Here is a 288,358-nt window from a genome sequence, read left to right on the forward strand (position 1 = left end):
TTCTGTTCTTAGTTTTGTTTATTAGGTTTTAAGTTTGTTAGTTAAGTAAATTCTAAGTTAGCTTCGATACTCTAGCTTCTTCTAAACTTTGCACCTCTCAAGAAGTGAAGAACCTGAACCGCCAGAGGCGAAGCTGGTCCTGTGTCTCTTACCATCAGGTTATCCAGGAAGGGTGTAAGTATATTAACCAAAGCTTTATAGCATATAATACCATAATACCGTATGTGTCTTTTGAATATCAGTAATACAATTGTAACTTCATATCTTTGATTATTTTACCATTTAATTACTACTTCATTTATTTTAATAAGTCTTTAAGGCTATATCTGTCTCAGTGTAAGCTTCCTGTCATACTCCTGAGGATCCTCTGTAAATTCTCTGGAGTCTGATTCGGGACAAGAACTTTTCTGATCAACAAATTGGCGAGCCTAAAACCCAGACTATCCAAATTAATATTATTAACACCCTAAATCAGGCAACAAAGGTAGAACTGGTCAAAAATTAACCTCTTTTAGTGTCTGACTCTACTTTAAGTTGATTGTGTCCCTTTCAATTAGTACAAAGAAAGTGAGGAGAGCAAAGGAAAATGTAGGTCACAATGAGGTCAACTGGACCAGAACCAAGAAACACAGTTCTCACTGAGGGAGTTATTCATGCTTGGATCAGATACAACCCTTAGGAATGTACTGTATAGGGCAGCTTTGCATTGACAAGGGATGGATGATCTAATTGGACCTTTCTGTCTCCGTTCTAATGGAAGATAACACAAAGGGTGTAAAGTGTGCATGTGTGTTCCACCTTTTAAACTTCTACTAGCAGCTTGTGGGTCAGCCAAGTGACCTAGCACTTGTGCTTTGCATTGTGATGTGGGAGAACCCAGGTCTTCAGCCTTGGGACCTAAGGTTCTGCTGTCCTAAGGCGTAATGTATGCTGCTCTGACAACATCATGGGATCCAAAATAACAGATAATCCCCTGGGATATTCTCTTTGGGGCTGTAGATTAGAGCAGTACACAGGCTGCTCTAATTTACCTTGGGCTCTGACTCCACCCCAGAACATAAGAGGTGCAAAGGTGGCTTAAAGCTTAGAATCTGGTCCTGGAGCTAAAGGTATCACAGGCCTCTGCTATAGAGAACACTGTTTGCCTTTGGGATCCAAGTAGGCTCTTGCTCTCCAAAGCAGCAGAAGCTGGGTATAGCAATCCCTGAAGCCAGATCTAAGTGCAGTGCTGGATCCTGTTCCCTCACTCTGGGGTGCAGGACTTTGGACAGTTCTGCAGATCCACCAGGTCCCAATGGGGCTTTTCCCCTGGCAGACTTGCTGTCCTGGTAAGACTAATGCCCCTTGTGCCTGGAGGCATCTTGTGATAAGATGGAGTCAACAGGCATGGTTTGGGCAGCAGGGCCCAGGAGGACAGCTACCCCTAGATTTTCCCCACAGCCACATTCCACCCTTTCCAGCAGCTGGGGCTGGGATTTAGGATCAACATATCGACCTGGCAACATGGACTAACCCAGACCGCTGAGGGCTGGGAGCTGCCTGGCTGAAGCTTTTTGTACTAGGAAGTGGCTCGCCTCCATGAGAGCCGGGGGCAGTAAAGCCCAGCCCTGCCCCGAGGCTGTCCCTTCAGCGCGCGGCATGCCAGCAGCAGTCCCCTTTCACAGACGGGCAAGCTGAGGCGGCTGCGGCACTTGCCCAAAGTTCCTGAGCGACTCAGTGGCAAAGCGGAGCCATTGCGAGCCCAGTCCGCCAGCCCTGCGCCTGGCCGGCCCCAGCAGCCCTCCTCCCCGGGCGGGGCAGGAAAGGGTTAAACGCCCCTCCTCCCCCCGGTGTACGGCTTTCCCCAGGTAGGCGTGTGGCAGCAGGGAAGGGTGATGTCATGGCTGGGCGGCTGCTCCAGCGGCCGGCAGCTGAGCGGGGGAAGCCCCTGCCTGGGAGCGGCGCGGGGCGCGGGGCGCGGATGCACCCAGGCGCCGGGGGCCAATGGCCGGGCCGGGGCCGGGGCCGGGGCCGGGGGCGAGAAGGTGCAGCGTGGCCGAGCATCCCCCAGTGGTTACCTGCCAGCTCCACCCCCCGCTCCGGGCAGCAGCGCAGGGGGCTGGTGGTAAGTGTCCAGGGCGGGCTCTGCCGGGAGTCCCGGCCAGGGGGCGGGAGAAACCCGGATGCGGCAGCCGATAGCCGCTGCTCTTGCAGAGGGCCAAGGTTGGCACCTCCGGGGACTCTGAGCCGAAGGGGAGCGGCCCCAGGGGCTTGCCCTCGTCTCTGAATCCAGCCAGGGTGACCAGACACCAGCTGTGAAAATGGGGACAGGGAGTGGGGGGTAATAGGTGCCTATGTAAGACAAAGCCCGAAATATCTGGATTGTCCCTATAAAATTGGGACATCTGGTCATCCTAGAATCCGGCTGCCTGTCGCTGGGAAGCTCCACCCGCTGCACGTTGTATTTCGGGAGCGTCCAGGGCGCTTTGGTTGTTAGCTTCTGCTTGGAGAGCTTATTGGTGTTGGGGGAGGGAGGGCAGAGGAAAAAGAAAAGGCTGGAAGTCTCTTGCTCACCCCTTGAGATAATGTCCCCTCTTGGCTCCGAGGAAGGGAGTTGAAGGGTTCACGTTTTCCTGGAGGGTGCGGCGGTGGGGATCTCCTTGCCAAGCACAGTGAGGGCAATTCAGAGCCAGTTCAGACCTGGAGGAATGCTGGCTTCTTGTCTGAGCCCCTTATAGAGGATGGGGCCTGGGCCTGAAACTGTGAACTCTCCTAACCTGGTGGGCAGACCTGTGTTTCTAGTTCAGCAGCGTCTCTCTTACCTACGTTTCTGTGTTCCAGGTGCCCCAGAGCAGTTTCCACTGCAAGAGTTAGAGGGTGGCAGCCCAATTACCGGGCAGGCAAAGATGAGAACCATTTTGCCCTCAGCAGGCTATATGCAGCCATGAATGTCAAGAGGGTATGTTGCAGCCTGGATACTGGGGTTATCGCCTGGGCTTTTTTGGAGGGGAAGTGCCGTGAGAGTGTTGTTTAACAGGAAACTTTTCTTCTTCAAAGGATGAAATTCCTGGATGCAGCTCTGGTATTAATCACTAGCCTCTTTCCAGTTAACGCCTGATTTCAGATTCCCCTTTTTCTCAGAAGCCCTTCTCTTCAGGCTGGGTCTCTCGCCAAGTGACTGGTATGTCCCTGGCAGGGGAGCCAAAAATTAATAATGAAAAAACACCTTCCCAGAAGACTCAAAATCCCCATCTGGGGGAATTCTGGGAGGAAGGAGGTTGTGATAAGTCTGCAAATAAAGCTGAATTAAAACTGCAGAATCTCATCGACCTTTGCCTTTCTCCATAGGTGGCTGAGGAAATGACAGCAACAGCAGGAGGTTAAAGTCAACAGCAGGAGGACTGCTAAATCCTTATGCTGTCTGTATTCTCCTTGGGACAAAGGCTCTGCCCCTTCCTGCTGGGTGTGATGCTGTGTCACCGGTCTCTCTCAGCTGGGGTGCTCACTTTAGGAAGCATTATCCTGCTGGAGGATGGTTATGGGTGGAGTTGTTCCACTGGACCAGTAAGGTGAGTAGGAATCGGTAAGCTGGATTCAGCAGAATACGGGCCACATGCAGTCCTGTCATCAGGGAGCATGTGTCTGAGCAAAGCATGAAGCAGAGAGTTGAAGCACAGGAGGAGGAATGATGTGGTGGGGAATTAGTGCATGATTTCACTCCACTGAGGTGAAACAGACAATGCCTTCTAGCAATTACCTCTGGCTAGTCCAGCAACAGCACTGACAGGTCTAGAGAGAACTGTGTTCAACCTTACTTCGCTGGAGTGTGTGTGAACATGACATGGGGCATTCGAGAGTGAGAAATAAAGGGAAAACTGACAAAATCCTGGAGAGAATAAAAATCTTTTAAAAAATGCATATACCTGTATGGAAAGTATAGTTTCATTATTACAAACTCAGCCAATTTCCCTGAGCTTTGAGACGGCGTGTGTAGTAGTAGATAGAGAGATAAATATAACTTGATAGTTCTTGAGTCATGCAGCAAAATAAATAGTAGGAGGTTGTTAAATCATTGATACTTCTGGCACTGCTACACACCCATGGAATTCCCAAGCCTTCTGTTTTGGCTCAATCTGATGTTTGTGTGGGATTGTATTTTGGAGCGGTGGAAGGGAGCTCTGTGTGGATAAAAGCCCTGGAGATTGAAATCCTCTGTCTGCAAGAGACATGCAAGATGGGCAAAAGCTGTGCAAGTTTCCTCCGCGTGATGCTTCATACTTGACACAGGACCCCGCTGGAGATGGAGTTTGGTCTCTGTGACTCATTCAAATCCTTAGGTATCTCTGCTAACACTGCAAGCTAGGGAGTCAATTAGTACCTATTTTAAGTTAACTTGCCTCTTGCATGTGTGTGTTACAGACCTGAGATACCATATTCTGGGTTGTGTGTGTGTTTGTCTGTTTCTGATGGAATGAAAGAAAGCATTTGACAGCATCCAGGTGGAACATGCCTCAACAGGACCACTTCAACACCCTTTTACTCCCTGAGTTTCCTCACCTTGCTAGTGCACAGAACATGCTTTGAAATGCTGACTTTCTCTAAGGTGGGAGGAATTCTGTACTGTAAGTAAGACATGTACAATGTTAAACACAAGTAGAGGGGAACATGTGCATTATGACCATAAAGAAATGACCTTTATCTCATCTATAGGAGACAATCTCAAATTGATAGGAAATAATGTACAGAGAACGCTATACAATCATATTTATTACTACTCATTTTTTGTTTCAGTACCTGCAAAAGCACCTTTCTTAAAGCACTAGAGCTCCCCACCTTGGAAAGCCAGGCCACCTGTGCTTTACATGATAAATCTAAAACCGAAACAGAACCAAAAACCACTATTCACAGAATTCTTAAATTCAAAAAGAAGCAATAAACTTGAATTTGGTTGGTTGGTTGGTGATATGTTTACTTTGCAATGGAGGGAATGGTGATATAGGTTGTTGATGCTTTGTTTCTCTATTTAAGAATTCTTATAAGCTATATTTTTATTTTCATATTTCAATACTTTGTGAAGCACCTACTGCTTGATTTTCAAGAGGTAAAGTGTATTTGCAGGCACATGTCCTTACTTTGCAACTAATTTTCCATTCTAGAAAGAGAGCAAGGGTTACTCCTGTGAGTAAAGTTACTTGTGTGCAAAAGTATTTCTGGAATTGGGGCTTATGTCGGCAGACTTGCAGCTGGATATGTGCAGGTGAACGCTTATGCCTGTGTGGAGTTCTGCTGAAGTCAGTGGGGCTCTGCACAGACCCCAGGGACAGCCCATCTGCACTTACTTATAGGATTGAGGCCTAACTGCCCAAGCAAGGTTCTCTGCAAGGTTTGAAAGTAATAAGGATGTGAGAACTTCCATAAAAGTGATTCTTACCAACTATTTTAGATTTTGTGGGTTTGGCTGTTTTGATACAGATGATGTATTTTTCATGCTTTTAAAAAAATATATAAGTGAAAAGAGACGTTCTGGATTTAAACCTTCCCCTGCAGTGTTTAGAGTACAAGCACCAGGAGCACTGAGAAAAACAGACGGTAAAGCTAACTGAACAGCCAGGGGCCAGGAAGGAAGGTCCAGTGATTAGGTGCTAGTTTTGGACTTGGGTACAAGTTCCTGTTCCTTTCCAGAGTTCCTGAGTGGCCTTAACCTGTTTGTGCCTTAGTTCCCCAGTTGTAAAATGAGGATAATGGGACTGTCCTGCCTCACAGGGTGTTTAATAAATATAATATATGTTGTGAGGTGCTCTACTAGTACAATAAGGGGAGCATATAATACCTACCTCTGTAGCACTTTCCATCTGTAGCGCTCACGGCCCTTTGCAAAGGACATCAGTACCGTTGGCCTTATTTTACAGACAGGGGAAGCTGAGGCACAGAGCAGTGAAGTGACTTGCTCAAGGTCACCAGCAGACTAGTGGTGGAGCCAGAAATAGAACTCTGAGCCTCAGTTGAATGGACCGCACTCCACAGTACCTAGATAATGTAGTGTCCCTGTCCAAGCTGAGTGAAATGGAAATAAGGAGCAAGCAGCACAGTAAAGCAAACAGATCTAAGGAAGCATTGCCAGGTGTTTTTCAGTAACACAGAGAAGAATGATGGCTAAATATCTGTTTTTCATCTTGCTAGTGCCCCTTTAATGAAGTGGTAATCTCCATTCATGGGCCATGGATCCGAAGAATGCTAAGCTCAGGATGAAGCTGCCTTTTACCCCCGGCCAGAATGATAAGGTCTCAAGTTTTGACCCTGTAGTTCAAGATGAAGAAGATCTCTATGGTATTTTCTGCACGAGGTGCAATGCATCTAGTCCCGAAGTAGAGCTTAACTATGCATTAATAGCAGATGAGTGTCCACCCGCCTCAGAAGAACTTTTCCCTGAACAAACAATAAAAATCAAACTCATCAGAGTCTTGAAGCATCGTCCAAGCGCTATCATCTTCACTGAGGATTGCGTCTGGTGCAGAGGGAGCATTGTTATTGGGAATGGACTTCCCAGCAATGCTAACATATTCATCTTTAATGGCTCTGCTCAACTGAAATGCAGACCTGGAAGTGAATGGGAGAGAAGAGATGACCAATCCTGGCAGGTTGAACACCACAGATCAGAACTGAAGAGAGACCAATGCATTCTGCCATGTGAGAGCAATGGAGCGGGAAAGAGCATACGTTCTCGTAACCACCCAGACCTCGATGAAGTGGAGACAGGGCCCTGCTGTGTGGTGAGTTCATCTTACTTGTTACCATGTTTGGGGCATATTCTCAAAGAGGGCTAAGACATTCAAAAGTGACTGGTGATTTAGGGTGCCTCCGTCATTGGTGCCCACCTTGAGATGCTTGAAAGGGCATCGGGTTTTCAAAGAGCAAGTGTTCAGCACTTTCTGAAACTCAAGCCCTCCAACATGTCTCAGGAAGGGCATCCAAAATCACTAGCCACTTCTGAATATCTTTGTCTATTCTGAGTTTCATGGTTTCAGGCCTATGAAGCTGCACAGCCAGGGGTCACTCTAGGGATTTTGCTGCCCCAAGCATGGCAGACTGGCAGGCTGCCTCCGGCGGTTTGCCTGTGTAGGGTCCGCTGGTCCCGCCGAAGCCGCGGGACTAGTGGACCCTCCACAGGCAAACCGCCAGAGGCAGCCTGCCTGCTGCCCTCGCGTCACCAGCAAAGCGCCCCCCGCGGCTTGCCGCCCCAAGCACATGCTTGGCATGCTGGGGCCTGGAGGCGTACCCTGCGCACAGCTCAACCTCTGCGTATGGAGTTGAGACTTTATACCAGGAATCAGTAAACTTTTTGGCACGCGGCCCGCCAGGGTAAGCACCCTGGCGGGCCAGGCCGGTTTGTTTATCTGCCGTGTCTGCAAGTTTGGCCGATCGCGGCTTACGCTGGCTGCGGTTCACTACTCCACGCCAGTGGGGGCTGTGGGAAGCGATGGCCAGCACATTCCTCATCTCGCGCTGCTTCCCGCAGCCCCCATTGGCTTGGAGCAGCAAACCGCAGCCAGTGGGAACTGCGATTTTCTGAACCTGCAGACGTGGCGGGTAAACAAACGGGCCCGGCATGCCAGAGTGCTTACCCTGGTGGGCTGCATGCCAAAGGTTGCCAATCCCTGCTTTATACCCTTGACTATTCTTGTATTGCTATACAGAGGCCCTACAGCATGCAGGGAGTTAACTCCCTGCTTAGACCTCACAGAGGTGTACAGGATGGAATAATGAGGCAGATCTGGGGACTGAAGGCCCTGTCAGGCTCTTGGAGAGTTTGTAGGAAACCGTATTAAAAAAACAACTCCTAAATAATAGGAAGAGAGCCCCGTGCCCAGCTGTTACAGGGTTGGGCTATACCCTGGTCTGGTGTTTTCTGGGAATGCAAAGCCTTTTTTTTTGTTTTATTATAACTAAAACCCTGTGGAACAGAACTTGATGCTGACTTTAGGCCTGTTCTTTCACTGCAGAGCCAGCTGCTCCACTACAGTTCTCCCCTTTATTCTAATCCCGTGCTTACACTTGTTCCACTTTGGGGGTTGCTGTGGGGAAGAGGCATGTTCTGCTCCAGCATGGGTATGTAATGGCATAATAAAACTGGTGCTGAGTCAGTCAATGGTAAGGGTCATAGAATGACCATTGTTCCCTTTGCCTAATCTTTTCCCTGTTTATTACATTGAGTTGAATGATCAGCTGTATTCCTGTGCTCTAGTCTGGAGAACTATCTGTCTCTACTACTTTCTGCCTTTCCCGTTCCCACCTCTGTGGAATCTGAGCACCTAGTGATCAGAGTGACCCTATTTTTTTTCTGTTTACAAAAGATATGGTAGACTCTTTGTAAGCCAGAGTTGGATTGACTAGGCAACCTGAAGAAAACAGATACCCCAAACCAAATTGAGTTCTGTTTGACACCTGCCACCACTTATGTCATACAATAATTTGGATTGAACTCAGGAAGAACAGATGGTTACCAAGGGGCTGCAAAGTGAGGCCTACTTAGGGTGACCAGATAGAAAGTGTGAAAAATGGGGAGAGGGTGAGGGTTAATAGGACACTACATGAAACAAAGCCCCAACTAGCATGACTGTCCCTATAAAATCGGGACATCTGGTTACCCTATGTTTGCAGGATAGAGCAAAAGGCTGGAAGCTGGCAGATCTAGGTTCTAGTCCCATTGTGTAAAGTTCCCTGGCTCTTGTTGCTTATTACTATGGTGGTTTGTTTAGATGAGCTAACTGGAGGGGGTAATTTACTGTGTCTGATATGACTGGGAAAGGCTGATAAGAAGCCAGGAGCTCCCTGATCTGATTCACCTGCAGGATAGCCCAGCCCCTATTGCTCTGCCCCATGAAGCATGTCCTGTGGCCCTCTGAAGCCCTGTTATGCCTTTGAGCAGAAAGTCTGGAGCGAGAAGGCTGGGGCTCCCAGGACAAGCATTTTCTTGTTGTTGTAATATATGTGTTTCACAGTCTCAGGAACAGGAGCCAACTTCTCCACATGTGGAGATTTCTCAGCACTCTTGAATGCGCTGTGCACTGCACAACCGCTGAGCTTTCGTCTATGTGGTGCAAAAGGTTGGTGTCAACTGATGGCCCAAGATATCTCTAGGCTGAAGAAATGTCGGCTATGGATTAAGCACCATCTCCAAGGAACAGCGTTAGACTCGCATGTGAGCCTCGAACTTGTAGTGGTTGGATTCACTATTTTTTCACATGCAGGTCACCATTGTTTGTGGCCTTAATGGCATGTGAGACCCTTTGCAGACACTCTGATGATAAGGGCTCTGCCTCAAAGGGCTTACAGTTTGACAGTGTGTAAATAGGGGGGAGGAGCAGAACAGGGGGAGGAAACAGCAAAGAGTGTGGTAAGGGAGAGTGGGAAGAGAATGTGAAAGAGGCAGTTAACCATGCAGTATGGGTGGAGTGAAAGCAAAAAAAGTCCCGTTAATAATGTATTACATATCCTTCGTCACTGTGTGCATTGCTTCCAGCTGGTCTCTAGTTAAACTTTTCCCTCTCTGCATTTACCTAGAGCAAATGGCTTCAACTGGTATTTTCAGCTCCCTTAAACAGCCCAAAGTTGCTACCTTCTATGATTTATATTGTAGTTGTGCTCTATTGTGCTAGGTGCTGTACAAACATATAATAAGTGTCAGTCCCTGCCCTAGAGAGCTTATGACCCTACGGCCTGTTGCCACCAGGGATGAGAACAGGAGAGGGCAGCAGCAGGTAGAAAGTGGAGGGCATTCAGATCCTCACTGTCTTACTGCTTTTTGTCTCCCTCCTTCATGTGAACTGGAAATCACTTTATTTGCCCAGTCCTGCGTCTGAAGTTCTATTTTTCCTGTGGTAACTGATGCTACCACTCCCACCTAAGGCTGAGCAGGGGATTGTGTTGGTGCCATCAACTTCTGCAAGAGGCATGCAGAAACCGAAGTTCAGATCTCAGCAGGAACTGCTGAATTTCCTTTATATTGTAGTTACTGGTTCCCTTCAAGCCTGGAACCTTCATATTGTGTTCCTGTCTGGGGATCATAAACAGATGGTGCAGTCACTTATACAGCACGCTCATTTAAAACCTCCCTCTCCCCACAGTTCAGACCCTCTTTAAGGAAACAAAGGCAGCCAAGAAAGCTGGGATGTGGTTGCTGCATATTTTCTTTCTCAGGGCTTCTGAATTCTTTGCAGTAATGGAGACAATGCAGGCTTGCAATCAGCAAAGTAACCAATGTGGCCTGGCATCCTGCCCTCTCTGTGGGAGATTCCTGGGGAAGAGGCACCCTGTGAGGAGTAGGAACCAGGCGAGTGTATTACGGAGAGCAGAAATTCTCTCATTCATGGCAGCTGGGCTTTCATTTACTAGCCTGGGGGTGCTTTTATTATTTAAAAGTGGGAAAGGATTTTTTTTTTGTCAAGAGGTTTATAACTTGACTTTGAAAATTTGGTTTTGGATGAAATTTGCTGGTGATTTGAAACCCAGAAACGAGGTGTTTTTAAATCTAATTTTCATTAGAATCCTTTTGAGTGCTTGGGGGAAGGCAAGGCAAAGCAAATAAAGACCCCATATAACCTAGCATTGTTCTGGGTTTGGAGCAACATTGCTATTTCAGTCTCAGAAAAATCAGGTTCCTCTCTCGAAAAGTGAAATGTAATTTTATGGGGTCCATTTACCCTTCCTCTAACTTTTCTTCTTGATTTACTTTAGATCAGGGAGGTTGCATGGACAAAGGCAGCGTAGCTCTTTTCCAGGGTATCTGCAAGTCATTGCATTTCTAAATACAGCCACCGAATGGCAGCAAGTTCCCATCAGATAGTGCCCAGTGGCCTTCCTGTCAGCATACCCTTTAGTAACGAAATACTCCCGTGTCATGTGGAAAGGACCTGATTTTGGGGAGCGGAGGATGGCTAAAGAATTTTCTGTAAATCTACAGAAATCAGATTCTTTTCAGCTCCTGCCGATTTTTCTTCTATTTCCAGAGGATGTGAGCAGCAATGCAAATGGCTCAAATTCAGCTCTGGTGTAACTATTGACATCAGTGAAGTTGGGTCCACTTACACCAGAGCTGGATTCTGCCTGACTTGTTCTTGCAGGCCTCCCCTCACCTAGAAGCTTGCATCATTCTTATAAACATCTGTGGCAATGACTGGATTTCTCATGAATAGGCCAAACTGCTGAGGGAAGCTATGAATTATGTAGGCTCATTTCAGAAGCCTTTTGGGATGTCCCTGAAAACAAGAGGCTGCTAGCAATGATGGCAAGAAAAGCAGAGCGGTGAGCAGGTGCCATAAAAGCTTGATGTAGCATCCTAGCAGTAGAGACACCTCAGTCCTGACCGGCAGCCCCTGCTATGTCCTGGACTTGGCACTTCGCGCAATTTTGCTGGAGCACCCCACTTGTGACCTGCAGTCCTCTGCTACCCTAGTCCTGTGTTGCTCTTGCTAAATTATTTACTAATTACTATTCCATTCCATGTGACCAAAAGCTCCTCACGTTTTCAAGCATTGAGATAGGATAGTGATTAGATACAATTAACTTAGGTTTAAACAGAGACTGGGAATGGTTGGGTCATTACACTAACTGAATCTATTTCCCTATGTTAAGTTTTCCACACACCTTCTATGGGTTATCTCAATTATTACTTCAAAGGTTTTTTTTCTCCTATAGCTCATCTCAATCGATTGGACTCTTCCAGTTAGTATGCGTACTTCCACCTTTTCATGTTCTCTGTATGTATAAATATCTCCTGTCTGTGTTTTCCATTCTATGCATCCGAAGAAGTGAGCTGTAGCCCATGAAGGTTTATGCTGAAATAAATTTGTTAGTGTCTAAGGTGCCACAAGTACTCCTGTTCTTTTTGTGGATAGTGATTATGTGGTTTATTGTTTGTGTGGGTATTCATGATGCACAGATTAAAGTCCTGGCCTAGCCTATAGTGAGCTCAGAAGAGCTGACATGGATTCTCTGGATCCAGACTGCTCTCTGTTAGTTAATTCAAAATCCTCCTCAGGGACATGGCTGGGATCTTCCCAGGACATTAGAACTAGGTGTTAAAATGTACGAGTAGGTTGATAATGTTTTGCTCACGAAAGCTGGAAAGTCAATTGTGTCTCTGTTCCCTGTGTATTTTGTAGTGGATGAGAATGCTTTGGCCATCAGAGGCATGTGGCCAAGTGCTAGCAGGGACGTGCCATCTTGTAGTCGACTAGCAGGATTCTGTGTACTATGCGGGTGTTTCCTGTGTTTATGGCCCTTTATGATACTTTAACCCTACCTGCATCATTCTCAGCCAGCCCAACCAGATGTCCAGGTTTTGCTGGCATGATTTGAGTATCCCAGCAATCTCCTGTTTTTTTTCTGCTTGGTCAAAGCTCTGGAGAAGCAGCTGGAGCTGCAGAGCTAAGCAAGAGAAGATCCAATAGCAAATTGGAATGGACTCAAAGGGAGTTTGTACCTTTATTAAGTGTACTCTCTGGAGCTGAGCTTTTATTTAAAGCCTTGGCGTTTGGGACGGTCATTCTAGAGGTGCAGATTGCAGGACAGAGTTACGCTGTGCCCTAGGATTGGGTCTGTCATTGGGCTGTAAATAGCGCAGGACTTTCTCTATATGTTTGCCATGTGAGACATGCGACTATTGCTAATAATAAAAGATTCTAATAATTCTTTGCCCTTCTATGGCGCTGCTCTGCTAGGGATTTCCTAGCACCTGATAAACATTAACTAATCCTCTCAACACACTTCTGTGCAAGTTGTATTATCCCTGTTTTTAAGGCAAGCAGGTGAACAAAAATTACCTGTCTATGCCCTATTGCCCTGTTCTGCTGCTTTCTGCTGCATAAACTGTGTGTGTTCTATATTTGTTTTTCAATTTATTTTAAAGTGCTGGCTTATTAATTTTTCGCATGTTCAGTTTTGTCTTCCTGATTTTGCTGAAGGTCTCGTTTGTATGCAGACAGGGAGTTGCCACAGGTCTCTGCTGATAGGTGTGGGCATTGAGTCTTTAACAAAGAGAGCTTTTCTTCCAACTGTTTGTCAGGTGTTCCAGTAAAAGAGCTTTCAAGAAAACAAACTCACACCAAAGTGCGTTAAGCAGTCTCAACAGAAGTAAAATCCACCTGTCTTCTCTATCCATTAGGATTCACACCCTTGTTATCTGGCATTACAAACCTACCTAGTATTCCTTCAGAAAAAGACTGGTCAACAAAAACTGAATTTTATAATGCTTAAAAAAAAAAGTCTAAACCCAAGCTACTTTGAGATGTCATCCGTCATGAAGGAGATTAAATGTCAAGTCACTTTCAAATGTGGACGAACAGGCACATGCAGAGGTCAAGTGGCTTGATCAAGGTCACATAGTGAATCAGTGGTAGAGCTGGGAGTAGAACTCAAGAGTCCTGAACTCAGGTGTCGTCCTTGAATTACTTGGTAATACTGCCTGCCTATTACCTGGCAGGGGAAATACCGTGTTCACAAAGGTGGTTTTCCCAGGATCAGGCTCATCCATTGTACTGCGGGTTTGCTGATCCCTGCAATTTCCCCAAATGCATGAAACTCGACAAATGGAATTGGACTGAGAGGAAGGAGGTACAGTTGCCAAACATAAACTCTTTTATGATTGTTTCAGTTTGTCTGTCCAGACTTGAATCTGTCCAGACTTTCTGTCCAGACTCGAATCTTCAATAAGTCATTTGGAGAAGACTGAAAGAGCTGTGAGGGGCACATAAGAAGCTGTAACTCATTTGGGGTGAGAATACAAAGTTGCTTTGACATGAAAAAAAAAAAAACAGGACAGGTTGCTGAGTAAACAGTTAATAAGCACCCACAAAAGCCTTTATGTATTTATTTTTAGTTAGAAACTTTAAAGAAATGAAGTTCTCTTCTGTCCCATAGGAAAGCCTATTATCACAAGGTGTGTGACTGTCAGGGTTATGGAATGAGCTGATTGGATTCTGAACATTCTTATGGGCTATAAATGCCAAAAAAGCATTCATTTTGAGCAGAGAATTGCCCAGGTATTAGAGATGGGGCTGGGAGTCAGAGACCTCCGCTCGAGTCTCAACTCTGCCATTGACTTAGTATTAAATTACCATATTTCCAAGATCAAAAGCGGGGAAATTCTTGTGGCAAAAATTTTTGGGGTCAGAAAATAGTCATTCAAAATACAAAGTACACTTTTTTCTATAACGTGTGTGGGTGTCATTGCTGCCAGCTTCTGGTTCGACAGTGACACATGCATATTTCTCAGAGTGGAGGATTTTTTCCCTAGTAACTTAGTATTTTCAGTGAGCTTATCATAAAATGCTGAACAAGTTGGCATTAACATTCACTCTGAGCAAAAGAACAGCTGTGGGGCTGTTTTTTTGCTCACTTGACACTGTCGATCACCCTTCATGCTTATTTCACTAGACTGTTTGTCCTTGCTAAACACAGAGCTAATTCTACATGGTATAGCAATGTGTCTGGAACAAACATTTGGTACACCTCTTCCCCGATATAACGCTGTCCTTGGGAGCCAAAAAATCTAACCGCATTATAGGTGAAACCGCGTTATATTGAACTTGCTTTGATCTGCCGGAGTGTGCAGCCCCGCCCCCCTCACAGCACTGCTTTACAGCGTTATAACCGAATTCGTGTTATATCGGGTCGCGTTATATCAGGGTAGAGGTGTAGTTACTTTAAACAAAAAGTTTTGATTGATGGAATGAAAATCTGAGACTTTCAGCTATCCTGAAAGACATTCCTGGGACACCAGAACATCATTTGAAAATCCAGAAGTGGGACATATGATCAGTTTACTTATGTGCAATTTTAGCCACCGCTAAATCTTCAAAATTTCTCTTGATTTTTGCATCTCTCTGTAAATGAGGCCTTGGATGTCTTAAATTGGGCACTCAAAAATAGGGCATTGTAATTAGTGGATGTTTGTGAAGACTGAAATTTTTAATGTCCCTTCCTCAGTTTCCCCATCTTTAAACTCAATAAAACATTCCCCTGCCACATAGGGGTGAGGACTGTGAAGCTTCAGTTCACTGATGTTTGCAGAGCACTATGAGATCCTAGCTGAAAGGGACACGTTGCAATAGAAAAACAAGTTGTTAATACTGGTGGCTATTTTGTATGGATCCTTTGGTATGTATGGCATGTACTGTTGGGGCTGTTTAAGCCATATGAGCTAGGGGCTTACCAAAACAAAGGAAGAATACATAGAGACCTGTAAAAAGGATATGGTTCTTGCCCCTCTGTCAGAGAGCAATATGCCACTGAATACACACTGATGTGCCCACCCCTGCTCGCTGACGGTATCTGTGTTCCATCTCCATCTCTTTCTTCTGCCTTGCAGCCCTGTGCTGATCTGGTTGAAAGCGGAGATTGCTTGCAAGCGAGGGCGATCCCTGAGCCCCGGCTACACCTGCTGCAGTCCTGTAAGAACTGAGTCACTGTAACTTAAAGGCGGCTTGTGTAAAGGTTAGCGCAGGAAGGTTTGGGGACATTATCTCCGTTCTGGGGGAGGCTGGGGTCTGATTACCCATACATTAGATGAATATTTTTGCTGCCGTGCTTCACTGATAGGGAGCTGCTTTTGTGGCATGATGGGCAAGCGAAAGGTCTATCCGAGATTCTTGTTGGCTCCGATGCCATTCTTGAGGGGTGTCTGCTGGTTGGATGTGCACCAAGTGCTGGCTGGACATGCTGTGTTGGACAGAGGATTAATTAAAATCAAAAGTAATCGCCCTTCCTCCCCGCCCTGTGTGTATAAAGTGATTATTGCAGTCAGTTGAAATATTGGGGTTATCTGCGGGGGAGAGGGGGAGTCTGGGGCATCAGCAAATGAGATTCTGGGGGTGGTGACTGTATAAGGGGCTGCAGGGGGACAAAGCAATTGTTCTGTGCCTGATGCTAGCTCAGATGCTGAGAGAAGGGTGCAAAAGTTACTGCTAACTCTTCCAGTAAGTGCCCTCAGATCTACAGCTTCCCTAATGACTGTCCAGATCACTGGTCAGCTGGGAGCTTAGTTTAATGTCTCACCTGGCCAGAGCTGTTACACCTTCCACCCCTTCATATGACTGTCTTGTGGCTGCATGGAAGATGTTAGCATATATGATATAAATAAAGACTGGACCTTCCTTTGACCCTTGGGGGTGGCTGCTGGCCAAAAGCCAGGCCATTGATATGTACTGTATTCAGTCTATTTTCTGCAGCTCCCGGATGGTTCAGTGAAGCTGTTTTCACCCCTCACGTCACTCTCCCTGTATGTTGTACAGTGGAAGCAGAAATTGGTGAGCCACGTCTCTGCAGAAGGCCTGCTGTGAGAGCCATGTGGCGTCTATGCCATCCCTCAGAAAATCCAGGACAGTGGAATTAATACAGCGCAATACATATGAAAATCGTGACCTTAGCGAAAGTGTTCTCTATTTACTTGCCTTGTTTTTTTTCTGCAAGGGTTGGGGAAGAAAAGGCGTTTAAAACTAAGGGGACTGTATTTTCAGAATAAAAAATCTGGATTTTTTTTGGTTACTTTGTTTTTTTTTTTTAGAATTGCAAAATACTCCTAAAAAGAGAGCAAAATAAACTTTTAATTGCTGGACATGTTGATTACTCATTTAAATGCATAACAACTCTTTTGATACCACGTTGTCTTCCTACATGCCGCACAGTGAAAACTGTGGTCATTTAAGCCTGTATCTGTAGTCCTTACTGATGCAAAACTCCTGTTGTTGAACTCTGTGGGTTTCCTGCCTGACTATTGGCTATGGGAGTGTGTCTTACAGAACTCGGTGAAATGGAGCAAGAATGAACCTATAGTTGCATGAGTATTATTTATTTCATAGCCTCATAAATAGTGTCTTTACTCTAAACTTGACAGATTTCTCCAATAACTCCAATAGTCAGTTTCTTGATGGGTTTTAGCCAGCTGACCAGCACCCCAGGCCTCAATGAGGGCTAGTCATTTGGCAAGTTTTGGCTTGAGAAAGTTCAGGCTCTTTTTTCCTGTTAGTTATTTGTGCTAATTAAAGAAAATCTGTGTTTTTCATGAGAAAAGACTCATTTTTTTCTGCTTTAAAAAAGTTTGTTTTGGGGTTGGACATTTTTTTCACAGCTTTGAATGCTTCAGACAGGGGGAATAGACTTTGCTCAGCCTTTCCAAACGAGTTCTCTTTTTGGTTGAGCTCTAGAGTGGAAAATTTCAGTGTAAAGGGAGAACGTTTTCAGCATTTGAAACTGGAGATATCATGGGAATTGCCAATGCTATAAACAACTAGTGAGTGAGAGCATAGTGCTGTGCTTTTCGTTTAGTTCCATCTGTGTGAGCCTTAAAAAAATGAGGTTACTTGGTTGTAATTGGGGGCAAAGTCCCCTGGACTTTTCCTATTCAGCGCTTCTGATTGTGAAAGATTCTCAATATTAAATCCTCTGTCCCAGAGGCTAGCATCTAAAGTGAACTAGCCTGAGACAGAAAAGTAATTCTCTTTACCACAGGAGCTGATGTGGAGGTTAAGTAATTGTCTATATATTTGTAACTTTCCCAGCAAGAGATGCTTTTCTTTGTAGAATTTGGTTTCCACTTGCAGAAATAGTGGTGCCCTGAGGCACAAACGTGTCTCCAACAACCCGCTTGTGCTGAACAGCACATGAGAAAGCATGCTGCAGAGAGCCGCCTGGCTTCGTAAACAGCACCTGACTCAAGCAAGTCAGAATCTGTATGGGAGAAACAGAAAGTTTTGGGTTATTGACAGCAATTACATAATGCTTTTGGCTCCTGATGCTGCAGAGCAACCTGATGGCAGTGATACTTTTTCTTATTTGAAATGTAAAACAAACCCTGGCTGACCAGTGCTCAGCAGGGATTGGATTTAGTACCAGATGTGTGGAGAGCCGATGCTGGGGAGCTGTTCTAATGCATGCTAATCTCTCTGCTATTCCAGAGCGCCTCTGCTAGTGCACCTCAGTCTGATCTTCAGCACCCACCGCTGTTCCAGTCATGGGCTCTGCCCCCTTAGCCTGCAAGCACACCTTGCAGCTTGCCTTAGTCCTGACATCCAGCGCCCTCTGCTCTTCCAGAAGGTCAGCTTACATGGTGGTAGTTTTTGAAAAAAGTCCCTTTTTGAACATTGTATGTCTTTCACCCTGCTGCTATTTCCAGCAGTCCAGCGCAAAGGGATGTTTTGTGGAATGGTGGCAGAATAAAGAACTGGATTATTTGCTGGATGAATTAAATGTGACCTATTGACAGAGCCAGAATATTTTCCCTTGTTTTGGTCATAGTATGAGTTCATTTGGCATGTTAATAGACTGCCCATTATCCTTCAAAGCAGGAATGGAAAGTACCCTATTGGAAATAACTCTCTTTGCCACTTAATAGCCTTTCTCATTGTCCTCCTATGTCAAATTCAGCTGTTTTGGCTTAGGCCCTCGTATAAGCAATTGTTGTATTGAGCATGCCAGGGCTTTTTCTTTATCAATTATCATCGTATGGTGTCTGTCTGTGTCTCCTCGTTTCCTCAAGGAATTACCTGGTAGTGATGACCTAGTGTAGCCAGTCACTTCCTGAGGTATGATCTACCAACACTCCTGAAAGGAAAGTGCTAGAAGTGTCATTTAGGCTGAGGGACTAATGGTGGTGGTAGCAGCTCCTGCTAGCTCTGCAGCAGATGCCTAGAGCCCCTTTCTAGAGTATGAGGTAGAAATCCCAAGAAATTACATGTTTATTGACGAGAAATTATTGTTGTTATAAGCGAAAGCTACCAGTTAAGCTCAGTAGCCATTTGTAAAGTATTGGTGTCAATGATTTATTGCCATTGCTGAATGCAGTGGTTTTCAACCCTTTTTCATTTGCGGGCCCCTAGAACATTTTGAATGGAGGCGTGGACCCCTTTGTAAATTCAGTTTGTGGTCTGTGGACCCCTTCCATAGGTGTCTAAGGCTGAAAACTGACGGAACAGAATTCAGCTATAAATGTGGCAGGTGCTTGGCACAGTATTTGATGCAGTGTGAGAAAGGGCGCTACCCTCTGTGCTTCTGTGATAACGACAACACTTCTGGTTTTGACCTGTAGGTGGGGATATTCACATAGTTTTGATTGATCAGAAAACTGGAATGCCCTTTCTGGGGTCTGAAACTTAATTTTCATAGTCACCTTTTGCGGATCCATAGACAGACATAGTCTGCAGCCACCCATGGATTTGCAGAGCCCAGGCTGAAAACCACTGCTGCAATGCAATACTGGAGGCTGCCAGGAAATGGTGGTAGTGTATCTGTGAGGTTTATTTTAAGGAAGGACTCTATAGGAGTGAAGTGTTAGAAAGCAAAGTGGAGGAACCTCGGAACTATAAAGCGTGTTGAATACAGGTTTGGTAAACATTGCATCTCCTTGCGAAATCTAAAATTCACCTTCTTAAACCTCTATGTTATATGAAAATAGCTCGATACAAAGCTAGGGCATGACGATACCTTTCCAAAGCGAGAGAGGTTTGTGCTGATTTACTGATGAAAAGGAAAATGGATGGAGGAGTTGGGTGAAAGTCAGCCATGGAGTGTGTGGAGGGTCTGCTCTTTCTGTGTGCCTGTGGTGAGAAGAACCTCCACCCCTCTGGCTGTTTGATCCCTCACCCTTAGAAGATGGCTAGGCATCTCCTCCAAAGGTCTGAACAAGCAGAGCTGGGCTGGGAGGAAACCTGGCATGTTTTGGCTCCATCCTGTCCACAGTTTCAGAAATCTCTGCCAGGAACAATTGGGTGTGTTAGACTCACTGGCTAAATCTGCTTGGCATTGGAAAAAAAAATGGGGAAAATGAGAATAAAAAGTTAACCAGAGTGAACATGATACTGGGAGAAAATTGAGGGGAGATTGAAAAATTCTGCGCCCAAATTCAAGACAATTTTCTCCACTGTTTCTTTCCTTCAGCAAGGCAAAGCCCAACCATTTCATATAACCCTGAGTGGATCTGGCTTGAGTGAGTGCTTAATGGAGATACCACACCGAGTTGTGACCCCTTGAAGGCACAGCACACCCAATTGTGTTCCTGCTGGAGGGCTTGTTAGTATGCAGTGCGGCTCCACACTTCTCACTGAGGCGCTAATGATCCGTGGGTATGAAACCTCACCCATGTTGTGGATCTGCAGGGGAGGGAGGAATTCAGATAAATTCTTAAAGATGCCAAGGATGCGTTCTGTGGTTCAGTTCCTCTCTTGCACTGGTTCTCAAAGGAGCTGAGGTTTCTATGTTGCTGTACTTAACTCTTTAGCCAGCCACCATCCTTTCTGCAGAAATGCTCCCAAATTATATTGCACCCCACAGAATGCCCTGGCTATCCAAACCTATGGGAATGGAGAATATACTCTGTTCCACTCTCCATCCAAGGCTCTTGGACGATCTGCTATTGGTTGAGGGAAGTTGATTCTGAGATGCCAATTAGAAAATCTTTTGTTGGTGGCTGTGACTCGGTGCTCTGAATGGCGCAGCACAGCACATGCGTCCATCATGCTCCTATGTAGGCAGTGGCAGTGAGGATGTAGGCTGTTGGCTGGCTCATCAGATTGTGGTGGACCAGATGATCCAAGAACATTTGTGGCAAGCAAAGTCTGAGCATGCTGAGTCACCCGCAATCCACCATGTAGGGTGGTGGTTGTGCCCAAGATGGCTGGAAGCAGATGCTGAAACAGGAAGAATGTAAGTTTTCTCATATCCCAGTGGGTTTTACATGTACCCACGCCACTTGCTCCCGTCAGGGAGGAGAGGATCCTACATAGGTTTGGACAGCATTTTGGATCTCCAGTCTGGAAGGTCATGGAAACTGACAACCACTGATCTGCTCATTATTCTGTGACTTGCTATTGCCAAGAGCAGCATTTCTGGGATGTTGAAATCCCTCCTGGAAATGCTAGTTTCAGGGAATGCTATTCACGCTGTCAGCTCATGCCCCTGACTCACTGGTAGATCCTGGGGGCGTGGATAGGGCAGCAGGGAGAGAAGGTGGAAACTCCGAGTTGGCAGGGTCTCTGGCTCTCTTTGCTATACAGCCCCCTCAGCTCTGAGAGGCTTTCTGTCATTATACAGCTGACCTCTTGCAAAATGAGTGGCTCAGTCTACGTCCCAGTGCACAGGTGCCCCCTTGGGGAGGGGAAGAGGAAGTAGACCATGGCCCCAAAGTTGTTTCCTACAGGGCAAGGGTGTAGGGGAAACTGGTGTTGCTGCTGCCTGTGCCAGACCTGAATAAGCAGAGGTCATTGGCCTTCAGGGCTGGCAATCCAGCAGCTTCCGGTCCGCACTAAAATACACACTGAGATTGTCAAGCGCAGCTAAAAACCAACCACACCCCATTTCATTTGCTGCTGCCTGTCCTAGCAGCACGTGTCAAGGTCATCCCTTTGACCCACTCTTCCCAGTTTATCAGGCATGTTCAAAGAACACCTCCTGCTGTTTCCCAGAGAGGCTCTGGCACAGAGGGAAGACACAGCGATCCAGTGCAGAAGGAGTTAAATGCTGTCACTGGAGAGGCATTCTCTAGAAACGGGTGGCGTTTCTTGTGGGCAGCAGGTTTCATGCTCCTTCTTTCCCCCCACTGCTTTGTGCCCTCTGTTGCTCTGCTTCCAGTGCTGCAGGACCAACATATCGATTCAGCCCTATTAAAATAAAAGAGTTACTGTTCCCTCTATGCTAATGGGCTGAGTGCCTGCTCCGCAAGTAGCCACTCTCTGCCTGACCTCTGGGAAATGTCTGTGTGCAGCAGAAAGTGGAAAATCACTGCATGTTAATCACTTGCTGGAGCTGCTACGGAGGAACACAGCCCAATGTTCACACTCCTTCAGCCTCTCCATGTTCACCGACAGCACTGGGGCCGGTCCTCAGGAGAAGCCTCAGCAGTAGCAGCTGTCAGCCTTGACAGCCGTGGACTGTGGCTGGAAGGGTGCCAGCCTGTGATTTGTTATTAATACCCTGCCTGAACACTATGGAGCAATGGCAGTGATAATAATTGCCCATCAATAGGACAGGAATAGCTCGCTGGCGGCAGGGCTGCTTGGAGGCTACATCAGATCTTACGGCTGAGCAGTTGCAAGAATATGCTGTACCTGTCAACAAAAAATAGTACTCAACAGCCTGAGCAGGGCAGACAGGGGTGATATGTTTACTTGCAGTATATGATACAGCCATTAGGTGTCTCTTTATGCTGTATAGAGTTCTAGACAGGGTGCGGTCCCTGGTAAATGTGGGGACAATGCTGGAAGTAGAGCTGTGTGGGAACATGTGATTTTGAGTCCACAGTTTGTAGTTTTCTTTAAGGCTTCCCATGTAAGATGGACTTGGATTCCATCTGAGCATTAAGGTGCTACTGGAATACAAATAATAGTATTCTTCACCACCACCAGTAGATACCATGGTAACAAGGAGTGCAATAGAAATACCATTGATAATTAGATGGGTAAGGTAAGGAGGTCTTCATGTGCTGGCATCATTTTGGGAAGTACCCACCAGTGGAGGTGGTGCTTACAGACTTCAGCCAATCATCTGCTTCTGTTGCCATGCTTTAGACAGACCTAACGTTTGGGCCCACAGTATCTGAGCGTGTCATTATCATTTGCTGAGAATCCCCCAATTTGAATGATTTGGAGATTCCCCCAACTAGACAGGATGGGACTTGCAGGTGTCTCCTGCTGTCTGAATGCTTTGGGGGCGATATAAACTTTCCAGACACAAAGTTGCCTCCATGTACAAGTGGATAATTGCCTCTGACTTGTGTCTTCCTGCTGCTGTGCACTGAGAATGAGAGGGCTTTGGGATGGGAGCAGGAAAATGACTTAAACCCACCTATGAAACTAGCTAAAAGGTTGGATCTCACCTCTTCTTTTGAAGTATATGCTGGGGGAGGGACCTGTACCCTCCTCTTAAAGCTGCATGTCTATCCCCCTTCCATGAAGGAGTATTTTGCCCTCCATGGGCAGAGAGACAGTGTCACTTGATCACTGTTAATTTGCAGCTGCAGTTTTGCTTTCCAGCTGATATTTTGCATATGTTAACTAGAAAGCCACCATTAATAAACATCTTAGTGGCACTTTGTCATCTAAGGGTAGTGCAGCCATTACCTCCAATTAAAAGAGGGACAAAGCCAAGAAAGAAACAGGGTAGGAGCCAGCACAGAATTGTTCCTGCTCTCAGGGAAGCGTTGTCCCCATGGAAAGCTACTCAGCCCTGGCAATCTGAGAAAAAGAAACGATGGTGAATATGCTGCCTGTGGCAGCGACCATACTGCAGAGTGTGTGTTCCACAAGCGCATGTGCACACACTCCTTTGCCCATCTCTCCCCCAGCTCTTCTAATGCACCTGACCTGCAGCAGACCCTGCTAGTCCAGTCCTGGGCTCCTCACCCCGCTCTGCCCGTGAACTTCACTGCTGCTCTAGAGCAGTGCTCTGCGGTGAATGGGTGACTAGGAGCAATTTTAAGGGGTTATTCTGACAACAAAGCAGTCTGCCTAGAATAACGATGATTGTATGAATGAGCCGGGGGGAGGGGGGGGCCAAGAGATTCACCTCTGAATTTTAAAAGCCTGATGCCAGGGCCTTGAACGGGCTGAGAGTGATCTGGAAATAGGCAGGCTTCCTGCCCCCTCCCCCACCAAACAAAAATACTTGAGAGTCCCAGTATAAAAACTCCAGCCCTTGAGGCAGGGCTAGATGGATCATGAAGGCCTAGAACTCTTCAGGGCACAGTCTGTGGCAATGAGCCCCCAAGCCTGATTGCGGCTTGGGCTCTGACCCTAGGTGGGGGAGTGGGCTTCAGAGCCTGAGCTGCACATTAAAAGTACTGTCTCCACAGCTATTTTTAGTGTGGAATGCCAGCCCCAGCTTGTCAACCTGCCAGGAAGGCTTACTGCCCTGGGGTGCTGCTGGCTCCATAGACGTACCCAGAGATTCCCACTGTTGGCCTGTGAACTTAGCTCCCATTATCGACCTGTGCAGGTGCATGGTGCCTGTGCAGAATAGCCTGGGTCTGCTGTGTTGGGCAAAGAGAGACAAAGCATCTTCTCATCTGTGGAGATGTGGAATAAAAGAAAGGGACAAAATGTGCCAGGCTAGCACTTAGGGTTTATCATCACTCCTAGTCCTGGCTGGACTGGGAACACTGAGCCATGGAGCAAACAGTGGAGATGGAGCCAATACCAAGGCTGGGCCCAGTTCCAGAACGTGAGCTGATTTGCCCCAGGAGTAGCAAGGGGGAGATGGGGGGGAGAACTGGCACTGATGTGCTCTGCGTGTTTGCTATGGGAGGAAGGTTTAGTGCTGCTGGCCTGCAGGCCAGAATCAGCCGTCTTTCCAGGTGAGACCCTCTCCCACTGTGATCCTGATCCTACAACTCTTCCCACAGCTGTGCAGCTAGCCCTGTTAAGGGTGGCCCACTGGGGTACAGCCTAAGATCCTGGGAAGGGCATGGGAGATGGGCCATCATACTCTGGCAGGGAGCTCCTTCTCTCCAACTAGCACTGGGCTACCCCAGCCCCACATCTGGCCCAGATCTCATGAAGGGTCCTGTTCTGGGTCATGTTCCATCACTTCTTCCCTGCCCCGGCCCCTTGGATTGTTTTGCTCAGTACTTGTAAAAATGAGAGCGTGTTGGCAGGGCCTGGACCCTATCTGAGTGCACACAGGGCTATGCAAGCTTCTGGGTGGGAGGGAGATGGCCTGAAATACTATCTTGCCTCACAGGCTGTGGTTTTAAGGGCATATGTCTGATCCTTCCTCTCTTTTTCTTTCTCATCTCCCCCTTCTCAGTTGCGGGGATGGCCTCTCACTGCTCAGCAGCTGAAGGTATTGCCTGGGCTGCGTGCCACTCCTATTCAAAGATCACCGGGGACGTAGCCACAGGTGCTCATGGCAATGGGATTCAGGCCTTGGAAATGGATTTGCCCAGCAGTCTAGTCCACCACAGTGCCTTGTCCTGCAAAGGAGCTGAGCTCCCCTTCTGGGGTTGGTGCCAGCTCCTCTCCCTTCCAGGTTGATGGTGATGGGAGAGTAGTGGGGGCAGCATGCTGAGACACTGATGGACTGGGACCTCACATTGCATTTGAGTGACCATGTGGCTGATACCCAGGGACTGCCGGGCTCCCGCCTCCCTCAGCTGATTGACACCATGTAGGACCATTAAGGGGTTGTAATAAGAGGTCCTGGAAGAGTCTACCCTATCTGCCCCCAATAAAAAATAAATACAAACACCTACTTTATTCATAAGAGTAAGGGATGAGGAAGCCTGGAAAATAGACTGCATGGAGCAAGATGGTGCTACACTCCCCCTACCTGAGAATGGACGCTGGGACTTAACAGGGCTTTTCCGCCTCTCACATGTAGTGTTGCAACTCGTGCGCGGATGCAGAGATGAGCTCCCATGCACCTCAGCATGTCCCTGTGTTTCAGTCTCTGTGGCCCATTCAAACTGTGGTCTCTGCCGCTTCTGCCAACAAGGGCCAATTAGTGCAGAGCGGGAGGGTGGGTTTTGTTAGTTTCTTTGCTACTTTTCTTGGCGCTGCTCTTGCTCTTGTTCCCCAGCGTGAGCGATGATTTCAGGGTTGTCATGGTGCCCAGGGCAGCAGCACTCTCAGTGCCACTCACCCAGACAAAGCAAAGGGAGTCAGCGAGGAAAAAGCAGCTGCCTGAAGCGCTTTACAGCCAATATCCCATCAAATCCCTACCAGCTCCAGAGCTAGGACAGGGGTAGTCTACCTTATATTACTTACGCAATTCAGATGTGCCCACCCCTTTGCTATCTGTTCCCCTAGTGATCAACAGCACTCTTGGGCATTTGGCAGATGTTTCAGTTGCTGTATGCAGCTTCCACTGGGGTTTTGATATGTAGAAGGAATCTTGTTCACACAGAGAGCTGGGTAAACTGCTCACAGCAAACAGCCTGGGTGCCATTCCCACTGTGAGTTCCATGTGGGCACAGGGTTCTGTGCATGTAGTGCTCATTGCGGAACTGGGGCCTCTGTTGGCAATTTCATCCCCATTTCTGCTTGGGAATCATATGTCAATAGACTTTTTATATTTTAACGTTTGGTCTGTTGTTTGTTGAAATATGTCTCAGCCAATGGGTGGTTCCTAACCTGTTCACCAAGACCATTGCTTCACGGATTTGCTGTTTAGAGTTTCTGCTGTGATTGGGCATGTACGTCACAAGATGGTGTTTCTTCTCCCATGTTCACAAGGAGGCTTGTAGTGCAAATGCTTATTTGCAGTTTTGTGAAAGCAGTCTAGAGTTTTCATTGGAATCCAGCCTCGCTGTTTGTAGTGAGGGCCAGGACCTGGTCGCAGCAACTTCTGAGTAGTCAAAACCTAGTTTGCTCCTTGAGTAGGATGGAGTCCACAGGGGAATGATTTGGTTCGGAATCACATGCTCCATCACCTTGTAAGTGGTGCTCAAGAGGGATATTGACTTATAACTAGAAGGGTGCTCTGCAGGTTTTCCAGGCTTTAGGAGTGCAATGACCTTGGCCTTTCTCCACACATGGGGGGATTTCACCAGTCTCCAGAATGTTGGTGAAAAGCTGCATCATCAATTTCCATACTTGTGGACCTAGGTTATATGGGAATTCAGGACAGATGTCATCTTTTCCCAATGCTTTTCCCAGTTCTGCCTCAACCCCCTTATTTGTGAATGGTGCAGACCATTGCGATGCTGGAGCGCATGGCACTGATACTGCTTTTATCGATTTGGCAGCAGCATATGACACAGTCTGGAAGGACGGCCTGCTACTGAAACTGGCCAAAGTGATCCCCTGTGTGCAGCTTCTCAGGCTGCTGAACACTGTGGTTAGTGGCTGAAGGATGTGTGTATATCTCGGGGGTCTAACCAGCAAGCCATACACTTCGAATAATGGGCTACTACCAAAGGCTCTGTACTTGCTCCAACACCCTCCAATGTATACATGAATGATATGCCTGAAATGATAGTGCAGAAGTTTGCATATGCTGATGATTTGGCACTTGCAACTCAGGCCTATAGCTTTAAAACACTTGCAGTAACCCTTACATCTGACCTGAAGATCCTGGAGCGGTACTTTCAAAAGTGGCAGCTGAGAGTCCAAAGCCGAGCAAATTTGTAGTCTGTACTTCTCATCTTGACAACAGAATCGCACAAAACACTCTGTCCAAGTTTTGTTGGCGTTATGTTGGCTTTGGGTCATATCTCAGTGTTATTCTTGAGCACACATAGACCTTTCGTGACCATGTCATAACATTTCTTCCCAGATCTGGACCTTAGCGTCCAAAATATGAGTGTTAGCATGAAAACCTCCAAGCTTAGTTACCAGCTTGGACCTGGTAATTGCTGCCACCAGCTAGGAATTATACAGTGCCTAGCTCACTGTGGTCTCCCCAAAACCTAGGAATTATACAGTGCCTAGCTCACTGTGGTCTTCCCAAAACCTTCCCTGGGGGACCCCCAGACTCAGATGCCTTGAGTCTTACAACAAAGGGAAATAACCCCCTCCCCTTGTTTCCTTGTTACTTCCTCCCAGGCTCCCCTCCCTGGACAACCCTAGGAGATTCCCTGCTTCCAGTCCTGGAAACACAAGTACCGAGAGATCTAATCTCTCTTCCCCCTCACCCAGAGGGTATGCAAAGTCGGGCTTAGTAAATCTAACACAAAGAGATTTTCCCCCTGACTTCTTCCTCCCACCAATTCCCTGGTGAGCTGCAGACTCAATTCCCTGGAGTCCCCACTAAAGAAAAACTCCAACAGGTCTTAAAAAGAAAGCTTTATATAAAAAGAATGAAAAAAGGACATAAAAGGATCTCTGTATTAAGGTGACAATATACAGGGTCAATTGCTTAAAGGAAAAAAATGAATAAACAGCCTTATCCAAAAAGAATACAATTTAAAACATTCCAGCAACTACACCCATGTAAATACAAAAGAAAACAATATAAACCTATTGTCTTACTATCCTTGTACTTACAACTTGGAAACAGAAGAATAGAAAGCCAGGAGATAGAAAGATCACTCTCAGAGACAAGAAAAGAACAGCACAAGAACAAAGGACTCACACCCAAAACTTCCCTCCACCCAGATTTGAAAAAGTCTTGTTTCCTGATTGGTCCTCTGGTCAGGTGTTTCAGGTTACTGTTGTTACCCCTTTACAGGTAAAAGAACATTAACCCTTAGCTATCTGTTTATGACAGACCACCTCAAGAAAGTAGCCTCTAAAGCGAAGACTTGTGTCAGCATTATTCAGAAGTTAGCAGGAAGAAGCTCGAGGTCAACTGGCCTGGTGCTATGACCCTGGTTCATTCAGCTGCAGAGTATTGTGGACAAGAAGCTGTGGCTAGGCAGCTGAATCAGGTCGTGCGAATCATCACAGGGACTTTAAAATAAACACCTCTGCTGTGGCTTTCTGTGTTGGTAAACACCGACCCTCCAGCTGTCTGCTGAGATATAGCCACAGCATGAGAACCTAAAGGTGCTGAAAGCTGCCCAGACCTTCCCATCCATCAGGTTATGGATGACAAACCTCAACAGTGCTTGAAATCTCAAAAACCACTATGGACCACACGAGACCACTTCATGTCTCTGGATCTGACAAAGGAAGTGCAAAGCATCTGGGCCTCATCTATCATTCCAAACAGTCGCATTATCGCTGATCCAACAAGCTACCTCTCCCAGTTTTGACCTGCCATGCAGACTTTGGATCACACTGAACTGCATCTGAACAACCCATGGAAGATGCAGCCACTTTGATGCACATGTAGAAAGTCAAAGACTCCCCTTTGTGTGACTGTGGTGAGGACATCCAAGCCATCAAACACATCATAACGCTCTGCCCCACATATGGATTCAAAGGTGAATTGGACGATATCCACAGTGTCACAGTTGAGGCCTTGAAATGGTTTATGGACCTATTACTGCATCTATAGACTGTTCCTCTGCAGATGCCATACATGTGAGAGAGACAAATACGTGCAAGAGTGTTTATGGCAGTCTTTCAGTGAACTTCCTTGTGAACAAATGCTGCTCACACAGACATCTGCAGAAAGTGGATAAGGAGCTGGGAATACTGTCCAAGCAAGTTCTTGGATTGCATTTGTTTTTTCCTACAATATTCACCCAGCTCTGGTAACAATCACAAGCTTGCTTTGCTGCTGCCAAACGTACTGCTGAGCAACTGAATTCCTCCTTGTGCTATGGAGCCTTCGCGGCTATTGGCAATCCTGAGTTTAGAGACGGTGTGGGGTGAGGGGAAAGGAGATCAATGATGAAAAGGTTAACCTAGGGTGCTGTTTACCCCTTTCTGGGGGAAATATTGAAAGCCTTTGTGGGGGGCTGATGAGCTAAGAAAGGAGGGTGAGAGTTAGATTGAAAATCTAAAGCTTGTGGGGTTTGGATTTCCAATGCCCTGTGTGTGTCTTTGACACTGAAGGTCTCATTTCTTATGCTTTGTAGTTCCTTCTTTCTCTTCCCTTGCTCTCTCTGGCTGCCTGGGGATGGGAATGTGGAATGCTGAATGGTGCATTAAAGAGACAGGAAGGAAAGCCCATGTCTTTTTAAAACTCATAATGTCCAGGGAATTTCAATCGGCATCCAAGCCTATTTCTAGCCAACAGAATAACGGTGCAGGATTTGAATCTTCCGGCCCGCCTCCCTGGGCACTGCTTCCTCCTTCTGTCCCTCCCTCTCTCTCTGTACAGTAGCTTCTCTCCTGGCTGAATCTCTCTGCCCAGCAGCTCTGTGCTGCGAGGAGCCACTTATGGATCTGACGGGAAGGGTTCTCTCCAGGGCTGGGGGCACTCTATGTTATAGCTGAGTGTGCAAGGGGGCTGGCCCACAGATTTCCCCTGCCCTGCCCATCATGCCATTATTGGATTTTTTCTGGGCTTGCTTCAAAAAAGCAAAGGTAAGAAACTGTCCATTTAAATCTTGTCCAGTCTTTCAGATTCCCTGTCAGCTGCCAGGAAAGAGGTCTGAAGGGATGGTTGGGGGGTGTCTTGCAGTGCCTGAGTTTGGGTATTGGTGTGCTCCAGGGCATCTGTACGCATGTGTGCACACATACACTATATGATTAAATGCAGATACAGTACACACAGATTCATATGTGTGCTGTAGGGAGAGACACATGCACTATAGCCAAATTTTCAAAAGTGCTTAGCACTCAACAGCTTCCACAGAGAAGAATGAGAGGTGCTGGGTGCTGACTGTGTGTGGATAGATGCAGATATTCTACACATAGCCATATGCACTTTATGGATTGCATGCATGTGTGGTTACTCTATGCAGGCATGCACACACTGAATGGATAGATCCAGGTATTCAGGCATTTGTACAGACACACTCACATTCAGTAATCAAGTTGCATGACAAGTCATATATAGAGATCTCTGTCACAGACAGGTCCGATCTGCCTACGACTTGGCTTTATCCCCCCGTGTCCATTCCTGATTTGGTATCAGATGCTCTGAAGCATGATCCCATTTCTGCGGTCTTCTTTGTCCCCGGATTAGGCAAACTTTTCCCTCCGTTTTCTTTAATGGAAAAACCTTGGCTAATTTCTGATAGTTGGAGGAGATCTCTTCCTTGCCCATCCCCTAATTTTGGATATTAATATAGAAAATTACTGAGTCTCTCTCTCTCTCTCTCTCTCCTGTATCACATTGGTTGCAGTCACTCACATTCCCCCCACCCCCTGGGAGATCCCAGACAAATACTCTCTTTATGGATAGAGTCAGAGCCACACGTACACTCTCTAACAGTGCAAACATCTGTGAATCATTTATGGATGCAAACCCTAAGTTGCCCCCTTGGAACAGGTGAAGACACACTAAATGTTTGTGCACTCAGCTCCCTCTTCAGAGAAACTGTGACTCTGAATTCCCCTATGTCTTGTTTATACTGTGCAATGTTCTGTAGTTTCATTTTCTTCCTCTAAGTCCTGTCTGAGCAGCACCTCAAGTTTTCAGTGGACAGCTGGGTGGATGGCACAGAAGGAAGTTTAGGGGCATGGCCCCATGCCATGTGTACCACAGCAGTTAGGGGCAGAATCTGATTTGCAACACAGAGGTATAAATCTGGTATAACTCAGTGACTACAATTAGAATTACGCTAGAGTAGCTGATGCCACAATCTGGCCCTTAATTTTTAATTTCCTATGGCAACATTTCTTATGGCGGGTGGCAGTTTTGGTTTGGGTTTAGCTCTTCATCTGTCTCTTTAGCCCAGCTTTGTCTCTCCAAGGGTGGCCATTGTGGTGTTAGATAGGCTGTATTGCTGCAATAGGATGACAGGTCTGTATGAGAAGTGATGGGGATACTGTTGGCGCAGGTTACAGAGGTTTCCAACTGCTTGTGGGATACACTAAAATTTTTTCCAGCCAGCACCTTATAGCAGGTAGTGCCTATGTCAAGATAAAATGCACACACTACACCTACTACCTCCGAGGTAGTTAGCGGAGTTGAAGGTAACAATGATCTTTGTAGAATTTATTAACGATACTTTACAATTTCTTAGTCCTCTAAAGGGCTCTACAGACACGCATTAATCCTGTAGAGCTAAGTAGTCGTATCCCATTTTACAGATGGAGAAACTGAGACTCATTAAAGCAAAGTGATTTATCGTATGACCACACAGTGGGCTTGTGTCAGAGCTGGTTGTTCTTGCAATAGAAACATGTTTCTCCTAGATGTCAAACCAGAAATAGTATAAACAGCCTTACTAGAAGTCTTCCTATGCCAGCAACTTGTGGGAATGTTCTGCTGTCTTCCTTGGAGGAATAAGATGCCATATCACTTCATCCTTTTATTGCAGAATTCAGCTGAAATAGCGCATCAAAGGCCCAATCCTGTACAATGTTGAGCTACTTGTGCTGTTTAATCACCAGAGTCCCAGGTATTGTTTGTGCTTTGACTGGAGGAATCCTGACCTCACATCACACTTTCATGATGGCTGAACCCTTCTGGTGTGCTTGTTTGTGCAAATATTCACACAAGTATTTGCATCACGGTCTCTTTCTGCAGACATTTGTGCAAACCACACTTCACTTGCCTGAGTGTTGGCAGCAGTCAGGTTAGAGGGGCCACGATTACCATCAAGTGAATTCGCTTTATCTGAAGAGTATTCTCAGAATCTCTGTTTCTGCCTTCTCACAGCTCTAGGGAGTGGTTGATATTTTAAATATAAACCAACCCAGGCTCTTGAGGACCACCCGATGTGGTCTAACCACTAATTTATATGGGTCTGTTTCATTACTGTGGTGATCTCTTGCTGGCCTCAGAAACTTCATTACCTGTCAGGAACCTGAGTGTAGGCGCATGCCCTGGCTTCACGGGAGGCAGAGCAGGACTCTGGGGAACTTGTGCCCTAGGAATTGATTTAGATAAAACCATTAGGTCAGAGGTGGCTAACCTGAGCCTGAGAAGGAGCCAGAATTTACCAATGTACATTGCCAAAGAGCCACAGTAATACATCAGCAGCCCCCCGCATCAGCTTCTCCCCATCTCCACTCCCAGCGCCTCCCACCCACCAGCAGCCCTGCTCATCAGTGCCGTCACCTCCCTCCCTGCACCTTCCGATCAGCTGTTTCGTGGCCTGCAGGAGGCTCGGTGGGGGAGGGGGAAGGAGCGAGGGCACGGCAGGCTCAGGAGAGGGGGTGGGAAGGGGTGGAGTGGGGACAGGACCTGTGGCAGAGCCAGGGGTAGAGCAATGAGCACTCCTCGGCACATTGGAAAGTTGGCGCCTGTAGCTCCAGCCCCGGAGTTGGTGCCTATGCAAGGAGCTGCATATTAACTTCTGAAGAGCTGCATGTGGCTTCGGAGCCACAGGTTGGCCACCCCTGCCCTAATAGGTGTAAGTAGAACCCCTTCCACGGTCTCTGCAGGGTGTATATTGGGAGGTGGAACAGAATTTCCCAATTAAGGAATTTGTCCAGGACCCTGTGGCCAGCACACCACTTCTGAGCTCCGGCCTTCAGTTTGCTGTCATGATAAATGAGCGCCTCTGACTGAGGGTGATGCTTTTGGATGCTTCCTTGCTAGTTCAGCTCCTGAGGTTTGCTTTGAACCTGGAGTGGCACAAAGCCTGCCAACAAAGAAGCTAGGATTTGTGAAGGGATCACTGTTAGACACTGCAAGTGCCTACTCCCAAACTCAGGGCCTATACATCCCCTTTGGACATGTTTTTCTGTCCTCGGGTGCAATCTAAACTTCCTTTCACCCCTTGCAGGGGATGACCTTGGGGGGGGAGGGGGAAGTTTTTTTCTTTTCTTTCCCTCACCTCCATCTTTGCCCTTCTTGGGTTCACAGCCGCCCAAGCCCTCTTCTCTCCCCTGTCCCTATCCCACAACAATAAGTCGTACTTGATTTGCAACAAGTTTCAATCTAAAAATACTGAGCAACCTCCTTAAAATTTAGTAGCCTGGCGGTTCTCAGGAGATGGTAGCTGGGTAAGTGCTGCTCCTGGGCCGTGCCATTGCTGCGGGCTCCTTACAGGACAGGAGAAGAGGAGGCCAGTTCTGGGAACAGCTGTGCTTTCAGATAGCAGAAGTGACAGAGGACACCACCTCTTTCTCAATATTTCTAACAAGAAACGCTGAGGGTCTGGAACAGGCAGTAGGGCTAAGGCTCTCTTGGTTTCATCTCATTTTCCCTGGTCCCAGGAGTCATTTATGCTGTATTTTTTCTAACAAGTAACCAAGCAACAGAAGAATCCCTAGAAATTCACTAACATGGAAAAAATGCACTGGGTTCCAAGGATAGAATTGTAACCCCTTTGTGTTGAGAGATGGAGCAGGAGCTGGTTGGAAGATTGCAGGAGAAAGGGGCAGGAGAAGCCAGGGAACATTTGGAAGAGGGATCCTCCCAAGGTTGGAATAGCTTCATGCTTATTAGATCCTAAGGGACTGTTCTTCCCTTTTCATTGCTGTACACTGTTCAGCTAACTACCATGCCATACCCAGAGCTGACTGCATTTCAATGTGGGGGCTAAGTGATTAGTGTGTGTGTTTGGCTGGCTGAAGCTTGTAAAGCTTGTGGGATCATTTGAGATGAAAGAAGCTGTAGATGCCCTGGTGCTTAACTAACCATCCAGACCTTTTCAGCTTTGACTATTATTAATTCCTCTGGACCGCTATAGCAATGGTGCTGCTTCTGCGTGGGCTTTCCCTGGCTGCGCAAGATAGGATAGAAGTAAACAGGCTAGTGACAGCAAATCTTGTCCAATTTCTCACCAGGGAGGGAAAGATTCAGAAATCCCCAATAAATCCAAAGACCCCTGTAACCCAGCTGTGCAAGCCCAAGCACACACGGGCACAGCCCTTTTCTGGAAACCCAGCGATAACCCCATGCTCACATCCTCCATGTCACCGTGCTCCTTCTTGAATTTGCTGAGCCCAGCTCTTGCTGCGAGCAGCACAGCAGACGCGAAGGGGTTAAGCACCTCTTCCTGTGTGCTGTCCCCAAGCCCCAGTGCCCCAGACAGGAAGAAGGGTCCCTGCTGGTTTGTGGGAAAGTCAGACTCACCAGAATGTAACATTCCTAACATTATCCCCAAGGCCCTGCAAGCACATCTGGTGTGATTTGGCCTGGGCCTCCTACTGTGATGAACTGTGTGTGTGTGTTTGGGGAGGGGGGGTCACTTTGTGAGAATATGTGGGGATCCTAAAGGGACTGGGCATGGGTGGGCTTTGGTGCCTCCTGGCTCAAGCCTTCCAACCCAGTGGAAGGAATGGTCATTGGGATTTCTCTCTCTCATGCCTTAGGGCAGTGTCATGGGTTCCCCCACCCCCTACGGGCAGTACCATGGGCAGTGTCAAGGGTTCCCCTCCCATCCCCCTGTACCTGCGGCACCCCCCATTGGTTCCCTCCCACACACCTTGCTCTGTGCCTGGGGTATCTCAGGCAGAGTCATGCCATTTTGGGTCATCTCTTTTGTTCTGATGAGATTTAGTTACATTTATTTATGCCTGCAGAAAGCCTCCAGCAATGAAAGGGAAGCACGGCCTGGGCTCTTTGTGCCAGTGCCAGGGGCATCCGCCCAGCAGCTCTGAGGGATGTGAGAAAGCAGCATGCTGCACTCACTCACTGTGGGCCCCTTCATCATCAAAGAGGCTGCTGCATTTCTAACAAAGCTGAGAGAATGGAATGCAGGCAAAGCTTCTCCAAGAACTGAGCCCAGCAAAGGAGCCTGGGCTGTGTTTTCCTTTCTTTTCTATTATTTTTTTTATCCCTGGCTCTTTGTGCTTGGAGACTCCATTCTGCCCGCCACTTCCAGAGCCTGCTAATGCGATTAAAATGTGGACATCCCCTGCTCACCAACTGCTGCTTGCACAGTTCCCTGGGCATCATGAGATATGCCCTGTGAGAGGCCTAACATTTCCTCTGTGGCAGTAGGGGCCAGTCTACACTGGCGACATTTTATAACCACTCTGAAAGCCAGTTGGAGCCCTAGTGAAGACCTGGTTGAAGGTGGCCTGACCACTTTTTACTGAAATGGTTTCAAAACCACCTACAAGATCTGGTGAAAGTCAGGTGTGTGTATGCTGGGAGACATGGGGGGAAGAGACCCAAAATCCCCAGGGGAGATTTTGTACACTGTGCCAAGTGCACCACAGACACTCATGAAGAAAAGTCCCCTTCCCCAAAGAGCTGGCATCCCAAAGAGTGGTATGCTAAGGACTTTCTCCCCCTCCCAGCTCTGCTTCCTCATCCACTGGCTTCTGCAGCAAATCCTCATCCTGTGCTGGTGACCTTGGCCTGGAAACAATCAGGACATCAGCTTCAGCTTTGGTTTGGGTGTGTGTGAACTTTTGAAGTGCTCATAAAAGCTGCCAAGTGAGGGTCTTGGAGGCTGATGTTCTGTGTACAGCCCAGGACAGGAAGAGTATGAGCAGTGGCTGGACAAGCACCTCTAGCCATGACACTCCTCAGCCTGACTCTGAGGGCTGGAAGTGTCCACAATAATCTGGGCTGAGGCCCAACAAACTCTTTTCAGACAGTCCCTCAAACCGCCATCAGATAGCAATAAATATTACAACATTTAGTTCTTCACTGTGGGATTCATGAGAGAGTAGGTGGGCTGGCTAAGAGTGAGAGTAGGGACTTGGTTAGTTCTGTTTGAGGGCCCCAGGTTTGACTCCAGGGGAGTTAGGTCCAGAGGTGAGTGTTTGGAGTCAGGGATTAATTGAGTCCCAAGGCTCTAGCTGTGTTGAAATTTCCTTACGATGAAAACTGGAAGGGAAAAGGGCTCCTTAAATAGTTCAGTCCAAGCGTGCAAGGCTTGGTGGCTCAGTAGCCAAATATCCAGGATGGTTCTTCATTACATTCCAGGTGTTACTTACTCATTTAGCACAGAGGGGTTTGGCATGGACATTGCACCCTTTTCCCATGTGGGGTGACCCTGGTTCTGCTCCCAGGGAAGAGATGTAATGCAGTGGCTCCCAGGCACTGCTTTCTGCCCAGCACCAGTATTTCAGGCTTTGGGACTGCTACTCTAGCAGGCTACCATTCTTTCCGAGTTTGTCCCATGGGACTAACTTGTGCATCATGCAGTGTGGTGACGTTCTGACCCAAAGCCAGGATAGTGTATTGGAACAGGACATGGTTTTTCATGGGCTGTAAAAGTGGCCTAGGGATTCATGAATGTCCTGCAAGCCCTGCTCTGTGGGACAGGATCTCCTGAGAAATGTTGTGGCGTGTGGCATCTTATACTCTTGTCTTCCACTTTCCATGTCTGCATCACCACTGCTTGCCTTCTGCCCATCTATGTACTCTTGCCTACAGTGCAGCATGAGCTTCTTGCAAGAGAGAGCTGGGATTTGGAGCAGCCCAACTTCTGTTGTGGGTTAGAGCAGGTACAACTGAGTGGGATGCGATGGGCACTGACTGGAGTAGCTGAGGTCTTAGTGTGGTAAACTGAGAGCTTTGAGCAGAAAGTTTAGTAACCACTAGGGTGATGCACTCTGGAGCGGGTGGGTGGGACTGTGGGGGCGTGTGTTTCCTATGGCCCTTTAGTGGCTGGGCTAAGCCAGGGTCTTATAAGTTTATGATGCTCTTACCCTTCACTGGTGGGAAGCCAGAAGAGAGTGTGCGAGCTACTCCAGCTGCCATGTGGCTGCTACCTGGGAAAGACTGGAGGCCTGTGTTGACAGAGGGGAGAGATATGTATTGTATTCGAAGTGTTGCGTCCATGTGGTTCAGCTGGTGACTGGTATCTCAGCCTGTGGCCATGGTGTGTGTCTCTTTACTAACAGATCCCTGCCTACCAGCACATCACAGAGACAATCTGCAAGCGTGCCCAGGAAGTGACTAAAATGCTGTGGAATGAGGGACCAGGGTGGGGGAGTCACCTGAGGATCCGGCTCTGGGTTTGGAGTACAGAGAATGGGGTTTTTGACAGAGCCTGTGTGAGTGCAATGTCTGGGGCACCAAAAGCCCTGGCAGGAGGAGCCAGGCAGTGTCTCTGGTTGGATAGTCATATTTTCAGGGAGCAGGTGGAGATTGCAAAGGCAGCATGCAGGAGAGAAGCTGGCTGCAGCAGCTCTGGGGAGGATGGGAGATTTGCAGAACCCTGCAAGCTGCAGCAAGAGCACAGCTGCATACAATATGGCTCACAAGCGGCACCCAGAGGCCGGAGAGACTCAGAGCAGATGGGGCTTGTGTCTTAGTTCAGAGCAATATACCACATCCTTCCTCTCTCTTTTTCACTCCCTGGCTCCAAATCTAATGGTCTCTGTCTATTTGTGTTTCCATCTTAGGGCTAGCCTATGTCAGAAAGGCTTTGCCAGTAGCTGTAGCCCCCTAGTGGAGACTCTGTACTGGCCAAAGGAGTTCTTTTGCTGGTACAGTTAAGCTGGCATAGCTATGTCGGGGGTAGCCTGACACTTCGAACTGGCACAGCTATGCTTGAAAAACTTGGTAGCGTACACCTGGCCGTAGAATCGTGATGGGGTTGGAAAGAACCTCTAAGACAAGGGTCCACTTCCCAAATCGTCTCCCCCCTGCTGCTCCCCTCTGTTTTGCAAGTCTCTTCACTTGCTTTCTCTGTATGGCTCATTCATCTCTAAGTTCAGCTCCATGCTCTCTGCTGCTACTTTTCCACAGTAGGGGAGTACGGGGGAGGAGGATCCCATGAGGTGATGGAAACACTCTTGGTGGAAATTTTGCAGGCAAATCTCATCGTAATTTTGAGACGTGAAATTGAACGTAAGGTTCTATAGTCCCAAATCAGGTGTGTTCCATTCTCCATAGTTCTGCCAATGTATCGGGCCCTGTTTATTTTTTACTAATGCACTAGAATCAATGGAAATATTTGTGAAATATCTGTCCTGTCCCTCATTTTATTGTCATTGACTTGAGAAGGAAAATGGTGCTTCCATCCCCAGTGTTTCTCCCCGTTAATGGTGAATGTGTTGAGCATCTCCCGTGTGCTTGACTCCACGATGCCTGGGGGAGGTAGTCATTGGCCCGGGGGCCCCATATCTCCTCCTGCCCTTCTGAAATTCTATTCCTTTTGTATTTGCCTGCTGAAATGATTCTGCTCTATATGAAATGTTGCCTTCTGCAATTTGTTTTCCTTCATGTGCTGGCATCTTCTATCTGCGTTCAGATCTTGTGGGCGTTTGTTACCCGCTGTAGCAAAAGCTAGTTAATGAAACCCTGCTTCTATTACAGCACGTCCTTGGGGATCCTTTCCTTAGCTTACTTCCCCCCAACACCACTTCATTCCATCATGTAGACTCAGTTGATAATCTGATCCAGGATCCAAGCTGCCATCATCTGGAAGAGCTTTAGTTGGGTTTGCATGATGAAGACACAGAAATTTTAGGCGTCATGACCAGGAATATAAGAGATTGTAAAATGATTTATTTTTGTTTTGTTTTGTTTTGTTTTTACAGTGTTTCACATTACTGGAGGATAAAAGGGACACAGGTAAGTGGAGATGGCATGTTCCGTTTTTATCAGCAAGAATATATTAATTGTTGCCTCTAGATCTGTGTTTTGGTGACGGGGCTACCAAGTTATACACAGAGTCATATAATCATGGGTGTCCTTCCCTTTCCAATGCAGTGACTTGGGGTATTAGACTAGTGTTGCTGGGTTTTTAGTCTCCCTGCAAGTCTCTGGTTTCCCTGTCAAGCTCTTTCTTCCACTCCCTTGGTCTGTTTCTCCACTCACCTCTGTGCCTTAGCATAGTGGACCAGATTTGAAGGTTTTGTTATAAAGGTGACGGACATCTCAAGCACAAAGCACTATGGAAGTGCTGGAGAACCTGTGTGCATCAGCATCCCTTCTTGTTATCCCAGACTATGCCTGTCCCCTCCCACCCGCCTGGGCCCTGCACCCCATGCCCTCCCTAAGATAAAAGATTGGTTTGCCTATAAATTTGCTTTAATTGTCAGCAAAATGGGTGTAATCCCTTCCATTTTGTGCAAGGGGAAATCCTGATTTTAGAAGCAGGAATGGAGAAGTGGCCCCTCTCTTATTTGTACTGCTGTATCTGCAGAAACACACAGAACTATTTTAAAGTGTTAACTCTGCCTTGGTCAGCAAATGTGTGCTCCTCTTTCTTTCTCTTCTCTGTGTTCTACTCTGGTTCTGTTTTTATTGGAGATATGCTGAGTGAACATACTCCCTCAGCTTACAGTGTACAGCATCAGTGACAACTTCCTCACTTTGGCATTGGAGTGAGTGCATTTGGCAAACTGTGTGGGGTGGTGATCAGGGATCAGGAGCTGCGAACCTGAAGCCAGGACCCCTAAATTCTGTTTGTGGCTCTGCCACTGGTTGTGTGTGACCTAAGACAAGTCACTTTGCTTTGAGCTTAAACTTCCCCATGTGAATAATAGGTTTGGCAAGGATGGACTTGCTATAATGTGTTTTGAGGCCCTTGGATGGACAGCACTAGAGAAGGGCCAAATATTCAGTGTTAGTGTATTGTATTGTCATTCACGGGGTCCTGATGTGAGAGAGACACTGACAGACCAGAGGGGATTCTGAAGTGGGTAACCAATGATGATTAAGGACTTGGAGTTAGCAACCTACTGTATAAGAGAAGGTTAAAAGGACAAAGGAGGCGTGTTCATTTGGGGATTTTCCTGTTTGGGCTGGGTGAAGGAGTGGGTGTCTATGGGAACCTTTAGAGTGGCCAGTTTACAACCTTGGCTTAGTGGAACCCTGAGTTCTCATAATGAGGCCTAGATTGGGCTATCCGAGAGGAAGGGGGCGAGTCACAGATCCTAGGCTGCTTTGGGGGACTTAGAAAGGCATCTTAAGAGGCATCAGCTCCTCACTGCTGCTCCTGGTGCCTTTGCTGAAGCAGTGGCCAGGAAGCAGCTGTTATCAGTGTGAGTTTACAATCAGTGTTTGCTTCTATTTGCACCAGTGGGCATCAGGGCTCTCTCTGATGCAAATAATGTATTGCTTCCCAGGTAATGGGAGACACGTGCCTCTTCTCATAGTTAGGGCTTTAAATGACATTGAGTTTGTTTACAAGAGCTTTGCCTTGCCCAGGTGCTGCGCAGATACTAGTGAATGTTTGTTCAGTGACTGATAGACTAGGCTTAGTGAGGGGCTCCAGTGCATTGCCACTGTTCACACCTCATTCTGCTGTCTGCACCTTAACCCGCCATGGGGCTTGGACTGTGCATGAGCAGAAGCAGCCTGCAGAGCTGCAAGGCGGCTAGAGCATGCCAGCCGAGACCCTTGAGGAGTTAGGGCTTGATCCTGCCAGATACTGAGCACCCTCACCTCCTTTGACTTAAATGGGAGTTGGTAATGCCCAGCACCTCATGGGAAGTCTTCAGCACCTTAAAGGCTGAGGGCCTCACCTTGGTAAACCAATACTGCTGCCCAAAAATATTGAGAGCCATCATTCAAGGCCCAATTCTGCGTTCCTTGCACACCCAAAATTCCTTCTGGAGTAACTGGGCTTTTTGAGTGTGCCAGGCGTTAGCCGCTCAGGCTAAAGGCATGTAACACTCTGTGCTGATGGATAGCAGGTGCGAGGAAATGCACTGTGATCACACTCTGCACTGATTTTAAAGTCCACTGATGCCAAGGAACAGCCCAGCTGTCAGTAGCTCTATGGCTGAGATGTACATTTTGTTATCATACCTGCTTCTTTTACTTTGCCCGGTTTGCAATTTAAAAAAAATCTCTCTTTTCTGACATGAGCCTGTTTGGCAGCATTTGCCCTGGGGATAGTTGGAACTGTAATTCTCCACTAGTGCAGCTGGGAGCAAGGTTGAGTGCAGACAAAGTGTGGGAGTTTTACCATCAAGTTCTCCAAACCGGCTAGGGTGAAAACACCTGCCCCTTATCTGCAGCTTCCACCTTTGCTCCCACCTATGGAGCTGTGCTGAGGGAAAATGACAGTTCAGGGATTTTTCTGGGAGTAGATGTAGCTGTTGGCTCTGTCTGCACGGTGTGTTACAAGCCCTCTGCCGCATGGGAATTCCGAGAACAAGGCTGGCACAAGCCCCCTCCTTTCCTTGTGGTTTCCTCAGACGAGGTCAGTTTTAGCAGCCCTGGAAATAGTTACAGGGGCCCTGAAGCATCCTGAGGCCACATTCTCTCCTCTTTTCTTGACATAGAAAAGGTCAAGAGAAATCCCTTTAAATAATTATCCCTGGGCAGCAACAGAAAAGGGGAGGAGGAGGAAGGACTGGAGTCTGTTCCAGAGTGAAACAGGAAACACATTACTGTTGCTAGCTTATGGCATGTGTGTGGGGATCTCCAAGGTAGTTTTCATAACTGGAGGGCAATGACCTTGGTCGTTTTTCAGCCACTAAAAGATTAGATTTAGCTCTGAGCCCTAGCCGGTTGAAAGCTTCTGGTAACAAGGGGTGCTTTGTGAATGGGACTGGAGCATAATCCTGGGTGGTCTCTCTTCACCCTTTCACTGGGGAGATTAACAACATGAATCTTGAGAGCTTGTTAACGAAGGTTAAAGAGCCATGTGTGCAAGTGAAAGGGCCAGCGAGATATTTTGCCCCAGCAAACAAATCACATCCACAATTAAGACTTTTAGGGGAGGGGAAGGATGATACTGGTATTTCTCGGTTAAAGACGTCTATAGAATTAGGGCTTCCTGGCAAATATGTAGTTAAACTAGAAAAGCACTATCTTTAATTTCACAGTCCTCCAGCTCTGCAGCTTCCCTGCCATCTCTATGCCTGCCAGGCCTGTTCAGTTCCAGGCTGCAGCCTGGAACTGGCCACTAGAGGGACACTAATGAGGAGCTGCACAAAGTCTTTGGATCAAAACACAGGATTAATAAAATCTCTTTCTTAGCTAAGTGGCTCTTTATTTTTGTATTAGAGAATTTGCATGTGTGGTGTTTGCAATTATATGGACTGATCAAAGACATGGTTGGTTATTTCTGTGTCATTCGCTCCACATTTTGTCTGCAGACTGGTATCAGATACCAAGGGGCAAGGTTAATGAAAGAAACCTTGAAATCTGGCCTGTTAAAATGTAGGCTTGTGGTTTTATGCCCTATATATTTACCAGAATGATACAAGTACCACCTCTGATATTTCCAGGGAGAAGAGTTAGAGTACAGAAGCCCAGGCCTGAACCCCATGGGTTTAAGAAGACCCTGTCAATAGTAGTTCAATCAATGTGGCAGCCACAGTTACAAGAGAAGTTCCCTCCTCTGAAATTTTTATAATCTAATTAGAGATCCTGCCTGAGCATTGGGAGAAATGGGATCTATATCCAAACTGTGCAGCACAGGCCCATCTGTAAATCTTAGTAGGTGCTATGATAGGTAGGGCAGCAGTTCAGAGCAAGAGGTTATGAAGGCTTTGTGGGTGAGCACAGTGTCAGAGACCTCATGAAAGAGGTAGGATTTCAAGAGGTGAGAAGTTGCTTGCTGGAGGGGAGAGGTTGTTCAATGTTTATGCCTTGTAGCAGAGTAGGAAAGTGCCTGTCCTAGTCCTTCCATCCTCTGCAAAGCATGGTCACAATGCGCTCTTCTCCATAATCCTGTCCATTGTCCCCTGGGAAACTACCTGGATTGACTTTCTGGGCCATTTCCTGTTCCACAACAAAAACAGTCCTCAAATTCCTTTTAAAATCCTACCTATTAACGTGCAGGATCTGAGATCAGCTGGTCATGCTGCAGGGACCTCTCTAACTGACCTCCTGTTCTGTGGAATTCCCATTGTTGTTGTTTCACAGAATAGCTGGATATGACGCGATCAAAGCCCTCTGTCAGTAATGAAAATCTGTATTTTTTCCCATCTCTTTGAAGAGGGGAGGGGTTCAAGTGTCTGTGGCTCATTCAATCTGGGGCCACTCTGCTAAAACTGTCCCTGCCACTGATGGCAATCAATGCTTTTTGTGATGGTGGTTTTTGTCCATTCAGAACTGGACTGAAACGCCCACTAAATTTCACATAGGTCACCTAACAGCCATTGCTAATAACCTGCCTGTATAGGATCCAGAGAGATGAAACATTCCAGATATCAGTGCTAATCCCCTGAGCTCCCCATCCCCCAGACAACTGGCATAATTTTATCCTGAGACTGAAATAGCTAGAACCATTCTCTAAATTCCAGGATATTAGCTAAACAGAGGGGAAACTTTAGTTGTTCTGCTATGGATCCTCCCATCCCCAGACGCTATTAACTAAAACTACTGCCTCTTTGCCACATCCCATCGGCTCCTGATTTTCCCAGTGGAGAGTTCTCCTTCTCTCCCTTCCCTTTTGCTATGTTCCCATCTTACACAGCAGCTTTGCCCTGTTTCTCACACACAAAACATGAGTACTCCCTGGCACCAAACCTATCCTTCAGGCAGATTCTGTTCAAGGACTGAGGCTGCATTTTCATAGGTCTTCTACCCCTTCACTTCCTTAATGACAACAACCAAACTTTCCATCTATTGTTCTGGGCAAAACAAGACGGAAAGAATTACACACAGGCCACACTCTAAATACAAATACATCTATATAATGTTTGCCCAAGAAATGAGGCTTGAGAGCATTCGCTACAGGGAGGGTAATTCCTATCTGCCCTTTGCAAATAGCAGTAAATAGCAGCCCCACTGTAGCTTGCCAAGCAGCTGATGACAAGGTGAGGTCTAACAATCCTGTCTTTTAAACAAAAAAAATATTAAGCAACAGTGATTCTCCAAAGTGGTCTGCCTCAGCAGAGCTCTCTGAGATAACACACCTGGGGAATAGATCAGTATGCAGTGTTTGGAGTTCCAAAATAACCAAATGAAAATGTTAGCTATGTATCATCACAGCTGGGTTACGCTCACTTTATATTTATACATGAGCTTTCTGGAGTCTTCTATTTTTGTTCCTGAGCAAGTCTGCATTCACTCTCCAGGCTGTGGCATTGTGCATTTGTTTAATTGTGTTACTGGGTTGAGTTGTCCAAAGAGAATGGTTGGGATTTGGTCTGAGTCACTTGTTGAACAGGAAGCTCCGAATAGACTGTGATTGGGTGCTGCTTTCAAGTAACTTGGAAAAGAGAGCAGTTTTTCTCTCTCTCTCTCCAAATTTGTATTTTTAGTGCTCCCACTGCTATTGATCTACACACAGACTGGATACAACTGGGTGATGGTTGGGTATTAGTCCAGCTGGTGAAAAGAATGGAATTTGTGTATCGAGACATGCTGAAAAGGGCCGCAGCAAAAGATCATGGTGGCAGCAAGGTTTGCGTGTGGCTGTAATGGGATGTTAAGCAATTCCACACAAAAAAGCGTTAAATCTCATTCTGGCTTTCTGAGTGCATTTGAGCACAAAGCCAAGGCAACAACTGATCGGAAAGGTTGCAAAAGGCAAAGTCAACTGGAAAGAGCCGACAAACTCATTACACATGGGGATGGGAAACATTTGAAATGATGACCAGTTTCTATTTGGACTTCAACAATTTTTTTTTAAAAAGTGCTTGTTACATAGTGGAAAATACAGTCACCAGTCCGGGTTCCAGTTGCAGAGGTAGGGAAAAAATGAGCTGAATGTGATTATTAGTGGTTTTGATGCTGCTGTTTGACTTGACATGTGATGGAAGGTAATCTCAATTCTCCTTCCTCTTCTCTCTCTCTGTCTCACTCTGTGTGGTCAGCCTTGTGCTCAGCTGATGAGTCATTCTGAAGCTCTGGTACCTTTTGTTAAAAAAGAAACTCCCAGGCAGATCTGTCTCAGGCAGATTTGAAACAAGACCCTCCTGGTAAGACTGTTTGCTCCCCCAGTGTCTTGGGCACTTTCTAGCTGAAGATCTTTGAGTCTTTTTGGCTGTGTGAGTAGGGGTGAAGGCACTGCTTTTTAAGTGGCCCCTTTCCCCTCCCACTACAATGCCTTGCATGGAACTCCATCAGCAGAGGCTGTGATCAAACAGCTGGAAATGGGAGTGGTTAGTTAGAATGCCTTAAGGAGGTAAATCCTTACTTTTTAAATAAAAATATATGCATTAAAATTTGCCGTGCCAAGGTAGGGTGATCAGATGTTCTGTGTTTATAGGGACAGTCCTGATGTTCGGGGCTTTGTCTTATATAAGCTTCTATTACTTCCCCCTCAATCCTGATGTTTCACACTTGCTATCTGGTCACCCTATGCCAAGGCAATCTGAGAGCAAACACGTGGCCTTTGCTCTCTTTCCTTAGATTCATTCTGGATCTTGAGACAGTCACCCCTCAATGTTAGGATCTTTGGAAATCCCTCTTTCTGCCCCAAAAGAAGCCTCTGCAATTGTTTCTGAACTTCTAAGCACTTTCTGTTTGGTTCAGTTTATCCATGACCATTTAATTCCCCCCTCGCATCCCCTCTTTGTGCATGGTGGTTTGGTGCTGGAGACTCTGCAGTTGAGCCATTCGGTCCAGTTCATGATTTATAAACTCTGATTGTTTATTCCTGTCATCCAGGGATGTTTTTATCCATGCGGGCTTTATGTTGCTCAACTAAAATACAATTTCAAAGCTGCTCCTGGAAACACGCGTTTCCACGCTGCAGTTTCCATAACTCTGAATGGTCACCCAGAGGCAGATATCATTGTACTGCCACTTCTCAGCAGGAGGTGCCACCTCATGGTCATGAGTGGGACTCAGGGAACATAGCTCCCATATAAAGTCATGGGGCACTTTCCAAGGCAGTTATAAGGGAGGGGTTAAAGAGAAACATCTCCTGTTTGTCCCCTGGCGCCTTTTAGGCCCTTAGGAGAAAGCCACAGCACCTGCAAACGTCTCTGAATAAAACAATCCTCATATCCATCCTTCCTTTCCAGACTAGTCCAAAGGGCAGCTTTCTGCATTCACATGGCCCTGATGCCACAGTACCAACTCCCATGAAACAAACCAAAACTAAATCATAAAAAATGTTTCTTAAAGCAATTTGACCACAAACTGCAACTTTCCCCATAGATGGTCACTTGAAAACTAACTCTCAGAAGCAAGAAGCATTTCTAGCTTGTTGTGAAATGCCAAACTGTTTCTTGTGCAGTCTTTTATTTCCTACTCCCTTCCTACCATACACCTTCTCTGCAGTGGAGTTACTGGATTGTGGAGTTGAACTGCAGTTCCGATTCCCTGATTTGGTTCCAATGTCCTTCTGGGGTTTTAACTTCAGACATGGAAGTTCTTCTGTCTCCTGCAGCTGACAATGTGCTGATCCCACTTTCAGCACCTGATCCTATCAAACAGCCTGGGATATTCTTTGAGGGACAGAATTGGAAGAGTCCTCACCAGGGAATGGGATTATTCCTTGCATTGACCAGAATGCAAATTGTTTACAAGAAGTGAGTGTGGGGAATAATTAGCAGCAACAAGGCCTCAATTGTCTGATACCAAAGGAATTGCTTCTTTATGTTCAACACATGGGGGGAAATTTTTTCCAAGGCAGCAAGGGAGTCATTTAAAGAAACAGAAAAGAAATTGCAGGCTAGAAAGTACAGTAGTATGAACATCCTCTGGACAGCTTGTGGAAGACCAAAAGGACCATAAGGCAAATGTGAGTGCATTTCTTTACTTGCATGAAATGAGAAGTAATGGAATCCACTGAAAGGCAAAGATATTGAGCTGTGCCTATGTTTTTCTATGGTAAGAGCCTCTGCAAATAATCTGCCTAAAAATGCAAAAGAAATATAATGCCTCCTCTTTGGACATTGTTACTGGATCCATTCCTCCTTCTGCCTGGGGAGACCTCTACTATATTCGCCTGCAGGTATGCAAGAGGCCGGTGGGTACTTTGTAATACTGTAGTGCATGTGTCTAGAGCAGTGCTTTTCAACCTGTGATCTGCGGGCCCCTGGGGGTCCACAGACTGTCAAAGATTTCCAAAGGGCTGCACACCTCCATTTGAAATTTTTTAGGGATCTGCAAATGAAAAAAGGTTGAAAACCACTGATCTAGAGTTATTCAGAACATTCCAATAAGATGAAAAAAAAGCAGACATTGTTAAAATCTGGTCAGCCAGGTCTACTCCACCTGCTTGTCAACAAAGGTATTATTCAGTCCAGGCTTAAATGTCCTAAGTGCTGGGGCTCCCACTCCTTCCATTGGGAGATTGTTCAGTGGCCTAAGAGGGCTGAGTTTCCTGATCTTCACAGCGATATATTAGTGTATGTCTTCACTGGAAAAATAGGTGGGGATTTAATTTGGGTTAGCTAACTCAGATTAAAATAGCAGTGAAAATATGTCAGCTCGTCTTTTAATTTGGTTTAGCAGCTCGAGTTCAAACTGATAGTGGAGACAAGTTGAGCTTAAGTTGCTAACCTGAGTTAAAAGCCAAGTTGCTGTGTCTTAATGGTTGTGTTAATCTCAGTTACCTAACTGAGGCAAGGTAACCCAAGTTAAAAACACACTTTTCTCCCTTTCAGTGGAGATGTATGACCCAGAGAAGCTAAGATGCTGTTGAATACACTTTGAGACAGATGGGATAATAAGAGGAATAACATGTTAAGTCACACAGTTCTGGTGGCCCTATGATGTATACTCTAGGCTGCTGTTTGGGAAATTTGTATTTGACTCCTGAGCTTGCTTAGCACACTGGCCTGGCAGGAGCTGAGATGATGCAGAAGCAGTGTACTTGGCCCATGGGCTCTGACCCCATTTCATTGTTCCGTGAGCCCCTCACCCATGTAAGTACCTATGTTGAAAGGATGTGAAAGTTCTTCTTGGCTGCAGCAGGCACATGACTACAATGTGGGAACATGAGGCATTGGGGAAGCGCAGCAGAGAACAATGAGGGCTGTGACTAGGCAGTGGAAGGCTCCTCCCTGTCAAAACCCCCTGTCATTGGTAAGATCCTGTAATGAAGAAGCAGCACCATCAACAATGAGCCTATCCTACAGGAAAAAAGCGACTGGTTGCATCATAGAAGCGATGAAGAAGTTGGAGAGGGACCAAGTGATGGGAAGGAAAATTAAAAGGATATGGGCCTTGGAGTGCAGGGGTGTGTGTGTGTGTGTGTGTGTGTGTGTGTGTGTGTGTGTGTGTGTGTGTGTGTGTGTGTGTGTGTGTGTGTGTGTGTGTGTGTGTGTGTGTGTGAGAGAGAGAGGGGCTGGGCAGAAATTTTTTTTTTAATTTTGACTCATAACATCAGCATTTGTAAGCATTTTTTTTTCCAATTTAAAGGTTCTCCAGTGTGGGAAATGATGGGAGGCCAAGACCATAGTTATTTAATGACAGTCCAGGTTGAGATTCCAAAAGTGAAAGCTTTAGAACTGTTAAAACACCAGTTGTTGAGATCACATGTCAAAATCTGCAGTGTCCTTGAAATCCCACTCGAATAAGTTTTCAAGCAGCCTGTTTCTTTTGCGTGTGATTGATGGAAATACGTTTGTGTGGCTGTGGCTGGTGAAATGACATTTACCCCTATTTACTGATAAAAGGTACGGTCGAGGGGCGGGCTGGGAGCCCAGGCTCAGTCCCCAGAGCCCTGGGCGCTGCAGAGCCCGGTGGGTACCGGCTGTTGCTCTCCAGCGCTATGCCCTGGGGTTGGTTTCCGTGAAGCCGGCACAGCCACGTGAGCCCCCGCCCGGCCCAGCGGGGCGCAGGGGGCAGTGCAGGGGCCGGAGGAGACCCCCGAAGGAGCTTTTGCGGTAGAGCCGAGGGATGCTGGAGCCTCTGGGCTGCGGGAAGGGCGAGGCGCCGCGGGGATGGGCTGGGGCTGGGGGAGATCCTGCGCCCGCTGCACCCGGCCGTGCCCAGGCGCCGGACTGGTCCTGGGGGTGAGACCCGGCCGCGGGGCGGGCGCTGGAGGCGGCGGAGCCGGGGCAGAGCGTGGGCAGGAGCAGGGGACGAGCCGGCTCGCCCTGCCCGCGCCGCACTCGGCCCGCGGCGCCGATGGAGAGTCCGAGCCGGCGGCGGGCTGAGCCCTGGAGCAAACGGTCCTTCAAGCTCCGCTTCCAGAGAGCCGCGGCCGCGGCGCCCTGCACGTGGAGGCGCTGGGGCCGGAAAGGGGGAGGTCGAGAGCCGGGGCCAGGTGAGCAGAGGATCTTCCTCCCCCCTGCTCCAGGATCTGCCTTCCCCGGGCTGTCTGTCTGTCTGTCTGTCCTTCCCCCTGCCCCAGGATCTGCCTTCCCCGGGCTGTCTGTCTGTCTGTCTGTCCTTCCCCCTGCCCCAGGATCTGCCTTCCCCGGGCTGTCTGTCTGTCTCTGTCCTTCCCCCTGCCCCAGGATCTGCCTTCCCCGGGCTGTCTGTCTGTCTGTCTCTGTCCTTCCCCCTGCCCCAGGATCTGCCTTCCCCGGGCTGTCTGTCCTTCCTCCTGCCCCAGGATCTGCCTTCCCCGGGCTGTCTGTCTGTCTCTGTCCTTCTCCCTGCCCCAGGATCTGCCTTCCCCGGGCTGTCTGTCTGTCTCTGTCCTCCCCCCTGCCCCAGGATCTGCCTCCCCCCCAGCTGTCTGTCCTTCCCCCTGCCCCAGGATCTGCCTTCCCCCCCAGCTGTCTGTCCTTCCTCCTGCCCCAGGATCTGCCTTCCCCGGGCTGTCTGTCTGTCTCTGTCCTTCCCCCTGCCCCAGGATCTGCCTTCCCCGGGCTGTCTGTCTGTCTCTGTCCTCCCCCCTGCCCCAGGATCTGCCTTCCCCCCAGCTGTCTGTCCTTCCTCCTGCCCCAGGATCTGCCTTCCCCGGGCTGTCTGTCTGTCTCTGTCCTCCCCCCTGCCCCAGGATCTGCCTCCCCCCCAGCTGTCTGTCCTTCCTCCTGCCCCAGGATCTGCCTTCCCCGGGCTGTCTGTCTGTCTCTGTCCTTCCCCCTGTCCCAGGATCTGTCTCCCCCCCGGCTATCTGTCCTTCCCCCGGCTGTCTGTCTGTCTGTCCTTCCCACTGCCCCAGGATCTGCCTCCCCCCCAGCTGTCTGTCCTTCCTCCTGCCCCAGGATCTGCCTTCCCCGGGCTGACAGTCTGTCTGTCCTCCCCCTTACCCCAGCATCTGCCTTCCCCGGGCTGTCTGTCTGTCCTCCCCCCTGCCCCAGGATCTGCCTCCCCCCGGCTGTCTGTCCTCCCCCCTGCCCCAGTATCTGCCTTCCCCTGTCCGTCTGTCTGTCCCGCCCCCCTTCCCATTATCTGCCTTCCCCTGTCTGTCTGTCCTTCCCCCTGCCCCAGTATGTGCCTTCCCCTGTCTGTCCTCCCCCCTGCCCCAGAATCTGCCCTCACTGCCTTCCCCTGTCTGTCTGTCCTTTTCCCTGCCCCATGACCTGCCTGATTCTGTCTGTCCTTCTCCTTGCCCCAGGATCTGTCTTCCCCAGTCTGTCTGTCCTTGCCCCTACCCCCATGCCTGTCCCCATATGGCTCAATCAATGTCTGTCCTTCCGTCTTTCTCAAGAGGATCCTTGTCTGTCTGTTGCTTTCCCTGTATCTGTCTGTCCTATCAGCATCTGTTCATCCCTCTGTCTCTCCCTCAGCATCTGCCCGTCTTTCTTCTATCCCAGGATCTCTATCTGTCCCCCTTTCACTGTTTTTGCCTTATCCGTGTCTGCCCTTTTCTCTGTTCCTGGGTTATTTAAGCTGTTCCCCTTCTCTCACTGCCACGTGTCTGATCTGGGCACTCTCCGCATTTCCATATGTTTTAGATCTGAAGAGAGTGGGAGGCAGCAGGGGGAGGAAAATCAAAAGAAAAGTCCCAGACTTTCCAGGGATTGTGGGGTGGGGTGGCTGCATGTGCACACTGACCGGTGGTTTGGTTTTAAATTCCTCTTGGGGGCTGATGTTGCTAAAGCAATCCCTGTCCTACAAACAGCCTGCGACCTGGGAGCTGTTCTGTGTTGGGAAGTGACAGATTTTACCTTGTGCTGAGGTGGCGGGATTTCAAACCATTGTTCATTTTTAAATACATTTAGATACAGAAGGAGCCTCCAGCAATGTAGTATGAGTCTAAGCTATAAAGTATTATGAAGTGATGGCAGCTGCTCCGAAAATGAAGGCTGAATGGTGTGTTTATAATAAGTTGGGCTTTTGGCACGCTGGGCCGCCATTCTAAAATCCCCTCTTTCGCCCTGCAAAAGAAATCATACGACGTTCATATGTTACATCTGGGCTGAATGTGGGGGCTTTCTCGCAAACTTGAAGTGACTCAGGTGAATGGTTTCTGAATTATGGCTCCATAAAAATCAAGATGTCGGTTCTAAAGTCTTCTGACATCTCTGTTACTACTGTGTATCAAAACAGAGGAAAAGAGAGAGACAGACTTCAGCAGAAATCACAAGTCCAGGACCAACATTTAATTGATTAATGGCAAATTATTAAACTTACTAACATTCCCATTAGGAATGTCACTAGGGAACTTTGGCTCCAGTGGGCTCACAAACAGGTGGTTGGAATCAGCACTCATTAGAATAGCCTGGATATTGTGGGCAAATTTAGGGATGGAGTTAGAGTGGGAGGCATTGTGCATATGTTACACAGCATCCTCCCAATGGGGACCTGATGATCTGGGGAGAAGGCTTGGGGGCGACTCAGATGTGCAGGTCTCTGGAGGGTGGTATATGGGGGAAGAGGGCATGCAAACGTGGCAGGTGGATGTGTAGCTCAGAGGAGGCTGCAAGAGGTCTAGGGCTTAGGAGCTGTTTTCATGGCACTGGGTTGAAAAAACAGGCTGATCTATAAAAGAGAGAGGGCAGCTTATGGCAGGGTGTCTCTGGGACTTTGATCTGAAAGAGCTTAAATTTGGTGACTTTCTGGGCACACTGCAAAAGACAAGGTCTCTGGGGAAGGCTGAGGTGGTGTTTCCAGGATGGTAAAGGAGGTGGGTGGTTGGCAGTCTGAGTTCCTGTGGAAATGATTTTAATGCTGCTGAGGTTTAATTTAATTGTATTTATTATGTGATTAATTACATCAGGGCACCTAGGTGTCTTTATTATTTGAAACCCAAATAAAATAAAAATACTAGCCCTTCTTAGCTTGTGAGGTTTTGGGGGCGGGGCCAGAGTTTTTGTTATGTGTTATTCTCCCCTCTCTACACAACATACCACACATGGATCATCAGGGGGAAGTTCCTGCAAAACATTTTAATTTTGTCAAATCAATGTTTTCTAACAGAAAACTGTTCAGCTGGAAAATTTTTGACCTGCTCTAGTTATAACTATGCACTGTACCCCTACTGAGTTTTCTGTCTTGGTTCCCTTCATATAAGCAGTGTACTTTGGGTCTAGCTTTTCACCCAGTGAAAAACATTTTTGTAGAATACTTGATTCCTGTCCCACCACCATGTATCCTGTTAGTGTATTTGTAGTTGACTACATCTCCCCTTAGTCTCTCTTGTCTAGACTGGATGCATTGTGAGATATATCATTTAGTACCAGGATTTTCACTTCTGACAGGGAGTATAATCAATTAATTTAGTTCACAAATTTTTACATGTAAAGTTTTTTTAATTTAAATTTTTTTTTAACAAAACTTTTCACGAACAATTGTCAACATTATCAATATTTTCTGTATTTTGTGAAATGTTCTTTGACTTCTTTTATCTAGCTTTTGTCAACCTTTTAAAATAATTTTTAACTTTGTGTTAGAACCCCATTTTTTAGTCAAACAAACCAACCCACAGTTTAGGAAAACAAATTTCGATAATGATTTTGAAAATTATTTGAATAAAAGTGTTGATAAAAATATATAGATGAAAAACAAGGGAAATTTTGCAAAAACCAGACAGGAATATTGATCCACATTGACTCCTGTGCAATGGGAAAACTTTGAATTTTTTCTCATCATTTTTTCCCTGTTTCTCAACCACTCTAGTGCTTAGTGAAGAGTCTGTCTAGAACCTGCCCCACAGCCCTGGGGGAGAGTGAGTGACTTTTGCTTCTATCAAATGATCCCTCAGGAATGGGATAGATCTGTTCTGGAGGAGATTGACTACAACTCTCCTTACCTGGAAGGAAATGTTAGGTTTCTGGGGGAAAGGAGAAACAAGGGAAGGACAAGGGGATCCTAAAGGAACTGGCCATTGAAATAACCAACTCTGTAAAACCTGTGTGTATGATGTTCCTGGACCCTGAAAGGATGTTTCCATTAATCCCTTGTGTGTCACTGTCCTAACCCTCCCCTTGTCTAGGCCCAGAGTTGTGTCAAACACCCAGAATGAAGGACACAACTATGGTCAGCAGAAGATTCAGCATGACATGTTTTGGGCTAGGTTTCTTTAACAGACCTTGAAGTTTCCTGCAACTTCCAGATTTGGCATTTCGAATCTCAATAATTTTTTAGTGCTAAGACTTCATCTCAGTGTGCTGGATGATAACACTGTGGAGCTAGGGCCAGCCTTGCTGGTGAAGAGAGAGAGCTCAGAGGGGCAGGAGTGTACTCTGGACTGACCTGGCACTGGTACTGCAGGGCTCAGTATGTCCATCTTATTGAGGATATGGTATTCAGAAGCCATCGCCGCTCCCAAGCCAGACAGACCCTATTCAAGGATTTTTGTGGGATTAGCCAACATCTTGTTTGCTTTGTGGCTGGGCCTTTTCATTTATCTTGGTAAACATGGACTCTGCTTCCTGACCATAGCCCAGGTTTGAAAAGCACTGTCTTAGACTTGCAAACCACCCTCCACGATCTTGGGAACAATACACCAGTCTCCGCTTCCCTTCCTCCCAACGTTCCCCCTTTTTACCATGCCCCAGGTGGGTTTCTTTTGTGGTCACCTGACTGCAAAGCACAATAACCACTTCCCACACCAGGCTATTTTGACTGGTCAGCTGCAGTCCGGTTGATACTGCAGAGCCCGAGAGGTCCGAGATGCTTGCTGCTTCATCATCCCCTTACCTCTGGTGGTCCCTTTGGGCTACTATTGGCATGCAGTTTCAGGGCCAGCTCACAATGAATTCAGCAGTAACCTCCCTCCCCCTTGATTTGAATGGGAGCAGGATCAAGCACTCAGGTTTTTGAAGCAGATGAGTTTGGGGTCACTGAGCTGGTTGCTTCCTCTCTCTTTGCTCAGTAACTTGTCCCCCTTGCAGTGGCTGGAGATGTTTTACTCTATTTTAGCAGTGGCTGCATAATCCAGATTCCTTGGCTGAATTCCTGCTGTTTCGCTGAGATCTGTGGCTGGTGTTTCAATCACCCTGTGCACTGGGAAAGACACAGGATCCTTGTTACATGAAATCAAACCCTATGAATGTTGCTGTTGTATTTCTGTGTCTGTCCATCCCCCCCCCCCCCCCCGCCCACTCCTTTTGGAAACTGAGGAATTGATTCTTGACTAATTCCTGATAGAAGCAAATGGATGGGATTAAGATGCAAGTGCTGGGATTTCCAACATATTAAGACATGGCAGAGAGAGCCATGAAATGAAATACCCATCACCAGATGCCATCAAAATACCCTTGGCTTGGTAAGACGGTAACTTGGCCTGCCTGGTGTATTTCCAGAGTTGTCAATACTGCTGAAGAATGAAACTGGTGCCTATTGAATTGAGGTAGAATGGACCAAATTTATGCCTGGCCCCTGGAATCCACTGGGATAGATTTGGCCCAACACTTTTGAAGGAACAGCAGTAAATATTCCTTTCTTCTCCTGTTATTTGCTTTAGGGTCTGTGTTTTCTGGCTTTGCTGCCTGGACAGCTTGTGAGGATCCTAGTAGCAATAAATCCTTGCCCAGCATATGAGATCCTTGCAGTCACAAAGTCTAATTCTTGCCCTTCTTTCCTTTGCTTTTGGGGGAAGGAAGTGTTGCATCATTATTCTACAAAGCCAATGTATATTGCAAAACCAAATCACTCTTGTGTGCTCTGAAAGCCACCTGTATCTGAAGGGTGTCAACCTCAAGGAGAAAGAGCAATCATAAGGGGTGCCCAAGGGGTATGGTTACATTAGAAATGCTACAGCTGCAACTGCGCCACTGTAGCTCTGTAGTGCAGACACATACGACAGCAGTGGAAGGGGTTCTTCCGTTGCTGTAATAAATTCACCCTTCCAAGAGGCAGTATCTAGGAGTGTCTACACTGGTGCTTAGGTTGGCTTCATTACATCGCACAGGGTATAAACGTTTTCCCTGCCCTGAGCAATGGAGTTAAGCTGACCTAAGTTCGTAGTGTAGGGCAAGGAAATGTAGGCCTTCCCTAGCATTGAGATTTCTTAGGCCTGGTCTCTGCTACAGAGATATGTCGACGTAACTGTAAGCGTCTACGCTAAAACATAGCTTCCACCCATGTAACTCGCCCACTAACCCAACCTAATACCTCCATCTCCACAAGAGGCGTAGGGTTTAAGTCACTGAAGTTAGGGCGACGTGTGTCAGTGTACACAGTGCGTTGCTTACGTTGACTGTTGCTGCTTTTCAGAAACTGTCCCACAATGCCCCACACTGGCAGTTAAATCAATGCAAGTGCTCCTGGTAAGGACACGCACCGCTGACACAAGGAGCGTAGTGTGGATGTGTAAAAGCGATTCAATTACTGTGGTAGCTGTAGGTTTACATAACTTAGGTCGGCTTAATTTTGAAGTGTAGACTTGCCCTAAATTGTGGAGTAGTTTCTCAAGGGAAACAAGGAAGCTCCAACATGTGAGCCATATAAAAGCTAGAGAGGAAGCATGGTCTGGTGTAATAGGTCAGGTTTCTCAACCTGTAGGTCACAACCAAAACTGGGTTGCTAGGATGTGTCGAAGTATCATGTGGGAGGCCTGGCAGGAGAGGCTGGGAAGGAGGTCAGGTCCTGCCCCCAGAGTGTGTGAGGACTTGGGGGGTGGGTTCAGAGCCTGCCCTGGACTCTGCTCACAGCAGTGGCTTCCGTGGCTCCGGTCCCACAGGGCTGGTTGGGCTTAGCATCCTGCGACAGGTATTGGGACCAGGTGCATGGGGTCACATCACCGCTCAGGTTTTCCCAGCTGCCCCTTTGTCATGATGCTGTGGGCTGGCCGGGCCAAATTTGAGTGAGTGGCATGGAGTGGGGACAGAAGCTGCCATTATGATACACACAGTGTACCTCCCCCCCCTCCAATGTCTACCAGCACAGCACAGACCTGAGAATCTGATGACAGAGATGCAGGGGGCTTACTTATGTAGGGGAAGAACTTCCATGTGTATTCATGTGCCTGCTAGATAGGGACAAGATTAGGACTGTGGCCATCAGTTCATTTCACATTAAAAGATCAGGATCTCATTACCAAGCCCCTTGATCCAAATATCCCCTCTGTAGTGGACTGTACTTTTAAGAGCCCCAGTAACTTTGTGTATGATACCAAACCAGGCGCATTACGCTCTTCGCTTATGAACAGTACCCCCGTTACCTGACTATCTGGCTGCTTACATTTATCTGTGTGTCCCTTGCAATGCAGACACATCCCTCTTGCTGTAACAAATTTCCCAGTCATACTGCCATTGGCAGGTGTGGAGTGACGCTTGTACATGATGGTCACCTATATTCCAGGTCCAGAAGTACTTGCAGCTGTGTTTGGGTGTCTTTGGCTTTATTGGAGACATGCAAAAGTCCAAAGAATCACCACAATAAAAATCAGCATAGGGGGATTTTTGTAAATAAAAGCCAGCTTCAGAAATGCTTATGACTGGGACCATGGTGTGCAGTGGGGAGGGAGAAGGATGAGATGTATGTTTGTGGCTGCAAATTAAGCAAGTTCCTAACAACTGCTCAGCAGTCAGATGCCTGAGGGGAAGGAAACAAATAGGGCACTTATTTGCGGGGTGAGGCGGGGGTGTAGCCTTAACAAGCATTTGAGCCCAGATGCAGCTGTGCTTCCCTAGTGCTTGTGTTAACAATAGGGATTATCTTGAAAACCTCTTTGTTCTGTGCTGGTATCAAAAAGTGAATGATAAACAATAACAGTTGCATTACTTACCTAGTAAGCTAAGGCCAAACATACATAGGTACATGCAGCAGCTTAGCCCAGAACACCCACTTCTGGTTTTCTCATCCCCTCTGGCCAAGTTGTATATATACATCTAACTGAACATTTTGTAGTGTGTTTTGGTTTTGTCCCCATAATTGCAGGAGGAAAGGAGCCAGATAATGACAGTCCCAGGACTGGTGGGTGGTTTGTTTGTCGCGGACACATTGGTTTTGGTTTTGTTTATAGAGGTGGGTGGCCAGATGGAGTGAAGATATGTTTCCCAGGAATCTTCTGTTGTTTGTTTGTTTTGTTGATTTGTTTGTTTTGACTTTTGTGTTTGGCAACCGTTTTATTCAGTGTGGACTAATGTGCGTCTTGGCCAGAAGAGGGCACCTTTTCGTGATCCATTTCTAAGTGTGTTGTCAACTGGAAGGGAGACTGCACAGTGAGGTTAAAGGTGCAGGAGATTACAGTGTCCTCCCTTGAACATAGCTTGTCCTTAATTATATGGAAGCTAAAGGCCAATCATCAGTAGAAACTGTATGGAAACCCAGCAGCAGACTTTCTGCAATGTTCAGATGATTTTGACCATGGTTAGAACACAGGAGTGGGAGTCAGAACACCCTAGTTCTACTCCTGTCTCTGCTGCTACTGACTTACTGTGTGGCTTTGGGTAAATCACTTGCCCCCTCTCTGTCCCTCAGTTTCCCCATCTGTAAAGTGGAGATAACAATACTGATCTACCTCCCAGAGAAGCTGGGGGCCTCAAGTAATAATGTTTGTAAAGTGCTGTGAGATCCTTAGTTGGAAAGCATTTGTTTCGAAAACGTTTTCTTTATTTCTCCAAGCATCTGATTCTCTCCCTAGTCCTGCATGTAAGAGTTCTAAACACCTAGCCAGGACCGAGGACATACCCTGCTAATGTTAATCATCCAGGATTGTGACTTGCACATAAGAGAGATCACCCCACACTGCAAGAGGGATCAGGAGGATGGGGTCTTCCTGCTCATTATGGTTTATGTAGCTGACAGGCTGCTGCTGAGTGGTTGCATAAATGCCTTTGGCCTGCCTTAGCGGAACAGGTCTTTGGCAGTGGCTGCAGATCCATTTCTGACCTGAGCAGGCTGTTGTTGCACAATGATAAGGTCCCTGAGGGGAATCTTGGCTTTCCTATGAGAACATCAGCTGTTCTATAACCTTTCATTAGGAATCTGGAGATTTCTCAGAGCCTAGTGCCCACCCCAACCTGACCATCCCATTTTATTAGTAACAGAGATGGGCTCAAGCCACAGAATTAATTCCTAGATTCAGATTTGGAAGCCCCCCTCTCACCTCAGGGCTCAGGGGCGTTTGAGTCTGGGGATTTAGTCTGGCCAGCTATATAATTCCAATCCCAATCTGGGTTTGGATTGTGAGCCAGCCCAAAGTTTAGGAGAGCTTGGACCCGGGGTTCTGATCCACACCTATCTTTTATAATAACTGGTGCTTTGCATTTCACTAGTGCCAGGCTCCAAAAGATCTCAAAATGCTTTTAAAATATTACCTAAGGATCCCAGCCCCCTGGGAAATAGGTCAGTGTGTCTGTCCCCATTTTACAGATGGGAAGCCGAGGCACAGAAAACTGAGGTGACTTACCCAAGGCCACACAGATAGTCAGTGGCAGATTTGGGGATCGATCGTTAGTATCTGATTCCCAGCCCCCTGCTCTTACCACTGCATCAGAACTATGACAGTTGAGGTGAAGGCAACCCTCTTTAAACCCCACTGTTTACACCTTGTCTCTGCATAACCTGCCAATGGTAATGAGACATTGCTAACCACTGGTGCTGCCTCCTCAGGGTGAGGTCTGTAAAACCCAGCGGTGCTCTCATCCTCCCAGATGGACCGGGTGCAGGGTGTGGGAGGTTAGCTGCTGTTGGTTGGTGATGAGGCAAAAGGCAAAATAGAATCCAGTCTACTGTGCTGCAGTATGGACAGCAGGAGCTAGTTCCCCTAAAACAATTTTACCCTCAGGCCTTTGCCATGCTGTGTGCTGTGTACACACTGATCTTTGCAAATGGACTGTCTGGCTGTACCTGTACAGCTGCCTGCATTTAAACTGTGGTGTGTCTCTCAGCCCCACAAGCCTTTAGGAGAATCAGAGATGTCAGTGACTGGCAGGCTGTGTTAGGTTCCATCTAGTCCATCTTCTCTGAGGCCAGAGCAGGACTACTCCTTAGACCTTGTCTAAAGGACAGGTGACTTTGGTATAACTTGCATCGCTCAGGGGTGTGAATAATCCTCTCCCCTGAGTGACGTAGGTTAAACCGACCTATGCGCTGGTGTGGACAGTGCCATATTGGCGGGAGAGCTTCTCCTGCCAACATAGCTACCACCTCTTGTGGAGGCAGGAGATCTTCAGCCGATAGGAGAGCTCTCTCCCGTCGGCTTAGCATCTCTCCATCACAAGAGCTGCAGCGGTGCAGCTGTACCACTGTGGGTGCTGTAGTGGAGATGTAGCCTTAGAGTCCATTTGCTAGAGCTTTGTCGTGTCTGGCTTTGACTATCCCAAGCAATGAGGTTCCCACCCCTCCCCCCCCGGGAGACGATTCCACAGTCCCTCCGTGGCATTTTGCCTGGTATTCAGCCTGAAATGTGCTTTGCTGAGTGTCACCTATCGCTTCTAGTGAGGGCCCGTGGGCCACAATTGCTCTCCCTCCTTGCTATTTACACCCTTCAAATTCACATCCATCTTTATTCTATTGAGCCCCACCCCTTTGCTGCTGCTGACCCAAGTCTGCCCTTTCTTTTCATTTTCTCTCATCCTCACCACTCCCCCACTTCTTCCTCCCTGCCAGTCTGTCCACCTTGTTTGTGCCCAACACAGCACTTCCCTCTTCTGGGGGGGCTGAAGGAATTCCAGCCATGTATATTGTTGAGCTTCCGTGTGTGCACACGCACACTGGCCTCCTTGTCTGAGCAGCAGTGCTGGCCAAGGCAGGGCCCTGGGGCTTGCCGCCGCTCCTCAGTAATATGTTATGAACTATTAATATCTCCCTATGCGTGAGGCTTCTCAATGCTGCCCATTCATCAGCCAGGCTGGGGGGAGAGTGTGGTGCACGCCTTTTTCCCCCTTTGCCCTCCCAGCATCTTGCCTCAGTAGCATCCCAGAGGCCGGCCTTTCAGTGCAAACAGGAGTGGGTGTGTGTTGAACTGCCTGGTTTGGCGCCTCCCTCCTTACTTCCTTTTTATAGTTCGGTGTCTCAGAGATATTTCCTGTCTCTTTGGTCCCTTTTTGAATGAGAACATGAGTGGAAAATGTTTGAAATCCTCCTCCGTGCTGAGCATTTTTCCATTGGCGTCAGGAGCCGTTGGGCTCCTTGTGCTATTTGGATAGGAGAGTCCCAGCTTCCCCCGCTGTCCCAGAGGGAGGAGTGTATGATGATTGTTTCCAGAGCAACATTTGTTGGGCAGCTAAAGTCACTTGGCCTTTGGGGTTGGCAGGCCCCGGAGCTGATGGGAGCAGGTGCCCATTTCAGCACTCTTGTAGCTGGAGCTCATCAGGGCTTGGTAAATGAACTCAAAAGGGCAGCCTATCATGGGGGATGGTGTGTGTAAACTCTGCCCCTGGTGAGTGTTGTTCTTTATCTGGGAAGATGCACATGGGGCACAAGAGGAGGGAATTTTAACATTGCTAGCGAAGACGTGTTCGAGTCCACCTATGCTAAGAGTAGGTGCTACATGTTCCTGTCTCCACCACCTTCCCAATGGGGCTTGCTCCTGCTTGCCTGGACCTCTGAAACAAGGGTTTCTGTCCCTATTGTGGTGACAACCCAGCCAGACTTGGAGCAGATCTTCCCTCTCCTCCATCTTGCCTATGGAGCCCACTTACCCATCGCTGAGCGTGAATAGCCTTTCCAGGGCACTCCTACTCCTTGGAGGCTATAGTACAGGGAGACTGAGTACAGGAGTCAAATGCTGGTCAGCCATCCCCTAGTCCATCTCTGACATTGCACTGTCCTGTAACTTGGGATGCTGCCTATGATGGGGCTCTTACCACTGAGTGGCAGTGAGGAACTCTCGAGTTCTAGACTTGGCTCTGGTCTTTTACTCATATTGCATGGGAAAAGCAAATCCCTTAATATTCAGAGAGGGAAGATGATCTTGTGGTTAAAGCACAGGGCTGGGAGCCAGGAGATCTGTGCTCTAATCCCAGCTGTGCTGCTAATTAGTTGTGTGACTTTTGACAAGTCACTTTGCCTCAGTTTCCTATCTGTAAAATGAGAATAGGACTTACCCTCCAAAGGGTCTGTGAGGATGAACCCATTAGGGTTTGTAAGCCAATGTGAGGTGTTCTCATATTTTAATAATGACCTTTAACCCTTTCTTGTGTGGTCTCTCTTCTGTGTCAGAGGTTTTGGAAAAGTGAGGCAAGATCTAAAATCTTTGATTTATTCCAAGACTTTCTAAAGGTATCACACCTGGAAGTCTGTTTTTACTTAAAAGCAACAAAGAATCCTGTGGCACTTTATAGACTAACAAACGTTTTGGAGCATGAGCTTTCGTGGGTGAATACCCACGTCGTCAGATGTATTCACCCACGAAAGCTCATGCTCCAATACGTTTGTTAGTCTATAAGGTGTCACAGAACTCTTTGCCGCTTTTACAGATCCAGACTAACACGGCTACCCCTCTGATGTTTTTACCTAGTCATATGAGCTGGGGGATGGATTCCCTGTGGTTTTGCCACTGTCTAGGCACCTGTTTCTGCAGCATGTCACTGTGTGTAATTGCTGTGGCTGTCAGTGACTCTAGAAATGTAACAGCTGGTCTCAGCTGTTTGTGCAGGCTCTGCTCACAAACCTTGCACCAACTTGCTGTGCTGAGCTGGGTGGCTGGGCATCTTGTTAGGGCCTCTTGGAGATTTGTTAGCAGGAGCATGCTGTAGAGTTTGGGTAAATAAGAATCTTGTTTTCTGAGCAGGAAAAGGCCTTTGTGGAAGAACTTTATAAAGGGCTCACTGCTGACCTTGGATATGGGGACAGAGCCAGTGCCCTGTATTGCCTGCTGAAATGTCTGATTTAGCTCAAGTTTTTAGTGACTGAAGGCATTGTAAGCACTGGGTGTGTCACTTCAATCCTCCAGATAAAGGGACATGTCAGCAAGGCCTGAGATGAGTTGAATGACTGTAACAGGGTGTGGCCCTCAGCAGGATTGCCACCCTGGAATTCAGTGCCTTGTATTCATTCAGTCTTTCTGTTTTCAGTTCAGAGGCAGATCTGTTGACGTCCGGCTAGCTAGGAGGCTCACAAAATAGAGGACTGGGGAGCCCTTTGCAGATGTGTATTATTGTCACTCCCAGGTCACTCTGCTTGAGGGAATAGTAACTCCAGTAATACATAGCATGTCTGAGGCCATGTCTACATCTAAAATTTTGCAGCGCTGGTTGTTACAGCTGTATTAGTACAGCTGTATAGGGCCAGCGCTGCAGAGTGGCCACACTTACAGCAACCAGCGCTGCAAGTTGTGTTAGATGTGGCCACACTGCAGCGCTGTTGGGCGGCTTCAAGGGAGGTTCGGGGAACGCGAGAGCAAACCGCGGCGAAGCTGGTCTCCTTTCCCGGTTTGCTCTCTCGTTCCCCGAACCCCCGAACAAGCAGGTCTCCTTCCCTGCGGTTTGCTGGGTGGTTCGGGGAACGCGAGAGCAAACCCGGGAAAGGAGACCAGCTTCGCCGCGGTTTGCTCTCGCGTTCCCCGAACAAGCAGGTCTCCTTCCCTGCGGTTTGCAGGGTGGTTCCGGGAAACGCGAGAGCAAACCGCGGCGAAGCTGGTCTCCTTTCCCGGTTTGCTCTCGCGTTCCCGGAACCACCCAGCAAACCTCAGGGAAGGAGACCTGCTTGCTCGGGGTTCGGGGAACGCGAGAGCAAGCCGCGGCGAAGCTGGTCTCCTTTCCCGGTTTGCTCTCGCGTTCCCGGAACCACCCAGCAAACCTCAGGGAAGGAGACCTGCTTGCTCGGGATTCGGGGAACGCGAGAGCAAACCGGGGAAGGAGACCAGCTTGATTACCAGAGGCTTCCTCAGGTATGCTGGGATACCTGCTTATTCCACGGAGGTCAAGAAAAGCGCTGGTAAGTGTCTATATTTGATTACCAGCGCTGGATCACCAGCGCTGGATCCTCTACACCCGAGACCAAACGGGAGTACGGCCAGCGCTGCAAACAGGGAGTTGCAGCGCTGGTGATGCCCTGCAGATGTGTACACCTCCTAAGTTGCAGCGCTGTAACTCCCTCACCAGCGCTGCAACTTTCTGATGTAGACAAGCCCTGAGTCTTCACACGTTCTGCACATACTATCAGCTCTTAGGGCCATGCCTGTTGTTGTGTTGTGCTTAGGGCTTACAGAACATAGAGTTGACGCTCTATGAAAGACTTGGAGCATTCACATGTATGGAGGAGCAGGTGGGTGTGGTGGGGGTACCTCATGATGTTTAGTTGTAATGGGTCCTGCTGCTGGCTCAGGTGCTGGCACCGGGAGGCTTTCCTGAAGAAGCACATTTTGAGGAGGGATTTGAACAGAGGCAGGTTCGTGCCCATCATCCCGAGCTGTGGAACAGTGCAGATCTTTGCAGGCCTGTCCGTGCTCTGTGGCACCCTGAGGAGGTGGGGCAGCCGCACTTTAGAGATGGAGAAAATGAGGCAGAGTGAGAACCATCGCCACGGGGGCCAATGTCAGACCGGGATCAGAACTCAGGGATTCTTGTATTTAGACCACATCTCCTTCTGCTGATCCCCCCGCAGGATGCTTTTATGCTGAGTCTCCTTCAGATAACCCTTATTTTCTTCATATCCCAATAATTTCCTCCCACCCCCACAGATAAATACCCCCTTCCCTGCAGAGACACCCCCTTGGTGCTGAGAGGATGCAGCAGTGACTGATTATCCTCCAGGAGTCCACAGTGTCCACCAACAGGAACCACCAGCTCCTCCTTCCCACCTCCATACCCATGGTCTGTGGCCAGTAAAGGGATTCATTGCCCAAAACTATAAAAACAGTTTAGTGTCAACAAGAGCTGCATGTAGAGGACTTGTTGCTCAGCAAGCCTCCTTACCACTGTGAGACAAGATCTGCATGAATACAGGCTTCCCCTGGACTGGGTGGGTGAGATGAGGCAGGTTATGAAAGCGGTTTTAGAGAGCGTGGGGACTTTCCACTTCCTCCGACCTGGAAAGGTGCAGAGCAGGCTGGGGTCTTGGGAAGAGGCTGGGGTGGTTGACGGGAAGCTTGGGGTTGAGGACAAGGCTGTGCTTGTGGGAGGCTGGAGAGTTTAGCAAAGCCAGCTGAAATGAGTGGTTAAAACTCTGGGCGCTTTGGGACACTTAGGTAACCCTCAGTGTCCCTGTCAATAATTCCAGGGGAGGAGGTGGTTTGTGGTTTCTTGACCTGCTGTCCTGGACCTTTCCTTGTTGTTCTGACCAGGGTACTCCTCTCTGCAGAATCCCTTTACTGTCTGTCTGTCTCTCCCTGCTTTGAATCTGTGCTCCTCATCTTCACCGTCAAGGCTCATCGTAATGCTGCCCCTATTCCATTTCTGCTGTCATCTCTCCCCCTCACACTCTACACTCCTGCACCTTCTACCATCCTGCCCCTGGCATCTGGCACAGCTTCCCACTTGCCATGGGACAAACCCCCTCCCCCACACACATCCCTCCTTAAATGCCATTTCTTCTTCAGAGTCTACTGCATGGCTCCCGAGCACCAACTGCTCACACTTTACATTTTACATTGTATTTGAATTGAAGTTGGGAGCCTCTCTTCTTGCAAGACCCCGGCTGGGATTTAGGGAGACCTTGTGCTCTTACACTTGACTGCACAGGCTGTACAGCTAGTCTGGCATCTAGAGAGCCAGAGAGAATCAGGCTCTGTCTGTGTCCAGCAGCTTAGTTAGAGTTCTCAGCACAGGGTAACCCCAGGCTTCTTTGTGCCCTGGGAGGTGCGAGGGCTCCTCTGCATTGCTGAAAAGCCTCTCCTCATGGAGGGCACACAGCACAAGAACAGATACCTAGCCAAGAATGTTCATCTGTGACCAGAGTGTGGCAGAGAATTAAAAAACCCACACAACGTGAGTGCAGCTTCCTTGGCTCCGTCTTGCCTCTCTGGAATCTCTTTTCAGGGCACCTGTTAGGGTTGGTGGGAAGGGGGAGTTAGGGACCGGTCTGTCTTCAGCCCAAGGAATATCCAGGGGCTCAGTTTTGGGAGGGAAAAGGGAGTGAGCCACATTTATGTATCCATCAGGCAGGAGCCATTGGGCGGTTTCAGCTGTCCCGTTCTTGCTGCTAATTTTCCTAAAGCTGTGGAGTTCTCCTAGCCTCTCTCATGTTTCCGAGTGTTCATTTCCACTAAGCAGGGCAGGGATCCAGAAGCAAACCTTGGCACGGGTCTACCCACAGGAGGGGGTCTACAGTTGTTGCTACCATTTTTCAGATGGATAGGGGGAAGGAGGGTCATTGAATGAGCACTTGTTTGAGAATACAAAGCCAGAACCTGCACAGTGTTAAGTAGCAGTGCGAGAAGCTGACAGTCTCTCTGGGATATAATAATGACACAAATCGGTGGTTTCACATCTGCCTTGGGTGGCTCCCACTCTACATTACACAGCTACTTGTGGCCTTACTGGCTAAGGGGATTAAGACCTTGTTGGGATGCTTGGTGTTGCTTGTTGGCATATCAGATACCTAGAACTCATGGTTACAGCAGCACTAGGATCTGGTTTCTGGGGCACACCGGACAGTTTGGGGAGCTGCTTGTGCATTTGTACTGAGCTTGTTTTACTCGTGCTTGGTGAGAGAGATTGGAGACTCTCCCCTCTTTGAACCTCCTTCCCACTCCGTGTGGCTAATTAAAACTTAGGGTTAGAGACAGGTCAAGCTGCAAAGTTGGGATTGGATTGGAACTGTTCCAAGTTTTGGATCCGGTACATTGGTTTGGCCCATTTGTATTGACATCTAGGTACCTCACTGAGCTTATGCTCTTGCTTTCTACCTCTGGAGACCTACATTTGTATCTGTCTTAGACCTCAGGTGTGAAAAGACTGACAGTCTCACAGCACTGCTCCTAATGGATGTGTTCACATGACAGCCCCGTCATGGAGTCTGGTAGTGTTCGAGACCATTAGCAGCCTCTGCTGGGGACAAAGCCTTGGACTTGAGTACCTGGGTGTGCAGCTGCTCACGACTGAGGTGCATCCGCAGAGTTTCAGCCTATTGTGTGAGCCCCAGTGTTAGAATAATGGGGCGGGGGTGGGGGTTGTGGGGTAGAAGTGAGTGGCATTGTCAGAGCTGTGTGAAGTGCTGGAATAATAGGGGGTTCTTTAGGCCATAAGTGAGAGGCATTGGCAGAGCCGTGGGAGGGAAGCTTCTGCAGTACATGCCTTCATTATGCCTGTTTACAGCCAGTGCCTGCATTCTGTGTGTGAGCTATTTGGATGATCTGTTTTACCACCAATGGAGTGTGAATATCTGGCAGTATGTTTCCTTCCTCATCTGCTGTAATTAATCTTTAGTTTAGAGTAAACAGATATGCTGGGCACTCCTCTGGTGCTAGAAGTACTTGGGAGATGACTTTTTGACATTCATTCTCTCTTCTGTGCCTGTGGGATCATCTGAAAGCAAATGCTGTGAAAGAAAGGGGCTGCTTTATGATTGGCTTAATGGGAGGGAAAAAAAGCCTCTTGAAAAAAACTTTCCAGAGGGCCCAGCTGGTTTTACTTTTCAGTGATTGGCCAAGGCTGTGGAGGGCGGACACAGCTGCTGCTCAAGGACCTACAGTCTGGCCACCTGAGCGTGAAACTTATTTACGCTGACAATAGTTAAGGCGCAACAGCACCTTAGCTAGCAAAAACCCCTTTGTGTGTGTTTAAATCTATAACTCATTCAAACTTCATTTTGTCATTTTCCTGCTGCAGTAAAGAAAGTGATTGAACAGTTAAAGGATTCTCACAATCTGGCTGCTTGCTTGTCAGTTTTCTGTTAGCTGATATTAGGCAGCTGTTCCCCACCAAGTGTTGTTGAGCTGAAGGAGACACGACACAACCTCAAGGTAAATCAAATACACGGATTTCAGTAATTGCTTGGTGCACTGTCTTGGTGCTGCTCTCTCTATGCCTCTATGTGTGTGTGAGATGTGGATTATTTTGTAAGGCAGCATGTGTCAGTCATCTGTTACTGTAATAGAGGATAATGCTCTTTATAGAATTTGCCTCCAGGAATAGCGAGGGGCTGTCAGATTGAGTATTTGTTGTTCCATGACTGATATTTAGGGGACATTCACGTCCAAATAACTTGACTGACGGTGTTCGTATTGGGCTGTTGTTGCACAGGGGAAGGAAAGAGAATCTCTGAGCTGGTGCAGAAGTTTCCTACCATACTCAACCGGTTACTGAATTTTGGATTTCCCAGGCTGAGTCCTGGCAAGGTGCATTGGGCTAGAGTGCACATTTTCATTCTTGCCACTCCGGCATGTGTTTAACTTGGAGTTTGCAGGTTCTGTGTGTGTGAGGCTTTTTGACTTGTTATGCAATTGACTTTTTCAGTCACAGCAAACCAGTCCCTAAAATAAGAAATCCCAGCATGAAGTGGATGTACTCATTGTCTGTTTGAGGCTACATGGATTTTTCTTTGGATACTGCCTCACCTCTCCTTTGACTGGGACCGGCACAGCTGTTTTGGTTGGGATTTGATTGGTGACTGAAAACGCACAGATTTAGGCTCTGATCAAAAGTCCAGTAAAGTTAATGGAAAGATTCTGGTTGCCTTTTTTCCCTGGCTCTGGATCAGGCCCTTATACTGAAGTGAAGGAGAAAAATGCTAAGCTCCGCATCCTGACTTCCAAACCGACATACTTTTAAATCCATTGCCCTGTGTTGGAGACCACTGTGTGCTGGGTAGAGGCTGATCTCTGTGTCACCATTCTGTTGTAGTCTATAACGTAATGATGATAAACATCGTTCTCAAAGCACTTTACAAAGGAGGTTTCTGTGGTGGGGTTTCCGGGGCTGATTAATGCATATGCTTCTTGGAATGTCCCCATTCCATCCCATGCTAATTTCCTCAGCGTGTTTGGTTTTGTAATTTATTTTTCTATGGTGGCTTTTAAAATAGCTTACAGGCTACTCTTATACTCGGGTGTAAATTGTTACATTTTAATTCAAGTATGATTAATTTATATTGAAATATTGCTGAAAAACACAGAAAATGTCTTTATTCCTCTGTGCCCACATATGTCAGCAGTGACTGCCCTGGTTTAAGGTGGGGTGTACAAAGTATATGGGCCCAATTGAATTCTGGTTGAAATCCATGGAAGTCTTTCCATTGACTTCAGCAGGAGTTGGATTAGATAGACCCTCACACCTAAGTGAACTTGTTGTTTGTTTTTTTAATGAGATAGACATCAGAGACAAATACAAAGCAGATACAAAACCCAGATAAAATACATATATATGTAATGTGCCTTCACTTCCTTGAATAAACTCTTTCAATATAAATTTTAAAATGTTTATTTCATATGATTTTATTAACTATTCTCCCTCCACTTTGTCCTGAATAACCAAACCTGAGCACATATATAGGGCAGAACCGGTATGTGGTTTAGTTTTATAAATGAACAAAAGTGACTGTGGTTAAATGAAAACAATGCTGAGAACCTTTCAGTGTTTCCTTTGATTGTTGCACCATTTAAAGACAACACTGAGATTCTGAAAATGGATTTTAAGAAGAGAAAATGCTGAAGGAAGGGTGAAGCCAAGGTACCTTTTGCCTGAGAGGAGACTACTGTGTGGCCAACTGGTAAAAGGACAGGGCTAAGAGGCTAACCTGGACTGATCTACTGCCTGGAGATATTAGGGGGCAGGTCAATTGACCTCTTTGTGCCTAAGGCTATATCTATAGGTCGACTTATAGCCACCACATTAATTACTGTGGTGGCTGATGTCCACACCAGCCTCCTTCTGTCAGTGGTGTGCGTCCTCACCAGGAGCGCTTCCACCAACTGAAGAGGGGCGGTGTGGGAAACTGAGAGCCAGGGCTGTCAGCTTCATGCAGCTCCCCACTGGCAGCCCAGCTGCCCCTTTGGGCTTCTTGCCTCTCAGTCAGTCAGCAGGAGGGGGAGCCTGGAGCTTCCTGCCTCTGGTCGGGAGATCCACATTAAGGGTCCAGTCGGTTGCCAGGCTCCTGGCGAGGTGAAGGGAGGCGGGACCCCGGAGGGCAGCAGGGCTCCCAGTGCAGAGCATGTAGCCAGGGTGGAAGCCCAAGCCAAGCCGGGAGCCTGGGTGGCAGCCTGGCTCAGAGCGGAGAACAGGCAGCAGCCAGGGAGCTGGCTTTCTTGTTAATATCACGGCTCCAGCAGAGCCTTGAAATTGACAAGTATGACAGCTAACAATGATGTAAGGAACGCAATGTCTACACAGACTCTGTATCACCCTAACTGCACAGACATAAGCTCTGCGCCTCTCGTTGAGGTAGTTTTATTATGTCGGCACAGCATGTTAATTACATCAGCAGGAAGAGCATTTCAGTGTGTACACCTCCACTGTTTTGTCAACAAAACTGTGTAGCGTAGACAAGGCCTGGTGATTCCAGATGGGAAAGTAGGTAAAAAGGAGAACTTTGCTGAAAGTAATTTGTTTTCTATCCTGTAGGGAGCAATAAACTACCCCTTGCCCAGACAGGGAGGAAACTGTTCCTCTCTCTACATAAACCATTTATTTCCACAAGAGCCTGGCGGAGCTCGCTAGTAGACAGAGAGAGGAATAATTGCACGTGCAGTTTGTGTGGATGGGTGTATGTTGGGATAACTTATCCATCTGAAGGTAGGCAGTGGCTGTTGACCATGGCATTGGTAAATGCCATCAGTACCAAGTTTGCAGTGTAGTTGTAGCTGTGGTGCTCCCAAGATATTAGACAAGGTGGGTGAGATAATATCTTTTAATGGACCAACAAAATATAGTACCTCTCCCACTTCATCAATACCGAGGTCAGTTACTGTGGCTGGACGGTGCTCCATTGATGTTACCAGGAGTTTATAGGTGCTTTCTGTGTAGGGGAGCATGAGTGTTTTGCTCCAGGGATTGTATCTCAGTGTCTTCATTAATTCATTTGCTAGCAGAGGGGTTCTCTCTTCAGTCCCCGAGTTGATAAATAAAGGCCCAATGGTCTACCTCTCTTGCCTGCAGGATCATGGATGAAACATGCCACCCTCCAGGTGTGAAAGCAGTGCTCTGATTAGTGCAGCGCTAAGAACCATGGGACATGCCCTCAGAAGTCTTGGTGTCACACACGAGTAAGCTCAGTGGCAGTGTGGACACAGCCGCTTGAGAGTTATTTCATAGTGTGGCTGCACTCACTTGAGCTTGGATAACTCACTAGCACAGGGGTCGGCAACCTTCGGCACACAGCCCAGCAGGGTAATCCGAAGGCAGGCTGTGAGACATTTTGGTTACATTGACCGTCCGCAGGCACGGTCCCCCTCAGTTCCAAGTGGCCCGGAACGGCAGACCAATTTGGATTTAGTAGTGATGTAAGAGACATGCTCAAATGTGGAAGGAGCCTTCCCAGAGGTCTAATGGCCGGGGGTTAATGCTAGAGCTGAGAAGGCATTAATTAACCTTTATGTCCAGCTCCAACACATTCTCTCATGACGAATGTTGGCAGCAGAGTGAGGCCACATTCCGATAAAGCCAGGGTCCCCCGACTCAGTTAATGATTGAGTCACAATAACCCTCCTTGTGCTGAGTCTCTCTGAAAGTCACCTCCAGATAATTATATTAACTTTTCTAGGCTGCAGGAGCTGGGTGCAGCGATTTAAAGAGACAGGGTCTTTTTCTTTCTATTCACTTTCAAAATGAAACTCTGTTATATGTATGAGGTAGTAAATACAGAGCCAGGGCCTGATATTTTCTTAATTTTGTATTCATTTACCACAAGTGTGGATGTGGAAATTGGTGGATTGTATTTGCATTTTACAATCTACAACTACCAGACTTGCATGGAAAACTGAGGTTGCTACAGGTGCAAATCAGGCATTTACTTGCATTTATACTTTTTCATACACCTTTTTAAAACTTAGGCCTTACCAGGCTAGTTGCCTGCTTTCCTGTGCAGGTCTCCATTTCCACAGCTCTGTTGCATCCTCTAAGAGTATCTTGTGGATATTTTAAAGCAGAGATCGGCAACCTTTGGCACACAGCCCATCAAGGAAATCCGCTGGCGGGCAGGGATAGTTTGTTTACCTGCAGCATCCGCAGGTTCGGCTGATCACAGCTCCCACTGGCCGCAGTTCACAGTTCCAAGCCAATGGGGGCTGTGGGAAGCGGCGGCTAGCGCATCCCTCGGCCCCACGCCACTTTCCACAGCCCCCATTGGCCTGGAAGGGCGAACCGTAGCCAATGGGAGCTGCGATCGGCTGAACCTGCAGACGCAGCAGGTAAACAAACCATCCTGGCCCGCCAACGGATTTCCCTGACGGGTCGTGTGCCAAAGGTTGCCAATCCCTGCTTTAAAGTGTCCTGGGTTTCCAACAATACTCTTTAGTGGTGTAGAATCATTGAGTTGCAATGTCAATGTCACAGCAACACAGGTGCTGCAATGTACTGGTCTGCAGGTAGAAAGCCAGAGCTCTTAACTTGGGCTTCCACCCTCCTCCTGTTCATTCTCAGATATTCTCCCTGATTCCTCCGCCCCATTCCTGCTCTGTCTACTCTTGGTTTGGTAGCAAAGCGGCAAAGACAGTGACTTCTTTGACATACAGTTTGGATCCACTCACTTGTTTTTCTTAGAGTGATGATTTTTTCAACCATGGCTGCTTTGATGTAAGCCCACCCAATCCATGCAAGTCAGTGGAGTGCCTCTGATTTTGCACCAGAGTAACCAGACTCTGGCCCAGTACTCATGGGGTTCTAAACATTGTGTTCTTTACTGGTCTCTGCACATATCTCAGGCCATGCGTCTCTTCACCTCTGATTCTGCCCCTCTTCCCATTGCAAGGTGAATGCTGCCAAGTTGCCAGTTAATAAGTGACATATTACCCTTGCAGCGTGTGCCATGAACATTTATCGAACGTACAGCAACGGCGCTGTTTAACTAGCCATTTTAAAGATTCCTTATCAGAAAAGGGTGCTTGCCATCCGGTGCCGGTAACAAGCTGAATAAATGGAGGGAAATATTAACGGACAGATCTGGAAAGGGCCTTGTTGAACAAAATGGTTTGTGTGACCTTTCGTAATCTGGCGGATAAGACTCCAAAGAGCCAGGTGGCTTCACACCACGCCGCTCCTAGGCTTGTTGCCAGTTTAAGGTTCTTACCTCTTAATAAATCACTTGTGTTTAGGGACCCTGTTCCCTCCCTTCCCCTCGGTTGTCTCATGGATCTGAGAATTCTTTGTCCACGTCACAAACCCAGCATACGTTTGCTGGTGCCAATTCAAGGGCAGTTCAGGAATGAAAGATCGTGTGGTGCAGGCGCATTGGCTAAGCTGTGTGTAGGATCTGGGAGCTGAACCTCAGGGAATGCTGCAGGTCAGGCTGGAGGTGCGGTGCTAGACCAGTCTGGGGCCAGTGTCTGTAATAGCAGGGCTGAAAGGGATCTTTGGCAGGGCTGTGCAAGGCCGTCCGATTCTGGCACTGGGGAATGGTGTAGGGAAGTACTGAAGTGCTCATGTATGTGGTGGGAGGTGGGGGCAGGGGGCAGCTACAGGTCAGGACTGAGGTGCATTGGCAGAGTTGCATAGGGAGCCTTGCTCAACCTCTGCCCATGCTTTGCTTGGTCTAGAGCCAGTGCTATCTGGTTTCCATGAACTCTGATAAAACAAATGCCATTTCTCCTAGGATGTTGATCCCCTGTAGAACTGAGGATGACTCTTTGAGAACACACACCTAGGAAGCCAGAAGTGTAAGGTTGCTATTCCAGTCTTGTTCCTGGAAAATATTGAAAGGAGGGGTGGTTAGCTGGGCATTTCCCTCCATTCCTTCCCATTTTGTCGTCTCAGCTTCAAAGTAGGGTGATCTAGTTAAATGGGATGTCCTGAGGCAGTGAATAAAGGGAAAGAAGTCACAAAGACCAGGCACTCAATTCCTAAACAGTGCACATAAATGTTACATTTCAGTGGGCGCCTGCAGCTGCCGCTTCTAGGGCCATCTGCAGGATTTTGAACTTCTGGACATCTTTTCCAAGGACCCTATACAAGGATGTGGGCCACACAGTGCTTAATTGGGACCAGAAACTCAGCAACTTCTTCCAGGATGCTGTGCTGATCTATCTACTGGCACCCAGCACACTGCCTGAGTGAAGGGTGGGGCTCGAGATTTCCTGCCATTTGTCTCAACAAGTGAGAAGCATTTGACTGCAAAATGTGTGCAGGATTAACCAACAGCTTTCTCTCTCTGCTTTAGCCATAGTCTTACTGCATCCCTCTGGAGCAGTCACTGATAAATACATTCATGGCTTTCTAGGATGGAAGCTTTAATTAGTGTTTAAAGGAAAATGCATATTCTCTCAATAGTATGTTCAGTCCCAAGTGTCTGTGAATTACTTCCTGACACGGTAATGGGAATAGTGTATGCACATCTGCAGTGTTTGTGTGTGGGAAAATTCTACAGATCTGCAGATCAATGAAATTGCATATATTTTGCATGCAAATATAGACATTTTTCATATAAAATTTACAAGAATTCATTGATTCTGGTTGAGAGTGAAATAGTCATACTACAGTTTTTGAATGTGTTTATTTTCCTCATGTGCAGTTCAAAGTGGCCAGATTCCCTCCTCACTTCTTCTCAGAACAGCAATGAAGTATTGCTCCCTCCCTCCTTTTCGCTTTGGGGTGAATGTAATTGCTCATTTTTATGGAAAGCAGCACCAACTTCAAAGCAATAGTTTTGCAGAGCTGAGGGTTGATGTCCCAGAGCTGCATGTGTCTGATGCAGCCTGGGGATTGTGAAAGGATGGAGCAGAAGAAGTATAAGTAATTCTCTTTCACCAACAGGAGAACAGCTTCTCTGTAAGGATCAGGGTCTCCTGTCAGATAATGACAAGACTGTGTCATTAACGCAAAAGATGCATTGAGCTTCGCTGAGGAAGAGACCATTGCAGGAAATAACTCCTGATAACGTCCTAGTGTCTCACCTGGAGAATCATTCCTGAGACACCGGTTTGATCAGGCAGGAGGGACGGAGTGCGGGAGTGTGTGGGAAGTGCAGAGAGAGAGAATATTGAAGGGAAAAACAATCTGAAGAAAATAAGGCTTTGTTTCAGCATTTTTGTTTAGAAAGAGTTTTGGGAGCGGGAACTCAGTCAGTCTAGGTGGAGCAAGAAGATAAAATGTTCTTTAGGGCTAATGTGTGGAGATACTGCCACCTATGTGGGCCAGTGCCTCTGTGCTGTGTGGTACCTCTATGTAATGGGACTGCATTTGCTGGGAGTTGGCAGTTCTTGGTTTGTTTGGAAGCCAGATGTGAAGAAAGCAGCTGGGGTTCGTTCTTTTCCTGTATTGCACCCTCAGTGACTTCAATGGCGGTGGGTGGTGTGGGGCGGAATGACTCATGTAACCTTCCCTTGGAAGGCAAAACACTGGAGGGAAGTGGGAGGTAGGAGGGTCACAAGGCCAGGCCTCGACACTGATGCATTGTGGTGAGTGCTGACTCAAAGTTCACTTGACCCTCTTGGTGCCTGTCTGTCTTCATCTGTGCAGTTGGGTGAAAGCAGAACCTCTGGGTAACCAGATCCTGCATCTGCGTTTAATTTTCCTAGGTAAATAATAGCCCTCCGCTCAAAGCCTGTCTTTGAGAGTCTCCTTAATGTTCGCTTTGTCTCCATATCCTGCTGTTCATCAGGCTATCCTCGCATCTTGGAGCAGCCTCCCTCAGATCTGCCTGTCAGAGCCACTCCTGCTTGGCTTTCCAACTCTGAGTATGGTGCCAGTGGTGTCTTTTTTTCTCACATGGACAATTGTCTGTTAGCAACTGGATTGAGAACCACCAGTTCTCGTCTCACAGCACATAGAGCAGACATCATATAAGCATCATTCCTACTGACCCAAGATGGATATGAACTCTGTGACCTCGAGATTAAAGGCTCTCTGTAGCCTAATCCCAGCTACGTGTGTGGGTCTAGGGTGCTTCACATGGAATTAAATCCTGACTTTTTTCTTTTACTGCCTCTTTCAACTAGAGGAGAGAGGAGAAGTGGGGAGCTGAAAACAGCCACCTCTGCCAAGTGATATTTAAAACATACAGGAAACCCTGCAAGATGCCTAGTCATGATGTCTAGCAAAACACTACAGTGAGATCCTACAGTGGCTAATGGCTTATCTACACTTCCAATGCTGCACCGGGGCAGCTGCATCATTGGGGCACTTGGTGAAGGTGCTACCTGCTCCAGCGGGAGAGCTTCTCCTGTGAGCGTAGGTAATCCACCTCTCCGAGAGGCGGTAGCTATGTCCATTGCAGAAGCCCTCCTATCCACATAGGGGATTCAGCAATGTAGTTATACCAACATAAGTTTGTAGCATAGACTAGGGCTAAGCAAATGCAAGGTCTGTGGCTTTCTGAGCAGGAGCAATGAAAGGGAGGAATTGAATTTTAGCAGCATCAGGATCTCAGGAATGCTTGGGAATGAGCAGATTTCCCACCCCATTAAAAATATAGGTCTTATAAATAAATAAATAAATAAATAAGCCCTGTGTCGGTCCATGTGGGTTCATGGGTTGATTGTCCTTAACTGTTTGGGTGCTGGAATTCCTTTAATTAACCTGCTCCTCCTCCTGATTTCCTATCCCAAAAAGCATTCCTCTAGCTGTTGATAGGAATGAACTTTGAATTCAGAGATATGGGCTGCAGTAAGTCCAGTGGGTCCTCTCACAGCACTTTTGTTGTGCTCTTCTTTTGTTTCATTCGTCGTTGTTTGTGTCCATCTCTTAGAAACTGTGAGCAACAAAATATCCGCTTACAACTTCCTAAAGAAGTGAGGTTTGCTTATAAGTTTGTACATGATTGTGTCTTTAGTCAGTTGCCTGTCTCTGAACTTTCATGGCCAGTTTGGAGCAGACACTGTCTTTGGATAGTTGAACTCAGTTACCAGATTCTATATATATTGGAGTGGATGCCTGTCTTGTATACAGGTGTACCATGGTAATGACTGCCTAGAGCAGGGGTAGGCAACCTATAGCATGTGTGCCAGAGGTGGCATGAGAGCTGATTTTCAGTGGCGCTTGCACTGCCCAGGTCCCGGCCACCGGTCCGGGGGGCTCTGCATTTTAATTTAATTTTAAATAAAACTTCTTAAATATTTTAAAAACCTTATTTACTTTACATACAACAATAGTTTAATTATATATTATAGATTTATAGAAAGAGACCTTCTAAAAATGTTAAAATGTATTACTGGCACGCGAAACCTTAAATTAGAGTGAATAAATGAAGACTCGGCACAGCACTTCTGAAAGGTTGCTGGCCCCTGGCCTAGAGAAAGAGAACTGTACATCTGTCATGCTTTCTGTCCCAGAATCTCAGTCCTTTACAAACACTAGTGAATTCTGTCACGCCACACCTGTGAGGTAGCTGATATTATTACACTCAATTTGCAGAAGATTAAATTGAGGCCCAAGTGATTTAAGTAACTTTCCTAAGGTCGCATTGAATCAAGAATAGAACCCACCTTTCCCAGGCCTGAAGAAGAGCTCTGTGTAATTTTGAAAGTTTGTCTTGTTCACAAACAGAAGTTGATCCAATAAAAGATATTACCTCACCCACCTTGTCCCTCTAATAACCCGGGACCGACTCGGCTACTGCAAACAACAATCAAAGATATCCCATTTCCCTGACGTTCCCGTGCCCTCTATCACCCTGATGGATAGGATTTTCAGGTATGTCTGAACTTGGTCTCTTGGGGGCTGTGAGAAGTAAGTATTTATCAGATTGCTGTGTTCTGTGTATGCAGAAATTCTGAGGGCTGAGTTGGGGATTATGAGAATTTGGAGAACTTTGGTCTGCGGTTTCTGACCCAACTAAAGCAGCTTCGGATCTCTGGGGTTTTCTCTCCCTTGAGATGTTAACTGAGGCATTTCTACAAGCCCTTGATCAGATTTAAGTGCAATTATATGTTATGGGATCTTACTTGTCAGAATCGATTTGTTGTGGACTGCAAACACCTTGCTACTCTTCTCTTTTTGAGACTTTCCTTGCAATTCAGTTGGTGAATAATTATTTCCAGCTGACCAGACTTCTGTTGTGGTGTTTGCACAGCTACATTGCAAACACAGCGAACTCCAGCTCCAGTGAGTCCTGGCAATCTAACACTGCTGTCATCAGGCAGTAACTTTACTGGAGAATGTGTTTGCATCGTTTTGTTTTCTCTTCCACCACAGAATTGTCATCATTAGTGTCCCAACTCAGGGATCTCAACTGCCAGGGAAGCCCAGCTATTAAACTATGCAAGTTTAGCTAGAAAAAAGATATCCACTGAATTCCTGGATCTGCTGTTAATTACAGCACATTGCTCTTCTCTAACACCTTCCACTGGAATACATCAACGTGCTTGAGAAATATTAATTAATGGGTTAAATTCATAACACCTTTTGTGAGGTAGAGAAGTAATATTGCTATTTTATAGATGGGGGAACTGAGCACACAACTTGTGTAATGTGCTGTGGGTCTAACTGTTTGTGGCAAAGTCAGGAATAGAATCCAGGTCTTCTGAGTTCCAGGTGGATGCTTGATTTACTAGACCATCCTGCTCCTGCGATATTCTCCAAGACATTTGCTGCTGTTATCCAAAATGATATGCAGATACTATGCAGCCTCTCGTACTACAGTGTTGAGGGCCATATAACCTAAGTACCTGGACAGAAAATGTGAATGGTGTATAATGGAACAGAAGTTTTGTCCTTTCTTGTTTGGAGAAGGGGATTATCTCTCTCTAAGCCTCTACATCCTCCTGTTGGCTCAGAAAGGCCAGATATTGTTTCTTTTGGAGCTCATCAGATTGCTCTAAGATCAGATGGTGAGGCAATACAATTCTTCCCCCTGCTCCCCCTCCCCTCCCTTGTGGCTCAGTGCACTTCTGCTGTGCAACCTTCCCAGTCCCTGCTGGTAATCGAAACAAAAAATGTACTGGACACTTCGCAGCACAAGCTGAATCGTATGGGGCCGCCTTGTGCATCTGAAATTTAACCAGAGACGCCAGTGTACATTTTAATGGGACACGTTTAGGGAGGCAGTGCAGTTCAGTGAACAGAACTGTAGATTTGGGAGTACAGAGACCCTGGCTCTGCCACGGGCCTGCTCTGTGGCCTTGGGCAAGTCTTTGACTCAGTTTCCCCATCTGTAAAATGGAGGTAACTAATACTTTCCCACCTTTGTAAAGCACTTTGACATCCGTGAATGGAAAGTGCTATGGAAGTGCTAAGTATTGTTACTCAGTAACTATTACATTAGCTATCTTTTTGTGCCTCATAACTTATTGCTGTTGCTTCGGTGTGGGAGTGCACAGTAGCCATAGTTCTAACCAAACCACTGATATTAGTGAGCTGGCATCAGAGTGAACTTGCCTCCTTTCTACGTGTCCCTGAGGGTTAAAAGCTGACATTCAAAAGGCTTCGTGTAGGGGCCTCCTGGCTTAGAGAGGGTTACCTCCCCTTCCCCTCAGTGGGTGGGAGCCAGGAAGGGAAGTTGACCTTTCCTCATGCTGAGCTGCTTTCTTTAGAACCTCCTGCAAAACCTTGGATGAGCGCTATTTAGAGACAGTTTCCTCTCTGTAGCCTGGATTTCCGGGATTTCTTTTACCTTTTCTTTCTTCTTTCATTTTCTTTAAAGTAAGGACATTGGCGTGAAAAGAGGATGTATGTTTCCAAGGACTTCATCTGCTGCTTATTCTCCAACCCAGCTGGAGTAAATGAAGCAGCTTGGAGCAAACAGGTGCTGGGAGCTGCTGAGTTCTGATCCTGGCGTTACCACCAATTTGCTGTGAGGCTTGGCCAATTCGCTTCACCTCTCTGGTCCTCTGTTTCTATCTTCTTTTATGTTTTATGCTGCAGGCCAACACCATAGTATCCGAATATATCTGAAATAACATGGGGATGGAACTGATTCAGCTCACAAGGGGGTTTTGGGCTGTAAGGATTAATTAAGGTTCATAAAGCACTTTGGAAATGGAAAGTTCATGTTAGGTGCCAAATATCAAGTCTGAATTCTCTGGGACATCACAATGGTTTGCTGTGGACTGCCACTCATAGGAAAATTCTCCCTTCAGCAGGAGAATGGGCAGCAGCAGCTGGACCCAGATTCTGTTTTCATGCAGCTGTCTCTGCAAATGGGAACAGTTCCTGAATGGGGAAGGTATGTGTTTCAGGGCAGGCCATTTAAACACAAATGCTCCCGGGGAGGAAAAAGGAAAACACAGATGCAACCCCGGGTTCCCATCTGCGCCCTCTGGAGATGTTCTGTCCAAGGGCTGTGTTTGTGTCTGTGTGTGGTCGGACAGTGCCCAGGTGCTCTGGCGCTGGAGGCCAGATATATCTAAAATTAGAGCTGGGCCTGGACTGTGATACTGGCATGAGGATCCGAGTGTTCCTGACAATCAGGAGGGTTCAGATCAGGGATTTTGGTTTGGGACGGTCTCCCTTCCCCTCACAACCTGCCTCTAGTAGAAATCATCTGGAATTTTACCTTGAGCTGTTAGGGGCGGGAGGGGTGGTCACCTTGGATTTCTCTCCCTCACTTAACTGGGATGTTTTTAGGCCCCCCTGAGTGCAGGAGCACTGAGTGCTGGCAGCTGAGACAGAAGGGGTTAAGTCCATTTTGCAGTGTGAGTGAAAAAAGCGTTTCCTTCATGTCCTGAGACAGTTTATTTTTTGGGCATTCTTCAGGATCCAGGGAGGTGCCGCTTTCTTTAAAGGCATTTCCTGAAAGCGAGTTTATATTTGGATTGGTGAGGAGGGGGGTCAAGAGACAGGAGTGGAAGAATCTAATCTTTGGCCCCTTTTCCTAAATTGTTAAAATCAGCGGCAACAGCAACAGTAATTTGGAAACTAGCTCCCTTTTCTGAGCGAGACCCTTTGGAAGGAAGGCAGACGGGTGCAGAATCACCTAGTCCTTTATTCCAGCCATTCTGAAGTCTGTTGTGGATTTTCATGAACAATAGTTGACGCCGGACTGTTACAGATCCAAAATACACATTTGCACAGATGGATCAGACCAAACACACAGTGAAAGAAACTGTGAAAATGGCTACAACACTGATTACATGTAAACCCTCAGTGTTTAAAAATAGGAACAAAAATCCATCAGCAATTTATGACATCTTAATGTTTTTCTCTTTGTCTCTTTTGACATTTTAAACTGAATGTATCTTCTCTGTTGTGCACACACACATTTTTCTTATATGCTATTGCTGTTATTGTCTGGCACATGGATTTGTTATTGTAGAGTTGCTCTTGAGTTCTGTGCTGTGTGCATTGGTTTGTTGTAGGGTCACTAGTTCCATGCACTCATGGATTTCTTGTAGATTGCTCACAAGCAGCTGGTGGTGCACACTTGTTTATTGTTGGAGTGCTAGAGAACTACAGACAAATAGATAGTATTGATTACTGCCGCCTCTCCCCAGTAAAAGAGTATAGGTACATTTTATTTTTTGTAGAAAAACAAGTAATGAATCCATCTTAAAAAGCAAAGTACATCTTAGGTTAGGCTAGATGATCACTATGGTCCCTTCTGGGTTTTTTTTTTAATATAATCCTGTCAAGGTAGGGGTGTGAGTGTGTGTGTGTCACACACACACACAGAGACTCACAAACGCACACACACACTTTCTCAAGGTCACAGTTTGATCAATACTATTTGATCTGGTATAATATAAAGTTAAAATAAACTCTTTATCCTTCATGCTGATGCAGTGATGGGAGTTCATGTCATGCTTCCACTAGGCCTAAGATGATAGAAAGCAGCTGTCTCTGTGGCTTGGTTGTGCACTGTGCAAACAGTTGTCAAATAATGTCTCTCTCTTCCCCTCCCCCTCATTAGCATCTATCTATCAAGTAACCTACTTAGGTTTTAATGCAGGTTTTCCTTAGTATCTATAAGGGCTTTTAGGTGAGGATCATCTCATTTTATGTATAAATACAGAGAACAGAAGGACCAAGGACTCCTGAAATAGCAAAGAGTAGCTTTGTAAGCTTCCTTCACCCTAACAGTGATCCATGCCGGCAGAAGCTGATCTGCCCTCATTTCCCCCAAAGCTCCTACCCAGCACATCTGAGGCGATAAAGGTAAAGGGCATTCTGGCCTGAAATGAGAGAGGCAGTTCCATCCTGTATATCTGAGCAATAATCATCCTTACTGAGCTCCAGTTTGATCCCAAGTCAATACTTGTTTCTGCGAAACTGCTCATTTTTAAAGGGCCACGTATGATGTAATGGCGAGGCCACAGAGAGACCAACAAATTTGCTTCGCGGGTGTGGTGGAGACATAACTAATTCCCCCTTGATGCTCAGTGAAGCCCTTATTCTCACACAGCCCCACTGAAGTCCCTGGGTGACTGTGAGAGTAGCTCATGTGGGTGTGGGTCAACAGGGAAGGGCGGTCTCTGAGTCTTTCACTCTCTCTCAGGTGCTTGTTCCGCTGTCCCACATGCTAGTGCTGTTCTCCCCGTGTTGTTTTCTTTGTATTACTGTGATTTCCTAACCTCGGAAGAGGCAAGTTATAAAACTGGACTTATCCAAACACGTCTTGTCTGAAGATAGCGTTTCATCCCGCAGATGCTGTTTCCTGCCCTGTCAATGGCTTTCATTGTTTTGTTTTGGCTTCCAGCCCTGTGTCTTGTAGGGCTGATGGTAGCACAGCTGAACTCTGGGATCCAGTACTATGAAAATACCACCAGGGATGAGTGGTGAAATGGGAACATGTGATATTTTTTAGGTGTCTTTTGAAAACATTTTTGAGGCTCAGTGCAGATGCTCCCATTGTGTGGATTTAAAAGGCCGGTGTGATTTATTATGGGCCACTAACTACTGTTTGACTATTTCTTAGATTAGTGGCTGTCAACCTTTTCCAGTGTTTCTACTGGTTCATCAGATAAGACATTGTCTGTAGTAGCTGGTGTCAGCTGCCTCCCCTCAAATTGTGTGCACCCTAACCCACACTGCTCCAAATCCTAGTCTCGCACATACTACATTGCAATTGAGACCACATGCATTTGAATGGAAGGCAGGCACTAGGGCCCAGCACAGAGACTTGCTATTAAGGTAAGTGTATCATAGGGACAGGGGGAACATGGATACCAGTCACAGAAGCCTGTATTATTTGTATTATGATAGCACCTTGGAGCTTCATTCATAGACCAGCACCCCATTATGCTAGGTGATGAACAAACACAAAATAAAAAGATGTCAGCTGGATACTGACAAATGGAGGACTATAAGGAAACAGTGAGACAATATTGGTCAGCATCATAGGCAGTGGTCTCAGCACATCATGGGAAAAGAGAGTTTTAAGGAGAGTTTTGAAGGTATCAGGGCTGCATAGTGTCTGGGAACTACTTTCCTAGATTCTGTCACTGTGCAATTGTTTTGTTGTTAGACTGTGAGCAGGGGAATTCCAGTTAGTTGCAACCACAGAAGTGCCTCTTAATCGGTTGGGATACTAATGCAAACTATTCAAAATGACATTCAAAACTTCAGAATGTCATTTGGTGGGATTTTGCAGTTTTTCCCATCTCAGTTTTGTGTCAAAGTTAGAGCCATTTTCCCTCAGAAATGCTCCTCTTTTTGAGCAAAGATTTTTAAATGTGGAATTTCATTAAATTAAAAATTTGTTTGCATTGATATCTTGTAGTTTGACCCATTACTATGTGAAAATTGCCATTTCATAAAAGTTTAAAAGAAAGCAAATTTTGGGGCCCATCAAGTGGCCTGAAATAAATTAGAGAGACAAGGTCAGTGAGGTAATGTCTTTTATTGAACAACTTCTGTTGGTGAGAGAGACAAGTTTTCGAGCTACACAGAGCTCTTCTTCAGGCCAACACAGCTACAGCAACACTGCATACCTGAAATAAACTAATCTTTTACTGAAAGTTCACAAATTAAAATGGGGAGTTTTGCACATCCCTAGTTCTGCACCCTTCTCCATGTCAAACACACATGCACACCTCTTGCTCATCATAGCCACTTTTCCCTGTGCTTCAGAGGAGGTGTTAGAACAACGTCCATTTCTTCATGCTGTACAGGGAGAAGACTGGTCCAACGTGGAACTTCTAGAAAAAAGGAGAGGATATCCAATATATTTATCTGTGTATGTGAGAGAGAAAGCTATTGCTCATCAAAGGGTGGTGGTTCCTAGAAGAGAGCTCACTCTAACTCAAGGAGCTTTTCCTGAATTTTTCTGGAGAAGTCCTGCTTGGGGATTAGTATTTTTCTTGACACTCAGTGGAAGGCCTTCTTGGTTCAGATGGAATAGAAGCTTCTCCTGCATATGGAAAACCTGCATGGGGAAGTGAGTATCCAAGTAGCTGTACATCCTTCTGTGTCCTTAAACAGGGAGCAGTTATCTCTGATAATTTATAGTTTTATCACACTTTCCCAGGGCTGGAGACCGGAGGCCAGATTGACTGGAAGGGTGTGGAGCCAGGGAATGAAATTACTTATCGTAAAAATGGAAAGGAAGGAGAAACGAGTTGGCAGGTGCACCGTTGCACAATGCTCATTAGATGCATATTACTCATCAAACAGATTTCTTTTAGAGCACGGCAGATAATGAAACAATAAACTTTTCATGTTTCAATTTCAAAGTGACTTTGCATTGGCCATGTTCGTGTCCCCCCTTTCTCCCTTCGCTTTCTGCATCAATCAGGTTTTTCTGGCCAAAATGTTTGTAGAACTTGTACTATTGTGCTTGCACACTAAATTTTAAGTTTGCATACACAGGGATTTACAGCAAAAGTATTGTGCACTCATCCAGTCAGGAAACAGGAAAATACCATGTGACTTAATCTGAGCAGTCACAGCTAAGTAACGCAGTTCAAGTTTGGAATATTTGCAAGCAATGTGTACAGCAAAAAAATATGAAAAGATTTTCCTGCAATACATTTGAATAAAGAATATATTTGAGAAAACTGTGATCTGCTCCTGGTATAGCTGCTAGCCAAAGGAGAAGCTGAATTCAGTCGTCAAGTTAATTCATTGTGAATTATTATTTGCTCATCTATAGTTCTTTTTCTGTGCAGATGACCTCCTCCCAGTGGATTTCTCAGGGGCAAATGCTTGCATTTAAAAGACCATTTGCTTACTTGTTAATAAAGCTATTGTGATTAAGACCATGCCCTTCATATTCTATCATATTAAGGCATTTTTTCCAGAAACATCAAAGCACAGTCCCATTTTTAAATGCGACCTGCAGCTGCTGAATACAGAATCTTAGTAATGTTACGAGGGTATGGTGGAGGCTCCAAAACATTGGCCTGGGCCCCTCATGTTATTCCCTAATAAGAAATGAGGCAAGTAAAGTCATTGGCTAGTAAGAAGCTGAAAGTTCCGCTTAGCTTGGCTGTTGGAGGCAATCTGCACATATTGGTAAAGCTGCAGGAATTTGGTACTTAACCTTTGAAGGTCACCTCTAAAGTAATGACTTTGAGCCCAGACTCATGGAAAAAAAGAAAAAGGGGATTAAAAACTTTCTCTAAAGCCAACTGCTGGCCTGCATGTCACTAAAGTCAAGACAGTAAAGGTGCAAACGTAAAGGGTGGTGGTCTGGCTTATATCATCTACAAATGCTATCAGCTTCTACCAAAGGGTTGCTAGATGTCTGCTGCCTTCTCTGCGCCGGGCTTGCTCTGTGGGCTTTGGGCTTTATAAAGAAGCAAATAAAGCCGGTGAGTGCTTGCTTTGCTGCTGATTGGGAATGTCCAGTTCTTGGAGTGGAAATGAGCTCATATGCTGATGGAGATGGGAATTTGCTAGGGCAGAAATACCCACAGCCAGCAAAAGGCTGACAAGGGTCTTTTAAAGCAAACAAAATACAAAGCGTGGAAGTTACTATTGTATGTGCAATGTTGCCAGTGCTCCTGATTTTAGCGTGAGTTTCATGATGTTTGGTGTTCTTTGGATAGCCCCAGCATCTGGAGACATGGATAAATGAGAATCTCCACTTCTATTTAAAAAAAGAGGTTTTGGACCTCAGGGTTGCAGAGAAAAGCTGGGAAATTCTAAAGGCCAAAATATTAGGAAATAAAAAGCACTCAAACAAAATGCATCTCTTTGGCTTCGGAATCACGTCTCATGATTTTTGAGAGTTTTTTGGGGTGGGCTATGTTTCCATGGTTCTTCACTTGGAGGACTTCATCTTGTCCTGGATGTGTCCCCTCCACAAGTATGGTGAGATTCTGGGCCTGAGAGTAACACCAGGAGTGATACTGCATGGAGACAGTAAACTGACACTTAGGCTGTTACCATTTGGATGGCTGCTGGGGGGATCTTACTGCAAACACAAGGGAATCATAGTGGAAGAGAGTTTATCCAAACATGATCTAAAGAACAAGCCTGCTGGCCAGCAGCTGTCTGATTAGGTGAATTTCAGCAGGTTGCATTTCTCTTTCGTTAAGCTTGTGGCAGCTGTGTTTAAAAGCAACTGGCCTTGGCTTCGGTGGCTTCTTGACATGATGAACAGCCAGGGCCGGTGCAACCATTTAGGCGGACTAGGTGGTTGCCTAGGGCGCCGAGATTTGGGGGCGCCAAAAAGCGCCACCCAATTTTTTTTAAATGGTTGAGCAGCCGCTGCTGCTGGGACAGAGAGGGAGTCTGACCTGCCGGTGGCAGCCAGCAGCCCAGAGTGCCCCCTGGGTCAGGGCACCTCCGCGGCAGCTGGCAGTCCAGGGTGTTCTCTGGGTCAGGGCGCCTCCGCGGCAGCCCGCAGTCCAGGGTGTCCCCTGGGTCAGGGCAGCGCCCGAGAGGCAGCTCCTGTGGAGCTGCCGCAGTGGTGCCTGCGGACAGTTGGCTGCTCGCGCGGCTCCGGTGGACCTCCCGCAGGCACGATTGCAGCAGCTCCACCGGAGCCGCGGGACTAGCGCGCGGGGCGGCGAAATTGCCGTCCGCCTACGGCACTCAAAACCCTAGCGCCGGTCCTGTGAACAACTCTGTGCTTGAAGAGCTGGTAGGTGATGGTGCTGGACCCTGTGATCTGGGTGCATCTTCTGCGTCCTTCCAGCTGCAGCCAATGGCAGTGAAGCTGCACACTTCGCTTTTTTCACTCTCCAACTTTTTCGTTGGGTTTAAATGACATAATAAATGCTTGGGTTAATGATACTCCCACTCTGCTGGGGGACTCCAAGCTTTTCACAACCAACTAATTAAGCCCCACAAAACTCCTGAGGGATACTGCAGACAGCAGTACCAAGGGCGTGGCTGAGTGCTGTGGTTTGGCGTTTTTCTTCCTGGCCCCCTCTTGTGCAATACAGGCCATGAACTTGTGTCCTGGCACTACCAGCTTTCCTGACTGCTAGGTTCTGGCCACTCAGCTCGAGATGGAATACTGCATCTTGGGACTTGTAGTTTCCGTGGGCATCACCTGCTTACTAAACGTGAAGGCAGCAATGCAGAACTCTTTAGGGCTGCACTTTGGCTACCCCTGTGCCTTTGCTTACACACCCAACCAGTTCATTCAGTGAAAGCACGTACTTGCTAATCTTCTTATCTGTCACTTCTTGAACAGAGGCCGTGTTTGTAAATGACTCTTGGCAGTGTGGCATACATAGATAAGCAGATAGATCTAAGGGGATATTGTGTAATTATATGTTCTGAAGAATATTGAAGAACTTTTGTTTCTTTGCCAGGCTCTTAAGCGGATTGGGACTCTGAATGTTACAATAGTGGCTTTGTCACTTTTTTGTTTTGTTTTCTAATGTAAGTCGTTCCAGTTTTGTCTGTTCTGCATTTTGCTCTGGAGACGGGTAGTTATGAAATACATGGTCAGCTGAAGCAGCAGGTAACCGCACAGAATTTTTTGAGAGTCCAGATATAACTGTTCTGAAGCTCCCTTCCACTAGCCAGAAGAAAAGCATTTAGAGAGGTTGAATCCTGCCTTGAGGGTTGGGCAAGAGCAACTAGGATGTGGTTGGGAGGTCCTGTCCACACAGCTGTGTGTAACAAGCCTCTTTTTACACTGGGAGAGTGGAGGGTAACTCTGGAAGGCTGCCACTGAAGTTTAGATTGGTTCGGTAACTTGGAGGGTCTTTTCAGTGTGTTGCTGGGGAGCAGAGAGGCAAATGTCTCCGGTACTGCTTGGTCTCCATTTTTTTATCTGTCTGACTCATCAGCTGGCATTTGTTTGAATATACTGAATGTCTTGCCATAATGCAGTAACTTCTTCCCATCCATAAGGGGGGAAGATTAGCATTAGAAACAGCTCTATCTGTCTGTCTGTCTGTCTGTCTGATACAGCAAATAAGATATACACAGATAAGGCAAGCACAGGTAAGTTTCAGTAAGATCTGCCTAAGGAATAAATAAACCGGGGGGGGGGGGGAGGTTTAGTTTATTGGCAATAAAAGACAATGCTGCTTCTGTCTTGCTGGTCTTGTAATGGTGCTCTGACTAGATGTGGACGCATGGCTGTGTAGGGACCTTGAAGCAGTTACGGGTTCATCATTCTGGAATGTTTGGATGAATACTTTACATCTGCATGCAATGCACCTTAGCACTTCCTGTGCTAAAGTAGAGCAAAACAACATCCGTGCAAAGAAAAGCAATAACGAGTCTGGAGGAAAAGGCAGAATCAGTGGCAAATTCCCTCCTGATCCCCCAAATAGCCTTCAGCTACTCCCCAGGTACAAACTGACTGAGTTTAATAAGTTACTTGTTAAATTCCAGTTTATTCCAAGTTTTACATAGCCCTCGTCCAGACTAACCCGCGGCATCGGCGGGTTAAAATCGATTGCTCGGGGATCGATATATCGCGTCTAGTCTGGACGCGGTGTATCGATCCCCGAGCGCGCTTACATCGATTCCGGAACTCCATCAATCCGAACGGAGTTCCGGAATCGACGCGGAGAGCCGCGGACATCGATGCCGCCCCGTCCAGACTGGTGAGTACCTCGATTTTAGAAATTCGACTTCAGCTACGTTATTCTCGTAGCTGAAGTTGCGTATCTAAAATCGATTTTAATTCCTAGTCTGGACGTGGCCATACTAACTCTGCTCAACTCCACCAGTTTGGCTGAAAGTAGGACTTGGACAGAAGTCAGTGATTTTTGAATACTTAAAAATGGAATGGTTTTTCATTGTGAGTCGAATTCATTGAATATCTGTGAAATTTCACAAATATTCCTCCACAACAGCCCCTCATTTTGAATGGAAATAGACCCTTACCACTCCCAACTAAGCAGCCTCTTTGTTTCAATTTCAAAATTCAGAATTCAAGCTCTGCAATTTAAGCTGGATAAAGATCAGTGTGTGTGATGAAATTTAGGTGTTGCTTATTTCAATTTTCGTTGATAAGTTTACAGAAAGTGATATTCCTAGGGAATGGCTGGGAATGAAATTGCAAATATTTTTTCTCCAAATTCCGTGCAGATTTTTCCTTTTTCTCCCGTCTCCAGATGAAAGGTCATCTCACTTCGTCATTACCCTCTGCATATTACCTCCGCAAATTCTTCATGCACGTCTCACTCCTTAAATTCAGCTGTAGATATCCGTGAGGGATCTGGCTTTAAGTCCTGTTCCCTGTATCTCCATAAATTATCATCTCTTCAGATACTCTGTGTGCGTGGGTGGGGTGGCTAAACCTACTGTAAATCTCCTAGTTCTCGTCTTTCCACTAGTCTCAAACAGAGCTACACATTTACTTTTATAATAATTGTTATTTAGATTAAATATTTCAGCCAGGTGCCTTGTAATCATCTTCTCTTGAATTTAAATAATCCCAGTTCCCTCAAGGTTCAGAGGTATTGCCCTAATTTGTAATGGGAGCTGGCTAGCAGACAGCCCCCGATCCCTTCCTCGTAGTAACACTGACCATTTTTCACTGCTGCCAGAGAGTGCAGAGTGATGCAAAAGAGACCAAATGTGATAGGCTTACTCAGTCTGCCTCTCAGACACAGCCCTCTGGATTTACTGGGCAAAACAATATTACTTTGCGCTTTCATTTCAACGTTAATGAGTTAGAGAGTATCTCATCAGACTAATGTTCAGTTTTGCAAGAGGATTGCAGGCAAACAGCATCAAAACGTCCAGCAGGTGTCTAGCAGGAATGACAGAGCCCTTCAGGCTATGTCTCCACTGACCTGTGCTAGGAGGCTCACTGCAACAGGCAAGGGATGGGCTAATGGGGTTCATGCTAACACTGTAGAAAGAGCTGTGCCAACAGCACTTTGAAGCTGCAGCTTGGGCTGGACCTCAGGTTCTGAAGCCCACCCCTCTTCCTAGGCTTCAGAGCCCACACATGAGCCATACTATAGTGTGAACAGCACTAGCATGAGCGCCGCTGTCCCCCTTTCAACCTGGGCTCAGTGTAGACGTACCTTCAGGGTTCACTGATGCGTGCAGCTGCTAGTGGCTTATTTAGGACTAAAGCTTAACACGCATCTTTCAAGCTGCAGGGAGATGCAAACTTTGCTGGGCTGCATTAGAGAGCAGGCAGCTGTGCCATCTTCATGCAGACACGTTCATTAATAACATACATAGCCGAGCGTTTGAGGGGTCAGCACTTCTCACCCTAGCAAGACTCAAAGGCAGGGGCATTTTGTGAGACAGTGGGGCCATATTTTCACAAACGCGCAGCATCTCGCAGCTTTCACTTTGACACTTTTATGGCCAGATTTTTAAAAATTGCTCAGCAACCAGTATTCTGAGCACTTATGACAAATTGGCTCCCATTGTGGGTGCTCAGCTCTTTCTAAAAATTCCAGCCAGTGACTCAAAATTAGTGACCTATAAAAGTAAACATAGAGGTCATTTAAAGTGAAGGAGGGCTGATTTCTTGAGCACAAATTACATTTTGAGTCAGCATTCAATTCCACATTCCTGAGAGGAAGAGTTCCTTACAGTAATGTCAGAGAGCAAACCCATTAGCACTGACTGCTCTGAAAAATAAACCTTGCCATAGAAGAGAAGGTGCCTTGAAAATACTGTCCTAACAAGTGTAAAAATGGCCATGGTATACGATCAGATATGATTGTGTGAGGTGCTTCAGTGCAAACTCTAAAAGCAAGGAGAAGCAGCACCGTTAGGCTCCAAACTGGGAGTGCTGCTCTTTGCAATGTTGGAAAACACGCTGGGTATTATTATTTAGCTCCTTTATCATATAGCACAAAGCACAATATATACAGGATATGATCCCTGTTTCCAGGAGTTACAATGTAAATGCCTTTTCCAGTCCTCTCTGAAGTCAATGGGAACTAGATTAGACCCAAAATTACCATTTCTTCCTCTGGTTTCCTCCTCTTCAAGTAAAGTGCTGCTGCTCCTGCCAGCGCTCCAGCAGGTAGGAACTCAAAACCGCATACAGTGCTGGGTACCAACTGTCCTGATCTGCAATTACTGCCAAGTTGCAGCGTGGAAGAGACCCGCTCTCTAATCCTCACAGCCTGTTTAGCAGCCCTCTTTGGCTAGAAAGGCTGGACTTGTATACCAAGCGCTTTTGATGCAATGGTATTTATTGGGCTCTGTGCCTCATTGTTACCTCAGAGCGGGGGGGCTAGAGGTGTTGACGAATGATACAAGGGACTAAATAAAAGGTTTCTCCCTGGAAATAAAAGGGAGCAGCTGTTCAGATGAATCCTTTTCTGTCCTGCTTTCATGTGCCGTTTTCACGGGGAGCTGCCATTCTGATACAGGGCAGAGAGAACCCGTCACTTACAAAAATACTACTAAAAGTCCAGAGGATGGGTCAGAGGGAGGCTTGGTGTCCTCACAAGCAGTCTTCTAGCTCTAGCAGGGCTTACAACGAGCCACGGCATAACTCAATTTGTCTAACTATGGATCTAATCAGCCTTGTCAGTGTCTCTCTTCACAGTGAGATGGCCCAGACCTCCTGTAGCATGTGGGATTTTGCTTCTGTGTTCTTGGTTTATGGCCACTGCCTAAAGATGTTTTGTAGATTCAGAGATTCCAAGGCAGGAAGGGGTCATTGTGATCATCTAATCTGACCTCCTGTATAGCACAGACCAGAGAACTTCCGCCACATAATTCCCAGATTAGATCTTTTAGAAGAACATGCACTCCTGATTTTAAAATTGCCAGTGATCCATGATCCGCCAGTTAATTATCCTCATTGTTTAAAAACATATGCCTTATTTCCAGTCTGAATTTGTCTATTTTCAACTTCCAGCCATTGGATCATGTTATACTTTCCTCTGCCAGATTAGAGAGCCCGTTATTAACTATTTGTTCCCATGTAGGTACTTACAGGTTGTAATCAAGTCACTCCTTAACCTTCTCTTTGTTAAGATAAATAGATTGAGTTCCTTGCATCTATAACTATAAAGCGTGGTTTCTTATCCTTGAACCATTCTCATGGCTCTTCTATGAACACTCTCCAGTTTGTCAATATCCTTGAAGCATGGGCTCCAGAACTGGACACAGCAGTCGAACAGTGGTTGCACCAATGCCAAATATAGAGGTAAAATAACCTTTCTACACCTATTTCAGGTTTATGCATCCCAGGATCGCATTAGTCCTCTTGGCCACAGCATTGCACTGGAACCTCATGTTCAGCTGATTATCCACCGTGACCCCCAAATCTTTTTCAGAGTCACTGCTTCTCAGGATAGAGTCCCCCATCCTGTAAGTATGGCCTACATTCTATGCTTTGAGATGTGTACACTTACATTTAGCCGCATTAAAACACACATTGTTTGCTTGTGCCCAGGTTACCAGGAAATCCAAATAGCTCTGAATCAGGGGCCTGTCCTCTTCATTATTTAGAATCATAGAGTTTAAGGCCAGAAGGGACCATCAGATCATGCAGTCTGATCTCCTGTGTTTCACAGGCCACCAGCACCCTGCACCCGCACACTAATCCCAACAATTTTCCCCAATGGTTGGGTCATCTGAAAACTTGATCGGTGATGTTTGTTTTCTTCTAGGTCATTAATAACAATATTATATACTGAAGATACCAAAAAAAGGAATTCTCAGTGATTGTAATAACTGGCGTGGTATCACGCTTTTATCTGTGCCAAGCAAAGTATTGTGTAAGATCATAGTCCAACATATATCAGAGGCAGTTAGTTGATAGCATTCTCAGAAAAGAGCAAGCTGGTTTTCGGAAAGGACGTGGATGCACAGACCAGATCTTCATTCTACAAAACATAATAGAACAGCCCTTAGAATGGCAACGGCAACTTTACATAAATTTCATAGACTTTGAGAAGGCTTTTGATAGCATTCACAGGACCAGCCTATGGCGCGTTTTGCGGCCATATGGAATTCCTTTACATATACTCATCCTCATCAAAAGCTTCTATTTCAACTTTTCATGTAGTGTTGATCACAGCGAGCTCAGTTTTGAAGTCAAAACAGGAGTATGTCAGGGGTGTGTCTTATCTGCAATCCTCTTCAGCATTGCCATCGACTGGGTAATGCGGCGTACAACAGAAGACATGCCAAGAGGCATTAAATGGACACTCTTTTTATCCCTTGAAGACCTGGACTTCGCAGATGATGTCGCTCTCCTATCACATACCCAACACCATATACAAGAAAAAAAAAACTCGACTCGACTTAACACATTCAGCCAGAAAATTGGACTGAAAATCAGCCGCAATAAAACAGATATCATGACCTTTAATATTGCCTCACCATCACCAGTATGGATAGAGGATTATGTTTTCACCAATGTAGAAACATTCAGATACTTGTGCAGCAGCATCAGCCAGGATGGTGGAACAAACTAGGACATCCGGAACAAAATCAGTAAAGCCAGGAACACCTTCAGGAGCTTAAATACAATCTGGAAATCATCAAAACTAACCCAACACCAAAACCAAACTCATGATTTATCAGAGCTGCATACTTTCAACACTACAGAATGCTGGGGAATGAGAAAGTCTGACATGTCCATACAACCTGCCTCAGAAAAATCCTCCATATCTTTTGGCCCAGAACAATCTCAAGCCAAGATCTATTCACACAGTGCAGCCAAGAGGATCTGAGCTCCATCATTGCCAGGAGGCGTTGGAGATGGATCAGTCATGTGCTTCAGATGGAAGTTGATTCCATCACCAGAGTGGCAATAAGATGGACACCTGAAGGCAAGCAAAAATGAGGCCGCCCAAAACCAATATGGTGAAGAGCTGTGGAAGCCGAGCTGAAAAACCTGAGACACAGATGGAGATCCATTGAAAGACTTTCCAGAAACAGACAGGAGTGGAGGAGCTTCGTCACTGCCCTAAACACCAGAAGTGTAATAGGAACATCATGATGATGATGATAATGTTAGGGCCAAGATCCACTCCCTGCAGAACACTACTAGAAACACACCTACTTAATGATTCCTTGTTTACAGTTACATTTTGAGATTTATTAGTTAGCCAGCTTTCAATCCATTTTATGTGGGTTATGCTAATGTTGTATCTTTCTAGGTTTTTTTCATCAAAATAATATGCAGTACCAAGTCAAATGGCTTACAGATGTCTAAGTGTATTACATCGATACTATTACCTTTATCAACAACACTTGTAATCTCATCAAAAGAAGATACGATATTAGTTTGACAGGCTCTGTTTTCCATAAACCCATGTTGTATGGCATTGATTGTATTACCCTCTTTTAATTCTTTTGAGTCCTATATCAGCCACTCCATTATCTTGCCTGGGACTCAATGTCAGACTGACAGGCCTGTAATTACCCTGGCCGTAGGAGGTAGGTGCCTTTTGTATCACTGATTAAAAATTCCCTCATGATTTTTAAGCCCAAGGCCTTACGAAGGTAACCCCTGATAAACTGTGAATGTGGTTAGGAATCCATATTGCTCTTGGTTTCATGCAGGGCCTTTTAGCCACCAGAGATGCCCCACCACAAAGCACCCATCTTATTTTCATGTGCAGGTGGCCGCCCTTCGTGTGAATAGGCATATCTGTTGTGTACTTTCATGTCGATGCTTGGCTGGGCAAAAAGCCCCCAAATAAGTCCTAATATGACAAATCTGGTCCTGGAGAAGGACCTTCCTTTACTTAAAGAGGGACTTTCACACGGAGGCAAAGTTGGAAAAAACATGCTCATTTCTGCCAAAAGGCACTTACTGCACTAGTAATTGGTGTCAGTTGCCTGAGCTGCTCTTGAGGATGTTGGCGTGTTGAATAAGAACTTCCTGCCCCTTCCTAACCCAGCTTCTCCTTGAGTCTGACCCTGCTGGTTCATCGCCTTGCTGAACTTCTGGCCTTACTGTCTGCAGGCATAGGAGGGATTGTAGTGCCACAGGTTCAGTGTCGGAAAGTCCCTGCAGGTCTGAGCAGGTGGCGGGGGGATGTAAAAGCCATAGAAGGCACAAATATGTTTGGTAATTTAGCAAAAGCGTCAAAGGAAGCTGTCTAAAGAGCTGAGAAGTATTGCCTAATGGTTAGCACAGGTAAACTGGGATCAGCACTCCTGAGGTCTTTGCCTGACTCTGCCACTGACTCGCTTTGTGACCACTATAGACATAAAGAATGTTCTGTGTTGTATGGAAAGGCTATGATAGTGGATAGGCAGATGGGCAGAGCTTCATCCCTCCACAGATTGACTGTAGCAGAGGCTGCTCTTCTAACTTCTCTGGTAGAAGAAAAGGCAGAATCAACCCAGCTAAGCTCAGTCCTTGGTTCCAAGGCAGATTCACTGATAGGTTTCTGTCTGGATTCAGCATCTGATAATAAGGCCAACGTATGAGATCGTGATAGAGCTTGAGGCCAGCTTCTCTTTGCATCCTGTTTTGTAATATTCCCTGACATTCTCCACATTCCTGGCAAGGAGGCTTCTGTGTGTGTTTTTTTTTTGTTTTGTTTTATTTTAAAGTTGCTCTTTTGTCTTTCTGAAATCCTGTGATGTCCTTTAAAACCAGTTCTCAAAAGCCATTTGGCTTGGTCTCTCCCATGGCTGCTGTTTGCTCTATAATGGAAAGGAACTGGTCTTCGATTCCTTCCACTGCACCATCTTCAAACGGAACAAAGAGACAAAGATTTGTAGTCTCAAAGTTGGCTCTAGTCACCTGTATAAAATTCAAGTCCATATTCTCTGGGTTCCAACCGCATTCCAAGGTTTTACTCCTGCCTCCACATTTCCACAAGGGTTACCTGCTTGATCCCCAGCAGATTCTTAGCTCCATGTTTGCTTTTGCTACAGCAGTATGTCTCCATGAGTTTGTTTTTTGGGTGGTAAATTTTTGGAAGAGGATTTTGTCTGGCTTATGGTGATGGTTAAGTGTGCAGAATTGTCACAATGGTCCAGGTGGTCTGGTATCATACCTCTAAGAAAGCAAACGCAGTACATCTGGCCATTTGTGTGATAGTGTATCTTCTGGGGATAGGGGAATCCTTTCTGTTTCCCCACAGGTCATCAGCTAACACCCCAAAAGCAAGGAGGTTATTTGGCCTCCTTCACTGCATTAGTGTCACCGCTACAGCCTAGGGGAATGGAGACCTGCTGGAGAATTGTAGTTGGATGTAATTGCCAATAGGTAGATGACAGTAATGCTTGTGGGGGATTATTATCTCTTGGATCAAAACATGAATACTGTCTGCCAGAGAGGCCCTGTATCTCTAGGGAGTGAGGGGGCTGATGCAGTTGGTGGAGACATGGAGTTAAAATCTGTGGGAAAGTTCTTGGCCAGCAGTACAAAATGCCCAAGTCTTATTCCCCCTAGAGGATCTGGCATCGTTTCATGTACAACAGGCAGCAGTGAGTTCTTCTCACCAGCATATCCAGCAGTTCCAGGTTCCATGATGATAGTGGCAGCAGATGATGGTCTTTGGAGGAGACTGGTCTAGTGGCCAAGAGTCAGGAGGCACGAGTGAGGACTCACTGTGTGACTTTGGGCACAAATAGGACCACTTTGTGACTCGTCCAGGCAACCCAGATTTGACTTTGAAAGTAAGATGAGAAGAGCTCCTTGAGAATGGCTGTTTGCCAACTGCAAAGGCCAGCCTCAGATCCTGCAATATTTGTTTCTGCCTTCTTCCTTCTCCCCACATTAATGAATGTTCGGGGCCCCTAATTCTTGGTAGGATTCCTCGGGGACTGCCACCCCCAGGACACTCAGGGGGCCTTGGGTCTCCTAGCTCTTCTTCCTCTGTCCCTTTGCTCTCTCTCTTCTGTGCCCAAGTCAGCCTGCTCCTCTGTTGCTCCTCTCCGGCCCTGCAGAAGAGCAGCAGCACCTGGGCTACTCTGTACCCTTCCTCCCCTCAGAGCGGTTTCTCAGCCCTCTCCTCTGGGCAACATTTCAGCTCACTCCAGACAATTGGACAAACTGTCTCTTCCGTCTTCTTTGGAGCCAGGAAAGATCCTCCCTTTTCCCCCACCCAGAAATATTGGCTGACTCCACGCCCATGAGGCAGCTGATCGTCATTCGTTGCTGTAGGAAATTTACGGTCTGGTTTCCTTCAGTGGCGCCACTGGAGCACTAACAACAGGAAGATCCAACCCGGGAAAAAAGTGGAAGAGGCTTTTCCTGAGAAGAATTGTGCTGAGATCCTTTTGAGTGAGGGAAAGAATCACAAATATCCTGGACACACACCTCTTCCCCCACCTCCCCACCAATTCCCTTGCACACACACATGTGCGCGCGCGCGCACACACACACTTCTCTGTGTATACTGAAAGAGATTAATCTTGCACACTGGTGTGGATGCTCTTAGTTCGAGTGTTCTAGCCAAATTCCAGTTTGATTAATGTTATTCTGCCTAGTCAAATCATCCTGTGGTGTTGGCCAGATCTGGGATTCTTTTTCAACATCCTGCCCTAAACTGTTGTGCAGCAGTGCTGTGTGCTGTTTAACAGAAGTCACATTCCACTCCAGAGGTGGCTGCATGTCAGTGGTGGGGAAATGTTTTCTTTGGCCCTATAAAATCTAAATATAATTATTATTTTTTATCGGTGGCATATCTGTCTTTGCTCCTGGCTCATCTTCAAGTGGGACAATAGAAATACTTGAGCTTCTGTCCCTGCTAGACTTACTGTACTAGCAGACTTAAAAGGATCAATGGCACTTAGTTCAGAGATTCAGCCTGCCTGTTACAGTGTTCAGAGATTTGTTTACATTTGAAAGTTAATTAGGATTAAAGTAGGCTGTGGATTTAAAGCACAATAGCTATTCCTGACCAACTCCATGTGTGGACAATCTTATTCCAGAATAACTGTGTGCATACTTAGTCTCTGTCTACACTGACAATTGAATGACAAAACTTTTGTCTTTCAGAGATGTTTAATAAAACCAAAACCCTGAAAGACAAAAGTTTTGCTGTGACAAGTGCCAGCGTGAACAGCGTGCTCCTGCTGACAACGCAGATGCCGCTCGTTGAGGGTGAAAGTTTTTCGTTGGCAGGCGAGCCAATGAACAGTGGCTACACAGCGCAACTTTTAGTGGCACTGCTGTAGCGACAGAGCCATGTTGCTACAAGCTGTGTCATGTAGACACAGCCATAGAGTGGAGCAGGAATAGTTATTCTGAAATAGCTCCATGTGTAGACAAGCCATGAAGTAGCTTTACCGATTCTTTAAACAACTCTAACAAAGTATCTGACTAAAGTTGAGGGTTCAATAAGAGACAGAGGGATCATCCCTGTAAAAATACTAACGTTGCTTTCTCTAAGGCCATGTCTACATTGCCACTTATGTCAGCAAAACTTATATCGCTCAGAGGTGTAAAAAAACACCATCCTGAGCAACATACGTTTTCCTGGCATAAGCACTCATGTGCACAGCACTATATCTGTGGAATAGATTCTCCCACCAAAATAGCTACTGCTGCTTGTTTAGGTGGTTTTACTCCCATCGGCATAGAGCGGCTACACAAGTGATCTTACAGCAGCGCAGCTGCATTGCTGTAACTTCGCTAGTGTAGACCTGGCCTGGAGCCCTGCACTTTCTTTACATTGCAAGCAAATGAGATCTCATTTGGAAGTGACCTTTGATGACTCCTGTGTTGGTGGGAATTTTAAACATAGTGCCTGCTTATGTGGATTGCCGCTCAGCTGCCTTTGCATCTGCCTTCGTCGTTGTCACCTAGCCGTACTCTGTTGTCACGTGTACTTGATGGGTTCATTCTAGTCCCTTTGAAGATGCAGTTATCATTGCACCTTTCCCCAATCTGTCCCCTTCTTCATTTCAGCCCCAAATCCTCCCCCGCGGTGCCTCTCACAAACTGATTGATTTCTCACCTCATACTGTACATTATATATGCCACAAACGCTGACTCAGGAATCGCAGAGAATGTGCTTTTTGCTACACAGACGAATCCCATCTCTGTTGAAGGTTCCCATTTCCCGTGCTTTAGTCTTTGTAACACGCTTATCTGGCCCGCGTCCCCATACAATCAGAGTACCTCACCATCTTTAATGTATTAATCCTCACAGCCCCCGTGTGAGGCAGGGAGGTGTTGTCATTCCCATTTTACAGGTGGGGAACTGAGGAGCACAGAGGCTAAGTGACTTGCCCAAGGTCACACCTGCATTCTGCAGCGGAGCAGGGAATTGAACCTGGGTCTCCTGAATGCCAGGTGTTAGTGCCCAAGCTGCTGGACCATTCTTCCTCCATAGCCTGTGGCCCTCTCTGGATTCTTGAGGGATTGACCAGCGTTTACCACTGCTCTGACATGCACACTCAGGCTTGTCTATGCTCCTGCTTACGTCGACATAAGTTACATCACTCAGGGGTGTGAGCGATGTAACATACATCGACTTAACGAAGTGTCTACACCACGCTATGTCAGCGGAAAACACTCTCCCGTCAACTTATCATGTCTTTACCAGACCTACTAAGTTGATGCCGCTGCATCGATCACAGTGGCACCGTTTTAGCGCAGTAGTGAAGACAAACCCTCAGATAGCCAGATTCAGACCTAATTGGGTACAGCCCAAGTCTTGAGGTCTGAATCTGGCTTATACTGCCCCCCTTTTTAAAGCGCATCTTTTACTAATAAAAACCACCCAGCTGAAAGTGGAAGTGAGAGACTTGACTGATCAGTCTCTGGTTGAATAGGACATATTTACGTGCTTCCACTCAATTTTCCTACGCCTGGTTATGGCATTGTGTAATGTTGCACATTCCCAGTCCAAGTCCACTTTAGGTAGTTGCGTGATGGTGACAGTGAGGATTGGAGTGCGGAAGAGGGGAGGTATGTCTGAAAAATAAGAGCCCGGCATGCTCAGCACTTCTGGAAACTTTTATTTTGGTGTCTAATATGGATACAGGCACCATGGTTAAGCACCCAGGTTTGAAATTTTGGTCACAGAGGTTGGAGGTCTCATCTAGTCCAGTGCACACCCCATGTGACAATGGAAGAGAGCCCCTATAATGTATCTTCTAGGCACCTTGTTTATTTGCTGTACTTCACACTCGTTTTCTACTGCAGTGACTCTCTTACACTAGGAGACCGTGTGTTCTTTTAAGTGAGTTTCTCCAGGAGAGAACGCTTCCTCTGTCCAGAGGCAGAGTTTAAGAGCTTGAAATGGTTAAGCTGCACGCACGTACATACGTTTTTGCTCTCACTTTCTCCCTTACTCCCACCCCTGCTGTTTAAACGGTTCAGCCCCTTGACTGCACAAGCTGTAGATATCCCATTCGTTCCTAGGAACGAACTAGGTGGCTCTCAGTGCAAATGAGGTCAGCAAGGGCAGATTTTATTAGTGGAGTACCGTAGGCCTGAGTGGAAGGGAACACAGATCTCCAGCTTACTGCCTGCAGGAAGGAATTTGAGTTGGGAATCCTCCCATCTCCGGAGTGCATGGTGCTCAGGCTGGCTGCAGGAGCGGATGAAGGGGGATGGTGGTCATTCTTTTTTTTATTTTCTTCATTTAATCTGCGATTTCCAATGAACAAAACCTGGATTAACAATTTCAGCCATGGTGAGTCTGTTTGTGTCTGAGCTTTGCATTTCCACCCCTGTAAAAGATTTCTGTGTGCAAGTCGGCTTTACGGGGGAAGGTTAAAGTAGTTTGTAAAATGAACCTTTTTGCTGCAAAAGGGATTTTAGAAAACAGTATTTCCTCTTGCAGCTTGTTAGTTTGTTGTGTGGTGGGGAGTGTTATGTTGTGGCATAGGGGAAGGATTTGGAGATTTAATTCCTTTTTATGTTGAGATTTTCCATTAAAAAAAAAAAAACAATTTTACTTTTCTTGAAATAAGTTGCAGCTGCTTCCTTGAAAGATGATTTCCTCCACCTCATGTTCTGTTTTGAGAGAGGGACCGCGGTCAGTCCGTTTGCTGCTGTACCAGATGTGAGTCCTGAAAAGCATTGATAAGTTGAGGCACTAAAATTCAGGGTGTGGGTGTGGGAGCAACAGAACATAGTCCAACGACAGTTACATTGTGTGTAGTTTTCATCTGCACTCCAGGCGCAGTAAGCCTCTCCAGCCCTTTTCATATTTGGGCTTATTTCTCACCCAGTCAACCCAACTGATAAAAGTTCTCTTGACTCCTTCGCATACGAGCTCTACTAAACTTTTATTGCTTCCTGTGCGCATGCCAATATGCCTTTCTGTGCTTTCCAACCCTCCACCTTCCCTCTTGCAGAGGGAGCGGGTAGGGACAGGAGCTGGGGTTGGCAGGAAGCCTTAGAAATAGCTGACATGCCAACCATGCCATAGATGAATTCTGTAGCCTGGGAAGATTTATTTTTTAAAAACTTCTCTTATGGAGGGAGCAAGAGATGGAGTTATGGGGGTGGGATGGTAGGAGGGAAAAGGATTCATTTGTACTCTGTGCAAATGAGAATTGCTGTGCCAGTGAGAATTATGCAGCTTTATTAATGACAAATGCAGTAATAAGGCTGATGGTATTCAAACGAAGTGGGTGCATTAAGAGGATTGCAAGAGAAGACAGATGATTATTTATTAATTCCATAGTGCTGCAGGTAGACCATGGCCTTTCAGATTGAAGGAAACCAAGGTCCCTGGCACAGGGAGCATACAATCCTTTCACGGGAGCTTCTCCTTCAAATGCTTATACTGTACACACGAGTAACTTTACTCATTTGAGTAGTGCCATTAAGTACATTTGGCTTCTTATATGAGCAAAGTTACTTTCATGTGTAAGTGTTTTCAGGGTTACGTCCTGATTTATACACAAAACACGAGTGAAAACAACACATCAAAAGGGCAGAGTATAATGAGATGCCTAGGGTGAGTAGATGTCCTGATTTTATAGGGACAGTCCTGATTTTTGGGTCTTTTTCCTATATAGGCTCCTGTTACCCCCCACTCCCTGTCCTGATTTTTCACAGTTGCTGTCTGGTCACCTAGAGGTCCAAAATAAAAAGGGAGATGAAATCTCTTTTGTGGGTCTCTCTCCATCTATGTATTAGGGTTTTAATCATCTCAACTGTCCCATTATCTGAATTGTCCTGTTATATTTACTTCTTAGGCCTGGTCTACACTTAAAATTTAGGTCAGCATAGCTACAGTGCTCAGGGGTATATACCGAACCAACCGCTGGGATAGGCGTAGCTAGGTCAATGGAAGAATACGTCAATCATCCTAGCTGCCATTTCTCAGGGAGGTGGAGTATCTACAGCAACAGCAAAAACCCAACCATAGCTGTCATCTGCATCTTCCCTACAGGTTATTGCCAACATAGCTACGATTCTGCTATGCTGCTAGTCTCCATTGTGTAGACATGATCTCTGTTGCACATTGCGTAATTTAGCTTTTACTCATTTTTGACACTTTGCTTTCTAGCCCTCTCTCAATCATCCATGGAAGGGTAGTGGGGATCCCACAAGCTGAGACTAGCAATGGGATGCTAAAAGAAGTAACTGATTGAAAGAGTAACAGATTGTTTGCTGTACATAAAAACATAAGAACGGCCATACCGGGTCAGACCAATGGTCCATTCAGCCCAGTATCCTGTCTACCGACAGTGGCCAATGCTAGGTGCCCCAGAGGGAGTGAACCTAACAGGTAATAATCAAGTGATCTCTCTCCTGCCATCCATCCCCACCCTCTGACAAACAGAGGCTAGGGACACCGTTCCTTACCCATCCTGGCTAATAGCCATTAATGGACTTAACCTCCATGAATTTAGCCAGTTCTCTTTTAAACACTGTTATAGTCTTAGTGTTCACAACCTCCTCAGTCAAGGAGTTCCACAGGTTAACTGTGCACTGTGTGAAGAAGAGCTTCCTTTTATTTGTTTTAAACCTGCTGACCATTAATTTCATTTGGTGACCCCTAGTTCTTGTATTATGGGAATAAGTAAATAACTTTTCCTTATCTACTTTCTCCACATCACTCATGATTTTATACACCTCTATCATATCCCCCCCTTAGTCTCCTCTTTTCCAAGCTGAAAAGTTCTAGCCTCTTTAATCTCTCCTCATATGGGACCCGTTCCAAACCCCTAATCATTTTAGTTTCCCTTCTCTGAACCTTTTCTAGTGTCAGCATATCTTTTTTTGAGATGAGACCACATCTGTACCCAGTATTCAAGATGTGGGTGTACCATTGATTTATATAAGCGTAATAATATCTTCTCCGTCTTATCCTCTATCCCCTTTTTAATGATTCCTAATATCCTGTTCGCTTTTTTGATCGTCTCTGCACACTGGGCGGACGTCTCCAGAGAACTATCCACGATGACTCCAAGATCTTTTTCCTGATTTGTTGTAGCTAAATTAGCCCCCATCATATTGTATGTATCGTTGGGGTTATTTTTTCCAATGTGCATTACTTTACATTTATCCATATTAAATTTCATTTGCCGTTTTGTGAGATCTTTTTGAAGTTCTTCACAGTCTGCTTTGGTCCTAACTATCTTGAGCCATTTAGTATCATCTGCAAACTTTGCCACCTCACTTTTTACCCCTTTCTCCAGACCATTTATGAATAAGTTGAATAGGATTGGTCCTAGAACAGACCCTGGGGGAACACCACTGGTTACCCCTTTCCATTCTGAGAATTTACCATTTATTCCTACTCTTTGTTCCCTGTCTTTTAACCTGTTCTCAATCCATGTAAGTACCTTTCCTTTTATCCCAAGACAACTTAATTTACATAAGAGCCTTTGATGAGGGACCTTGTCAAAGGCTTTCTGGAAATCTAAGTACACAATATCCACTGGATCCCCCTTGTCCATATGTTTGTTGACCCCTTCAAAGAACTCTAATAGATTAGTAAGACACGATTTCCCTTTACAGAAACCATGTTAACTTTTGCCCAACAACGTATGTTCTTCTAGGTGTCTGACAATTTTTTATTCTTTACTATTGTTTCAACTAATTTGTCCGGTACGGATGTTAGACTTACCGGTCTGTAATTGCCGGGATCACCTCTAGAGCCCTTTTTAAATATCGGCATTACATTAGTTATCTTCCAGTCATTGGGTACAGAAGCCGATTTAAAGGACAGGTTACAAACCCTAGTTAATAGTTCCGCAACTTCAGATTTGAGTTTTTTCAGAATTCTTGGATGAATGCCATCTGGTCCTGGTGACTTGTTAATGTTAAGTTTATCAATGAACCCTTGGTTTGCTGCAGTGAAGGCAGTAATGTGCAACATTAGAGCTAAGAATCTGTTCTGGAGCAACTTTAAAATATCAACCGCAAATGCTGTGGAATTGGCTTATTTCCCAGACAATACAACACAACCTTCCCTCAGGCCAAAGCCTCCTAGAGCTCTTTATATTAGAGTGGATGCAAAATTAAGACTCGCTGCTAGTTAAAGGCACAGTCTACTGTGTTGCTTCCCTCTGGGGAATAAAATCACTTCTACTCTCAAAATTTTCAGCTGGCAGACTCAGACAAACACACACACCCCGCAAAGAGCTCACTTGATCTTGATGGGATTACTCACATGTTTAAAGCTTAAACATGTGTCCTAGAACTTGTCTACATGTACAGCGATGCAGCTATGCTGCTGTCGCACTTTAGTGGAGACACTACTATGCCAATGGGAGAGCTTCTGCTGTTGGTGTTAATCCAGCTCCAGGAGAGGTGTTAGCTATGTTGACAGGAGAAGCTCTCCCACTGACATAGCGCTGTCTGCACCAGGAGTTAGGTTGGTATAACTATGTTGCTCATGGGCGATGTTGTCAACCAATGTACATTTGTAGTGTAGACCTGGCCTGAATCTCTGTGGAATTGGAGCCTAAATTTGTTCATACACTTAGCTTCCAATGTACCAGGTGTGATAGTCAGATAGGGTTAATGGATGAGGCAAGGTTTGGGCAAAGTAAGTGCCTGTCTGGGCTACTGTCTGACAGCTCACTGGAGGTAGTGGAGGTGGATTTGGAATTACATTTTAGGGCTTGTCTATGCGAATAATTAACTCACAACAATCTCAAGTGTGATTCTACCTTGCGCTCGCTTGCAGCAAACTAACTGCCTATGTGGACCCTGCTGATGCTCATTAACAGTTAAATAATGTGCAATGTTCTGGTCCTCTTTGAAACAGGACTACATTAGAACCCCAGAACTGGGAACGAAGGCTCTTTGTAACTCTGAAATGTTCCGAACATTATGGTGATTCTTTCAAAAGTTTACAACTGAACATTGACTTAATACATCTTTGACACTTTACTATGCAGAAAATGCTGCTTTTAACCATCTTAATTTAAATGAAACCAGCACAGAAACAGTTTCCATACCTTGTCAAATCTTTTTAAAAGAACTCTTTGCTTTTTTTTAGTAGCTTGTTTAAACACTACTGTACTGTATTTGCTTTTTTTAGTTTTGTCTCTGCTGCTGTCTGGTTGTGTATTTCCAGTTCCAAATGAGGTGTGTGGTTGACGGGTCAGTTTGTAACTCTGGTGTTTGTAAATCTGAGGTTCTGCTGTAGATCAAAGTGCATTAACAGTATCATCATGGTCCACACAGACAGCTAGTCTGCAGCAGGCTAGTGCAAGGTAGATTCCCACTTCTGCTTGCTGTGAATTTAAGATTGCCAATTTTCTACCAGCACAAAACTGAACACCCTTGCCCCGCCCCTCTTCCATGGACACACCCCTGCTCACTCCATCCCCCGCTCTCTCTGTCACTCTTTCTCCCCACCCTCACTTACTTGCTCATTTTCACCAAACTGGCTCGGGGGTTTGGGATGTGGGAGGGGGTGAGGGCTCCGGCTGGGGGTGCAGACTCTGGGGTGGGACCAGAAATGAGGAGTTCAGGGTGCAGGCGGGGGCTCTGGGTTGAGATTGAGCGGTTCGGAGGGTGGGAGGGAGATCAGGGCTTGGGCAGAGGGTTTGGGCGTGGGGAGGTGGTCAGGGGTGCAGGCTTGGGGCGGTGATTATTTCAAGCATCTCTGGAAGCAGTGGCATGTCCCCTCTCTGGCTCCTACGTGGTGGTGCAGCCAGGCAGCTCCGTATGCTACGCCATCTGCAGGCACCACTCATGCAGCTCCCATTGGTCGCGATTCCTGGCCAATGGGAGCTGCAGAGCTGGCGCTTGAGATGGAGCAGCGTCCATAGTCCCCTAGCTGCCCCTGTGCATAGGAGCTGGAGGTGGAACATGCTGCTGCTTCCGGGAACAGCACGGAGCCACGGCAGGCGGGGAGCCTGCCTTAACTCCATTGCACTGCCGACTAGACTTTTAACGGCCTGGTCAGCGGTGCTGACCGGAGCTGCCAGGGTCCCTTTTCAACCAGGCATTCTGGTCGAAAACCAGACACCTGGCAACCCTCGGTGAACTAAATGTTCATAAAGACAAAACCTCAGTGTCTGAAGTGCAGGGATTGGTGAGGTGGAGAGGAGGCAGATTGTTCCAGAGAGCTGGAGAACTATTTGGAATTGTCATTCTTTAGTGACAGCACATTTTTTTTTTTAAAAGACAGGGAAATCTGCTCTTCAGGTCTGAAGCCTAAAGTAACACCTTGTGCCTCTGTTGGGAAATCAGCTTTCACTGCTCCTGGATAGTGTGTCTGGGCAGCAGTTTTCATATATGGGACGTCAGCTTGTGCTGGCAATACTGTAGAAAGCATATTGACTAGATGGAATCCGGTTAACCATGCTGGCATTTAAGGCATTTTAAGTTAGCAGCTTGTTATGGCAAATAGTGATCTAGGTTTTCAGCTCTTCTGAACCAAGGTCCAACTGCCATTGAAGTTAGTTGGAGTCTTTACATTGCTTGCCTAGAAAATGGATTGTCTTACAGTTCTGCAAAAAAGGTTGCAATGCATTCTCTCCTAGTAACAAACACTGACCTTTCTAAATAATTAACAAATACTTAAAAATTGAGGGAAATAGCAAGTAGTTATTTTTTAACGTCTGGATTTAAGAATTTTTGAGAATGTGCCTGATTTTCAGTGGCATTGAGAAAAGCCAGTAGGTTTTTAGTACAGCAAGGAAACTTCAAACACTATGTAGGATTGGTAAGAAGTTCTGGCTCTGCTGTTGCCAGAACATCCGAAAATACCACATTACAGAGAGGAAAGCAGTTCTGTGCAATGACTACTGGCCAAAACTAGAGCTGCCACCCATTTGGACTTTTTAGCAAAATAATTTTCCTGGATCTGGCTGGCTTTGTATGATGTTCACTGTCCTAACTTCACATAGGGTGCAATATGCTCTCTGGCAAAAATGGCGCCCACAATTCACCACTGGTGCAGCCCCACTAGTTGTAGCCATGTTGGGAGCATTAGTGTGACCAAGACTCAGGTGGGATCAGGTGTTCTTTCCACTGTGTGGTCCATTAGTTCTCTGAGCATTAAAATTTCCTGCCCCTTGTCTACACTATGGCTTCCACTGTTGCTGGAAGTGGTGGTGAGTTTTAGGTCCCATTTTTTGGCCAACATAGAGAAAGTGATTGCGTGGCGATGCTGTGTTGAACTACAGTGGCCATGATGCAATGCTGCATCCTCTCACCATCAAAGTACCTACAGTGCAAGCATCTCAGCATTGAGATGAGGAGACTGCCCATGGCTGATTTGAGTTCAGATTAAGGTGGGGTCCCTTAGTCCAAACAAAGTGTTTTTGTCATCAGTAGGACGATTAACAGGAAAGTGATGGAGCAATCCCAGAGGGGGTGGGATATATACATTTGTTTTGTGTAGCATCTGAGCAGCTGATTTTGTTTGTTCTTTTGTGCCTTTAATCTCTGTAATTAAAGCACCCACCTTCCACTGTATTAAGAGCTATAGAAATTACTTAAATATATCTATACATTAATGGCTGGGTGGTTACCTAGGAGCATTGAGTAGGGAGAGAGACACATCCGCTCGTATAGTAGCTGCTGCAATCGAAGGTGTGTGTTCATACCTTCCTTTTTGTGTGATCTTTAAGGGAGGCCCACTGACAGAGGTACTGCTATTCTTTAAACATTGAAAAGAAGGTACCCCGAGTTACTCAGCATCACTTCCACTTTGAAAGAATCTGCTCTTTGGGTCAGCTCTGTAAACATTGCCTATAATTTTGCACCTGCAGTAATGTGTCCACCACTGGGTTGGAGCTTCAAATGCCGGAACATAGATATCTAACTACCTAACAGGGGCTCCAGATTGGGTGCTAAGAAGTCAAAATGCTGCCATTTGTGCCTGTGATTGACTGTGCTGACACTGATTATTGGTGCAACCTAATGTGCAGGTAGGAGTGGGGAGGGGAAGGGTAGAAATTAGAGGCCATTTTGAAAAGCACTTGTCCTTTATGTCTAGCCAACTGTGTGGCAGAAGTTTTGTTCAAGTTCCTGTTTCTGTAGATTGCAGTGGAGTGTCGTGGTGTTTTGGCTTGTTATGGGTTTGTGAACTGGAAATAGTAACTTCCCTTCACATCTGAAAGTTGTTTTTTATTCTTCATTTCCTAACAGTGACCCCCTAGCCCCCTCACAAATTAGCTTCCAGCATTTCTACCAAAACATGTTTCAGTGTGCAGCGGAGTGAGGGTAACGTTCCTGGGGATTCTTGGAATCCGTGTGGTTACCACTCAGAGCAGAACTGGAACTGTTTGTGCACATCTGTGTCCATTTCCCTCTGGTTGGTTTGTGTGCTGTGCTTCATTTCACTTTGAGAGCCTGCAGGCTGGAGGGGGTCAAGGTAGGCGGGCTACTCTTCTCTTCTGAGACACAAGTGCAGCAAGTTGTGTGAGTTCTAGATTAGTCCCAGCCGGATGTTTTGTCTGGCCAGACACATTTTGAAACTCATTTTATTTTTACTAAAAGATTCAATATAACTTCTTAAAAAAGAGCCTGGCTGGCTACGTGGAGCAAAGGTAGCAATAGGATAAGAGTCAGGAAGAGAATAGCTTAAAGTGTGCAGAAGAAAAACAGGTTTCAGTGGTATCCGGGTTAGTCTATCAGCAAAAACAACGAGGAGTCCTCGTGGCACCTTAGAGACTAACACAGTTATTTGGGCATAAGCTTTTGTGGGCTAGAACCCACTTCATCAGATGCATGGAGTGGAAAATACAGTAGCAGGTATAAATACCTGTATTTTCCATTCCATGCATCTGATGAAGTGGGTTCTAGCCAATGAAAGCTTATGCTCAAATAACTGTGTTAGTCTTTAAGGTGCCACAAGGACTCCTCGTTTTTTTTAAGAAGAAAAACAGTAACTTGGCAACCCAAGATCTAGATCCAGGCAAATGTAACCATCCTATGACGCAGGAGGTGGATGATCCTGCCAAACCAAAGCTCAGAGGGCCTCCAATACTATTCGTTTGCCTTGCTAGCTCCTTGTCCCAAGCACCACAGTGGGCAAGTTGTCCTAGTCTTTTGGGCCTCCTGTCCTTAAAAAAGAGCTGAGGTTTGAGTTGACTGTGGCATCCTTGGGTCAAGGGGAGAGGTATCTGTGTTGTCTCCCTGGCACGGCCCTTCATATATCTCGATCAGAAAAGCTAGTGAAATGCAGGTGGGGAAGGAGGAAAGAAGGGTTACTTGGCATCATGCCTGCTGTATGCCCTGTCTTTTTTTTTCCCATTAGCACTCTTCATGCTCCATTGTTTCTGCCAGACATGTGTTATGCAGCTGCAAAGTTTAAATATGTCACATTTAACCCCCGAGCGACCACCACGCTCCTGCTCTCAGGTGCAAGCTGAGGGTCATGAGAGCAAGCATCCTGCTGTGGCCAAGGAGGAGTAAAAGAGCTAAAATGCAGAGAAGGGCGGAAATGTGTGTGTGGGACATGTGTATATAATTACCTGTGATGGAGGGACTGCATCAAATTTCATCCTATGCACAAACACATGTGACCTACCCCTGCTAAATGCATGTCTGGCTAGGTCTCTCCTTGTCCACTATATATTCCTGATGGTAAAGCCAAAGCACAGACACAACCCCCCTGCTTCTGTAAACTTCATTGGCCTGACTGGCCACTTCCTCCTTCATTTAGCTAGTAAACAAGAAGGCTGAAGATAACTGCAGTTACAGGAAAGCCTAGTGGAAGGCAGCCCACATCTGTCCGTCTCTGTCTTTCCCCTCAAAGCAGGCCTTCTGCAGCCCCTCTAATCTGAGCCTGCAGTGCTGCCATATACTCAAAGCCACAACAGTTTGGTTGATTGAAGTAATCCCATGATCTTCAGTGCAGCATAAAGTGAGCAGTGGCTTCTGTCAGGGTGAATATCAAGATCTATTGGCCCAGTGAGGCGAATGTTGAATGAAGAGGAGCTGGCCATCCATTTTCCCCCTCTGTGAAATGGGAAGAATAGCATGTATCCACCTCTCAAAGGTCTAGAGTGTGACCTAATTTAGTTGGGGTCCAGTTCTGCCCTTGGAAAAAGATACTTGCAATTCCCATGGAGGTCAATGGGAGCTGCACACAGGAATGTGGCCCTTGTGTTTTAAATGGCTGTTGAGACCCATCAATGTAAGACATTCCAAATGTTGAAAGGACTATATTTAAAGTCTAATGCATCATGAGGGTTGAGATAACACAAGGTGGGAAATCTTAAGTTATGACAGTGGGGCTGCACACAACAGGGCAGAATTTGGCCTTTTGGCCCATAGTTATATATTTCTGCATATCACATAGTCCTCACTCCTATACCTCTCTATAGCAGCACTGTGACATCAGTGCTTGTAACTTCATAGTAACTTCTGCTTTTAGTATTGAATTTCCTTTGCTTTTAAGAGAGGACGAAAGAGAAGAGCGACTAACAGCAGCTCACTGAATAGCCCAGCGTTGAAATAAAAGCTTCAATGGATGGAGCTGCAGATACGTGCCTAGGCATGTGGAGGAAATAGTATCCTGTGCATAGGCAGAATGACATTTCCAAACCAAATTACTTCAGACCAAAGCACTGAGCACTCTCCAGCCTCAGAGCCTGTTAGGTACATTACTGAATCTTCACAACCCTGCTGGGAAGTAGGGGGATGTTGTTATCCCCATTTTACAGATGAAGAGACTAATGCACAGAGGGTACAGTGAGATTTTGTTACTTCTAATGTCAGTGCATATGAGAATGAACAGGGCAAGGAACCTACAAAGGCTTGTGTGGGACAGAGATAACTAAGGGAGATGCCCTGGGAACTGAGAGGAGACATGAGGGGGACAAAAGAAGAAAATGGCAGGAGCCTACACATAGTCATTCAACAGACACTTCAAGGAAAGAACTGAGTGCCTGCAAAGTCCAGGGGGCACTTGTGGATTGCAGGGAGCTGGGAGTAAGCAAGCACCTTGTCATGTCTGGAAAGTTTGTTTTGATAATAGAACAGCAGCTTGTTAGCTTGTCAGGGCCCTTCATTCCACTCCTCTCTCTGTACTGAGGAGAGCTTGCTAACTATATGGGAGTCCTGCAAGGTCTCTGAGCCTATACTTGCCAGAGCCCAGAAACAGGGCACCGTTTGAGTTGGGGGTGGGGTATCTTAGACCTCTGCTCTTCTTGTCCCTGCCAGGGCCGCCCAGAGGATTCAGGGGGCCTGGGGCAAAGCAATTTCAGGGGCCCCTTCCATAAAAAAAGGTTGCAATACTATAGAATACTATATTCTCATGGGGGCCCCTGTGGGGCCCGGGGAAAATTGGCGCACTTGCTCCTTACCCATGAGCGGCCCTGGGAAAAATAAACATTTAAAAACCTGCTGCATCTTGGCACAAGCCCAGTTTTGAATTTCTTTTCAAGTCACCTTTACAAGGTATCACTGGTTCTCAGCATCAGCTAGTGCTAAAAGGCACTAAAGCTCATTAAAAGGGTTGGACAAATATTTTCCATCAAAACTTTTTTTGTATCGAAAACTAGGGGTTTTTAAAAAGCAGAAAAAGTCACGGACAATGTCTGCTTTCCTTCAAAATTTATTGTGGTTTTTTTAATTGAAAAGCTGAAATTAGTCTGCCAAAACCTGAACATGGTTTGGAGTTTCAGAAGTGTGTGGCCAAATATTTACTGCTTGCTGTGTTTGATTGTTTAAAGAAACAATAAAAAAATTCTGCTTAAAAAAATTCCAAAACTTTTGAACCACCTCAGCTTGTGACCAAACACCTGATCCCATCCAGTCAGAGATTTTTCTAGGTTTCTGATACTCTGCTGGCTTCCTTGACTCATATCTGTTTCCATAACGAGTTCATTTAGGTTAGAACATAAGAATGGCCATACTGGGTCAGACCAAAGGTCCATTCAGCCCAGTATCCTGTCTACCAACAGTGGCCAATGTCAGGTGCCCCAGAGGGAGTGAACCTAACAGGTAATGATCAAGTGATCTCACTCCTGCCATCCTTCTCCCCCTCTGACGAACAGAGGCTAGGGACACCATTCCTTACCCATCCTGGCTAATGGCCACTAATGGACTTAATCTCCATGAATTTATCTGTTTCCTAGAAACTGGCTCCATGGGGTCCCTCACAAACTGGAGATAGTTACTGGAGGTTTGTCTTAGTATAGCTTATGTACATACTCCATGAACTGAGCATTTGAGCTTGTTCCAGAATCTGGGATGAGCCTATGTTGTGAAAACTGAAATGCCCAAAATAGCACATGCATGTGAATGGACATAGAGTGCTAAAATTAAATTAACCCAAGGGTTCTCAAACTGGGGGTTGGGACCCCTTGGGGTCACATGGTTATTACTGGGAGTCGCTAGCTGTCAACCTCCACCTCAAACCCTCCTTTGCTTCCAGCATTTATAATAGTGTTAAATATATAAAAAAGTGTTTTTAATTTATAAGAATGGGGTCATACTCAGAGGTTTGCTATGTGAAAGGGATCACCAATACAAAAGTTTGAGAACTACTGAATTAAGCCCTCTGGAGCCTTGGGGAATGCAGGGGAGAGGGTCTCCCTTGGTAGGGTTGGGAAGGAGGTAGGTGGTGTAGGATATTGCTCTTCTCATGTGATCCCTCCCCCATGGCTCTCTTGGCTCTATCACTGTTAATCTAAAGTGGCAAATGAATCTGACATGAATCTCCCTATGGCACTGAAATTAAATGTAGACTATAATTTGGCATTTGAGAAGTGAAAGGGATGGTAGCCCTAAGGGAAAAGATAACAGCTTGGCTCTTTGTGTTAAATAGCTGTCTGCAAGCCTCAAACTGCTGAATGAGCTTTAGGGTAGGGAAGGCTGTGCCTCCCCAAACAGCCTGGCCCTGCCCCCTGTCTGACCCCCAACTGCCCCCCTCAGAATCCCTGACCTATCCTGATCCTTGTCCCCTGACTGCCCCCTATCCAACGACCCCGGCCCCCTTACCATGCTGCTTACCCCCGCCAGCCCCCTCTCCCGGAGCCTCAGCGTACCACGTCCAGAAGCGGCCCTGGACAGCGCTGCAGTGGCCTGGCTCCGGCAGGACCTGAGCTCGCAGCCCCACCCCCTTACCACGCAGCTCTGAGCGGGAGGAGCTCAGGTCCCACCTGAGCCACGCCGCTTTAGCTCTGTCCAGGGCTGCTCCTGGACACAGGGCACCAGGGCATGGGGGGAAGCCTCTGACATTCTCGTGGGGGCCCCTGTGGGGCCCGGTGCCTGGGGCAAATTCCCCACTTGTCCCCCCCCCGAGCGGCCCTGGTCCCTACACATTCATTTGGTGCTTGTTTTCTGTAACTGGTGAGTCTCTGGCTTACTGAAAAACAAAGAGCTGGTGATCAAACAACCCCTCTTTCTTCCCGCAGTGGATTTGCAGAGGAGAAAGAGACTAGTGCCTTGACCGGGTTTGCAAGATCAGAGGGAGTGGACTGGACTGGACCATTAGTCTGGTCTGACTGCACTTCCGAGAGAGCAGTATCCATCCTTCCACAGCTGGAACAAGCATAGATGCAATCTGGAACGTTATTGAGGGATGTTGGGGAAGAAATAAGGGTCTCCTATAGGGAGGGACCTCCCTCACCTTTCCAAGAGATGACTGTGCCTGTCACATGAACACACACATGCACAGCCAGGCACATGTACACACAACACACTCGCCTGTATTTGTTAAGTAGCTCTTGTCCTCAGCTAACTCAGAGCATTCCTTCCTCCAGATCACTCTTGTTTATCCTGCACAGTACAGTAAATGTCTGGGATGTAAACAGGAAAGTGATCCATTTCTTAAGCTGTGCAACTGTCTAAATTGGTTCTGTCATTGACTCGTGAACTCTCCTCTGCTGCAGCTCCAGTTCCCAGCCAGGCCCCAAACTGTGGCTGCTCTCTGTTGACTTTCTGCCTGCCAGTGTTTTAGATTCCCAAGGGTTCCTCAATTGTGACAGAATCAGTGCTGTTAAAATTAGACAGACTATTTCAGGATTTGAATGTGATGGAGGCATTTGAACAATCCCTTGTTGGCAGTGCAGCAGGGCGCAGTTTCCAAAGCTTGTAAGCCCTTGTAACTGTGTGAAGGTTAATTATGGAAACCCACTGCATCTGGGACAGTGTCCAGTGGAGTTTCTTACACTTGTCTCCATACTCTATCTGTGCTTGTGGCTGTTAATGTTTAGGAGGCTGGCTGATTGTATTGGGAATTACGTGAATAGACAAAATCAATTACTATGTATCAGTGTCGTGTGCCAAACCGTGGAGACTCAGATTCAAGTGTGGCTGGTCAATGCTACTGGGATACAGGATGTAAAAACTTGGCACATCTCTCCCATTCTAAAAAACTGCTGCTCACACCACATGTTTGTATGAGAAATGGGTTCAGAGCAAAACTCAGAGCTGGGTTTCCCAACCCTACGGTGGCTAGGGGTTAGAGCCTAGGGCAGGAGCTGTTTAGAGCATGGCTGGAAGCCTCTAGTGTTGGAATATCACTATTCACTTGCTTAATGTTACGTATCTTTGAGGGTCAGGGATGGAATAATTCCATTTCTTTGCTTCCTCTGCAAGTCTTGATGTGAGCAGGAGCCGTAGGAGCTGATTCCCCTCTCTCTTACACAGGTGTAAATCAAGAGTAACTCCATAGACCTCAGTAGAGTAACACTGGTGTGAGAGAGAGGAGAATCAGGCCTGCAGAATAGTATCACAGAATTATAGAAAATGAAACAGGAAAACACGGGGATGTTGTAAAAAAAAAGAAGTGGGCTGGGTTAACTAACCTGAGCTAAGCTCCACATTCCACCGATGAGAAGCGGGTGAACTCACCTTACCCAAGTTTTACCCACTACAGCACTACTGCTGAAAGACACCTATTTAAACAGTACGTACCCCATACCCAATGGCCAGCATGGGATTGTTCCTAATAGTGTGTTCTGCACTGCCTTTCTCCAGCTTAGTTTTCTAGATATATATTTATCATCAATACCAAGGAGAGAGATGAGTACATTCTACACTTAACAGGCCATATTCTGCTCTTCCTTACACCTGTGCAATTTGATTCTAGTGTCAAATTCAATGAGGTTGAAGCAGCATCAGTGAGAACAGAACAAGGCATCACGGGTAAGATTCATCCCTGCTGTAACTCCAGTACAGTTACAATAGGGATGGATCTGGCCCAATATGTTTAGCATAAGTAGGGATCTGAGTCCTACATGTAAAATTGCTATTTCAGAGCCCAGTCCTCTTAAGAAACAGATTTGTTCTCCATGGCCTAGTGAACACACCAGACTTTTCTGTCGGTTCCATGATAAATAGGAAGGCGTTTACGTTTACAGACTAGGGAGAGAAATTAAGTTCCACGTCTGCATATTTAACTTATTACGCAATAGTTTATTTTAAACCAGGATGGAAACAAAACCCACACCAAAGTGCTACACATGCTAACGCCAGAGCTGAGATGGAGTCTAATAGAAAGAGCCTGCATTCCCCCTAGCATCTGCCCAGCATCTTATTTCATAGCTTTCCATGATGGGCATCTTTGTGATGTGGTTTGTTTTTCACACACTAATTGCCTGAGTGAGACATTTTTTTACGGGGAATTTGGAAACTTGCTCTGAAATTCTGGATCCCTGGTTGTATTGTTTTGGTTTGGTTTTGAAGGGGAGGTGCGGAGTTGGAGCTCTGGGAAATGGTTTCCTAGGTGTAATTAAAATCTGCCTCCACTGTTTTGTGCCTTGCTGGTTTTAGACCTGCCCATGTTTTGTTGTACCCCACAGAGTTTTCTAGCTCTCTCTCTCTTACGAGGCTTAACTAAGCAATCATTAGTGGCTTGGGGTTTTCCACGGTCCCTTAAAACACCGAAGGAGAGATTCTGCCCCCTGCTCTGGCCCCTATTTGCCACTTTAGCTGGTGTTTAGGGGCCCTAAAGGTGCCCGAAGTGACTAGAGAAGAATTGCCTTAGTCCAAGCACAGCTTAGGCAAGGCCTGCACAATTAGTCCTGCACTTCTTTTCCTGTAAGAGCCAACGTAAAGTGCATGCTGGAGGTGGGGGTGGTGTCTCTATCACCCTGGCGCTACAGAGTTACAGTCGAGAGACTGCCCTGGTAGGCTGTTATAATTTTGAGCAACCTCTGTGGCTGTTCTAATTTCTGTGTGGGACACGTCGGCCTACAGCTGCCCAGAATCCAGAGGGGGCAAACGTATTTAAAGCCATCTTTGCCTCATTCTCCCCTTGGGTTTGCACCTTATGTGCTGCAACTCCAAAAGGTGTAGAACTGGTCCTTACATTTCACATTGCCTCTCCAAGAGAAGGCTGAAGGGCGGGGGCTGATCAGATTGCTCTGCACACTCAATATATTTTCTTTTTGCAATTCAAGTGCATGTGATTAGGATGATATCTTCTGTCATGGCCAACATGCCAAGGATTAAACTGAGAACCTCCAGAGCTAAATGGGTGAGCTACTACAGCTCATGCTAAATACCGAAGTTCTGTGACTGCGGATGCAACAGACTTGTATCCTCTACAGATCAGGCTCAGAGACCTATCGCACAGATTCGTCAGTGGGTTACATCAACATAAACAAAAAAAACCAAGCAGTCTGCATTACTGATAATCGCAGTGATTATGATGGAGTTTCTAAGGTCATTTATGTTGCATTTGAGGAGTAATTTCTGCACTTTCAGTAGTGAAACTAAAGTAAATTTCATGTTGTTTCTAATCAGTTTCCCTTTATGAATCTCATTCAGTAGCTTGGTGCTGTTGTGTTGGGGTTCCCAACATGGCTGCGGGGAAAATTAAAAATAAAACTTTTATTTTAATTGAAATGAAAAAGGTACCAAGAAAACACAAGCGGGGCTAAATCCTGGCATCTTCTTACACCATCTTTACATGTTGTTTGTTGTTTGTTGTTCATGTTGGATTCTCAGGAAAGCAGGAGGTGTCGGGGGAATGCTTTTATTTGACAATTCCATCAGCAACATGATGAATGAAACCTGACCCAGTGTCTGACTCAGAACTCTGGTCTCCATGTGTCTCTCTAGCCTGCTTCCTGTTGGGAACCACTGGAAGGCACTGTGCCAGAGTTCAGCCCGAACAGTATGCAAAATAAAAAGAGATCCTACATCGAGAAGTCTAGGATATGGATTCATAGAAAATGGGGCACATTGGGAATAATAGAAATGGGGTACTTTGCATGACTTTTTCTCTTTTAAATCATAACCTCATTTCTTCTGGGTCTTGTGGAAGAAGTGGATATTTTAGAGAGACTGGAAGAGAGGGGTGTTGGGTTGGTGAGCTGGGATGGGAAGGGTATTTACTCAGGCAGTAATGGCTTTCTTGAAGTCCAGTGGGAGTATTCTGGTTTTACACTGGTATAATGTAGAGAAGAATTTGCCCCGTTTTGGACCTCCGCTGGTGACAGTGGGCTGCTCAGCTGATCATAATTTCCAGGCCCTTGCGGAGCTTGTGATGTGTGGGTGAGAGAGAAATCTGGCTGGAAAGTTCACAGGCAGTCTCACAATCTTTGTTGATGCTGCAGCACGCACATCTGTAACATCTCTGTGGGTGCTGCTGTGATGTTGTTTTCCTTTGGTCTGGAGTTTGGAATCCAGTTGGGTTATTGTCATAACTATTGTTCTACCCAGTCTTCTTGTGGCTCGGAAAGATCTTTTTCAGGATTTCTGTGGGAAAGTACTTTTCATGGAAAGGGTGGGAGGGAAAGAGGAAACCAACCTTGGTCTCTTGGCCTGAACAGAAACACTTTGAAACCTTTTTGGTGCTGGGGCTGGTGGTGGTGGTGAGCTTACCATGGTGGTTAGGCTGTGATCCCTACGTTCCCAGTGCAGTGGATCTTGGGAACCCATTTTTAGAGGAACTGTTTAGAGGAAAACAAAGGCGTCACCATTGCAGGGAAAACCGTTTAAAAGGCAGAGAGCTCCGTTCCGACAAGCAAGAGAAAAGTCAGATTTCCCCCTCTTCCCCCTCCTCCATCCAGTGCCATTTGGACTGACTCCAGTACAAGGGAAGGAAATGTCGCTCTCTGACTTCACGTTTCCACTGGTGATGTGAAGTACAGTTCATTTGGATCCCAGATCTGCCAAGTGAACGCATGTCATTCTCTGCCTTTCTGGAGGGGCAGGTCGGAGCCCTCCTCTGTCTGCTGAGAATCCTTTGATTCCACATCCTTTCCTTCTCCCGCCATCTGCCTCTGTTTCAGCTTGAATAGTCTTTGAAGGAAACACCATAGTGTGGCTGTTTTTGCTCCTGCAAGTCCCAGAGGTTGCATGGATGGTTGATCAGACCTGCTCGGCGTCAGTTCTGTAATGCTGTTCAATCTGTCTACTATAAGGGGTAAGCTCAGCACAGAAGTGTGTGCTAAAAAAGGATCACAATACTCCCTTTGTGGCTCCTGTTTGTTTCTTGGCTTTTCTCTTTGGAAGTATTCGCAGCCCGGTCAGTTCTGTTTTTAAAAAAAATAAAGATCCATGGTCTTGTTTGGTGACCAGCATGGACTTTGGAGGGTCTCAGTCTAGTTTTTGGTAGATAGGTATTACCATCACAAAAACTGCCACTTTTATTGGCCTTCTTAATGGGCCGCAGAGACTAGACTAAACTCCCCTTTCATTTCTAGTAGGGGTCCCTTTCAGGTCAGAGTAAGGCATGTTGGGTGACAAGGTGTGTGTGAGGTTCTGCGGATAGAAGAGAGATTCATTCTCCAGGGCTGTCAGCCTGGTGACTTTGATTTGACAGAAGATAATGGAGCATGGGTATTTTCCTGCATCCGAGTTACAACATTCACATTTTAAAAAAGCATTCCCCCTGCAATGGAAGGAGGTGAAATGTCTTTTATTTTGCAATTCTGGATGGGATGTGCAGTCGGGCAGGCGAGGGTTCATGTTGATAGGGTCTTTGGAGCATGATCTGTGTTTAACTGGGAATGACCTGATGGCTTTCCTCCCAATGCTTGTGCTCAGCTAAGCACGGTGCCCTTAGGTTGCCAGTAAATGTTTTCTCCTTTTTAAACAGGACATAAAATACTGATTGACTCTCCTCCCTAAGATCTGGAAATACCTCCAGTGCAAGAAGGGGGAGCAGAAGTCACACCGGATGGTCCTTCTGAGTGATCAGAAAACAGTGATCCCTTCTATCAGGCGTCTCTGAGCTCTTCATAGTTTGCATATGGTGCACTTTGCTCTGTGCTGCTGTTCTAAGCCTCCTGTGTTATACAGTTTTCGACTGCGTGCTGTGGGTTGGAGAAGACAAACACACACATATGTGCACATTTTCCAAAGTAACTTTCCCTGAATTAAAATGACAACTACTTTCTAGAGTAACTTAACTTTAATTCAAATGACAGCTGGACCTGAGTGCCAAAATTTAGATCTGGATTTACATTTTTGGATTTTGACTCTTTTCAGAATTCAAGTGGATTCAGACCCAGGGTTTTGGTTTGGCCCAATGTAGAGTTAAGGGCAGCTGCAAAATTTGGATCCAGATCTAGAATGATATTCCAAACCTTCTTTCCCAAAGCCCTGAGGCATTTCGTCCCAGGTTTTAGCTCAGTCCTATCTCTAAATGAAATATTTATTTTGTGCTTTTTTTCCACTGCTCTCTAATAAATGTATTGAGTGCTCCTGACAGGGGCTGTTGATGTCATTGGAGGTGCTTCCTTCCAAGATGCTCTTGCCTGAGCCGGCCATAGGTCCATCTATAGGACAGCAGAGCTGCTGTTAAGGGGAAAGTGGGCAAGGAAGAATCTGTGTGAATTTACATTAGGATTTTCTCGTAAAATAAGTTGGTCATGATCATAAACGTTAATCTTGCCCAGCCCAGTCTGATGACTGCTGACATCAGACAACAACTTCCCTTAGCTGCATGGGATTGTGGCTGACAACCTCAGGTTCTGAAAGTTCTAGAAATTTCCTAGAAAACGAAGCGTTGGCTGTTATGTTGGCTCCCCCAGGGGATTTTCAAGCCACGTATAAGCAAATACCCGTAGCACTGTCAGTAATTCAGAGCTGGGCCCCTTACTAAGTTTTGCAAGAACCTCATTGCTGTCCTGATTTCTGTTTCACAAACACTCTGGCTGGTTGCAGGCAGTCCTCTGAGTTATTGCCCTGTGGCCTAATTCTCATGTTTGCTGAGTGCTCTGAATTCCCATGAAAGTCAATGGGGGCTGTGAAAATCAGACCACAAGGCAATAGGCTAGAGCAGGGGTCTAGAGATCAGAGTTCATACCCCTCAGACATCATAATAGAGAGAGCTTGATTCTGTGCCCCTTGCTCATATTAAGTAGCACTTAATTTCATGACTAGTCCCATTGATTCCAGTGGGGCTGCTAACTTAGTATGGTCTTAGACTTTCGTAGTAGAAGCCTGCAGGGGGCCTGTTAAGTGATTAACCCCCAAACTTTTATGAACCTAACTTATTTTTTAAAGATTCTTACTTTCTCCTGGCAAAGTGTCACTCAGATCAGTGAGTTTAGAAATGAAATATTTCAGTAGGAGATTAAAAGCATTGCTTGTGGTCAAATTGCAACTCCATAGTCTGTTCCATACCCTCTCTGTGCTGATGCTAAGGGAGAATGAGTCCTATTATAGGATGGGAGAAGGAGACTGCATTTCTGCAGCACAGAAATGGGAACAAAGGGTGAAGAGGGGCCAGTGCCCCTCTCATCAAGTGCATTACTCTAATGCTAAAGGAGAATAGATCCTAGAATGGAATCCATGACAGCTCCATTTGGGTTGTGCTGTCAGGGGTCCTGATGCGGTCTCCTTCTAACCACTCCTATCCCATGCATAGGTCCTAACCCATGCTTGTTGAGTGAATGCTGCCAAAGGGAGATTTGTAGGTTTTACACATCCCATTTCATGTAAATATATTTACTTTGGCTGGAGTGCATTTAAAAATGGGTGCAGGCCACGAAGTTTGGATCCAGATGTGGTTCTAAAGTTCAGAAGCTCGGGAGTGTTTGGACTGGCCCAGACCCTAGTACACGTACATACTTTGGAGATAATGAAGTTGAGATCCTCAAACTAGTTCATTTGCTTTTGTTTCAGAAGTCGAGGCCAAGAAAGCTTGTGACTGGCTGCGTGCAGCAGGATTTCCTCAGTATGCACAGCTTTATGAAGGTAAGTTTACCCTTTCCTGCCTTCTCTGGGTTGGGGGAGCACTGGGGGGAGAGAAAGTACTCTCATTTCTCTAAGAGCAGGCCTTTGAAAACAGCACTGCACCAAGTGTAGAAAGGATGCCAGTCCCACCATCCACCAGTTTGGGGTTCTAGTCCTGAGCTTCCTTAGCCAAGAGGAGCTGAGAGAACCTGTGAGACAGTACTTAACTCCCAGGAAGAGAGATGACCCCCAGCACTCTCTGGCCAGTGCTCGAAGCAGTGTTGATGAGCTCCAGGTATTGTCAGCCTTGTGTGGATGGAAAGAGAGGGAAACTGAGAGAAAAGCCAGAGGGTCATCCTGTTCCTCATCAGGATGGGTTCTGCAGAGTGAGACTGAGTGTAGTTGTTTGTTCAAGACTGGAGACGGGTCTGAACAGCAGCCTTCTTCCTATGTGATCAGAGATGGCTGCTACCTGAGCAGTGGCTGCTGTACTTTTGTTGTCACTGTGGTAGTGAGTGTCTGATTTTGTGCTCTGATCAATGACAGCGGTGTCCCTGGCAACTGCTTAAGGTCTTGGCTAGCTGGAGCCTGGGATGGGGAGTAGACTGGATGGTATGGTATGCTCAGATCATGGAGCTATTCATTCCAGGCCTCCCCTATTCTTTCCAGTTTGGAAGACCCAAAAATACCTGACGTGTGTGTGTCTTAACTAGCTGCAGATGGTGACTACAAGGGAAGCTCTCAGAGCACAGGAGCCAGCCTGAAATGCTGGGGAAGAGGAAGAGATGGAGGGGGCAGTTTGCTAATTGTCTGATTATCTGTTACAACTTTAAGCCTTCCGACTTGATAAAGTCCTGGAGAACTAGTCTTGTTATCGATCTTTCTGCATTCCTAAACCACTGCCCTTCAGGCAGCACCACTAGAAAGTTCCCAGGATGCCTGACCAGGCCAGGAGGGAGACAGGTTTGCATAGATGACAGTGCTGGTAGGTATTTTAATAAGCTCTTGCTGGAGGTTGTGATGCATGTACTGCTGAACTGGTCATGGCACAGGAGTGAGAATGAACATTTCTTTCTCACTCTGCTTAACTGTCTTTGCTGGCAATTGCCATTCCCCCACTCAGTATGCAGGAGCCAGGTTTATGCACTCCCAGAGTATAGCACCTCCGTGCTGGGAGCTGCATTTCTCTCTTGCGAGGTCCCAGAAGGAAGGATGTTTTAGGAGAGGCAGCTGGATGAATCCCACTGACTTTCTCATGCGTTGTGTTTTTCTCAGGGCTTGTCTTCACGTACATTGTGGCAGTGATGCAGCTCCACTGGTGCAGCTGTGCTGCTGTAGCGCTTAGGGAAGACACTACCTATGCCAAAAGGAGAGCTGCTCCCGTCGGCATAGTTAATCCACCTCCCTGGGGGGCAGTAGCTACATGGATGGGAGAAACTCTCCTGTCGACAAAGCGCTGTCTACACCCAGGAGTTTGGTCAGTAGAACTATGTCACTCTGGGGTGAGGGTTTTACACATCCCCGGTAGCTATACTGACATACATTTGTAGTGAAGACCAGGGCTCGCAAACCCCGTCTGCCAATAAACCCTTGCAGAGTGTGTTTCTGGACCCAGCTTTGTTTACTTCAAACACATAGTGAAGGCCAGTAGTCCCCATGGAAGTTGGAAAATCACAGCTTTGGCTCAGCTTAGCCCGAGGAAGGAGGAGGCTAGAACAATAGCTGGAAGCCTGGCCTCCAGGCAATGTGCAAAGCCAGCTATTGTTCAGCTGGGACATTTCCACTTGCCCCCTCCCAGCAACATAAGCACACAAAGCAAGATATCCCTTCCTTGCTGATAGCTTTACAGGCTGCCTCTTTGTTTCTAGTTTCTATTTTAGGGGTGACCTCAATGTGCGTCCAAGTGTAAAGACTGACCAGATTTCTGGAGTCTAGGCCCAGATCTGATTGCCTGGGGGTTGATTACAGCTCATGCTCAGGGAGACAGGAATTGGGTTCTAGACACTGGAGTCTGTTAAGAAACAGTCCAAAGTCAGTGCTGGTCTAACAAAGCCTTCTACATCCTTCTGCAGCTTCTCTCTGCTTTCTTCTCTCTTGACTTCTTCCTGCTCCCTGTGGACTCAGCATTCCCTTCATCCCTCTGTTGCAACCTGCAGTGGACAGCTTCAGTTACAACTAGGCGTCTGCCCTCGCTAATAGAGTAACAAGTATATATGTATGTCCCCAGCAGAGCTCCCTAGACGGGGGAAAGGAGCAGAAAATTCCATGTGGTTTGCTAAGTACCTTGCTATGCAGATCTAATCTACCTGGAAGCCTTGTGGATACTACAGCGGTGATGTGCGTTATGGAAGACCCTATGATAGATGGATGCTAGTAATAGCTATGTTTAAAGACATGACTATTCTAAGCATGTGCTAGCTTCACTCCTTCCCCAGCCCCTGCCCAAATGCCAGCCAACGTCTCTGTCCTCCAAGACTTGACTCATGACTTTTGGGTCAGGTCTGGGGGAGGCTGAGTGAGGTCCCGGAACAGCCATGCTGCTGTGCACATTCCAGACCGCTTGCTTGACACAGGCCTGGTGAGTTAGCAGAGGGAGAGTGTCTGCCTGAGAGAGTTTGCAGCACTGCTAATGAAGTCTCCCTACCCTGGCCCTTGTCACTGCTCTCCTCTTTTCCTTCCTGTGGGTACAGATGTAAATTTTTCTTTTGAGCCAAAGCTGTGGGCGCTTCGAATGCCGATGAAAGAGATTCAAAGCAGCCACTTTCAGCTGGCTGCAGAGGAAGCCCTGATGTGTCACATCACTGCCATGGCCACTGGATGTAAAACAATTGGCTTTTCTCCAGAAAACAGGGGACTTATTGTTTGGGTTAGGTCTAGATTTGGAGCATTGAAAACATTGTGAGCAGTGGATTTTCAGAGAGTGCAACTCTACCGTCTGATCCACTCATGCTTGGCTCCAAAAGTGGGTTGTTTGGTAGTGGGCTGAAAGGCTTAACAGATGATTTTTGGGATTCTGCCACACTCCAAAAAACGGCATGAGTCCAGATCCATGTCTCCCCCACTCCTGACAGTGGTGCTCCAGAGGCAGGTGTTTTTAGTAAGATTGGTCTTTTCTGCGTATTCGAGAGAGTGTGTGATCTAACAGTTAGAGGGAGTCAGGTGTTCGAACTTCTGTCTCCAACTCTGCCACGGATATACTGTTGGACCCTGGGCAAGTCATTTAGCAGGGATCATCATACCCCCACTGGTCAAGCAGTGAGAGATCCTTGCATGAAAGAGGAGAGAGACGTGCATAGTGTTGTGGTTATCATCACTGTCTGAAACTAGTTCAGGAACATCAATGATTCCTGCCCTGAGGTGGAATAACTTGCTGTCTTGCAGCTTCCTCCCTTGGGAAGCCACTGGGGAGGGGGTCAGTTACATGTGCTCTTACACATACTATGTACCTGCTAATTTAAAGCTCCCAATGAAAACCTAAGCATTCAGGAACATGTGGGCCAAATGAATTAAGCACAAAGTGGCTGTTTGAAGAGGGAAATAATAGAGTGAGTAACCCATCCCCCTCACCCTTTCCTGGTGACTACTTCTCCCCTCTGCTTTCCTCCTTCAGGTACTTTCAGAAAGCTGGCCAAGTGCCAAAGGGGACGTCGGCCCTTGTGCAGGGAGAGGTTTACCTTCTGCAGTGCTAGCACTCTCCACTTCCGTGGGTGGGACTGCAGCCTGCGGTCCGGATGTGGCAAGGTGTGGGAGAGAGGTGCTTACCCATGCGGGCTGTATAGGGCACTGAGTGCAGGCTGTGTGTGTGTTTGTGAATAGGCTGATCTGTCAATACAATTGGATGGGACAGTTTAAAAAAATGGAAAGTGTTTCCCCAGGAGGCGCACTCGGCTCCACGCAGCATATGCCAGGGTCATTTAACAATGGGGTATTTATCTGGCAGGGAGGAAACTGTCTGTCTGCGAACAAGCAGGTGAGATAGGCAGCTGCTGAGTAATGGGGTTTACAATTCTTAGCCTGCTTTGGTTTATTTCCCTGGAGCTGCCCTCCCATTTTCTGGGTGCTTTGTTTCTCCCTCTCAGCCCATCTCCACTGTTTAACACAGTGGTCTCCAACCTTTTTCATCTGGTGGGCGCCAAATGACGAGCCACGGAGGACCGTGGCGGCGGACAAGCATCCACCAAAATGCCATCGACAAGCAGCGTCACCCAGAGGCGTTGCCGCCGAATTTTGGAGGCATTTTGACAGCGATGCCTCTGAATGACACTGTTTGTCGGGGGCAAGCAGCATCATCCAGAGGCGTTGCTGCCAAATTTCGGTGGCATTATGGCGGCTGCTTGTCCACCGGCTAGTACACAGGCGCACTTAGATGTCCCAGTGGGCGCCATGGCACCCGCGGGCACTGCGTTGGGGACCCCTGGTCTAACACATCCTTTTCATCTCTGCATTTCTCTGGTGCCCATCACCATGGCAGCTAGGCACCACTGAGTCTCCCCTCTTCCACCTCTGGGTCTCTCCCTCTTTTTTCTTCTCTGGCTGCCTACAAGAGCTGCCAAATGTGAAGCCGCAAGTTGTCCCTTCAGTGGGGAATGTCTGACCAGCCTCCTTCCTGCGCTGTTGGAGTGGGACCCTTGAGCCCTTCCCCTCAGGAGCTTCCCCTTGACAGTTCAGAGCTGTTCATAGAGCAGTGATATAGTGCTCACTGTCTTCTGGGAAGGATGATGTTGCTCCTCCCTCCTGCTCTACTATCCCAGGAAGTGTCCAGAGGTTGTCCCATGGCCAAGCTGCACCACGTGGCATGCAGATGCACTGCCCGAGCGTTAATCATATCTTTCACCTGTTGCTCATAGTCTTCATGGCTGGGGTTCAGAAGCCTCCCACCCTCCTTCCTTCTGTGGCTTTCCCATTTTCCTCCCTGCTTCTCCCTTCTCCAGGTCACACCACTCCTCCTCTCCCTCCCTTCCCCGATATGCCCACTTTGTCTCCTGGTAGAGCTGCTGATTCAACTTGTGACTATAAATCTCCTCTTCCTCTTCTCCTCCTCAGACTCGCTGTTCCCTATTGACATCGTATCTGTGAAGAAAGACCACAGCTTTCTGGACCAGGATTCCCTCAAATCCCTTTGCAGGTAAAACTTCCCACAAACCAAACTAACCTCTGCAAAGAAGGGAGGAACTGTGGGGCCCTCTCTCTCTGCTGCCCTGTTCTATGTTGTGCCAGCCCCAGCGCTAATCCTCTGAGAGCCTTCTGAGATCCCCCGGGAAAGTAACATAGATTGGAGACAGCATAGGCTAGTGGGGCTCAGGAGACCTAGGTTCTAATCCTGTCTCCGACACTGACTTGCTGTAGTCACTCAGTCACTTTCAGCCTCACTTTCTCCATTTGTACAACAGGGTGTTGGGATGCTTTACTCATTCAGACGTAATACGCTTTGAGCTCCTTGGATGGAAGGTGCTAGAGCCATGTATTGTGTTATTTACACACACCTCAAGCTTTGAACAGTAGACACATCTTCCAAAAATCCCCTTTCTAGATGTATCTTGTGTGTTTGTCTGTTTTAACTTTTTGCCTGTGCAATCCCAGTCCCTTGTGGTTGTGTTTCCAAGTGAAGCAGGTGCTACATACAGAAAGTCTGGCCATCGACTATCCATCCCAAAAGGATGTGGTTGGGGTGAGCATTTCCGAGTCGGGCCATGTCTCTCAGTTTTAGCTGGACTTTATGGGACTTGGGAATTGGCACAAGTATTGGTACAAGAATTGTTACAAGGAACACTCACTCATAAGGACTTGTAGTCCCCTCTCTTTCCTATCCTGCCCAGATCTGCAGAGAGGAGCAGAAATTACACCAAGTCCGCTGAGGTGAAAGATAAGGGTGGGCACAGAAGTTAACCAAAGATCTCAGACTTTTCTAGAAGATTCCACTTGGGTTGGGATGTAAAAATGGGCAAAGGTTCTAGGAGGGACTTGTTCTGTGTCTGAACCATCTGCCCTTTCTCTACTCTTTTACCATTAGCTTCTGCATAGTTCTCCCTGTGTATATAGGATCCAGAAAGAAGTGAAGCACTTTCCCATTTTTCCGATCTAGGTTATACTGATGGCGCTTTGTCACTTCTCTGACAGCTGAAGAGTATTTGAAAATCCTCTCTCCAGGCTTCAGAGCGGGGATTTTGTTTCTTGTTGTTCTGCTTAGGCTGGATTCACGACGGGGCTGCTTGTGCCGGAAACGCCATCTGGGAGCAGAATTTCACTTGGGTGACTTGGGCCTGTCACGTGTGAATAAAAGAAAACGCTCAAAGGGTGATTTACTGAGCTTTTGAAAAATAAAAGATGCTACATGACTATTAGACAGTCAGCTCCCTTACAGCGGTTTGTGAAGAATTGGATACTCGGCAGTGGATCCTGGAGTGGTGCATTTGTTCTGTGGTAGTGGATTCTCTGCAGTTGATTCTTTGTTTAGCATGTAATCTGCTCCACCTTGCTTTTTACTATGGGCTGTGAATTCCTTTCCCAGACCTGAAGAGGAGCTCTGTGTGGCTTGAAGCTTGTCTCTCTCACCAACAGAAATTGGTCCAATATGTCTCTCTTGGGTTTTATACTTGTAGATTAATTTTCTTTCGTGGAATAAACAGTTGTCTGGTTGCTCTGAGTAAGGATTTCCTTTTGAAGAAGTGATTGTCTGGAAGTGTCAGTACAGTTCACATGATTAACATAGTCATCCCAAATGCATGGGAGGAGAAATTATAGAGTCCTTTGCACCAAAACACATTCTCTCTTTATACCAGCAGGGTTGAAAAGAGAACCACTAGATTCTGTACACAGATTTTTGGGGAGAGGAGGTGGCCTGGTCCCTAGGGTGGACGCTGTTAATACCACAGTCATGACCAAGGGGGGATACTTAATAGAGAGGAGCTGTCAGATCCCCTGTGGTTTGTGACAATAAATGCCTAGTCCAGTCCGAGACTCTGGATGATCCAGGATTTTTAGCTCCCATGTTTAGGGTTCCCATACTCCTCTCCATAGCTAAGTCCCTGCAGTGACTCTGTAGCTGAGAGGTTGGGTGGCTATTTACTATGATAAGTGCCCTTCTTGCTCACAGGAGCAATGGAAACATCTCTGCTAGGCTTTTACCATAAAGAGGCTGTTGTAATGTTGTGATTCCTGTTGGTGGATCAGAGCTACTTCTCTTTGCTGGGGCGGTGGAGGTTGTATGAAGGTTTTGAAGTTCCTGGGTGATAGTCCATCCCTGTCAGAGCTTTTCTGTTTCTTTGTTTTCACTTGTGGCTTAGCATTCAGGTGACTCGAGGAGTTTCTGGAGTTGTTTCGCTCTGGTAACCTGGAACAGGTCATTTCTGCCTGCTCAGGTGATCGCTTTACATAGTGGAGCTTGCATCATTGCCAACCCCTTTGGGAAGAGAGCGTGTGGTGGGTGGCATGAGTAGAGCCATGGCTTTTGGACAGGCATGCCTGGAGCCAGCTTTCCAAAGCCATCCAGTAATCTCTGGGGTACACAAGGTGGCCACATGCAGCATTTAGCTGATTAGAAGGACAGAAAAGGAAATTAAATGGCTCTTCCAAGAAAATGAAATCCCATACACACATGTTCTCCCCTTCTGCTCTCCCTCTCTTTCATCTTCCTTCTGCCAAAAGTTCATGAATTTAATCCCTTTGCTTCTGAACTTTATTCTCCAGCCAGCAAGGGACAAAGTGAAAGGCTGTTTGACTTATTTCCAGATGGGTGGCAGGCCAGCCGCGCGTCTGGCATTGCAGCTGCCTGTACTGGATCAAACCTCTTCTTGTGCTTCCAAGTGCCCACTTGATCCCTTTGCCCCTGCTCCGGAAGGGCAGTTGTAGAAAATCTTCCTCTTCACCCCTGGAATCATTATGTTCTTATGAACACAGGCTCTTTCTCAGGCCCTCAGCATCCTGCATCTCAGATTTTCTGCCCAGTTTATGAAAACCTCTGCGAATGTTCACTCGTCTTAACCAGCTCTTGGAACTGTCAGCTGAATATGAGTTTGAGCCCTAGGGGAAACCACAAACTTTTGACTGGCTTTATTTTTCCAGCAGAAATGGTGGGGGGTTTTACAGCAGGGTAACTAATGACTGTTTGCTATCCCCCTGTCAAATCCTAGTTGAGACAAGGCTCGGTAGTTTTTATCACGAGATAGCACTGATCTCACCTAGCTATACCACCCACCCGTGATTGACTTCTCTGAGCTATCTGGTGGTAAAAACAAAAGAGCCTTGTTTCCACCAGGATTTTACAGTGAGATTGCTACTAGCTGATGTGGGTGAGTTACCTTGCTGTAAAAACATACCTTTCTTGGCCCTGAAGACATAGCCCTTGTGTCCTGGAACCTTTGTGTAGTGTGTATATTAGCATTGACAAAGGTGCTAATTAATTCGTGTTAATTGGAAATCTGTTAACTCGTGGTCCTGTTTTAACTCAAACTCTAGTCCAGACACCCCTGGAGGTGCAATGTCCAGTGGTCTAAGCTTAGCAATGGGAGCCAGGGACTCCGTGTTCTAATCCCAGCTCTGATTCCCTCTGAATCTGGCAGAGTCACTTCATGTTTCTTCGCTGAATAGCCTCCGTTTCTTTCAGTGTCAGATGTTTGAAAGTGCCCCTCCATTGTGCCTTGCATGTGTAACCCCCTTCAAATCCCTTTGATTATGTTACATATGTCCCCCCATTTCCATGTGCAAACCTGCACTCATGCGTGTCAGTTGGCTGGTTCATAACTTTTGTGGGACCAGTTCAGGAAGCCCCTTTGAAACTATAGCCTTTTAATGCCCGGTAGCACTGGGTGGCTAACCACCTCCCCTAGGGAACTCTGGGAATCTCCCCTGCATTGTGCTTTATAGACACCTGCCTTCTTCTCAGGGTGCTTGAAAATGCAGAGGGAATGGGTGTTCTCAATAGAGGCTGGCAGAGGTTTAATTAAATTAAGGCCGAGGATTTGCCATCCCACTTGGTGGCTTTTCTCTCTACCTCCCTGCTTGTACATTGCCCATTATATTATTAGCTTCCTTGGGGAAACTGTTATTAAATTGCCCAGAATCTAGACAATGGGAAAAGGGAGTGAGGCTTAATCCGCTGTCAGCTAAGTGTCAAAGCCGTTTAGTCTACTGCTCTGAACAAGTTAATAACAGGCAAGCAGGTCATGTGTCCCATGCTCAGAGCAGAGACTGAGCCCAAACCAGCCAGCTTCTTTCCCTCCCCCTCCCCCTCCTCCGAGCATTTCATTAAACTCTCTGTGAAGGGACACAGTTCAGTCCTGTTTCCTTTCACCTCCTGCTACCACTTCCTTCCCCTTGCTTTTCAAAACAAAGATTATTTTTCTGAGAATCCTTTGCTGGTGAAAGGCGTTGGGTTTGCAGCCCTGGAGGCTGGAGTCCTCTGTTTATCATCTGAGCAGGTACCCCGAGGCAGTGACCAACCATCTCCCCCCACTGCTGTGAAGGAACCAGCTCCAGCAAAGAGACCCAGCCTTCATGGCCTCATTGCAAAGGCACCGACAAGAGGCCAGCCATGATGGGCTCTTCTCCTTACTCTCTCCTTCTCGTTCACACTAGCAGCTTGTTTCCGTGCCTGGAGAGAGGCTGTCTGGATTTCTGTATCGCTTTTCAGTGACCTGCCCTTTGTTGCATTTAAGTCTGTTTCCTCCAGTCATATAGCGTGAGCTGACAAACCACAGTGTATATTCCAGTCTCTCACTACGATTAGCTCCCACGCTCACAGACGCAGAGGTAAGTCACTTCTGGACCCAGAGACTAGCAGTTCTTGCAGAGCAACCGCCAAGTTTAGCCTTTCCATTCCAGTGTGAGCAGATAGGCTCCCAGCCATTAAATGATGCTGGCAGATTTGTAGCTCTCCTAAAGTTTATAGGAATGTGCCCAGCAACCTTGGAAATAGTAGAAACTACCTGGATGCCCTAGAGGGAATCCCATCATGAGGTCACCACGGGGGCGGAGCAAACAGATTGAGTAGTAACTGGAATGAATCATGCTGTACCCACTCAGAATGCAGTGCTGAAGGGATGGTGAAGTCACATTGCTGGACAGAGCCCAATGCGATCTGGCCAAGAGCAGTTCAGCTTCCGCTGTGCAATTCTGCCAAAACACCACCGTGCTGACATTCTGCAGGCTCTCCTTTGTAGTCCAAGGCTGGAGTGGGGAAACTGCCAATTCACTTGAGTCCTGGCCTGCAGCATGGCGCATATTATTTAGTCTTGTGTTCTGAAGCCCTCTCAATTCACCTCGTTCCTGACCTGTAGCTTCCAAGCTGGGCCTTGCCCACCTCTGCTGATGCACCTTCGTCCTATTTCTAAATCCTCTCCTTTGTCATCTGAAAATCAGTGTGATGTCAGGGCATGGTGGCGCTGTTGGAGAGGGGCTCTTCTGACTGTTACAGGATGGATTTGTTTTATCTTGTGGGGAAAGGGCTGTTTTTGTATTTAAGATGCGCAACCCCTTCAGTGCCACAGTGAAGTATTGGGTATTTCCATTAAATGCATTTCTCCCCCCCACCTCCCAGCATGCCTGGAGGTGCCTGGACCAGCCTGACATTCTGTGGAGGCCCAATCACATTGCAGCACCAGTGAATGGGGTTAACTTGTAACCATGGGAAGGGTAAGAAACAAACTTCAAAAAGGGTAGAAAGTGGCTTCTGGTACCAAGTCAAATATGGGACCTAAAAAGCAATCAGATCCATGCGAGAGTCAGTCACAGGAAGGGGTGCAATGTACAGTGGGTGGCAGTGGTGGATGTGTGCAGCTGTGGGTGCTGAATCTGATGCCAGCCACGGGGCTAGTCAGCTGAAGTGTAACCAGATGAGCTGCAGGTACTTTCAATTTGGCCAGAGTATCCAGGGACTTGTATTGAAAGGCAGTGGGGCATCAATCTGACTTGAATACTTGTGAAATGGTTCTGGCACGAGCCATTGAAGCACTCGGGCCACGGGCATGTTGGAGCGCTCTGAACCCTTCAGGGGAGATGCCGAGGCACCCGGGGTTCTGCTTTCACTCTTAGGAAAAGGGAAACACAAGGAATCCAGAGAAGCTTCCTCCTATTCAGCAGGATCCTCCTTCCTGCGTCAGCTGGGCAATGCTTGATTTTTAATGAAAGAGATGCTGGGGCTCAAGCAATTTTTTTACATTCATAACTGATGCAGCAAGGCCACAGGGGCCGGGGCTGTAAACTGCCAAGCCTGGAGGTGCCGGGGCTAAGCCCTGGCACAAATTAAGCACTGCAGCTGGGGAATGTGCACTCAGCTGGAAATGATCTTGGGCCTGTCCCAGGCTCCATGCACACACTTGCTCCCCAGCTGTTTGGTGACAGGTGACAATGCCGCAACACGGGCCCTTGAGAAAAAAACAAAGTGCAGCAGCCAAAGCCAAACCAGACAAAAGCGTCTCTTGTTTGTTTGCAGGAGGCTGATGACACTGAACGCATGTGCCTCTATGAAGCTGGAAGTCCACTTTCAGCGTAAACAGGTAAGCGGTGAGGTTTCAAGAGTATAAACAAGGCCACAGTGCATTGTGGGGAAAACACATGTGCACGGATGGGGCAATGAGCCTGTGTTTAAAAACGAATAATTCCAACACTGCTCATTCATGTAGAAAATTATCGTTCCTGGATCAGATGCCTTCCCCTGCTCTGTCCTGGGTCATGGGTCTTTCTGCTTAGCTCTGAATAAAGAAGGAGCACAGCTATCTAGAATCCCTGCTTCCATGCTGCAGGGTTGAGGTGGAAGGCTTGTGTCAGTGTGTGCTCCATGGTTTGTCATAGAGTGCTGAGCCTCCTCATTTCAGCTGCTAAATTACACCGAAAAAATCTGTTACAGATTCTTTCCGAATGATACATTTCTACATAAGCAATTGCTATAGTTTTCATGAGGATGTTCAGTGATTGTGAAGGGGAGGTGGAGTCCAGGGAATGCAGAGGGGGTGTCAACAAGACAATCTCTCCAATAAGTTCAGGTGCACTCTTGGAGAGTGTTTGAGAACCCTGCTCTAGCAGATCTCCAGGGACATGTGGCTCTGGTTGGCTTTTTAAACTGTGCTATCTGGGGTCCTGCCAGCATTGCTTTTGCTTCCCATATATTAATATCTATTTTTTGTCATCCTGCTCCTGATATCAGATGGATTTCACAGGGGAAGAACCCTGATTTTTTTTCTTTTCCCTCCCCCTCCTTTGCTTGTTAGTTTGTTCTGCTAAATGCCTGTACTTGTCCATGGCCAGTTTTGTGTTCCCATTTGTCATGTTTCAGTGTAACCATTATGAGATCCATATTGTAACCATTCAGACCACTGGAGAAGCTGCTTCAGCAAGCCCGTTGCACAAGCTCATCCAGATTCGAACTTAAGCCCCTGATTTGAGGTGAGCTCCCATCACCAGGAGACTTACTGCAGATATCTTGTATAGTAACCAATAGTAGGGTCTGGTTGCAGCTGCTTCTAGGCCAGCCATAATGCAGTGCCATGCAGTTAAGTGTGAACTAGAAGGGATTTCCTTGAGCAAATGTCTGGCAGAATGGATCAGTGAGGAAACATAACCCCAGAGGGGAGTTTTCCCTCGGGAGGGGGGGGAATAAAACTTACCCATGTGTCTCAGACAATAAAATGCTTCTCTTAAAATGCTGTTTATTGTGGTTTCATATTTTCCGTTCCCACTTGCACTCTGTGGCAGCTGCAGGCTCCGCACCTAAGTGCCAAAGGTCCTCACCTGTCCTGCAGAATTGCAGGAAAGGTCATGGTTTTGGAGCATTGTTCCAGTGTCCGGATCTCTGGTTCTGCAGAACACAAACGAGAGAAAGAAAATGAAAGTGGAAAGGGGGCCAGGGCTGAGTGGATAGCGTCAAGCTGTTTGCGCTAGATTCACTGAGTGCAGAAGCAGTGAGGTAGCTGCATTAAAAATAGAAATGCCATAGATAGAGGGAAATTGTCACTAGGACAATGGGGTTTGGGGATAAATCTAATGGGAATTAGTAAAAATGTTGCGTGACTGACCAAATCAAGAAATCAGTATGTGGGCTGTGAGAAATGTCACAGCTGTCTCCAAAACTCTAATCCCAGTACAAGTTTAGGTAGCTAATTGCCCTTGCATTCCCTCTTCAGAAGGCATTGCTACTGTTAACTCCAAACGTACCCCACCTCACCACTAAAGCATCGTGGTTGCTGGGGAGCTGTTGTTACCACTCAGCTAGAACTGTTCACAGTTTTGGTAACTATTTTTGTAAATCTTGACTTTTGATAGGAAACAGTTAAAATATTTTGTCCCATTTTCCCCCTATTTTTTGGACCAGGTCTTACAATAAATTGCTGTAAGTTTCCTACCGTAGCATACGTTAAGTGCTTGGCCGCTACAGTGTGGGCATACATGCACATGACGTTTTGAGTGCTTTTTGGTGGTGGTGCTAATGATAGTGCTCCGTACTACAGGAAATACTTCTTGGACCAGTGGATCTCAAACTTATTTGATCATGCCTCCCTTCTTTGTGTCTGTGGTAGTTTGTGACCCCTCTCCCCGCTGCTCCTGCCACACAAGTACATATATGGCTGCCCAGCTCTGAAGGCAGAGCCGACAGCAGCGGCTGCTGGCTCGATGCCCAGCTCTGAAGGCAGTGCCGCTGACAATAGCAGCGCAGAAGTAAGGGTGGCATGGCATTGCCATCGTTACTTCTCCACTGCTGCTGGCGGCGGCGCTGTCTTCGGAACAGCTGCCCAGTCCATAGCCACCACTCTCCGGCCACCCAGCTCTGAAGGCAGAGTGGCTTCTCATGCCCCACCCCCCAATACATTCTGCCTCCTCCAAGGGATGTGCACCCCAGTTTGAGAACCTCTGTATTGAACAACACTGACTAGAATCCTTAACAGGAAGTTAAATATCCTGGTTTTAGCTAGGGAACAATAAAGTCTTTGGGTCCTGTTAGCAGGAAACTTCGTGGCCTCTGAATTTACCACAATAAATGATAAATTATGGCTCTCAAGTGTGTGATGTGCTACAGTGGGTATTAAAGGAATGGAAGCTGCTATTTATGTGCACATCTTGCTCCAAGTTCCCCTTTGTTTGTGTTTAGGGAGGTGCTGCTGTATTGAAAACCAGCCCTCCATCCCGATAGCTTCCTTTAGCCCCATAGTAGTGGGATGTTTCTGATAAAAGGATCAGCAGTGAAATAGTTGACAATGATTAATATTTAAGCTGTCATCATTGGGTCTCAGAGTTAACACCCTATTTAGATGAGTGTGGGGAAGTTCACAATTTTGCTGCTGTTCCCCCCCTTCCTCGGTCTACAGCAAAGGGCCCTTTAATTCAGCTACAGTAAGTCAGCCCAGTTGCATCCATTCACATCAGGATTTTTTTTTTTTTATAACTTGAAAACTTAGATTCTTTAACAACTCCTGGGGACACCAGAAGACAAGCTTCACCTGATCTCTGATTTGTATGTTGGCTCGGCAAGGTTGTGAGCCATTCTGTCCCAGCACCTGTTACCCCAGAAACCCTTTTCATACCAGCAAGTGTATCTAGAAAGCAATAGCTTCCGTCTGTCCCCTCCTGCTTTGGTTCAGTTACAGTGGAGCAGTCTGTTCTTTGTAGGACTCATTCCATTATGTGGCAAGGAACCCTCTGTTCTAAGTCTAAAGGCTCTGGGATTGGCTGTGTGGCAGTGACAGTGCTTTCTAATGAACAACGGTACGGTGTGCTTCTGCTGAGCTACTTCTCCAGTGTGCCACCTGTCCTGGCAGGAGAGAGGCAGGCAGAGCATCAGGACACTATTACAAATTCTGGAGTCTGTTTGCATAGGATGGTGTTTTCCCCCTGCTTCATAACCCTGTGAACTGCTTGGATCCACCATACGAAACATTTAGAACTAGCATGGACAGAGCCCTCAGGAACATACTGTGAGAACAACCCTGCGCTAGCCTCCAGAGAATGGACAGAATGAGACTTAATGGATCTTTTATCTCTCTCTTATGCAATTGCTTTTCATAGAAGGTGGGGTGTGCTTGGTGGGTCTCTTAAAATGTATTGTACATAGCACATGACCCCACCAAGAGAAGATGTGGTTATGCAACGGTAAATTCTCCTACCCTAGCTGTGGTTGGTGGGTGTGAGTAGCCATGCAAAACTCAGGGAGAGGGTGGTCAGACTGGATGTTCCAGCTGATTGTGTCTTACTCTGTGATCCTTATTCTTGGTTTAGAATGAAGACTCAGAGGAAGAAGATCTTTGTGCCATCAGCGACCGATGGGCCTTCCAGAGGGACAGCAAAAGGTGGTCCAGAATTGGCTCTGTTGACTTTCTCTCCCACAATCCAGAGGTGCTGAACTCCACCATGCGGCAGACATCCAGCCGTGAGAGCATCCTTATGGACCCCAGTGCCAATCTGGAAGTCACTTCGCTCCACAGCAATACCGGCACAGGTAGCACTGGAGGCACAGTTGGCATTGTGGCCACCCTGCCTGACGTGGCACCCAGCCAGGACTCTCAAAACATCACCAAATCCAACCAAAGCTTGAGTGACTACTCCGAGACAAACCAATCCCCAAATCAGAGTGGGAGTTCTAAGGACAAGTCCAAGAAGCGGAGGTCCCGCAGCTTCCTTAAAAGGATAGAGTCTTTCCGAAGGAAGGACAAAGAAAAATCTGACTCCAAAGTGAAGGATGCCACTAGTGACAGGACAGTGACCAAACCAGGATGGGACGCTGCGAAGAGCAATGGGGATCTTACTGCTGCCACGACCACCTCCCCCAAAAGAGGAATGTCCTCCTCTTTCCATGGCAACAAACACTTTCTCTCAGTGGGCTATAGGACTAATCGCATGTCAAACTTGGGTGAGAGGAAGCCGGACTCTGAACTGAGACGTGGTGCAGTCTATCTGGAGGACTATGAAACGGCCCTGAAAAATAGCACCAGCTGGGCTTCTGGAGAACAGCACCAGCGGCACATGTACAAGGGCGACTGCCTGATCCACCTCCCCGGGGACCACAAGCCGGGGACTTTCCCCAAATCTCTCTCCATCGAAAGCTTGTGTCCTCTCGATGGCAGCCCTTTGGCCCACTGGAAACCTGGGAACAAAGCGGTGGGACTTTCAGGGTGTGGAGTGGGTGGCAGCAGCAGCAGCATGGATGACACCTCGCCACGGGGCTTTGCGTGCCGGCAGAGGCGGGGCTCGTGCAGCTCCATGGGCAGCCGTGTGAGCGTGTATGACAATGTGCCCGAGTTTGGCAGCAGCGAAGATTTCTTCAGCATGGATGGGGAGGTGAGCTACAAAAATCTGGATGACATCTTGCAGGACGTCTGGGGGCTGCAGCGAAAGGTGGAGCTCTGGTCTAAGGCGCTCAGCCCCGACCTGGATGAGGGGGCAGAGGGGGAAGGAGAGGAGGAGACGGACTCAGGAGAGGAGCCCACCTTCCCCTCCAACCTGAACTTCGAAGAGCAGTCCATGTCCGACGTGGGCACCTCTGCCAGCGACTTTGACAGCACGGGCAACTCCTTGAATGAGGCGGAGGAGATCGAGATGAGAGAGCGCAGGGATTCAGGTGTGGGAGCGTCCCTCACCAGACCTTGCAGGTAAGTGAGCTGGATGCGTCGCTGAGCTAAGGTCTTGGCACGACTCCCTTCAGACACTCCTGTCCCTGGCAGCTCAGCATCCCATAAACAGCAGGTGTGTGGCAGTTGGAGAGCTTAGTCTTGGGGCTGACTTTCCACAGGTGCAACCAGCTGGTCTCTAGTGCGCCACCAGGCTTTTCCTTTGGGAGGGTGCTCGCAGGCCTCTGCTGGCGGTTTGCCTTCCAGTCTCCCCCCGTCCAAAGCCTCAGTGTGTTGCTCGTATGTAGATCAATCATGAGAGGCCACTAGAGAACAGTGCGAGGGGCTCTACTTCTTCTGGGACACCCTTTGGCTCTAGATCTAACATCATCTCCTGGCATTTGCTTATTGCACAGCTCTGCTGGGCAGGGCCATCCCTACCCATACGCAAACTACACAGCTGCATAGGGCACCAGGAAATTTGGAGCACCAAATTGCCCCAGATTTCCTGGTGCCCTGTGCAGCTACGTGCTGCATCCAGCTCTAGCGGCAAGCCCAATCCCCGGACGGCTGAGCCAACCCCTTTTGGGCTGCACACAGCAGGGCCCAGGAAAGTTGCCTCTTCTCCTTCCCCTCAGCCCTTGCCTCAGCCCTGCCCCCACTCCGCCCCTTCCCCCCCCAAACCCCATCCCCTGAGCTATGCATCCTAGGGGACTACAGCAGGGATCAGGCTTGCCCTGTACTCACCGGGCGATGGGAAGTGGAGCAACCTGGCGCCAGCCCGCTCCATTTCACCAGCTCACAGCCACACTGCCCGTGAGTGCTGGGGGTGGTTCCCCCTCCCCCCCGAGCCTGGAAGCTGGGGGAGCAGAGTGAAACAGGCTGGGGTTGGGGGGGTTGGGGAGGGTGGGCCCAACCCCTGTTGCCTTCCTGCACTGGCTGCTCCTGCCTCCAAAAGGCCTGGGAAGCACCCCCCCTCGGAGGCCTGGGGCCAGGCTCCCGCCCCCCCCACTGGGGGTCTGCATAGGGCACCACAATCTCTGGGGCTGGCCCTGCTGCTGAGCCACTAGCACTTGGGAGAGGAGGGAATGTCACTGTGATATTAGTCCCCAAGGCAGGCAGGCTGGTGTAGGTGACAAACACAGTGACTGTGCCATCTGCGTATGCTATTGTTCTCGCTGGGACTGAGCCAGCCTGGAACAAATGAAGACCCAGTTCAGAATCAGTTGCTCCAGGAGCCGCTGCAGTGAAAGAATTAATTTGGGTGCGTAAGGGCAGCCGGTGAACACAGCTTGAGTCTCTGGTGCCCTCCAGTGGCCTGAAGCAAGCACCAAGAGCATTCAGAAGGACCAGGATGGTCATCTACCCTTCACTACTGCCAGTTTGAAGGGGACCTTAATATGGGCATATTTCAGTTGTGTCACACAGACCCAGTTCCACACCATCCGGACGTGCTTTGCCACTTTGACTTAAAATTATTAGTTACGAAACCAGGAGGTTACTGTCCATGGATTTGCTGTTAAACATGCTCGAGTAGGGTAGTTTGCCTGGTATGAAGAGCCCTCTGAAAAGCTCTGGCATCTGCTCATCTTCCCAGTTGCCCTAAGTTAACTGCCGCCTGCACGTTTAGATAGTGGAGGGTAACTCCTCTGTTGATAGGTGGTTGATGTGTGGGGATTTAGATCCATTCAAGTCAGCAGGGAAAGTCACACCTCCTCCGTTTGGAGATTTACCCCAGTGCATTGGTGGATGTCCAAGGGCCTTTCAGAACAACATGGACTTGGGAAAGTTCTGCAGGGTCAGAGCACACCATCAAGTTCCCTACAGCTAGTCAGTCAGGGGGTTCGATTTCCTTTGTTCTGCCGAAAGAAAGCATTGGCTCGGGGTGTTTGTGTCACTCTGATTTCACTGTGCTCTGGGATGACACAGGGTCAAATAGTGATGTTGCTTCCCACTGTCACAACACAGCATCCCACCCAAAGCACATGTGGGGTTCTGTGAAAGACCTGCAGGCTTGCGTCTTTCTCCCAGACACTGATACCCTGGGACCGGCTGTGATATAAATACCTGGCAGGGTGGCTAGATAGGAGTCTAGGCCCTTCCACGAGGCCCAGTACAGACTTGTGGAAATCAGGATCCCTTGTGACTGATGAGCTGTGGTGGCCCAAGAGCATGGTGACTTTGCTGGGGTAGGTTGGGTAGATAGCAGGGTTCTTTTTTACTGCCAGTGTTGTGTACTTCACCGGGGGGAAGGTGTAGCTCTGGGAAGCAAAAGAAAATGCCACTGCCCTCCACCCAGTGCCCCCGCTGCTCCCCAGGACAGCAGGTCTGTAAATCCCCAGGCTTAGTAGACCAATAAGCACAGCACTGGCGTTCTCAATGGAAATGCCCCTGCTGTGTTCAAATTGCACAGGAAGGGCTGCTTTGAACACTGTAATGGGCCCATCCCTCCCACACCTGAGGTAGTTCATATTCTAGTCCCTGCTGGAGGAGGTGGCGGGAGAGTGCTACTTCTGGTGGCTCAGTGCCTCTGCTGGACCCCTGCTCAGCTCCCAGGAGCACTGGGCGTCATCCTCCCCTGGGGGAAGCGACACGGCTGGCAGTGTGACCTTTTGCTCCCTCGCCCTGCTGTCTCCTGCAGGAAGCTACGCTGGCACAGTTTCCAGAACTCCCATCGTCCCAGCTTGAATTCTGCCTCCTTGGAGATCAACCGCCAGTCCTCCGCTCAGCTCAACCTGCTGCAGAAGTGCTCGCTGCTTCACCTCACTGCCATCATGGAGAAGCACTCCGTGCTGCACAAGCAGGCCTGGGCATGGTGAGTGTGGGAGAAGTGGGGACAGGGAAGGGAAGCTGCAGGGCATGATTGAGTAGGGCCAAGCATGAGCTCCCTGAAACCAGAACTTCAGATCCTAGCAGGGTTGACTCAACGTTTCATCCTCCTGTTGCAGATAGGGAGGGAGGGGTGTGTGTGTCGGGGGATGGAGGTGGAAGTCCTCTTCGCTCTGCATGCACATGAAACATTGCCTTGGACTCCCTATAGGAGTTTGCTGTAGGCAGTTCCCCTCGCTGCTGCCCTCCACCCCAGAAGTGACTGCATTTCAGCGGTGCTGAATAGATTGTTTGTGAAGCGCTTTGGGATGGAAGGTGCTGTAGAAACACAAGAGACTATTGTGTGCCTGTGGGTGGGAGTTCTTTTGTACCCGAGAGTATCAAGACAAGGTAGAGTTGTTTGTATGTGCGCACGTGGGTATGCATGTATATGGGTGTGTGTGTGCACACCATGTGTACATGCATATGTTGCATGTGTGCATCCATGCATATGATATGTAAGCATGTGAGCGCATGCACATGGGGGTGTGTGCACATGCATAGGTGTGTGTGTGCATATGGCACGTGTGCAGGTGGACGTGCATGCATGTATGTATATGAGGTGTACATGCATGCATTTGTGTGTGCGTATGTGTGTCCCCACCTCACCTCCTGCTTGCTGCTATGAGCTTCTGCCCAGGGCAAATGGTGGCTGTTCTGATGGGCCTGTCTGCCCCCTGTCCCCATCTCACAGGACTGTCCCCAAGTTCATGAAGAGGAGCAAAGCCCCCGACTACAGAGACAAAATGGTCTTTGGGGTCCCACCAATCATTAACGTGCAGAGGACAGGGCAGCCTCTGCCGCAGAGCATCCAGCAGGCCATGCGCTACATCCGCAGCCAGTGCCTGGACCAGGTGAGGATCAGCCCTCTGCATCACAACCCTGAACTCCCATTCACTTGCCCACAGCTCAACCGCCCCTCACTTAACCTTGTGTCAGCCGGAGCCCTGCAGTAGATGAAGCCATGGTGATCAGAGTGCTCACTCTCCAGGGATCTCTGTCTCTCTGATAGAGTGCATGAGCAGTGGAGGCAACCCCTAGCTTTGGCCCCACTGGCTTAACTCCATAGGATGCTGCTCCTTAACCCCTATGCATTCAGATTTCCTTGAGGGGGAGATACAGAGTTACTTGCCATAGGAGCGTACTGCAGCGATAAGATTGTGTACAGCTTCATTGCCTTTGCCCACAGCCCCTGCCCTGGGCTCCAGTGTAGCTCCCCGGCTCTGCAGCCCTCTCAGTGGGGCAGGAAGATGGCCCTTTATTTATGGAGCCACTGTTGGCTCCCACCCCATCAAACAGCACAGCCTACCAGAGGTATGGACCTGTCACTGAGGGGAAGCTTGAAGGTGGGTGGGTTGGTCGGAAAGCCGGCAAGGTGGCGATGAGCTTTGGGGCTCTGCAGTACTGAGGCTTGTTCTCGTGTTCACCCCAGTCTCTGCCTGCCAGACCAGACGCTTCACCTAGGTGCCCTGGCCCAGCCCACACACAGCAGCAAGCATCTCAGGAAGGGCAACAATGTTCTTGCTGTCCTGTGGGGAACCTTGCCCGCAACCTTTTCACCTAGCCAGTGACTTGAGACCCTTCCTCTCAGGCATTGTTGCCTCTCCACCTTCCCTTGCCCAGGGCCCCTTTTCCAGGAAGGGGAACCCAGACATGTTGGGAAGGTGTCTCCTGATAGGCACCACAGAGACTCCCTGGCCAGCTGGTTGTCCTGACTTCTCACTGCATAGCAGAGGCTGAGCTGAGGGCTGTCAGCACCTACCTGAGATAGAGCTGGTTGCTCTGCCTGGAGCTCAGGGCTGCCTTGGCCGACTGTGCTATACTCTGCGCTTCTTCTGGACAGATTGGCATTTTCCGGAAGTCGGGGGTGAAGTCTCGAATCCAGGTGCTGAGACACATGAATGAAGCCTCCCCCGACAACGTGAACTATGAAGGGCAGTCGGCCTACGATGTGGCTGACCTGTTGAAGCAGTATTTTCGTGACCTGCCAGAGCCCATCTTTACCAGCAAGCTCACCGACACCTTCCTGCAGATCTATCAATGTAAGTGCAACCAGCAGGCTCCCTGGGAGAGGCCCCCCATTGGCGCAGAGCTAGGCAGGCCCTCAGGGCTGAGAGTGCGTCCAGGCTCAGTAGGGAGTTGGGTCAAAGCAGCAGGAGGTGGTGCAGTGGCCACTGGGCTGGGCTGCCTGGCTCGGGAGGAAAATCAAGGACTTAGGAGCCCACCCATGGGAGTTGGGAAGAGGAGTTTGCCAGAGTGATGGGGAAATGGAGAGGAGTGAGGCTGTCTATGGGGTAGTGGGGGCTGATCTGTTGGATCCGGGCTCTATTTAGCCTTATTCCATCTCTGCTTCCTGAGGGGACTTCCCACTTCTAGAACCTGATCCCATTGCAAACGTTCTGCAGAGCCGGAGCAGTGAGCGGTGCTTCAGAGCATGGGACCTAGATGAGGGGATTGACTGGGCCCTTTCCTCGGTCCCCACTACTTGGCACTATTGAGCTGGTTGTTGGCATGCAGTTGCACAGCTCTTAGTTATGACTCAGGGCTGCCCACAGAGGAATACATGGGCTGTGGAATTAGAGACTCCGTCCCAGGCCCTGTGAACATGCTGCTAGGGGAGAAATGTCACCAGGGGAGATTTTTGCTGTGAAATGGCCTATGAACAAATATTGCTGTAACCAGCTCCACACAATGAGAGGCCAGCAGTAAGATGGCTTGGGGCCCTTTGACTGGACAGCATCTTCAGTATGAGGGGAGCAAGTACCCTTATTTTCTGGGGCCCCAGCTAGCTGCCCCTTGGTCCAATCAGCCTAAGTCTCGAGGAGCCCCTAAGGTGTAGGGTCCCAGAGCCTGGTTGACCACAAGCTCCTTCACTTTGCCTTCAGTTGTCCCAAAAGAGCAGAGGCTGCAAGCTGTCCAGGCAGCCATCATCCTGATGCCAGATGAGAACCGGGAAGTGCTGCAGACGTTGTTGTACTTCCTGAGTGACATCGCCTCAGCTGAGGAGAACCAGATGACATCTGGGAACCTGGCGGTGTGTCTGGCCCCATCCATTTTCCACCTCAACGTATCCAAGAAGGAGAGCACCTCACCCAGGTAATGCACAGCCAATTCAGGCTTTCTGAGTCCCAGAACTCCCCTCCACGATCCCTCTTTCTGTCTTCCTTACTGGAGACACGGCCTGGTGGTACCCTGGCTGGCCTGCACTTGCTGTGCCACCTACATTGAGACTGGGTCAGACGAAGGGGGAAAAGGGCTTCCGTTCCCAACGGGTTCCCTCTCCCTGTGCTCTCCATCAGGGGCTGTGAGGGACTCCTGGTGGGCATGCTAGGGGAAGGAGCTTCCCGCTAAGGTCCTAACTCTTAGTTCAGTGCTGCAGGAGTTTCTCTGAGAGCCATGGCACAGGGGCTGCTGCAGTGTCAGGGACCCCTCCATGGGCAGAGCGGACGAGTGACATAAGGCCTGGGCCTCAAGGAGCTTACAGCCTAATCTTCCTCCTGGGCTGAGCACAGCAGTGACAGAGTAATCGCCATGGTGACAGTACAGCCACATGCAGACCCCAGTGAGGGACATAGTGAGGTTCCCAACGTGAGGGCAGGAGGGGATGGAGTCTACACCCAGCCTAGCTCTGCTGAAAAACTGATAGGATCAGGAAGCTGCAGTACAGCTGTTTCACCACAGGGTGTCAGCAGGACTCTCCTTAGGGCTCCATCTTTTAAATTACTATAATACAGTGATTCCTTCCCTGCCAGTATCCCTCTCTGTTGCAAGAATGCATGGGGTGTCTCTGGCTGAGCCCTTACTCCCTGCTCTCTCGCGGACCGTCACTCCCTCTGCTGGGTCTCACTAGTCAGCGTTCTCTTGGGCAGGATGATTCAGAAGAGAGGCACCATGGGAAAGCCTGACCAGAAGGACCTGAATGAAAACATGGCTGCCACCCAGGGGCTCTCCCATATGATCACAGACTGTAAGAAGCTATTCCAGGTAGGTAGCTGCAGCTCCGGGTGAGCAATGCTGCTTTGTCCAGGTGCTTACCTGGCCCCTCCTTGCTGTACAATCTGAGCACCCCTAGATTTTGTTCTCACAGTGCCCCTGCTCAGTAGGGCAATGCTGCCTTCCCCCTAGTGCAGGTGAGGCACATGGTAAATGAAGTGCCCCAAGTCACATGGCGGGTCCATGGCTGGATTGGTAAGTGAGCTCAGTTCTTCCAAGTCCTGGGCATTAAACCATCCTTCTGCCATTGCCGTACAGAAGCTAGCCAGCAGCAGGCCTTGTCTCACCTGTGATCGTGTAAGGGTGAAACCCTTCTTCTCTCGGCAAGTCAAACAACTGTGGAAAGGCTCTGGGAGGAGATGTGTAGAAGTAGCAGGTGCTCGTGCACTTTCCCTGTATGCTATGGGGACTGGCTTACAGCAGGAGAGCAATCTGACATAAACGGTGTCAGTCTGTGTAGAATGCTGCTCTTAGGGGATTCAACTCTCACAGCGGAGTCTGCCTTCATCCCAATGTACTCCTTCCCGACACCCATTGGCACCTTGTCAGGGTACCTGGGAAAGGCCAGGATTCTCCTTCGTTACTCATTGACTGCCCTAGTGAAGTGCCATAAAATCAGAGAAGTGTAGGACTGGAAGAGACCTCAGTAGGTCATCTAATCCAGTCCCCTGCACTCATGGCAGGGCTAAGTATAACTAGACCGTTCCTGACATGGGATTCTCTAATCTGTTCTTAAAAACCTCCAATGACAGAGATTCCACAACCTCCCAAGGCAATTTATCCAGTGCTTAACCACCCTGACAAAAGTTTTTCCTAATGTCCAACCTAAACTGCCCTTGCTGCAATTTAAGCCCATTGCTTCTTTCCTATCCTCAGAGCTTAACAAGAACAATATTTCACCCTCTTCCTTATAACTACCTTTTATATACTTGAAAAGTGTTATCATGTCCTCTCTGTCTTCTCTTCTCCAGACTAAACATCCTGTTTTTTTCAGTCTTCCCTCAGAGGTCATGTTTTCTAGACCTTTCGTCATTTTTATGCTCTCCTCTGGACTTTCTCCAATTTGTCCACATCCTTCCTGAAATGTGGCGCCCAGAACTGGACACAGTACTCCAGCTGAGGCCTTATCAGCACAGAGTAGAGCAGAAGAATTACTTTTCGTGTCTCGCTTACAACACTTGTGCTAATATATCCCAGAATGATGTTAGCTTTTTTTGCAAGTGTTACACTGTTGACTCATATTTAACTTGTGATCCACTATGACCCCCAGATTCCTTTCTGCTGTACTCCTTCCTAGACAGTCATTTCCCATTTTATATATGCCGCTGATTATTCCTTCCTAAGTGGAGTACTTTACATTTGTCCTTATTGAATGTCATCCTATTTACTTCAGGCTGTTTGTTCAGTGGGGCTCCCCTTCCCCACATGCTCCCAAGCATGCACTGTACTGCTACGCAGCACTTCCAGCTTGGGGAGCAATAGGCCAGCCCTGCTAACCAATCCCAGGTGTGTCTCAAGTGGCAGTACAGAGCACTTACCACAGGGCACAGACCCAGACAGGATGGCTGCGCTGTATCATCCTCGTTTACTCACTGGCCAGGTGGGATTTTTCAGTGTTCCAGGGATCTAGTAATTGCACTGGATTGGCCCAAGAATCCATCTGGTCCAGTTTCCTTTCGCCAACAGTGCCCAGTACCAGATGATCCAGAGAAACATGCAAGAAGCCCCCAGGGGGCAGTTATGGAATAACCTGCTCATAGGGGATGTTTCTGTCAAACTCCCAAAGTTAGTGGCTTGTGTTCCTGAAGCAGAGAGGCTTATGTCCCTTGTAGAAATACTTTTTAACCTTCCCTAATGTGACTGCTCCCATTTAACATTTGGACATCAGCTGGGGGAGGCATGAAAGCACCCAAGGAGCCCCAGCGTCACTGGACCCAGTCTGTCCTGCTGGTTGGTGTGCAGCATTGTTTGGGCTATTGGTATTGACATCCCAGAGTCCATCTGTGTCAGAGAGGTGAGCTCAGGGTTCATTGCACAGTGATTTCAAGAGACAGAGTAGGCGAGCAATTCCTAGCGACCACTCTTGGGTTTTTAAAATCCTAAGTCCCACATGTTTGGTTTCTAGATACCCCACGACATGATGCTTCAGCTGGGCAACTCCTACATGGCAGCAGATGCCCACCCGCCCCTGCTGGCTGAGCTAATGAGCCACAGCTTGCAAGGGGAGGGCAAGGATTTCCAGGCTTACTTGGAAGATAACGTGCAGAACCTGCTCAAAGAATCCTCAGAGAAGTTCAAAGGGTGGCTGAGCACCACAGGGCCCCAGAACACAGAGCTCTCTTGCAAAAAGGTAACGTCCACCCTGGGAAGGGTTTCCACAAGCCAGTGTATTTGGAGTATATGGAGATATTCAGTATCAGACTAATCAGTGGCCTGCATCCTGGTAGATTTCTTCATGCGTCACAGATACACCCAGCATGGCTGCCAGCTAAACTGCTCCGTCAACTAGACCTCATACCCTTTGGCTAGGTAGTGTACTCAGCAGTCCCATTCTAGACCACGAGTGTGATGACACTAACTAGGAGAAGCCGGGAGCTGGATAACCAGAGACGAGCATGGGGTATTCTGTGCCGGCAAGGCCCAGTAAAGAATCCCCTTTGTATTCAGTGCAGATGAGCTGGTTCAGACCTAGAGGCCCCTCACCCTTGAGCCAATAGAGTAAGCGCAGTGAGCTGCTAACACCTGAGCAGTCTCCCCTGTTCCATCCAGTAAGGGGCAGGCTGCACATGCTCACCAGCTCATGTAAGGCAGTTCCCCTGCCCCCATGGCTGGGAGGCCTCAAGGTGCCACTTGTTGCCCTTAGGTTTCTTGGCTTGAAAGCCTGACTGACTTCCTCCCCTCCGGGCTTCCACAGGTTGGTGACGGACATCCACTGCGCTTGTGGAAGGTCTGCACAGAGATGGAGGCCCCTCCCTACATGGTGCTGCAGAGGGTACTCCGGGAGCGTCACCTCTGGGATGAGGACCTGCTGCAAGGTGAAGTGATACAGAGACTGGACGAGAGCATGGAGGTTTATCACTACGTCACGGACAGCATGGCGCCCCATCCCCGCAGGGACTTCATCGTTCTCAGGTGAGGTGGGAGGAAGAAGCACTTGCGGGTGAGGGAATCTGGACCAGCATGGAGGCAAGGTGCAATCTCTCCAACTCCCCTATCTATGCAGGGAGTTATTGGTCCTGGTGTGAACTGTCCCGTGCCTTTATATCAGAGGATGGTCAACGTACCCATCCCCAATTTGCCCAAGCAGACTACAGACCAAAGGAGGTCCCCAAAGGTCTGAGATGTGGCTGCCCTGAGGCGTGTGGAGATTCCAGGTCCTGTCTGGGAATGCTCCCTCTCCATTAGAGACAACATACTGCACTTGGGGGTTGGGCAGCCTGAAAATGCCTTAAACAGACACAGATTAAGGAGGCACATTTCCTTCTGGGAAGCGTATTCTCTGTGGGCTGCCCCTCTGTGTTAAAGGTGAGGGTAGCTGCAGCATCCAGCTCCGTTTTCTTTCAGGTGCAGCCCTTCTGCTCTCAGCAGAGCGCTGTGGGCAAAGCTTAGACAGTCCTGGCCTGTAGCAAACTCAGGCCTCAGTGATTAGAATGGGGTTGGTTCAGCCAAGCTTTCCAGTGTGGCTGTACAACCTCCTGCTCTCAACTCTGCTGGGTTCCCATGGCGCTGCCCATTAGAAGGGGATAGGTGAAACCCAGAGGGTTGTCCAGAGCTTGTTGCTGTGTGTTTGATTGGACGCTGCTTCCTTGCTGGGCCTGGTCCTGAGGTTCCGACAATGGGCTTTGCTTGGGGTGGCCTTACGTCCCATTTTGGCTGGGACAATCCCTTTCTTAAGCCCTGTCCTGACCATCCTGACTTTTTTGGCAAAAGTGGGCATTTGTCCTGTTTGCTCTTACCCACTTTTTTTTGACAAAAGTGAGCATTTGTTGGCATCGCCAGCCCCCTGCAGGGGGGAAGCAGGGCTGGAGAGGTGGATGGGCAGGGCTCGAGCGAGCAGTGACACTAGCCTTGTGTGGGGAAGCAGGCAGGGCTTGTGTGAGCAGTGACGTCAGCCCTGTGTGGGGAGGGGTGCTTGGGCGAGTGGCTTGGGCCTGCCCCGCACGGTGTCCTGTTTTACGTTTGGGAAGTATGGTCGCCCTAGCTTTGCTTGTTCTCTCCTACAGGAAGTGGCGCATGGACCTACCGCGAGGGGCTTGCCTGCTGGTCTCCATGTCACTGGAACACGAAAAGCTGCAGGTAGAAGGAGCCGTCAGGGCCGTGGTGTTAACATCTCAGTATCTGATTGAACCGTGTGGGATGGGTCGGTCCAAAGTGACCCACGTCTGCAGAGCTGATCTCCGGTAAAGGCTTGTTAATCTGTTTCTCGCCAAATGCTGGTCCGCTGTGAGGTGTGATCTGAGCACAGAGTGGGAGTGAGGTACCAGTGCTGGCTCCGACAGTGACTCACTGTGACCTCTCTGTTCTGCGCAACGGGAAGCATACTCACTCACTTGCTGGGGGCTGGGAGGTGTAATTAGTTTCTGCACGGTACTGTATACATACAGTCATTGCTAGCACTCCCTACCCCTCCATCAATTATCGTTTATTATTTAACGTCCCCTCCCCCCCTCACAAGCATGGTAGATAGCTCACATGCAGATAAATTATTATTAGTTGCGCTGGGGTAACACCAACGAATCATGGGCCAGGACCCATTGTATTAGGCACTAATTTCCACATGGTGCAGCAATACACAAGGGTGGGAGTGGATAGGGACTAGGACCCAGGACCCAGCCTTCATGTGTGACCTTAATCACCCTGTGCCTCATCTGTAAATTGGGGCTGGTGCTTCCCTAGCTCACATGGATAAAATCCACTCGGACACTACTGTAGTCTATGTAGAAAATAGACAGGAAGATTGTGTGGCTTCTCAGCCTCTTCTAGAGGAATGTGACTGGTGAGGAGGTCTTGTGACCCATCTCAGAAGGGGGAGGCATAGTAGAAGGCACAGAGATGGTGGTGGGAGAAATGGAGCCTTGAGGCCACGCCTGCACTGCCAAAGTGATAAGAAGGATAGAAAGTAGAAGGGGTCAGTATTACGTAGGACCTCAAAGGTTACAGGGGTATCCTCTAGCAATTTGGCTTACCCCAGCAGGTCCTCAGGGAGCTGGCCAGACAAGTTACTGCTGGGTCACAGCTTCCAGTCTATCCAAGATCATTACTGACCCACAGTCATTCCTGTCAGATAGCTGTCCTGATTCCTGTGTGTAACACGCTGGTGATCCCAGTCCAACTCCTTGGGGGCTGCTATTTACACACAGAAAAGCCACCGGCTCCTCTGGCATCCTATAACGTCACTGCTGGGAGTCCCTCCAGGTCGGGGTGAGACACACTGGCAGGCTGCAGTGTTAGGAGCTCATGTGTCTCTGTTGGGAGTGCTGATTGTACTATGTATCTGGGATAAACAAGGCCCTGCCTGGGTCGTAAGAGTTGCATTATCCCTTAATTTTCTGCAGCAAACTAGACTAGGGGGTAGCAGCCTTAGTTAGGAAAGGGAGCCAATGCAGTGTTCAGTCTTGCTTTATAATCATGCCCATGCCTTGCATGGCATATGCAGTGTGGGAGAATGGGAAAGGGAATATTTCCGATTATGCCAGCTGGTTCTTGCTCACATTGCCCCAGAGCAGGTATGTTGATAGTCCCTTTTAGCCTGAAATGGGCCCTGCTGTACTTAAAAAACCATGTTCTTCTCCAGCATTTGACAATGACTTCCTCTCTGTGCTGTTGTTTCCCCAGGGGCCGGTCTCCTGAGTGGTACAGCAAGGTCTTTGGACAACTTTGTGCCATGGAGCTGGCAAGGATGCGAGATTCTTTCCCAGTGCTTAACCCAGGTGGTCCTGAGACAAAGATTTGAGGAGATTGGAAGGTGCTTGCTCCTGTTTGATCATGAATCTCCCAGACAACGTGGGGTGGAGCATGGAGAGGGAACCTGGCCATCAGCAAGCGGTTGGCATCTGGTTGGGCAGGGGCAGTGCCTTTCCAGGCACATGAGCAGGAGCCTTCCTTTGAACCAACCACCAACCCTGAAGGAGCCAGTAGTTTTCTCCATCTCTGTGTGATCCCTTTCCTCTTACACACCAGGGAACTTCAGAGCTGTGCCCAGTGGCACGCCCTTATGGGCACCAGGGGCCAAACGGAAGCCATCATGTCCTGCTTCCAGAATGCCCGTTGCTGGTTGAAAGGCAGTGAGAATCTCCTCCCTAAAGCTATGAAGGGCAGCTTTGCAGAAACGAACCAGTGTGTTGCTTGTGGGACGGCTCTCTCCAGCAATCATCCGCCCGCCATGGGGAGAGTGGGGCTGGGAATCCATACAGCAGGCTGAGCTGTGAAGCAGCTGGACCAGAGTCAGACTCATTAACCCCCTTTGCCAAGCTGACCATGGGCTCACCCTTTCAGCCCAGGGACTGGACTCAGCGACAAGAGCAATGGTGCTTGAAGTGACCAAGGATGATGCTAATGTGTAGGAGAAGTGAGAGAGGGTGGAGCTGGTGCAGTGTCTGTATGACGGTGTGTGGTATCAGGAGGTGCGTCTGCTGGGGATGTTACAATGTGTGAGAGCTGTACCAAGCAGCGCGGCACACACACAGTAATAGTCTGAGGAGCTGGTTAATGTCAGATGGATGCTGCTGTTACTTTGGTTTATAGTTAATGACTGCCATGTGTTGAATGGCAAAAAGGAAGCTATTTTACTCTGGGTGCTGAATTTCACTGGGGAAGGAACTCCAGGTCAGTGCTTCCTACTTGATCAGACACAGGGAACTCTAGCACCCCTGTTTTTAGCACAGGGCCATGTGGTCCGATGAATGAGGGTGCAAATGCTTTGCCACCCAGGGGCCCAGTCCTAATCCCCATCAAATCCAGTGGGAGCCTAGCCATTAATTTTCATTAATTGGATCAGATCCAAGTTTGATGAGTCCAAATTCCAAAGCATTCACCCTTGTCCTTGTATCTTGTGTGTAAGCTGTACATGGGGAGTTGTCATTACAAGGCTGGGGATGAGAACAAAATTGCACAGTGCATCTCCCTGATCCCCTTTTGTCCGGGTTTAGTAATCAAGGTACTCTCAGGGTCAAAGTTCCAATTGCCTCTGGGGAGGCGGGGGAGGGAGGTGAAGAATAACACTCCATTACATGAAGACTCCCTAAAAAGGTATCATCCTGCTGGCAAACTATAGCCTGGATGCAGGGGAGGTTTAATAGCATTGGCCAATGAGGTATGATCATGGGGTGCAGAGGGACTGGTCTCATAATCTGGTTCCACTAAGAGAGTAATGAGAGTTGGACCAAACTGTGCTACATTAGTGCCATTTTAGTCAGCCAGATGGGCAGGGATTGGGTTAGTACAGTCTAGTTTGCTCACATTGTTATGGGCACTTGATCTCCCCTTAATTCCCTCCCCCAAAGAAGCAGTGCTCTCTGCACTGCAGATAGCAACATGAGTTGCCTTTCACTCCTACAACGCCATAACTCTTGATCCAAGGATCCCACTGCTCTGATTGTGTCACTGCCCCACTTTCTCTCCAAGCTCGCAAACAATCTGACCGTGACGTGCACTTGACGGGGTTTCTTTTTTAACCAGGAACCCAAATGACTGGATATTGTTCCAATTGGAAGGCAACAAAACCCACTGGCAGTAGAAGTTGTCAGTTTTACCAGTAACAAACTTTCCCTCTCTCTAATGCACGCCAGCTATATTCTGTTTGTGTTTGGTTTTGTATAACTAACGTTTGGGACTGATTCTTGCCTCATTTTTTTTGTTTCTTTTTCTATCTATAAATACTGTACAGTTGGAATATTAATATATAACTCAGGCAATAAGAGCTTGGTGCTGGGTGATGAACACCAGAGCGACGTGTGTTTTGTATTTAAGGGACTTCTTTTTTGTATCAGATGCAGCCACTGCAGATTGTCTGACTCCGAAGGGGCTGCGGTTCCCCCTCTGTGTAATAATAAAGTACTAATGGCATCTGCTGGCTGATGATGAAACCTTGATGTACCCTGACTGCTGAGGTCTGTACTTCCTTCTCACTCAGCACTGGTCTGACATAGTAGAGCTGGGGTGCGAAGCCCCCTGACCAAAGCCCCATGTCATGACAGAAATGAGGCTGCATGCGTAATTCATTCGTGTTCTGTAAAGCATGTGGAAGGCAAAAAGAAATGGGTTAGGGCTATTCTTATTCCTGCAGTTGCAGGGCAGTTGCATAGGTCTCACACAAGTTAGCTTCACACCCATCACAGGACCCTTCCCATTGCTCCCAAACAATCTGATTTCCCCCGTTGACTTTCCCTCTGGCCCCCAAGTATAAATGACAGGTCCTCCTTTCTATTCCTCTCAGCTGCTGGCAGGGGCTGGGCTGTCCTTCCTCCAGAGTCCCTGCCTGGCTCAGCATCAGGCTCTGACCAGCACCAATTGAGATAGGGTGAGCAGTGTGTGTGCCAAGTAATGGACATTCCTTCTGTGCCCAGGCTGCTGGTATGCTGGAGGCTGGTGTTATCTGAAATGCTGGCCTCACAGGGGGGCTGAAAGGAATCAGGGGAGAGTGGCAAGCAGTGCATTAAATGGTTATATCCAAGCCTCAAGGGGTGGGTCTGCCTGTCAATTTAAGGCCTCCTCATGTTACTCTCACTGTCAAAGCCCCACTGTTCTTGGCAGCTACTGCAGCGTCTCCTCGAGCTCACAGAGTGGTACCCTCTGGCTTTTTAGCCTACCTGGAGCCCTGTAGTGTTACCAGCTGATCCCACTGTTTAGCACAAGATGTGTACAAACATAGTCCCCCAGACTAATCCCAGTGTCAGTAAGCAGCATGTCTGATGCACTCCCCCCATCCCCCTTTTCTTTCCTGCTCCCTGCTACAGACACTTGGTATCTACCTGGTCACCTGCCCAGGGCTCCTACCCTGTAGCTGCGAGTGTCTTGGCTATAATCTGATGCTAGCCCCTCCCAAAGGAGCTGTGGCATCCAACAGGCAGAATTAGGGCAGATGGCTTCTGGGTTCCCTGGCCTGTCTCTCCCGCTCACTGTTCTGTGCAGGTCACAGACCTGGGGGTAACGTGCATGGAGGCGGCTCCCTTGAGACTCCAGGCAATAGTCCCAAGTGCAGCATGCTGTGGTCCAGAGGCTGTACCCAAAGAGAACCTCAGTGGCCTGAGAGCTGGTACTTTCAATCCCTTGCTCTGTCCCCTCTCTGCACCCCACTGCAGAGTGAGAAGTGCCACCGGGCCGAGTGCTGGGATAGTTTCAGAACCAAACAGTAGCTTCAGTCCTGGGTGGATCTGAAACAAACTCCACTGGCTCCCGGCCACCAGCGGCGCTCAGGGTGGTGTGCCTTGCCAGGTTAATCTCACCTGGGATTGGGGTGGGGCTAGCCAGCCCACGCAGCATATGGCAGGGAGACAGAACTGCTATTGCCAAGGCAGAGCCCAGACACCCCCTGGAGAAGGGCATTTCAGGAGTAAATCAGAGAGGAACAGAGGCTAGGGAAGGAACACCAACCATTACCTACTGCTCTGGTGTTGCTATTTTACTGCTGCAGCAGTTTCCTAGGAATGGGTTTGGACACAGGTTGCATTAGCCCAGGGGAATTTGGTGCCTCAGTTGCGAGGATTCATTTTCTAAAGGCACGAGCTCAGGTATGGTTGGAGAACAGGGTGCGGCCGTGAGTCCTTGCTGAACATGGTGACTGGGGGAGCAGGCCCTGAATGGGGACACCTGCCCTGAACATGGGCTTAGCAGTTAGGGTGGTGTAGGAAGTGTCAGGGGACAGCACCGCCTCCCTTTCCTTCTGCAGCATTTCACTCACAACAGCAGCTGCTGCTTGGGTCCCACAGCCAAGGCTTCCCCAAGGGCTAAGGGTGGCCTGAATACTACATCACTTCACATGGCAGAACCGGCTGCCCACAAGCTGAGGTGACCCACAACTCTCACCAGGATCACACTGGCATCTGCATTAGCTGCCTCTGGCCCCCAAATCAAAGCACTGAAGGTTCCTCCCACCTTTCTTCCCCTGGACCCAGACTTGCTTCCGGCACTGCAGAAAACACCTCTCTGTTCCAAAGACTGCTGCAGCAGCTGCCCCTGCAGCAGCTGCCCCTGCAGCTTGTCTCCAGGGCAAAAGGGCAGGGAGCTACAGGGACCATGCAGCAGAGACAGAGGGTTAGGATGAAATACAACATCCATTCCACAGCAGCTGCTTAATCCTTGTGCTGAACCAGCATCAGCTAAACCCACAGCCCCAAAGCGCTGACACACAGCAATGAGAATGCATGGGGCAGGCAGCGTTCCAGTGCTTTTAACCGTGGGGCAGAGTTCAGGCCCCATCGGCTATCTGTGACCGTTTCTTCTGTAGCCTCATATACAACACCAGGCACTGTTGCTGCAGCAGGGAGGGCTATTCCCTCCATGGTCGAGAGCTGGCTGAGATAATAACTAGCACTTGGAAAGTGGTGGCAGCTCCCCTTTGGCATCGTCTGCCCCCAAAATGGCTATCATGGGGGTGGGCAGTGAACCAGCCAGGGGAGGCACCTGGGGAGGACAGAGGCATGGTCCTTCATAGCTGCATGCATGAAGCAGTGAGGCCTTTCACCGCTCCCAAGGCTAAGCTGCTGGGGACTGTCAGGTGCTGCTGGTGTGGGTGGCTAGCAGGGAAAAGCTCTTTCTGGACTCTTCTGGGTCCTGAAGTGATGACTGCTGCAGCTGCTTCTTCTGCAAACACAGCTTGAGCTTCTCTTGGAAGGGGGTGGTGGTGATGGTGTACAGGATGGGGTTCAAGGCACTATTGATGGGCAGTATGAAAATGACCACCCATGACGTCACGGTGCCTGTTCCAACAAGGAGAGTATGTTAGTAACCCTGGTTGCCCACTTCCTAGGAAATAATTCAGCCAGAGGCTTTTAGCCCGGAGATTCGGGGCCACATTCTGCTCTCAGACACACAGGCATAAAGCCAGAAGAACCCCAATTAAGTCAGAGCTACTCCAGATCTCACACCTACGTGAGTGCAGAGGCTGGCTCTTCACAGGCATGAGCGATAGCTGACAATGCACAGCCTCTCTAGCTGGGTACAGGCTGTGACTGATTTTGTTATGTGAGCAAATGGACCAGAATGAGAGAGGCACCAAACACATTACCACCGGTGAGCTGAGCTGGGATTCAAACCCAGGGCTCCAAAGCTCAAAGAAAAATGCATTAACCTGCTAGGACATATCACACACTGAGGAGGATCATTTATAGACACGTCACCCCATTGTGCAATAAGAGTCTTTCAGCAAAAGGACATTTACAGCAAAGAGCTGAATTACCCAGGCATAATGGGGAAGAGCTAAGGACCTAGGGCCTGCCTGGAGCAGGGACTGCAATTCCCATCTCTGGGCTGAATTCAGTGGTGACACATGGCAGAGAAAGTAACACTCTGGGGGTGCTTTGCTCACAAAGCAAGTGCTGATGTAACTTTCACCTATTTGGTTTTAAGCAGGGGTGCAAACCAGGTGAACCTTGCACACTGGAGGTGGGCGAAAGGGAGTGTGCATGGCAGGAAAAGCCACTAAAGAGGAGGCCAGTGACATAAAACACACACACATACACCCTCTTCCTTTACCTAGCTTGCGCCATCCCCAACATAGCTGCAATCAAATTCAACCATGAGAACGCAGCCACAACTCCCCTCATGACAGGAGGCTGCCCCTACCCACCACAGACCTGGGCCTAGAAACTGACCCTATGCCTCCTTCCCCAGCCCCAGTCTGCTCTGAGCTGCAGACTAGGAGCCAGCTCCAATGAGGTGGCCAGCCAGAACTGGAGAGGGACCTGCCTAGACTCCAGGGCATCTCTGTATGGAAAGATGAGGCTGGTGGCAAGAGGTTGTCACCCAACAGGAGATGGAAGGTGCTGCCTGGACTCAGCAGGGGGGCCAAGGGACAGAAGTGACCTGAGTTTGCATCTCAGCTTTTACCACTCAGGGATGGAACATTTTGAGCATGGGTGCCAGGCGCTGCAGGCCAGCTCTGCACCAATTTTGGGCCTAATGAAGTGCCCCCTGCTGCGAGCAGGAGGGAGTGCATTGGTGAGGTGGGGTAGTATGATGCTGGTAAGCGGCCAGGATTGGCATGGCATTTGTTGTACAGTTTCATTATAATGCAGGTGCTCTGGGGCACCTACTCAGCGCATGAGGGACACATATAGAAGCCACCATATGGCAGTGCTCTGCATATCAAGGCCTCTCCGTACAGAAAGGCTGATGCTGGCTTGGGTCCCAGCTTAGCTGGGTCAGTCACCTGGTATTTCCACCTGCAGCAGCGAGAGAAGCTTCAGGAGGAAGATGGGGATCCAGCAGAGGGCATCAGTGAAGACAATGAAGAAGAATCTCTTGGCGATGGCCACTTCCCTGGAGAAGACACTGCGCTTGGCCGTCTTGGTGGCCGTGGTGTGGATGGAGTAGAACATGCTGGTGTAGGCGAACACGATGGTGACGAAGGCAATGAGGTTCAGACCTGGGGGACAACAACCAGCCATGAGTGTGTCAGAGAGCCAGCCCAGATGGCAGATGCCTTCCAATAAAACAGCCTCTTAGGGCCAATGACCCCTTTCTTCCCCAAGGGAGCAGCGAGAGTCACATGGATACAGCCAACCTGAGCCATAATGTGATTAAACAGGAAGCTTCTGCCTCGCTAACATAGCCAGAGAGCGTTTGTGAAGTACTTGAGGGCAGCAGTGCTGTGGGTGTCCTGCTGCCTGGCTAGGCCTCTCACTGCCCCACCTGCTCCTCAGATGTGTCCGCATCCTGCTAATCTAGTCCCTGCATGCCTGAGGCTCATCGATGGTCTCCCAGGGTCTGGGTCTGGCCCTGCTCTCCCAGGGGTGCTTTAGCTGGAGAGGCAGCGGGTTTGTTAAGCCACTTTCCCTCTACTGCAATAACGAGCAGGGCCGGCTCCAGGCACCAGCAAAGGAAGTAGGTGCCTGGGGCGGCCAATGGAAAGGGGCGACAGTGTGTCTGTTTTCAGGGCGGCACATCCAGATCGGCGGCAGTGGCACCTCGGTGGCAGCTCATTCAGCCCGCTCTGGATCGGCGGCGGGTCCTTCACTTGCTGTCTTGCTCCTCTGCAGTACTTTGGTGGCAGCTCTGTTGGGTTCTTTTTTTTTTTTTTTCGCCGCTTGGGGCGGCAAAAACGCTGGAGCCGGCACTGGTATCAAGCTGGTGAGCAGTGATTTATTACAGCAGCCTGGGTCTGCATTAAAGCTCCTGGAGCTACACGTCGCTACTCAGCATATCCCTGACGCTGGCACTGCATGGCTGCACACCCTCAGCTCTGCTGCCACAGGCATGGATGGGAGCTGCACCCTTCCTTATGCCCTGCCCCCATGGAGAGCAGGGGTGCACCTCAGCCCTCTGGGAAATGCTGCACCAGGCTTGGGGGCTTTGTGGGACCATGAAGGAGTCAAGAGGGCAGGCCAAAGAAACCTCCAAGGTTTCACAAAATGTTTCTCATCAGCCCTCGGGTGTTTACCGGGGTCAACATGCTACCAGACCTAAGGGGAAAACATCCCTGGTCCCTTGGCAGCAACGTTCCTTAAGGGGCTAGTTTGCTGATTGCTCTCTCCCTTCATCTCTAGCAAAGTAACAGCATCCTATCTGCCCTCCCTCCCCCTCAACACCAAGGGCTGCTGCTTCCCTTACCTGTGTGGGATCAACCCTATTTCGCCTCCTGGCAGCCTGGTTGCAGATTGAACTGAGCCAGATAACAACAAGCAGCAGCCTATTGATGGACTCATGTGACCAATCACCGTCAGCTGTCCTGATGCGGCCCCTATCCCTGCAGGGTCTGAGCACCTCCTGCTGGAATGCATTTATCCTCACAGCAGCCCTGTGCGGCGGGGTGTCCCCCTTGGAGATGGGGAACGGAGGCACAGAGAGACTAAGCAATTTGTCCAAGGTCACACAGGCAGTCTATGCTGCAGCAAATAATTGACCTTGTGTGTGCCAAGCTAGCACCCTGCCCACTGGACCCTCCTGCCTCTCATTGCTCCTTTCCATGACGCTGACTTTCCTGTTCGACTCTGGGGCAGAGCACACATCAGGGAAAGCAAATTCCAGTCCCCGTCTACCCTCCCCAAGGCTTGGTGGTGCTGTTGTAGCTGAGCAGTCATGCCCCATGTCCTGATGATTCCTTACCCAGAAATATCCCAGTGGAATAGCCCCTGGCTCCTGGTCGCTCGGTCTCGTCGGACTGGAGTGGGAAACACACCCCATTCCTCCCATAGTAGTCCCCAAAGGACTCCTTGCACCAGAAGGGGACGAGGGTGAGAGAGAAGCCCAACAGCCAGATGACGACCAGCATGGAGAGTGTCCGCTTCTTGCCCGCCCCATAATGGCTGAATGGGAAGACGATGCAGAGGTACTTCTCCAGGGTCATGTATGTCAGCAGCAAGACGGACACCTCCGAGGACAGCATGGCCAGGCTGCCCACCAGCTGGCACTGGATGCTTGCCATCCACACCTGGGCGTGCTTGTTGTACTCGCCGGAGAACTTGAGATCAAAGGCTCCAATGAAGAAGAGATAGATTCCCATCAGACCGTCTGCACCTGGGACAGAGACAAGTGTGGAGCATCAATCCACGAGGGTAACCCTTGGCAACAGTCCCATAGGCTCAATAAGCCTCATACAGCTGTTGTTAACAGAAGGTCAAATTTTGCCCTTGGACGGATGGACGGACACACACACACTCTCTTGCCTGACATCGTCTTAGCCAGCCCCTCCATCCCCACCCGCGACTCACAGCAGAGCGATTTGATGGCCATGATGTGCTGGCTGTTCTCTGTGACGACGAATGACCTCATGCAGATGACAAAGAGGTTCCCAAAGCAGGTGATGCATGCAATGACCCAGACAAAGACCCTGAGGATGATGTTGGCCAGGAGGTTCTCGAAGGAGGAGATGCCGTCAGTGTTGGGCTTGCAGCTGCGCACGTGCGGAGAGTAGCTGCAATATTGGAACTTCTTAAAGTAGCTGCCAGACAAAGGGATATCGCCTGCGTTAGATCCATGCCCAGGGCAGGGGCTCCATCTCTAGAGGCTAACTTGGGAAGAGGCTTGCCCTCCTGGCACAGAGCCTCATGCACCTCCCCCGTCTCATCCCCTTTTGCTCCTCCTTCCTCTCCCCACCTCATCTCCCCCAAACATTCCCCAGGCCCGTCTCCTTCCATTTCCTGAGCCATTCTTTTCATCTCTTTGGAGCAGATTCAATCTAAATGGATCATAAACGTGTAAACACCGAGTGAGATGTGGCAGCATGGGCGAGGGCCGCAGGGCAGGAGCTGGGAACATGAGCTAGCAATGAGGCAGTCTGCACAGCACCAAGGACTGTGCAAGCCTCTAGCCAGCATATACAGCCCTTTAGGCTCACAAGCACTGAATCCCGCTCAGGATCAAGGATGAGGTTGAAAATCGCAGGCCATCCCTTAAGGGGGAGTGATGGCGCTGCACCACCCACGGGCCAATTTCCTTGTTTGGGATGCCCACATTCGTACGAGATCACAGCTGCTTTTCATCCCAAAATGCAAGGACAATGTGTAAGCAGTTGCCCTCGCTGTGCATCCTGACCCCAGTTCAGCAAACCATCTTAGGCATCTACAGAACTTTAAGCATGTGCCTAAGTACTTTGTTGAATCACGTACTATGTAACAATGCATTTTAATCAATAGCTATTCAGTACTTTAAACAAATGTGTACAGAGTTTCCTCCAACTCAGGACCGCTATCAACATATGACATTTCAAAATCAATCCATCATTAAAACCTTTAAAATTCCATTAACAGGGATTCACATTTTATCCAAGGGTTATTTCATACAAATCTCGTCTTTTAAAACCTCATAAAAGTAATCCTGTATCAGCTTAGCAAAACTCTGCATTTTAAAAGGACGTCAAACTTCAAAGCAAGGCTCATTTCTGTTCTAATTACACATAAAGGGGGTGGGGGGAACAATGTCCCTTCCTACTGCTCATTAACATTACTGGTGCAAAACGTACACAGGTTTTTAATTGAAACAGAGCAATGACAGAAAGCGAAATGTACAGTTATCTTGTACCATGTATGCTTAAACATTTATAGTCGGAGAAAACTAATTGCTTTTTTCTCTGCAAGAAAAGACAAAGCAGCTCACAGCTGGCTGGTTAGTGAAATTTCCTCCCATTTTCCAAGATGCCTGTCAAGTTTGTGTATCCAGTGCTGGGTTTACAATGGTGGAGCCAGGCCCAAGTTAAGAAGGGGCCTTGGCTCGCTCCGCGTGCACTGCATCCTGAGACCTCGCTGACTCCCCTTGCCCACCAATCGCTCCTCTCAGCCTGCCCGCCAGCTGGCCAAGGGTTCCTCTCTGTCTCCATTCCCACCTCCTGCTTCTCTCTGCCCCCTGGCCGGACCCCAGTGCACCTCTGGCTCTGGGCAGTCTCTGCTTCCCACCTGTGGAGCCCCACTTGTCTCCCCAGAGCTGAGCCGCCTGGGACTGGTGCAGAAGCCTGGTCAGTCTTAGGTCTCAGACAGTGGTGGGGAGGGAGGTGCTTGGCTGGGCCTCTCCAGTCAAGTGGGTCCGCAGAGAGCTGCCTGGCTGATCGCACCACTCCCAAGGAGCCGGAGCAATTCTTCACCCCAGGCCCAGCCCTGGCTGTGCTGCCAGCTCAGCCTGTCAGACAGTCACCTCCCAGCAGGGCCAATGAGTGCGGCCGGGAGGCAGGCCATGGGGGAGTGGGTCTCTTAGGGATCTGGAGGGGGGTGCTGGGCTGTGAGGGGGCAGGAAGATATGTGTGTTGGGGCACTAGGGTCTGGGGGTTCTGTGGGGAGTGCTGGCAGTTGATGTGGGCAGGAGGGCACTGGGCAGGGGTGGTGTTGTGCAGGGCGCTGAGCATTTGTGGAGGGATCTGGGGTGGGTGCTGGGCATAGTGGGTCCGGGGGGCTCTGGCCACAGGGCCGGCTCTAGGTTTTTTGCTGCCCTAAGCAAAAAAATCTTTGACTGCCCCCGACCCCAGCCCTGGGCTCTCACCCCCTACCCACCAGTAGCCTCCCCTACCCGCACCCCGTGCCTCCCCAGCCCTGGGCTCTCTCTTCCCCCCACCCCACCCACACCCCCTCCTGCCCCAGTGCTGAGCTCATCCCCTCCCACCACCCGCACCCCCTGCCTCCCCAGCCCTGGGCTCTCTCTTCCCCCCCACCCCACCCACACCCCCTCCTGCCCCAGCTCTGGGCTCCTCCCATCAGTGCTGACTCCGCCTGCTCCCCCCTTGCCTCCAGCCATCCGGCGCTGGCAGGGTCGGGGTAAGCAGCGGGGCTCTCGGGCTGCACCTCAGCCCAGGGTCCCTCCAGCCAGGGCTCCCGCCTCCAGGACTGGCCAGGACGTGGGAGGGCAGAGTCAGGGGACTGCTCTGGCGGGGGGCTGAGCAGTGTGAACCACAGGGCGTGATGCGCTGCTGCCGCCAGGGCGAGCTCTAGGCTTTTGCCGCCCGAAGGAAAAAAAAAAAAGACGGCTGTAATACCGCCCCTGAAAATGTGCCACCCCAAGCACGTGCTTGGTTTGCTGGTGCCTAGAGCCGGCCCTGTCTGGCCATAGGGAGCAGGGGGCTGTTGGGAGGGGGGCTGTGTGCTGTGGCATGGGCCCGACCCCAAGGGGAATGGGCATTCTGGCAGCACAGGGCCGAGTGGGCCACTGGGCATCTGGCAACTGCCAGTTAGTAAATAGTGCCCTTGCACTGGGCTGGGCAGAGTGGGGCTGTCATAAACAGATAGCTAAGGGTTAATGTCTCTTTCACCTGAAGCACCTGACCAGAGGACCAATCAGGAAACCGGATTTTTTCAACTTTGGGTGGAGGGATTTGAGTGTCTTTGTCTTTGTTTTCTGGCTGCCTGCTTGCTCTGAGCTTTGGAGAAGTAGTTCTACTTTCTAGTCTTCTGTTTCCAAGTGTAAGGACAAAGAGATCAGATAGTAAGTTATATGGTTTCTTTTCTTTGGTATTTGCATGAATATAAGTGCTGGAGTGCTTTGATTTGTATTCTTTTTGAATAAGGCTGTTTATTCAATATTCTTTTAAGAAATTGCCCTGTATTGTATCATCTAAATACAGAGAGAACATTTGTATGTATTTTTCTTTCTTTTTATATAAAGCTTTCTTTTAAGACCTGTTGGAGTTTTTCTTTACTTCAGGGAAATTGAGTCTGTACTCACCAGGGAATTGGTGGGAGGAAGAAATCAAGGGGAGATCTGTGTGTTGGATTGCTAGCTTGATGTTGCATTCCCTCTGGGGGAATAGGAAAGTACTTTTTGTTTCCAGGATTGGGAACAGAGAGGGAGATTCACTCTGTTGGATTCACAGAGCTTGTGTCTGTGTATCTCTCCAGGAGCACCTGGAGGGGGGAAGGGAAAAAGGATTATTTCCCTTTGTTGTGAGACTCAAGGGATTTGGGTCTTGGGGTCCCCAGGGAAGGTTTTTCAGAGGGACCAGAGTGCCCCAAAACACTCTAATTTTTTGGGTGGTGGCAGCAGGTACCAGGTCCAAGCTGGTAACTAAGCTTGGAGGTTTTTATGCTAACCCCCATATTTTGGACGCTAAGGTCCAAATCTGGGACTAAGGTTATTACATGGTGGCAGTGGGTGGGAGATAGACAGAATCCAGAAGCCAGTAGGAATATTATATTTTTCTTTTCTCTGCTAAGGGCTTTTTAGCAGAGAGAAGCAGTTGGTTTTAAAAGGGAACCAGAGAGAATTTTTTTTTTCTGCTCTCTCTCGCAGTTTGTGGCTTGCATGTTAAGCGAGAAGCCATTAAGAAACTGTTGAGGGTCTTTTGTCATGCAATAGCCCTCCCATTAGGAGGCAAGTAACAGCACTTATATGCATGCAAATAAAGTGGTTTTTCTGGTTTCCCTTCATTGAACATTAGCTAGAAAGAGAAAAGGAAAATTAACTAAAGGCACTGTTGCTAGGCAGACTTCAGGAGGCAACAGAGCCTGCAGTTCAGAAGATAAACACCGGAGGGCACCCCAACACAAGAAAACAGGAACCATGACTTCTAAGGCAAAAATTGGCGCCGAAGAACAAATCAAAGAAGCTGAACACAGGCGACAACTGGAAATAAAACAAAAAGAGATGGAGATGAAAGAAAGAGAAGAACAAGCCAAAGAGGCAGCCAAGGAGGCAGCACACAAAAGAAAACTAGAAGAAGAAGAGGTGGCCTACCGAAGGAAACAAGCAGAAGAAGAGTTGGCCCACAGAAGGAAGCAAGAAGAAGAAGAGGTGGCCTACCGAAGGAAACAAGCAGAAGAAGAGTCGGCCCACCACCGAGAAATGGAAAAAACAACAAAAAGAGAATGAAGAGAAGGAAAAACAGAGAAAACATGAACTGGAGTTGGCAAAAGCTGGGCTGCCTGTGCCAGCCAACCCTAACAACCCGGCGCCAAATATTGCTCCACAGCCCAGGAAATTTCCCACCTACAAGGCAGGTGATGACACCGAGGCCTTCTTGGAAAATTTTGAAAGAGCCTGTCTTGGGTACAGCATTCCCGAAGACCAGTACATGGTAGAATTGAGGTCACAGCTCAGTGGACCTTTAGCAGAGGTGGCAGCTGAAATGCCTAAGCACCAAATGAATGACTATAAACTTTTTCTAACCAAGGCCAGATACAGGATGGGGATAACCCCAGATCATGCCCGTCGGCGCTTCAGAACCCAAAAGTGGAAACCAGAGGTGTCATTTCCCAAACACGCCTACTACATTGCAAAAAACTATGAGGCCTGGCTAACAGGAAACAACATTCAAACCTTGGAAGAACTGAACCTCCTCATACAAATGGAACAGTTCTTGGATGGTGTTCCTGAAGACATCACGCGGTACATACAAGATGGAAACCCCAAGAATATCGCTGAGGCGGGGGAGATTGGAGCCAAATGGATGGAACTGGCAGAAAGCAAGAAAGCTACTGTCAAGGGGAACGATTACCCCAGGGGGCACACAGACCATAAACCCTACAACCGAGGACAGCCAAAGACCCCACATACCACCCAAGTAAAGCCACAGATACCCTACCCTTCAACCTCACCAGTCTCCAGTAACTCACCTCGGCCCAGTGACCCATCAGATGGAAGATGCTTTAAGTGTAATGAACTGGGACATATCAAGGCCAAGTGTCCCAAGAACACCATGCGAGTGCAATTCATTACACCACCATCACACCAAAGATCCCCAGGCCCGGATGCCTCTCAAATACCCTTGGAGCGAAGGGAAAATTTGAGAGTGGGCGGAAAGAAGGTTACTGCGTGGAGAGACACGGGGGCACAAGTGTCAGCTATCCACCAATCCTTCGTTGACCCCAAATTCATCAACCCAAAGGCCAAAGTTACGATTTACCCCTTCATGTCACAAGCTGTAGACTTGCCTACAGCTCAACTGCCTGTCCAGTACAAAGGCTGGTCAGGAATGTGGACTTTTGCAGTCTATGACAATTATCCTATCCCCATGCTACTGGGGGAAGACTTGGCCAACCAGGTGAGGCGGGCCAAGAGAGTGGGAATGGTTACACGTAGCCAAACCAGGCAAGCTTCCAGACCCATTCCTGTTCCTGAACCGTCCACAGAGGCCCCGTCTGTGTTACCAGAGACCCAGACAGAGGTAGTGGACCCGGATTCCATGCCTACCACTGAAACAGCCACAGCATCTCCAGTCCCAGGCCCGGAACTGGAACAGCAACCGGCACCAGCAAGTGCAACCACATCTTCAAACTCAACGCCAGAGGGCGCCAGCGAGCCAGAACTGGCAGAAGCAAAAGACAGCCATACCCAAAAGGCTCAGCCAGAGCCTGAAATACCCTCAGGTGCACCAGCGGAGAGCGGTTCACCAGCAACGGAAACAACCCCATCACCTACATCGCTTCCAGAGGGACCAAGCCCAAGTCCACAGTCTGAGGAAGAACTGGTGACCCCAGCCTCAAGGGAACAGTTCCAGACTGAGCAGGAAGCAGATGACAGCCTTCAGAAAGCTTGGGCGGCGGCACGGAGCACCCCACCGCCTCTCAGCTCTTCTAATCGATCCCGGTTTGTTATAGACCAAGGACTTTTATACAAGGAAATTCTTTCTGGTGGACACCGGGAAGAATGGCAGCCGCAAAAACAGTTGGTGGTTCCAACTAAGTACCGGGGAAAGCTCTTAAGCTTAGCCCATGATCATCCCAGTGGGCATGCTGGGGTGAACAGAACCAAAGACCGGTTGGGGAAGTCCTTCCACTGGGAGGGGATGGGCAAGGACGTTGCCAAGTATGTCCGGTCTTGTGAGGTATGCCAAAGAGTGGGAAAGCCTCAAGACCAGGTCAAGGCCCCTCTCCAGCCACTCCCCATAATTGAGGTCCCATTTCAGCAAGTAGCTGTGGATATTCTGGGCCCTTTCCCAAAAAAGACGCCCAGAGGAAAGCAGTACGTACTGACTTTAGTGGACTTTGCTACCCGATGGCCAGAAGCAGTCGCTCTAGGCAACACCAGGGCTAACACTGTGTGCCTGGCCCTAACAGACATCTTTGCCAGGGTAGGTTGGCCCTCTGACATCCTTACAGATTCAGGGTCTAATTTCCTGGCAGGGACCATGGAAAAACTGTGGGAAACTCATGGGGTGAATCACTTGGTTGCCACCCCATACCACCATCAAACCAATGGCCTGGTGGAAAGGTTCAATGGAACTTTGGGGGCCATGATACGGAAATTCATCAACGAATTCTCCAATAATTGGGACCTAGTGTTGCAGCAGTTGCTGTTTGCCTACAGGGCTGTACCACATCCCAGTTTAGGGTTTTCACCATTTGAACTTGTGTATGGTCACGAGGTTAAGGGGCCATTACAGTTGGTGAAGCAGCAATGGGAGGGGTTTACGCCTTCTCCAGGAACTAACATTCTGGACTTTGTAAGCAACCTACAAAGCACCCTCCGACACTCTTTAGCCCTTGCTAAAGAGAACCTAAAGGATGCTCAAGAAGAGCAAAAGGCCTGGTATGACAGACATGCCAGAGATCGGTCCTTCAAGGTAGGAGACCAGGTTATGGTCTTGAAGGCGCAACAGGCCCATAAGATGGAAGCATCATGGGAAGGGCCCTTCACGGTCCAAGAGCGCCTGGGAGCTGTAAACTACCTCATAGCATTTCCCAATTCCTCACTAAAGCCTAAAGTGTACCATGTTAATTCTCTCAAGCCTTTCTATTCCAGAGACTTACAGGTTTGTCAGTTTACAGTCCAGGGAGAGGATGCTGAGTGGCCTGACGGTGTCTACTACGACGGGAAAAAAAGACGGTGGCGTGGAAGAGGTGAACCTCTCAACCACTCTGGAACGTCTGCAGCGGCAGCAAATCAAGGAGCTGTGCACCAGCTTCGCCCCATTGTTCTCAGCCACCCCAGGACGGACTGAACGGGCATACCACTCCATTGATACAGGTAATGCTCACCCAATCAGAACCCCACCCTACCAAGTGTCTCCTCATGCCCAAGCTGCTATAGAACGGGAGATCCAGAACATGCTACAAATGGGTATAATCCGCCCATCTACTAGTGCATGGGCATCTCCAGTGGTTCTGGTACCCAAACCAGATGGGGAAATACGCTTTTGCGTGGACTACCGTAAGCTAAATGCGGTAACTCGTCCGGACAACTATCCAATGCCACGTACCGATGAGCTATTGAAAAAGTTGGGACGTGCCCAGTTCATCTCTACAATAGACTTAACCAAGGGGTACTGGCAAGTACCGCTAGATGAACCTGCCAAGGAGAGATCAGCATTCGTCACCCATGCGGGGGTGTATGAATTCAATGTCCTTCCTTTCGGCCTTCGAAATGCACCCGCCACCTTCCAGAGGCTGGTAGATGGTCTACTAGCTGGACTGGGAGAATTTGCAGTTGCCTACCTCGATGATGTGGCCATTTTTTCAGACTCCTGGCCCGAACACCTACTACACCTGGAAAAGGTCTTTGAGCGCATCAGGCAGGCAGGACTAACTGTTAAGGCCAAAAAGTGTCAAATAGGCCAAAACAGAGTAACTTACCTGGGGCACCAGGTGGGTCGAGGAACCATAAACCCCCTACAGGCCAAGGTGGATGCTATCCAAAAGTGGCCTGTCCCAAAGTCAAAGAAGCAGGTCCAATCCTTCTTAGGCTTGGCCGGATACTACAGGCGATTTGTACCCCACTACAGCCAAATCGCTGCCCCACTGACCGACCTGACCAAAAAGACCCAGCCAAATGCAGTTAAGTGGACTGATGAGTGTCAAAAGGCCTTTACCCAACTTAAGGCAACGCTCATGTCTGACCCTGTGCTCAGGGCCCCGGATTTTGACAAGCCATTCCTAGTAACCACCGATGCATCTGAGCGTGGTATAGGAGCAGTGCTCATGCAGGAAGCAACAGATCACAACTTCCATCCTGTCGTGTTTCTCAGCAAAAAACTGTCTGAGAGGGAAAGTCACTGGTCAGTCAGTGAAAAGGAATGCTATGCCATTGTGTACGCCCTGGAAAAGCTACGCCCATATGTTTGGGGACGGCGGTTCCAACTACAAACTGACCATGCTGCACTACAGTGGCTTCATACTGCCAAGGGGAACAACAAGAAACTTCTTCGTTGGAGTTTAGCTCTCCAAAATTTTAATTTTGAAATTCAACACATCACAGGAGCTTCTAACAAAGTAGCTGATGCACTCTCCCGTGAGAGTTTCCCAGAATTCAGTAGTTAAAAAGTGTTCTTAAAATGTAGAAGTCTGTTAGTTATATACTTAGGAGTATATGTAAAGGTGTATGTGTTGTATTAATCTGTTTATTTTCAAGTTCTAGAAGGAAATCGCCGCCAGTGAGCTTCCCCACTGTCTGCAATTTGGGGGGCGTGTCATAAACAGATAGCTAAGGGTTAATGTCTCTTTCACCTGAAGCACCTGACCAGAGGACCAATCAGGAAACCGGATTTTTTCAACTTTGGGTGGAGGGATTTGAGTGTCTTTGTCTTTGTTTTCTGGCTGCCTGCTTGCTCTGAGCTTTGGAGAAGTAGTTCTACTTTCTAGTCTTCTGTTTCCAAGTGTAAGGACAAAGAGATCAGATAGTAAGTTATATGGTTTCTTTTCTTTGGTATTTGCATGAATATAAGTGCTGGAGTGCTTTGATTTGTATTCTTTTTGAATAAGGCTGTTTATTCAATATTCTTTTAAGAAATTGCCCTGTATTGTATCATCTAAATACAGAGAGAACATTTGTATGTATTTTTCTTTCTTTTTATATAAAGCTTTCTTTTAAGACCTGTTGGAGTTTTTCTTTACTTCAGGGAAATTGAGTCTGTACTCACCAGGGAATTGGTGGGAGGAAGAAATCAAGGGGAGATCTGTGTGTTGGATTGCTAGCCTGATGTTGCATTCCCTCTGGGGGAATAGGAAAGTACTTTTTGTTTCCAGGATTGGGAACAGAGAGGGAGATTCACTCTGTTGGATTCACAGAGCTTGTGTCTGTGTATCTCTCCAGGAGCACCTGGAGGGGGGAAGGGAAAAAGGATTATTTCCCTTTGTTGTGAGACTCAAGGGATTTGGGTCTTGGGGTCCCCAGGGAAGGTTTTTCAGAGGGACCAGAGTGCCCCAAAACACTCTAATTTTTTGGGTGGTGGCAGCAGGTACCAGGTCCAAGCTGGTAACTAAGCTTGGAGGTTTTTATGCTAACCCCCATATTTTGGACGCTAAGGTCCAAATCTGGGACTAAGGTTATTACAGGGGCCGCCCCCACCATGCCTTGCCCCATTACTCCTGGCTGGCCCCTTGCTCTGGGGACTGACCTCCCCGCACCATGCTCCATTGCCTCCATGGGAGCCCACAAATATGTTTGGCACCTGGCCCACAAAAGGTTAAAACGGCCCTGTGTGTATCAAGACATCAGTATTGTTCTTAACTCATTATGCCCAAGCAGTGTGCCAAAAGGACCACTCACTGGGTTATTTAGGAGTTGTTTTCAGAGAACTAAACAACAGCTTTATACTATCAGGCCTGAAAATGTCCCTTTTTCAGTTTCACTAACTATAATCTAACGCTATCACCTTCACACACAGATTAATGCTTATGGGTAAAACTCCTTTAAATATTGTGGCATTTGTGTGTCCCAGACCTGGGACTTGTTCCCCCATCTTTCTTGGCACAGTTTAGACTGTGGCTGCTCTAAACTAAGCCTTGTTGGCTATGACCCTGAAGACAAAGGCCTTTTTGCCTAGAAAACATTGTCTTGATCCTGGCACACTCTCTGTGTGGGGCGGCCTAGGAACATCTATCTGGGGAGATGTAGCTATTTTCTGGGCATGACAGGAAGGACATATCAACTGAGGATTGAGCTCGGTTTGTTTAATTTTTCCTGGCACTAACTTCTACCACAGCAACAGAAGCTCCCACTCCCAATCCTTTTCCCCACTCCCAAGTACTCACATGTGAGACAGTTTGGTGAGTTTCTGGAACATGCGAGTCTGGATGTTGGGGATCTCCAGACCTTCAATACTCCTGTAAAAATCAATGCAGCAGAAGACATGAGCTAGCTTGGCTCTCCACCTGGCCTGAGGTGACAGGCTCAAGGGGCTTTAGGGGGAGGCAGGGCTATTCAGTGCCTGTGCTGCTGTTCACACTTACAGAGAGCGCAGGTGGGGCAGGCTGTCAAATTGGTCGGCAAAGATCTGCTTCAGGGGGTTGTAGGAAATATTCCTGCAAACAGAAACAGCAGAGTCTTTCTTTCCAGAAACTCCCCACAAAACCCGAAAGCCAAGATCTCCTCAGGGCCACCCGTAGAGATGATGCTTGCTTACGTTAACTAAAAATATGCTGAAATGTGAGTAGAGAGCAATTGGTGGGCCTAAATTTGGGCTTGATAATAATAAGAAAAGTAATATATGAGTGAAGGTAGACAATTCAGAGGCAAGTTAGAGATAAGCTAGGACATAACCCCAGGTCATGTTGTAAACATATTTTGGTTTTAACAAGTGGTTTAGACAAAATGTGAATGTGTTGGCAGCATGTTTTCTGTATTGATACTTGTTGGAGTGGTATTTACCCAGATGTTAATTAAGATGATGTTTAGTGTTAAATAGCCAATAAAAAAGTAAAAATATTTAATTACGGGAGCAGAAATATAGATACGGTAAAAGGGAGGCTTAATGTTAATTAATTATGGGGTGTTTGTAAAACTGATTATAAAAGGGTAGGGTGCTGCTTTTAGGTTAGCATGCTCACTCACCATCAAGGTACTGCTGGAGAAAGGATTATACCCCCCATCTTATCATGCAGGGAGTGAGCACCCCCCCGATGCACCAGGTCACCTTGGACTGCAGGCACCACTGCAGCGTGAGGTGATATTGTAATGGCTGTTGGTTTGAACTGATTATTTTATTTTCATTCTATCCCCTATCGGGTCAGTCACAGACCTCCACTAAATCTGTAACTGCCCTGGAGGCTCGACCCCGGACATGTTCAGTCTGGTTCTATTCCTTAGCTGCAAACTGTTAATTGGGAACACACAAACCAAGGCCACACCAGGAGCAAACCCATGGCAGACTGTCCCCTGGCCTCAGACTCCCCTGCGTCCCTTGAAACAGTAACATACCCGCTGTTACGTACTGGCTGCGACTGGCACGGTCAACCTAGGGAGACCACCTGCAAGTCTGAGGGACTGCACTGTGCCTGGGAAGGCAGACAGTCTAGTGGACTGATGAACAGCACTAGATAAGAGCTGGGTACTATTATTATTGTCCCTCTGCTGAAGCTGCCAGAACAGGGCCAAGCAGTGCTGTGGGCCCAGACCACTGTTTCCTTTCAATTAAGCCAACAAACAACTGGCAGCTATTGCGGGTGCTACTTATCTGGGTTGGATTTGACCCGATGACTCAGAAGCAAAAGGTTGGTTAGCCCATGTGACGCATGGCCCGGGTTAAACATCCTGCAAAATAAATAACCCTCAAAAGACATGTGGGGAGATAATGTTTGTGTTTTTGTGTATTTACATATGTATGAGTAGGGTCCACAATGTAATCAACAGGCACTGTCTATGCTGTATTCTGATAGTCCAGAGACCAAAAGAACATCCTAGCATTTAAATGAATTGTAAACATGGGGAAATCTCAGAATTCATCTCTCTTTGAAATGTACTGTGAATGGTGGAGGAACAAGCAAATTGCCCTATGTTAATTCTATAGCTAAGTACCAGCGATGAACCTCCTTCAAAGTCATCCTAATTACCTTTTGTTCCCGGAGGAACTCCCAACTTGACAAAGAGGACATGAAATTCAGGGGTGGCTTCATGTACCAGTGCAGCAAGTGCGTGCCTGGGATGGCAAATAGCATGGGGCAGCCTTCCAGTCGCTGGGAGGGCACCAGTCAGACAGTGTTTGGTGGCATGCCTGCAGGAGGTCCGCCGGTCCCGCGGCTTCGGCGGCAATTTGGCAGAGGGTACGCCGAAGGTGCAGGAGTGGCAGATCACCCGCAGAAACGCCGCTGAATCCATGTGACCAGTCGACTGCTCGCAGGTGCGCCACCGAAGGCTGCCTGACTGCCGTGCTTGGGGTGGTAAAAAACATAAAGCCGTCCCGATGAAATTGTATAAAAGATCCTTGGGTCCTGGTTCTGTCATCTCAGATCTGCTTGAGGCTTCATACAGGGGAGCTTAGGCAAAAGGACTGAGATCCCAGTCCTAAGCTGGAACATCCTGCAATGACTCTGGACTATAACCTATGAACTGTTTCTGAAAGAACTCTTTGCAACTACAAAGCTTACTATCTCTGCTATGAATCTGAACCTCAATGAATTGAACTCGTGTCTGTGTATATTGATCTTTAAACCATTCTCTCTCTCTCCCTTTTTTTTTTAATACGTTTTAGCTTAGTTAATAAGAATTGGCTGTAGCGTGTATTTGGACAAGATTTGGAATATTCAATAATCTGAGAAGTAATGTGTCCAATCCTTTGGGACTGGTAGAACCTTTTCTTTTATATGATGCAATAAGAGTTACAGAAATTTTCATCATTTTTGACTTAGGTGCCTGGATGGAGGCCTGAGGCTGGATCACTTTAAGGGAACTGTGTTGTTTGGACTTCTGAGTAACCAGTGAGGTAATAAAGAAGCTGCTTTAGGCTGGCTTAGTAAATCTAAGTATTGGAATGTCCACCAGCTTTATGGGGATTGTCTGCCCCATTCTTTGTAGTTCACCCTAATTGAGTGACCACAGCTGGCCCCCACTGGGCCCCTGGTCACAGCCCATTAACAATTCCCTGAGCCAGGTGGCCCCCCCCCGAGCTGCACTCTGTGCACCCCTCATGGACAGCTGGCTGCCTATGCTGCTCTCTGTGGTACCCCTTGAAGATCCTTTATAGTAACAAATGCCAGAGGGTCGGCTCAGATTAAGTCTTGGGGAGCTCCAATACAGTACTCACAGTTGCTGGAGGTCGTGCAGGTTACTGAACAAAGATGGTGGAAGTTCCTCCAGTCTATTGTACGACAGGTCACTGTGCAAACAGAAGCAAGATTTCAGACAGCTGGTTGTTGGGGTTCAGCAGGGGTGTGGGGGGGACGCTCTATGTACACGTCATAAAGCTGTTACAATTGGGTAGCAGATGACAGCCCCAAAAATGGCTCAGAGCTGGAGTAACTGAACGTTGCAGGTCTGTCCATGTTCAGGTACTCGCAGAGCTCTGTGTAAGTGGGTGGGATTGGGGGCAGGCGAAGCATAGCAGAAGTCATGCAGATTAGGGCAGAGGTGCTTGGCAGAGCTAAGCGAGGAGCCCAGGACTGGAATAGCAGGCAGTGCTGCTGGTTAGGCTTGTGGTGCATTAGAACATAACATAAGAATGGCCATCCTGGGTCAGACCAATGGCCCATCTAGCCCAGTATCCTGTCTTCCAACAGGGGCCAATGCCAGATTCTTCAGAGGGAATGAACAGAACAGGGAAATTAGCAAGTGATCCATCCTTTCTCATACAGTCCCCTCTTTTGGCAAAGACTTAATGACACCCAGAGCATGGGGTTGCATCACTGGTAATTTTAGCTAACAGCCATTAATGGATCTATTCGCCATGAACCTATCTAATTTTTTTTTCCACCCAGTTATACTTTGCACCTTCACAACATTCCCTGGCAACAAGTTCCACAGGCTGACTGTGTGTTGCGTGAAGAAATACTTCCTTATGTTTGTTATAAACCTGCTGCCTATTAATTTAACTGGGTGACCCTGGTGCTTGTGTTCTGTGAAGGGATAAATAACACTTCCTTAGTCACTTTCTCTACACCATTCATGATTGTATAGAACTCCATCATATCCTCCCCCCCTTAGTTGTCTCTTTTCTAAATTGAACAATCCCAGTCTTTGTAATCTCTCTTCATACGGAAGCTGTTCCTTACCCCTAATAATTTTTGTTGCCCTTCACTGTATTTTTTCCGAAGTCTTTCCAATATATTTTTTGAGATAGGGTGACCCGAACTGCACGCAGTATTCTAAGTGTGGGCATACAATGGATTTATATAAAGGCATTATGATATTTTCTGTCTTATCTATCCCTTTCCTAATGGGGCCTAACTTTCTGTTGGCTTTTTTGACTGCTGTTGCACATTAAGCAGATGTTTTCAGAGAATTATCCACTATGACTCCAAGATCTTGTTCTTGTGTGGTAACAGCTAATTTAGACTCCATGATTTTGTATGTACAGTTGGGATTATGCTTCCCAATGCACATTAATTTGCACTTATCAATACTGAATTTCATCAGCCAGTTACCCAGTTTTCTGAAATCCCCTTGGAAATCTTCATAGACTTAACTATCTTGAGTAATTTTGTATCATCTGCAAACTTTGCACCTCATTTTCCAGATCATTTATGAATATGCTGATATTGCCCAGCCTGTGTGGGGGTGCAGGACAGGAACAGGAAAGGGTGCTGCTGATCAGGACTGAAGAGCATCAGCAGAGCTGGGAGAAGGGGAAACTTGGACCCACCTACCAGCACTATATCCAGCAACATCAGTGTTCCGCTTTCATAAGCATCAAATAGATGTAGAAGAGGTTATTAAAAGCTGCCTGCAGGTGGAGCAGCCAAGCATCCAAGTGTCAAGAAACTATTCACCAAGGGAGGATGAATAGATCCTCCCACAGGATCATGAGTGAATGATCACAATCAAGACAGTGACACCATGACAACAACTACTGACACGCCGTTGACCATTAGGGGTGGAGGAGGGGCACTGCATCTGGGCAAATCAACAGCAATACTTACAGCTCCACCAGTCTGTTCAGTTTGGAAAACGCCCCTTCCTGGATCCATTTGATCTTGTTTCTGCGCAGAATCCTGGAGGAGGAGAGAGAAGCTCTGGTGAAAAGCAGCCCTTCATTTCCTAGTTACTTCCGGGGACTCTGAAGACCTTAGAACTGAGTATGGCATGAAGGAGATCTTAACGCTGGAATTCTGAGAGGCTTGTTTGAGGCCACGCACCCAGGCCTGCTCTGTTCCTTATATAGCATATGTTTACTGGCTAAATTTGTGCCAGTCCCACTGATACACTCACATGGACCCAAACTCCACATCCAAACACTTGTATTTGGGGAAGAGCAGCTCCAGGGTTGAACTGTGGGGTTCAGGGACAGCTCACAACTAAACACAGAATCAGATGAGTCTGTAAGAATCTGTTGGAGTGTGAACCAAACAGAGCTGACAGTGCAACCCAACACTACACAAAGCTCCAAGCCAAATTCAGAACTCAGGACTGTCCATGGTCTGCGATTTGGGCACCTTTGGTATGAACATCCGTATCCAGTATTGAATGAACCATGGTTTTCCAGTGCAGCCACACGAGCCACAGTTCGTGTCACTTACGGAGGTGGCAGTTTGGAGGGAGTTTCAGTGCCATCTCTGGATTTGACCCCCCCAGGCCCTCACTAAAAACTTGAGAGAGGGATAACACTGAACAACATGCTCAGACAACTTCCTGAAGCCCTGAACATTTGTCCATGGTTCTGGCAAGGAACTGGAACTGCTGCTGCCCTTGCCACATGGAGGATATTTCCAGATGCCTTGTACCTATATATCAGCTACACCTTTTACTAGCTGAACTATGGAGCTCAGCTCCCCAGGCTGGGAGCTGTGGTACAGGAGGTCCTGCCCTGGAGATGTGTGTGTGTCTTTATTGTCTATGGAAGGTATTCTTCAGCCCAGGCTGCGGCTGCCATAATTAAATATCCACCCATGGGGAGTGGATGGGAATTCTGCATTGGGAGAGGCTCATGTCCTTGGAAACATTTAATCTAGGAATACCCACCCCCGCTGCTTAGTTATCAGATCCTCACTATTACCAGACCTCAGCTAGGCTGGGATAGTTGCAGAGAGAAGACAGAGTGAGGGAAGGAGGGCTGGGGAAGTTCTTCCTGCTGTCCCACACGACCCCGCGTATTAGCCTCCTCTTGTCTGTTTCATCTCCTCGTAAAGCTGTCACTTGTGCTGGTGTCATTGGCAGGGCGTGTTTATGCCTCCTGTCTTGCCCCAGCTTATGTTTCCATGACGCTGACACAGCTCTTCTTAGAAACACATTCCTGATCAAAGCCAAAAGTGCTTGGTTGCTTGGCTTGAAGGAAGCATTGCATTGTGGGGAGGAAGCCACTCACTCTCCTCCCCTCTTTGGCAGCATAGGGCAGGGAGAGTTCTTGCTAAGGGAACACAGGGTTCAGCCTCTTGAGATAAAATGTCTAGTGGCCTCCTCTGTGAGCTGTACAGACCGTGACACCTTCCTGTGGCTGAAAATAGGTCCTTTCAAAGCATTCGTTCCTTTGAGAAGGTACCAAGGGTGGGGGAGCGGAGGGTGGATCATTGACAATGTCCCCTGGAAATCACTGCAAAATACAAACGAGTCTTCGGTCTGCAGTCCAGCCCCCGTGCGACACACACGAGTCTCCACCTCAGTCCATTTGTTAATGGCTCCTCACTTCTTACTTGCCCACAAATGCCCTGGGAGGATAGATGTTGGCAGTGCCCACAAATGGGTTATAGAGGGCAGGGAAATACGAAGCGCCATGCTCCGAAGCTGCATACCAAAGACGGGCCAGGGCCCAGCAGGGCAAGTGAAGTGCTGGAAGGCTGTTACTTCAGTGGAGACTGTCCTGCTCCCTGCTTTGGAGTTCCCACACTGCACACACACTACAAAGCCATCAGGCTCACTTAGAGTATGTCTAGACTGCAAGCAGACACCCCCGGCTGGCCTGTTTCAGGGGCTAGCAAGGCTGGGCTAAGGGGCTGTTTAATTGCAATGTAGATGTTCAGGCTCTTCTTGGATCCTCCCACTTCACAGGGTCCTAGAGACCATGCACCACCCGAATGGCTACACTGAAATGGCTACACTTAGCCCGAGCCATGTGAGCCCAAGTCAGCTGGCGTGGGCCAGCCACGGGTGTTTATTTGCAGTGTAGACAGTCCCTCAGTGCCAGGGAGCTGACCCACAGCTCCAGAGGTGGCAGGAGCATACAGGGGCAGAGTCTGGGCTCCATACACAGACAGCAGGAACTCCGATGAGGCAGAACTCCCGGGTACTGAATGTGCCGCCAATGCTCCATTAGCTGCAGGGTTGTTCCCAGAAGGTCTGGGAAAGCTCAGAATTACAAGGTTTCATAGAATCATAGCAATGTACAGCTGGCGGGACTTTGAGAGCTTTCCTACTCCAGTCCCCTGTGCTGAAGCATCTGGAAACACCTGGAATCACTCAGAAAATGAGGATGAAATGCATCAGTTGGAATGTTTCCTTGCCTATGAAAATGCCTTTGGAAATTAGCTCTTTGACAACTCAGGCTGCAACAGAGCCCAAGTGTTTCAGATGAGAACTGGCATAATAATAATGGCGCTAGTTAGAACAGTATTTTGCACACTGCAGTCCTTGATTACTGCTCAGGCGTGCTTAACTTGTGTCCCGCGTCCAGACTGAGATGGTACCTGGTTTGTTTGTACCATCACAACAGCAGCTCACACACACACTGGCTGTGTTAGAATCATAGAATGTTAAGGTTGGAAGGGACCTCAGGAGTCATCTAATCCAACCCCCTGCTCAAAACAGGACCAATCCCCAATACTGCAGGCCTAACAACTTCTAAAACAGGGCCAACATTTCTCCCATGTGGGTGCCTAAAGTTAATTAAAATTAACTAATTAAAAATGGGCTGATTTTCAGAGCACCTGCAGTGCTCAGTGACTGTAGAGGACAATCAGCACTTCTGAAATGCTGCCTTAGGCCCTCACTGCTCCTTTATCTGAGCTGCTCAAAGTGTTTCACAAACCTTCATGAGCGAAGAGCGAACAGCCCTCTGCTCATTAGCCCAGGTGACCTAATGGGCCTTTGCCATCTCCAATAGCCAGGGCTCTATGATTAATTATTTAAGCCTCCCAAATGCCTTGCCAGGTGAACAAGTAACTAGGTGCATCAAGCTAAAAGTAATGGGACTTATACCATTGTTAACATAGCCTGGGGAACGAGGAAATCTTCCTAAGGATACAGGAGGCAATCTTGCCAAAGCCACTATGAGCTACCGTTCAGATAAGCCTGGGATTTACTCAGCTGCTCCAATCTGACAGCTTTGGGAAAGGATCCAGTGATGCAGTCCCAGTGCCCTGGATAATAATCACCCCTCACTTTGGGAGCACAGGCTTGACTGCACATTTCATTTCTTCCTTTCATGCCACTGTCCCATGAACAATTTGTAGCTTGTGTATATGAATAACATATACAGGCCATGCAAGTTTATTAGCCTTATCTTGCAGGGCTCCAGAGGCTGAGTCTTCTGTAAAATATACCAACATCATGTTTAGGAAAACTAGACTCTAGGACAGGGCTGCATCTTCTCTGGGAGAATTCCTTGGCTTTATGAGCTCCTGGAAAGCACCAGCACTATAGCTTGACACTGTAAACAAACACTGCAGGCCAGATATGAAATTGACCAAAAATAGGCTTTAGGGACGAGGGGCAAAAAAAGAACTGGCAGGTGGTTTAATAGGCTGACAACCTACTAGGCAGGCTTTATATTTTTCTTCTTTGAAAGCTGAATGTAAAAGGGATTTTAGTGCTAATGAAAGGTTCTGGGTGGAGAGCGAATCGCTTTGCCCACACAGCAGCTACAGCGTGAGCAGCAGAAAGATGAGCGCTCTGCACATACCACCCTCTGCCTTAGCCTTTGCTCCAAGGGTATTAGCTCCATAGTTTGTGATGTGCAGCAGCAGCTTCAGGCACCAGGGCTCCAGGCGCGTGCCTGGGGCGACAAGCCGCGGGGGGGTGCCCTGCTGGTCTCTGCGAGGACGGCAGTCAGGCAGCCTGCGGCGGCTTGCCTGCGGCAGGTCCGTGGATTCGGCAGCAATTCGGCGGCGGGTACGGCAAAGCCGAGGACCGGCGAAGCTCCTGCAGGCAAGCCACCGAAGCCGCAGGACTGGCGGACCTCCTGCAGGCAAGCCGCAGAAGCCGCGGGACTGGGGACCTCCCGCAGGCAAGCTGCCAAAGCTGGGGGACCAGGAACCTCCTGCAGGCAAGCCGTGGAACCGGGGACCTCCCGCAGGCAAGCCGCCAAAGCTGGGGGACCAGGAACCTCCCGCAGGCAAGCTGCCAAAGCTGCAGGACCGGAGACCTCTCGCAGGCAAGCTGCCGAAGCTGCAGGACCGGGGACCTCCCGCAGGCAAGCTGCCGAAGGCAGCCTGCCAGTTGTGCTTGGGGTGGCAAAAAAGCTAGAGCCGCTCCTGGTGATGTGGACAGGTGTTAGCCTCACCAGCTCATGTCTCGTTGGTCACCGAATGGCCATCAATGGCTTTTGCTCATTACTAACCTGAGCAGATGTCAAAGCAGTGAACTAGAGGTGAAATCTCTGGACCCCATTACCAAGTATAAATGCAGATGTACAACCGATTTTTAAAATACCACGGAATTGTCTCTATTGTTGCTGTTTATAAACATAGGTTGTGTGCCACAAAATGGATTCAAGATGCCAGATCTGCAGCAGGGACAAAGCGACCTAGCTCTGTTGAAGTCATTGGAACTGCACCGATTTATACTAACTGAGAACCTGGCCCAAGATCGCTGGTGTTACACCCAATTCATAGCATGACCCAGCTGATAGATGGGGTCCCTGGTGATTTCCCCCATGCAGGTGAGGGTTGAAGGTGTGACTCCATAGCTACGCCAGATCCCACCTTCCCCCCCACACCTTAGTGTATGGCCAGAGGAGGGTTGGTACTCACAGCACGGTGAAGGTGCTGCATTCCTGGAACACTGAGCTCCTCAGAGCATGGATCTGATTTCCTTCCAGCTCCCTAGAGAAAGAGCAGTAGCTGGGTTCTGTGGATAGCAATCCTTCACCTTATTGATCCCCCTCCAACCTACATGTCCTCAGCCAGACAAATTGTTGCTTCTCCCTGGACAAAAGGGAGTCTGTCCCGATGCCACCCGTGAGAGCAGAGCTCCTGAGCCCAGCTGCCCAGCAGCTGTGTGAGAACTGACCCCAAAGATCCTGGTCCTGCTTTCTGTATCCCTGTCAAAAACTCCACTATCCCCTCATCTCTCAGGCTCACGACCTCCCTATCCTCTTTTGTTTCCTTTCTCTGACACATGCTCTCACTATGGCCTTTCATTGCTTCCTCTCTAATATCCACCCTGTCCCCTCGCTCCCCTCTGTTAAAACACCTTTGCTTGTGTCTCTCCTGCTGCAGCCCTCTCCCCTCTGCCCTTCCAGTCCAGCCAAATCACCTCAAGCTAACCCCTGCTCTGATCGCATCTACCCTGCTTCCCTGCAGAATACCAAGAGACACAGCTGCTTCTCCTTGCCCCTAGCCTGCACTGGGAATAACCTCACCCAACCTGCTCACAAGAATGCCACTGGCGGGGGTGGGCTGAGGTGCCTGTGCCTTACTCTGGCTAACCCAACGCCACAGCCTCTGTCAATTCAGACACCAGATCTCCACACCAGGGCAGGTACTCACAGCCAGCTGAGTTTCGGCATCTCTGCACATACAGAAGTGTTGGGCATGCTACTCAGGGAGTTGTTCAGCATGTACCTGGTTGGGAAGCAATAAGAAAACCTGTATTAATGCCTAGTCCATGTGCCCAGTACACAGGTGGGATTGGCACTGCATTCCTGGCACAGTCACTAATGCCTCTGAGCCTGAAATGCAATCACACCCCCTGTGTCCAGAGATCACAGGTCATTGAGCCAATCCATTGCACAGATATTAGTGGTTGCTGTTAGTTTCACTCATTTCCTTTAGGGTACTGACACAGATAACCACAGTTTATAGATAAGATTATCTTCAGCAGGGTTCCTGTGGAAATAATGGCATATGCTCATGTAATGACAGACCGTATCCTAATGCATGCATACAAGAGGGCCAAATCAGGTTGCACAGGCAACTCATGACAATTGCAGGGAAAGGCCAGCTCAGTCTGGCTGGAGCATGCTTGCTGCAGACAGCAGCTTCAGAGAATGTAGCTCCCCAACTCTAGCAAGGCTCCACCAAGCAGGTGGGAACTTTGATTTTTCAAAGGTTTATAAATTGGCCAAATGTGAGTAATCTTTCCCAAGAACAACAAAAGACACATCCCTGCCAAATGTCAAGTCTCTGCTTCAGGGCATGGAGGTACTAGAGCTTCTCAACAAAATGGCTGTAGAAATATTTTTTAACATGAGCAAAACAAACCATTTCCCCCTAATCTTGTTCTGATTAATTTTTGCTGAAACATTCAACCTGAGGCACATGCCTGGCATGGAAAATTTCAGACAACCCATTAAAGTCTGGAAAAGTTGTAAGAAAAGGAAAATGGTCATACACTGTGAAGTGTTGGGTGGCACCCTCAGCTCTGCCTATAATTAAGTGCCAGACACTGAGATCTTTATTCCGGCAAAACTCCCAGTGGAGATTTGCCTGCATTAGGACAGAATAATAGTGGTAAGATTTGGCCTAAAATACAGTGCAGCAAGGGAAAGGAATGGTATAGATCAGTGCTTCTCAACCAGTGGGGTCACAAACATTGTGGGGAAGGAGTCACTCAGAAATAACAATCGGGGGAGGAGAGGAAGCGCAAAACATTGAACCTTTTAGTACTATCTAAAGCAGAGGTGGGCAAACTATGGCCCGTGGGCCACATCTGGCCCGCAGGACCGTCCTGCCTGGCCCTTGAGCTCCCGGCCATGGACATTAGCCCCCGACCCCTCCCCTGCTGTCCCCCTCCCTCAGGCGGTCCTGTGGAGCAGAGCGGCCGTGTGTCTAGCTTCAGCTGGGCGGCATGGCTGCCAGACATGCTGCTCTGAGCGGCATGGTAAAGGGGCCGGGGGGCTGGCTAAGGGGTGAGGGGTCCTGGGGGACAGTCAGGGGACAGGGAGCAGGGGGCGGTTGGATGGGGCAGAGGCTCTCAGGGGGATGGTCAGGGGACAGGGAACAGGAGGGGTTGGATAGGTGTGGGGGCCCCGGAGGGCCTGTCAGGAGGCAGAGGTGTGGATACGGGTCAGGACAGTCAGGGGACAGGGTTAGATAGGGGGTGGAGTCTCAGGGGGACGGTTGGGGCGGGGGGGGTCCTGGGATGGAGTGGTCAGGGGACAAGGAGCAGAGGGGTGGGATGGGTCTGGGATTTTGAGGGGGGCAGTTAAGGGGCGGGAAGTGGGAGGGAGCAGATAGGGGGTGGGGGCCAGGCTGTTTGGGGAGGCACAGCCTTCCCTACCCGGCCTGCATACAGTTTTGCAACCCCAATGTGGACCTCGGGCCAAAAAGTTTGCCCAGCCCGATCTAAAGCAAAAAAAATCCTGCTTTCCCAATCCCCACACTCCCTTTTTCTTCAAGGTAACATATTCTGTCAACCTCTTGAAACATACACATACATTACATAGCCTGAGCGTTATCACTGATACATTTTTTCACTCTTATTTTTATAGTAAATGTAATGAGGTCATGAAAAATGTTTGCTTTAAGTAAGGGCTCACCAGCCTGAAATGGTTGAGAAACACTGGCCTAGGGGATGGGAATGAAAGATGCAGCATCGAGGACATTCTGGAAGTGGGACCCCCAGAGGGCCCAGAGGACTGGCTCCAGACTTACAGAAAGTACAGAGATTTCAACCCCACAAAAGTCGCTGGGAGAATCTTGGCAATTCTGTTGTTATCCAGCATTCTGGAATGAGAAGAGAGAAAGGTGGTGACCCAGAAGAATAGACTTTAGATGGAGTGGCAACTCCACAGGAATATAGTTGGGGATCTACTAGTTTAGGAAGGAGAGATTGTCTCACAGGCTTACGTTTAGCTCTAAATTGTCCCTGCGGGAGGTGGTTTCTTCTCTTTCTCCCTGACAGCAGAAATTCAAGTAACATCAGCTTTCTCCTCTCCTTCACTTCCTGGTCCCTCCCGCATCCATTTTCGCCCCCCCGACCCAAGCCAGAGGAGATGAGTACATAGACCACCCCTTTGAATTTCCACTCAGAGCATTCTGGCTAATGTGCTTGCTCCGAGTTCAGAGTCTGGCTTCTTTGACAAGCAGGGGGCTGCTGGATTTTTTTTCTTTTGCTACAAAAATAAATGATAAATTAAAAGTCCACTTGGGGAATTTGAGATTTAAGGGCACATCCGGCTCCCCCAAAGATTTTGTGGCTGATTGAGTGAGCTGCTCCTCAGGTTTTTTCTAGGCTATTTAAGGGAGAGGTTGGTGGATCATGTGGCAAATGATGAGGGTGGGACTCTGAAGGGCTGGGAGCCTGGGAAGTTCTCTCTCCAGGCTGAGCTAAGCTCAGTAAGACAGCCATTTTGCAAAGCAAACATTATTATTCCACTTTGCTAGTGATCCCTGTAAGGGCTCCATATGCAGCACCACAGACCCGATGAAGAACTGCCTGGGTGATAGGAGATAGAAATTCCCAGCACTTCAGAGCCCCATCCTCATAATTTGCCACATGATCAACCAACCTTTCCCTTAAATAACCTAGAAAAAAACCTGAGGAGCAGCTCACTCAGGGTGGCCCAGGGTGCCAATCCGCCACAAAATCTTTGTGAGGAGCCAGATGTGCATATGCACATACCCTGCCGTGCCTGATCAGGCCAGTATTTGATCCACCTAATTCAGTATCCTGTCTCCAATAGTAGCCAGCAATGGATGCTTCAGAATGGGCAAGAAATCCCATTGTGGGCAACTATGGAGTAGCCTGCCCAGAGAAAATGTTTCTTCCTAACCCCATAGGTTACCGGTTGTTTTATGCCCTGCTGCAGCAGGGTTTATCTCTCTGATATGCTTAATCCTGTCTGATATCACTGTGATGTTCTCCTTATCCCTATAGAGGTCTAATCCACATAGGAATCTTGCTAAGCTTTTGGCCTAAACAACATCGTGTGGTCTGGGAGATACAACTGCCCAGCCTAATGAATCCCACTGTTCTAGTATTATCCCTGATATTCAGGCAAACCTGGCCTTAAACTCAATTCCATCCCCTTACTCCTCATAGGACCCCTGGGGGCCACCCAGTGGAAAGAGGCACTTACAGCCATTCAAGATTATGCAGATCCTGGAAGACTCTTGGATTCAGCTCCGTGATGTTATTGTGACTCAGGAACCTGGAAGTGTTAAAGAGAAGAGAAGAAAAGTGACCGTGAGTTGATGTTGTTGGTTAAACTGGTTTTTATTTATCATCCATTCCACCCCCCCAGCAGCTCCCCTCAGCCTTGTTTTAGGGGTGTGAATGGGGATATCCTCAAGTCATCTGCATTTTGCAGGGGCAAGCCTGATTTGGAATGAATGATGTGGGAGGGGAACATGAGAGAGAAACATTTGTAAGAGCCAGAAGTCCTCCCTCCCCCATAACATGGTGCTCTAATTTCAAACATCGTTCTTGCTGGGGATGGTGGGTTCAGCCACATGTGCTGCTAGACCACATGCGTTCAGACTGCATTCATTCTGTGCTAAGAGGGCTGAAACACGGAGACTGGCAATAGCCTCCTCTCCCCTGCGACCCACAACACAAAAACCTTGTACTCACAACATTTTAAGCTTGAAAAGTCCAGCAAAAGCATGGGGCATTATTGACTGGATTTCGTTGTACTGTAAGAGGCTGTTTACAAACAGAACAGAAATATGTCAGGGTTAACAGGGTTTCCATGGTGCTCCCAGCCCCTCCTGGTCCCCAGAAATGAATAAAACCTGTTTCACTTCTGCACAGAAGTATAGAGTGCTAGCAGCCCTGCCCACTGCTCAGAGAGATCAGGACTAAGAAATAAAACAGTTTCCTGCACAGCAATGTACAGCACTCCCATCCCCAGTTGCCCAGCACTGGGAATGGGCCACAGTGAAGGGGAAGATGTTTTTATGGATAAAAAATACAGGACTGGCAGTCAGGAGTTGGGGGCTTGAGTCCTGGCCCTGCTAACAGACTTTCTGTGCAACTTTGGGAAAATCACTTCCGTGTTCTCTGCCTCAGTTTTCCCATCTGAGGGGAGTGAAGATGAAAGAACAAATAAATGCTTGGAAATCATTAATAGCAGCTCCGAGATCCTGGTGCACTAGAGACACGCATGGCACTATTATTATTATTACAAGCAAGGACGCTAGGCTGGGATCCAACCTGAAAGAACAAAATCTCTTCTGAGTGATCTCAGATCATAAACCCGCCAATGCGTTAGGCTGGAAATATCTTGTTTACCCAAGTGAAATGACTTGTAGAAAAGGTGCTGGAGTCTTCCAGGACAGAGAGCTATTTGCTGTTCTCCCCTCTGTCATTTAACAGCCATGCTGGACTCTGAACGTCCCAGACCCCATGTTAGGTGAGCAAAAAGGTCACTTTGATTCCTCACCCTCCACTTAGCACATTATAATGGAAGCAGTGCAGGAAGGGCCGATGATATCTATGACAGATACCCACTGACTTCAATGGGCAGTGGCTCAGGCCACATACGAAGCACTGACAGAGCCAGCCAACCATGGCTCAGTGATAACTAACTAAGGAACAATTGTAAACAAGGGCTTACCCAACCCTCCCGTTTTCTCAGCTCCTCCGACTCTGAAGCCGAACGCTCAAGAGGTGTGATGGTGGATTATTAAAATGAGAAAAGCCACAGCCTCTGAGGTCACTGGGCCCTGCCAGGCTGAAGAAGTCAAGGTCATCATCTCTTGCCTAGCCAAACTGGCCCTGCATAATAGGAGCTTATTCTTTTAAATGTGGTGCTGCTGACTCAGCAAATGTGCTACTCTTCCCCCGCCCCCCCGTGCCCTTGTCGATGATCCGGCCGCTCTGAGGGGGTGGTACTTACAGCTTCTCCAGACTTCTGTACATGATAAACTGGTTGTCCCACAGTGAGTGGATTCTATTAGTCTTCAGATCCCTAGGGAGGGGTGGAAAGAAAAATCAGGGACCACGGATCAGGAAATACTTCATGAACAATTAAGAAATGCAGGTCTCTTTACTCCCACTAGCCTCCCTCCACGTAAAGTCCCCCCTTCCTATCTTATCTGAGTGACGTGTGAGAGACATGCAGCTCTTTGCTATCCATTACTGATCACATTTGCAAACAGCACTTCTTGAATTGTTGGCATCATTTTTGACACCTGAGGGTTTTGAGTGCCCCCCCCCCCCGCCCCGGTTCCTGTATGCAAATGGCGTTTGCATGCTCAGACTTAGTAGCCAGGCTCGTTCTGCCATCTGTGAATGCTGCTCAGATGTCATGAGCCCAAAATGCTGCATGGCCCCAAATATCAGACATACCAATTTTTTAGGCAAGGTTTACAGCCCCTGGTAGAGCTGTGTAATACTTGCAGCGTATTCATCCTTGGAAGAAAGGGGCTAGAGAAATGCAAAGGGTCCATTATTTAATGCCAGGGAAAGACAACAACTCAGTACAAACAAATGGATGGGAAATTCATTCAGTTTGATGTCAAAATCTTCTTCTTGCCTTCACAGCAAGCACTTTGCAGTTAGGCTAATCTGGGGAATAAAGCCTGGGGCTTTGGCCCAGAGGGTCACAGTTTACCAGCATCTCTCCAGCTATTAGTGGCTTAGACCTCTCTAGCCTGATTGGCACAGAGCACCTGGCAGCGGCATCTCCATCATTAGAATGCAGCCTCCTGGGTTTGATCATAGAGGATTAGGAAAAAACTGAGATTTGTGCATCTGGGGCATCCTTAATCTAAGAGATAAAAGTCTCCTTGTGATAATCCCAGACTCAGTTTGCTAGATAACATAAATTTCTCTGCATTATCACCCTTGGAACTAGCTTCCTCTGCAGCCTTACCACTAGGTGGCACTACCCCCTTGATGATTGATGCTATGCAGCACAGTCAGATAGGCTAAAAATTGGAATCACCAGGGCGAATTTCCCACTGGCTCCAATTTTGCAAAGAAAGGGACACATTTACCCTATGGTGGCCCCTGTTACTCACAACTTTGTCACATTGGAGGAGACCCAGGGGACAGTGTGCAAGTTCTGGTCGGTGCAGTCTATCGCCCTTCCCGAGCACTGGCATTCCTTTGGGAACTGGTCGAGCACTGGGGACACACACAAGAGAAACAGTGAGACTGAAGACAGACAGGATCTCAGTGTATGGCTGGGCAGGTGAGCAGATAAAAGGGCACACTGGTGTACAGAGAGGGGTCAGGGCTGGATGGATATGTCGGGGTCAAAGCGGCAGGGGACGGCAGACACATTCCTAAAGAGCAATGTGGGAGCAGTGGAAGAATGGAGGAGGTGATGAGAGGAGAGGCAGGGTGTGTGAAGGGAGAGGAGACAGAAGGGGAGAGATGCTTTCTTGAACTTCTCAGGTCTGGGCTGGGAATCTCGCAGGGCCTGCCTTGGTTGGGGTATTTCAGCACATCCAGGCCTGGACAGAACCAGGAAGATCAAAAAAGCATATTCACCTGGGTGGGAGTGAGGGAGGGTGAGTTGAATTCCCCCAAACCTGAGCAAAGCTCAGTCTTAATTTTGGGTGGGGCTCCAGGGTGAGATTTTACCAGCTTCCCAGAATCCCACCTTTAGGACTGGTTCAAACCTCAGAGGATCACGAGGTAGCACCTTTGCCATGCAGGGGCAACCCTATCCCACTCCAGAGGGAGGGGTGTGAGAGAGGGGAGTGAAAGAGAGGGATGATGAGAGGGGAAAGGGGGTAGAGAGAGCACAAAAGGGGAGGAAGGGAGGGAGACAGGAGGGCTTGAGCAGTAGCATGGGAAGGCTGGGGAAGACACAGTAGACGTGGAAAGAATACAAAGCCAGCCGCTGGAATGGAAGTACTTACCACAGACTGGGGTCTCCTCTTTCTCAGTGGCTCTGCTGCCCTTGGTCTGCTGCATGTCATCCAAGATCTGCAGCCACCCGCTATTATCCACTAGAAAAGAGAAGGCAGAAGTCATGCGGGTTTGTCTGGCCCCCTTTCTATTCACAGCAGACTCACTCACTGCTCCTCCCCATGTCCAGCCTCCCCCAGGCTCGCCCACCCCCACTCTGATTCCTGATCTTAGCGCTAGGAACCACGCACTGCTTGCTCAAGAGATGCTTACCTCAGTGCTGGGCCTGAACCAAACGCCTAGATCAGAATACCCCTGAACTCAGAGGGAGGGAATTCAGAATCTGAACTGAAGCTGGTTCTTGCCATTGGAGCCAAACCTTAGATCCGACTCCCCTGAAACACGGAGTGTTCAAAACCTGGATCCAGGCCCATGTTTGGTGACTTCGGCCCATCTCTAGTTTATATTAGCTCTTGCCCGCTGCCTCTTTGACTCTCTACTGTGTCCTGACAGGATATTCCTTTTCTGCTGGCTCTTACATTCCTACATTTAAGGCTGGGGTGATCTCTGTCTGACAACCCCTTACCTAGACATCTCTGTCATTATTAGAAAGTCAGAGGAAATTGTACTCTCCCAGTAAGAGGTTTATACCTTCGGTGTTAGCTGCAAGACAGCCAGGTGACCATAAGTGACCCTTAAAGTCCGCCCTGTTTTCATGTTTCCAGAATCCCCCTGAATATATTGGTGGTTCTGGATCTGGGATTTCCAGGTCCACCTGGTTTATTAACTACAAGGCATCTGCCTTTGATCTGGCGGCCCGGAGAAATGAAAAGAGAGGGCAGGCTGTGAGGGTAGCTGATTACCGCAGTTCTCTTCGTCGGCTCCGTTGTTGCAGTCCTTCTCTCCATTGCAGTGCAGGAGCTGGGGTAAACAGACAGACAGGTTGCCACAGGGGAACTGTCCCAAAGGGCAGGAATAGCTGTCCAGCCTGGAATGAACCAGAAGAGACTCTGCCAAAGGAAAGCAAGACACAGTCAAAAAGCATCCTTGAACAGGCCAGTCCCCTGTCCTTACCTGCGGCTGGTTTAAAACCCAGCTCTCACCCTTGGCTTACAAGTGCTGATCTTGCCAGGACACAGTAACTTGTCACTGTCTGGTACCCTGTTACTGCACGTTAGCCCAGTCCCATCTGGCATGACTTATCAATGGGATTTTATCAACACCAGCCCATCTGGACCATGCTCCTTGATTGTTCAGATGTCTCCCAGTGCTCTGGCAGGGCCTGAGAACTGCAAAGAGGAGACATGCCCTGACACTGTAAGAGCATGAAGAGATGTCTCACCATAGCCAAGAGACATTTCCCCTCCTCCCTCTCAAATGAAGGAACAGGAAACAGAAGCAGTAATAAATTCTGCACCGCCATCCGACGATTCCATCTGGGACAGTGGAGGCATCTCAGAAAACGCTTGCAGAAAAATCATCATTATGAAAAAGAATCCAGCTCAGATCAGCAATGATGGCAAGACGTGCCCATCAAACGGCTGTTTTGTGGCCGACGTGAAAGGCATGCCACAAAATCTCCAGGACAGTTAATGCTAATAGGTGCTGCTATTAAACCGGATTATTGCTATTTACTGAGAACCATACAGTTTGCTGCTGTACATTATGTAAGGGGAGAGCTAGTTCTTGTGGTACAAAGCTCACAGTGGCACTATGTTTGATACAGACACAGACACATGGTCTCCTCTTGTAACTTGGTTAATTTCATTTTTAAATCCTCATTAACTGCTGGGTGAATGACCCTTGAAATGCCTGACAGAAGATGGGTTAGCTTTAGGAGGGATTTGGTTGGTCATTGAGGCTGAAGTCCCCTAGGGGATTGGGTCTCATGGGGATGGATAAGGCACATTGAGGGGGATGAGGAAGGGGAGCCATGCTGTGCCTGCTCTGAGGAGTAATAGAGACCATCGGTCTCCAGGACTGTCAATCCAGCATCTTTCCCCACCACAAGAAAACTACAAAGGAGAACACAAGACACAACACTGACTTCCATCCTGCATGTCCCAGCTGGTCCAAAGTGTCCTCTCTCTGGGCTTTGGGTGGCAGGACTACTCCGCAGGATGTGGGCCATGCTCGGTGGGGTATGTGTGAGGTGACGGGAGCCAGCAACAATCAAGAGAAGGCTCTTCAGGCAGGAGGTCACTGTCACTCCTACTCTGTTTGGAGCTGAAACCCACTTATGTTCCAAGGGGGAGTAAAATAACTCCTGCTAGGTTAGACATCAGATCTCCAGGGCTGGCCAGGTTACTTCCAGCCGACACTGGGTCACTCCCCAATGAGACATAAAGGAGTTGGAGATCTATTATACTGGGAAATGGTGGCTGCTGTATCCTTTAGGTCTCTGAAAATCAGACTTGAGAATAGACTGTCGGGGCCAAACCTGCACTGGGCCGGGGCTGGACTAGATGGGACCTCGGCAGAGGAGCAGGAGGTGGCTTGACTTACACTGGCTGCTCCTCTAAGATGGCAGCAACCTCAGGAAAAGGTGTAGAGGGACTCTCTGGTGTGAGGAGTGACAGCCTCTTCTTTGGAGTGGTTCCAGGTGGCACGGCAGAGAGGCAGCTTAGTGTACAGGAAGAACTGGGAGCAGGAGATCTTTCCATGGAGTTACGTACACCAAGGAAAGCAGAAGAAACTCCGACACATTATTAACTAAAGTATAACAAACCAGCTCCATAGCCCTCTGGAAAAGCCACCCTCCCCTGAGGTGCAGTTCACTCCCTGTGATCATTAGAAAACTAACTTAAACCTCTACTTTGCTGAGCCCTTTCAGTCAGGCAGGCTCTGAAACGTCAGTCAGAGCTTCAAAGCACACCAGCCACTCAGTTCTGTTCATTAATATCCTACAATTAACTGTGTCAAAAGCATTCTCCAAATCAAGCAAAGTGTTTCCATGCACTCGCCTTTGATCAGGGCCCAAGGAAGCTATCGCAGTCTATGGCTGTGACAGAACAGTGTGAACAGCCCAGGCTTGTCATTCAAGGTGATCTGCTGCTGCTAAAGTTCCCATGGATAGCGGCTGACGATCTGTGTTTAACACTGAAGACACATCTATTAGTTGATTTCATAATGTGGGGCAGTGAGTGTCATTTCTACCTGGCAATGGATGTGCTTTGGGTAGTTGGGTCATTTCTCCCCTCTCCACCCTCCCCGAGTCCCACGGATTCAATTGGTGCATTTTACTGAGATGATTATGACCCCAGAGGCAAGTTGTAATAGAAAGAAGAGGAACGTGACTACAGGACTGGCAGCAGGTTCAGGGGTAAGTGATGACACATGATATAAGTCGGTGTCGAAGCCGGCACTTAGTCTGAAGCAGTCCCTGCCCCAAGCAGCTTGCAGTTTAGCTTGGACAGCAACAGTCCAAACAGTCAGAGGTGGGAGAGAGGCATCAGTCACAGTCAAAGTTGGCCCGTGCGGGATGGCAAGGGGAATGAATTTTAAAGGGAGATCTGTGAGTCTCAAAGAGGAGCTGCAGGAGAAGACTGTTCCAAGTGTAGGGGCACGTGGGCGGTCTCTATCGGGGAGCAGGATGCAATAGAAGCACAGATAGCATGCTATGTGCTTGGAAAGCTGCCACAGCTGCAGGATAGCAGAGAGGGCGGTGACCCTTTCCTCCCTTCCAAGTGCCCCTCTGAACATGGCTTTATTCTGGGTCAGTCACAGGGTTATCAGATTCCTAGAGGCTAACAGAATTTCTCCTACTGGTGTTGAGGGGGGTTCACAGACCATCAGGGCCATCACAATACTGTACCCGGCACCCCTGCCCCCCTTCCTCATGCCTCTTGGGGAAGATTTCAGCCGGGTTTTGCAGCAGGAGTCACTGATTGAACTCTCAGGCAGCAAAGATCCCAGTTTCTTGCCACTGACCTCAGTGACCAGGGAAATGCAGAGAGTGTGCTAGAGCCACAGAATTGATTCTAATCAGAATGGCCCTTCCGTGAAGCACAGACATCTCTTGAGCGTTTGGCCCATTTCTAGAGAGGTGCTCCAGAGGACAAGGAAAAGGAGCAACTAGAACTCAAAGCAGTTTGCAGACAGGCTACACCCAACAAGCTGCCTCTGATTTACTATGCCCGTGGCTAACTACAGCAGGGAGCACACAATATGCACAGTGAGGTTATTTATAGTGCAAAATAGCACCCAAAAGCTGCTACACCTTGGACAGATGCAGTTCCTAGCCTGAACAGTTTACAGTCTCATGGTTTGTCGTACCCAAAGGCTCAGCTGCATGAATGCCCTCTCTTTTCACAGGCTGATGCTGCCTGGATTGAAAGTATTTTTCCACATTAACTCAGCGTTTCAGCAGTCTCTCTGTAACAACTGGTTGGAGCAGCAAAACAGCAAACACTGGCTGGGTCCCCAGCCATATATCGTCCACATGGGCCCTGGGGACCCGTTAACCTTTTATCAGATTTATTGATGCATCTGGGACATTTGTTCTGAGGGAAACATGGGCCCAAAATGCCTGCAACACCCGCTGGAGCTAATCAACATGATTAAAAGTGTTTAATATTTGGAACGGCAATAGACTTTGAATCCATGAATCTTTCCCTAAAAACTGGAGCTTTCCCAAAAACCACTGGAGAGAGCTACATCCATCCTAGGCCATAAAACTGATCCGAACAACATTTCTAACAGCAACAGCCCGTGCTTGTCCTCCTTGCTGCATCTTAGGTTACAACACAGAACCATTTGTGGGCAAAGTTGCAAATTCTTAGAACTGTTCTAGGTAGAGCGTGGGCACTTCAGGCATGTTCTAGAACCTGAGAATTAATCCACCAGTTGAGATCAAATGGAACCCCTCCACACTGCCACCCCGAGCTCTTTCTTTCCCGTTTTGAAGGCAGCATCTGACGTTAGCTGGGGAGTATTCAGTATCACACGTCAATGTCTGGGCATCTCCAACAGCTGGGTCTGCTCTTCTTCCATCAGAGCTGGAGGCACCTCAGGATTCCATTTCAGGCTCTGCCTGGGGTCAGCGTCTCCATTGCAGAGCTCTGAATATGTAGTTCTCTTATTTAAAGTGAATGTATTTATCTAGGCTCAGATCAGACATCAAGACGCGTCTATCCTGAACTCCAGATACCACCTTTGCCCCAAAAGCCTGGGGAGACAGATGGGTCTTGTACCCTGCCCTGAAAATCAGCAGGATCAAGCCATTTCAGCCAAAGCAAGGAGTCCGTTCCAAAGTGGAGAGTCTCCTCACAGAGAACACTCTGCCATCAATTAGCCTCCTCTCTCCTGTACCAAGGGGGTTTGAGCTTGAGCACCTCCAATGCCACAGAAGGAGAGAGCTGCCTCTGCAGCATACAAGTTCCAAGCTATTCAGGGGGCTTTGGAGGTAAGCACAGACTGCACCTCGAAGCCAACAGGCAACAGCCAATGCTGACTCTGGAGCCCTTGTGCCATGCACTTCCAACAAAATAGACCACCGTCGCAGTTTGACGAAGTTCCCTATGTAGGCCACGTTGCAGCAGCATAATATGGAGGAGATAAAGACATGGCTTTTGGTAGCAAAGTCCATGTCAATAGCACGCTCCAGGCCAAACAAGGATGAAAAAGGCCATTTTGATCACTGCAGCTCCACCAGCCTCTAACAGCAATGCTGGACCAACGATCACTCCAGATGGCAAACTAACCACACCTAGCAGACACACCAGGCAAAAGAAGGACTTCCCCTGCCAACCAGCTCCACCACAGTTTTACCCGCATTGACTTCAGACATGTAGTTTCATCCATGCCCTGGTCTCAGACACTGGGCAAGGCTTTCAACAGCACTGACTGGATCAGATGAGCTGGAAATATAGCTGGGTGTCATCACATCTCCCCATCAGCCCTCCCAGCAGCCCCATATACTCATTGAACAGGAGTAGGGGAGGCAAGATGGAACCCAGCCCCTTAGGGATGCTGAGCAATTGCTCATCACCAGCCATTGGGAACTTGTATGGACATCTGCTTTTCTTACAACATGATGGTGAAAATCTACCAGACTGATAGTCCTGGAGACTGATGGTCCACAAAAGAAGTACAGCCAGGTAGCACCAGGGTAAGTGTCCCTCAACAGTGTGACCGGCAGGGTGAGAGGAGAGTTCAATCTCCATGGTTCAGTCAGTCCATAATTTCTGTACTAAACATGCCTACAAGGGAATCGAGAGGTGTTATTTATATTTTCAGTGATGCAGATGCCTGCTCACTGGGAGATGGGCCGAGACTCACCATTTATTTCATGGAGGGGATAGTCTAGCTGTCCAAGCACAGAACTGGGTGCCAGAATTCCTGAGTCCTAGGTTTGCCTCTGACTTAAGGGAAAACATTTCTCTCCAGAAAAGGGGTAATAATATTTCCCTCCCCCATAGGCAAACGGTGAAGGTTAATTCTAGAATGTTTAGAAAGGGCTTTGAGGTGAAAAGCTCCATGACTTACTGACAATCTTCAAACCTTCTCTGGGTCCTGATCCCGGAAATGACTGTGAAGTGCTCTCCCAGCACGTTCTAATAGATCTTGAATTTCACATCCACAGAAATCCACTGGAGGCACCTTGATCAACCCCAGCTTTCTGGATCCCTTTCAGTCCCTGCTAATGACACCACTGTATTAATCATTGGCTGTGATCGACTGGGAGGTGGATGTCAATCTGGATGGAAGGGAACAAACTTATTTGGGGTCCCTCACTTCAGAGCCTGAGATACACTCATGGCTAGAACATCCAGAGTAGTTCCCACAGATTGAATCTAATCCTAATGCACCACCAAGTTACCCTTCAAATACAGTGGAGGGTTTTGGTTGCAAAAAATACTATTAAAGAGCAACAGGAAAAAACTGCAGTGGCTGATTAAAGCTTTGTCCTCCTGGGGTTAAAACACTGCAGTCAGGAGGTCTGGGCTGTACTCTCACCTCTGCCAGGCTTGATCTCAACACAGCTACGAACAGCTGACTGGTCATGTTTGTGGAAAGCTAGAGACAGCAAACAAATGGACAAATGTTTCAAAGGATGGTTTGCAGCTATGAGTTACATTCAGGCAAACCATTGCCCAGCGAGGACGGCTCCAAGTTATTTTCAGGTGAGTCAAACAGTGCGGCTCTCTCCTCTCTCTCACTTTCCATGCTGCACCTTTTGTTGCACTGTCCCTGTGTTTGAGTACCAGGAGTTTTTCTGCAAGAGATGAAGCCACAAATACCAGAGGGATTAATAATGGCCTGGGATGCAGATGCTGACAATGGGGATCACATGGCCCTTTCTGTAAGAGTCAGGGCTTACCCCAGTCTCCCTGGCCAATTTTTTTTCTCTTACTAATTTTGTACAGTGCACTGTGCTTCTGCGCCCTGTTGCCCAGGGCTTTTTATAGATTGTTTTGACATCTTTGGGGATGACAGCGGCAAATATATCTATGCAAACCAAAGGTAAGCAAAACAAATATGGAGGTGTTATGTACACACTCACAATCCATAAAAAGAACTTCGCTCATGTTTCTCTGGAACTCTTAAAATATATCCCTCATCTTATATTCATTTTTTGCAAGCTCTGTAATTTTACTTATGTTTTATTACAACATTATTTGAAGTGGCTTTCACAAATACTTGTGTTAATTGTGTGTTTGGCACAACTTATGCTCCAGGTGAGGCTGGAGTATATTTATTAAGTGTTTCACTGTGTAGAAGAAGCTTGAAAACATACAGTTCGATACCTCATGAAACAGCATGACTGTGCCTCAGCTCTCTCTCACTATGAATGAAGCAAATCTGTGTGTCACCTCTAGTTCAACGAGTTGGACAAAGAATATCTTTTCTCTTCTTATAATACAGCGGATGTAGAACAAACAGATGGTGCAAGAGTCGATGGATGAGTGGGGCAAGCATACTGTGTTGTGCTAAAGGTCTTCTTTTTCTTTTCATGGCACTAGAAGATCAGAGATTCCTAAAGATGCAAGGTTTCAAGATATCATCTCACTTCTCTCTTGTTCTACAAAACACACTGATATCATCTAGAAAACCTTCCATCTCTCTCTCGAGTCATGCCCTTCTGTATCAAAGAATGGCTAGCAGTAAAGGTTCAATTTTCTAAGGATGTTCCCTACCCTTAAATGTGGAGGGGAACAATACTAGGGTTTGATTGCTAGCATAGGGCCCAATGCAAGAACTCTTACTAATGCATGTAGGCCCAGGGATTTAAATTCTTATGTGGTGCTTACATACCAAGGTGTTAGTCACCCTGTGAATACCATAGCTAGATTATAGACACAGACTTCCTGTGTGCGCTTCGGTAAGTCACTTAACCTTTCTGTGCTGCAGTTCTCCAGCTGTAAAAATGGAGATAATAGCACTTCCCTACCACACAGGGCCATCGTGAGGATAAATACATTAAAGGCGGTGAGGCACTCTGATAATGGGGGCCATATAAGTACCTAAGAGAGACAGGATGTGTAATATCATGGATCACCAGGTGGACTGATGATTAAGGACAATCTTACAAACTCTGTTGCACTCACTGTACAGGTAGTTAGATCTTGGAGAAATGTTCAGTTTTAGCTGTGGAGAAGTTCTTCCTATATGCTGAACAGACCACTCGTAAATTTTAATTCTTGCCTGAATCTCTCTGATTTGAATAGTTTCTAGGTAAGCAGCTTCTGCCTTCAGGAAAACAAACACAAATATTGCATTGTGAGTTAAATTATTTGTGGAGAACACTCAAATTGTCTGGAACACTATCTTACTCAGGGACACATCTTGTCAGTGACAATCTGCTTCACGTACCTCAGATGGTGCTTGCATGAACAGGCCAGATTCAACAGACTTTGCACTGTTGCTGGGCTGGGCAGCTGGCCACAATTTTTGGGGGGAAATAAATGCAATCCATCATTGCTTCTGAAGCTATAAGTTTTAAGTGAGTTGGAAAGGAAGCTTGAGCAGAGAGGTATGAGGACTCTGGAATATAGTCACAGAAATGGTTTTATATTGTAAAATGAGGAAACTTCCCCCAAAAGTCAAAACTGTTAATCACAGGTTTTATTCTTCAAGAAACGACAGCCTCAACATTGAAGGTGCAACATGGGGTCTGAATCAACAGTCTTGGAAAGTTAGTAACAATCAGTAACAGAAAGCTTTGTTAAATGTATGTCTCAAATGGGGAATACTGCAAGAAGCTATTGCAAGATGACACGTGTTAAAGCATTGGCTAAGGCAAACTCAAGTTCGGACGGCTCCCTTAATTTTCTGCAGCACCTGCCCACTTGTAGGGTTGGAGCCTGGAATAAAATGAAGTGTAAGTCAGGCTATGAAATGCAAGGGTCTCTTTCTAGTGGATCAGGTGCGCTAATGTTTTTCATTAAAAGAGTTTTATTTATTAAAAATATTTGATGTTGGCAGATTTTAGGCAGTAATAAACATCAGTGCAAAATTAAATAAAAATGAGATGTTATGTCAAAACAATAAGGTTTGGGCCATATTTTGCTGTAAAGCTTCTCAGGGCAGCTGGAAGTTGTGCCTTGAAATGAGTCCCCAGGCAAGCCCTGCTTACATTACTTAAGCCAATCATCCCCTTCCCTTACATGGGACCATTCTTACGAGTGAGATAAGTGGGATTTGGCATTGTATATAGGATGACGTTTGTGTGTGGCCCCTCCAGTACGCGCAGAACACACAAGCTCTGCCCCAGGGCCCCATCAATGCTCTCTTGGAATTCTGGGATGGTAGGGGGCAAAATCAGCTCCCAACATAACTCAAGCAGCGAGGGACCTGCTCTAAGTTCCAGCAGCCCTATGGACATAAATGGATCTGCCCTAGGCGTTGCCTCTACCAGAGTCATTTTTTCCTGACTTCCTTCCAGCCCCAGCCCTGAGTTGGCTGGCACAGGCCAACTGCAGGTGTCTAGTTGCTATGTAGACATAGGGACTTTTACAAGCCCTATCTGTTGCTGCAGAGGTGCTAGAAACTAATGACCCATGTGCACCTCTTCTAATCTGTCCTGAGGACTCATCTGGTCCCTCCACAGCATCACTCACATGAAGAGGTGCTGGCAATGGTTCCAGCGGGTCTGACAGCAGCGTCTGTGATGTGACCAGTACTAGGAGATCCCCAAACCCTTTCAGAGACATGGCCTTCAGGCTGCACGGAATGTGGACAAGGTGGGAGTTCGCTGACCTGTCTGCTAGATTCGATGCTCCCTGGTCTATTTAAGGAGGCTTTTAAAACGCAGTCATGATGGGTTTGTTACTACCTCTGTCACATCCCGGGTTAACACAGTTGTTACCATTTTTCTCCCCTAATGCTGATCGCACACACTGTACTTTGACACTATCAGGCACGGCTATACAGATGTTACCATTTTTCTCCCCTAATGCTGATCGCACACACTGTACTTTGACACTATCAGGCACGGCTATACAGATGCCCTGCAAGACAAACAATTCAGGTGTGAATTAAAACACCAACAAAGATAAAGTGCAGATAAAGGATTTAAAATAGAAATCAGGCTGCCAGGATCTGCCGAATGGAAAACCTTTTAAATGCACCAGCACAGCGGCCCTGAGATCTGAGGCAGAGGGCATTTCACTGACCCCTGGCCAGAGAGGCCCCATGGAACCAGTGGGAGGAGAAAGAGACTTTCCCTTGGTCAAAAATCGGCTCCTGAGGTCTAAACTGCTGGAACTTCCTAGTCAGGTGACAGATTCCCCCCTTCTCCTCCTCTGAGGGTTGTGCTATTATTTGCATTTGCTTTCATGAGACATTCATATTGCCCTTGGCTCCCAGCTGTAGAGGCATCTGGCGCCTGCCCTTTGCAGCCAATGAATGTCACAAATGTACCACTGAATGGAATTGTTACTGGTGTTGTGATGCTAGGGCCAAATTCTGAGCTCCTTGTTCAGTTGTTACCATAACGTCTGCCATAGCCCATGGGAGGTTTGGCCCAGTGAAGACTTATGGGTCTGAGCCATGATGATGCTGCCAGGCAGCACTCCGAACTCCATGTGCATTCATTCTGAGTGAGAGCCAGAGCGCTAAGACAGCCCTAGGCCACCATTCCCATGAAAAGCTCTTCCCCCCTCTGTTAAAGGAAGGGTTTGCTGCATCCTGGGTGGTGCCTGGAGCCACAGCACAAATGAGCCCCTCTGGAGCCAATACCACTTTCTCAACATGTGGGTTCTTTATGCTGGGCTAATGATTTTAAAGCAACTGCAAATGAAACCTAATGAAACAAGCGCAGAAAAAGAACAAGTGAGTAATTAAAAGGAGGAGACGAGTGGTCCCCAGGGAGTGATGGAGAAACAATAACATTTAACTCAGGCCTTAATACAGCGAACGTGTCCACGTTTACATTGCTGGCATAAGGCTAGATTTGGAGGAGAGTGTGTCCAGAGAGGAAAGGGTAATAATGGAGAGAAACAGTGCTTAACCCTTTACTCTCCTCCTCTCTCCCCTCTTCTATGAAGCCTTGCAGCTGGAAGCCCACATAGCATCCGCTCTTAGCCCTGGGTTTAAAGATGGATCCAATTCCAAATATGAATCTCGGATCCACTCCGCCCCTGAACTTTGCGTCTAAGGCCCATCTTGACAGACACAGTGCGGTGTTATTTTATTGCACTCACACATCATGTGGCGGGGGGGGGGGGGTCCCTGCAAGTTTTTTGTTTCAGTTCATCTAGGGCTCAGTGCAGTCAATGGGAATCTTTCCACTGACTTCACTAGGTATTGGATCATGCCCCAGTGGCACAGCTCCTGTCCCTATATGGAGCTGTGTAAATAACAACAAAGAGTTTATTCACATAGGTTTCCCCAAGAGATGGTATCAAGTTACAAATTGACAGTCAAACCCAAGCTTCTGAGCTGTCCCGTGTGGATCTAGGTTTGGATTATGAACCGCACAAAGTTTAGGATTTCCCTATGCAGAGACCAAAACCATGATGATTATGCAGCATACGAAAATCTGATGGTGGTAAAAGAACCAGAGAAATGCAGGAAAAGCAGGAAAGAACTAATGGAGAGAAGGAAGGAGAAAGAGATAGTAAAGAACTAATACAAGGAGGCAGATACATTCTGTGTTTCAGAGGAAAGCAAAACACCCATAATACATGTGACCAGTTGTGCAGTGCTGTGTATTAGATAGTTCCTTCCTGGCCTCTCTACTGATCAGCTTGCACTCTGAAGCTGTAATTCTATTGTCTGGATTGTTATACTAACCTACAGAGCTAGCAATATTTTTGAGGTCACGTCCTGATTTTTGCCTTGGTGGCAAGCTCACTAGCACTGCATGACACGCCATGGTCTCAGGCTGCAGGCAATATCAGGCAGGGGAAGCTCTTTCTCAGTTCTGGTTCATGGAGGGCTTGCACCCTGAGGGCTCAGCTTTGGGTCTGGAGTTTGAGCAATCCAAACATTCAAAGTGACGCTCAGTTACCAGTCTTTACCTGGTTTCAAATCTGAAATTGCTGCATTCCATGTGTTGTCCACCCAAAACCATAAACTAACCCCAGTCAGCTCAAAACTCAGCATTAGAGACTCGCATTCCTCTCCTGATTGCCAGAGCCAGGATCAAAGGGAGTGGTTAGCAACAAACTCAGCCAAGAGTGGTTGTTAAACAGAAGTATGGTCTAACGGACTAAGCCCTGGTCTGGGAGCCACACACACCTGAATTACTGTTCTGGTCCTGCCTTCCCCTTATGGGGTGCTCTCGGGCAAATCATTTGACTTCTCTGCACTTCAGTCATTCCGTTTGTAGAATGGCGATGCTACTGACCTAGTTCACAGGAAGTTGTGATGCTTAAGTTACTGTTTCTCCAACAGTAGAACATACTATATATAATCATCTCAGTGTATAGTTCCCTAGCACAGTTTTCCATCTCCTGGGCCTTTAGCCAGATTTTTCTGGACTTAAAACAAACACTAGAACGCTACATTGCAAAGGCAGATGTGTGACTTGGGGGACCTGTTTCTTTCCCATCAGAAAAGCTTTCCCCTCAGATCAGAACCCTGAGCTGGTTTTGAGTTATATTAAGCTTATTGTACACTTAGTTCAACAAATCAATTCCCCAACAGAATCCTCTCACTTGGTGAAACATTCCCTTAATCCTCACATCCCCCCCCAATAAAACAGATAATGCAACAAGTAAATACAGATACAGGACCAGAACATGCAGCCCCTGGGAGGGATGTCTTCTTATACAGAGCCCTTTGGGCCTTGGCATGTATCCCTGCCCTTGAGGTCTGGGTATCCCCTTTTGCTGCAGGTACCTGCCTGGCACACACATGCTCACACTCATATACAACATGCACATATAGTACACACACCCATCCCACTATTAACAGCAAGTTACTCACTGTTAAGGTGTGATGGGCTGCTCCAAAACCAAATCATTTTAAGGGAGATGCTAATAAAAATTTATTTGATTTGAGGGGATGGGGGGTAAAGGCACTCTGGCCTTCTCGCTGGGTTCAATATCTTTCTGCTCTCCACACCACAGCTGGCGACAGGGAAAAGTTTGCATTGTCATTGGTAAACAGCAAAACAACAAATCAGAGTAAAACTGGCACACGGAAGAACTTGCCACCTTATCCTTTCCTAAAACCCAGTTTTAAGGGTCCCTTTATCATCCTCTTTTTGTCCACTCTGGCCACAAAACTTATACTTGTGTCTGTCAGCTCACCTTAAGAAAATGAAATTAACATGGCTTCTGGAGCTGCTCTCATTCCAATCTAACATCTCGCTTCCTTTTGGACAAGCAACAGAATTGTAACTTGCCATTGTTTCTCCTTCCCTCTCAGACTCCAGGTAACATGGAAGCCCAGAACAGATGACAGAACAGACAGAGACACAAAGACATTCAGACATACAGACACAAAGACGTTTTGCTTCAACTAAAGTACTGATGCAGCAAGGAAATAAGGAGACACAAATAGGGGTGCAGATTTTGACAGAAATTAGCCTTCCACTCTCCATGCAATCCATCCATCCCAGTTAACATGTGTGAGATCTACCCCCAAACCCCTCATTCACAAACCCCCCAATCAAACATTTGGATTTTCTCCCCACTTTGAATAAAGTGAAGTGCAAACGCGGCCACTTACTTGTAACAGCTTGGAAAAGAGAAGGCAGAATAATCAGGAAAAGTTTCATGCTGGCAACTCTTGCGACTATAATCCCAGGCTAGAAAAGACTGAGAAGTCTTCTGGGTTACTGTAAAGCAAGATGAGGAAGGGGAGGAGGGAAGGGAATTCTGGAGATGATGTGGCTCTTCTTTTGCTAACATGTACACGTGTGCTCTGCTCTCCCAGAAATGCACACACCAGCCCAGGAGATGCTGCAGGCTTCTCTCTGCAAGGTGCTGTTGGCCTCCGTCAAGCCAAGTTTCTTCCTGCACCCCAAACTAGAGAAAGTGGCACGCAGCCCCAGGACCAGAAGATATTTGCAGTTCCTCTCACCCTCACATTTAAGTTCCTGGGGGTGGGGAATCTTCCTGCGCCACCGGAGTTAGGTGGTCGACATTTCCCCCCCCACGCTTGCACCTTGCTCACCTACCTCTAAGGAAATGGCACATGAACCTGAAAGGATCTGGTTTAAAATGCAGAAGGCTCAATTGCTTTGTTTCACTTGTCTCTGCTGAGGAGGATTCCAAAGGCAAACAACCCTTCAGTCCTTGCTGTGCGTCTGCTGATTCAGAGAATTGTGCAGCTGAAGGGAGCTGAGTATCTGAGTGGCTTCCCTGCAGGATGCCCAGGTCCTGACTAGGCGATGAGAGGAGGGGGTGATTTTTTTTCAATGGCACAACAAGGACCTGGCAAGAGGGCCCTCTGCTGGACATGACTTCTAATGAACACTGCTTCAGATCAGCAATGTCTCTCTTCCTTCCGGCTGGTCTACACACACAGCTGTACCGCTTTACCTATAACAGATGAGTGAAGTGGTACAACCACACTAGCACAGACTCAATTATATCCATATAAAAGTGCTTATATCAGTATGGCTATTCCCATAGTGGAGGAGGAATAGACCCCTTTATACTGATATCTCTGTGTCCACACTAGCAGACATACTAGGATAACTAACTGTAAAATTTCACACCCTCCCCTCCCAACCGAAATAGTTACACTGCTACAAAACTCATGTGTAAACCAGGCCTTAGAGATGGATGCCAGCTAGTGCTGGGGAAAATAGCAGCAGTGCATGGTTTGCTCAAAGAAAGATACCTGGTTTTGAATTCATGAAACTTTTGAGCAGCTGTAGCGTTTCCTGCAAACTGCTTAGCGCCTGTGAAGAGGTGTCTTGTGATCTGAGCCCAGCACTGGGAGCCAGCATGGGCTGAGTTCTAGTCCTGCCTTTGTCACTAGCTTCAATAATAAGGTTCACGTATAGAGCAATTTATATACATTGCTTATTTATGGCTCATAAGACCCCCATGGACTGGTAGTGACAGCTGACTTCTGGGACATGTGTGCCTGGGGATCTGCGAGGCAATTGCTGGGAGGAGAAGGAAGTGAAGGGGATGATGAAGCAGAAAAATTGCAGTACTATATAGGGGCTGGAGTGGAGATGTAACCAGAAATCAGGCCTCTCTCCATAGCCACTGCTTATCTTCCTGCCTGCTGTAACAGCCTCCCAGTGGGACAGGTTATTCTCAATGGGCACAGGACTACACTGGGGACAGTGTGGAGTTGCACCATCCTTGGGCAGCTCTGGGATGGATTATGCCTCAGGTCTCCTGCACATATCATGTTGCATCACACACCCATTTCCCATGGGCTCACTTTCTTGCCTCCCCTCATTCCTCCCTTTTGGGCCTGCTAGTTCCCTCAGGGGCCCTGAAAGACAGCTGTGTCTCTGCACATAGAAGCCACAATTGTGAATGGTGTTTGCAGGAGGAGGAAGTGGGGAGAGGCTGACACGGTTCTTTGCACTTTCCTCCATGCACCAACAAAAGGGCCAGGCACTCACTTCCTCAGTGACAGGATAGAGTAGCAATCTAGACCCTGGACAGGTGTCCAGCAGAACTGCAGACAAGACAGATTAGGTCCTTGACACTCTCATTGTTGTAACTGTCCCCATTCTGTAGCTGTAGTAGGTGCTGCTCCGGTGTGACCCATCCTGATCAATGTCTCTTCCACCATTCCCCAAAAGCAAAACCCTGTACCAAGGTGCCTTAAAATGGCAAAGAAATCAGCCAGCCATCACCCATGTATTCATATCTGGAAGGACACCAACTGCCTTCCATCCTTTCTGGATATAGACCCATTCGCACCAAAATATGCAGGAAAAAAAACCTCTCTTCAGCCTGCTTGTGCATCTGTTTCAGTCACTGGAGGCAGGAGCAGGCCCCTGGTCTTCTGTTGATCTATCAGCAGCCAAGGTACAGGCTTAGTTTATAATTTATCCATGTTAATTTGTCCATCTCTAGCACCTTCCAGTCTATGGTCCCAATACACTTTACAAACCTTAACAACTGAGCTTCACAACAACCCCTAGCAGGCAAGCTGAGTTTTCCAAAGAGGCTCGCTGAGGCTAAGGGAGGTGAAGAAACTTGCTCAAGATGAGACAGCAAATTCTTGCTAGGGTTGGGATTAGAACCCAGCAGTCCAATCCGCACAAGTTGCTGCTCTAAACCCCTAGGTGATATTTTCTAACAAATGTCTGCTTCCTTGGCCTTTTCCCTTTTTGGCGGGAAATTCACAAGGGCTGATATCTTCCAAATGCCACCCATTTAAGGCATGGCCCACAGTAAATTGTGCAGATATTTGTGACACCTCTCCCCCGCTTCTCATACAACCAATGAAATAGCTACAATTTTGGCACTGAAATCACGCTCACTGTGCGTCTGAGTTAACCCCTCCCTGAAATGAATGGGCAGATGCCTTTCTGCATGAGTTACACTTAGTTCATGTCTTTCAAGGTTTCTCTACAATCATAATGCCTAGAGACTTGCTTTATATTTGACATGATAGCTGAGATTCTGGAGAACAGGGGGCAACTGCTTCAGAGAGGAGCCAGTATAGTGTATACAGGCATGCACCTGCTGTTTCCAAGCCCTGGGACGTCTCCTGTTTGAAATCAGGGTAAACCTTATCAGCACAAATCCTGTTGCACTAGTGTGAATCATGTCTGTATTGGGGATTTGCACTGGAGCTAGGGTGACCAGATAGCAAGTGTGAAAAATTGGGACAGCGGATGGTGGGGTAATAGGCACCCATATAAGGCTTCAATGTGACCACTCTGGACAGCACTTTGAACTCGGATGCACTAGCCAAATATCGGGACTGTCCCTATAAAATTGGGACATCTGGTCACCCTAACTGGAGCATCTATTCCAGTGGCTAACAATCTAACGTAGATAAATCCACCATGTAGGCTGGTGCCATTATAAATTGGGCAAGCAAAAATGGCATGTGAAGGTGGGATCAAAAAACAATTTGCAGCTGTTGAACAGTGACATTTATTCACAGATCTATTAGACTGAAGGGCAAAATTCATGAAATACACTTTTCTCCAAACGTTATCCAGCTCTCTGTGGAGCCAGCTGACTAAAGACCAAAATTAGCCAGGAATGTTTTATACACACAAAAACATGGCAGAGAAATGATTTGCAAAAGAATAACCAAAACAGTTAAAGGTGAGGGAAGCCAATGCTGACACTGCTTGTCCTGAGGAGCCTCCTCCACTGGCATCATTCGGGTTTCTATCTAATCAAATCCAAACTAATCTATGGATTTTATACTGCTGCCCCTCACCTAGTATCTGAGCATGTGCCACATAAAATCAATAGCAAAAGCAAAGCCTGGAGCGGACTTTGGCATCTCTGGATCACCTCCTTTTTTAGGACAAAGCTGCAAAAACTCTGGTTGGGGTATTTTTGGGTTTGTTGCATTGTGTGAGGGTTTTTTGAGGGGTGCAATCATTCTGAGTCCTGGCAATATTAGCTCATAAAGAAAAACAACTTTCAAGCGACATTGCTTTGACTCTGCTGTTCCAAAAGTGCAGCGTGGTCAAAGCTGTGTGTGAAACTTCCCTGATTTACAGATCACTATTTACATGAAATAATACTCATCCTGACATAACACCTTCCCCCTCATGAGACCCCAGCCAATGAGTTTCTGCTGCATGCATAGAAGTCCAATGAATTGCTAATTGCAATTTGCATCGCAACACATTTCCTCCTTTATCTCTAATTTTAAAGGAATGAGATCCCTGAAAGAAGACTTACCCCCTCACTTCCCCTCTGATATTGACTAGCTCAATCATTCTTATGTCAATATCATAAGGAAGCAGAGAGGAACTTTCAAAGGACCAGGTACAAAATGCGTATGGCTCTATATCAGATTTATTTAAAATCTAAGGTACTTCGAAGCTAAAAACTGACCAGGCGTGAGAATGCAGCAGGGGGAAAAAACACAGAGAATCAAAATGTTTCTTTTTCAAACAAAAAATAAAGTAGTTGGGAAAACAATTGTGTTTCCCTGAGATGGGGAACTTTTCAGGGTTTAAAAATGGTTTAGCCTGGTGACAATTCTTTAGAGAAGGGGAGTGTAAATTTCATTATCTTTGTGGAGGTCTCAGATTTGCACAATCAGAGCTAAAAGCTTGGCTTGCAGTCCTAGAAGCTGGACTGGGGCTTGATATCACAGGACAAGCTGGCTTTTCATCACTACAAAATCAAGTTCAAACCTTGGAACACTGCACTAGGATCTCCAAGTGACAGATATTACCAGCTGCTTAAACTTCAAAACCACAGCTACTTATTTAAAAGACAAATCAAAGATCCAAAATGAAAATCCATGTTGAGGGTTCACAAAACACGATGATACTTCAATCCTGTAATTTATGACTTGCTATTAGGCCACGAGGAAAACTGCCCTGGCTACACATGGGAAGGTAAAATAAGAGGATCTTGTGAAAATTCTCAATGTCTCGCTGAAATGAAATCCCATGTGTATGCAGCCTGCTGCAAAAATAATACAGAGGCCTGTGCTGCAAAAATAACACAACAATGGCAGAATTAGTACAGAATGGATGTTATGCAAACACTTCAGCGCCTGGTATGTCAGGCATCTGCACGGAGTTACACATATGCAGCATCGTATACAACATCAAAGAAGAATCAATCACTCAAAGTTACACCGCCACAGTATTCCAAGTTGGGGCTGAGCTGCAGAAATTGGATCCAGACTTTTAACTCTCCTAAAGTTTAGGGGTGTTTGGAATTGTGGTTTTGGTTCAAGAACAGATAAAACTGGAGTGGGATCAAGTTTTGGCTTGTGAAATTCCACCAAAGATTTGAGGGTTCCTAGTCAGGATTTTGACTTGGACCCTCTCCTCTCCAGGGAGCTACGGAATCAGAAATAAAAGAGAGACTCATCTCCAATTAGGTCTGATCTATAGAGAACTGGGAAACTTCAGCTTTATTTTTATTAAAGAATTTGTGACTTATTATTGTCACCCAGAAAGACAAAGGAGTAAATTTCTTTCTCTTCTGATGCGGGAGATGTGACAGATGAGACCTAGAAAGCATGGAAATGTCAAAGACTGTGCCAGATGTGCCTCAAGAGACACCCCATGTTTTTGTTAACCCAAGTGTGATAGACTCAGCGATCATTAACGTTTTAGTTACGGGAGTAAACAGTAGCATCATGCAAAGCCCACGTCTAACAAATGCAGCCTTTATGTATCACTTCAAAAGATGTCGACAAATTGAAGAAACTTTAAAAGAAAAGCAACACGAATGATCGTGATTGGAGGGAACAACTTATGAGAAAAGTTTACTGTGGGGTATTGAAAACTGTGATAAAATTACAAGCTATCACATTAGTTTGTAAGGGATTTCCTGGTTCTGCTTGCAGACTGGGGGAGGTTTGTAGGGAAGTGTGCAAAAGGAGTCCTCCTGTCCAGAGCCAGCCTAGAAGGTGGGGTGAGTTGCGTCTCGTCTCGGCTTTAGTTAGCGGCTTGCTTTGTCTCTCTGTTTGGGGGTTCTTAGGTGTTATTGTTCTGAATTTTAAGAAATAAAGCCCCGCTGCTTCATAATGCTGCCTGCAGTGACTCAAGTGCGTTGGTACGAACCTCGGGACAGACTGTTAGGAACCAGGGCACAACCCCCAAATTTGTTGTAAGTTCTGTACTTAGATTTCACCAATCAATTATCAAGTGTCAACTTCTCAGGCATTATAACCTAAGCATGGAGTCACAAACAGTCCTCTTGGGTCTCTGATTTATCTCGCCACCCAGGTGAGTGTACCTTTGTGATAGCTGGTCCCTTACACAAGTATCACAGCAATATTCAGGTTACTTCCAGTCTCAAAGGACCAATCACTTACCCCAAGTCAGTTGCACCCTAGATCTCACCCAAAGACAGTGCTTGTAGACAATTCTGTAGTAAACTTTATAAAGAGTTATTAAATAGGAAAAGGAAACGAGAGTTTTTTACAAGGCTAAAGCAGGGAAACATTGTTACACAAATGAGTTAGTCTTAAGCTTCAAGAGATAATAGAAGCTTTTATAATAAGCAAGCTCTATATGTCCCTTACGGCTAACCCAGGCTAAGCAGCTGGGGAACTCTTGCTTATGCCTAGAAACACCTTGCCCCCCAAAGTCCAAGCAGCATAGAGGTAATCAGTTCCTTTTTATTAGGGGTTTATTCCTGTCTTCTCACATGCTTTTGGCTGCAACATTCAGCTGCTGGGAGAAGTACTTTTCACGATTCATCTTCATGGGCAGGAGGCAGAACAACAGCAAAAGTCTTTTGTCCTCATGTTGATGCTACATAGGGAAATTCCAGGGGCAATGTGCCACAATAGTCTGTCTGGGATCTCTGGATCTTTCCTTTTGGGAAGGATGTAACACCTCCTGTTGAAGATCAGCCTTTCACCCTAATTAATGTCTCTTTCCTGTCTCCTGATTTACACAGTCACAGAGATTCCAGATACAGCTGCTCAACTATTACTTTACACTGTGGAATACAGATGTTGTAAGTGAGATTATTGAATGCTTGTGAGTGGCTGCAATCATTATAGCCTAAACACTAAACACATTCTTATTATTCTAATACCTATTTTACCAATACTAATATATAGGTGAGCCAGACTGATTCCAGCTATGTGTGTGTCAGAGTTCATTTGAGATATGGGGATCTCGGCCTGAGCTGGCACCTGGTGTGCCAGCGTCACAGGGATATTTAAAACTACATTGAAGAAAGTACTTGAAAATGTAGAATTAGGACACACTGCACCTCTGAGCCCTTCGTGGCTTCCTTGAGGGCACTGCAAGCAGGTCTCCAGCCATCTCCTTTCTCAGGGCAGGAACCTGCGTGTCTCTCCCTCCAGACCAGGGATTTAGGCTGCAGTCCCTCCTGCCCTTTACTGTGATCACCTTAGGACAGCTGTGTTAAGCAGTTGCCGTCTTATCTTCCAGGGGCTAGGACATGCTTATGGGCAAGCAGCCAGTTTTCACAAACCACAAATCTGGGACAAAAACAGTACAGAGAAAACATCATCAAACAGAGAAAAACATCATAAAACAATAAACAATCTACACATATGCTAAGCTTACCAGCCATTATTCATCTCCTACATGGAGACCCTGGTAGATTTTGAAATCCTTCAAACCTGTGGGTGAGCCCAGCACTTCCAAGTATCAGAATGAAAAAGTACCAACAGTGCCGGAAACACCACAAGAGACGACTCCAGCTTCCCAGAAAAGTGCTGGAATGATGTTCTGGAGTGTTCCAGCATGACGCGAACGCTGCTTCAAAGCCTTCCAGCAGGGCTCTGCCCTCTTGGTTAAAATCTTGTGTCAGTTCTCATATCAAGTGAGAGTCAACCTCAGACTGATATGTCATCCAATTCACAGGCTTTGTTCCCCAGGCCTCCTGAAACAGGTAACATCTTCACTTTCCCCAGAAAGCAACACTTGAAAGGGCTGGGTATCTGCATCACTGGCATTGGGAGTCTGCCTTAATCTCTCCCCAGTGGTTCCAGATTCCACAGGCAACCCATCCAGCAAGCCAGGAATGCATACTTATCAATGCCGAAGTCTGTGAATAGCCCCCGTAACCATAGGTCCTATTGGCTGGATTTGTGAGCACGTGTGGGAGGGAAAGATGCTTCATTGCAGCTAATGCTCTACCCTGCACCTGTGTCTGTCTACAGAAGAGCTCTGATGAGAGCTGCTCCAAAGGCATTTAAGCTGATAAAATGCTGTTATTTCTATTATGCCATGGAAATCTTTGCATTATTTAATAAGTCAAGCATTTTGCTGGAAATCCAGCTGGGTGCTTTGTGATTCTTTAATGCACAAAGAGATTTGCATTGAACTCTTCTCTGCCTCTTATTGATTCTCCCCCTGCAGTAGCTCCAAAATCCATTCTCTTTCTCTTCCAGCCCTATGCCAATAACCATCATCTCTCACACTGACTACTGAAACCTCATGAAATTATTCCTGAACGCTGGACATTTTGCATATATACACTAAACACTTTGTACATACCTAACTTTGACAGCCTGGCTCAGTGTGTCTAATGTATTGCTTGGCTTTACAGAATGGATGCAGAGACTTGTGTCTTCCTATTTGTTCTGTACAGAGCTGAACACACATAATTACTAAAGTCACGATGCAGTAAAGAAGCAAAGAACTTCCCTGTGGACTTTGGAAAAGGAATGGAGCAGGTTTGCCACCGTGAGAGAATCATTGTGACTTTCACACAGCATTATGGGCCAGTTTCTCCCATAATTTCAGTGACTCAGCGAAGTTGCACAGCTGCAACAGGGAAGAGAATTTGATCCTGCCATAGGAACATCAGCCTAGTAGGTGAGGACTCTCTGGGAGCACTTCAGGAAGAGCTCATGGACAAGGGCAAAGGGAGAGCGTAGCTTACATAAAAAACTCACTCAGAGTGTGCCTTGGGACTTGACAGAGAGACGACAGAGAGCAGGGAAATCAGGAACTGCAGGCACAGAAGGCTAGGGGATTACAGGGCACACTGAGAAGGATCCCATGAAAAGGTGAGATGATCTGTGAGCAGCCCAACCTGATCGATAAGGCGTTTTGGATTATTTTCAGGATGACAGAGTCAGCCACTTTGCTCCGGGTGCAACTGCCGCTCTGGAGACTTAGAGGCCTTGACAGATATTGCACTTCGCGCTCTGAGCAGATGTGTCCTTGCATCATTTGTTGGCGTGCCACTGAATGGAGGAGGAAGAGCCTTGGACCTGGGATCCCCATTCAGCTGTGCTTACCGACGCTAATTCATACAAAGTCTAGCCTGATTATTAGCTGCACGAGAAGCCGTGTGTTACTTCGGAACTGCTTCTCAGGGGGACAGGCCGGGAAGCTGCTAGGATCTTTGGTGCTATAGAGTCCTGGCTATTGCCCAGCTAAGGTTAGACTCCTCTGAGGTGGCAATGATTGTGATGTCAGACATGTAAGGACTATGGTTTCAGGTTGTGGCATAATGATAAATTAATTAATTACTACTACTGATGTCCTGCTGTCTAGTGCCTTATGTCTGAGGAGCTCATTGGCCTTTACAGACATTAATATTGTAAGTCTCTCCTGAATCTATTATTATCTGCACTGAACAGATGAGGAAACTGAAGCACAAAGGGATTAAGTGACTTGGCCAAAGCTGCACAGGAAGTCAGTGGCAGAGATGGAAACAAAACCCAGATTCCCAATCCTGGTCCTATAGCCCCAAGACCAACCTTCCTCACACCATGTCCTGCTGGATGCTGGGAGACAGGTCCCCATTCTAATCTCATCACAAAGTCCTCAGTGCCTTTCAAAGTTAGCCACAGGGTGACACTGGCACTCTTACTCTGGAGTAAACTTGAAATCAGATCTTAAAATCAAAAGTGCATGTGAACTCCTGGCTGAGCTCCATAACTGGTTACATGCATGTCCCATGGGGTCTTGAACTAAGCACAGTCACACACAGTCACTCCAAGGGGATATTTTTTTTAGTAAGAGTTTTCTTTATTCTCTCCCTGTTTTGTTATTGAAGTGATTTCTACTTAGATCTACGTCATTCTTCAATAGACCAAGCCAGTTTTCCCTCTTTTTTTTTGTCTAGAGTTCAAGTGATTTTTTTTTAGCTCTCAGCAGCACTATCCTCATATACAGAGCTGGGCACCCACTACCCCAGCCCATTGTCATGTGTTGTTAAAATAGCAGGTTTCTTTCACTTTTCATTATATTGCTAACGCTCACCATTAGCATCCTGCTTTTCCAGCACTGCTGCCAATCACAACGAATTTGCCCAGAAAGACCAGAGAAGAGATGAAATATTCAATTCCTGGCTAGTTCTAGTTATGATCATCTTCCTCCATGCTGTTTGTCTTTGTTTGCGCCTCAGGATTTTCACCTCATTGTTTATTATGGTTCAGGCTCATAGAAGAGAATTTGTTTTCTCTAGTGCCGTTTCATTACCGCAGCAATCCTAAAGCACTTTACACAGCAGGGAGCTAGATAGCTGTGTGCCATGTTGGTTACTGCATCACTGAGGATCTTGGTTGGGAAAATGAAATGTAGAGAATGCGACAGTTTCTTTGGTGTGCAAGGACAGACAGTTGGAAATAGACTGGAGGGAGCTTGCTTAAATGTCTACGCTGAAGGAATTATTTTCCCCATGTTGGTCACTAGCTTGCTACAGGAATTCCAAACCTCTTGAGAATATGGCTTCACAGTCCCGTTTCATGTTCAGCAAGCGGTGAGATATGTAGCTGGTACTGCAAACCGTGCTGGGCTTTTCTAGCATTTCCTCTTTCTGTGAGGGATCTCAGCAAAAGGGCTCAATCGATGTTCCCTCAGCCTTCCTATTAAGAAGAGAGTTCAGGGACCTTTTGGAAGGTTGCTGTGAGAAACACACCGGTACTACCTGGCCATTAGGCAAGTTGGGAGGATCAGTGAATCTTTCATGAACTGCTGATGGTTAGAGTTCCTGGAGTCTTGAGGGGATGTAGACTCCCAAGAGTATTCACGATCAGTTGGGTATTCTTGATTGTTCATGTTTAATTTGTCATCTTAACACTGGCATATCAATTTATACTTGTTCCTCTGCATGTTTAGAAGGTGCTGAGCAGCAGTGAATTCAGGTAAAGATGGAAGATCTTTCACAAGCTTCAAAAATTCAGTAGGAATTTTGCCCGAGTAAGGACATGGTAAAACCTGAAGGGCTTCGGGATCTGTACTAATTGCAGTAACAATATTTAGGATTTATAGTGCATGGTACAATTGTGTGTACAAATATTAACTAACCCTCATGCTCCGTAGCCATGTTTGGAAGATGACTTCAGTGCAAAGTTAAAGAACTGCTTTATTTAGAACATCTGCCAGCATTTGCAGCAGTGGATTTTCGTGCTGTCTTTTTGTGTATGTTTATCCAGGGCTTCCGGAGTCTGGTTATGTGTTTTCTGTACTAGCAGAAATGCCAGTCAGGGACACAACAATTAAAAGCAGCTAAGTGCTGTGATGGGAAATCGTTGTTTAAAAAGTCCCACACAGGGCGCTGCAGGACAGAGACTTTTTCTGCTCTGTGGATGAATCAGAGTGTCGTTAATTATTCTTCTCTGAGGCAGATGTTTACATGTTTGAAATTACTGGGTTAGTCAGTCACCTTCTGATTCACTGCCAAGGTCTGGAACATGGCAGTTGTAACAAGGGGCATCATCTTTAAGAGAGTATTACAGCTTAATTTACAATTCATCAGATGGGCCAATGAGCATCTTCTATTGACTTTGGTGGAAGTTATAACCTTTAGGACCTGATCTTATGTTCCGAAAGGGCACACTCAAGTGTTCCGTTTCCAGAATTTGACTGCTCTTAACCTTGTTTTGAGCTCATGGAAAATGACACCCGCAGTCCAAACAGATATATTTTTAAAGCTAACACTGCATCACCAAGCAATTAATAGGGACCTCTTCCCCACAGCCACTCTGTATACAGCCCTTTAATAAGTTTGACACTTTCCCAGCAGCTGGAGCAGAAGTTAATCAACATTATCCCCAGCACTGGGATGATGATACTGATGCTAGATGAGGAGGTTAAACAATGGCAGAGCATATAACAATCAGTGTGGTCGATAAGAAACGGGCAGGGAGGGGGAATGTTTGCTAAATAAGGAAAAGGAAGAAATCTGGGACAGAGATGTTATTCTTGTGCTTTTATGAGGAAAATCAAAGCTCAGGGGGAGGGGCAGAACAACTACAAGTGCAAACATTTCCGTGCACAGGATGCGGATGCCTGGATTGTCAGATTTAGCAACTTTTTTGACTATAACTCTCAGGGGTGGATTAAGGATAATGAAACCAGTCCTGCCTCAGTGTGTGGCGAACGGCCTAGAATAGCTTAGGTTACCACAGCCTATGACATTATGACTGGTACACTGCATCCAGTTCGGGTGTCCACAGATTGTCCATGATGTTCACAGATCGAAAAGGGTTCAGTAAAGAACTACAGGAATGATTTGAAGTCTGGAAAACTTGCCTTACAGTGAAAGACTTCAGAGGTCCTCTTTGATAGGCTAAACTGGTGGAAGTTAAGATATGAGCTGAATATGGTGTAGAAGAACCTACATGGGGAGAAAATTTCTGATAGTTGAGTGCTCGTTAATCTACCAAGCAAAGGCAGCAAGATCCAATTGCTGGAAGCTGAAGTTAGATAAATTCAGGCTATAATTAAGCCACAAATTTCTTAACAGTGAGGTAATTACTCATTGTAACAATTCACCAAGGAATGTGGTGCATTCTCCATCACCTGAAGTCTTCAAATCAAGATTGAATGTCTTTCTAAAAGATGCACATTAGCTCAGCCTCAAGTTATGGGCTTAATCCAGAAGTTACTTGATTAAATTCTGCAGCTTGAGTTATGCAGATCAGACTAGCTGATCACAATGGTCCCTTCTGGCCGTATGGGCTACAAATCTCTGATACTGAGGAGCCTCTCCCTGTAGACTAGTGCTGAGAGTACAGCTCAAGGTGTCTTCATTTCAAGAAAGCATCCTTGTTTCTGGAAAGGAACTTTAAAAGCCTTGCATGGCAGAGGATTCCAGCCAGCTGGCATGGCTGCCTGAATCTTAAACATGCACTTGCTTTTTACTGGGTTTAAATGTAAATTGAATCAGCTGAATTTCACCTGCCATGAATTCTATTATCGACATGCTCCCCTACAGTGAAGGGCCATCGAGCAGTAATTGGATTTTCTGTTACCATGCTAGGCAGCAGCAGCAGCAATCATCTTCTTGTGGGGGAAGGAGAGGGTGGTCTTATTATAAGATTGTTTCTTTAGTGAACCCTTGATAAACTAATTAGTGGCATAAATTAAAGTAGCCTACAAAGGCAATGAAATAGCAAGTAGTTTTACACACACACACACACACACACACACACACACACACACACACACACACACACACACACACACACACACACACACACACAGTATTTGTAGATTGAAATCTTATTTGAGTTTTGGAATAATGTTGCTAAATGCCACATTTAAAAATGCACGATGAAGCTTATGCTTTTGATTGCCCCCTCTTGTGGGCTTTTTGAATGCATCTTGTTATTAAACCACCTATGTGCATTTGAAGGAGAAGTAGTAGTATTTAGGGTGTTGAATTGAGGTATAACGAAGGATTAATGGAACAAAATGAAGAAAAGTAAAAACTTAGACAGGAGAAACTTCCTGACCATGTGATGTATTGAACTGAGGACAGTCTCCCAGGAGTATGAATGGAAGATTCAACTCTTGAGAGTTCTCAGAGAAGACTGGGCAAAGCATTAGAAAACAAAGGTACCTATCCTGCAATCACCCCTGAGACAGAGACTGGAAGATTCTGTTTACTTATGTAAATTCTTATGCCCCCCATCCTGGTAGTATCTGAGCCTTCCAGCAGTACACCCAGCAACGTGACCAAGATTTGTCATGGGTGGATTCATTCTCTGGCATCCTCATGCTCTAATAAGTCTTCAGTCTCTAAACACTGTCATTTATGAAGAGGGCAGCATCAGGTCTCAAACAGCAGATTGAAGGTGTCCCCTTACAAGCCTGTAGATTGCCATTTGTTGACTTGATATGTTAGTCAAATATGTCTGCTCTAGTCTACAGGATGGCAGAGTTTCACCTGGGCTCAACTTCAGCATTCCTTTGGCTGGCTGGCAGGCTAACACCAGCATGCTAAAGAGTTAACTTCGCTGCTGATTGTGGATGACTTTTTAAAGTGTGGGAGAAGTCTGATCATAGTCTGCTGTGAAACAAAGAAGATGCCACAACCCATAGGTGTGCTGGGGGATAGGGGGAAGATCCCTGTGAAGGGGGAAAAGGAGAGGGGAAGTACTGAGACTGAGGCCTGGTCTACACTACGCATTTATATCTATTTTAGCAGCGTTAAACCGATTTAACGCTGCACCTGTCCACTCAACAAGGCCCTTTATATCGATATAAAGGGCTCTTTAAATCGATTTCTGTACTCCTCCCCGACGAGAGGAGTAGCGCTAAAATCGGTATTACCATATCGGATTAGGGTTAGTGTGGCCGCAAATCGACGGTATTGGCCTCCGGGCGGTATCCCACAGTGCACCACTGTGACCACTCTGGAAAGCAATCTGAACTCGGATGCACTGCCCAGGTAGACAGGAAAAGCCCTGTGAACTTTTGAATTTCATTTCCTGTTTGCCCAGCATGGAGCTCTGATCAGCACTGGTGGCGATGCAGTCCCAAATCCAAAAAGAGCTCCAGCATGGACCGTACAGGAGATCCTGGATCTGATCGCTGTATGGGGAGACAAATCTGTTCTATCAGAGCTCTGTTAGAGAAGCCGAAATGCCAAAGCGTTTGAAAAAAATCTCCAGGCTATGATGCAGGATCCGCAGCACAGTGCTGCGTGACAAGCATAACGGAAAGCCAAAAAATCAAATGGACGCTCATAGAGGAAGGGAGGGGGGACTGAAGACTCCAGCTATCCCACAGTCCCCGCAGTCTCTGAACAGCATTTGCATTCTTGGCTGAGCTCCCAATGCCTGTAGGGTCAAACACGTTGTTCAGGGTGGTTCAGGGTATATCTCGTCAATTTACTCCCCCTCCCCCTACCGTGAAAGAAAAGGGAAAAAAAATCATTTCTTGACTTTTTTCATTGTCACCATATGTCTACTGCCTGCTGCTGGTAGACATGGTTGCTGGGGCAACGAACAGCAGCATCCTCTCCCCTCCCCTCCTCGGTGGCAGATGGTACAATATGACTTCTATCCTTCATCATCAGCCCATGAGTGCTCCTGGATGGCCTCAGGTGAGGTCGGCGGAGGCGCCTGGGTATATAGGAATGACTCCTATATACTCCCGGTCATTCCCAGGAGATGGTACAGAACAGCTGGTAACCGTCTTCTTCGTAGCAACTGGGGGCTGAGCTCCATCAGCCCCCTCCCTTTCATGTGTAAAGAAAAGATTCTGTACTGCCTGGACTATCATAGCATCAGGATGCTGGGCTCCTCTCCCCCACACCGTTTAATGTCCTGCCTGGACTATCATAGCAGCTGGAGGCTGCCTCCCCCTCATTTTATCTCACTAACAAGTCACTGTTTCTTTTTCCTGCATTCTTTATTACTTCATCACACAAATGTGGGGACACTGCAACGGTAGCCCAGGAGGGTTGGGGGAGCAGGGAAGCAATAGGTGGGGTTGTTGCAGGGGTATCCCCTAGAATGGCATGTAGCTCATCATTTCTGCGGGATCTGACACGGACCGGCTGTGCTTTCTGGTTCTCTAGTACACTTGGCCCATATTCTAGGCAGGACTGACTCTATTTTTAGATACCATAAAGGAGCGATTGACTTGGGAGTCATTCCCATTTTTGTCTTTGTGCCTCCAGCCGACCTCAGCCAGGGGCACCTATGACAGCAACAGATGGTACAGAATGACTGATAACCGTCATCTCATCGCCAATTTACAATGGCATGGCAGACGGTACAGAACAACAGATAACCGTCTCTGCTATCTTGCAAAGGCAAATGAATGCTGCTGTGTAATGCTGCAGTACCGTGTCTGTTAGCAACATCCGGTAGACATACGGTGACAGCAAAAAAAAGCTGAATGGGCTCCATGGTTGCCATGCTATGGCGTCTGCCAGGGCAATCCAGGAAAAAAGGTTGCGAAATTATTATCTGCCGTTGTTTTCATGGAAGAAGGAATGAGTGACGACATTTACCCAGAATCACCCGCGACACTGTTTTTGCACCATCATGCACTGGGGTCTCAACCCAGAATTCCAAGGGGCAGGGGAGACTGCGGGAACTATGGGATAGCTACGGGATAGCTACCCACAATGCAACGCTCCAGAAATCGACGCTAGCCTCGGACCATGGACGCACACCACTGAATTAATGTGCTTAGTGTGGCCGCATGCACTCGACTTTATACAATCTGTTTTACAAAACCAGTTTATGTAAAATTGGAATAATCCCGTAGCATAGACATACCCTGACTCGGGGGAGCTGGTTCCAGGCTGGGAAGAGACGTCCTGGTGATTCCTCTCTGCTCCTAGGCCCATTCCAGCCCCTTTTGGTCCCACTCCCTGGCCTGATCCTACGGTGGCCACTGCAGCCTTTCTGGGTCTCGCTCTTGCCTCAGCTCCCTGTCTCTCCCCAGGGCATGAACAAGTTTTCATGGGAGTGGATCTTCCACAATATTTCCATTGCGAGGGTGCTACCCCTGCCAGCCCCCTTGGTTCTGCCACCCCACACACATAGGCATGCCATGGTATGCACACTTGTGAGCACTGTCTCAGAGTGTACATGCGTGCATGTATAGTGCTATACGTGTGTCACAGCAAAAAGAGGCATGTATGTTGCAGTATGTACTGTATGTGTGTAACTAAAAGAAATTATGAAATTGGCTAGATACAAAGCAGATCAGGAGTAGCTCTTTCATTAGAGAAGAGTCCAGAAAACCCCTGGCCATTTTCTCTTTCCTGGACCTATCTCTCAGTGCTGCGCTCAGGCTCCATTTGGGTCTGCTATGTCCCAGCAGAAGCAGTGAGAAGACCTACCTCTGCTGCATCCTGTGATCTTGTCTGAAAGGGCTCCCCCATCTTCCAGGGGGAGCAGAGGGCTGCAGCAAGAACTCAAGGGTCTGATTTCCTGCCCGCTTTTATCCAGATATTGACCCTGCTGCTAAATGAGGGGAAAATACACTAAGCACAGTCTTTGTTCAACAGGATGTGTCACAAACCACCTAATAATTGTCACAAAAGGTCCAGCCACTGGAAAATAATTACACTCCTAGATCGAGTGGGGAACAATTGTCTGAGGGCCCCCAAAGTACAGCTAGCTCAGGTAGGGAACTCTGTCCTTGTCAGCCAGTGCCTAGTCTGTTCTCACACAGCCCTATCTCTGGGAAAAGAGACTAATGGTTTCTATTGCTCAGGGGACTAGGTCGCTTACAAGTAATCATTGTTAATCTGTGTAATTTCTGGGCATCTTCATCTCCCTAGCAACAGTAACATATATGGCAGCCTCGCTCTGAAGTGAAATGCTGCTTCTCAATAAGGCTTCTCTGCTGCAAAATATTCTGCTAAGAGAATGTATTCATCAGCTATTACACAGGGAAAACTGATCTGTTTAACTATGTTAAATGAGGGTGTGGCTAGCGCAGGGCAGGGGATTAGATGCTGAACTGATCTATCTTTTTATAGACAATTGGCAGCCCCTTGTTCCCACCCTACTGTGGTTTTCATACTCCCACCACAACGTTTCAGAAGGCAGGTGTCCCATCTAGTTCAAACCTCAGTGCAGTGATGTCAGAGCTTCCGGAACTATTATGTCCCTAGGTGACGGGCAGGTGTCAGGAGCAGAAGCAATGCTACTAGTGAAGGGTGAACCTCAGAAGGTTCAGAGATAAATTTGGGTGAGTGCTGGTAGGGCCGACTCCAGGCAGCAGCTAAGGAACCAGGTGCTTGGGGAGGCCAATACAAAAGGGCGGCACTCTGTTCACAATTGGGGCGGCCCGTCTGGGTCTTTAGCGGGAATTCGGTGGCGAGTCCCCCAGTCCCTCTCTTCCTCTTTGAGCTGCCAAAGTGCCGCCAAAGAGGAAAAGAGGGAATGATGGACCAGCCACCGAACTGCTGCCGAAGAATGGAGAGGTGCGATTGAGCTGCTGCTGAAGTGCTGCAGATTTTTTTTTTTTTTTTTTGCAACTTGGGGCAGCAGAAAATCTGGAGCTGGCCCTGAGTGTTGGAAGAGTTCAGCCCCTCCACCTTCAGAGCTTTCCTCTGTGGAGGGCCACCCAGCTCAGCCCGGCTCCCCTATTACATTCACCCTCACAAAGCTCTAGCTGATACAAAACACTTCTGTTCAGTGTCATAGACTGCTGTGAGCTCATCACCCCAGTGCTCTGCTGTCTGCACTGAATCCCCATTGACTACAGAATCCAGTTCAAGATCTCTGCCCTCATATTCCAAGACCTCTGTGGGACTGAGCCTAGCCATCCAAGAGATCATCCTTCCCTCCACAGCCGTGACATCCCACATCACGGGACTCCCTATCCCAAGTGGCTCCAATTGGTCCCCTTGACAGTCTCAGCTTTGGGCCTAGGAATGAATGGGTCCCTGAACTCCCCTTTCACCACTAGAGGTGTGCCCTCCAGGGCAGGGCATGCGTACACATTGGTGCTGCACCATGGGAGGAGCTGGCAGTGCCTGTTCTGTAGCTAAGCAGAAGCTGTCATTCCGGCACCTTTCAACCAGCACCAGATTCACTTTCAGAAAGCTGACTACTGACCACTTATCTTACGAATTCGCTTCACATTCATGGCTTGCCTAACTCCAGTGCTGTCAAATGAGTTGAGCCAGTGACAAATTTGGTCCAGCATATCCAGTGCATAATGTCTCCCTCCTTCCCTCACCTATAATACGTGCAGGCTTTCAACAATTACCCAGAGATGAGCTCTAAGAGCAGGTCATTGTAACAGGTACCTAAACTGCCATTACCTTTCTTTGTACTTGACTTCAGACTGATCATGAAAATATATTTACAGAGGGGAGAAGTCGCGAGATATAAAGCAGAGCAGGGTGGTTGTTTTCTGCTGGGAGAGGTGTTCAAAGTATCCAGTTAGGTTTGTTTGAATTACCCCGCTGTAAACCTTGAGTAAAACCCCCAGACCTCATGTACAGTCACCTGCAGTGATCAGATCAAAACATGATTTAAGTTTGTAAGTTGCTGGGCATACGGGTGGCATGTTACACTAAATTATACTGCTGCATTTAGGGCATTTTTATGATGTGTATTCTAATCATGTCAAGGACATCTACAGCATAGGGGTAAGTGCTTTTATTTTAGTTTGCTTTTACCATTTCCATAAAAATAAGTAAAATCATCGGTCAGTGTTTGAAAGGATACTAGTAACATAGGTGCGGAACTAGGGGTGCTCCTGCACCCCTGGGCTTGAAGTGGTTTCCATTATATAAAGGGTTTACAGTTTGGGTCAATGGCTCTCAGCAGTCTCATTATACAAATTGTTCCAGCACCCTGAGCAGTAATGGGGAAAATCCCCAGGTGCTTTAGACCTGGAGTCCCAGTGTAATTTAGGAGGAAATTCCACTTTTTTGGTGGGGAAAAGAATCTGTAAACTAGTAGTAGGTTTATTTTTTTTTAAAGGCAGCTGTTTGATGTGACACAGGTGTTCAGAAGGTCAGAATAACTTCCAGAGAGATGGCTTGCTGGACAGAGGGTAGGCGATGTGATCAAAGGTGAGGCATTGATCTCATGCCAGTTCAATTTATCATTTTTATCTCCAATTTATGACATCGATATCATCTCCACATACCCAGCATAGATATATAATATTTGTGTGATGCATAAGTAGGTGGCATATTGTGGTCATACCTAGGAGCCTCAGTCATGGGCCAGGGCCCTGTTGTGCTAGGTGCAGTACAAACGTAGAACGAAAAAGATGGTCTCTACCCAGAACAGCTTACCTTGCGTGCATGCATATATGTGGACAATGGCAAGTGATACTGTTTTGTATCTCAGCAGCAAACTTGTTCCACAGAAGATGAACTACTCTGTAATTGACTGGCAGTGAAATGGTGAAACAACACTCCCCTCATCACCTGCCCACCCACAAACAAACAAACAGTTTTTATGAAGTGGACGGGGGTTTCCTGATCATTATGTTTAGCTTTTGTTTATTTTTATGCAAGACTGCAGCATTTGGAATACTAAGCAAAGAAAGATGGGCACTTAGAATTAATACATAAGGCACTGGTTCTGCAAACACTTACACCATGTGCTTAACTTTACAAAACCTATAGCACCTCAGCTCACAGATACATACTGTCCAATGTTGTGTGCAGGTATTGTATAACAACATTTATTCTCTAAAGAAATCCCTCATGGACTGATTCATCATTTTATTATTGTGCAAGAAGGATTCTGTTTAGCTTACAAAGGTTCTCACCAGAAGAATTCAGCCAGGATTCATTAGACAATGTCTATGTAAGCGTAAAACTCCCAATTTTAATTAAAGGAATAATACAAGCTAGCAGTGTTATCCTCAAGGGTGGAGGTATCTATCTGGTATAAGTTTACACCTGGTGCGATTGCCCCTAGGTAGGAGTATATTTGGTCCATCCATGAACCCAGACATAAATTATGCAAGAATCTGATATAACCATGCACCTTGCTATGTGTTAATCTTGATTTATAATCTAGTCTGTGTTCCTCTATGTCCCTTAGGCCCAAGGGTGCTACTTTGTCAGCTATACAAACTCACTTAGCTTCACTTGACAGCCCTGCATCTCAGTGTCTGAGCTGTTCCCAAGCATCACCCTCCTGTTCCAAGGGAGGCACTAAGAAGCAGTTTATAGGACTGATCAAGAAGAATCCATACACCTTCACTGCCTGACTTTGGCAAGTTAACCTGCTCTGATTTGAGCCTGACAGCTTATTACATGGCTTCAAAGCACATTTACTTGACACTGGGTTAGGACAAGCACTGCAATATTTATAAGCCTGCTAAGTTATCCTGAGAGGCCCAAAGGGAAGGAACTGTCCTCTTGCCAATGAGGCCAATGTGAGAAAATACCCGGCATCCTAAGCCTATGTTTCAAGGCTATCCGGGCCGCAAGACATGGGAGAAGGGATGCTAGATAACCCTGGGGCCTATATGGACGGGGTGGACATTGCGTGACACGGTACACACTTAGGGTGGATGCAGATCAAGTGTGACATGCCAGGAGAAATAAACTTTGGTGGTTTAAATAGAAATGGAAGGCAGATAACCTGCTTCTCTATCAGCAGATACTACTGAGTACTGAAGGGGCCAGGAAGTGCGAAATGGAATTGGGTTGTGGTGTTTATTTGCTGACATGGGAAAGCATATTCACTGATGGTAACTATAAAATGGTAGCTAAATGTTTCAGAACATCTGTAGCATTTTAGGTTTTCAGAGCACACTATGATATTAACTGATTCATCATCATGGTGTCCCTCCCAGGTCAACATTATTGTAGCCATTTACAGAGCAGAGGAGGAAGGACTTTGCCAAGCTGTTACAGTGAATCTGTGGCAGAACCAGCACTAGAAGTCAGGGATTGCTGTCCCCCAGTCCTGTGATCAGCCCAGTAACTGTGTTCCTGTCTGCTGATGTCCTGCGTAGAGGCAGTTGTGGAGATGACAGGGCATTTTGATCACCAGATTTTCTCATGCAGCTCATCCTAGGAGAGCTCTGATTGGGTTTGCCAAATGCAGAACTCAAGATTATATATGCACAAGTAATTTACTGCCAGGAACAGCCCCTGGTACCTGTAAGCCTATGTTTCCACTGATGCCCTTCTCTAGTATCAGTGGAGGTCATTTTCAGACTCTTGTGGGGAATGGGAGGGGACCCCCATTTTGATGTTCACAGGAAGGCCCCAGGTGCCCTTGGCCCAGTATTTCCTATCAATACCTCTCCCCAGCCAGCCTGCAAGCTACATTTGCTCAGGCTACTGATTTCCCAGTGCTAATGTGTTTGTCTCTCACAGTGTCCACCCTGGGCCCAGCAAAACCCCCGAGTTCATTTGATTATGCTGCCAGCATAGGTAAGGTAGCGTCCTCTGTTCCTAGCCCTGAGAACTTGGGAAAGAATAAAGCAGAGGACAAGGTTCCAGGGGATGCACCTCTACTTTGGACATATGAGGTAAAGATGAACAAAAGGCCTGAGGTCATAGGCAAGTTCAATCCAGCTATCAGCTCTGTTGCTGATGAAGAGGAGGCTGAAGCAATGAACTTTGGGAGCACCTTCCTTGAGGAGAATTCAATGACTGGCATGAGAGGAAGGGGAGAAGCTGATCACAGCAACATCAACCTACAGCGCAATGAGTGAGTGGGAAAGAGTGCCTGCTCTCTGCTGAACTCTATAATGAAAGAATGGTAACAATTAATAAAACTCTTATTCATGCCAGAGAATCCCCTAAATACACATTATTTCATGTGCCACGCTAAAGCCATCATCTCTGATGCTGAAGGTGGGAACGGATTAACCATTCCTAGCCACACAAGGTGCATAAGTGACAAGTCACAAATTCAGCTGGAACTGCTGGGGGAAGTGAGGCAGAATGTGAATACCCAAAATGGAATATGTCCAGAATGCCAGGGTGAAAGCCCCCGCTCTCTTGGGAAATTTAATGAACACATGTAGGAGTGGAGCTTTACATCTCATCCCCAGGACACTGTGGTGGGATGTTGATTCATTACGACCTCAGTGAGAAGACCACTCCCTGTGAGAATTGACAACTCCAGTCCCATTCCAGTTGGGCTCTGTTGCTACATTCTGAGATAGTTATGCATAAACATTGCAATCTGGAGGTCGTCTGTTTCACCTGTAATTAAAGAAAGTAACAACTGAACCTTCCTCTGTCCCTTCCCCTTCAGCAAAGGAGCATGGATTTACTTATCTCCCTTGGCCACCTGCAATACGTTCCTCACCACAATATTAAAATGCTGTTGGTATCTTTGTTCCCAAAGCTCCGATTCTGCTCCTTATTCAAAAATGTAATTAAATAAAATCTAGAGGGGCAGGGAGCATATTGTAGTGCTAAACCAGATTTTTTATTCTTATCAAGTAGATAAGAAGAGGGAAAAAAGAAACAAATAATTTGTTTTTATGATTCTCTTCATCGCCAGTGCTGTCCTGAGCAAACAGGGCACTCGATCAGCTAGTCAGAGCAATGTCTTACAGCCAGCTCAGTCCTACCTTTGCAGAGACCTCTTCAGCGGGAGCAGCAACTGTTTACATTCAATACTGCTTCATCAGGCAATGGAAAGCTCACTGCAGCCCGTCATCTGTTCCCTGCTTTGGCAAAGTCCCTGGGGATCCTCTGCTAAAGGTAACTGACTATCCAGCAGACCCTCACATGAAGAACTGAAGGTGACCCAAGCTGAAAAACTGTCTGGGATCCAACCACCTGCAAAGCTCCAAGGACCAACGATTCACATCTGGGGTTTTTCTCCAGGACAACTTCTAACAGCAAGACTCCCCGGCCCCTGATCTCTAGCATCATCTGCTTGAGGATCTCAGAGTACTTACAAATATTAATAATTAAAGCTCACTGCTGTCATAAACAGATAGCTAAGGGTTAATGTCTCTTTCACCTGGAAAGAAGTAACCTGAAACACCTGACCAGAGGACCAATCAGGAAACAAGATTTTTTAAAATCTGGGTGGAGGGAAGTTTGTGTCTGAGTTCTTTGTCTTCTGCCGGTCTCTCTCTCGGCTATGAGAGGATTTCTGTTTCCTGCTTTCTAATCTTCTGTTTCCAAGTTGTGAGTACAGAGATCATAAAACAGTAGAGGTTATTGTTTTTTTTTCTTTTGTATTTACATGGTAGTTGCTGGAATGTTTTGAATTATATTCTTTTTGAATAAGGCTGTTTATTCATATTTCTTTTAAGCAATTGACCCTGTATTTGTCACCTTAATACAGAAAGACCATTTTTATGTATTTTTTCTTTCTTTTTATATAAAGCTTTCTTTTTAAGACCTGTTGAAGTTTTTCTTTAGTGGGGGACTCCAGGGAATTGAGTTGCAGCTCACCAGGGAATTGGTGGGAGGAAGAAGTCAGGTGGAAATCTGTGTGTGTTAGATTTACTAGCCTGACTTTGCAAATCCTCTGGGTGAAGAGGGAAGTACTTCTGTTTCCAGGACTGGAAATAGAGAGGGTGAAATCCATCTGTTTAGATTCACAGAGCTTGCTTCTGTGTATCTCTCCAGGAACACCTGGAGGGGGGGAAGGGAAAAGGTTTATTTCCCTTTGTTGTGAGACTCAAGGGATTTGGGTCTTGGGGTCCCCAGGGAAGGTTTTTGGGGGGACCAGAGTGCCCCAAAACACTCTAATTTTTTGGGTGGTGGCAGCTTTACCAGGTCCAAGCTGGTAACTAAGCTTGGAGGTTTTCATGCTAACCCCCATATTTTGGACGCTAAGGTCCAAATCTGGGAATAGGTTATGACAACTGCTCAGACCAGAAGTATAATAATTTTATAGATGGGTAAACTAAGGCACAAAGAGGTGAAGTGATTTGTCCAAGGACAGACACTGAATCAGTGGCAGAACCAAGAACAAAAAACAAGATTCCTGACTCCCAGTTCTAAGCATCACACTAAGTGTCATATTTGCAGCAGCACTGTGTCCAGCTGAAGATGGAACACGACTACCTTCAGGAAGTGCTCAACCCTCTTCCAGCTAATGTAGCCTACCCAGACCAGCAAACCACCTCTCTTCTCCCACCTCCCGCGACTAGAACAGTAAGCAACTGCTCATCCTGGGAAAGGAGATTTTACGATGAGCATTCAAACTCTGCCTTCCTTGCTTTATACTCTTAAAAGAGTGTTTACACAATGCAGATGACAATTCTGGATATGCAATAGGATGTGGTCTTCCAGCTCTCATCCAAGGTTTCTCAGATTCAACCCTTGCAACAACCTCGACTGGAATCCAGGAAAGGATTGTGACTATCGTAAATCTAAAGGGCGCTGAGATCCCAAAACCTGCTGCATGCATCTGGGAAGACTAGGAGTTTAAAGAAGCCAGGGGCCAGACAGAGAAGAACATACTACTAAACTTAAGGACAGGCCAATACATTATTTAGTTGACCTAAAGGAATCAGTGGAATGCAGTGTGATTTCAAGAGAGGTTGCTGCCAAGAATGATGGCTCTGAACCTTCTTGTACCAATGAGACCAACTGTACGGGGAGACTTTGGCAAACCAGTAAAGTGCCTGAAACCACTATGACTTATTGTTAAAGGTAGACTAGTCAACAAGCTGTAAATTGGCCACTCAGCAGTCTCAGCTTGACCAAGGCGGGTGGGGGGAGTTTTGGGGTGCCACAGAGAGGGCAGCTTGACCTCGTGTCCTTCCTGATAAGAATTGTGTTGAAGTTGCTGAAACATGCATTTTAAAAGAGCAGGATGTGCCTCAGGAATGTCTATTGGGATCTCAAGGTTGTAAACTCTGGAAAAACCCACACCTGGTTAATCAATAATCAGAAGGAGCCTCTTGCTTGCCCATTGGAACTGCTTGCTTAAAGTTTTCTTTAAGGGACATGTCATTCTATTACTAATGTATAAATAAGGGGAAAAAACTTGAGATAGTTGGATTCGTTTGGGGACTCTTTTGGACTGTCCCTCTGGATACATCTTGCAGTCCCCACCGGCAGACGGAAGATTTGACCACCCGAAGCCTGCTGCTGTTTCACTCAAGAGCCACACTCAGCTTCGGTAATTATCAAGGGTTGGGGGTGTTTTACTAATCTGTTGTGGACGTGTGCAAGTGCTTGAGACTAAGTAATGTTTAGCTTTAAGTGAAAGCACTCTTGTGTTGTCCTGTTTGTGCCAGCCATCTATCGGTCGGACGGCCATGTCGCCCTTGATTTATTTTCTGACACCACCTTGCAAAGAGTAAAAGTTACCAAGAGCTTTAGATTGAGAGAACCCCAGGTAACACTTCCTTCCTCCTGCTCCTCATGCAATGTTTTTTCCATTCCTGTATTTTCTCCAGCATCAGGGCTCTGCTTACCTGTTCCTGCTCCTTATGCACCAGTATCTGCAGTGCTCAGCTTACAGGATCAGCCAGGATCTCCCTGCTGGGATGGATGTAGCACAGAATTAAACTCTGCCCAGGCGCTGCTCACATTTTCCTTTTGTGCGTGTTCGTTTCTCAGTGACGGCAGGGTGGGCATTTGGCATGGGGAAGGGATCTGCCTCCTTAGCAGTACTCCTTTAATACCTTGGCACATGGCCCCAAACTGTTTCAGGGGACAGGAATGGATGGAAACGCATCACTAGTAAATGCTGTGCAAAGACATTCTTGCTATCAGCAAAGAAGCAACATTTCCATGAAAATCAGTCTGCCCTGAGCCACATCAGCAGGCAAACTCCACTCTTTCGCTAGTTGCTTTCTGCTGACCTTCTGCTTGGGCTGCAATTGATCCTCTCTCTCTAGCAGTGTTGGGAATGCAGCAGGAACAACTAGAAGCAATTGCATTCTGTGTGTGAATTCCTGAGCTATACTATTTATGGATTGTGACTCTACCATCCTGGAGATGAGGCTTGGGGAAACTAGCCATGCCACCTGGGGTGGGGAGCTCTTCCAGACCCGAGAGCCAGGTAGAGTCAAGCTGGGCCCAGTTTGGATGCGAAAACCCAGGGGGCATCAGGAACTTGAAGAAGTGCCAGTGATTCAAAGGTGAGGGGTTTCTCCTCTCTGGGTGAGCGCTGAGCTATGGTGCTGTGGCACTGCACTGGTGGAGGTGCCATCTTTAGAATGAGCTGTAGACCCAATGTCCTGCTCAGTTGTGAGCATTAAACTCGGGTAGGGCTGTAAGCCCTGTTGTCTGCTTATGGCCTGTTAAATACGGCAACTGCTGAGAGACTGCAGCCCTGTGATCAAAACCGATACACTTCTTCCACGTTTTTCTCATTTTAATAAGAGCGGACACCCTACCTCTGCCCGGCAGCATCTGCTGTGCGCGTCATTCAAGCCTGGGAATGCAAAACCTCTATAGAGAATTCCCAAGCCTCATTCCCAGCAGCTGCACTGGCACTAATTAGGAGCCAGCCAAACTTCACTGGGATTCATTTGTGAGTTGTAGCAACATCTCATTACACCCTCATGAAGTGTGCTGGGGAAGTGGGAGGATGGGTGCACGTGAAGGCATGGAACAGTTTAACATATGAAAACAGAATGCAAAATAGCCTAGGATTAGTGAGGGCAAAACCCTGACAGGGCCACGCACCAGGGAGTTGAAATGTTCCACCCACACCTACCTTTAGAAACAGAGTTTCACTGTTTGCCCAAGGAACAAGAAGGGGCTTGTGTGATATGGTTCCTCCAACTTGGCCTCAAAAGCCAACTTGGGGCACTGAACCGTGTCAGGGTTTGTTTCATTAGACTAAAGCTGGGCAAAAACATGTAGAACATTTTCTTCATTTATGTATTCAGATTATTTAATGAATTTGCTCTGGACCCATTCACACCCCTTCTGTCTATTCAGGACAGAGAAACAGCCAAAGTTGCTCATGTACAAGCCTGTGTATTCCTGGGGAGAAGAATTCTGAGGCTGCACAACTCTTTAATCTAGCAGAGATAGGTATAAAATCCAGTGGCTGAGAATTGTAGCTAGGAAAATTCAGACTGGATTAAGGTGCAAGCGTGTGACAGTGAGATAATGAACTACTGGAGAAGCTGACCAAGCAGTGTGGAGTAGTCTCCATCACTTGAATTGGATGTCTGTCTAAAACATACACTCTCTTATTGCCCACCAGAAAGTTGGGTTTGAGGCAGGAATTACTGGGCGAAATTCTAGGGCCTACGTCTTATACAAGAGGTCAGACTAGATGATCACAATAGTCCTTTCTGGCATTAAAATTGAAGCACAATCCACTCCCCTTCCACCATTCAGCTGAATTCTGCACTCAGGTCTCAGGATCTTCTCCATGACTGGTCACCTGTACACTTTGCATCACTCCTTTGCATTCCCTCCATCCACTGTAATGGCTAAAGGACATGTTTCTGTCACAAGTGTATTAAACAGTGGGGACAGATCTGTATATGTCAGATTACGTGGGATAATCATTGTTTAAAAAGAACAAAAATAGTCATGTCTTCAGTCATTGGGTAAATATACTAAGATTCAGCAGAACTAGCAGATAAAGGTAGGCAAAACTGAGGTGACGTTGAAAAGCAGCAGGAAGTGCTCCACAGGCCTTGCCCTCTCTAGATCAGCCTCCACTGGTAAAGCCACCTGCGTGGTCCACAGCCTTGGGGTCCTTTCGGATTCCTCAGTAGGTGTTAAAAAAAATCCACCCACATACCATCTTTTATTGACCAAAAGATTGTGCCCCATCTATTAGACTCACACCTGGCCACAATGATCCACACATTCATTACCTCCAGGCTTGATTATTGCAAATTATGTTGAAGAATGAAGCCACACGCAGTAAAGAAAACCCCTCCCCAGTGGATGTAGGACATAGCAGCTCACCTGCTAAACACATAAGTCACCAGATCACTCTGAATAGGCCCCGCCCCCAATGAATGCAGAACCCAAATCAAGGTCTTTGTCCTGAAATGTAAAGTCTTCCATGGGATTGGGCCTAGCAACCTTGGAGGCTGCCTCACCCTCTGCAAATATGAACTCCCACGAAAGCTACTATGAAAACTCCCATGACAGTATGTTGCACCTGAACAATCAAACGATCAACTCACAGGATGAGGCTGGTGAGTATGGGAGACAGAACGGTTGTAGAAGGTGGATTCCTGAAAAAGATAAGAATGACCAGGGGCGTCATCGCGTTTGGAACTGAATGTGAAGCCCATCTCTTTCCAAGTCAGCTTTCTTACAATAAGTTCTTTGTGCAGAACAGGAATACAGAATTCTCTTTGGGGAGAAAGGATGCTACTAACTGTTCCATTTTTTACTGCTACAGGTGAAGAAAGAAAGGAGAGGTTGATTTTCACTTCTGTATTAACACCGAGGAAGTGCTCAAATAACAGGTGGGTGGGAGGAAGGAATGAGATAGAGTGGATAGATGTGTAGACGGACAGACTGGCCTAACCAGCCTTTCATGGCTTGAAAAAACAGCCCAACGTGCTATGGCAGCAGGCAGAAAAGTTATACAATCTGAAGAGAAAAGAGCTAGCCCATTGATTTAATTTTTAGGCTCTGCCAGGGAAACAGAAAGTGCTACACTGTGAATGGACTAGACAGAGATGCGACAGCCTTTGAGTGATCCAAGCTGTGCCACAACCTTAGAAGCAAAATCAATTGCTGATGCCACTGAAACCAGACCAGACACACGCTGCAGTTTAAGTCACATTCTGCAAATGTAGCTGCTTCTTATTTCTGCAGATCATGCATGTGATGGTTTCTTGGGGTGCCCAAGACTTGTTCCCCCCCACTTCTAGTGAGAGGAAGACTTTCTAGTGCTTAACTGACTATCAGTTCCCTGATGCCACCAGCCTGTTAGCCACCCAAACAATATCCTCATGGCTCTGCCAGTCCTTATTTTGTCTTGAAGGATAACAATAGATGCATCCCCATCGCCAAGCCCCCACAAGGGTTCCCCTGCAATGTCTAGCCCTTACTCACTGGACACTCACAGAAATTACCAAAGTTGTCCCCAAAGGAACAGTGCACACATCAGCTTGTTTAGATCCTGTGTCACATAGTAACACTATAGTAGCACTGAGATATATTTATAGGGAAAACAATAAGTTTATGATCAAAGGCTAAGATTTCAGAGATAGTGAATAAGGATAAAGATGGAAACAGAAATGGTTACATGTAAAACAAAAAGGTATAACACGATTCCTAGAGTCGAAGCTGAATTTAGACAAGGGATTTAAGCTGTTAAAAGTAGTTTCTTACCTACAGCAATCTCCCAACATGTCCAACCAACATGGGTGAGAGCTCCCTTTCATGAATACAGAAAGTGCTGTCCTTTTTGCTTCCCCAGTGAAGATGAAGGGGAGCCTTTTTGTCTTCTCCATATATTCCCCAAAGTCCTTGTTTTGTCTCCAGAGTTCGGGTGACCCCCATGGTTTATGCCATGGTGTGCTGGCTCCAGGTTGCCTTCACAGCCTCATCTTGAGATTGTATGCAAACTCCCTTCCATTGTGTTGGCTTACAATGCTTATTTTGTACACGAACCAAGGCAGGCAGGGGACTATACATCCTCTGTCTGGTCAAAACCGGCTTGTCAATACTGCTTTTATTCAGACTTTTAAACATAATTTCCAGTATATATACACACAACTCCTTAAATACCATCCATATGTACATCTATAGAGTGGCAACGACTCACCGGCGCAGTGCCTCCTGCTGGTCATCTCGGGAATTAGCTTTTCCCAGCCCGGAGTGCCCTCTGCGGGCCGGTGTCTCGCCTGCTGCTGCCCCCCGTGTCCCTCTCGGACCCCGGTGCCCCTCTACTTCAGGGTTCTGCCCCCAGTAGCAACCCACTGTCTCTAGGTCTCTCCTCCCAGGGGAACCCCCAACCCTCTATCCCCACCTTGCCTCAGCAGCTATTGCCAGTCATCATCCAGCCCCCGCTCCCTGGGGCAGATGGCAGCCTGTAAACCACTCATCACTGGCAAGGGGCTTAGGGCCTGCTGCCTCTGCCTATCTCTGGACTGCCCTTCTGCAGCCCCAGGACCCTTTTGTAGGCCTTTAACTCAGCCTGCAGCCTGGGGTTTTGCTAGGCTGGAGCTCCCCAGCTCCCTCTGCCCTTCCCCTTCCAGGGCTAGAGTGAGACCCTCCATGCAGGAGCAGGGTGACCACCCCACTACAACATCTCACAATGATTATGATCAATGTGACATAAGCTTTTGTTAGATGCCTCACCTGACCCTTTTTGGATAAATACTATGACAGCAATGTGCTGGGTGTAATGAGTTTGTCAGGTCTGTTAGGAGTTACTGTTACAGAACAGTGAATCCTTTGCTAGTTGACAATGAGGGGTTCTTAGGGTCACAATGCAGAATAAGCCAAGTGAGAGCATTTGGGCTACAGTAGCCATTGCCTTCTAGCAATCATGCTGAAGTTGCACATGACATGACATACCTTAAAGCAGCCGAAAGCATAAATAAGACTTTCTTGCATTGGGTTTTAGGATAAGCACCAAGCCTTGCTGTTATTAAGAGTTTATTTTCTCGGCACACCGTATTATCTTTAAGTATCTGCTTAAAAGATACAGCTTTTTAAATACGAATGCTTGTTTTCTCCTGGTGACCAAGTTTGGAACAGATCCTGTTAGAATTTCATTTAAGGATTCAAATGTCCAGTTCTGAGGATCTTCCTGAAGGCAACCAAGCACCGAGGAGTAATTCAGCCAGTTCAGTGGCTTTTCTGGATGAATTAACCTTCAAATAAATGCTGTAGCATTGCCAGTGGACCAGAGTATGAATTCCAGAGACTGGTCCCCTCCAGTGACTGCTGCCCGGCCCCTCTGATGCGGAAAATCCCTCTTACTTGGTCTTGGGTAGGTTTCTCATTGGGGCCTGGCACTCCTTTTGCTGAGCTCTGGATGGTGATTGTCTTGAAATTTCTATCTCTGGTGCATTCCTGGTCACAGATTCCCTAGAATGGGTTAATCTCTTCTGCCACTCTGGGCCGCCCCTGGGCTCCTGGGATTTGAAGACAGTGGCCACCTAAGCAGAGATCACCAGACCGAAGGTGAATTTGTACAATGCAGGAGGCCTGCTAGGGGAAGAGAACCATAAAACCAAAGCTGGACAAGACCTGTTGAGGGGAAGAGTTTGTTCAGGGTAGACCCCTACTTTGCACTCCAGAGTGCTTTTTGCTCAAGGATTCTTACAGGCGATATAAACACTAATTAACAAAGCTGAACCCTGACCCTGTGCAGTAGGTAAGTACTGTCTTTACAGATGTATAAAGGTTAAGTGACTCACTTTGCAAATGTCACTCAGCAAATCATCCATTCAACAAGGGCTGGGAATAGAATCCAGCAGTCTCCTGTTCTAGCCACGAAAGTACCCTCCTACAATCCATCATTGAGGGAGAATAATTGGGAGCAAGAGAGCTACTGAGCAAACAGAAATATAGGCTGAAGATTAGGGGAAATTTCTTGACTGTGCCCTCGATTAGATTATGGTATAGTTTCCTCAGGAAAGTGGTGAGTCATTTTACACTAGAGCAGAGAGAGCGATGGAGAGTGCTCTGTTGACAGCAATTTTGCAGAGGGATTAGATGAGCTAATAGTTTTCTCCCACTCTCATGTTAGTGTTTCTAGTAAGTCATTTAGTCCATTGCCCTGCTGATGCAGGAAGACAAAGTCCTGCTTATCCTGTAATGTCTTCCTACCATGCATAGAGGCGGTAAAGCTGCCCCCCAGGTTGATTTATGAGCAGTACATGTAAATACATAACCAATGGCTGTGCCCATTTCTGAGCAAGTTTGAGAGGCACATCAGCTGCAGTGACAGATGCTACTCTGCTATTGCACGTGATTAATTTTTATTGCATCCCATTTTGCTTAAGCCCCTGGCAAGTGGATCCATTATTTGAACACAAATACCATCACCTTACCTCATAAAGGTTATGGGCGCTGTCATAAGAACATAAGAACTGCCAGACAACAAGAGACTAATGCTCTGTCTACTGAGAGTCTGGTCTTTTATCTGCAGCAGTGGCAACCTGGATCCATCACAGAAAGGTGTACTCCCTCCACAGTGCCGCTACATGGGTAATACTGCCCCATGTTGTCCAAGGATACATATCTAATTCCAGCAGCTTCTCTGCTGATAGCCCAGGTGATTTTATCCTGACCATCTTTTCATATATGCAGAGCAGTCCAGTCAGATCACCCCGTTCTCAGACAACTCCACTTCCCCATTCATGACAGGGTCCAGTTCAAAATTGTCCTCTGTCTTTAAAACTCTTCAAGGATTCTGGCCTACCTCAAATGCCTTCTCTCTCTTCCCTTCCCCCCTGCACCACTTGTCTGGTACAAGCTTTGTCTCTGCCCTCCTGTGTGTCTCCTCTCTTGTTTTTGTCCATTCCCATAGTGCAAGAGGCTTCCCTGCCTGATCTGGGCATCTGAAATAGGTTCCTTATTTCTTTCTGACCAGCTGTGACTGGAGGTCCAGGGAAATTCCATCCCTTCCTCTCCCTTGCCTGTTCCTCTTCCTCTCCACTTTCATGTTATATTTTCTCTTGGTCGCATTGGGGACACAGTATGTAGGGATAACGCATTACAAAATAAAACAGTGTTGGATTCTATCCTAGTCAGGTGACTGCCTATGCCTGTCGTGTGTATTTAATCTATATCTACATCTATAAATGCTTGTTTCTCCCCATCTCTCCCCTTCAGGTGGAAGTGGACACTGGAATGAAGTGTTGCCTTCTATTTCTTTAGCCTTCCCTCCCTTCTCTTTGCCATCGTATTCACAGTGACCTCCTGGATGTTCAGCACTCCGTGGCTCATTTTGTATGTCTCCTGGCTCTTCCAGACACGGCCGCTTTCACAGCAAGATGCAGCTATGTGAGAAAAGCTCTTGTTCCTTTGAACAGCTATTAGTGAAGGAAAATCCGAAGTGAGAGTCCTCTCAGCCTTCTCCCACTGTTTTTAGCTCCTGGCTTAGGGTAGGGATTATAATAAATCATCGGAAAATACTTTAACAGAATCTCATGAGCTCTGCACAATGCTCTCTGGGCAAAATCAGGGATTGGAAAGGGGATTTTCCTAGCAGAGAGTGAATTGATCTGTTCCAAGTGATGTCTAAAATTGCAGGCTCAAGCAGTAGTTGCTGTTCTGAGCTGGTTTAAAGAGGGGCTCAGGCTCTCTTCCCTTGGCTAGCAGGAACCGCACTGAGCAGGTTTCCTCCGGCAGTCGTCGCCGCCACCCCCCGGGCTGAGCTGATAGGAGTCACGTATCTCTGGTCAAGCTGGTAGGAGCTATACTGAGATAGGCTCTGTTGGGAGTCACTGCCAGCTGGCTGAGCTGAGAAATGACGTGGTGGGAAACTCTTTCAGTGAATACTTGAAAATCTTCATGGAAAGTGAACTTTGAATGTACCCTCATGAGCATTCTCACCATACAGCCACTTCACAGGGTGACTATCATCCTGTCAGGAACAGAAATGTATCATGTGACTTAAGTGTCCCACCTGCACAGCTCAAATGTGAAATTCCAGGTACTTTTATTGGCCATTGTTTACACGTGTATCCATTTCTTATGCTTTTTCTTGCTTTCAAATAAAACGTCAGAAATGTCCTGGGCTCATGCGTCCTGCAACTTCGCCTGCCACTCTCCCCTTCCCACCGAACCTGCCCGGTTCCTCACCATGTTGGGACACTTGTCTATAGAGAGTTCTGGCTGTCTGAATAAAATGTCTTTCCTTGGTATAACTGAAAAGGTTGCTCCCTGCACTGCAGTTAAGTGCGGTCTCAGGAACTGAAGGCCTGTTCTGGTCAGCCATTGGGATGGAGCATGTTCTGTTGCCCTCCCAGATCCCTGCAGCAGAGGTCAGACGGCCACACAGGAACTGAGCCTTCACCCCTGTGCTTTTTCACTGGCCGTTTTGTAAGTCATCGTTCAACACCACTTTTTCTCTGCCAGTAGCAACTGATCAGTTTATACCGACACCCAGAAATCCTAGCTCTTATTGGTGATGTCTCCAAACCAAAATCTTGGCTCCAAAGAGCCCCCAAATTAGGGATTTTCCTTTTAAAAAATGACTTTGGATCCAGATCCAAAACCGAATTGTTTGTCCCACCCCTTAATTATGAATAATACTTAGAAAGTAGCAGTATAGCTAACTTATCAATTCATAATTAAAATTAACAAACAAATCACTTGACTCATAATACTCAGGGAAGTTAGTGTTTTCTTTATCTTAAAGATGGGGTAACAGGAGCACAGAGAGGCAAAATGACTTGCCTATGGCCCACAGGTGAGTTAGTGGCAGAGGCAGACTTGATGTCCTATGTCTATTCTCATCCTTGCTGGCCTCACCACCATCCTTAGGTTTATGGCCAACCAAACCCAAACCCCCAGATATGAACAACCCCAAACATTTTTGGACGGGTTCAAAAGCTTGCACCAGACCCCTAAGTTCGGGTTCTGATCCCTCTCTCTTTCTGATACACCCTGGTGCCTTGTGCACAGTATGGACTGGCATCATCTCCACTTCCCCTGTTCCTTTGTTCCTGTTCAGGCGTTAATGTCAGCCTGTCCCCACTCACCTGGAACATATTTTCAGTACATTTGTTTCAGCGACAGACAACGCACAAGGCAAATATTTGTCTGCTGCTCACATTTCAGGGCAGATTCAAAACACCTGTGTAATTGCCCAGGGATTGGTATCTGCTAAGCAGGCTCATTATCTTCCTGTTACGCCACTACTTAGGGCAATTCAGCATTGATTGGTCTCCCTAGCGTTCCCTTTAAAAATCAGTCTGAAGGAGGATCCCTCCATTCAGACTCTGAGGGAAATTGTTGTTGGTACGGCACAGTTAGTATATGTGCTCTGGGGCTTTACGAGAGGTAAATCATGCTAAGCCGAGAACAAAATCCCAAGCTCGCTATTGACTTCGGCATGGCCAGGATTACACTCATGGTTTCTGTGGCTGGAATGCTGCAAGGGATACATGGAGATGGAGACGTTTCAAGCACTAACAGAGGAAGGTAGTTTGGTGCAGGTAAAAGGTTACCTGGAAGGATGCTCCATGCAGAAAGCATGAAAGAGGACATAACATGAGGAAAGCGTAAAGGAGACAAAGGCCTTGTCTACACTAGGGTTTTAGTTTTCCTCACTGCTGCTACCACTGGGGTGAAGCTCCATGAGTGTTAGCAATGGTGTTTGCTCTAGCATAGGCAAGGGGCTGCCATTTTTACCTCTCTAGGCCTGCGTTGAACCTGAGAAAAGGCGAGTGTAAGGCATAGCCATCGAGAGGACTCAGGAGAGCACCTTGGATGGAGAAGAGCGTGGGATGGGCATATGAGAAGACAATGGGAGAGAGGAGCAAATGGCGACAGAGTTGTGGGAACAAGCCTAAAGAATGGAGCGGCTTGTGTCTAAGCCAACCACCACCACATTCTTCTGGTGCCTCCCTCAAAAGGTTGATTCCTCCTCAGGTCTTGGCAAACTTCATGACACACCCCACAGGCCAACGCACCTAGGCCCATTTGTACAACACAAAATGAGCTGCCGCTGAGACCGAGGGGAGAGAGCTAGCATCCCTTCGAGATGCAGGCGATTTCAGCACTGCCACAGCCACATGGCTTTGCTGTCGTGTCTGCCAAAGAAGAACCTGTGTGATTTCCAACCGAACTGCATATTGCATGGAGGTGACATGGGCCTGGAAACGCAAGGCAATGTTTGCTGACAGCTTTGACAGGCTCTTTCCCATGGGCACAGCCTCTATAGCACACAGTGAAAACAAACCATTAAGTCTGGGGTCAGCCAGCGACAGAAGAGGTGCCTCTGATACTTCCTTGTTACCCTCTCAGAGCCCCACAAACCTGAGAGCAACAGGTAGACTGGCAGCTTCGTGACTGGGATGAGTTTGGAGCTAAGAGAAGGAGGGTGAGAAATTCCCTTGGAAAATATATCAGACCCCCTCTCTCTGGCTAAGGCCTTCTGATTAGTGTCTGATAAACTGTCTGAGGCAGCCAGCCTGTGTGTAGTGTCATGGCCTTGTCTGGCTGTGCTTCCTGTTCCAGTTGCCAGTACATTCATGACCTGATGGTGGCCTAAGGAAGGCCTGGTGTTTTCCCACCACAACGCTGGAATGCAATTTCATACATCCTGAAGCTGCATCGCAAGGGCCTGAAATAAATATGGAGGCTTAATTGTCCTGCAAGCTCAGTCTACAGCAGACCATACAGTGTGTGAAAATCAGGCCAGGCGGTGACCCCAGTTCCTGTCTCTGCCAGCCTTCAGTTAGGGCGGGCTGGCTCCAAGGCATCTCTCACAACGGTTTGGTTCAATAGGTCACTCAGAAAAATGGAGACATAACATGTCCTATTCTGATCACCTCTGTACCCCAAGTTCAGCCAGGCAAGTGTTCCAGCACTGGCAAAACTACAGCTGGGCAACCACTCCTGGAGGAGCCTCCTGAGTGAGTGAGGAGTATTGGAAGGAGAGTCCCAGCTACAGAGATTGTCCCTCCTTTTCACCTCTCAGCACTGGCCTTGTCATTAATGTAACATCATTCAGAAATATAACCCTTGGCCAGGTCCTCCTGTCCATACACAGGCAAATTCCCCTTTACTCCCCTATCCTTGCAGGAGAAGAACAGAAGAGGAATCACTGAAGTTAAAGGCAGCACATCTTAAAGAGGGTAAAAGGAAACACTATTGTGTTTGATTCAGCACATTCATTTACCTATGGAACTCATTGCTTCAGGACATTAGTGTGACAAACAGCTAGGTCAGAGCCAACTGATAAGATGCCACAATGAATTTCACTTGCGATCATGCTAAAGGATAAAAGACACAGGTGCTTTGGCACCTCAGGCTTCAAGTCATATGCATCTCACCCACTGGAGTCAAGAAGAAAACTATTCCCTCTTTGCCTGCCATGGAACTACAAACCTAGGTAAGTCCTGGGGGTTTTACGCCATAGATGGGGATAGTCTAACTCACTAGAAGGCCCATCTGGGTCAGGAAGGGAAACAGAATGCCTGGCCAGATCGAACTTTGCTCTGCTTTGGCTTGTCCCTATATACCAGGGCATTAGATTGATCAAACCTGCACGAGGAGGAAGAAAGGTTTGGTTAATGGTTTGTCCCAACTGTTTATCAGCTCGCAGAGCCTTCTGTACTCTCTGACTCCATGTTTAATCCAAAGGAGTCTCTCTGTTGGAGATGGGTTGAGTTTCCATGGTGCGAAAGGGCAGACAGTGTTTGTATTTGGATGCTGGTTCCCCATCTCCACAGCAGCGATAGCTGCTAATGCTCACTTGCCTTCAGTGCTGCAGATATCTCACTCTTCATCCTCAATAAATGCAATGGGCCAAAGCCATGCTTGATGCAACCCCAGTTACTTCAGTGGAAAATCTTCCTGAAGAGAGCACATGGGGCTTTTACATACGACTTTCTATCTTTTATTGATGTGATTAATATCTACTGCTGATGGTTGTATCACTGCTTCCTCTGAAGATCCAGAGACCAGGGAGTAGGGCTCGAAAAGCCACAGATCTAGCACCTCTGGAAGAACTACTCAATTGTTTATAACCCCTGGAACTAGCTCAGTGAAACAACTCTCTCCCCTTCTAAAAAAGACCATTACTTAGAATAACAGTGTTGGAAGGGACCTCAGGAGGTCATCTAGTCCAACCCCCTGCTCAAAGCAGGACCAATACCCAAGACAGATTTTTGCCCCAAATCCCTAAATGGCCCCCTCAAGGATTGAATTTACAATCCTGGGTTTAGCAGGCCAATGCTCAAATCACTGAGCTATTCCCCTGCCCCTTGGGAAGGGGATGGAACTGACATAAACATCCTCTGCACAAAAGACATTAGTATCCCAAGATAGAAGAGAGAGAGAGAGAGACAGATCGAGCCTGGGGCCCTTTGCATGTCAACAGAGCAGTGGGCTGGGCTTTGCTGGGCTCTATGTATTGACCAAACTCAGGCTCGTGGTCTGTTATGTTGAAAGCTGTTGCAAGGCAACACAGAATTCTGATGTAACAGTTGTTTGGTGTTTGACGCAGCCCAAAGGAGAGGGGTCGTTACATCCCTGTGATGATGGAAACTGCCCAATCTCATGATGTTTCATATTAAGCATTGCTTCATATATATTGCATAGATGGAAAATAATGTAACAAATCCTGGGTCTTAAAGGTGGCCAGTAAGCTACATAACATGGTCACATGGACATTGAAAGTGACAGCAGGAACATTACTTGGATCCTTCTGCTCCAAAAGCCCATGTGCCTACCATATTAGCTATAGGAGAATCTCCTTGAGTATCAGCAGTATAGGGCATACAATGCACAGCTGAGCAACTCTGATTCCATTCAGTAGAGGGCAGTGGTATGTGAACATTAGCCAGCTTATGGCAGTTCACTATATCAAACACATGGATTGATATCATGTCAAATGATTCCATGGAAAGCATTTCTTTCTCATGCTGGTTATTGCTTAGGGTACGACACATGAAGATGGCATTTGCAATTCTGTTGGAAGCAAAAATGCCAGCATTAGTGCAGGTGAAACCTGCAGAGCTGACAGCCCTGGAGGCATGGCTCGTGGCAGCTTCCCCCAGGCTGTCCTTCCAAAGTGTCTTATTCCTGGCATTCTGAGCTTCCCTAGAGAGTGACAACAAGGCGGCCAGTTGTGATGGTATTTCTCATGATGTGAACAGTTATCCACTAAGAACTGGGCTGGGACTCAACCACCCTCTTCACACAGGCCACAAAACAGCTATCAGATGCCAGCTGCTTTTAGTCACTGCTGACCTGGTCTGAAATCAAAGTGGCGACCAAGAAGCAACAGTGACTCTCTGAGCCAGCCAGTCTCCCATGGCTGTTTTTGAAGAGCTGGTTCAGAAAAGCAGTCCCCTGGGGTTTCGAGATGAGCAGGCAGAGACATTTACTATGAAATATCCTTTCAGGCTCAGGATCTCATTAACTCTGGGCCACGCTGGCTTTGTAGCGCACTCAAACACAGTCAGTGACATCAGAAGGCTTAAGAAAAAGTATCAGCAAGAGAGGAGATGAAGGAACCCTTCCCAGAGCAGCAATTCCTCCGTCCCAGGATTAGCACCCAATAGCCTGAGGAAATGTAGCAGACACTCAAAGGCAACGAAGGGGGGAACACAAGGAGGTGGGGCTTTGCCGAAGGAATGGCTGGTTTCAGTTACAGCTCTTTCCTACAACTGGGCTCACTGTTCCTCTGTGGCTCTTCTAACTACCATTGTGGCTCCAGGAGGCTGGACGAGGTGCCAGAGGTCCTGCAGTGAGATAGGAATGGTGTGGACATATTCAGGAGAGGTAGGACCACGGACCCTGAAATTTCAGCTGCTTAGCTGGGCACTGTGGACTTTGCTAAGAGCAGGCAAGGATGCTTTTGCCAGAATCTGACTGGAGAAGGACGTGTTGTAGACAATCAGACGGCAGTCTAGAAATATCCAGGGAGGACTAACTCACTCCCATTCATGCAGTGACTTGGCTTCCTTGGCTACATACCCTGCAAAGGATTCGCTTTGACTTCACAGCTATGGGGCTTGCTGAGCCTCCCTCCCTGGAAAGAGCAGCATTGCTGGTTTCCCTGACAGTTCATTAAGAGTAACAAAACCATCCTGAAAGCCCCGTCTCAGACAACTGGAGTGGCTCTAATAGCACGGAATGACCAAGATCCCCATAAGGAGCAGGCAAAGTTCTCTCTTTTCTCCCTACACTATAATGGCCAAAGTTACCTACTTCCTAGGGTTTAGCTATAGTGGATTGCCTAGACACAACCCTCACTCTAGCTGTCTCCCTGTGCTTGGCAGCTCCAACACTTTCCTTGCAGAAGCTCTGCCACAGACCCTAGTTTTATTTGCCCCCGAGAGAGGCACTCATCCCCTTTTACACCCAGGCTGGAGCTAACTGAATCCACCTGCTCATAGGACTGCAGCATTCCACTACCCCTTCCTGCAGGTCAGGATGGGCAGGATCTTAGGGCCTGTTACCTGTTCACATTTCCTTCCCAGGATAGCCCATGTGCTTGGGTAGATTTGCATAAGTGATCACCTTCCAGTTTTCAGTACCAGCAGCGCCATCTAGGGATGAGTGAAAATAGTTATTTCCTTGAAGTGTTTTTTAAAAGGAACTTTATGCTTTGCAGTTATCAGATTATGCAAATAAGGTCATTAGCTTTAATTTCATTCCAATAATTTTGGCCAAGTGTAATTACTCTCCTTATCCCCTTGCCCCTTCCCCCTAACCAAATTGAAACAAACAAGCCCCTGGCAGAGTGCTTGAGACAGGAATTGTGTTTTAACCTAATTAAAATCTGATGATAGTCACTGAAATGAGCCCGACTGACATCTGCTTCAGATAGCAAGGACGACACATGGCAGCACTGGTGTGGAACACCCCAAGGGCATTTTACTGGTGCTAATGATCTGCAATCATTTCTCACTGGGCATCTTCCCGTGAGTTGCCGGCTAATATTGCGCAAGGTGCTTCAGGGGAACACATAGGTCCCAATTAGCTGCAAAAAAAAGAAAAAAATGTGTGTGGCAGCTTTTGTATCGCTGCCAAGTACAAATGGGCAGGAACTGCAGCGAGGGCCAGAGACTCCCATTGAAGGAGCTGGAGATCATGAGCAAACCTGAGACAAGGGGATGCTTAGAGAGCAGTTCACTGTCTGCTCGCCACTGTCTGCTCCACTTGCTTCTGAAGCTGTGTGTGACTTGGGTGCAGAGATATTCGTGAGAGCACTGAATGCTCTTATTGACTTAAGCCTTGCAACGTCATAGCAAGGGGAGGCATGTACCCTCTTCCCTCACATAGCCCCCACCCCTCAGTCCTCACCTGCAGCACCCCCACTGTTCTGTTTCTGGACTCCACTAATACAGTTCTGCCAATGCATCTCCCTGCTGATGTGAAGGAACCCCTGTTATTTCAGGTTAGCCACACACAGCTCTGCCAGTGCACCTTACTTCTGAGCTACAGCATCACCTGCTGTTCCACTCTTGGGCTCCTCACCCAGCTTTGCTAATGCCCCCCAAGCTTGACCTGCATCACCCCTTGCTACTCAAGCTCTGTTAAATGTTTGTGCACCTCATGGAGGGAGACATCCAGCAAGTGCAATATTGAGGGCAAAAATCACTGCACTTTTGTGCTCAGCCTCACATTCGAACCCAGGTGTTCAGAGTCATAACGCTTCCTTTATCTGCCCTGGAGAGGCCTGGCCCCACGGACCTCTTAACATCCACCTGTCCTTGCCTTTGTTAATGGAGAATTAGGGCAGAAGATTCCTGCAGGCTGCTTCTAGTGTCTGTTTGTGAGCCCTGCATGTAGGGCATCTGCCAGTGATGGAAAGCAGGGCCATAACACTCCCTGCTTCCACTTACTCATCCTGTCAGCTACCCACTGTTAGTCTCCTCTCTCCCCCTGTGTCACAGTGCTTTGTGCTGAGGCAGGTTCATCATTACAACTGCGAAGGATGAGATGCACTGAAGCCCTTCTGTCCTTGCAGCCCAACTTTAGCCTGAGCTGTGGCAATAGTTTACATACTGAATTTGACACTGCTCAGGGGTCAGCAAGTCTGATTTTGGGGTCTGCAGCAGTACTCCCTTCCAGTTAGAAGATGCCTATCACGTGGTAGACTCTGATGTCATGCAAAAGTCTAGAATGAAGGGTGTCTTCTTGCTCTGGGAGGTCCAGTGTCCCATCATTTATATACACACACAGCAGTGCTAGAAGGAGTGTTGTGCTGTACAAATACCCTGGGCAGCTGTGCTAGGATGTTTTCAGGGGAGTCTCCCAAGAGCCCCGGATGAGGAGTATTTAAGGAGGTGGTGTACCTCTGATCCATAGGTTTCTGAATCAGCCCTGTCTCTCTCTAGCTTACTACCTGTTAGATAACTGCAAGGTCCAGGAGCTGGATTCTGGCCATTTCTTCTCCCCACTTCCCCTCACTAATCCAGTCTAGCTGGGAAGCACTGTATTTACCCCCTCCTCTATTCAGTGAGACTAGGATATAACCAACCCCCTGCAAGCCCCACAGTTCATACGCCTGAAGGGATAAAAGCATCTTGCTGGGAGTGAGAGGAATGCCTGTCTCCAGGACCCTCAGTCAGGCAGTAAATTCACTGCTAACACACATGCCCCTTTCCACACACACTGTCACACTATCTCAACCTTGGGGAGGGCACAGCCCACCCTCTCCTGTCTGTTCCCATTCTCCATTCCTCTGAGTTCATAGCGCCCTCAAGTGACCATTTCGCTTTGCACAGCACCTCCAATGGTGCAGAGAACTGTGCTCTTTGAAGAGGAGTGAACACGTTGCAGGCATCAGCGAGTGGTGTGCAGTGCTGCCTAGGAGGGTGTCACCTAGGGAATCTGTCTCACCCTGACTGGCTAGGAAGGATGTAAACAGACATACGTGCCAGTGGTTTCAGCCAGGCAGTCTCAAAGAACTGTGCCTTATATTGCAGGTTCTTGTCCTGGGGCTGGAGCTCCGGTTGCATGCAGGGGTGCACTGGCAACAACTGAACCTGCCTGGCCCAGAGCTTGTGCAGAGATCAGGAATCTGTGCCCAGCACTACAGAGAAATGATGATTCGCCTCTCCCCATGTGACCCACCTGCCCAGGGGACTGCCTTGTGGCTGTGTCATGCGCGCAAGGGATGTGCTGACTGGGTACCCCAGCTGAGACATTCCTGGCTTCCCCAGGGCCTCAAAGCGGCTTCCACTCCCCGACTTTGCCATGAGTAGTCCTCTGAAGCTTTCAGGTATGAAGGGATCATGACGGGCTGCCAAAGGCTCTGTTTACATCCCTGCACAAGGGGTGTTCCTTTTAAGATGCCGTATGATGCCACATGACCTACAGTGCCACTCCCCACTTCACATGTACACTGGACAATTCATGTCACCCAGACTCAGCTACATCCACTGGCTTCCCTGTCTGAGGAGACAATTCAATATGACCTTCCAACAAATTACTCCAACCACCCTCAAAGACTTGTTTCCTCTGCATCGCCTCACATGATCCTCTGTCCCTTCACACGGTCTGGCCATTGTTGGCGTGAGAGGTTTCTCCTCTGCAACTCCTGCTGCCTGGGAAAACTTCTCAGTCATTCTCCGCCTTTCCAAAAGTCTCCACTGAAAATGGTTTCTTTCCATTATCCATTCCACTGAATCTGTCTCTCTCCCCTCTGCCCCAAGCCTCAGCAACTACTGATCTTGTGACTGAGTGTGTTAATTCATAGGAGAAAATAAGAACCTACCCCAGCTTCTGAACCTCTGCTCCAAATGATCAGAGTCCTGAATCTCTTCAAGTGTGTGTGTAGGGGGAAAATCACACCAAACCCCACTTTCCTTTTTACCCTCTCCCCATCATTTTTGTTGTGTCGACATGTTCCTTGAATCCCACCAGAAAGGAGCAGGAAGTCATAGCTCCTCTCTCTGGCTATTGCATTTCTGCAGCACCTGTTTCCACACCAGCTTTCTGTCTCATACAATGAAGGAGTGAGCGAGGCAGAGGGGAAGGGACCCCGCTGTAGAAGCAAAGACGCGTGTCAGGTCTGTAGGGAGCTCATGGCTGAGCAGCGAAGACGAGGGAAAGTAGTGTAATGGAAACCGTGAGCCAGCACATGCTCCACCTTTCCTGCTCCTGCTGATTTATTCTTGCCATAGAATCAATGAGTTTATTCAATTTCTCACTGCCTTGTATTGTTTAAATCAACACTGTAGCTGCAGTATAAAAAGCACCTGGTTTTGTATTGCCATAGGACTCATCCCTGAGAGAAGACAGTCTCATTAATTAAATCCATTTAATCAATCTGGCCTACAAGGGCCTTAGTTATTTATCTGTCATAGGCAGCACAGCGGAAGCCCGATGATTTGAATGGCAGTAAATAAACATGTAAATGAAGAGCTCAGGTGGGGCAGCCCATTAGGGCCCTAGAGATTTCAGGTCTTGGGTCAGATAGTGCACAATCATATGTTAAACGGAACAAAATCCAATTAGAAATACAGAGGCAATTAGCAGCACTGGGTAGGGCAGGAAGAGGGCCGGCCTGAAGGAGCAAGGAACGACCAGGCACGGAGGAGACACTTAACAGCGCTCGCATTTATGGGACACATTCGGATTCTCACTTCAGAAGAGTCCCAGAGAGCTGGGTCATGCTAAAATCTTGTCCCCAAAATGCCACCAGGCTCAGAGGCAACTTGAGTCTGATTGTGATGACTGCCACTAGCAGGTCTAAACCCTCATTCAAATAGCTGGTGCCCACCTCAGTCTGGCACTTAGCGATCAGACTACTTTAAAAGGGTGGGGCCTCTCCCGGGGTGGGGGAGTTTCTAAGGAGCCCTTCTGGGTGATGGGCAGGGGGTGCTGAAATGAAAGGGGAGAAAACTGGGCCACAGGAGCCCTGTGGATTCAGCTCTGCTGTCAGAGATCCTCCCCCCACCCCACTTCTGTGTTGGAGGAAAGTCACCCTTTGCTGTCCCTGAGTGCTGTGCTGCTTGTCACTCACACCCACTCTATGTGGTGCTCTGCTCCCCCACTTTTGGTGTGAGTTGAGCCACACAGAGAGGTTGATGAGGCTTCTACATCCTTTGCTACCGCAGTTGGGGTCTTTAGCAGAGGCTCACACTTTTAGATCTAGAGGGACTAACTGCAATCTTGGCTGCAACCACCCATCCAGGCATGTGGCATAACAGTACCCAGGCCAAGTGAGGACCTCACTGGTGTCAACCCCTACGCCAGCTAAATGACATCCCTCTTCTGCATTCCCCACTGCAAGGTGTCTCCTGATTTGGAGGAGAGTTGGCTCTTGCATTTGCCTGCTGGTTCTTCACTCCAATGTTCCTCTCTCGCTGCCTGAGCAAGGCTCCCACTGCAACTGTAGAATATCTGAGCTGGAGCCAGGCAGGGCTGCAAACAGAACGCTGCCCTTGGCCTGTCATGTATCCCACTGACCTGTGCCTTGTGACACTGGTCAAGGTCTAGCAGAAAGCTGTGTCATGGCTTGTTTGGTCACTTGAACAGCTGGTCTGTACCAAAGGGGCTGCCAAGCCCCACGGGCAAGGGGGGGTTTCTGGCAGGAGGGAAAGGGTTAGTGGAAAAAGTTGAGAATTAGCCCTGGAGCCAGCCAGGAGAGAATGCTGCATTAATGCTTCCTGGCAGAGTTCACAAACTGTCAGATTGCAGATGTACCCTCTGGATTAGCTGCTCCATCCTTAAGGCAGAGGGGTGGGGCATAAAAGGGGGCCCTGTCACTCTTTATTTAGGAATTTGGGGGCATAGGTGAGCAGTCAAATCCAGGAATTCATTAGACATGAACCTGGCAGCCTCCTGTGCTTCGAGCTGAGCTTTCTCTGGAGCCGCCAGGCTGCTCTCAGAGAGACTAGCTGAGATGCAAGGAACAAATGGCTCACCAAGCACTAGGTAAATACCCAGCAGGGGAAGGAACCTTGGGGGTGTAGGGGGAGGCAGCTAGGCAAAAATAGGGTGAAACTGAGCATAGGGATATTTAGGCTGAATAGCAGGGCCAGGAGCTCTATTAACTGGACAAAGCTTAAAGAATCCACTGTAGGAAGTAGTCCTGCCTCCCCGTCTGTTCCCCTGGAAATGGAATAGATGGGACTGAAAATTAGAAAATGAAAAACTCAAAATTTAACAGTTCTGGATGTCTGTAACCTTGGTTGCTGACCCTGGTAGAGAGTTCTGGGGACACTATCAGCCTGGCCTATGATGATAGGGAAGTGGTGTAACGAGAGAGGCTAATGACCTCCTGGCATCTCAGGACAACTTGGACATCACTTTGCTTAGAAACCATTGATATAAATTACATGGGCTGTAGGTGATGCTGTTTTGTCTTCAGCACTCAGCCAACCCCGGCCATACTACTAAGGGTTGCTACGTAGCTGGAGGTGGAGTCTGTCATACACAGGGTAGCTGTAGCAGATGGAGCATTCACTGCCACAGTGCCTCCTGTTGGTTGCCTTGGGAATTAGCTCAATTCCAGCCTCTGAGCACCTCCTGCTGGCCAGCATCTTTCCTGCCTCAGGCCCCCATGTCCCTTCCAGACCCTGGTGCCCCCACACTCTGGGTCTCCCCAACCCTCTACACCCACTTTGCCTCAGTGTCTACTGCCAGTCATCATCTAGCCCCCTTTCTCTGGAACAAATTGCCATCTGCCAATGGCCACTCATCATTGTCAAGGAGATTGGACCAGCTGTCTCTGCCTATTCCCAAGCTGCACTGCTGCAGTACCTCCTTAGGCTCTAACAAGGCCTCAGCCTAGGGAGTTGCCAGGCTGGAGCTCCCCACCTCCTATTGCCCTTCTCCAAGACTTCTCTGCTTCAGGTACCCTATACTCCCAGGCAGCTAGATCCTTCCCCCTCCAAGGCTGGAGTAAGACTGACCCTGCTCCTTAGCCCTTATATCAGGGCCAGCTGTGGCCTGACTGGGTGTGGCCACAGCTGTGCCCACTTCCCCAATCAGCCTACCTCTTTCCCCCAGGAGCACTTAGACCTGACCAGGTTTGCCATGCTACTTTCTGAAACTGTCAGGGACTATCCCCATTGTTCCAGCTTGGTAATTACATTCTGCCTCTTTACAATCCTGCTACAGTTTCACTTGGACTAAGTTTCCCCTCGCTAACCTGAAGTATCATTTAGCTTTGTAGTGTTCTGCTAAACAGCTGCTGCGTTCCGCCCCAGAGGTGACGGCAATCCAGTGGTGTGTGAATGAGCCTTTTACATGCTGCTGTAAAACACTGAAACACTTTGGGATGAAATGCGTAAGCCAAGGATGAGCTGCTTTCATTATTACTAAAACACAATCTTTGTGTCCTCCAAGTTTATCCGCTTGGCTGCTTCTGCTGCTGAGGAACCTTAAAGTGTCACTGCGCTCGCATGTTCCTGGTAATATTAATTATAATGGGTGCCTTCCAAAAATTGCAGAGAAAAGGATTTCAACTGATGGGAGGGAAAAACAAAAGCCCAGTATGCTACCTTTCAGCTCATATTGGAGCAATTTGTTTCCTGCTTTTTCTGAGAAATGACACAGGAGGAAACTTGGCAAAGAAGTGGACAAAAAGCATTGCATAGATGTATAAAAACTGATGTGGGTTTTAATATTGCTTTATAGCAGTGTAATTTTAACTTATATGGACCATGCAAGGACTTTTGTATTTGTGATAAATAAAGGTCTATGGGCAAACCGATATGTCTCATTTTTTAAAGGCTCAGTAGACTGAGTTTGCAGTACGATAATATTTCATGATACTGAAAAGTTGTATTTTCTTCTTTGAGTTGTTTAACTGTTCACCTGAAAGGAATAAGAATATCTGGATTAATGCCAGTGAATGCCAGAGCATGGGAGGATCTGAGTTCCCAGAAAGCATCTTTGAAGTGAGTGCATTGGTTTGTTATAATTAATAAAGCCCATTTGCACAAACTACTCAGCTTTTCATTCATGCTTAATGCTTCTTAACTCTTCTATATTTTAATTTTTAAAAGAAGGAGAAGACGAATGCTCAGCACTTTACATCTTTGAAGAAGCACTGGGCAAACCTCCACTGATTAATATTTAATACAGTAGCGTGTCCCACTGCTGTTAGAGCAGAGGGGGTTCTGTCATCCAAGCCTTCTGAAAAGCCTCACAGATTTGCCCTCTGTATGTGTGCACACCAGAAATCCACACACTAATCTGCACCATTGCAGGAATATATATCAGAAAATGCCACCCGTACGCTGGCTTGTCTGGAAGCATGCAGAGAACCTAGTCTGCCTGGCTGCACAAAAAGGATCGGCTCTGCACTAGATGGAGGAGCGTAGCAGGGGGTGGGCAAAGAGAAAGGGGCCTGGTTCAAATGCCTATACTCACATGCACACGGGGGCCGATCCAGAGTCAATTGGGAATCTTTCCATTGACATCAGTGGGCTTTAAATAAGGCCCATGCAGCAGTCCTGACCAAGTCATAGCTCTTACTCACAGCCTCCTGTGCAATTTATTCTTACTCAGAAGAAATGCAGAGTGCGTGGGCAAGCTTACATGTGTTGGAGTGTTGTTCAGGTTGAGTCACAATTCAGACAACCTATTAGGTGTTGCTTATACAGTGTATATAAGGCATATACATAGATACAATGTACCATATGTATATGCGTGTTTGGCAGGTGTTACGCCTATGTTTCCTGGCATCCAAAATGCGACCCCCTAGGACTCACTGATGCAAATAAAAACAGTTGATGAAAGAGGACGGGCTGATATGTCATATGATTCCTCCAGCTCATTTATAAAGCATCTAGAAACTTTGATACAAGGCAGAACTGCACAGATTCCATTCAGACAAAGGGTAGTAACCCAGAGTGAATTTAACTGATGGCGAGAAAGCAGGACTTTAATCTCAGCACTGGACAGCAAGATAGAGGAGCATCAGCAGAGAGGAAGTGCAGAATTGCAGTGACAGAACGTGTCCAGTCATCTGGGCTGGCTGCTACCACTGCGTAGAGGGCCAGCACAAGGCCTAAGCATAGATAAGCCCCTCATAAGCCCATCTGAGCTTCAGGGCACAGTGACTAGGAGGCCATTTCATGTATCTGGGGTGGGGTGGAAGAGGTCACCAGGTCAGGAATGGGTGAAGGAAGCAAGGAGAAACAGCCAGGAGATGAGCTATGGGTTAAGTGCAAGGGGCGGGTAGGAGATTAGAGAAGAGGTGTAGAGAGGGGCAGAGCTGTGCAAAGCCTTAAAAATAGAGGCCAGGCCACAAAGTCTGGATCAGGATCACAGTATTTGGAGCTGGGGATTTGCTTCAGGCCAGCCCTGGCATCTCAGATAGATGTGGAGGTGGGTGGGGAGACTGATTAAGTGCAGCAGGAGAAGATGGTGAGCTTGGCAGCCTTGAGTGAGGGTGACTGAAGAGAGGGAGCTGACCAGAGTAAAGATGGGAGTGAACCAAGGCCTGGGCTGAGTTTTAGCAGGAAGAATGGGGAGAAGCATTAGGATTAGATTGTTAAAAATAAACATGAATAAACAAAGCTCCAGAGACTGGGATTTCTCACCAATCTCCCTCGGTCAGGGCCAATTCCTGCATGGCTCTAAGTGACAGCAGGCCCAGTCCATTCAAGCCGAGATGATTCCATCCAGCTGGAGTGGGAGAACAGAATGAATCCCTGCAGACAGGCTGATTGTCTCTGGCCGGTGGATAGGTGTGTTTGAGAAATGAGTAACGACTGGACATTAAAGGTTCCAGGCACATTGATTAATTAGGGTCATTTGACGTGCTATGGCCCCATTCTGCGACATCGGAATCCACTTGTTGGGAAGGCTCCTTGGCTAGAGTTCTTCCTTCCCTTCCGAACTGCTGCATCTTTCTCTTGATCAGTGCCCAGCCACAGAACATCAGCATCAGACAGTCTCTGATAGCTTGCCTACCATCCCCCAGTTAAAATCAGAGGGACTTACACTGTCCTCCTGGGAAGGGACCCAGCCATTCCCAGCCTTCTTCACCTGGCTTCTGAGCACAGAGGGCCCTTTGGGGTGCTTCCGGCGAGCTTGCTCTATTGCTCTGGTGTTATAGTCCCCTGCAATTTCTTTCTTTCCTGCTCCAACTCCCCATCCCGGCAGCTGCCCACTGCCACCCCCTGTGGTCCCCAGATAACACTCCTTCCTAAGAATCCAATTTTCTCCTCTCCATTTGCGGTATCCTAGCCAATCTGCTCCTCACCCACACTGTCTCAGGAAGATCAGCTATACCCAGTGATATCCAAAAAGGCCCTGTTCTGCTTTCACTTATACCACTGTAAATCTGAGAAACCGCAATGAAGTGAGTGGGCTTACACGAGTGGGAAGCATCAGAGTCCAATCAGGCTCCTTGTGTTAATTTGCTCAGTGAAAAGGTTAGGCTGCCAAAAACCCAGGGTCTTGCCTTTTTTTCATATCTAGGCCAGATTATTAATGATTTGTATTCTGGTAATGCCCAGGAACTACAGTTAGGGATCAAGGCCCCACAGTGGTGGGCCCTGTACAGACAAATAGCAGTGAAGACACCCCATGCCCTAAAGAGCTCAGAACTGACTTGATACAAGTGGTGAACAAAATGGACAAGGGGAGGTGGAAGCTGAATAACAAGAAAGGGGTTGATCCTCCTCTCACAGAAGTCAGTGGCAAACCTCCCATCAATTCCGGGAGTGCAGGATCAGGCCTAAAGAGAAACATGTAGCAGGAAATTAGTCATAGCTCACCTCTAGCCTAACCAGTGCAAGAGTGTCCTCTTATACCTCTGTAACTTCACTGGTGTCCATGGAATTATTCCTGATTTACACCTGTGTCTGTGAGAAAAGATTCAGGGCCACCTATCCCTGCTTCCCCACTATAGTTCAAACTGGGGATAATGACACTGCTCAACTTAGAAGGTAACTTCACGAGAGGCTTTTAGTAGCATAAACACCCAAAAGTCTATTAGCCTGTTGCTTCTGTTCAGTTGCACTGGAGATCAGTTCAGATCAGGAGATTCCCAAAGGAGCCAGAAACACCAGTTGGGTCCGCTGGGCTATGATGGGCCAGTTGTACCCCAGGCAAAGCTGTATCCACTGTATTTGGGCTCTCCTGCTTGCGCTCTTTGAGGGGTAAAATTGCAAACTAATGTGAAGAAAACAAACAATATTTTCATGCCTCAGAAAAGGCTCAGCTCCAGGTTTGGGTCACATCTCATGGTTTTCTGAGCAGCTTTTCCCAACCCTAAGTTCCAGACTTTTGGTAATTCACGAAGTCCTAATTGCTTTGGAGTTAACACATGTGGCTGCCAGCTGTGTTGCTGATAGTTTGTTAATACTGGACTCATTCCTGTGAAGAAAGGGTGCCCCACCTAGAAATTGACAAAGCCTGAATAAAGGGAAAGGAAAGGTGCCCTGCCCTGCACTGCCTCTGGTCGAGCCACTGTGTCCCTACCTGCCTGAGCAGAAGCAAATAACAATCCTTTGCAGTTCTATAGTGCCTTTCATCTGAGGATCTCAAAACACAACATGCCTCACAACACACCATAGAGATACCATAGGTAAGGAATACAGACATGTCACTCCATCCATCAGTGAAATGCAGTCAGTGCTGGATGGAATGCAACAGCTGTTATAACAGTGCATAGCAACATTACATCACACTACCAGAAGAATAGCACATCCAGCCGAATAAAACACAGCACTTACTGTGGTGCATTCCAGAAATACCTGAACATAAAACCTGTGCACTTGGAAACGAAAGCATTTGTCCTTTTGCTGTCTCTGCTGTTAGTTGGAGGAGCTTGTGTCCTCTCCAGGGGCTGCATGTGGGAAGACAGATAGTGATAGTAACTGTAGTTGTCAGTCCCTGGGGAGCTTGGGAAGAATCAGTGTCTGGCATTTGATTTAGCTCTGTTGCCTCCTTGAGTGACCACAGTCCCATGCGCTAAAAGATGTACATGTCCTAGAGGAGGTAAATTAGACCTTACCTTACATAAGGAAGTGTGGTTGTCACCTAGTCCTAAATGTCAGCTGAAGGTTATGATGATGATCCAATTAATCTTTGCTAACTGCCTTGGACTTGAACATCTTTCCCTCTCTCTTTCAGAAGCTGGAATCCCAAGCAATTTCAGGAGGGGGAGGCCAATTTTGAAATCTCCTCTAGCAAACTGAGACAAACAGGCCTGTGAGCCGCATGGGAAGAAGTATTCAGTGCAAACACCTCTGCACTTGCAATGTCTACACTGAAATACAGAGCAGTAGGAGTTTCTGCCTGGGAAGTGGAGATTGGAACATTCCTGTTCTGGCATGGAGAAGATCAGCTGGTTGTCTTTGGCAAGGCAATAGATTTGCAGTGGACAGTAACTCTCCTAACTGTAAAAAGAACGAGGAGTACTTGGGGCACCAGTACTCCTTGTTCTTTTTGCTGATACAGACTAACACAGCTACCACTCTGAAACCTGTCTCCTAACTATATCTATGTGGACGGGTTACAAAACTGCCTGATGCTCTGCTCCAGACCAACTTGCTCCTTCAGATGAGTTGGAAGAACATCCTTCTCTGTTGCTTTCATTATGTACAAAGCTACGGGGCAAAAAGCTCTCCCCTTGTCTGCTCATGAGGACTGAGGTTTGGTCTGGGTGAGTAATGAATCATTTTGGCTTTGTAGCAATTATCCCATCTCCTGCTTTTGCAATAACCATGTTCGTTGCTCTTGTTGGGATTTTTTGGCTCTCCCCTATTGCTCTGCCTTTCTTAGAGTGGGTGACTATCTCTAGACACAGGGTTCCATAGGTACCTTGCAGGAAAGGTCTAGTTTTTTTATAATACCACCTTGAATGTATGGAGCAGATTTTCAGCCCAGCATGGTCCTTTGCACCACTCGAGCAATGCAAAGGAGCTGTAAAACTGCCTTGAACCAGGCAGATGAGTGAGAATTCCCTGGGGCAATCCTCAGCTATCAAAAAGACCTGCTGTTACAGCTCTGTGCCACCCCTCTGGCCCTGGTCTGCTAGGGGCATCGGTGTCGTAACAAGGGCGAGGCGACTGAGGCACATACCTCGGGCACGCAAAGCAGAGGGGCACAGCTCTGCCGCGATCTGCGGTGCTTCGGCAGCAGCTCTACCACTGCCACTTCGGCGGCAACTCGGTGATGGGTCCCTGAGTCCCTGTCGAAGGGAAGGACCTGCCGCCGAATTCCCACTGCCACTTCATTCATTCTTTGGCGGTGGGTCCTTCTGTCTGAGAGGGACTCAGGGACCCGCCACTGAAAAATGAATGAAGCGGCGGCGGCAATTCGGTAGCAGATCCTTCCCCCCGACAGGGACTCAGGGACCTGCCGCCGAAGAGCCTGGAGCCAGCCCTTGCCTCGGGCACAAAAATTCATGGTTACAGCTCTGAGGGGCATTCCTGCTGCTCTGCTGCTCTGCAGCTACCTCTGGTTGGCCAGAGGCTGCTGTATTTACACCAAGTCCTGACCAAGGGGCACTGAGCAGTCCCTGGGATATGAGGAGCACAAAGGCAGTGGAGGCGTTGGGTCCTGTGCCAAACAAAGGGGCCTTTAAGTCATGTGATTTTTTTCATGAAGCAAATCCAGTGCAATATAACTGAGAAGTGAGGGGCTAGGGCCTGCCTTACAAAGGACAGGTCACTTCTCTGGCCTCTCCCTCCATTAACACAATATGCTTTTGTGTTTTCTTTTAGGATCCTTTGAATGAATTTCTAGCTGGTTAACAGCACTGCAGCATAAAGCCCTTGGTGCTGAGCCACAGGCACAGTGCCAGCTGACCTCATATGCCAGCTTGCCCCAGCTTTGGAGGTTATGCTCCCCAGACCATTCAGCCCCCAGCTTCTCTCCTGTATCGTCCCATGAGGGCAACCAATTAAAGCTAATTGGGATAGAGGAATCAGAGAGGGAAGAGATCTATTGTCATGGTGGAGTTTGAGAGGAGGACTTTGTCACTAGGCAACTGGTATGGATCGCAACCAATCTCCTATAGGCCACTGAACAGCCAGACTGTGGCAACCAACCTAGGCAGGATTTGAACTTGTGATCTGGAAATGAAAGGCTACCAAATCCCATGAGCCACCAGTCCCAAAGCAAGTACCATTCCATAAAAACTTTCATCTCTGCTTAGTGCACACAGTGGAAATCAAAGCCCTTCCCAAAGGATTTCTCACCCCTGAAATCACCATGATGGTCCTGAACCTCAAACGACATGACTTGGACCCAGGAGAGACCCAGATGAGAACCATTTCTTGTTATGTCAGAAATATCCCACACCCCAAGCAGAGGGCAAAGCATCTGCATTACAGGAGCGGCTGGGTGCGATGCTAAATGGCTGCAAGAAAGGCTAATAGAATTCCCAGGAAGGCAGTGGGTTCAGAGCAATGCGTCACCTTCACAGATTCACAGGCAGATTCTGTTCATGCTAATGATTTTGCAGACCTTGCTCTGGTGATCTGCAGCTTCGAGCCGTGCTGTTTCTCAGCATCACCCTGCAGTGTGCCAGAATTTGCAGGAAATGGAGCCTCTGCGCTCACAACCTAGACAGCAGCAGTTTGGGAGCAATGCTAGTTGCAGTACAAATGTGTGGAAGGGCTCCCCAGTGTACTCTTGGGGGCTGTGCATAACTATGCAGGGTCCTGCTTAGTTTACTTCAGTTGGTGAACCAGAAAGGACACTTAAGAGGCAGAACAACTAGCGAGGAGAGAGACAGACATTCCAAAGGAATCCACTGCTGTGATTAAACTAACTGGGGTCCAGGGCAATAATACATCCCAGATGAGGCTGGGGAAAGTCTTCCAGGAGAGCAAGAGACATTTAAAGTGGAAGAAAGGGTAACATACCTTGTTAAGGCGAAAAGCACAATCTAGGTCCTGATTGGACAATCTAGGCCTGATACTATGGAAGTTGAGGGTGCTTAGCAATTCTCAGGACCAGGCTACTCATGGCCTAGGCTCACATGGAGAAAGGGGAGGAAGTGGTGCTGCTGACCAATTTTCTACTTGTCTGATGGGTTCTGAGCATTTCCATGACAGTCTGTGTGGATTCACAGCTGCTCAGAAGTACCTGTGGCTACATGAGATGAATGCTAGCAGCTCAAGGAGCCCACTGTACTTTGCCAGGAGGACAGTGTAAGAACCAGGCACGGAGGTCAGTGCATAGGCACACAATGATAGAACTTTTCATAATTCTTTAAGCTTCATTTGCTATATTTGCCAGCTTGGGTGCCTCTTCAAGTGGTCACTTGATGGCCCCAGCAGTCTGATCCCACACTGCTGGGGATACTGGTAGACTGCCACTCATTGCATCTTCATACGGACCTGGCAGTAGGGATGGCTGCCTATTAACAAGATCAAGGGACTGAAGGAGAATGCAAATGCCAGCAGAGGTCCCATATCTGATCTCAGCCAGTTATGGGTGCCACCAGACATCCCATTCTCAATCCATGGAGGACCTGGTTCTGATCTCACTTACAAATCAAGATGTATAAATCAAGGATATCAGAGGTCAAAGAAGCTAGACTGATGTGAAATCAGAGTGAGCTGCAGAGTCTTCTGTGGTTGGCACTGTCTTCCATTTGCCCCGACCATGGTGTCCTGGGTCTCTATACTCTCTGCACTGGCCATCAGGGCTTCAGCGTCTCCAGCTGAAGCTCCAGAAAACGTATTCACACCCGAGCTCATGTCCTTTCCCTTTACAGCAGGGCCAGGCTACTTGGCATCTTGCCTCCTCCTTGTTCGAGGCCTGATAGAAGAAAGCAGGAGTGGCGGGTCACAGTAGAAACCCCTCAAAATAAACTTGTTTGCACGGCCTCTGACCCGAAGGCATACCCAGAACAAGAGCGAAATCCTTAAAAATGAAGCATTGACAATGGAATGAACCTTCGGGGCATCAAGAGGGGAAAAGCAATAGGACAGTGGCCTAAGCAAAGCACAGATCAGTGGGCTAGCAGGAGAGCTTGTGATTAGAGTGCCGTGAGACCCCAAATGGAAATCCCATCCCACCAACTGTCACTCTGCTGGGGATCCCAACGTTCTGCCACAGGAGACTTCATTCAGTCATCCAGCTGTAGCTAGATCTTCTTGTGCAAGTATTTGTCAAGTGAAATTCATGTCAATCCCAGCCGTAACCTGCAGTGCGTTGCCTGGACTTGGAGCTCTGAATCCCAAATCTCGCAGGAGATGCTGCTGAGGATGCAGGCCATATCCTGCAGCAAATATCCCACAATGAAGATCTCTGGCTGTTCAACCACGTTTCCATGGCAAAGCCCCCAGGGCCCAGGTGCATCGGGATGGCCATTGTGTTGCACATGAAGAGAGTTCTTTGGTTTGCATTTGCTATATTTTTCACACTGTGAAATGGTTCCTGCTAGGAATGGGAGGGTTGAGAGAAGCAGTGACCACAGAAACATGGCATCCCTCAGCTGATAGTAAGGATGTCATGTCCTTAGCTCAGATTACTGGGTGCATATCAGTGAGCTGGAAACAGCTGCTGAGGGCATTAGATGGGCTACATAATGGAGTCAGTTTCCACAGCCCCGTATATCTGAGTGCTGTGAGCAGGGGAGAATAAGGAGAACTGATCCCAGTTTCCAGCAGTAGATGGCAACAGAGGATCATTTTAGGACAAGCAGCAAATCAGGGCGATCCTACTCATTATAACAGCCTGGCAGCTTAGCGAGTTGAAATGATACGGGCTTTCCTTTGGGGAATTTCTAATTTACAGAACTAAAACACATTTTGCAATTCAGCAGAAGGAGAAGAAAGAAATCTGCAGGCTTTGCCCTGTTTAGTGGGACTATTTCGGAGGATCATCAGAGAATGATGACCTCATTTGTAAAGTGGTTTCTGAAACCAAATTGAGTGAGAGAGAAATCAGTGAAAGCCACACAACTGGGTGGGAATTCAAGGGGATGGCCCAGCACCTGCTCAGAGCAGAGTAGGGGAGGGTCAGGAGAACACTGGGAAGGACATGGTGCAGAAGTGTATGTGAGCTTGATTTTAGCCCATGATGGGCCTGAGCTGCAAAGTTCAAATTGGGACTCAAATTCAGCCATGTGCAGATCTGGGGTTTTTATTTGGCTCATTACAGAGGCTGGGGCCAATGGCAGAGGTTGGAGCTAGATCTCAGTGCGGATCCCAGAGCATGGGGGTGTTTGGGGCTAACTCTGTTCATGGAGGGGCTTCCCAGGAAAGCTGTAAGCAAGGCCTTGGGCGCCCATTTGGAGTCCCACCGAAGCCTGGCAGTTGTCAGGAGCATCCTTTTTACAAGTCATTTTGCTTCCATCTCATGTTTGCTTTTCTGTATCTCTCCCCACTCCCACCTGCCCATTTGTGGCACCAGAGACATTTGCGTGAAAATAAGACCTTTGTTTATGAAGAGTCACTCGGGTGTCCTATCCCCACCTGCAGTCTGAACTCCCTGTCTGTGACATCGCTATCCGTCACCAAGGCAACTATTATGATGGAATAAACAGAGAGGTATTTTAATGATGTCACCAGAGGAAGAGCAGAATTTTATTTCATGTTTAGTGAGACACAAATTACCATAAGAAACGGCTTCCCCAAGTGCAAACAAGGGACACTGGGGCTCGTTTGGTTGCATACAGTCTTTCCAGGCTCAGAGAGCAGACCTTAGCAAATGCTCCCATCCCACTATTTGAGCCAAGCTGTTGGTTTTCCATAGAAATACATGTTTATGTTTTAAAAATGCGTGAAAGTGTTTGGAAGGCTCCTTTGGCAGGTGCAGCACTGAAATAGCTGCAGGACGGAATAACTTCTCATCTACTTTCCTTCGTTGTTCTAGGGTGGGGAAAGAGCAGCATTTGGAGTGGGAGGTGATGGTCAATAATATGAAGAGTGGGGAGGTGAAAGGCTGTTCTTTCCGATCAAGACTAGGAAGCATGGTCAGCAGGCATGACTGACCCTCTCTGGGTAAAGTAAGAACTGACTCAATTCTTTCTTCCAAACTCCAGGCTCCAAGCCTGCAGGAGGTTTGGGAAAGCTCCCATAGCTAACCCTTTTGCCCTATTTTTTCCCATTCTTGCCTATTTTCATGCAGAATATGCACATCCTGCTGTAAGCCAATCCAGGATAACCAGGGTAACCTACCTAGAGAGGCTCTTCCTACTTCAGCTCCAATTAACAGCCCCACAAGGAAAGTTGGAAACTTTCCCAGATTCATATGAGATTTCCAGCCTGGCTTGGAAATGTCAGGAGGTACAGAGAAATTCTATGAACTTCTGGGTTCTATCCAAAAAGCTGATCCATATGAGGCTACCCTGTCACTAGTAACTGGGGTAGGCAGGGCAGGTGCAAGGATATTTTGCTCCCTAGGCGAAACTTCCAGCTTGCGCCCCTCCCTTCCCACTCCCCTCCTCCCGGAGCATCGCTTATTATAAACTTTAAAAAATGAATAGTGTATAATGTGGCATTGTTCATTAGAATTAATACAACGGGGTCAGAGGAGATGATCATAACAGTCTCTTCTGGCCCGGGGGAACCTATAAGCAAGGAGGAGGCTGAGGATGCCCCCAGCTCGCAGGGTCTCTAAATGTTCCCAGGCTCTGAGTACTTTGCCCTCCGGGGTGGGGGGAGGGATCCAGGGCAAGGAGGTCAGAGCCGGGCACTACCAGCGAGCAGGTGAGGATCTCCCTCGGGATCAGAGCCGGTACCCCACATTGGCACAGTGCCACCGGGGGGGGGGTTGGTGTTTGGAAGCGACACCTGCACCAGTTCTTTCCCCTCCATCGCGCTGCGGGGTTTAGTTTCACTTTCCCTTGCTCCAGGAGGCAGCTGCTCCCAGCCCTAGGCACGGCGCGTTGGAGGGCGAAGCTCACCTGAGCTAAGGACTGTGTCCTGCCTCCCCCAATGGCTCCGTCCCTCGGCCGCGCTGGTTGGCATGCCCGGCCATCTGTCTCCTCCTTGCTGTGCCGCAGGCTCCCACTGACCATCCTGCGTGGCGTCCCTCCCTGCGGGGATGGGTTTGTTATGGAGGCCTCACTCCCTGCCCTGCTCAGCTGACTCCCATGACGCTGGACACCGCTTTTTGGCGCCCCCAAATCTTGGTGCCCTAGGCAGCTGCCTAGCTTGCCTAGTGGTTACACCGGCCCCGGGAGCAGGGAAAAGACAGGCACGTTGGCAGTAGAGGCATTGTTCCAAAGGGGACAACGGACATTGTAACACACAGACAGCACTGCACTTTTCGATTCTTTCCCCTTCCACTGAAGCATCCAATATAGGCCAATGATAGAGTCAAGATACTATCCGTCTGTCCACCTGTCCATGTGTCAATCTATCTGGCTACTTGTAATACGCTTATTACCTATCACTGTGCATCAGGTTGATGTGCCATTGGTCCAGGCTTTTAGGGGGAGCCTATATTTCTGTGAGCTCTCTAAAATGCCCAAGGGATTGAGACAGGGTACTCCTAATGTTCACACAAAGGCTATTTCAATGTCTTAGGCACATCCTGGGAACCGGAGAGGAGGGGAGGGCATAACTGGGAGCTCCATTAAACTCCAGGCCACCTGACAGGGGATGCAGGGGAGAAGAGGTGGCCTGGACATAGAAGAGTGTGATATTTGTGTTTCTTTTCTTAAGGTTCACTCTTTAAGACCTAGAAAAGCCCTGTGCTCAGAGATGGAAGGCTGATTGCTGAGTGCATTGTATGCCTTGTTCCCTGAGATGTAACTTTCCTCCCTTAGATTTGCTGTAGGTAGAATCTAAGGTCCCAGGCACTCACGTTAGTTGTTCTCCGAGTGTTTGCACCAGGTGACTGTCTGTCTCAGGAGGTATCTATATAGATAGACATCACCACGGTTTTGGTGTGCCTTATGCAACTACAGAACACATAGGGAGTGGTTGCCTTCTGCAGCTGAGCTTTCTCATCTTTTCCAGTTTGTGAGCAGGGCGAGTTGCCTAAAATTTCACTGCACCCTTCTTGCCTGTTTATTCTTGTTCTCCTAAACCCAAGCTGCCATGACAAACATTGCAATGAATTCCACATGCCAGTCCCTTTGTCCTCAGTGTGACATTGATGCTAGAAGAAGGCTTTGGCAGTCGGGCAGATCTTGAAGGTGGTGATGCTTGTGGTCATCCTCAGCTCTTAAGACAGGGAGGGCAGCTCTGGGGCCCAGCTGCTGAAATGATTCTGTCTCCAGCTCTCATCAGCCTTGCCCTATTTATGGCACCTTTTGGTGAATATTTAATGTTATTACTAGAAAGGCTTTTCTGGTTTGACCTGAGTGATTCCTTGAAAGCCTAGCTGGAATCCATCCTGGACAGATAGTGTGTGTGTGCAAAGGCACAGACTAGTGGCAGGTCTTGGAGCAAAACATCGACTAGCCGGGGCCCCTGGAGATCCAGGGCACGGGAGCTGAGTCTCTCCAGGGGCTCTCAGCTCAGGGCATGCATTCAGGGAAAGGCTGGCTGGCTGGGTTGTGATGGTTTGATACAAATTCAAGATATTCTTTGAAATAAGGCATTTTATCAAAAAGTTCTGAAGGTCTTGCTGATCCCTGGGCCGAGTCGCAGGCTGGTGTCTGTGTCACTAAAGGAGCTGGTTCACCCCAGCTGAAGATTAAGCCCTGTATCCTGGATTCCCCAACCATCACACAGTTATGAAAATGCCTAAACACAGAACTGACTCAATTCTTGCATCTCTAAGATATCTCCAGGGCTCCCCACCCCCTTAAGAACCTCCTCAGAACCTCCACACAAAGTGCTTCAACATTTAACTCACAATCCCACCCAATTCTATCCACAGGGTGCCTGTTGCTAGTAGCCGCATGGTGTTCTGTGGTGTTCCATCAGTTTCTGTGTGGGGCATCTGGCACAATGGGGAAAAGCATGTGTGCACACGTGGATGGGTGCACGAGGTGTGATCAAAGCTACCCACTCCTCTTGCGATGTGACAACAAACGCAGTGACTCATTCTGGCTCCGTAGAGTGTTAGATACAATTGTATGAATGCAAGAATAAATATTTTAAAGATACGTTTTCATGTTTCCAGAAAGACCTACTTAACTCTATATATACACGTGAATGGTCCCCAAATGGCACCTGCTGTTGTAGTGATATTCTCCAGCAGGAGCTGTGATTTAGGACTCAGGGAATGCAGCTGCCATCTGAAAGTGTGTGAAGCAGAAGATCTGCAAAGTTATGGTAGCTTCACAGCTGCACAATTATATTCATTGATTTGAAGGACAGCAGGGACCCATAGATGATCATCTAGTTTGCCTTCTTGCATAACACAAGCCCAGACAAGATGCGCCAAAGGAAGAGCTGGTTCAGCAACTCGGCTTGCAGTTCCCCTTCGGTCTCTGCAAGTACAACTGTTCAGTTACTGCTACCGTAGCCAAGAATTGTTCAATACTAAAAGAACTTCCCTTGCAACACGTTCTGAAGTCTCCTGATGGGAAGTGCAGTCCTATAATGACAGAACAAGGGGCAGCCAATTAAATTGAAAGGTAGCAAATTAAAAATTGATGAAGGAAATACCTTTTTAAACAATATATATTTAACCTCTGGGACTCACTGCCACAAGATATCATGGAGACTAAGAAATTAATAGGATTAGGAAAGGATTGGACATTTATATGGATAATGAGAAGATCCACAGGTACATTAGATGAGATAATAATTATATAAGGAACATAAAGCTCCATGCTTCAGGGCATAAACCATCCACTAGATGATGAGGGTTAGGAGGAACATTTCTCTGTAGGCATGTCATTCCATAATTGTCCATTGGGATTTCTTTAACCTTCTTCTGATGTGTCTGGAGTTCACCATTGTTGAAGGTAGGAGACTGGACTCGATGGACCATAGCTCTGATCCGGGATGGCAATACTTGCCGTATTAAAATATGCCTTGAAAATATGTTGACAACTTCTCCCTTCCCTTTTAACTGTCTGATGGCAGTTGCCCTTAAGCGTATTTTGAATCTTAGGTACTTCTCAGAGCTAGAGACAACGAGAGTTAATATGCCTATCCCAACAGGTGGGATATCTTTTCTGGAGAGCATTAATTCAGCTAAAACTAAAATACACAATTCCTAGGATGCTTGAAACGGAATTGTCCAACTATTGTTAGTTTGTCAAACAAAAGACTCCCATAATTTACTCATGGACGAGTTTTCCATCTCTTTTAGTCTAGCGAATGAGAACTCCTGCCAGATGACATACAAGAATAACTACTCTTTTTTTCTGGGCAGAGTGCCCTTTTTATCTCCTATATGTTTACTGAGAACCAGAGGAGAGGACAAACATAATGTAGGCTTTAAACAGTTAGAAATAGCTTGGCTGGTGACCTAAAAACCTGAAAGTTCCAGAGGTCAAACTTCTTGATACAGTGGGAAGCCTATATATTAACTATATTCACCTCAACTTGGAAACTGTACATTTGTTTGCATTATGAATCCGATATACAGTTTTTATGTGAATAATCTGTCTCGTTGTAATGGAATGTCTCATAGCCTATGATAAGCCTTGAAAGACTTGAAGTGAAGAGTATTAAATAGAATCAAAGAAGATATGGATCACATCCACTAGATTTAGAGACTGCAAGGGATTGCTTGTTTGCCTTCATTGTTGCACTAGAAAAGCCATGGGAATGGTATAGCACAACAAGGAAAAAACGAATGTTGAAAAATATAATCACCTAACCAGATATAACTTGGAAAGTAAGGGAAATTGCTTAAAAAGGTGGTTTTTGGGGCTGATAATGAAATACAATCCATAAAATGAATCAAATCCTCCGACTACAAGAAGCATTGAAGATGTGTTTATACGCTGTAGCCATCTACTGGATATTGATGGAAGCAGCAGAGAAATTGAGAAATCTGAAATCTGAGAGCCACTTGGCAAATAGCCAATAGAAAACAGAAGTTGGCCCCTTCCAACAAGCTCTGAAATTAGAGGCTGTCAAACTGAGATAACCATGTGGGACCCTAGAGTTTGTTAAACCCCTGATGACAGCCTCTCCCTTCATCCAAGGTCAGAGGACTAAGAAGAGTTTTCCAGAACAGTTTTCCTGAACCCCCCCTAGAATCATAGAAATGTCGGGCTGGAAGGGACCTTGAGAAATAGTCTGTCCAGTCCCCTGCACTGAGGCTGGACCAAGTACATCTCGCCCATCCCTGAGAGGTGTTTGTCTAACTGGTTCTTAAAAGCCTCCAGTGACAGGGATGCCAAATCCTCCCCTTGGAAGTCCGTTCCAGTGCTTAGCTATCCTTACATTTAGAAAGTTTTTCCTTTATCAAACATCTTACAACCCCTAACATATTTGAAGACTGTTATTAGGTCCCCCCTCAATCTTCTTTTCTCAGGATGAAACATACCCAGGTCTTTTTAACTCATAGTTCCTCTGCCAGCCCCTTAGGCAACATTTTGGAAAATTCCAAAACCCAGTTTCTGCCCTAACTGCAGCAGTTGCCCTGAAGCAGCAGAGGAAAATCAGGATTCCAGACACTCCCTTAGCAATCACCAAAAGATCTACTTCCCAATGGGGAAGATATAACCTTTAAACAAGCTTTCTGCAAAGCTTTGCACCCCAGGCTTAAGTCCCTGTGAATGTAATTCACTGCAGACACTGGAAAGGTGTGCCTACAGTGCATGGGGGAGTCTGCCCCTGAATCCTAGGGTAAAGGGCTCCGTTCTGAAAAACAGAACTCTCCTTATGCCCATGGATAAGGGAAACCCTTCAGTGCTAAAAGCTGTCAAGGCTATTTTCTTCAGCACAGGAACTTTCCTTCAGCGAGACACCGAGAGGTGAACCAAACACCTGAAAACCCAGGTGAGGGCCAACTACTGGTACCTTTGAAACAATATCTTGTTAACTGTATCTGTAATTTTGACAGCACCCCTGAGGAAATGACACAGGCAGCCAGGGGTGAAAGTAACTTAAAGGACTTACCAGGGGCATGTCTTCAATGAGAAGAGGCGGGGCCTTTCAAGATTTAAAGGCTCTGTGGCTCTGGCTGTGGCTGGGAACCCCAGGGCCTTTAAACCACCCCAGAGCTACCAGCTGCAAGGGCGGCTGGGAGCCCCGGGGCTCAGAGGCAAATTAAAGGGCTAGGGGCTCCGGACACTGTGGAGCTCCAGGCCCTTTAAATCACCGCGGGAGCCCAGCTGCCAGAGCTCCGGTGGGGAATTAAAGGGCCCGGGGCTCCTCACAGCGGCAGGAGCACCAGGCCATTTCAATCCCCACCCAAACCTGTCTGCCGGAGCTCCGGCGGTGCTTTAAAGGGCCCGGGCCTCCCTGCAGTGGCAGGAGCACCGGGTCCTTTAAATCTCTGCCCAAGCCCGGCTGCCGGAGCTCTGGCGGGGATTTAAAGGGCTCGGGATTCCCCACAGCGGCAGGAGCACCGGGCTGTTTAAATCCCCACCCGAGCCCGGCTGCCGGAGCTCCAGCGGCGCTTTAAAGGGCCCAGCACCACTCAGAGGCTGACTGGCCTTCCAGTGCCTCACCTCCGTGCTGTGGGAAGACAGAGGAGGAGCTACACAGACAGTGTCACTGGGAAGACTGTTCCAACTGGAAGGAGACATTCAAGCACCTGTACCAGTGATCTTGGGGAACATTTACAGGCTAAACTGACTGCAGGTTCCTTTTCCATTCAGTCGCTAATGCAGTGAAAATGTACTGAGTGTGGGCCCAAGAAGATATGCGTAAGCACTTTCTCCTCCTTGTCCCATTTGCAGGGCTTTTATCCTAGTCTCCAGGCAGGACTCACTCTCCAGAACCCCATGTCAGCAGCTACTGAGCTCTCCAGCTTTCCCCATATTCCCTCTGATCCAAGAGCTTTATGATTTTGAGTGCTGCTCAAATCCTTCCCACAAGGAGCCCCCCCGTTAACTGTGAAGACTGGCCACTCTGCTTTTCAGTCTCTCCTACTGGCCAGCACCCACGATGTATCCAGAACACAGGGATACCTTCCCTGGCTTTGCTGTGCAATAGCAGTTTCTATAGTGAGGTCTATTAGGACGTTCCATGCCTTGTGTCATTTACGCTCAGCTGGACAAAGCCCTGGGGAACACACTGTAGGGGACAATACTGCATAGACTGATGGATAAGATAGGACCTTATTGTACAGCGATGGAGCTCTTCAATCTGTAATTGCTGTGATAGCATGGAATGTGCAGGGTGCTCTCCAGAGTCTGGGGGTCTCTCTACTAGTACTCAGTGGGCACCCAGGAAAGTTTCCTTTGTGTCCCCTGGGCTGAGAAGATGCTCATGTTGGCACAGGGCATTCCAGTGGGTGAGGTCCCCATTAAGTGAGTGTTAGGAGTGTCTCTTCACCAGCTCGGCTCCATTCTCATCATCAGGGATGAACACGTGCACCGAAGGCCACCACAATGAAATATATATTTATAACAATCATAATTATTATTCTTTCACCAATTTTCTCTTCTGTGGATGAAGCCTGGCAGAGACTACAGAGCCGAGAGAACTGCTAACGCCAAGAGTAATGGTGCCCCCAGGACGAATAAAAAGCAAATTTCAAACAAGCAGATGCTGCTGAAAGCCCCAATGCAGGAAATATCTGCAGAATGAATTGAGAATTTATGGAGCTTGGTTTGCAGGTTTTACAAGAAAATTTCACAATCAAAAGAAGGGAAAGGAGATGAGGAGCAGGGTCTGCCATTTGTGGGTGTGGGGAATAGAGGCTTCCATGGGGGGGAAGAGGAGGATGCATCGGGGTGCATGGTTTCACATTCAAGGGGCGTGGGAACTTGAGGCTTTCATAAGGGGTTTTGGGAAGGATGTAGATACATTTGGGGGAGCAGTGGGGGTTAAGGCTGCAGTTAAGCATGTGGATAGCAGGGGTATTATTAGGGAGACAAGCAGATTCTACATTATTGAGCATTACTAAAGTGCAGCTGAATTTATTTATTTTAAAATGAACTTGTTTCCACTGTTCTGAGAGGAACGTGTGTGCCTGGATGCAGGGGTGAGAAAGACAGCATGCGTGCATAGGTTGTGCATCTGAGCACACAGGCCAAATGGGAGAACTTTCAGTAGAAGGGGTGTCTGCAGGCACATTCACCTGTAACTATCCGAGTACGCGTGAGGGCATGCATTTGTGTGGGCATGTAACTGTGAATATGCATGTGCATGTGTACTGTGTGCTCTGTGCAGGTGTGTGTGTGTGTGTGTGTGTGTGTGTGTGTGTGTGTGTGTGTGTGTGTGTGTGTGTGTGTGTGTGTGTGTGTGTGTGTGTGTGTGTGTGTGTGTGTGTGTGTGTGGTGGAAAGCAGGGGAGGGACACTCCCAGGCACGGAGATGCCCACAATACAGGTTGTTTGGGCACATTTTTTCTGTCACCAACAAAACCAGGTCCCTAGATAGTTGGCTGCCCCAGCTGGTGGATGCTTAACTGCCTCCTTCCCTAGATTCTACAGGCACCAAGCCCTCCTCACATCTGATTTGGGACAAAGTTTGTCTGAACAATGAGTTCTGCCATGCATCTGGACAACATTCCCTAAGTTATTTATTGGTCTGGCATCTGCTCTGATAAGAAACTCAGATGGTTCCATGCACACCAGCTCACTCTAGAGTGGCTGAGTGAGATCTGGCATGTTAGTGAAACCCTTGAAAGAGCCGATGGATTTTGCTGTGCTGGACAGGCTCAGAGCTGTAAGCTATACTCCCCGGAATTGGAATTCAGGCTCCCACTGGATGGAAAGAGGCAAAGGGGTAAGAATGAAGTGAGGAGAGATTTATTTCAAAAGGACGTAGAAAGGTCTAACGTCATGGAAGCACAGTAAATTTACAAAGCATCCCCAATTAGAATTAATGCAGATCTCTCCCTCCCACCCTCCCCCGCTCCCCAAACCCTCTAAACACTTCAACAGTGCACTTCTTTTTAGCAGCAGTTTTGGACACAGCTCAGAAGTCATATCAGTCCCCGTGACCCTTTCAGGAGAATACAAGAGGGGACGGTGCCTCTCCCAAAGGGCTTGCAATCTATTCCAGAGGAACAGTGTGGGGGCTGTCATACAGGCATGCTGACATTGGCTGCTGAGGGTTGGGCACATGTCTTGTAGCTCCAGGATATTTTGAGTACAGTAGAACCTCAGAGTTAGGAACACCAGAGTTAGGAACTGACCAGTCAACCACACAAGTCATTTGGAACCAGAAGTACACAATCAGGCAGCAGCGGAGACCAAACAAACAAACAAACAAACAAACAAACAAACAAACAAACAAAAAAAGCAAATACAATGCAGTATTTTACTGTATAAATAAAGGGAAAGCAACATTTCTCTTTTGAGTAGTAAAGTTTCAAAACTGTATTGTTACTCTTTAGTTCTAAACTTTTGAAAGAACAACTGTAACGTTTTGTTCAGAATTATGAACATTTCAGAGTAACTCTGAGTTACAAAAACCTCCCGAATGGAGCTTGTTCGTAACTGAAATGTTCGAACAAAATGTTATGAGTATTCTTTCAAAAGTTTACATCTTAATACAGCTTTGACACTGTACTATGCAGAAGGAAAATGCTGCTTTTCCTTTATTTATTTTTTTTTAGTGGTTTCTGTTTAACACAGTACTGTACTATATTTACTTTTTTTTTGTGCTGCCTGATTGTGTACTTCTGGTTCTAAATGAGGTTGACTGGTCAGTTTGTAACTCTGGTGTTTGTAACTCTGAGGTTCTATTGTATGTTATAAAATAATGCTCTAGATTACATAGATTTTTATTGTAGGCAAGAGAGCAGGAGAGGGCAGTTAATGGTGGGAGGCTGGCCAGCAGATGGGATCGTTTAGAAGAAGTTTAGAAGATGTTAGTGACTCTGAAATGTTGAGGGATATTAGAGAGGCTAATAAAAAACTCAATAATAATAATGGGGGATTTCAACTATCCCCATATTGGCTGGGTACATATCACCAAAATGACTGCTTCTTGGAGCAGCTGGTCCTGGAACCCACAAGAGGACAGGCCATTCTTGATTTGTCCTAAGTGGAGCACAGGATCAGGTCCAAGAGGTGAACCCAGCTGGACCACGTGGTAATAGTGACCATAATATAATTAAATATAACATCCCTGTGGAAGGGAAAACTCCACAGCAGCCCAACACTGTAGCATTTAATTTCAGAAAGGGGAACTACACAAAAATGAGGAGCTTAGTGAAACAGAAATTAAAAGGTACAGTACCAGAAGTAAAATCACTGCAAGCTGCTTGGAAATTTTTTAAAGACACCATAAAAGAGGCTAAACTTAAATGTACACCCCCAATTTAAAAACATACACCTCTACCCTGATATAACGCAGTCTTTGGAGGCCAAAAAATCTCACCACCTTATATGTGAGACCGTGTTATATCGGGTTTGGTCCTTTAAATCACTGCCCAAGCTGAGCTGCCAGAGCCCCAGCAGGGATTTAAAGGTCCCGGTGCTTCAGCTGCTGTGGGAAGCCCTGGTCCCTTTAAATCACCGCCGGAGCTCTGGCAGCAGGGCTTGGGTGGGGATTTAAAGGTCCTGAGGCTCTCCGCAGCGGCCAGAGCCCCGGGCCCTTTAAATCACCGCTGGAGCTCTGGCAGCGGGGCTCGGGCAGTCATTTAAAGTGCCCGGGGCTCCACACAAATTCCGATATAACGCGATAAAGCAGCGGGGCTCGGGTGGCGCTTTGAAAGGCCCGGGGCTCCCCGCTGCTTTACTGCATTATATCCGAATTCGTGCTATATCAGGTCACGTTCTATCGGGGTAGAGATGTAGTAAGAGAACCAAAAAAAAGAGCCACCGTGGTTAAACAACAAAATAAAAGAAACAGTGAGAGACAAAAAGGCGTCCTTTAAAAAGTGGAAGATAAATCCTAATGAAGAAAATAGAAAAGAGCATAAACTCTGCCAAATGAAGTATAAAAATATAATTAGAAAGACCAAAAAAGAGTTTGAAGAACAGTTACCCAAAGACTCCAAAAGTAATAGGAATTTTTTTTTTAAATACATCAGAAGCAAAAAGTCTGCTAAACAACCAGTGGGGTCACTGGACAGTAGAGATGCTAAAGGAGCACTCAAAAACGATAAGGCCATTGCGAAGAAACTAAATGAATTCTAGGCATTGGTCTTCACTGTTGAGGATGTGAGGGAGATTCCCAAACATGAGCCATTCTTTTTGGGTGACAGATCTGAGGAACTGTCCCAGATTGTGGTGTCATTAGAGGAGATTTTGGAACAAATTGATAAACTAAACAGTAATAAGTCTCCAGGACCTGATGGTATTAACCCAAGAGTTCTGAAGGAACTCAAATGTGAAATTGCAGAGCTACTAACTGTTACCTGTAACCTATCATTTAAATCAGCTTCTGTACCAAATGACTGGAGGATAGCTAATGTGATACCAATTTTTAAAAAGGGCTCCAGAGGTGACCCTGGCAACTACAGGCCAGTAAGCCTCATTTCAGTACTGGCTAAACTGGTTGAAACTATCATAAAGAACAAAATTATCAGACACATAGATGAACATAATTTGTTGGGAAATAGTCAACATGGTTTTTGTAAAAGGAAATCATGCCTCACCAATCTACTAGAATTCTTTGAGGGGGGTCAACAAGCATGCGGACAAAGGAGATCCAGTGGATATAGGGTATTTAGATTTGCAGAAAGCCTTTGACAAGGTCCCTCACCAAAGGCTCTTAAGCAAAATAAGCAGTCATGGGATAAGAGAGAAGGTTCTTTCATGGATTGGTAACTGGTTAAAAGATAGGAAACAAAGAGTAGGAATAAATGGTCAGTTTTCAGAATGGAGAGAGGTCAATAGTGGTGTCCCTCAGGGATTGGAACTGGGCCTAGTCCTATTTAACATATTCATAAATGATTCAGAAAAAGGGGTCAATAGTGAAGTGGCAAAATTGGCAGATGATATAAAAGTACTCAAGATAGTTAAGTCCCAGGCAGACTGCGAAGAGTTACAAAAGGATCTTACAAAACTGGGTGACTGGGCAAGAAAATGGAAGATGAAATTCAATGTTGATAAATGCAGAGTAATGCACATTGGAAAACAGAATCCTAACTATACATATACAATGATGGGGTCTAAGTTAGCTGTTCCACTCAAGAAAGAGATCTTGGAGTCACTGTGGATAGTTCTCTGAAAACATACACTCAATGTGCAGCGGCAGTCAAAAAAGTGAACAGAATTTTGGGAATCTTCAAGAAAGGGATAGATAATAAGAATGAAAATATCATATTGCCTCTATATAAATCCATGGAACGCCCATAGTTTGAATACTGCGTGCAGATGTGGTTGCCCCATCTCAAAAAAGATATATTGGAATTGGAAAAGGTTCAGAAAAGCAACAAAAATTATTAGGGGTATAGAACGGCTTCCATATGAGGAGAGATTAATAAGACTGGGACTTCTCAGCTTGGAAAAGAGGTGACTAAAGGGGGAATATGATAGAGGTCTATAAAATCATGAGTGGTATAGAGAAAGTAAATCATGAAGTGTTATTTACTCCTTCTCATAATATAAGAACAAGGGGCCACCAAATGAAATAAATAGGCAGCAGGTTTAAAACAAACACAAGAAAATATTTTTTCAAGCAACGCACTGTCAACCTCTGGAACTCCTTTCCAGAGGGTGTTGTGAAGGCCAATACTATAACAGGGTTCAAAAGGGAGCTAGATAGATTCATGGAAGATAGGTCCATCAATGGCTATTGGGCAGGATGGTGTCCCAAGCCTTTGTTTGCCAGAAGCTGGGATTGGGTGACAGGGCAAGGATCACTTGATGATAACTTGTCTGTTCATTCCCTCTGGGGCACCTGCCATTGGCCACTGTCAGAGGACAGGATACTGGGCTTGATGGACCTTTGGTCTGACCCAATATGTCCTTTCTTATGTTTTTAAGAGTTTTGGAGGAGAACTAGGTGGATAAGTGCACTAGATCAGGGAGGCTGTTCCAGCAGTAGGGGGCAGCGTGCTAAAAGGCTCTGAGGCATGAATGGGGAAAGGACACTAATGTCTTGATGAGGTGAGGGGGTTGTCAGAGCAGTGTGGCATTCAGGATGAGGCAACGTATAGGAGCTGAGATGTAAATGGGGCAGCACTCATGGGACAACCAGTTCAGCTCCAAAGCCCAGTGGAAAGATACTCACTGGCTCCATTGGCCTGTGGGTCAGTGAGCCTATAAAAGAGCTTTTTTTCGACACAGCAAGAAGGTCCCACAGTTGGCGCATAGCTCAGTACTAATGGTCCATGTGGCTCCACAGCTTGTCTCTTCCACCAGCAGAAGCTGGTCCAATAAAAGAGGGTACTTCATCCACCTTGTCGCTCTGAAAAATCAGTTGGCACTTCCTATCACTGCCTGTCTGCCAGACTTGTCTCAGACTGTGGAAAGGGCAGGTACAGCTTTTGGTGATAGTAGTGTGCTTCCGCCCCTGGAAAAGTCCCCAGTGCTAGTTCACGTGGCACAGGAATATTTGCTGATAGCCACTGAAGACTGTGGTGGTATGAAATTGTCAAACAATATTTCAACAGAGCACATGGAGCATTGGTCCATGCTAAGGTGTGAGAAACGTACAACGGACGTCTTACCTAGCAAAACACTGGCAACTGCAACACTTGTGAACGCAGGGCAAAGCAAGGGATTCTGGATCCTGAGCATTTGAACAGCTAGTGAATAATGACAATTGACCCTATTGACCCTACTCAGACCCTATGCCACCAGCACTCCCAGCTATCTCCGTGACACCACTGATTTCCTGAGGAAACTAAAATGTATTGGTGGCCTTCCAGAAAACACCATCCTAGCCACTATGGACGTAGAGGTTCTCTACACAAACATCCCACACACAGATGGAATACAAGCTGTCAGGAACAGTATCCCTGATGATGCCACAGCACAACTGGCTGCTGAGCTCTGTGCCTTTATCCTCACACACAACTGTTTCACATTTGATGACAATATATATCTCCAGATCAGTGGCACTGCTATGGGCACCCGCATGGCCCCACAATATGCCAACATTTTTATGGCCGACCTGGAACAACGCTTCCACAGCTCTCGTCCACTCACGCCCCTTCTCTACCTACACTACATTGATGACATCTTCATCATCTGGACCCACGGGAAGGAGACTCCGGAAAAATTCCACTATGATTTCAACAGCTTCCACCCCACCATCAACCTCAGCCTGGACCAATCTACACGGGAGGTCCACTTCCTAGACACCACGGTGCAAATAGGTGATGGTCACATTAACACCACCCTATACCGAAAACCTACCAACCGCTATGCCTACCTTCATGCCTCCAGCTTCCATCCCGGGCACATCACACTATCCATTGTCTACAGCCAAGCACTGAGGTACAACCGCATCTGCTCTAACCCCTCAGACAGAGACCAACACCTACAAATCTCCACTAAGCATTCTCAAAACTACAATACCCCACGAGGAAATAGGGAAACAGATCAACAGAGCCAGACGTGTACCCAGAAGCCTTCTACTGCAAGACAAACCCAAGAAAGAAACCAACAGGATTCCACTGGCCATCACATACTGTCCCCAGATGAAACCCCTCCAACGCATAATCAGGGATCTACAACCCATCCTGGACAATGATCCCACACTTTCACAGGCCTTGGGTGGCAGGCCAGTCCTCGCCCACAGACAACCTGCCAACCTGAAACATATTCTCACCAGTAACTGCACACCGCACCATAGTAACTCTAGCTCAGGAACCAATCCATGCAACAAACCTCGATGCCAACTCTGCCCACATATCTACACCAGCGACACCATCACAGGACCTAACCAGATCAGCCACACCATCACCGGTTCATTCACCTGCATGTCCACCAATGTAAGATACGCCATCATATGCCAGCAATGCCCCTCTGCTATGTACATCTGCCAAACTGGACAGTCTCTACGGAAAAGGATAAATGGACACAAATCAGATATTAGGAATGGTAATATACAAAAACCTGTAGGAGAACACTTCAACCTCCCTGGCCACACTATATCAGACGTTAAGGTGGCCTTCCTGCAGCAAAAAAACTTCAGGATCAGACTTCAAAGAGAAACTGCTGAGCTTCAGTTCATCTGCAAATTTGACACCATCAGCTCAGGATTAAACAGAGACTGTGAATGGCTTGCCAATTACAGAACCAGTTTCTCCTCCCTTGGTTTTCACACCTCAACTGGTAGAAAAGGGCCTCATCCTCCCTGATTGAACTAACCTCGTTATCTCTAGCTTGCTTGCATATATATTCCTGCCCCTGGAAATTTCCACTACATGCATCCGACGAAGTGGGTATTCACCCACGAAAGCTCATGCTCCAAAACGTCTGTTAGTCCATACGGTGCCACAGGATTCTTTGCTGTTTTTACAGATCCAGACTAACACGGCTACCCCTCTGATACTTGACAATTGAATCTGCTCCTATGGCCCCTCTCCACTGGTTGCAAGTTGGCTCACACCAGCTCTGTTTCTGAATGAAAGAGCTGGCTTTTTCCAGTGTCACCTCAGGGTCTGCCTGCTGTCTGGCACTGCTGTGACATGACCTGGATGCACAAAACACAGTCATAGCATGGACAGGCCCAGAGCCTCAGCCTGAAACTGCACTTGAGCTCTGTTACAGCCAGGCATCCTCTTCCTGCACGAGTAGGATTAAGCCACATGCAGACCCCGGGAGCCATCAAAAATGCAGGGTCTAAAACTGCTCTGTAGAGAGCAGAATGTTTCTGGACTACAAACTGCAAGAATGAGGGGTGTTTGCTTTGGGACTGGGGAGGAATATTTAACTGGGAACCTTCCTCAGAGCATGGGGGACCCAGCTAAGCTCTGATCTTGGTCCTTGTATCTTGTCATGCTTTCACCTGTCACTGAATTCTTGCAGGGTCCTAGAGCCTGCCCAACATTCACATTCATTTCCAATGAAAATAGCTAGGGGGAAACTGTTGGGCCAAACAAACCAAGGAAAACTGTCTACAGCTTTGGAATCAAACCTGAGACCCCCCATAACGGTGCTCTGTGACCATTCCTTGTGAGTACCCAGGGTTCTGAGGCATCTCCTTACCACCTGCCCTCGGCCTGAGGAAGCCTTGTCTGTGCATGCTGGGGGCAGCTCCCCAACTCCACTGCCCATAGGTAACACTAGCACTGCCTTCCAGGTCTTGCAGGTCCAGCTGTTTCTCTACAGAATAGCGATAGGCACATTCCAACCCACCAACCTGCCAAGCATCCCCAAGTAGTGTCCAGTCACCAGGCCACTGAGCACTTGCTGCATTCACAGGTTCGCTGTTTCCAAAGAAACTACACTCCAGCCTCCCAGTTCCACCTCAGATCACCGCTTTGCTTGCCTCACAGCACCTAGATATGTTTATAGTGAAACCAAGTATATTTATTTAACAAGTACTAGCAAGTAGAAGTATTGGAAACATGTCGTTACATATAACGCAAAACCATAGCATGCATTCTAGGACCCAGACTTACTTAACTTGATACTCTCACGTCTTGCAGAACATTGCTCACCCCAAATCCTTGTAGCATTTAGAGGAAGGACCCTGTGAGTTCCCTTGTCCCCCTAGATATACCTGAACAATATTTCATCTTTAGTCATAAACAGGGACACCCTACGCTATTTGTTTCAGCCTGTGAGTTTCCTTTCTTGCAGATTTCACAATCTCTTCTTTTGCCTGTGGCTCAGTATGCAAATAGGCCTACACTGGGAGGCATGTAATACACAATCACCACACATGACCAGACAGGGAGATAAGTCACCGCCTGGTGCCCTCGATGCCAAGAGCTTAAGAACATCATTTTTAGTATAGATACGTAACTCCTTAAACGTTATCTGTACAAACATTTTGCGATGATGTTGATGATTAGTGGGCTACTGGCTCTTGGTAGAGACCTCCCATGCCACCTCTCAGTGAGGTGTTATGCATATATCCAATCCTGGGCATCCCTGTACACCCCTTTTTATCCCGTCTGCCCTTTTCCAGTTGGCACCAAGAGGTCCCTGGGTCACATGCTCACAGGGTTAGATGTTTAATATCCAAGCGGTTTTGCTAACTTTACGAGCTCTTTTATGGCCAAACATGAAAACTTGCATGTGGCCCCTGGCATCCAGGGGCCTGGTTGCTTGAGTCAAAATGGAGCACTGGATGCTGGGACTTATAGTCTCTGTGGGTGGCTGTGTAATTAAAAAGGAGCGAGACAGCAGGCTGCATTGAAGAGCTTTGTGGGCTTCACCTTCCTGCCCAGGACATGTCCATACAGACACTCCTGTGCAATTCCAGTTGGAGGTGAGGCGATGATGCTGTTGGTTCCTGCCCCCAGAGCATCTCTGAGCCTTTGACTTCAGAAACTTGTCAGGACACTTCAGCAGCTTCAGAAAGGCTGAGGATTAAAAAGTTTCCCCGGGCTGCAGTGAGGTTAAACGTGACACTGAGATGCCCCAGAGGTAAGCTGTCCATCTGTGAATACTCCTCTCTCCCTCGCTTCTCCTCCAGGAGTTCAGGGAGATGGGGAAGACACCAGAATTTGAGAGATGGAAGACTGTGAAGACCAAGTTATAGGAATTTGCCTCAGAGGAAAGCTACACAGAAGGACGCTCAGAGCTGTGAGGACAGTGAAAGAGCCCGTGACCATGACAGAAGGCAGGAAGGGGCCGTTTGTAGAAGAAAGAATGGGATCAGTTTAGTCAACCCCGCTATTTATTAGCCTGAAGATGTGAGGAGTTTAGATAATAGCTATTATTCATTTATTTTGTTATTGTGATAGCACCTATAGACCTTTAATTGGAGCATCGCCACTGTGCTAAGGCACTGTACACCTACCCGCCCACCCACCCGTATTGCTTACAGTCTAGGAAGTCTTGCTCTGTCTATTCCCAGGCAGGCTCATATAACTATGCGGGGAACTTTTGCCAGGCAAAGGACTCTGAATAGCTCAGAGGCACAGCTGAGCAAAAAAAGTCACTATTTTTCCTCCTCCCTGCCCCCTTGTCTTTTAAAAACAAAATGTTAAATTTGGAAATATTCCAACACACTCTGTCACTGATCAAACCTCAGGGCAAAGCTGGCAGGGAACAGCCAAGAAGAGGCTGTCAAAAGACTGATAGGAGAGGCACTAATTCAGTCTGCCAAGCTCATCTGGAACCTCGTCTCGATTTTGAATCTACCCTCCCTAAGCCATTCGTCAGGTTACCCCACACCACTTAGCTGTGCTTTGGCCAACCTATATATACATATATATGTATGTGTCATTTGTTAGTCTTCCCTAGAGATGGATCTGAACCAAAACTCCAGATCCAACCTCCCTGCTCCCCACACTTGGGATATTTGACATCCTGATGCAAGTCCAAATTATGTCTGGTTGAACCCATCCCTACTCCTTCCTCAAAACTTAGCCTCCTTGGTCCCTTAATCAAATCTATTGTTGCAGCTTTCTGGGAATGAGGTGCCTGGCCTCCGAGGAGGAGTGAGAATCTGCTGATTTGTCATTTCCTTAAGCAGGCAGCAAAGAGGAGCTGTTTAAAGGCTGACTGGAGAGAGCGCTTTGCTTCTTTAACATTCTGTGTATTCCATCCCTCTCTTATAATAGATAGGCCATGGCCAAAGTTAACATTCCTCTGGCACAGTGCCCTGCCTGAGGAGGGTGGTGGGTCCTTGCATTTAATAACTTATTTATCTTTCCTTATTGCAGGAATGATGACAGTTTTCATTATTAAGCTGCTAGGTAATAGTCTAGCCTTTGGTGGGAGCTGAATCATCATCCAGCTCTTCACTGACAATTTGATTCAATTACCTAAGCCTGGCAGAGGTGTGACAGGGAGAGGAAGAGTGCAGCTCCCTATCTTCTTGTGACACCGCAACCATAGTGATGGATAGGCTTTCCTTTGTCTGGCAAGAAAGGGCAGGGATTGCCATAGGGGTAGGTAATCAGTGAGAGGCTGCAAAGGAGCAGATGAATGGCGTAAGAGGAGAGATGCGTGTGTGGCCAGGGAAATCAAATGTCTCTATTACTCACCACCATGCAGGTCATTCATCACTGGTATTTCCATACAAGTTCATAACTCTCAGACAAAGACCTTCTTGTGTTTGGAAGGTGGAAGCTCTTCCCCGTGCATTAACTGACTCGCTTCAGATTGAACAGCCATCCCCACCACAAAGAGTCTGTACGTCCTTTTAAGAGAGTATCCTCCACAATAGGAGGTGGGAAGTGGTTTGGCACGAAGATTGCTGCATGGCCAATGGTTTGTAGCTGTCAGGGTTTATGGGGAGGTATTGCCTTTCTCACTTCACCCCACACTGAAAACCAGCAGAGGTTATAGTGCATCTCTGAAGAGTTATCAATGCAAGGTGAGCACAACTGTGAGGATAGAGAGAGGGATCTGGATTTTTTTCTTCAAAATCTCTTTTCTGCAGTCCCATGAGGCTGACCAGCACTTTGAACAACTAACCCTTTATGATAATTTTCTTAGAGCACAATTACCCTGGAAGGTTGTAGAAAAGCCGCAAGAACCATAGGCACATTCTCTCTCTATATTGGTTCCCCCAAACTTTCCTATCTTATTCAGATGTTCTCCCCAAGCACTCAGTTCTGTTCCTGTTGTCACTCCTGACCAGTTCTCAAAGGGCTGAAATGCTAGGAACGGAACGTGAATCTGTGAAGAGAGCAGATTCCAGAGCCACGGGCTATGAGAGTTTTGCAGGTGATGACAAAGGGGTGTAACTAGGAAGAATGGGAAAGGGAAAGACTATCAGAAAAAAAATCCCATCAGTGAGATGTACCAGGCTGTGGAATCATGTTTCAAGGGAAATGGTGGGAGCCCATCTCCTGGGACATTTGTAACAAGCCTGGACAATGTACCTGGAAAACTACTGTAGGGAACAATCATGCATTGGCCCTCATAAGATGAACTGTATGGTATCTAAGAGGCTTTTCCTTCTCTAAGTTCTAGGATTCTTTTAATTCTCTGACTCCAGCCTTCTCTTCTGTATAGCGCTCTCTTTTCTGCACGAAAGCAGCAACCATGATACAATGATATTCACAGAGTGTAGCAACATTCAATTAGATGTAAAAGATGCCCAATATAAGCTGAACTTTGTATAGAGTGTAATTTGGTACCATATTAACAAGACAGTCTGACATTACAACACCCAACAGAGAAGTTTATAGATATTCACATAGGGCTATTATTTTTGAAAGCCTGCCCTTTAGCTTTGCAGGCACAACCCAGAGCATTTAGATGTCTGTGTTCCTGATGTGCATGCTCCGTCGCCTAGTTAGGCAATCTAGTTGCATCAGTTGCACCCACATGCAAAATATGGGTGCCAAAAAGGAGGTTCAGGTAAGGCAAGACTGAAAGATCAGCCCCTAATAGCATCAGAGAGAGAGAAACACTAACTATATCAACAGGTTGAATGGGGAGATATGGACAAAGTTTATATACTCTCACTGTAACTTGCCTATCTGGACAGAGGTGGGATTATATGTAATGAGACCACTGGACTTTGAAGGACATCTCCAACTTGAGTTGCCCACCAAACCACCACCACGCACAGGCATTTTGTTCAATTCTCAGGTCAGCCCAACTCTTCTTTCAAATCAGTGTCGGACACGCTACCCTTCATCTCTGCTCCTGCCTCGAGCACAAGCTTCCTCAAAAATCAGACAGCTCTTGTCTCGTAGGTGGTTTTCCTTCCCTGTCAGACGCACCCCTTATTAGAATGTAGTTGCCAGAGAAGAAAGGAAAAAGAAAAACAAACCAGTTTCTAATTATGCCTTGTTTGCTTTTATTTAGAGCTAATCCAGACCACACGAAAATTATTTTCCAAATTAAAAAAAAAAAAAGACACACAACTTCATTAAAAATATTAAAAAGGAGGAAATAAGCAATGTCTCTTTCCACCTTTCCCTCTCTGATTAAATACTCTTTGCATTTCAAAACAAACCATAGTTAATTTGGACCAAATGTTACCAGAGTTCTTCTTTCTAGTTAGGATAATTGAGCACGTGGCAGAGCAATGAATTACTCTTTCCCCACCCCACCTTACAAAGAGTCCAGATTAATTCTTCCTCTGGGCTGAAGTGGCGACTTAGGGGACACAGAGCCTAGTTTGTGTAGAAACTTGTTATGCAGATCTCTCCTGGCATAGACATCTGTGGCCCAGATACAGAAAACAGGGTGGTATGCTGCTCCTCAGGTGCCAGAACAAAGGATTACTGTGACATGGTGCCCAGAGAGAACTCCTGGTGAAGGCAAATTTAAGATTGACAGTATGTATCAATAATTAAAGGGGAAAAATTCTTACAAGAAAGTTTTCAGACCCAGTCCTTTAACTGAGTCCACACATGTGGATTCCTGCACCCACTTGGAGCCGTAGCTGAAATCAGTGGAGCTAGTTGCAGAATTAGGGCCAGAGTAATTCGAAAATTATAAAAAAAGGCCAGGAAATCCAAAGTTAATTTACAAGAAACCCAGACCTTTGAAAGTATGGAAATTTACAGCTTAAGGTACCCAAACAGCATGAACTCTGCTCTTGTATACACATTACTGTGATAGAAAGTACCCATATCCACCACCCACACACTATTGTAATAATCTTTGTACAAAGTATACCTTGTAAGGTATCATTTGAAAACCCATAAATTGCTGGTCAATACTGTCCTGATAAAATATGGGTGGCACTTTTGTATGTGAAGTGATAAGATACCACTCTGGGGAGTTATTAACATATGTTCCAAACTGAGGTTGGAGAACAGGTCTGTCTCAAACAAAGGAATGTGTGCTGTGCTTAATTTGCATTTAAGCAGTAGCAGAGTCATCAAGCAGAAAGGGGAAGTAAAGGAAGCTCAAACAAGTGAGAACAAAGCATCAGGGAACATCTTTCCCTGTAGACTTTTTGTCTCCTTGTACCCAGCTGGAAATGTTTTTCAAGAGGAGGACGGAAGCTATAAAAAGGAGAGAGAAACACCCCAAGGCAACCCCCTTCTCTGTCACTGCCCATCACATTCTCTGCATCTGAAGCAACAGAGGGAGGCCTTCATTGTATTCTGGGGGAAGGGACGACTTGGTCAGTAAGACTGATGGAAACATATAGTGAGAAACTTTGCTTGCATCTGTTACAATTTGTTAAGTTAGGCTCCAGTAGTGTTTGAACTTTATTTTCTTGTAACTATTTCTGACTTTTATGCCTCATTACTTGTACTCACTTAAAAAATCTCTCTTGTAGTTAATAAACTTGTTTTATTGTTTTGTCTAATCTGGTATGTTTAAGCTGAAGTGTTTGGGAAACTCCATTTGAGGTGGCAACTTGCATGCATATTGTTTCTATTAAAGAAATAATAGACTTTATAAACTTGTACTGCCTAGGAGAGGGCTGAGCAATACAAAACATACATTTTGTGGGGGAAATCTGGGACTGGGAGGATGTTGGGGTCACCCTGCAGTATAACCACAGCTGGTAAGAGCCAAGGTGCAGTGGCTCGCTGCAGTACATGCAGACGTAGCTGGGAGTGACTTGCATGCTGGATGCTGTTTGTGAGCAGTCCACTTTGGAGGCTACAGCAGCAGGACATTGTAAAGGGCACCCCCGGTTAGAGGACAGGGGTGACACAGCCCTCCACTAGTCTGGATTGTGCCCTGGTATATCACAATGACCCTTCTTTGGCTGGAGGGTTAAAAATGTGCACCAAAGAACATCAGTTTCATGCATACAAGTCTCTAGTACTAAGCATGATGCTTTGCCACCCTTTTCATGCATGCACTCTGATTTCATGATGGGAACCATGGAGACCAACAAGATGTTTCTAAAGACACCTGGATAACTGGCTGGCAAGTGGAATAATGGACAATCCTATGAGGTGATGAGCACATTGCTTGCCCTCAGCACCTCCCAAGACAGTGCATTTAATGAAGAGTGGGGTGTGACTGCCTTCAGGATACTGTTTTATCAGGAATGTGCAGAGTATTTATTTCTATGTACAGTGTGTCACAAAGTTACCAGGCCAACTGCGTCTCTGACACCTCCAAGTTTCTCTGAACTACCCCCTCTAGTCTGAGGATGTCATCTCTCTCTTGGCATAGAATCACCTGGTTCTCCCACTTAGAGACTGGGTGATGGGCTGCAGTCCCTTAGGTATCAACCATGACACTTCAGCAGGTTTGGCCTAGGCTCAGACCCTGCAGTTTTCTTCCTTCCTGGGTGGGGTCAGTGGCATCCAGTAACCAAACAGCCTTTGTAGAGCAGAGCGTTGTTTCTCTCTGCTCTCTGTGTTAACCTGTCCCTCTTGACAACTTCTGGCAAGTGCTTCACCTGCACAGGAATCAATGCACTCTTTTATTATTTGTAGGCCTTGCGCTGATAGACCCCAGCACTGAAAAACAAGGTTTGCAGTTGTCATAACTATAAAGGGAAGGGAACAGCCCTCCTATGTACAATACTATAAAATCCCTCCTGGCCAGAGACACCAAAATCCTTTGACCTGTAAAGGGTTAAGAAGCTCAGGTAACCTGGCTGACACCTGACCCAAAGGACCAATAAGGCGACAAGATACTTTCAAATGTTGGTGGGGGGAAGGCTTTTGTTTGTATGTCTTTGTTTTGGGGTTGGTCGCTCTTGGGACTAAGAGGGACCAGACATCAATCCAGGGTCTCCAAATCTTTCTGAACCAGTCTCTCATATTTCAAACTTGTAAGTAACAGCCAGGCAAGGCGTGTTAGTTTTATCTTTGTTTTCTCAACTTGTAAATGTTCCTTTTTGCTAAGAGGATTTACCTCTGTTTGCTGTAACTTTGAACCTAAGGCTAGAGGGGATTCCTCTGGGCTCTATGAATTTGATTACCCTGTAAAGTTATTTTCCATCCTGATTTTACAGAGATGATTTTTTTACCTTTCTTTCTTTAATTAAAAGCCTCCTTTTTAAGAACCTGATTAATTTTTCCTTGTTTTAAGATCCAAGGGGATTGGATCTGGACTCACCAGGAATTGGTGGAGGAAAGGAGGGGAGATGGTTAATTCTCCTTGTGTTAAGATCCAAGGGGTTGGATCGGTGTTCACTAGGAACTGGGTGAAGAAGTCTCTCAAGACTATCCAGGGAAGGGAGTTAGGACTTGGGAGTGGTGGCAGCAAAGCCAAATCTAAACTGGTAATTCAGTTTAGGGGTTCACATGCAGGTCCTCATGTCTGTACTCTAAAGTTCAGAGTGGGGAAGGAACCTTGACGGCAATACATTGGAGTCGGGATATAGGACCATGGAATCTACAGCAGAGCCGTTGAAGCTTTCTAGCATTTATCTAGTTCTTATCTGGCAAGCCATTCTTCTCACAGCCCTCTCATAGGTTAGATCAATGTGATCGTACAGGAAAGACTTATAACCCAATACAGAAGAACTGCCCCTCACTGACCTTATCACATACAGCGTTCATGCCATCATTACACATCAACATTCACAGACTGACAATTCCTGCAGTATTCAGAAAATTGTTACATTCCATCCCCATTTCTATCACATGATGTATGACCACCAAGATAGCTGGTATTGAGGGCTCCACTCTGTGATCAAGAGATAAAACTACTTGGATGAGGCAGTCTGTTCTCTTAGCGAACAGCTGGAAAATTTCAGAAACTGAGTTAAACTAGTTTTTTTTGTAAGCTGTGACTGTCATACTTTACAGTCTGCATTCCCTATAAGTTTAACTTTGACTCTGAATTAACTGACTTGCTGAATGATTTGCTGAGTGCTTGAAGCTGTATGATACATGGAGAAAAACACAGGCCCTGGACAAGGAGTTAACAAGTGATTCTGGACAGACATATAATGCAGCAGTTGATTCAGGGTTGGAAGGTTCAGTCTCAGTGCAGTTCAGGTTATTTTTATGTATATATTTTAAAGGTCACGTCATACATGGATTGTCCTTGAGGGACTTAGAGGAAGAAAATCATTTTAAGGATGTCACCACAATGATGCTAGGCAACCTGAAGAACGCAGAGGAATTGTCAGACTACAGTCTACCAGAGAACACATGACAGCCGTGAAGGACGTTTTGAGAAAATCAAGAATGACTTTGGGGAGTCTTGGGAAAGAACTGGAAACAGAAGGGAGGCAAATCTTCTCAGAGATCCTTGTGGTGCCAAGAATCACTGAAAGAACAAATTAATTCTGGAGACCAACACATGGATGTGCCACTGTTGTACAAAGGTTTCATGAAGCATGGGAATGCCTTCTGTGATGGGACAGAACTATCTTCTCCACTCCATTAGATAAGGGTGCCAACCTCCTGGTTTCTAAAGTGGCAGGGCTTCTGAGGCAGTCTTTAAAATAGAGGAAAAAGAAAGGGGAAGAGAGGGAGGGAGTATGTGTCAGTCAAAACAATTTACCAACATGCGCAGTGGAAAGAATATGGAGCTATTCCAAAAAGATGAAGCTCCTTGGGACAGGGACCATCAATTTGGTTTGCGTTTGTGCAGCATCTTGCACAGTGGGGTCCTACTCCATGAGAGGGGCTCCTGGGAACTACCATAGGGATGATGATAGAGAGGAGGAGGAGGAGAAGACTGGACTTGAACAGACACTATCTCAGAAAAGTTACTGCTTCTTTCTGTTTCTGAGCCATCCACGGGCAGGTCACAATTTCTAGAATTTACTCATTAATGGAAGGTGTTTTTTTTGCCAAAATAGTTTTGGTAAAAAAATGGCGCTTGTTGTTCATGTTTGATATGTGACAATTTCAAATTGGAGCTGTATGGACTTGGCACATAGGGTCAGCGTATCTCTATATTTACACCACTCCTCTCACTCTGTTATCTAAACACATGTAAACATGATGGTTCTGTTCCATGGCTGGATGAATAAAAGTCGGTTCCTTGGGTGACTACATATGAATTTGAAATTTGCTTTTTGTGGACATGCTCCAACATTCCCTTAGAATTCACCAGTTTTCATTAACATTCCTTCCAGTAAACTAATTCATTAGAATATTCACAAGAAGTCATTGCAAGCAAAGCAATTTCATTCCTTTACCCTCTCTCCTCAAACCTAATGAGTATTTGAGGAAACCTTTTTCCCCAGGATTTGCCAGCGGTGGTCACACTATTGTGAAACTTAAAAATGGGATACCCCAATGGATATATATATATAGAGACACACACCTATCTCATAGAACTGGAAGGGACCCTGAAAGGTCATTGAGACCAGTCCCCTGCCTTCACTAGCAGGACCACATACTGATTTGTGCACCACATCCCTAAGTGGCCCCCTTAAGGATTGAACTCACAACCCTGAGTTTAGCAGGCCAATGCTCAAACCACTGAACTATCCCTCCCTCTGGCTTGGGTCACAATATTGCAAGACCTACAAATGGGACAGCCCTAGGAAAATGGAAACCTGCTGAAATTGTCAGTTCTTTGGCTCAAGGGCTATCTTTTTGCTCTGTGTTTGTCCATCACCTAGTACAATAGGGTCATGGTCCATGACTGGGCTCCTAGATGAGAGTGAAACACAAATAGCCCATCCTGAGAATCCTGACCTGATTGTTAGAGGGGCCCTGTGACAAGTATTAGGGGTACCAAAGACAACCCTGTCTCTGTAGCATTTCTATCCCTCTCGAGATAAGGGTTTGTGTGTGGAAAATATCTTCTTTAGCAGCTCGTCATTCGATCATACTCCTCTGTGGGCTTGATTCTGCCCTCACCATCTGGAACGAACCCCCTTTCCATATGCCAGTCAAAGGGAGCTGTGCTGCATAAACAGGACTAGGCTTTTAGATCACGTAACAGTTGGAAGTGGAGCATGGCAAAAAGCAGACAATTAATGAACAGCAAATGTACAGTTAATGGGGCTTCCCTCCTACCCCTTCCTAAACAATTTGTCAAAATGATTTCATAGAAATTTAGCTGATGGGGCACTAATTGCAGATGGTCACTTGCTCTGGATTTTCTTTTCCTTTCAGAACAGAAAGCTAATATTTCATTCTCAGATTTGGAATGAACTGCACATTTGGGGGACAGAGGTTGGGGGAAGGGAATAAATTACTGCTCTTGCCCCTGCCCAGAAAATAGGACATCCATGAACTGTAAGTAAAATAACAACAACATACAGAACTGACATAACACAACCCTGTCTATAAATATTCCTTTATTGCCTTTGTGTTCATCTAAATACACAGCTGAAAGCCCTCTTAGGCTAGGTTAGAGACTGTAATAAAGGCAGACGAGGGAAGCAGGCCAAGTTGACTATTGGGGATGTAATTGCTGTATGTCATGTTGTTACGGAGTATGCTTGAGAAACCCCTGACGTTGCTCTGCTTCCCAAAAAGCTGCAAAATAAGAAAAGAATTGTTAAATTTTTAGTGTTTTTTTTAAAATGGCTCTAATATTAAAGGAGGGAAAACTGCTGTTTACAGATTTAAAAGACATTTTCTTGGTGAGCAGCCTGATTGCTTTCAAAGGTGCAGAGAAATATTAAAAAGCAAATCAGAAGAGAACCTGCTCCAATGGTGGGCCCAGTCCTGAGGTGCTGAGTACTCCTTGTTTGAAGTTAGCTTCTTGGAGGCCCCGGTTCAGCAGAGTATTTCAGCATGAGCTTAACTTTAAATATGTGCTTAAGTCCCAGTGAAGTCACATGCCTGGGTGCTTTGCCAAATTGGGGCCAGAAGATGCTCAAGTATCTCACAGAATTTGGCCAACTGTTAAATGCTACAGCATGACCTAAACACCTCCCAAGGGCAATGCAGCATCTCCACTCCTTTGGAAGCGCTCAGCAAAGTTTATGCCAAATCCCACACTTATGGTGTAACCAGGGCCGGCACTACCATTTAGGCAGCCTAGGCAATTGCCTAGGGCGCCAGAAGAATTGGTGGGCGCCGTTTTGCCGGAGGGGGTGGCAGGCGGCTCCGGTGGAGCTGCCACAGTGGTGCCTGCGGAGGGTCCACTGGTGGGCGGCTCCGGTGCACCGCCCGCAGGCATGACTGCGGCAGCTCCACCGGAGCCACGGAGCACCAGACCCTCCGCAGGCACCACTGTGGCAGCTCCACCGGAACCGCGGGACCAGCGCGCAGGGCAGCGAAAGTGCCGTGCACCTAGGGCACTCAAACCTCTAGTGCCGGTCCTGGGTGTAACCTTAATGCTATGTGTTGGATGCCACCACACTTAAGTAACCCAGGACAGTGGCTTTGTCAGCACATTTCCCAATTGAGCTGACAAGCATTTTTCATTTACAGGTTCTGGCCTAGCAGACCTAGTGGAGGCAGGTTGCGGGGTGCTGAGAGCTTGTTGAACCTTTTGGTGTAGACTCTGCTGGAGTGTCCATTAAACAGTGCTAGATCCTGCCTATCAGACACATCATCAGAGCCCCACTTTTTCCTTCATAACTTGGGGAGTTTCCTGACATTCAAGGCAGTTCATAAAGTTTGGGGGTGTTTAGATACTATTATAATGCTAATA

The 288,358-nt window shown here is 47.3% G+C and overlaps 2 protein-coding genes across 16 annotated transcripts; one reads left to right on the forward strand and one right to left on the reverse strand.

Annotated features, from left to right (window-relative positions):
- Positions 1–3,037: 3,037 nt before the first annotated feature.
- Positions 3,038–152,510, forward strand: STARD8 (StAR related lipid transfer domain containing 8). Of its 15 annotated transcripts, none has more exons than XM_050964590.1 (18): positions 3,038–3,160; positions 3,328–4,316; positions 4,399–4,582; positions 6,160–6,749; positions 38,865–38,898; positions 121,006–121,077; positions 126,100–126,181; positions 132,485–132,548; positions 136,258–137,627; positions 140,227–140,400; positions 141,148–141,307; positions 142,297–142,495; positions 143,339–143,549; positions 144,323–144,437; positions 146,572–146,796; positions 147,361–147,578; positions 148,670–148,846; positions 150,282–152,510. In XM_050964590.1, the coding sequence occupies exons 4-18, from the start codon at positions 6,198–6,200 to the stop codon at positions 150,397–150,399; spliced, it is 3,771 nt and encodes a 1,256-aa protein (XP_050820547.1). In that variant the 5' UTR covers positions 3,038–3,160; positions 3,328–4,316; positions 4,399–4,582; positions 6,160–6,197; the 3' UTR covers positions 150,400–152,510. The 15 variants fall into 15 exon arrangements, with proteins under 15 accessions (XP_050820547.1, XP_050820546.1, XP_050820545.1 ...); XM_050964589.1 differs by lacking the exon at positions 38,865–38,898 and adding an exon at positions 7,980–8,085 and having other exon boundaries at positions 3,328–3,548; XM_050964588.1 differs by lacking the exons at positions 4,399–4,582; positions 38,865–38,898 and adding an exon at positions 7,980–8,085 and having other exon boundaries at positions 3,328–3,548.
- A 1,088-nt stretch (positions 152,511–153,598) lies between these two features.
- LOC127056629 (relaxin receptor 1-like) lies at positions 153,599–202,452 on the reverse strand. The gene is made up of 18 exons (XM_050964716.1): positions 201,903–202,452; positions 188,645–188,791; positions 187,793–187,882; positions 186,944–187,049; positions 185,818–185,889; positions 184,551–184,622; positions 184,057–184,128; positions 182,630–182,701; positions 180,524–180,598; positions 179,786–179,857; positions 174,806–174,877; positions 172,975–173,046; positions 170,186–170,257; positions 169,988–170,059; positions 159,314–159,543; positions 158,709–159,119; positions 156,814–157,029; positions 153,599–155,362 (listed from the first exon to the last, which is right to left on the reverse strand). Exons 1-18 carry the CDS (start codon positions 201,949–201,951, stop codon positions 155,157–155,159), a joined length of 2,178 nt encoding a protein of 725 aa, XP_050820673.1. The 5' UTR covers positions 201,952–202,452; the 3' UTR covers positions 153,599–155,156.
- Between the last annotated feature and the right edge of the window lie 85,906 nt (positions 202,453–288,358).

The sequence above is a fragment of the Gopherus flavomarginatus genome, chromosome 8 (assembly GCF_025201925.1).
Source record: "Gopherus flavomarginatus isolate rGopFla2 chromosome 8, rGopFla2.mat.asm, whole genome shotgun sequence".
Classification (NCBI taxonomy): Eukaryota; Metazoa; Chordata; order Testudines; family Testudinidae; genus Gopherus; species Gopherus flavomarginatus.

Coding starts and splice junctions, on each gene's coding strand:
- STARD8 (XM_050964589.1), top strand. CDS start 6,198: ATGGATCCGAAGAATGCTAAGCTCAGGATGAAGCTGCCTTTTACCCCC. Junction 6,750..7,979: donor AGACAGGGCCCTGCTGTGTG/GTGAGTTCATCT, acceptor CTTTCACTGCAG/AGCCAGCTGCTCCACTACAG. Junction 147,579..148,669: donor AGGGACTTCATCGTTCTCAG/GTGAGGTGGGAG, acceptor TCTCTCCTACAG/GAAGTGGCGCATGGACCTAC.
- LOC127056629 (XM_050964716.1), bottom strand. CDS start 201,951: ATGAAACTTTTCCTGATTATTCTGCCTTCTCTTTTCCAAGCTGTTACA. Junction 187,050..187,792: donor AGAGGAGACCCCAGTCTGTG/GTAAGTACTTCC, acceptor GTGTGTCCCCAG/TGCTCGACCAGTTCCCAAAG. Junction 173,047..174,805: donor CTGAACAGACTGGTGGAGCT/GTAAGTATTGCT, acceptor CTGTTTGCACAG/TGACCTGTCGTACAATAGAC.